Raw genomic sequence first — 251769 nt, forward strand, 5'->3', positions numbered from 1 at the left:
GGGGTAAATTTAAAAATAAAATAAAAAAAAATATAATCAATAAATTGTATTAATTTTAATGTCAAAAAATATTGGAGAATTTTTATTGTTACTGAATTCCATACAACCGATATTTAATGCCAATTATATGTTGGATAAAAAATTATTTTCTTTTGTAATTTAATTGTACTAACAACAAAGAAAAATTTTTTAAAAAAATGTAAAGTTGAATGGTAAAAGAAAGCTAATAATAATGATAAAAACACTTGATGGATTTTGAGGAGCTAAGAAAAATATATATAAGAAAAATAAAAGAAAATATAAGAAGAGAAAAAAATTGAATCGGAATCCATTGTGTGAATTTCTATAGGTATATATCTATCGACAGACAATATTGATGAAACCAAGGATTTTCCAAGGCTTTATCAAAGTGCATCATTCTCTTCGATTTGTATAAAGGGTCTTCTAACTTTCTGAAAAGACCGAAAATAAAAAATAAAAATAAAACAATGAATTGTCTTGTTCGATCTTGTTCCCAAGGGTATATGTTTGATTTGTGTTTCTATTTTTTTTTTATTTTTTATTTTTTTCTTCATTTTCAAATATACGTAAACTCGATATTGTTATACTAAAAAATAAACCTCAACATATCCACGTTATCCACGATTGCATTTACATGAAAAAAAAATCAAAAAAAAAAAAATCATCTATTTCACAAAATCTCATAACTTGCAACTATATTTCATTTTAAACTTTGTTATTTTTTTATATATGTTTATTTAACTTATCTTTTATCTATTATTATTATTATTTTATTTTTTTTATGGACAAAAATAAATAAAATAAAAAAAATAAATAAATAAACAATGAATTGTATAGTTGAGTTTGCCAATATCGTAGCAATTTCGCGACTCAATATCGAATTGAGGAAGCTTTTCTACTAGGCACACTGCATTCGAGGATTTACCCTCGCTCTGTGGCACAACAAAATTGACTCGTTCTAGCGGATTAAGCCAACCCTGAATTTCTCAGTTTATATATATATATTTCTCAATATTACATACATGTAGATACACACTGGAAATATACATCCAATAAGCCCGATAAATTACGATATTAAACTTCTCCCTCATCTTCAAAAACTTGTTTACAATTAATTATTATTAATGGATATATGAATAAGTAAATATAATTTTTCAAACATCAATTTTATTATTAATTAATAAAATACGAGAGAATAAAAACAGTTTATACTTTGGTTTAATTTTTATGATTAATTCAAGGAATCAACAGTTGTTTATATGAAAATATATAAATGAAAAAATAAGAAAAATAAATAAAAAAAATGAGGTGAAACGATTTAGGGAAAGTATAAAGTTCAAACGAGCCTGAGATAGCCAAGTTTAATCAACTTTGAATATCAATGCTCCCCAGGCAATATGGCAATTTACTTTGGAACCTGAGTCAGTACTGTGATCAAAGCCTCAACACGAAATATATAACATGAGGGATTTAACTTCGTTAAGGAGCAATTAATAAACTGATCAGAAACTTTTCATTTTATATAAATAAAACTTCTGTTCATGTGTACGTCAATGACACATTATTTTATAAATAAATATGTAAAAATTTAAATTTTTTATGGTAAAATCAATATCAAGAGAAAAATAAATTGGATTAAAATACAAATGGTTGAAAATAGAATTTAAATAACTGTGATATCTTGAGAGAGTACGCAAGGAGCTTGTAAAAATCAATGATTCGAGATGTCATTAGTGAGGACAAAAATCTTCTTGCTTCAGAAAACGGTGTACATTATAAATGGCATTGCGACAACTCACGCTCAGTAAAACTTGAACGTTCAACACGCGATTTGATAGTTGAAAAGGGTCTCGTTACTTGTAATAACGTTTTTTTCTTTTCTTTTTTTTCAATTTCTTTGAATAAGACTGAAGAGTCCAATCAAAAGTTGCAAGTATAATCTCTATTTCATTGCTGATTACAACAATTTACGTTAATTTTAATTTAACATATAGATATACCTATATGTTTTCTTATTGTAATAAACTTGGTGAATTATTCAAACACGAAATCAGATATAAAGTAGAATAATAACTGTTGATGTAATTTGGTCAACTTTTAATTGTGGTACCACTTACCTTTGAATTTTGTTCCAGCTGCAGCAATAACCAGTGCCTCATGAAGATAGCTGTCTCATCAAATATAACAACAACGAGAACCAGTAGCTGATCAAGGTATTTATCGTGGTCACCGAAAAAGTCATATTGTGTTTTTTTCAATTTATAAAAAACACTGACGATACTGTTTTTACTGGAATCACTTGGCGGTATTACTTTCAGATCTTTTTTAAAACGAAAGTTTGATGAAGACTGTACTACCAGTGACGAATAAAAATGTGTTGGCTGGCACTGCAGTACACAAACTCCTGGCCAATTTCTAAGTTACCATCAAAAATTTTATTATTATTATATTGTTATTATTTATTATCATATATGTATACCTGAGAATGTATATATATTGCATTTTGTTTTTTTTATAAACAATAATTGTTAAACAACAACAACAACACAGATGAAATGAGTAGATGAACAAAATGAGTGCTGATCCAGGATACCACAATTTACAGGGACTGAAAATTTATAATGTGATGAATTATTAAACATGAATTGTTAGATTTTAATTTTAAAAAAATATGAGTAATGTAGAATAAATGATATGACACCTACATAATGCGAGCTTGGCGAAATCCTATTGTATTCAACCACTGAAAGCAATGATTAAATTGTTAATTAATTTATTAAAAAAAAAAAAAATTTATAACGACAGCTTAAAAAACTGATTAATTTTTCTGTATCAATAAATTTTTCAATAAAAAAATAAAAAATAAAAAGAACAATTGATGATGTTTAACCAACATTAATGAATTGTTAATTAACTTACGATGAATTGTTATGTTTTTTTATTGTGTTAGATTGTATGACAAAAAAAATGATATGGATAAATCGACAACGTAATCGCAAATACCAGACACCAAAACTCGTTTTAAAACTGCAAAAAAATTATAAAATTATTATTTAATTAATTAAAAACAAGTATTTTGATTATTATGAGATACATTGACATTGATTTTTTTGATATTGAGAAATTATATATCAAAAAAAAAATGTACATGAAAATTGTCGGCACAGTTTGCCAAAGTCATTTTTTTCAACTTGTCATTGTTGATTAAATAACACATAAACCCACCTATTTTTATATTCATTATAAAGAGGACAATTTAATTAACAATCTTTTAATATTTTTAAGACTCGATTGATTGATAATATTAACAGTTTTATGCTCCAAAGTATGCACCCGCCGAATAATGATGAGCATTTTTTATCATTTGGCGGCCATACTGAATTTGGGAACACACACAAAATGGCTGATGACACGCGCCAGAATTTAAAATAATGAAAAATCACACAAGTAAATAAAAAAAATTAATAACTAATAAATAAATTAATAATAACAAGTTTTAATCAATATTAATAATAAATAATAATTTGTAATGACAAATTATTAAATGACACGTACAAAATCTTCAATTATTTATGTAAAAAAAAAAACTTGATTAATTACTCTAAATTTATTTAAATAAATAAATGTAATTATTATTATTAATTCTATTCAACTCAAAAAAATAATAACTTTACATATTAAAAAAAATATATATTCAATATGCTACACAAAAAGAAGTTAATCCTGAAATTTTTTCTTTTCATTATAGGATTTATTCATATGTATTTAATTTTTGTTTTTAATTTTCTTATTTTAATAGATTCAATTTATATACCTGTACAAGTTTCTGTTTGAATTATATACAACAATTCTTGCAAAAAAATACAAACAAAAAGCATACATACTCTATTTAATTGTCATGTTTGGATTTTTTAATTATTCCATTGACTATTTTTTAAATTTTTTCAATTATTAAAAAATAATTATAATAAACAATTAACAGTAATCAACTAGCTAGTAAATAATGCCTATAAATTCGCACATAAAGTTGACACAAGCCTTTACAATATACACACCGTTCTGATTTTGTTTTTCTTTTTTTTCTTTCTACAGCAATATTTTTAATTGCCTCAAAATATATGTACAATCATACAAACATCTAATGTTATAATAATTATTATATAATTTCTTTTTTTTTGTACATTTTTTAAGTTTTATTTTTCTTGGACTTTTTTTGATAGATAGATTGATGCTTTGATTAATGAATTAATTAACTATTGATTATGTTGAACACGTAGAAAAATAAATTTAAAAAACAAAAAAAAATGTTGTTATTTACAACAAATAAGTCTTGTGTTATTAATTATTATCAATACTATATATTCTCATATTAAATTGTTAAAGTTCATCATCAAATTTATTTTCACTTTTTTTAATTGCACCTTCATCACTAACTACTTCATTAGTTAAATTTAATTCTTCATTTTCTTCTGTTATTATTTTTTCTTTATCATCATCTTTAGGTTGTTCATCGTCAATAAATTGTTTAGCTAAAATATCATCATTCAATACTGGTGTTGTATTGTCTTTACTAACTTTAGCTACTTTATGAAATTCACTTCGTAAATTTTTTAATACATCTTGAATATTTTCTAAAAGATTGTCATATACTTTGTATGACTCAATGAGAGCTTCCATTTCTTTTGAATTTTTATTAACTTGAAGTAAAATTGATTTTAATTTTTTTGCTAAATTTGGTGGCAATCCATTGAATGGATCAAATGCTTCAAGTTTTGGTTCAATATCAGATAATTCTTTTAAAAACCAATTGACAAGTTCAATTGTATTTAAATTTTTTTTAATTATTGTATTATCTGTTGGTTCATTTCTTTCTTTTTCTAACCAATCATAGTATCCTTCAATTTGTGTCAATGGAATTATTTTAAATGGTGGTTTTTTACTTTTAGCATATATTTGATTCATTATTATTTGCTTAACAGCATACCAAACTTTTTCAGTTGATGATAAATCAATATCAGATAAATTTGGTGATATTTTTTTAGTTGTTATTGTATTTTTTAATGGTGGTTCAATAACAATATTTGCATCTGTTGTTATTTTTATTAATGGAATAATTTGTCTTGATTTTTTATCCTCATTTATCAAATTTTTTGGAATAAATGCACGTAATTTTTGATGCTCAATTATTAATTCTTCACTCTTGATAATTTCATTATCAATTTTTAATTCTATTGGTGCCACAATGGTGTTTTGACTGCCTCCGGTTGGACTCTGTGTCAATGAAATATATATATATTTAATTTTAATATTAATATTAATTTTATTTTAGTTTTTTTATTTTATTATATTGTGTAACAAAGAAAAAATAAATTATTATTATTAATTATTATTAGTTATTTTTAAAACAACAAGGAAGGAAATAAAATTATGGAAAAAAAAAATAATATCTAGAATAGAATGACAAAAAATTTAGGTAAACAAATCAATTTATTTAGCTTATTGGGAATAAATTATATTTTTTATATAGTTAAAAATGTTTGTCTTCTTAAACTTAAAAGACGAAACCAATATTCAATGATAAAACATAACAAAACACAAACAAAACAAACCTGACTTGATACTGGACGTGATAAAAATTCTTTAACTGAACTTTTTATTCTTTCAAACATGGATTTATCATCATCTGGTGATTTTAATAAAATATCATCACCAATATAATCACCTAAAAACAAATAATAATATTATTATTTAACAGTAAAGCTAATTATTTATATTTTTATTAATAAATAAAAAGTAAATAAAGCTTACCAATTGTTACAACAATGTCATTATCACTATCAATAATTGCACGTACAAGTTCAGTTGCTTCAGTATTAAACAAAAAAACAAATGGTATTTTAATATCATCAGTTGTTGTTCCATCACCTGACATTGCAAACATTGGTGATGTAGTTGAACTTGAGCCAATTGTTGTATCCAATACAATACCAGCTAATGCACCAGCTTCTTGAATTATTTTAGCTTTTTCAATAAACATACAATTTCCTCTAGATACAAGTGCAATATTTCCTTCAATCATTTTAGCATTAACTAATGTATCACAACCTTCAGCTGGTTCAGTAAGTACTGGTTTACCAATAATCTTACTGTTACCACGTAATTTTGGTCCAAATTGTGCTGGTCCACCAATTAATGTAACCTCTTTAAATCCTTCAATATCTTTTCTTAAATATGTTACTGCCTCAGGTCTTGTTTCTGATTCTTTAGCTTGTCTTCTACTTAACTCAACCATTTCTTGCATAAACATAAGGCCCTCTTCAGCATCTTGTACTGTTCTTGCATTTGAAAATGTATGCAATAATTGAATACGTCCATCAGCTGATGTTAATATTGTTATTCCCATATTACTTAACATTTTCAAGTGTTCTAAATTATTTGCTTGAAATTGTGATGCACTTAAACGACGTTTAACTGTTCTTCTTGGACAAACATCTTCAACCATATTACGTAATGGTTGACGTACTGATGCTGGAAATAAATGTAAACTATTTGGACATGTACGATCAAGTTCTTCAACTTCAACAGCATCTAAATCAATTTCCTATTTAAATCAAAAAAATATATTAAATTAATTAAATATAACTTTGTTAATAACAAAAAAAAATAATATAAAATAATACTTACTGATGAAAAATTACTACGAACAGCAGCCAAAGTTAATGGCAATAAATGTCCTTCAGTTGTAAATATAAATTCATCTAAATCAAGTACCAATTCACTTGGTTCAGCAAATAAAAGAAATAAATACTTGAAAGTTTCAGATAATACAAAACTTTCCATTGTATCATCATGTTTATTTGTACGAACATCTGATACAGCTGCATAGCCACAAGGTACTCTGGCATATGTTTGAAGACTTTTAAGAACTTTACGACCAACACCCAAATAATAATGATCACCAGTTGCACGATATAGAAAATAAGTTGATTCTAAAAATTCTGGACGTAATGGATGATGTCCCCAATGAACTTGAAAATCAGTTGTAAATGCTTCTGGTATAAAATTATGTCTTTGCATAACTTGATACAACATTTCATGAGTTTCTACTGCTGGTTTTATATCACCTTTTAATACCTTTTATTTAAAAAATAAAATTATTTATTTATTTAAATATACACCTATGCATAATTTTATATGAAATTTAAAAATTTATTTACCTGAAGTCCAGGCCAAAATGCCAAAAGAGCATCCATAAAATTTTTTGAATTTGTATTTGGTCTGTGCATGTGTACATCGAGTAACATTGGACCTTGACTTACATATTTCATCACAGCCTGGTAATGTTTATTAAAACGACCCAAATATTTTTCATCGCCTTAAAAAAAATTAATTTAAATATTAAAATCAGCATAAGTTATGATCTACAAGTTATGTATTTTTATTTTAATAATTACCTAATAAAATATATGCTTTCAGACAGTATTCATAGTATGAATCAATTCCAGCACCAACACCAGAATCACGTCTGACCCAATCGCCAGAATGTACATTTAATACTGATCCCATAAGATCAGTTCCTCTGTGTCTCATTTTCCACAGAGCATCCATAGCTTTTTGTGCTTTTTCTTCAAATATTGTTTCACCAGTTAATCTAGATAATGTTGCCATTTCTAATATCATACTTCCAGCACATGCTGTACATGTTTCACGACACATTTCAGCTGGTATACCTTTCATTCCATTTTGTAAATTAATTCTACCATATGGAATTCCAGTTGTTGTATTAAATGCTGGTAAAAATCTGTATCCTAAATCTTTAGCAAGAGCCAAAAGTTCACCACGATACCATGGCATAATATCAGCACGTATTTGTAAATATTCAGCAAGTATGTGTCCACTCAAAAGACCCCTTTATTGACAAATTTTTATCATTAATATATTATTATTATTGAGATAATTAATACCAAAATATAAAAAACTTACCCAAGCATACGAATATTTGTTTCAAATAAAGATACAATAACATCAGTATCAAATGTAACATTTGTAACAATTAATTTAACAGCATTTTCAAATTCACCAAGATCACCAAGTACAACAAGTGTATCAAGTGTGTCGACAAGTGTTAATGAAAAATTACCAAGTGTCGAATCAATATCACCTCTATCTGGTTCTGATCCACGATATCTTCCTTTACAACTCAGTGGCATTAATTCATCAGCTGGATAAGCATTGTCCATGTAAGCATTGTATGCATGATAAAACATATCTCGAGCTTCCTCCCTAATAATATTTAAATAATTAGATTAAATTAACAATGGAGAAATTAACAAAAAATGAGTTCAACTTACTTGAGAGAGTTTCGCTCTTTTCTACTCATAAATTCTACATGATTATCTTCACTTGAAGCACATGATAAATCAAGAACTTGTCCAACAATCAATAATCCAATTATCATATATTTTCTAGCCATTTTAACAGCCTAGATTGTTTTTTTATTTTTATTTGTCAAGATCTTATTCTTGAATGTTTTCTCATTATTCGTATAATTTTAATACAAATAATTATCTTTTTTTCTCTTTGTTATTATTTATTATGTTTATTATGAATTTTTTAATTAAAATAAAATGTCAATCAATAAAATCACGTTGATATTCTCATACTGATTGTATGGTCACCTGATTTTATTATTTTTAAACTCACATATAAATATATGTCAATACTTTATCGATAAAATAAAAAGAAAAAAAATTAATTCATACAACTTTGTAAAGAATGTTTTTTTTTATTTATTTTTAACGATACTTGATAATTTTATTTAATTTTTTTATCTACTGATAACGAGTGTTAAAGTTTGTATAACTTATTCAAGTGAAATACAAATTTGACACGTAATACTTGTAATAATTTTATAATAAAAATTTTTTTTAATGAAGCATATGCTTACAAGTAAAAAAAAAAATAAAATTGTTGACATATACAGCTGATTACATATTTTAATTGTATTATATTTTTTTTACATGTACTTTTCAAGGCTAGACTAAATTGTAGATGATGTGGCTGCTGTCAAATGATGATATGACACATTTGTCATTAATTCAATTTGTCACAATTTATAATGAGCTATTTAACTAATTATTTTTGACAATTATCATTTTTTAAATTGTCTTTTTTATCACATTAAAATACACACTAATAATGATTTATATTATTATTTCATTTTGAACTTAATTAACTTTGTTTTAACTCTTGTAACACATTTGATATCTGTATTGATGTGATTTAAAAAGTTTTAAGCAATTTGATGATGTGTTATCAGTAAAAAAACTAACCTGTTTTTTTATGTGACAATTGACACAATAATAATAAAAAACAGTGCTGACACAATGACAGTACAATAACAAATATTTGTCTATTTTTTTTGTTTCAATGTTACTTAACCTGACTGAAATATTAAATCGATTAATCGATTGCTCGATATGATTGTTGTCTATTGATTAGAATAACACTTCAGACTGTTGACGATACTTTGTATAAACACGCATGTTGCATGAAGCTGCATGTTCAATATTAATTATTAAATATCATTAAACTATAAATTAATTATTTAAAAAAAATAAATATGAAACTTTTAACACATAATATGTTGTCATCTAAGTGTCTCAAAGGAGTCAATGTTGGATATCCACTTGGTATTGTGGTACGTATTTATTTATTGGTTGTTTTTTTTAACAAAAAAAATAATTGTGCTGACTGGTGTTATTATTATTATTATTATTTAATATTAAAAATACTCCAAACACGTGGTTTGCAATTGATGTTGAGTTAGTTGTTCATTGTTTTTTTTTGTTTTGTCAACAGGCTAAGGATATCAAAGTACTTGAGGTAGATTTTAATTCAGAATTTATTGCAAGGATTATTCCAAAATTGGACTGGCCAACTTTGTGGAAGGCAGCTGAAAGTGTAAGTAAACAAACAAATGTTAGTAGTTTTTTTTTTTACTATTAAGAAGAATAAAAAAAGGGTAAAATATTGGTAATTAAATAATGTTATTGTTATTAAAATTTTGTAGATTGGACATGTTGGTGAATTGCCAGTGGAACTAATTCAAGATTATGAATCTAATGAAGATTTTTTAAAGAAAGTTCATCATGTTTTACTTGAGGTTGAAGTCGTAAATGGTGATTTACTTTGTCCAGAGTCTGGACGTAAATTTCCAATTAATGATGGTATACCTAATATGTTACTTAATGAAGATGAAGCATAGGTATTTTAATTATCGTTATGAAAATTAAAATTAAAAAATAAATTTACAACAATAATAATAATGCAAAAAATGTAAATTTTATTACAACGAAAACATTCTAATATCAATATTAATTTTGTTAATAATTAAGTAATAAAAATAACTATTACAAAAGTAAAAAAATTGATTTTTATTCTTTAAATGAGTAATGTTATATTTTTTATGAGTTGAATAAAATTTATAATTACGTCGTATTGTTTATCATGGTTAAATTATTATTAATTGAATTAATATTAATCAAAATTTATTGTTTTTTTTTTTTTTTTACTATTATTATTTTTCATTATTTTAAATTCTGGCGCGTGTCATCAGCCATTTTGTGTGTGTTCCCAAATTCAGTATGGCCGCCAAATGATAAAAAATGCTCATCATTATTCGGCGGGTGCATACTTTGGAGCATAAAACTGTTAATATTATCAATCAATCGAGTCTTAAAAATATTAAAAGATTGTTAATTAAATTGTCCTCTTTATAATGAATATAAAAATAGGTGGGTTTATGTGTTATTTAATCAACAATGACAAGTTGAAAAAAATGACTTTGGCAAACTATGCCGACAAGTCGACAACTTTCATGTACATTTTTTTTTGATATATAATTTCTCAATATCAAAAAAATTAATGTCAATGTATCATAATAATTAAAATACTTGTTTTTAATTAATTAAAAAATAATTTTATAATTTTTTTGCAGTTTTAAAACGAGTTTTGGTGTCTGGTATTTGAGATTACGTTGTCGATTTATCCATATCATTTTTTTTGTCATACAATATCCAACACAATCATTATTTATTGAACAAAAAAACATAACAATTCATCGTAAGTTAATTAACAATTCATTAATGTTGGTTAAACATCATCATATCATCAATTGTTCTTTTTTTATTTTTTATTTTTTTATTGAAAAATTTATTGATACAAAAAAATTAATCAATTTTTCAAGCTGTCGTTATAAATGTTTTTTTTTTTTTATAAATTAATTAACAATTTAATCATTGCTTTCAGTGGTTGAATACAATAGGATTTCGCCAAGCTCGCATTATGTAGGTGTCATATCATTTATTCTACATTATGCATATTTTTTTTTAATTAAAATCTAACTGTTTAATAATTCATCACATTATAAATTTTCAGTCCCTGTAAATTGTGGTATCCTGGATCAGCACTCATTTTGTTCATCTAGTCATTTCATCTGTGTTGTTGTTGTTGTTTAACAATTATTGTTTATAAAAAAAAACAAAATGCAATATATATACATTCTCAGGTATACATATATATATATAGCTAGATTCTTTTTAACAATTCAAAAATAATAAATAACAACAATATAATAATAATAATAATAATAAATTTTTCGATGGTAACTTAGAAATTGGCCAGGAGTTTGTGTACAATGCCAGCCAACACATTTTTATTCGTCACTGGTAGTACAGTCTTCATCAAACTTTCGTTTTAAAAAAGATCTGAAAGTAATACCGCCAAGTGATCTTTCGTCCAGGACGTGTTTTTTGTTAATTGAAAAAAAACAGTATGACATTTTTGGTGATCATTATAAATAACTCGATCAGCTACTGGTTCTTGTTGCTGTATTTGATAAGATTATTGAATTTAGTTATGCATTGTTGCAAGTAATACCGCGCAGTGATTTTAATGACGTTTTAATTTTCTTTAAAGTGTTAAAAATTATTGTTATTTTTTTTCGGATTAATCGTTTTTTGTTTTCCTATTTCATTTTTGTATAATATGATATATACATTATACATTCGGTATTTTTTTAAATTTTTTTTCATATCTTTAAAAGTATTAATTTGAACCGGTATGTGAAGTGTGAAAAAGTGTTAACAGTGTTTTTCATAAAAATCAGTGTAACATGTTTGGTGATCAATCAGAATTACTTCATCAGCTACTAGTTCTTCTGCTCTATTTGATGGGACAGCTATCTTCATCGAATGCTGGTTATTGCTGAATTAAAGGTCAGTGGTATTTCATTTAAAACCTGTCCATCTATATTATACTTGAGCATTTTTGATACCTGACAGCGTTATTTAATACTTGAATAATTTTATCTTAAAAAAAAACAATGAAAAAAATAAACGTATTTGTTTATTCGTTGATCCTGTGCTGCGTATTTTATTAATCAAACGATTTGGTCAAACAAAAAAAATACCTATTTATTTTCTTAAATAATAACTGAATTAAAAATTGTCTTTGCAATATTTGCAAACATTTTTATTTGTTTTAACTATATTTGTCATGTTTTTTACGATAAAATTAAAACTTTATTTGAAAATCAGCGGTCAATTTTATTATTATTATTTCCGAATAAAAAAAACAAAAATACGTCGTGCGCAATGATCTCTTGTTTCGCACCATGTTCAGAGAGTATCGGTAAAAAAATGGTAGACCATAAAAAAATGCCTGTATGACGTTCACTTGCATTTACTAAAAAAATAATAAATACTGATTCAAAGTAATCGTTTTTTTTTTTAAATAAGTGTATACTGTCCATGTTTTTTTAATTGTTTTTAATAATAAATAATATAAAATGGATCTAATAACTGATTACGAAGAAAGAAGATTATCAATAAATGTACTAGACACAGATTGTCTGATCAAAATATTTTCATATCTTCCATTTAAAGACAGAATCCACATTGAAGAAGGTTAGTAAATTAAATTATATTTTTTACAATATTAATTATCTATTAAAAATTGTATTAATAATATATTTTATTGTTTTTTAGTTTGTCAAAAATGGCATGAAGCAAGTGAATTTTCATGGACTAATGTTACTCATTTCAATGATTCTAATCGTCATGAATCAAAAAAACATTTTGGTAATATAGTTCCAATGCCATTGGATGTTGAAAAATTATTATTAAGATGTGGATTTTACTTAACAAAATTACAATTAAAATATACTGTGACGTCTAAAGTTTTATCCATAATTGAACAATACTGTCCAAATTTAGTTGATTTTTATTATGACTATTTTCATTGTGATCGTGATTTTTCAAGAGACACTACTTTTTCAAGTATGACAAAATTAAAAAATTTGACAATATATCTGACACATTCTGCTAAATATTTGCCAAGTTTACCAGCAAATATAGAAGAACTCACAGTAATATCACATTTAAAATTTGAAAATGTATTTTTATTATTCGAGTATGACTTGTCAGTAAGTATCATTAAATCAATATCAAAATTTAATCAAATTATTTACTGTTTATTTTTTTTTTTACAGACAATAGACTGTTGCAATGCTCTCAACTGTCTGACATTAAATAATATACCACTTCCTGAAAATTTATTAAGAGGTATTCTTCAAAAAACAACACTGACTTATTTAAATTTAAAAAATTGTTTATTTGAAACTAAAAAACCACTAGTTTTTAATCTTGATAATTTAAAATATTTAAATTTAAACAGTTTTTTAACAAGATCAAGAGATTGTGTGTCATTTGTTATTAATTGTTATAAACTTGAATATTTTAATGCCAATAATTCATATTTAACTTATAAAGATAATCCATTTAATCAACTTGGACATTTAAAAAATCTAAAAGAAATTTATATTAGCAAAGAAAATAAAAATAATAGAATTGGTATTATAAATGATATACCACAATATATTGGAAATAAATTTCCAAATTTAAAATCACTTGACTGTAGTAATCATGTTCAATTAGTTGATAATGATATTATTTTTATTCTTAGAAATTCACCCTATCTTGAGTATTTAGATGTACGTCGTACAAATATAACACATGAAACACTAAGATGTGCTATTGATATTACAAAAGTACGTCAAAATGACATTAAGTTACAGCTTGTAACTGATAAAAGTATTTTAAATGAACTTGATGATACAGAGGATGATTCACCATTTCTAATCATGCTTACAAAATCACCTGAGTAAAAAGAAATTATTCATCAATATATTATTTATTTTAAGTTGAGTTTTTAAGCGTGAAAAATATTTGTTTATTATTATTGTTGTATATATATTTTTTTTTTATTTACATGAAATGTTTAAATAAATTAAAAGAATGACGTTATTTTGTGATGATAATTTTTGACCTATTTTTTTCATATCTAAATGACTATTTTAATTATTTAAATATCGGGATAATTATAATTACAGTTTTATTTAAGTTATATTCATTTTAAATGCAATTTTCATTAGCCTAATGAAAAAGACTTGATAAATATATAGGTTGATAAATAATATGTGTAGTAATTAAAATAATAATTGTTCCATCTTATCATCATGTAAATTATTTCGAGTTTATATAAACGAAATCTAAAATATCGAGGTTATGTGTATTGCTTGCACCACTGAGTGTTTGATCACAAAACAAGATACCGAAAAAGGAAAATAAAATAGTACAGCCCCAGAGTGTGGGCGTTAAAAAAAAATATTTCACACAGTGATAGTTTTGATATTAATACCACGTAAGCATATAAAAAAAATTATTTAATTTCCATCTTGAAAAAAAATGTAAGTATTTAATCAATAAGTCTAAATAAAAATGTCAACAAATAATTTTAAAACTGTCAAAATAAATAAAAATAATATATATAAACAATTTTAGGTTTACAAAAATATTAATAATATTATTGGTACTTTCACCATCATTTGGTGAAGATTACTATGAACTTTTGGGACTTAAACGTAATGCTGATCAAAAATCAATTCGACAAGCTTTCAAAAAAATAGCAGTTACACATCATCCAGATAAAAATAATGATGATCCTGATGCTCATATAAAATTTGTAAAATACACAACAGCATATGAAATTTTAAAAGATCCTGAAACACGTAAAAAATATGATTTATATGGTGAAGAAGGTGTCAATGGAAATAATAATAATAGACAACAAAATTATCATTCATACAGTTATTATCAAAATAATTTTGGCATGTATGATGATGATCCAGAAATAGTAACACTTAATAGAAATGATTATCATGATAATGTCATTAATTCTGAAAAAGTATGGATGATTAATTTTTATTCAGCAATGTGTGGTCATTGTCATCATTTAGCTCCAATTTGGCGTAAAATTGCTAAAGATCTTGAGGGTGTTATACGTATTGGTGCTGTTAATTGTGAAGATGATTGGTCATTGTGTCATGAAATTGGAATACAATCATATCCAACATTATTATATTATCCAAAAAATTCAAAACATGGTATTAGATTTACTAGTAAAAAAAGTTATCAAGAAATAATGGATTTTGTCATGGAAAGACTTGATGTAAATATTGAAGAAATAACTTCAACAGTATGGAAAAATTCATTAAAAGGTATTGAAAAAAGAGAGAAATCAATGCTTGTATTTATATGTGGTGATAATCATGAATGTTTTGATAATGATGATCAAATTAAAATAACAGCAACACTTGAAAATATATTAACAACTGGTATTGTTGATTGTTATAAAATAAATTGTAATGATATATCATCAAGTACAACTGCTGTATTTATACCTGGTTTTAAACATAAAACAAAAAATCCAATATATTTTGATAATACATATGCAATTAATGATTTAGTTCATCAGGTACTTGATCAGCTACCTGAACCACAAGAAATAACATCATCTGATTTTAAAGATATACAAAAAACATTAGAAAATAATAATGATAATGAAGATGGATGGTTAATATGTTTTTACATGGGACATGCAACTGAATTTGATGTACAATTAAAAAGACTACCAAGTATAATAAATGATGTTAATTTAGGAAAATTAAATTGTGGTAAATATTCAAATATTTGTCGTAAATTAAATATTAATCGTTATCCAATGTGGGGTGTATTAAAACCAGGTGGTGCATTTGAATTAAGTCATGGAAAAGATAATATAAATGATATTGCAAAATTTGCTGAAAATAGTATTAAAGCTAAAAATGTATGGGCATTAACAGCTGATAAAATATTATCAATATTAAAAAGACAAAATAATAATGAAGCATGGTTTATTGATTGGTATGCACCATGGTGTCCACCATGTATACAATTTCTTCCTGAAATACGTAAAGCATCATTGGAATTTGATAAATCAACTGTTTATTTTGGTACTGTTGATTGTACAGTACATTCAAATATTTGTCAAAATTATAATATACGTTCATATCCAACAGCTATGCTTATTAATGGCACAACAACATCACAATTTACAGCACAAAAAACAGCAACAAATATTATTGAATTTATAAATGAATCAATTAATCCAACAGTCATACGTTTAAATTCAAATAATTTTTATAAAATTGTTGGTAAAAAAAAGACTAAGACACTTTGGGTTATTGATTATTTTGCACCTTGGTGTGGACCATGTCAACAACTTGCACCAGAATGGATAAATGTTGCAAAAGCATTAAAAAAATTACCAAATATTAAAATAGCAAGTATTGATTGTGAAGCTAATTCAGATATTTGTCGATCAGAAGGTGTTAAAAGTTATCCAAATATTAGATTATATCCAATTGGTAGTGAAGGACTTGATAAAGTTACAATTTACAATGGACCAAGAGATTCAACATCAATGATTAAATGGATTACTGAATTTTTACCAATTAAAATTATTGATTTAAATGACAATACATTAAATAAAAAAGTATTTAATAGTAAAAATGATATTTGGCTAGTTGACTTTTTTGCACCATGGTGTGGACATTGTCAAAAACTTGAGCCACATTTTAATATTGCTGCACAATTATTAAATGGTCAAGTTAAATTTGCTCGTGTTAATTGTGATTTATATAAATATGATTGTGGACGTGCTGGTGTTAGAGCTTATCCATCACTTATACTTTATGATCCAAAAAATAAAAAAATGAATAAAATTGATGGTAAATTATTGTCAGCATTTACAGCTGAACAAATTGAAAAACAAGTATTGAATCATTTAAATTTTAATTATGATCATGATGAATTATAGGTATGATAAATTTTTTAAAAATATTATTAGTTGAATCTCTGGAAAAGCACGTAATGTTAATTATTTTAGTTATATTTTTTTTCTAATTTAACATTGACTGGGTGCTCCATAAATAGACTTCCATAAATAAATAAATAAGTATACTATTTATAAAATTAAAATAAAATATAAAAAACATTTATATATTAAGTAATAATTGTATTCATTGATATAGTTTTACAAATTATGTCTCTCTCATATTTTTGTACAATTTGTTTTTTTAGTATCGTACTTATGTACCTATAATTGAATTTAAAAATATAATATTTTATGAAACCAATTTTAAATTAGTTAATTTTATTAAATTGTTTATAAAAATTGTTTATCAATTACAAAAAAAAAAACATATTTTATTTTTTCTTTTGTACATTGGTTATTCTGCTTTTTATATTTTTTCTCTGATTATTTTTTTAAAGTAAATACAAAATCTTTAAATGCAATTTTTTTTTTCATAAATTTAATGAATTATTTATCTTTGTAAATCTCATTTATTTATAAAACATGATATCATTATTTATCAGAGGTATAAAAATTATTATCAAATTGAAAATATTTGTATTTTGATAATGAAATTTATTTAGTCTTCTGTGACAATTTTCTTTTTTAACGTAATTGGTCCTTTGGATTTTCTTAGGAATGACAATGAGCAAAAAAAATGCAGTTTTTTTTTTCTTCACTAGGAGAATTGCTAATTTTAATCTCATCAGACTAATAAATTCTTTACCTCTGTTTTTCGTTTTTTTCGATAAACGTATATTTTATTTTTAGATAATTTGGTTCTCATACAAAATTTACTTTCAATTTAATGTGCGTAAGCGATTAAAAATAAAAAATTTTGTGTATACAGTCCATTTTTAAAGCTCCACATTATTATTTCTTCTCAAAATATATACATTTGTAGATTTTTTTATATTTCCTTCATAATTCATTCTAACTAAAGCAAATTTTATTTTAATCTTAGAAATGCTTGATAAAAATATAATTTGTTTTCTCCTTCATTAGTATACTATATAATCGCTGTTTTAATAAATTATTATGCTATTAGTGATGTCTGTTTTATATTGCAAAATATATAAATTTTTATCTGTTATTTTTGTGATAACGCTAATAACTGAGTTGTTGTTTTTAAATAAAAGGAAAACATTCAAGAAAAAACAAAAAAAAAAAAAATTAGAATTGAAATAAATTGTTATTGCAAAATTAGATAAATAGTTTTTTTTTTTTTTTTCATATTGTATTTGTGCCAATAGAAAAATTAATTTGTTCTAATTTTCTGACTCGACGAATCTTTTTGCTGGTGGAACTAAATGATCTGGTAGAGTTGTTGGTAAATCATGACCATCTAACTTGACATTAATCAAGTGCATTGCCAGTGCAAATTCATCAGCATCTAAATGGCCATCCTTGTCAACATCAGATAGTTTCCAAATTTTACCAAGAACACTATTTGGTAATTTAGACTTGACCATTTCTGCTTTGGCAACTATTAAATCAAATAAATAATAATAGTTTGTTAGTTTCAAAAAAAAGTATATATAAATAAATGAATTTACCTGCTCCAGTTATTTTTCCATCAGTTGGTTCAAGATTTTCAAAAAGTGTATCATACTTGTATCTATCCTTGCCAACAATCCATTCTTGTTCACCAGCTCCAGCATCAACACCCTCACCTCTCATATAACCAAATGGACTAACATCTTCAACATTTTCAAATGCACCTCCTAATTGTTTAACAAAAAAAAAAAAAACAGCAAATAAATTAATAAATAAAGATAAATTAAAAAGAAATTAATAAAAATAAAAATATTACCATGAATCATTTGTTCATTAGTATTTGATTTTGTTTCTTCATGTGGGATCATTGTCATTAATTTAGCAATATCATCAGCCAACATTTTATCAACAACCTCCAACAGTCTTGGTTTTAGTGGATTAAATTTCATAAAATCATGATGTTGTAAATTTTCCTGCATTTTTTTTAAATCTGGAAAATCACCAGGTGATATTTGATGTTCACGTTGTATTTGATCATATATTTGTCCAAGATTTTTAATTAAATCTTTTTTTTTTCCTTCTCTACCAAATACACTTGGCATATCTTTTCTTAATGCACTAATAATATATGCATGTACTTTAGCAAGACGTGCACGTTTTATTAAATCATTTAATTTTCTTAATGTTGCATTTTTTGGTAATGATTGTAAATCTTTAAATAAATCATTTTCTTCAGCTTCAAATAATCTTCTATTACCATCATAACGTAATGGTTGATCCCAAAATGATCCAATATAAACACGTGCAACTTCTGGTGTTTGTAATACTTTACCAAGTGACCACATCAATGCACCATATACTCTCATTAATTGTTGATGATCAATCATATCAGCTTTATTTAATACAATTCTTATTTTATCATCATGACCACGTAATGCTTCAATTGAACGTCTAAATTCATCAGATATATCTAATTTATGAGCATCAAATAATAATATTATTCTATCAACACGTTCAGCAAACCATTCTAATACACCAGTAAATTCATAACCACGATCAACACGTTGTTTTTCACCTGATAATATACCAGGTGTATCAACAATTGATAAACCTTTTAATACTGGTGATGAAACCATTGAACATTGTAAACGATTTAAAAATGCATTACCAAATTTTGCTAATGGACGAAATTGTTTATTTGGATCAACAACAAGTGCATTACCAGGTATAACACCTTCTTTTTGATCATACATAACAGCAATAAATTTATCAGTTGTTGGTTCTGGACCAATTCTTATACCTGGAAATTCACGTTCTAATAAATATTTTATAAATGTTGTTTTACCAGTTGAATATTGTCCAACAAGTAATATCATTGGTTTTGCAACAAAATCTGGATCATCCATTTTTGGTGAATGAAAATCATGAAATTGATAGTGCTCTTCCAATGGTAATAATTTTGTTTTATATATTTGATTAAGACCTTGGGTAACATTGTCAAATAAATCCTGTTTATCACCCTCTCTATTTAACCAACTAAACATTTTGGTTTTATTTTATTTTAACAAATTATTATATCTTCTTTAATTCAACTATCACTTGAATCCACTTTTTAGTTTGCTAAAATTGAAAAAAACAAATTTTTTTAATTATCAACATGAACATACTGCTTAAAAATATATTTTAAAAAATAATAATAATACAGCCACGTCAACGTATTTAACGTCAGACCTTGCATTAACCTACCTTTGTATATCAATTAAATTGTTTTTTTTTTTCTGCATGTGATATTTAATTTTAAAAAACAAAAAAAGCAAGAAGAAGGAAAAAATATATTAAAAGTATATAACAAGATCAAAGGTTTTCATTGACAATGACATTTATTGAATTGATAATTTACTTGATTATGACTAGGTGATATTGTAAATTAAATTTACACTGTTAAATAAAATCTTGATAAACTATTTGTATTAGATTTTAATGATACTATTGTTCTATCTTTGGATAAAAGAAAAAAACTGTATGTGATACTTACTGCTTGATTAAAAAGTAGAGTTGTGAATCAACACTCTCATGAAGGCAAGACTGACAGTTGTACTACCAGAAGGTGGATTCCTGGACTTTAATGATGATGATGATGATGATGATAATGACAAATAATATTTTAATACTAACACCAAAAGTTCCTTACACACAGAAGTGTTGTAATTTACACAAACATACAAGTTAAAATTATTTCTTTTTTTTGTATATTTGCCCCACCTTTGTATTGGTGTACATATGACTTTGTATTACGACAATTATTCTCTTCTTCTCGAGCAATTCTACTGTAGCCTTTCTCTCTGTGTATCAGTGTGTCTCTCTTATTTCTACAAATGCAGAACACAGACACAGTTGTAGACAAGAGAATGTATTAATTCAACAAAACCAGGGACGTCAAACTCAAACAATTTGCCCTGTACCATGTGTGATTCATCAGTGACTCCATGTCATTTTTTATAAAGCCGGGCTTTAAATTTTATCATTACTAAATTTTATTATCACCAAGTATTAAGTTTTTTTTTTATTTCTTATCAATAAAAGTCAATTATAGTTGACGAAATAACTGAGATATTATATTATTAAATTTGATGACTTATATTGTTTTTTAATGCTCTACTTTATAACTAGAATAAAATGTTTGTCTTTCTTATCATATCTGGCTAGACTAACTTTTTACTTATTTATTAATTTTTTTTCTTTTTCTTATATATACTTATACAGAATTGCAGATATATTTTATAATGATGTTAAATGATATATTTTTTTTTGTTTCCTTTAAACAAATATTTAAATAAAAAAAAAAATGGAAAATTGACAAGACAAAAGTGTCCTTGTTTTCATACATACGATTTGAATTTACACACTGCCGGAAATATGTGAATTAAAATGTACTTGAAAATTACTATGAAAGGAAGCTGTAGTTGCATAATTTTTTTTTTGTTAATTTAACAGTTTTTTGTATGGTAATTTTAAGTTGTTGAATAATAATCATAAAATTTCAAACTGTATTGAAATTTTAAATTTATTCAAAAACTTTATTAATATATTATTATAGATATAAAATTTTTTCAGCTGCTCTGATTATAAAAAAAATAGAAAAAAAAAATCAAAGAAAGATAAAAAAATGAGCGAAAATTTCCTTGAATCATGAACAGGATAAAATAAAAAAAAAAAAAAAATCAGACTGCATTATGATTAATATTAATTGCAGATAAATTTAATGAAGGTCAACAAGTATAGACGATCATCTGTCATCACCAATTATGAGACAATTGTTTTGTTACAATCGACTTTGATTTATTTTTTTTAATTTTTTTACTATTTGTATATCTAAAGTCTGATGGTCTTGGATCATTGGCTTTTTGATACACATTTAATATCTACTGGCATAAGTGAAAAAAAATATCGACCATGACCGAATTACACAATTTGTAATTTTAATATTATCTAATTTTTATTTTTATTTTGACTGCACATGATAAAGCGAATGATTCTAAATCATAAAAAATATATAGCCATATTTTATTTTCTTTATTTTTTAATGATAATTTTTTTTTTAGCTCAAAAATATATTAAATCAAAGGCATTTATGGTTTTTAATTAAGTTACATTTATATTGAACTTTTAATCGCGGAATTTTTGTTGTATTTTTTTGTTTTTCTTTATTTAATTTACATCTTGATTTTCTTAATGTTTCAAGACATATTTTTTCTATCAATTGCTTGTGTTGAATATTATCATGAAAATTAGTTGTTGATTTTTTTATCGTTTTATTTTGGAGTGATGGTACAATTGGTACAGTTGTTATATTGTTGTTAAATGGTAATACAATGCTACTATGTTTTTTGTATAGTTGATTATAATCATCATCTGATTCAATTGATCTATTGACGTTGGCACTATTTCTTCTTGAACTTTGTAATTCATTTGTACATGTTTTACAATTTAATGATGAATTTTTATGATTTTTAATATCATTAAATGGATAAACACCATGACGCCAAAATTCATTTTCCCAGTCGGAATTTATTTTCCAACATAATATTATGTCTGATACATTTGATGATTTTTTTTTAATTAAATTTTTTTTCATTGATATTATTTTATTTTTTATACTCTTAATAAAACGTTTCCAAATTCTGACAAACCAATGATTTAATTCCATTAATAAACAATTTTTTTTACATTTATTTGAATGACATTGTCGATGAGTTGATTCATGACTCATGACTATTAATTAGCACTCAATTAAATAAAAAAAAAATATTATATATTTTAAAATTAACAAATAAATAAATGACAAAAGAATTTTCTTATTTTTCTCACTTCAAGTATGTAAATTTAGCTTTTAATTATTTAAATAATTTTAGTATAAAAATATTTATTTGTTATAAATATTAAGTAACAGCAAGATGAATAATATCCTATAAAATAATTGAGCAAAAAAAAAAAAAAAGAAAAACATTTGATAATATAAATTTATAATTTGCATTCTGAAATCCAGTCAATGGGAAGAATGTCATTCCAGGCATGTAACAAATCTAAAAATTTACATGGATCCTTGCAGCCTGGAATTTTCAAAACAACAGCTTCCTCACTTTCTGTATTATTTAAATACTTGACCTGACAATCAAAAAAACAATAAATATTTATTATTAATTTAAATTAATTGTTTGATTTGATATTTACTTTAACATTGTATTGACTGGGTTCATGATCAACTCTATCCTCAGATAATATCAATTCAAAAATGAGAGCAGCACCATTATCTGGCTTAAATAATTCTTCAGTAAGTCCCATTGCTCTTAAAACATTAACCAGTGTTATATCATGAGCAGAATATAAATAAAGTTTCATTTTATCTTCTCCATTTTGTGAACGTTTCATATTGTCTGTAATCTCTTTTAACAATGGTCCTGAATAAACATATATAAATAATAATTTAAACAGACGAATATTAATTTTATAATTTTAAATATTATTTCAATAATCATACCACCACGTAGACGTCTTTGAATTTTATTACTAGTAAATATTGCAAGACTTTTAGCTGCAATTTCTCTCATATCTTGATTGTAATATTTTTTTGTCCAATCTGGTAATTTTAATCCTTGTTGATCCTGTAAATTATTATCTATTAATATTCAATAAATTTTTTATAATAAACAATCAAATTGTTTACCTCAATTTCAAGTGTATTGTAGAGAAATTCAACATCAGTTATTGTCTTGATATTTTCTCCAGTATGATAAGATAATTCACTGTAATATGATGTCATATTTTCACCAGATGATTTCGATTCATTTGCATAAGCTTCAGCAAGTGTTGCTTCCAATTTTGGACATGGCCATTTAACTACAATTAACTAATAACAATTTAAATTAAATTTTAAATATATTACTATTGCTTTTGTTGTTTGTTTACCTTATCTTGATCACGAGGAATTGAATGAACAGGTACAGGTCTCCATGGTAAATCATCAATAAATAAATCTTTATTTTCTGGTTTAAATAGAGATGCCAATAATGCTTGTGCAGACATTATACAACGATCAGCATAACTACTTTGTACCAAAACACTTGTTGATTTAAATTTATCTCCAATAAATGAACCATAATTTTTTTTAATCCATTTTCCCAAATTGTATTCTTGTTTCATACCAACTTTTGTCAATGATCCCCAGCTATCATCCCACTCGTGTGTTATCCATGGATCATTTTTATAAGTTTCAGTTGGATTTCTTGCTCCATGACGAAATATCTGTGATAAAAGCAATATGTAAATTAAATTAGATAATTAAGCATAAATAATAATTAATATTTACAATGGCAATTTGCTTTAATGAACGATTATCATCCTCAGGTCCAAATGCAGCATATGCAAATAAAATTGTACCAATTAATATTGCCAGTATTAAAACAGTAATAAACACACCACGATTTTCAGATCGACAATTTTGTATCCAAAAACTTCTTGTTGATTGCATTTTATTGTTTTAAATATTTTTTGAAAATCTGCAATATTAGAAATTATTAGTATTAATATTTTGTTACAAAAATATTCATGTGTTTATTAATAATAACTTACATAATTATTTTTTTGCAATCACTTGTTGTAGACTTGAAGTGAAGAAATTAAATTTAAAAAAAAATCATGTGAGTACATTTAGCCAAAACACATGATCTTCACAACAACAGATGTTAACTTAACTTATCTGTTGTATTTAAAGAAAAAAAATAAAATATTTAAACAATATTTGTAAGCTTTAAATTCAGATCATGTTGACACTTGAAGATTTGGTGACTCTATCGTATTTTAAACACAAATTTACACATGTAATTGAATCACACATTCAAACAAAAATAATTAATAAAAGTAATAATAAAATTGAAATCAGTATGTAGACATTTCCAAGGCATATGCCATATGATCACACCACATGACACGTATGACAAATACCAACATGTGTGATTCAGTAATGTAACTGTTATTTAAAAAACCCCGGTTCACTTAAATTATATAAAATTATATAAACTCGTCAAAGAAGGAATTAATTAATTCATATAGTAAAAATTAAAATCATCATTATGCCATACAGTGAATTAAATTATCATTTATTTAGAGAAAAAAATTCTAAACAGATTTACGTTTATGGTACATAGAGCGCACAAAGTTTAATTAATATTTAAAAATTAATAATAATAGTAGACGCATGTAATAATAATATTATATAAATTTTCAAATAATCAATAAGTTTAATATGAAAATAAAAAAAAAAAATATCATTTTTTGTTGTTATTTATTAGATAGTATTTGTTTTTCTTTTTTTTTTTGTTGAATAAATACATTAGCACCATATATTTGCATCATGCTGATTTAATTTTTAGATCCCATGAGCAAATATAATATTTATCTTTTTTTTTTGTTTTTTGATCTCGATCATTTTTTATTATTTTTTTTTAAAGGATTGTTGTTTTTAGTATTTTGAATAAATAAAAATAATAGCAGCTAAAATACATTCAGGTATAGAGCTATTAATACAACTTTTTTTTTTTTTTTCTTTTTCATTTGTAATTTTTACTGTATTACTATTTTTGTCTAGGCCGAAGCATTAAATTTATTTTTTCTTTTTAGAATGATGGATAATTATATATCAACGTCACATTAATTTGCATATTGATAGAAGATTCAAAATTTTTTTTCTACATAATAATTGAATTTATTGATAAATACAGTTAATAAATTTTTAGGCATTTTTTTTTTTTCAAGTTTGTGATTTTTTTTAAAAATAAAATAGTGAGTGCTACTAAAATCTAAACAGACATCGAGATTCAATTTTTATTTAACCGTTATTTGATTTTGTTTATTTTGTTTTTTAAGATTTGAAAAGTATTACATAGATTAAAGTGCAAACTTATACGTATATAGAACGTGAATCAGTTAAAAAATTAAAAAAATAAATAGAAATAAAAAAAACTACACAAAATAATCTACTTTTTTTTTATTTTTAATTCTCTATATATACTTGGTAAATAAAATTAAATAAACAATATATAAATAATAATTTATAAAAATAATAGCATCAATTTTGAGAATAAAAATTATCCTTATTTAAGTTTTTTTTTTTTGATTTCGAATTAATTTACGCCTGTTCAGATCGGCGTCTTCTTCCTGGTCCATTGGCATAATTTGCTGCTGCCATACCCATCATGTGTTTTGCGGCTTGAGCTCCACTATATCCACGACCCAAGCCCAAGTCCAAATTAAATGATCCACCACGTTTTGCACTTGAAAAAAAAATTTAACAAATTTATTAAACTATTAATATTTCGAAATTAAACATCAATGAAATTGCAAATTTATTTTACAAGTTGTGGAAATATAAAGCATGCACAATAATTTATCAATACAAATTTTTCACAAGCTATTTGTTCAAATGCCTACAAAGATACAAAAATAAATAAATAAATTACAACAATAAGCAATTTGTTGATACTTGTCATCAACAAACTTACTTTTCTTGTTGTTTTAAATAACCATCCAAATTTGTTAACATTCGAATCAAGTATTTTGGATCTTCAAGTTCATCGAGATAAATTTCACGTTCCCTATACGATAAAAATAATTAAAAATTAATCTTCTAAAATGTATAATTAATTTAAATTTATTTTGAAACATTTAAAATTTGTGATAATTACAATTTATAAATTGAAAAAATAAATTCCATAAATAACTTTAAATTAAAATTAGTATAATATTATTTTTTTATGAAACGTGGAAGTTTTTAAAGTTAATAAATTTAAAAATATATGAAATTATAATTTATTTATAGTTTATACTCACTCAGGAAAAGGATTTGCCTTAACTGGTGTCGTAAAAACACCAAAAACCCCAAAAACAATCAACAGGCTCCAAACAAGTGTAATTTTTCGCAGCATTTTTTTTCACCAAATATCTTTAATTTACTTGTTGACCTGAAAAAAATTAAAAACAATATAAAAATAAACTAAAAAAGTATCTCATAATAAAAAAAGCATATTTAAAAAATTATTATTTCATTTTTTAAAAATATTTTCTATACGATTTAGTCGATAAATTGATGATGAGTTTATACAATATAAATATATAAATGAAAATACATTTTTCGAAATTCTTTTCTATTTCATATATTGTTTGTATATTATAATAAAAATATCATAATAATATTCTATGACAATACCCAAGTATAAAAATAAAATAAAAAAATGATAATAATAAATTATAGAATTTGTGAATGGAGCGTGTAGAATGAAGGGTATACAAAACAAAGTTTAAGTGATTGCGTCAAAAGTTTTATCGTTTCTCGAAATAGTCCTATTGAAGAAAATTTACTGTATGAAATAGTTGAGGGTATAAATGTACATAAATGTATATGTAGAAATAACATGACTATAAATTTAAAAAAAAACTAAAATTAGTTCAACTTGATAAGAATCGAAAAAATGACCGTACAATCACCCTCGAAATTATTATTTTTATAATATACATGAAATACAAACAAAAAGTATATAAACTCATAAATTTATATGTATAAAAAATTTAAACAAATTAATTTTATTTTTTCTATATAATCAAAATTTTCACTTGAAGTTTCATTATACAAATTGAATTGCAAATTATTAGTAACCACAACTATTGATATTATAAATTTCATTAATGAGCTTGATAATTTTACAGCCACAAAATTAATTTAATTTATTTAATAGAATAATACTAATTTGATGATGATATTGTCAAATGAAATGAAAATAATTGTTTTCTTTTTAATTTTAAAATAATATTTATTATTAATTTTATTTTAATTAGTTAAATAATTTTGATTTATTTTTTCTTTTAAATAAATTAATAAATTTAGAGTATTATATTTAATTGAAACTTTTTTTTTTATTTATTTTTATAAAATGTCGTTTTGTACTTTTGCGATTGACCCGGTTTTGTATAGTTCATCTGCACACCTTAGTTTTTTTTTTTTTCTTTTTTACACAAGGGAAATTTTTTACACAAGGGATAGAAAAATAAACTTTTGTTGTGGATGAACACTGAGTATCAAGGGATTAAAATATACACTTGTTCTAAAATTCTCAATAATTTATTGTTGTTAAAATTTATTGTATTTATTTTTTCTTTATTTTAAAATTGTGGTATAATAAAATGTTTCTCTTTATTTCACTTGGTTATTCTGTTGAAACAAAAAATACAATAAAAAACGTTTATAAAAAAAAAAAAATATATGATCATCATTTGTCCACGTGTTTAAAAAAAAAAATTTATCAAATTTTGCGTGATAGACTAATCTTGGGGTAATTTTTTTTGTTTATTTTTACAATTCAAATAAATGAAATTATTTGAGTTATCAAAACGAGCATATTTTGATTGACGTCAGATTTATTGTATGTGAATTTTTTTTAAATTTAAAAAAAAAAATTAAAAAGTCAAACAATGTTGTTTTATTTTAAAAAGTAATTGTTTTTTTATTTTATTTTTTCAATAAGGCTTGCTGATTCTCACCTTTTAATGTTGGTAACTTGTTGATCAGTATAAAGTCTAAATATTTAACTTTGATTTTTTTAATTTACCAGAATTTATTTTTCAAAAAGTCACCTTGTCAGTTTGTAATTTTAATAAAAAAAAATTAAATTTTTCATCATTATTTTGTCTTTATAAAACAAACTGTTGTAAATTATTGTCATAATTTTTTTTTTTTTTTTTTAAACAAACCCCGATAATTGTTTCCTCAATTTTTCTCAAACTTTATTAATGAATAATTTTTTTCACGTATAAAATAAATAATAAAGCAACCGATTAATAATTTCATTTAAGGACATAAATTTTAATTACATATATTCATATCAAATATTGATATATTGATATATTTTTTAAAAAAGTTAAATATTAAAAAAAAATTTATTATCTTTTTATTCAAATGAATATTCGTTAACACCTGATCAAATGATATTTGTGTTACAAAAATCATTTTTTTTTAATGCAATATTCGCGTGATAAAATGCGTTAACCCAATTGAAAATGTGGGCGAGGTTTTCACTTTAATAAATTGATGTATTGTTAATAAAATAACACACGAAAGTTCACGACTATTGATATTAATAGGTTTTTTTTTTTAAATCAATGATACATTCAACAGATGTTGATTGTCATATCATCAATTGAAAAATATCTCACGCAAGTTTCTTAATTTATTTTCTCCCCCAGTTTATTTCAACAATCATCAATAATAAATTGAACAAATAATTTATAATTACCAAAATATTTTTTTCATTATATTTTTAAATTTTGATTTGTATAAAAAAAAAAAACCACTGCATTGGAAGAAGAATGGGAATGAGTATATTCGAAGAAGAATGAGTGTTCATATATATTTTTTTTTTTTTTCCATTCCGGATTTACTACAGTGAGGATTAATTAAGGCTCATGTGCCTTTGAATCATGAAAAGTAGTGGGTAGCCGAGACAAAAGCAACCGTCGAAAAAAAATTCTAAAAAAAAAAAAAGAAATATCCACATATAAATTCAAGAATAATTCATGAATATAAAATATGAGAAAAGACGAAAAAATATATTTCTTTTTTAAAATAATTTTTCAACTTTAAATAGAAAAAAAAGTTATAAGATGATGCAATTCATTAGCATATATTATTTTTATATTTTATTTTGTGAATTGTATTTTTATTAATTCAACAATATACGCAGATATTTTAATTTTTAGCTAAAAGTATAATTGTTTTAATTCTCTTGTGAATAAAAAAAAGTAAATATCATCTTGTTTTTTTTTTTTAATTTGCAACACGTGTGTTGAATTTACATTAGTACTGTTATAAATATGTTTGAGCTCGAAGGTTGGATCTTATACCGTATAAAGTATAAAATTTAGCTTTAAATAATTTTTTTTTAGAATTGCCTCAAGATAAAATTGTTGAATGTCTGATCATAAAATTAACTGATAATATTGATTTGAATTTCTTCATTTTTCATTGACTTTTCTAACATTTTTTTTTATTTATTTACATCATTATGATTGAAATTAAAATAAAAAAATTAAATTAATTAAATTATTATCTATTTACATTAGTTTGTAATAAATTTTTATATGAAACAAAATAAGAAACCGACTGAAGGAAAATAAAAAGACAAATAAAATAATAACTAAGAATTTTATACTGAGTTATTCAAATACTGTGAAAAATACAGAGTTATTTTTGAAATCTATTTAAATAATGCAACATGCTTTCTAAAGTAGGATGAACCAAGCATTGACTTGTACTACTACTTTTACATCCAATATTTTATTTACACAATTGAATTTTCTTCTACATACTACAGCTTTAAATTTTTTTTTTTTTTGACTCTCAATAAGAGATAAATGCTTTTGCTTTTCCCTTCTTTTAAATTATATATAGTTATCAAAATAATATACACACACACACGCGAATCAAAAAATAAAATAAAATTTCGAAGGGTGGAAGAGCAATCTCATGTAACTTGTTTATAAATTTATATAAATATAAAAAATATATTTAGATAAGAATGTCATTTTTTTTTTATCTTCAAAAATTATTTACCAATTTGGTGTATTTTGAATCTCTCTATATGCATGACAATTTTGATTAAAATTCCAGAAAATTCAAGTGAATGTAATTAGGTTATTATAGGCTGAAATATACCATAAATTGTTGATTGAATTATCTATACTTAATAACGGTGAATTTGACGGTGAATTTGACCTCGATATAAAATATTTAATTGCAATAATGAAGAATTTTTGTGTTTTATATCCAATTAGTGATAAATATTTAGTTTGTTTATTGACGCATATATTTTCCCTCTGTGTTTAATTCAATTTACACATGAATTTGATGATCACTTGACATTTTTTCATCACCAGAATAAACATGGGTACAAAATCCTATTGCCTTTGGTGAATTTTTTTTATTTTTTTTTTATATAAAAATACTCATGAATTTATGGGGAAAAAAATGGAGATCAATATAATATAAATGGTGAAAAATCCAAAGTAATATGTAATATAAAAAATATGGTAAAATTTTTTAGTAAAAAAAAAAATCATGAATAGTCTATGGTTGATATTGAAATATATTATGGATCATAATATTTTTTATTTTATTATGTAAGGTCTCATGTGTTATGTTGTACGTGATCAGATTTTTTTATTATTTTTATTTTATTATTTCATAATAAAATTTAGAAGCAAAAGGGTCTTTGTATTGTCAGTTTAGAAAATAAAAAAATAAAATAAAAAATGTCACGTTAATTAGATAACTCGGTTTTTTTAATTTTTGATTATTATTTTATTTTTTTTCATGAATTTATTGATAAAATAATAAAAAAAGAACGAGTTAAACTGTGCAGTGATTGAGTGCATGATTTAATTTAAATGAAAATTAATTTAATGCAGTCATTTAATTGAAAGGAAAACATAGCAATCAAATGTCAATCGATTTGTGGCAATGTTACAAATTTGTTATGAGGTTTCAACGCCTCCACAAATTAGACAATTTTATCTCACTTAAAATATTAAAATTACTTTTAATTTTTATCGATCTTTACTTATTGAAAAATAATAATCATAAATTTTAAAGATAATAGTTATTTTTTTAATTATTTTCAAATTGACATTTACTATCATTTTTTTTATTATTATTTATTTTTTTTCCATTTACAATTTTTCTTGAACACTTTAATATGAAAAAGATCGATCACTGTAATTAATCATCAGAGACACACATACCTCTTGTTCAAAACTTTTGATATAAATTTTTTTTTTTTATTCAATTTATTTGCTAGAAATAAAAAACATTAAAAACAATCAAGCTGTATCTCAAAGGATTTTTTTTTTGAATATTTAAATTTTCAAACAATGTTGAGTGAAAAAAAAAAATTCTTTTCGAGGTTTCTTTATTTTTTGCCCCGCCATAAATATAAATCTTTTAGTTTGAGAATTTCTTTCGAGCACGATTACCATTCTTTCTTGAATTATTCAAGTAACAATGTATAAAACTAAAAACCCATCGTGAAATTTATACAAACCATTTAACAATTATTTATGACAAACACGTAAATTGATGAAATATTTCAACTAATTTAAAATAATAAAATATAATTTTTAACCTTGACAATATTTTTTCCATTGAAAAATTTTATATAAATAAATGTATTTTCAATGTAAAATAAAAATATATATCACAAATTGTCAGTTGAATGAATTATTTAAATAACATTATGAATAAAATTCTCTTGACAAGTTTAAATGTGAAATACACACCTACATATTCACCTGTTGATTTAACCAAACAAACTTGTATAAAAGAAAAAAATATTTTTCAATAGGATAAAGTAAAAATAAAATAAAAGAAAATAAACTCTGTAATATTGAATTAAATTTTCTATTTATACTAAGAGTTAATTTTTTGTGACAAATAAAAAAAAGTATTTGTCAACATTGTTTTACCTTTGATCAATAAAGTTTTTTAATGCTTGTGACAAAAGTATTTTTAAAGAAATTTACAATAAAAACAAATAAAAAAAGAACAAATTTGATAAATCCACTTAAAGTTATATTTGTTGGAAAAATAAATATAAAAGTTAAACAAGTTGACCAGTATGTAGTTATATTTTTTTAAATCTTTAAAATATATAGTTAAAAGTGTACACATTTTATTTTTATATTTGTTCATGTGGTTTCGAAAAATAAAGCTCAACAAGACACCAGGGAAAAGTTGAACAGAGATAATATTTGAGAAGATTTAAATTATCCCCAAAGAAAATAAACAACTACAAACACCTTGTATGATGTTGTTTTATTTATTTTGTTTTTTTCATCTTGTTTTATTGTTTTAATCTTGTTACTGTGCCAATTTCTTTGAGTCACACTTGGGACAGATAATTATTAATATGTATTTTTTTAATTTTAAGTAAAATACAACTACGAAATGTCGTTGAATATTTTGTGACAAGTGATATTAACAAAATATTAAATTAAATTAAATTAAATTAAATTAAATTAGTCTTGTCGTTTTATTTTATTAATTGACATAATATTCTCTTATAAATATTGAAAATAATAATTAAAATTTAAAAACAGATAAAACAATAAAAAAGAAATATAATTGTTAAAATATTTATTGATATTTTTTTTCATTTTGATAAATTGAAAGAAAATAATTGTGTGATTTATGATAAAATGCTTTTAATATTTTTTTTTTTTTTTTTATCGAGAATATTCAGTGTTTTTTTTATATTTAAAAAAAATTTAAAAGCAATTGAAACTCCGACCCACTTTAAAAAATATATTTTATGAAAATAAAAAATTTAAAAAGTGTTTTTAAACTTTAGAAGCAAATTAAAGGCTCTTGCATCTCAAAATTTATTTATCCTCAAAAGTATATATAGTGTACGAGATATTGTATATATAAATTTTAAATCTGAAGTGTGAATAATTAAGCCACTGCAGGGAAACGAGATAAGTTGGATTTATCGGAAAATGAAAAAATAATTTTTAAACTGGATATTTAATTATGTTGCTTTTTTTTATTAGAAAAAATGACTTAATTATTTTAGTTTATTTTGCAATAAAGTTTTGAGGATAAATATAATCCAAGTATTCGATCATAAATTTAACACCTAATTGTTCAATCTTATTATCATTTTTTTCGGAGCTTTATTTTCTCCCCCAATTTACTTGACTGGAAAAGAAAAAAATTATCACTATGATAAGGATTTAACGATATCATGACCCTTATAAACACAAAAATAAATAATAAATAAATACAAGGGAATATTTTTTCAATGTTATGTCCAACTAATGTCTTTTTTTTTTTTTTATTGATTCAATTTGTTTCTTTTTTTCCATACAAATTATTTTCTATCATTCGTATATCTTTATTCATTTATAAAATCATTTTAATTCGAATCTAATATATTTTTTACATTTAAAAAATTGATACTCATCATTTCCTTGTTCCGATGTAATAACAAAAAATTTGCAAAGTCATTTTTATCATCAAACTTGTTTTTACTATACAAAGCAACTAGCTGGAAATAATAGTTTTGTTGATGAAAAAAATTACTGCTGAACGCTGAGAATAAATTTTTATTTTTCAACTTAACAAATTAGCTTAACCATTTTGTCGTAATTTAATTTTACAAATTTTTACATTTTTTTTAAAATAAATAATTAATCTTTCTAATTAATTTGATAATAATTAATTCACCTCAACAACTGTCATGATTTTTTAAATTTAAATAGTTATATACACTCTATATTATTTTCATCGATTTTTGTTTAGTCTTATTCAAGTTAAAAAAAAATTCTATGCACTATAACATCCCACCAACGATACAACCCACCGATTGGTAAATTCTAAAGAGCGTCATAATATTTTTTTTTACAAATATATGTATATATTTTATTGTTTTTTTCATACATTATACAAAACCATATGGCCATAATATTTATATATATTTTTTTCATTGTTGCAGTTTGCTCTACTTGCAATGCATGAAATAACAAACAGAAAAAAAATATAAAACGATATACATATAGTTTAATGGAATTGATAATAATAATGGTTATTAAATCAACTATGATAAATACCAAAACGAAAGTATATAGTTAGGGATGTTAAACATGTGGTTACAGAATTTATTATAAAAAAAAAAATTTAAGCTTCTATCCCACAAGTTAATTAAATTAATATTTTTAACCCTTTATAATAACACTTGAAAAATTTAGAGTATAAAAAAATTCTTTACTTATTATTATTGATGTTATTATTATTTATATTTTTATGACGTAATTCAATAATGTTTTGAGAGCAGGGGAAAAAAGCTTTCGTCGAATTATAGATGATCGCTGGATGAATCGATATCTTGTTGGATAAAAAATATTGTATATACATAAAGTAATGAGATGAAAGAAAAAAAATATTAAAAAAAAAAAAATAAAATAACTATCACGTCATTATCATGTATGTAGACTGTAGAGTATTTTTTTTTTTTTTTTTAAATCTTATTATATTCTTACGGTTTTTTGTAAAAATTATTGAAGGAAAAAAAAATATAATGATTATGAAATTTTTTTTTTTTCCTATTTCGTCAGAATTTTTGCGTGGAAAGAGAGATATTTGCCGGAAGATATTTTAAAATGTGTTTAAACCAATGAAAGTGGTTTGATAAAAATTTTTTTTTTTTTATTATATAACTTTTATATACTTTTATTTTCTCAAGGGGTTTGAAAAATCAGAAGAAATACTTCAACGACTGTCGTATACACTCAAAGTAAAATAAAAAAAAAGTAAAATAATAAATATAATAATAAAAGTATCGTCAAATTATAGTCAGTAAAAAAAAATAAAGGAAAAAATATATTGAAATATTATTTAAAAAGATAAAAGTAAAATTATATACGAAATGAATTAATTTTTTTATTTTTGCATTGTCATTTGAGACAATTTTTCTTAGGATATAAGTTTTTGTAAATAAATGAAGCATTTATAAGTTAATGGTGTGGGTAGCTTGAATTTACGATGTCTGGGTTATTTTTTTTTTTTATGTCGTCGTGTTTACATAGGCTTTGATCTGACAACCATATCGGAAGCGTCATAGACTATGAAATTTTTTTTTTTTTTTTTTTCATGACCTTTTCCTTTTTTATTCAACTATTTTCCTCTTATCTTTTGGTGTGTTCATTTTATTTTCCTTGCCACTTTTACCCACCAGTTGATCTTATTTTTATAACTTTCATGCTCTTTAAATTTTTAAATTAATTGAATTTATTCATTTTCTTTTTTCAGGAGCAATTATAACTAGGCGGAACAACTAGTTGGACTACCTGGGACCACTCTAGCAAGGTAAGATTAACTCTTATTAAACTAAATAAAAAAAATTTACAAACCAATTTTCAACTTTTAAATAAATTTCCATAAATTTCCATGAATTATTAATTTATTTAAATGTAGTTTTAAACTCTAAGGAATTTTGGCATTTTGTCAAATTAATACCGAGATTTTACCGTATGGATTTAAAAAAAAAAATAACTGAAAATTATATAAAAATTAATTAGCGAGATTTATAAATTAATTAACTCGTTTTTTTTTTACAATTATGAAATTTTTTCTTGAGTGTTTTTATTTTATTTTTATATGTAAAAAGTAATCGATTTAATTTAATTGCAGTGCATTTATCTGATGAAATTTTTGAGTATTTTTTTATTGTTATATTTTATTGTTGAAAAAGATAATGATATTCAATACAAATCGAAACTTTAACCACTCGAGATTACGCGTGTGTTAATATTCAGTTGAAAAAAAAAAAGACTTTATTGCAAAGTTTCGAAGAAAAAAGAAAAAGTTTTAATGCTGTTTGTAATAATAATGTGACAAACAAAGCTACCGATTAAATAAATACGTGAAATATTTTATTGAGTTTGATAACTATCGTGAAATTTTGCTAAATATTTAGTCATCAGTTTCTTATATATATATATCTTGTTGTTTTTGTTTTTTCTCTTATCACCTTTGAAACTACGCACCCTTGTCTACTTGTATTACATGTCCCAACAAATCTTGAAATTAAAAATTTTCTATCCAAGATAAAATTAATTTAACTTTTTAAATTATTTAACTTCATACATATACACCTGTTTTTTAGTGACATTAAAAATCTTAAATATATAATAACGTCCAACAAAATAATTAAAAGCATCAAACAAAGCTTTTCTCGCTGATATTAATTTTGTTTTTTTTTTTTTTTATCGTTTCAATATGAAGGTGTACATGTTTGTGTTGTCATCAAAGTATAAAATAATAGCCAAGAACCCATGTTCAATATAGTTGCTCTTTCCCCATAAAATATCCAAAATGACATATAATTTTAGCACCCAAGTGAAACAAACCAATTTTAGTCAGACATAAAAAAAAAAATTGAAAAATAAATTATATACATAATTTTTTTTTTCTCTATTAACTTTTTAATATATTTTTCAATATAAAAATAAAAAATAAATAATAAATTTGTAAAAATAAAATAGTAAAATAATTTTATAAAGATAAATTTTTAAAACTTACCCACTATCAGCTTCCACAAAGATCTTCAAGTATTATATTTTTTTTTTTAAATAAATTTTATATAATTTTTATTAGTTAATTAATTTATTAAATTATTAATTTATTTTTTTATTTTTTATTTTCTTGAACGGTCCTGTGACAAGATGTTTCTAGGTATTGTGACAACAGAGTGTTATAAAAATTGTATTCTCGGTTGCTTTTATATAAGCCCGCGACTTGAAATTACCCCAATGCCATATTCACCCCTCCATTCAACACACAACTAGCCACCCTCTCTCGTCCAATCAAAAGCAATACAGCATCATCTCCCTTCTGCTATCACCCCATATTTCTATATACCACCCACTCACTATCACTGTGTTAAACCACAAATTTTCTCCCACTTTTTAAAAAACCATCAACTTGCTGTTTCTTATTCTTCATTTTTTTTTTTTTTCTTCTAAATGATACACTCTACATTTATCTATATATGTTGTATACATTTTCTATTCAATAACCAACCTGTGCCACAGGTGACATCCCCTGTTTTATTTCAATTTAATTTTATTAAAAATAAAAAAATATTACATACACAAAATTCACATGTGTTAATCTTTAACATGAAATATTTTCCATCGACATTTTATTTCATTTCATTCTTGAATTTTATGTATTATCTATTTTTTTTTTTTAAATTCAATAAAACGTATATAATATAGTGATGAAAAACTTGATGGTAAAGTCAACTTGTACTATTATTTTTCAATTATCAAGTTAAAATATTGATAAAATAAAAAAAAACTATATAAAAAGTAAAAAAAAAAAAAAAATGAAAAAATATATCATCTTTGATTGAAAAAAATTTACTTGAATAATTTATTATAAATTTATTTATACTTTAAAAATATATTCAAGGTTCGACATATGTGTAATTTTACCTTGGAATATATTGCAAATTTAATAATAATCATTTTTTATTGTTCTACATATTACTTTATTATTTTTTTTTTTCATTACTTTGAATCATTATTGGTCATTGAGATTTCAATCACGATTGTCATATAAAAATTTAGGCAACCCCTGTATCTCCATTTTCATTGTATTATTATATCATTCAACTTGTCACCCTTTTTTTTTTGTTTTTATCTCTTTTATAATATATATTTTTTTTTATGACTTTTATTATTTTTTTTTATTCAATAGACGAAGAAAGTCTCTTGTCGCCATGCAAATTATCAGTTCGTTTAAATAATAATTCAATTTTCTTAAATGACATCAGAAATAATGATAAAATTATTAATTTTAAAAATATTAAAATAATATTCAACTTTATTTCATTGCATTTTCTCCATTACAACATCAAGTGACACTAAAAATCTTTTTGGACTTAAACTCTGAACAAATATTTTTAGTCTTTTTTTATTATTTTTTTTTCTCACCAGCATAAAGTTGGAACATAGATCATGATGAAGAAGAACAACCTGTTCACAACTCTTTTAACCTTTTTTTTATTTGACAAAGTTTTCTAGATTATTTGTGGATCTGATGATTATAAACTCTGTTACTCGAATGTTCAATGATCTATTGGGAAATAAAATTATAAATTTGATAGAAGTACTTTGAAACTATTAAACTAGTTTATAAATTTGTCTAATGACATTTAGTTACAGTTGCTAAAATTAATTGAATCATTTACATCAAATGCATGGCATCAATCAAGTAATCGTATTTGAAATTTCATATGTTTAAAAAAATATCAGAAAGGCCAATTGCTCACTTAATCTTAGTTTATTGATTTTACAATTTTATTTGTTTTTTTTTTTGTCATTTGAACTTGAATATATTTTATTTAATTCGGTTATTTGTATATTATTTTTGTAAATGCTGATGACAGCTGACAAATCAATAGCTTTCGTTTGCTGTATCATGTGTTGAATGAAATAATACCTGTTGATGAGTTGACATTCGCGTCAGAATTTATAAATTAAAAATAAAAGAGTCAAAAATTCATATTAAAAAATTAATCTCACTGACATGTTAATTGTTTTTTTTCTATTTAATTCAATAGATGATTAAAAATAAAAAATTTAACTTTAAGTCTTTAATTAAATTTTTTTTTTGTTATTGATATAAATTAATTTTTTATATATTATTTATTTTTTTTTTTAATTTTATTATACAAACGAAAAAAAAAATATACTTATATGATTTATTTATTATTGGCTTTTTTGATATAATTTTTCTTTTTCTCATCACTTTATGATTTATTTGTTTGTTGTGTTATAAAGCACGCAAAGCAATTTCATTTATCGCACTAAAAAAAAAGAAAAAAGAAATATTTAATAAATGAAATAAAAAAAAAAACTATTGATTATTATTTTATAAACATAATAATTATTTTATTTATAAATAATCTACGTTTTGAAATATAAAATCAAACATTTGGACAAGTGTGTCGACCTATTTGTAATATTATTGCCTGAGGGGTGGTGGTGGTGGCCTAAACAGTAAACTATATCAGTTTTCAAACGGTCGTGCATTATATCCGTCAAACGGATCTTGCTAACTGTCAAACAATGCTCAGACTAACAGCAAACATTGTCTTTTTTTTTTTGTATATTTCTATTTAAAAAAAAAAATTGATAATGTTACAAATTGCAGGATTATATTATTTTAAGCTGTATAAAAATATTGATGATTTGATGAACCCATGAGACTACTTAAAACGAAAAAAAAAAAATATTAGCTCTACTTTTGACCATTTTAAAAAATAAAAAAATATATTACACTACGTGTCTTAGAAAAATTCTATAAAGTTGTCTTATTTTCAACGATAAAAAATAACTTTCTTGAATATGTTTCTTCTACATTTTATTTTTTTTATTTTTTCCTTGTATTTTTTTTTCTTTCATAGAAGGCTAATAAACTTTATATACAGAAACTTGAGATTATTATTCTCTTGGTAGACAAGTTTAAATTAAACCATTCAATGAAAAAAAAAAAAATTTATTTCTATTTGAAAATGTATGTTATTTTTTTATTTTTTCAAATGTCACTTTGGTTTGTTGTATTTATAAATAGGTTTGACAACAGAAATTCAATATTTCCAATCACAGTTAAAAGTATAATGCAATTTCTCACCTCTTAAAATCTTTATTGTAAATAGAATAAAAATTATTTCCTCGTTTTTTTTTTTTTTTTTTTGTTTGTTGACCATTAGTTAAAAAACTTGTGAAATGACGTACGATATTTTTAGATTTATATATATAAAAGTTTATATTTTTTCTTGAAAATAATATGGTAGCATTGATGGTAATATTGATAAGAATTTGAGATTAGCAGAATAAATAATTAAATAAATAATTTGTTAATTGCTAAAATATATTTACAAAAAAAATTAAACAACAGCGTCATCGTTTTAAAAATTAAACTACCATAAACTAACAACCATAATTCATAAGCAAACAAATTGTTCAATTCTTTACTATGAAAAATAACAATAAATAAAACATATAAAAAAAATAAAGTTTAACATAATATTAAAAATATATATTTGAAAAAGCTCGCATTGGCGTGATTAGTGGCGGAAATAATTTTGAAGATGACCGATTTGGCGTGCGCGTGTCTGTCTGATCTGCATTCTGCATATCTAATGCTATCTGCGTTCACCTCCCGTTGTATAGGATCTGGTTGTTTTTGGTATAGCCTCATTGAGCAATACATAGCCTTGTCGACAAGCTGTCTATCAAGTTTACCAAAAAATTTATCAAAACCAAAAATTGTTCAAAAAATGAGTGGAATTTTAAGAAATACATTGCATCTTGTTGGCACAGCAAAATATGCTACAAATAATTCAACAAAATATATACGATCCATGACACTCATGGCTAGTCATTTTCATCATTCAGCACCAAATTATTTCAACCGTCGTGAATCGGATACTCGAGGTAACAAATAATATATTTTTTAAAATTTAATTATTAAATAAAAGTAAGCATGTATAATTATGAACAATTTAGAGTGGATGTAAAGTGTGATTTAGAGTGAATTTAGGGTTACTTTCTATAGTTAGGTAAGTTTTAGCTACAGTTTAGTGTCCGTGGACCAGCTAAATTTACACTTTATATCCCATTATATCCACTCTAAGCTGACGAAATTGATACCAAATGCCATTATCATAACTTACTAAATCATAGAAAAAAAAAACAAAAAATCATAAAGTATTATTTTATATTTCATTCAAATATTTTTTTCAATTTTTATTATTTATTATTTTTATAAAGTTGAACTTACATCAATCAATTTTTGGAGAAACGTATGGGCTGCTGGAAAGATACTTTTACCAACATTTAAAGATTATGATAGAATTGGAACATTAAGTATTAGTAATAATTATGAGATATCACTTAAAACTAATAATGGTCTAAGAATAATAACACCAAAAAAAAAGAAAAAGTAAGTGGAATATTAATCAATAATTTTCAACCAATTCTTTGATAATTGAAATAATTTATTATTAAGGCCAGGTGCTTAACATCATAAGTGACGAAATTATGTCAACTTTTCACCTCTAGTTTTTGTCCCATGAAATTTATATTTTCAATTAAACAATTATAAAAAATATCAGAACGTTGAAAAAAAAAAAAAAGAAAGACAAAAAAATTGACCTATTATTAGTATAGATTATTTATTTCTCTATATCTTTTATTAAACTGATGATAAAAAAATATACATCATTAATAATATTATTGTAATTATTATTTTGCAGTTTAATTTTGTCACCTAGATTCAGCACAAAAATTAACGGAAAATCAGTCGAATATGATATTCATAAATTTAGTTATTCAGATAAAAAAAAATTATTTAGATTAGGTAAATGGAATGTAACACTTGGGGAGGACGAAGTAACATTTAAATTAAAAGATAGTGATAAAACGTGAGTTGAATTTTCAAACAATTTTGAATATATTTATTATTTTTTTATTAAGTAAAAAAATTTATATCATGATTTTTGATTCATTATTTATATCTCTAAAAAACTATTGATGACAAATATACATTATTTATATTCTACAGTTTTATTTTGAAACACGCAGTTTATTTTAAAGCTTTCATACGCCCAGCTAAAGAACAAGAGGATGGTTGGACTCTGGTAAGCCCAAAATTTGATAGTCAAATTATGGCTTCTTCCGCTAAAATAACATCATCAACAAAACAGGCTGGCTCTTTATCGTAAGTTGAACATTATAATCAATTATTTTAAACCAATTTTTTGTTTATTAAAATTATTCAATTATCATTATTATTATTAATGTTCTATTAAGTGAAAAAATATTATTATCTCTGTCTTAATAAAAAATATATATCATTAATGATATTATTATTAACTTACAGTCGGGAATTTCCACCACCATCAATAGAAGAAATTGATGATGAAATGTAAGTTGAATATTGATCAATTATTTTGAACAAATGATTTGATTTTTTAATATTATTTTAATTATATATTTATTATTAACGTTTTTATTATTAAGTAAAAAAAGAATTACCCATTATGTGTTTTGATTATTTATTTAGAACTAATAGACCAAATAGTTTTGGACAAGTGAAACTACGATTTCCAATGAATGTGGTACTTGAAGGAGCTCATCAAGAAATTCTGTTAAAAGATACCAATGATACGTAAGTCAAATATTTAATAATTTTGAACCAATATTTTGTTTATTAAAATTATTCAATTATTATATTAATGTTCCATTAAGGAATTAAAATTGACTTATTGAAGATTTATTATTTATTTATATCTCTAATAAACTTGTGATGACAAATATTATTCTTTTTTTTTACAGTTTTATTATCTATCACGAAGTTTGGATTCGAGCTTTAACTGAATCATCTGAAAATTTTCAAATTATTTCTCCGAATAAAAAAAAAGATAAAACATCAGACATTGGTATACTTCGAATGACACTTGATAGCGGTGATATAAAGATAGCAAATAAGCCAACTAAGCAAATGTAAATTAAATATTAGTCAATAATTTCGAACCTTTTTTTTATTATTTGAATGATCAATTAATATATTTATTAATTATCATAATATAAATGAAAAAGTTCTCTAAAAAACTGTTTATAAAAAATATCCATCATTAATAATATATTATTTTTTATTTTACAGGATAATCATCAGACAAGAAGTCGACGTTGCAATTGACTTAGATAGTGAAATACCAAGTATTTCTGTTCGCCCTCATATAAAAAATGTCGTGTCTGTATAGATTAACAAAATAAATAATAATTATTTATTTATTTTTTTTTTCATGTATATTAGACAATATGATTAAATTATAATAAAATGATTGTCATATTATTTTATTGGTTTTGATTATGATTTTTAATTGTAGTATCATATATTCGATTAATGATCATTTCTACCAATAATATAAACAATTTAATTCATGCTCATATCTATAAAAGGTAAAATAAATAACTTATAATATAATAAAACATACTAGCTGCATTTTTTTTGATCTTTTCGAAATTATAAAAAAATTGGGTTATCAATATTACATATTTAATATACGTATTTAATTTTTAATTATTACTTTCTTTTTTTTGATTGTGTAATTGGTGAGTGTGTTGCATTTTATTGCTGATATAATTTTATGATAGCAAATTAGCAACGCACATAAGCAATGAAGTAAAAAACATTGAATTGATTTTTTAACATTTTCCCCCTGGCCACCTGTGTTTTACTCAGCACAGACGACCACAAAAAGCATAGTAAACGTAATATTGTGTCGAACCAATTGTGCGCTTGTTTTTTTTCCAAAAAATATTTGTTTTTATTATATCTTTTATTTTAACAAAAAAAGGAAAGTGAAGGGGTTAAAATGTTTATTGTTGTATCTCATATTATTTGTGAGTCTTCAAATAATACATGAGATATTATTTTTTTATAATATAAATAGTCCTTATTCTTTTTTGAGATATTTTCTTACAAATTCATTATGTCAACAATTAATTGTCTGAAAAGTTTCACGTATATGCGTTTAAATATCCCGCGTCAATTTAATTTATTACCATGCGAGAGAGAAATAAATTCACCATTTGATAACACAGTTTTTCGATGACGTTCTCATATTCTCCCCAGCGCCACAATACGTTTTTGTCGGCAATTATTTACAATTACATTGCACCACATTGTACACATTTTTTTTTTGCAATTAATCACAAATTTACAAGAACCTTGGAGTGTGTTGAAGCACACTGTCTTCAGTCTTTTAAACAAACATCCACGTGGAATTGTTAAATTGTTGTTAAATTTTTAATAGTGTATTATTAAATAGTACAACAAAAATGGTGTTGGATATTGATTTGTTTCGCAATGACAAGGGTAATGATCCTGAAAAAATTAAAGAAAATCAACGTAAACGTTTTAAGGATGTTGGTCTTGTTGAAGCTGTCATTGAAAAGGACAAGCAATGGCGACAAATTCGTCATCAAGCTGATAATTTAAATAAATTAAAAAATTTATGCAGCAAAATAATTGGTGAAAAAATGAAAAAAAAAGAAGCACTTGGTGATGAAAATGAAAAATTACCATTTGAAATAACAAATGATATGAATGATGTAACACAAGAAAATCTTAAATCAATAAGTGTTAATCAAATTAAAAAAATTCGTAGTATAATTGATGATGGAATTGCAAAAAATGCCCAAGATTTAATAAATACTGAATCAGAAAGAAATTCAGCATTACGTGAAGTTGGTAATCATTTGAATGAGACAGTACCAGTTAGTAATGATGAAGAAGAAAATAAAGTTGAAAGAACATTTGGTGATTGTACACAAAAAAAAAAATATTCTCATGTTGATTTAATTCATATGATTGATGGTATGGATGGTGAACGTGGTGCAGCTGTATCTGGTGGTCGTGGTTATTTTTTAACTGGACCAGCTGTTTTTTTGGAAATGGCATTGGTACGTTATGCATTAGAAAAACTTGATGCTAAAGGTTTTAAACCAATGTATACACCATTTTTCATGAGAAAAGATGCCATGCAAGAAGTTGCACAATTAGCACAATTTGATGAAGAACTTTACAAGGTCATTGGTAAAGGTAGTGAAAAAGGTGAAGAAAAAGAACTTGAAGAAAAATATTTAATAGCAACATCTGAACAACCAATTGCTGCATTTCATAGAAATGAATGGATTCCTGAGGCATCATTGCCAATTAAATATGCTGGTACATCAACATGTTTCCGTCAAGAAGTTGGATCTCATGGTAGAGATACTAGAGGTATATTTCGTGTTCATCAATTTGAAAAAGTTGAACAATTTTGTTTAACATCACCACATGATAATAAATCATGGGAAATGTTTGATGAAATGATTGCAAATGCTGAAGAATTTTATCAAGATCTTGGTATACCATATCGTATTGTTAATATTGTATCTGGTGCATTGAATCATGCTGCTGCTAAAAAATTAGATCTTGAAGCTTGGTTTCCTGGTTCTAATGCTTTTCGTGAATTAGTATCATGTAGTAATTGTTTAGATTATCAAGCAAGACGTCTTTTAGTCAGGTAAATTATTATTTTTATTATTTATTTTGACGTTGTATTATTTTGTTGACTCACCTTCATCAGTCTGTTTAAATATTATTTTAATTATTTCAACAGATATGGACAGACTAAAAAAATGAATGCAGCTGTTAATTATGTACACATGTTAAATGCAACAATGTGTGCAGCAACTCGTGTTATTTGTGCGATTTTGGAGGTCAATCAAACTGAAACTGGCATCAAGGTGCCAAAGGTTATATCATCATACATGCCACCAAGATATCAAGATGAAATACCATTTGTCAAACCAGCACCAATTGACGAGGAAGAAAAGAAAAAACAAAAGAAAACAAAATAATTTATTAATTATTATTAATAAATTTACTATTTTTTTTTTTTCATCATTCAACTTTTTTTGCATTTATACGTATTGTCGTCGTCAAGGTTGCTTTTTATATGATATATATTTTTTTTATTGAAAATTCAGTAGAAAAATAAATAACACAACAACAAATTAATTTAACTATGTAACTTATTTTACTATATTAATTTAATTTATTATTATATATTATCTTTTTCATCTTCAGCCTTCATTTGTTCTATGATTCTTCGTCTTTCTTCAGCTCTTTTCATATTTTGAAGTACAGTATTTTCATAATCAGCATGTAATGTTGCTGATAATGTTGCTGGTGTTGGTGGTTTCGATGATTCTTTTTTCTTCCAAAGTCCCTCGAGTTTTAAGGGATTTTCAGCAAGACCAATTTCACATTGAACTGCAAGCTCCTGGATGACATAAAATTCATTTTAAATATTACTTTATCAGTTTAATTATTTTTTTTTTTTATAGTAAACAAAAAAAAAAATACTTACAGCAGCTGAACTTTCCTTGAATTCAACTAAAGCTCGACATTTATTTGGTGATATAACAAGAGCTTCAATATCTCCATACTAAAATTAAAAACAATTTAAATTAAATATTAAAAATTACATTTTAATTATAAATTTAAAGAAAGAAATATTTTTTACCTTTGATAAAATTACATATAATTTATTGTAACTATATCCACCATTTTCAGGATCATCTTTTGATGGTTTCCATTTTATTTTAATTTTACATTCACCAGGTGTTGTTTGTTTAACATTTTTTGCATTAAGTTGTTCATATATTTGACGTCTAATAGCTTCTTTTTCTTCTTCAACAAGTCTTGATCCTTCTTTTTGTAATCTATCAATTTCTTCTTTTAATTTTTGTTGATCTGTTTTTCCTCCTCTATTTTTTGATCTATTATACTCCTCTTCACGAGCATCTAAATCTTCTTTAAATTTTTTACGTTTTTCATCAAGCTGAGATGTTCTTATTTTAGCTTGATGTTTAGCTTTTAAAACTTTATCATAGGCATCCTAAAATATATCATAGATATGTATAATTATATAATTTAAAATGTTTAATTAATTCATTTGTAATTTTTTTTGCTTACCTTTGCTTTTTCATCTGTTAGTACTTTGAGTGCTTCTGACAATTGAATAAATATTTCATTTGCTTTTGGATTATCTGGGTTTTTGTCAGGATGACAAGAAAGTGCCTTTTTACGATATGCTGATTTAATCTTTAAAAAAAAACAAACAACAGTTTTATAAATTTATTATCAATAATCATAGATTTATTGTAAACAAGTTGAAAAAAAAATTACCTCATCGAGTGATGCTGTTGGTGCTACACCAATAAGATCATACAAATCCAAATCCATTAAATCACCCATTTTTTAAATAAATCAATTAGCAACAATATATTTAATTGTTAATTTTTTTGAGCTATATTCTTTTATTTATATTTTGTTTACTTTAACGTTTCAAAGTGCTTTTATGTGATTATTTTTTTTTTGGGTTATAATTGTTGTTATTGTTGTTATTGTTATTATTATAACAATCTGTCAATAAAAACAGGGAACTACAGTATCTAAACATTTATTGCAATTTATTATCGATAGAGCGCGTTATAATAATAATAATAATATTTATAATAATAATAATAACAATAATAACACACAACACAATTATGTACAATATTATATATGTGTGTGATCATATGTACGATGATGACAACAATGACAATGACATCATGAAGATATAAATGCGAGTGTCAAAGTTTAAAAGTGAAGAAATATATTGAAAGTTTTATTTATTTATTAATAAGAAGAAATAATTATAAAGAAATGGCAACATCATCAGATGAAGTTGCAAATATTAATGGTAATATACAAGAAATGAGATTGGCAAGTGTTGATGATCCACTTGATGATGACGACGATGATGATGAAGATGATGAAGAGGTTTTAATGTCACCACAAAATATGCCAAGTATACAATCAATGGGTAATTCATTGACATTTCCAAGAGCAAGACGTGCATTGACATTTAGAATGGATGATGAATCAACAGCATCATCATCATCATCAATGAATATACAAAATCGTAATAATGAAATACCATTAGCAAATGTTGATCAACCACCAAGTAATTCAATAAATACACTTCATCTTGAAGCACGTCCACAAATTGATAATTCACAAAATGATAATAATCAACGTCCAGCACAACTTTATAATTGGCAAGGAACTAAAACAACAGTTAAAGAGAGATTTTCATATTTATTTAATAATGAAACATTATCAGATGTTAGATTTTTAGTTGGACGTGTTGATCAACAACAAACAATACCAGCTCATAAATTAGTATTATCAGCTGGTAGTGCTGTATTTGATGCAATGTTTAATGGTACATTGGCAACATCATCAGCTGAAATTGAAGTACCAGATGTTGAATCATCAGCATTTTTAGCTGTATTATTATTTTTATATACTGATGAAATACAAATTGATCCAGAAACAGTTATGACAACACTTTATACTGCTAAAAAATATGCAGTATCACCATTAGAAAAACATTGTGTTGATTTTTTGAGAGCAAATTTAACAAGTGATAATGCATTTTTATTATTAACACAAGCAAGATTATTTGATGAGCCACAACTTGCATCTGTATGTCTTGATACTATTGATAAATTTACAACAGATGCATTAAATGCTGATGGTTTTACTGATATTGATATTGATACATTGATGGTAGTTTTAGAAAGAGATACACTTCGTGTTAGAGAATCAAAAATATTTCAAGCTGTTTTAAGGTAAATATCAATCAATTTATAAATCAATCATTTTTATTTTATTATAATATTTATTTTTTTTTAGATGGTCTGAAAGTGAATGTAGAAAACAACAGCTACCAGTAACACCAGAAAATCAACGTTCAGTTTTAGGACGTGCATTGTCACTTGTTAGATTTCCATTAATGTCTGTTGAAGAATTTGCAATGGGTCCAGCACAATGTGGTCTTTTAACTGACAGAGAAGTTGTGTCATTATTTTTATATTTTACTGTTAATCCAAAACCACAAGTTGGATTTGAAGCAATGCCAAGATGTCGTATGATGGGAAAAGAATTGACTGTATGTAGATTTAAACAGACTGATCATAGATGGGGATATAGTGGTACAAGTGATAAAATAAGGTATAAAATAAATAAATAATTTACAATTAATCAATCAATAAATCATATGTTTTTTTATTATCATTATACAGATTTAGTGTTGACAAGAGAATTTTTATTGTTGGTTATGGAGTTTATGGAAGTGTTAATTATCCAGCTGAATATGAAGTTACAATTGAATTAACACATACAGCATCATCAAAAATAATTGCATCACATTTAACAAGTTTTAGTTGTGATGGTTCAAATTATACGTATCGTTTGATGTTTAAAGAACCAATTGAAATTATTGCAAATACAATTTACACAGCATCAGCAACATTCAAGGGTCCAGATTCGTATTATGGTACCAAAGGAAAACGTTGTGTTACCATTGATTGGGGTCCAACCAATAGTGATAGTAAAGTTAAATTTCAATTTAGCTTTGCAGCTGGTGATAATAATGGTACTTCTGTTGAGGATGGACAAATTCCTGAATTAATTTTTTACACTTGAATCATCAGTTAATTTCGAAATTTTAAAAAAAGATATATATGGAAATTCAATTCAAGCATTTAGTGATAACAGTGGGGAAAAAGTGTGGTGATAAGAACAACAAGTGTGGTGAGTTTTAAAAAAAAAAATTGTGTTTTTTATTTTGTGTGCCAGATAAAGTCAAGTTAAATAAATTTTTATTATTATTATTAAGTTAACCATTGACTGTTGATCAAGCAAGTACTTTTTTTCTTTTACGTGTAATAATATTACATGGCAATTTTTAAGTGTTGAACATTTTTTGTTTTTTTATAATTTTAAATTGGGTGGTTAAATATTGTTTTTAAAAAGCTATTTATTCGTTTTTTTTTTTTTATTTAAAACTATCATTATAAGATTCAACATCACTAAATACGTTTAATATGTATCATTTAGTATATCAAGTGATGAAATAAATTATTACATGCTGCGAAATATTTTATCTTCTATATAATTATAATATCTAATTTTTTTTTTGTTTTCATTTTTTTTTTGTTTTTTCTTCTGCATTTTATAATAATAAAATATTTTTTATATACAAAAATTACATGGCAATCTATTAGTAAATATTATTTATAAAGTCATCAATAATTCATTGCGATAAATTACTCTACAGCAACTAAATACGTTAATAGTTTTATTATTTATTCTAGATTATAAGACAATTTTAATAATGATATATTTAATAAATGAGTTGCCCTTACACATATAAGACGAGAGAGGACGGTATTAATAATACGAAAAATAATTATGATAATATAATAATTAATTACGTATTGTCATGATTTTTCACTAGTTTTTTTTTTTTTCTTTTCTTTTTAATACAAACATTCATTTCAACAGACATACTCTAACTTTTTAATCAGATTCATTCTTCACTGGATATTGTGATTGACAAAAATATAAAATAATAAATCAATTAATACTATCAAAAATATAAAGCACTTGTTATGTCATATACAAAATAATTATTGTTAAGAACTGGCCGCGTCATAAAATGAATATTATTTAAAAAACAAAAATCTTCTTCTTAAAAATATTTTGACACAAAAAATGATTGATTACATCAGTATTCATTTTTTTTTTATAATTTTTCTTTTTCTTTATTTTGTTCTTTCTGTATGATTAGCATGATTTCGACTGATAAACTTATTTAAAAAAAAAAAAAATTAATAATAATAATTGGTATAACATTGTTAATAAAATCGCACTTGAAATTTCTCACATTTCGGACAAGTCCTGAGTTTGTCTGATTAACAAGTACATTCGTTGGTAACAAGAGAAAAAAAAAAAAAAAAAAAAAAAAATACATTTAAAAAAAAAAAACACGTACACAAATTATGGATGTCTATTTTTAATAGAATAATTGTCTTTGGAGTTATCATCAAACTCTTGATCATGTGGCCTTCGTGTTTTACTTTTATCTTTTTTAACTTTAGTACCATTTGTAACACGTTTTTTTTTGGGTTTTGATGTTAATTGACATGCACATCCACTTCTTATTCTAATATGATCAAGTATCCATGGTGTTCGTGGACCAGTATCTTCTGAATGATGAGCTTTATGACGATGCTTATGTTCGTCCTAAATAAATAATAAAATAAAACTAAAATAAATAATCATATAAATAACCAAATAAATTTCATTAAATTATTTAAAGTAAATACAAACCGGATCTTTAATAAGAGCATAAGAAAATGAATATTGTTGAACACATTTTGATTGTGGTGCTAATTTACGATCAATAAATCTACATGGTTTATCAACATAATCTGGATGACATGATACTTCATAAAAACTTTGATTAGTTGTACTGTCACGATAAAGTTCAACATACATATTGCTACGATTTGATCCACCAGCTGGTGAAATATGATATTCAACTGTTCGACAACACCCAACAGGTTTACCCTTTTCAGCTTCTTCAATTCTCAATATATTTTGCATTTCACGATACGTTAATTCCAACTTTGGTTTATCCGTTTGTGGTAGTATCCTATTATAAATTAAATAATTTAATTATCTCTTTAATAAATTTAAAAAAAAAAAATAGTTTACCAATTGTATTCGCTTGATGGATCTTCTCTGGTTATTCTTGAAGATATCGGCTGGGTAAAGTTATCGGCAACTGTAAACTTTGGCCACAGTAGTGCGGTCAGCCAAACCACCTGAAAAAAAAAAATATATATATTAAAATTAAAAAAAATTAATCGTAAAATATGAAAGTAAGGTGTCGACTTTTATAATAACCCCTTTGCAAAGATCAGACGAGTAATAAACTAAGATATTAGTCATGGTGCAAGTATTTGAGAGCTTGAAGTACACGATATGATAACCAACATTTGCGATTATTATTTCCATGAAATACTCGCACACATAACAACTTTAACAGTTTACATACAAAATCATATAAATATTGATATATGCTTTGGTATATAAACACGTCTACAGCATTAATTCAACTTATGAATATCATTTAATTTTTACAATTTTTTATTTTTTATTATAAAGGTAATATAAGTTGTATAGTAGTAGTTGACTGATGTGATTATTTCAAATATAAAAAATTATAGAATTTTATAGAAAAAATAAAATACGAAGAAAAAGAGTTTGATGATTCATATGACAAAAAATTATACAAGATAAGAGAATAGTACAATTGAGAAGGCCCCACACATTGAGGCATTCTTGATCTGTTATCTATTCATCTTATATTCTCATTCAATGTCGGTGATGATCAAACGTTTGTTTTTTTTTTTTTATTTTATTTTACTCTGTCTCTTGCTTTAATGAATTCAAGATTATAAAAAAAAAAATAAATTATTAAATGAATACTTAAAAAAAAAATAAAAAAAAATTATTTATGGAAAAATTGTGTGGTTTTATTAAACATGTGGAATTAAAAATAATAAAAGTATCAAAGATTGTTGTCTCTTGTCTTGTTCAGTAACATGTATGTCTCATCAATTTAACGACGGATCGTTGGTCAAAAAAAAAAAGACAGGTATATTGGTCCATTTAACGCCTGGTAGCAAAACCAGTAGGATCAACATAATACAAGCTATTAACACAATACGATATATACGAGAAAAATAAATAAATAATAATTTCATCACTTGGACATACCTCTTGTAAATTTGCAACATGATAAGTATATAGACTATTGACCCTGGTATATGATTGAGGCAAGTGTCGTCTGTCATCTTGTCCAAGTTAATCGTTAAACAAACTTGATATTATTTATCCTTGATTTTCTCAGTTAAAAGAAAGGAAAGACAAGCAATTCAAGCAAGATTTAATACTCAACAAGTGTCACACACAAGAGTCAAAGTGACTGCGAGAAATTTAAAACTATCAATGGCGCCAGACAAGTAAAACTTTACCGGCTTTATTTAAAAAATATTCCAAGTATCATGCAACTCATGATATCAAAAAAATAAAAAATATATATACCCGTTTGTCGATTAAATGATCAGGCAATAAGGAAATCTACAAATGCAAAAATAAATTAAATATGTAATGTCAAATTGAATATATTTTTAAATGTGCAATGACAGACAATATAACAAAATAATATTTACAACAACTTGAAGAAAGATAAAAAAATTGAAAAAGAAATTATTGTAAAATAAATAAAAATGATTCTCATCATGTTATCTAATTAAGGATCTACCTGAGAATTTATCCTGATATTTATATCATCTAGCACAGATGTTGACTTGGTATATTCCAAGATAACTAAAATGATCAGGATTATACCGTTTTATACTTGTATATTATATATTTAAAATAAAAAAAAAAAAAAAAACAACTTGTGTCCCGTAATTATTCGACTGTAAATAAAATTTTTTAAAAATTTATTTTTTATTTAAAAAAATAAAAAATAAAACATCGTAATAAATGCTACAGATGTGTATTTGATTACTACTTTTTTTCTTGTTTTTTTTTTGCGGTTGTCTGTTGGATCTTGGTCAATCTAGTTAGAATTTAATGATTATTTATTGTCGTTAAAATCATGATGAAAGATAAGAAAAAATAATCAAGCACGTGCTTTTATTTGTGTGTAAATATTTCAAGTAATAACTCAATTTATATAGTCAAGTTAATTAACAACAAACTTGTGTAATTTGTGTAATTTTCTGTCTTGATTATAATAAGATTAGTTTTACTTTGAAATTATTATAAAGAAACAAAAAAGAAAGGAAAAAAATATATATAAATTAAAATGAAAGATAAAAATTAAGTTGAATTAATGAATGTCGAAAAAAAAATTTGTCTTGTTATGAAATTATAAATATAAATAACTGTAAATTATTTGAAGATGATGGTGAAGATGAGGAAAATTAAGATTATGATTGTATATGCTTGATGTTGGTATGCCACCACGAACAAGAAAAACCGCACCAAGGTGACTAAGTAAATGTTTATACATGTCAATCATAAGACGTGTCAAGCATTCACTTGTCTAAATAGTCAAATAAAATTTCTTTACTCTTTACCTCAGCATAATCATCATCATCATCATCATCAACACTCGGTAGTATTCAATAAAATTGTCAACTAAATAAAAATAAAAATAAGAAACTTTTGAATAGTTCGTATATACTTTCCATGGCTCTTCAAAGATATATAAATTAGTTTCTTATGGTAACATTAAATTGACTTTTATTGAATACATATTGAATTTGAAAAAAGAATTTATATATTTTATGTTGGGTATTGGATTATTGGCACATTGAATATCTTGTCATTTTGAAATAACCAATTCAACTGTTGCCATTAAATACAAAGTATTTTATACAAAGGACTATGCTAATGACTTGACGAATATGTTAAGTCAATTCACTTGTTTATTTATTCCAATAGAATAAAATGCAAATATTTAATATCAACTCATCGATTTTGTCGTACATTAATATATAAATTTAAAAAAAAAACTTTTTTCTTTTTTTTTTTTTTTTTGCCTGATGGTTTACCGATTGACGAATAAATTTATCTTTTTTTTTTTTTTATAAATTTTACAGACAAGTTAAATTATGTGTTGTAATGTAAAATAATCATCAATCTTTTACCTAATATTTGAATTTTATGAAATCTTTTTTAATTATTTATTATTTTATTTGATAAATATATATATTTTTTATTTTTTTTGGTTATCAAAAAGTAAATTCTCGCCTCAAGCAAACTCAAAAATCCACCCACAAATAAAACATACAGATTTAATCGATAAATCATTATTTTTAAAAAATCACTCGACTCCACCCTTTTGTTGTAAAACAAATAAATATTATTCTATTGATAATATGTGTTAAAAATAAATGTATAATTTATTAATTTAGCAAGAAAAAAAAAATTAATAAAAAAATTAACCGACACAAAATGATCCAAATATCTAAATCTAATGATCAAAGAAAAAATAATATAATAAAATAATAAACATGATTTTAACCGTTATATAAACCAATCACAATTTAACGATCATATTATTGAAAAATAATAAAATTAGAACGAATAAATAAATAAATAAATTTTAAATTTAATAACCAGTATACTTTAAATCAACAATAATTTAAAAAAATATAAATAAATAATTAAAGTAAATATAAATTTAAGCAAAAAATTACTTGAGATAGAAAAAGAGAAAAAAAAAAAATATGTGTAGAAAGAAAGTGATTAACATACTAAGTAATTCAGACGGTGTATGAAAAAAAAAAAGAAAAAAAAAAAACTCGTTGAGATAAATTATAATAGACAAGAGAGTGATGAAAAAAAGTAAAAATAAATGAATAAAATTTACAAAAAATAAAAGTAATAAACTTAATAAAAAAAAATAAAAAAAAAAAAAAGGAGGAGATGAAGGAGGTAACTGAGGTTGACGATGCTGGGAGGTTGCTATTATTAAATTAAATTTCCCCTTCTCTAAATGATGATCAGAGTAGCCTTGTATTGGAAAATCATGCTTCATTTTTATACATAATAATTATCATTTATCAATATCTTTAGTCGAGCCCCTCTTTTTTTTTTTTTTTTTATGTTACTTAAACTTTTCATATATAAATAAATTTTTTAAATATTGTACATGTATATATTTCATCAGTTACACACCACTTCGTCACGTAATATTATATAGATAACGATGGTATGTCGACGTGGAAAGATTGTACATGATATAGGACCCGGTTGACGATGGTGCTGAATGCGTCGTTGATTTTGCCGCCGTTGCTGCTGTTGCGCCCATAACCGATGACTTCCGCTTGAGCTTTTTTTTTTCTTATTTTTATTTATCACTTGGCTTTTTTATTTTTTATATTTTTTTAAATCAATTTTAACTCTCATTTTTATTATCCATGTATTTTATATATTATGAACATAAACTTACCGCGATGAGGGCACGAAGAGCTTCAATTCGCATAGTAGCTGGCCAGGCCAGCAATGAGGCCGTAGATCCTATTCACCTGGCTGGATCGAGACCCACGTATTGTTGATCCCAATTCAGCGTTACCACGCTCACATATATTACACAATTTTTAATCACAATATATATAAATATATATAATTTTTAAATATATCCCAATTAATAGGACATATAAGGATCCATTTCCCTTGATCCTGGCTCTCGAATTCGTTTCATGATTGTACTTTTTTTATCTGTAAGCACACAAAAAAAAAATAATTAAATAAAATTATTTTCAAATAATCATTAGACAACATACACGATGATATTTCAAGTTCAACTGATATTTTTTAAATATAATATATATATTTTTTTATTTTTCTAATAGTACAAGTTTGTTTTAATCTTATCATCAACTCGATTCATCTACATGACTGTATGTGTTTTATATTGAGTTACTGACCTGTTACATGTTCAACACTCAATTAAACTCGATTTTTCATTGTTAATTTTTTTTTAATTCTTTCAAAAAAATATATATACAAGTTTATTATTTATTTATTTTGTTTTTTTTGACTTTTAATGTATCATTAATTGAATCATTCAATAATAACATGATTATATTTCCATTGAAATATTGGATTGGTCCGTGTGAAACGCCTCTCACTTGCTACTTATAATACACGCCTACTTTTTATATAGATATTTCTAAACTATCTAAGCATGGTCTCCATCATCAAATGCATATCTTAATTTTATTAAAAAAAAAACAACAACAATTATTTATCCTTATTTTTATATTTTTTTTTATCGCAAAATCAGCTGATAAATATCAACAAAAATTATAACTCAAGAATGTTGTGTATACATATTCTTGAGAGCTGCAACTATATAACGCATATATCTGTCCACTTGTCTGTCTAATCGCATAGCAATTGAAGAGATTAAAAGATTATATTTGCTCTTGTTAATGTTATTATATTTAATTCATATTTTTAAATAATATTTTTCGATTAAAGTTGGTGGACAGGTGTATGTGCATCGATCATTGTTTAATTTATCTTCAAGAGTATGACACATTTGTCGAGTCATACAAAAATTCAATGATTAAAATTATTATTATTATTAATTGGCATTTTAAAAAGTTAATAATAAAATGCATAATCATTATGTCATTATATATTATAAATTTTCTTGATTAAGAAAGTTTTATGTCAATCAAATAAATTTTTATAATCCTGTATATTTTCTTATTATTTTTTTGAAATATTTTATAATAAATCAACATATAATGCTATTTTTTTTATTATTTATTTATGTTATAAAATAATGAATTTGATTTAATTGGGTGATAAAAAATGTACATGTATAATTAAAATAACATTCTTGATTTTTTTTTTTTATTTTTTTGTTTTTTCAAATTATTTTAATACTATTAATTTCATTTGAGTAATGGTGTCTTTAGACATTGCTTAGCCAATAAATAAAATAAATCGCAAATCGTCAAATGTCGAAAGGGATCGTTGGCAATATGCCGTGACAACTTTACAGCTTAATCATGCAACTTGTGTTGAGATATTAAGCGTAGGCGATTTCGCGTGTCGTGAAACATTGAAATTTTTCACATGTACATGTTTCTATATAAACATCTGTATTAAATCATGAAATGCAAGCATAAATTAAAAATAAAATAATCATTTTGTAATTAATAATATTATAATTAAATATTTCTTCGGATCGAAATAATAATTTTAAAATAATATTTTATTTTTTTCTGTTATTAAATCGAACACTTGTTGGTTAAACTATAATATCCGATTGACGATAATAAAGTTTAAGGTAAAAAATAAATAAAAAAAAAAAAAACGAAGGAGATTTAAATGTACAAGTTGATGGCCTCGAAATAAAGCACAGCGGGTTGTTTGTGCGACATCTTCTCGACATGACTGGTCCCTTGCAAATTACCTGGCATTTATATTATATACACAACTCTCACAATTTTTTTATATTTTTTTTATTAATTTATCAAGAAATTATACCTATATTTTTTTTAATTATTCAAATTAATATCTAATTTTTTTTAATTTATTTTTTATATAGGTATATACAAAAATATTCCATCAAATTTTTAAATATTTTTTTATTTTGAATCAATCATGAAAATTAATTATGTATTTGATTTTATTTTTACTTTACGTGTTGTGTTATTTTAATTATTTATTTATTTTTTTTTTCAAATTAATTAACCAATTTTTTTTTTGGTAGTGACAGTAGACTTTTTTTCATTGAAAATGCAAAGTAAATTAAAACGAGGCAATTTAATTAGTTAAACCAGGTTGGCCCCACGCGACGTTCACGTGTCGAAACACGGTGGTCTTCTTGGTCACAAGATGATGTATAAAAATATATATCTCCCTGTGTGTGTGTTGGTCATTCATATTTAATCGGTTGAATGAAAGAACCGACAAGGTGAAGAAATAATAAAATAAAAAGTCAAAGAAATATTTTAAATTATTGAGGAAAAAAAAAATCGAAGAGTTGTTGGATATTGTGGATGATCAATTCATTTATTTTTTATATTGGGTTCCATACTCCACGGGGAATCATTCCTTTTTTTTTTTTTTTATAGAATTTACACTAAAAGGTGTTCCGCTCGTGTCACAATATTTGGATCTTTTGATATTGAAATAACCAAAATAAAAATATATTTATACATTTTGTATTTTTTTTTATTGATGATTTTGTTGGGTGTGTTATATGTACACACTGTATATATTTATCGGGCGTCAATGTCATAAATCACGACACCGCAAATGGTAAAATATTATCAAAAAAAGAGATATAAAATTTGATATTTCTAAACGAAAAAAAAAACAGTATATAATTCCTGAAGACTTTTGTAAAATGTGAATTGAATAAACAGGTGAAAAATTGAATCAATCAAGAATACTGAATACGCTAAAGATTGTTTTTTAAAAATCATGATTAAGAATTGAAAAAAAAAAAAAAAGAAATATTTAATCAGGAAAATAATCAACGGAATATTCCCACGGCGACATTCCCGTTTCAAGTTCGATGTGTGTACGCATAGCTAATTAGGTATAAACTCACATCTTGTATATGAGAGAATTAAACGACACACGTATTAATAATAATAATAATAATCATCATCATCATACTTCAAGATGAATATATAAAAAAATAAACAAGCAAGATGATTGAAATATTATATAATTTAATCAAAAGTCAAGTTGTTTATTTGAGAAAAAAATATAGGACAAATAAAAATATTAAATTTATATACTCATACGCGACGATTGATTATCATTTAAAAAAAAAAAAAACCTCATTATTATTATTACCGATGAATATATTTATGATGCTCGAAAAAAAACAAGCAAATCCACGTGTCTCTCGACAAATTGTATCTGCAACGCGACACATTAATTTTGTCATTTATCTTTCTTGGTTCACCAAGGGTGATGAATAGTCAAATGTCCTCCAACAGCAGCACTTGAAAACCAGTTTTTTTATTATATCGATGTGTAATCAATCAAATTTAAAATATAAAAATATATACGCATGTAAATTTTTATTTTTATAACCCAGAATATAATTATTTTACAAAATGATAAATTTTTTCTTTTTTTTTTTTTGATTTAAATATATCAAAGTTGTATGTTACCAAGAAAAATAATAATAATCAAGGATTTATGAAGGCGTTATAAATAGTCGTATCATTTTATTTTGAATTGTATTTGTTGTTGCATTGTTCAACAATTCAATATCATAAAGTAATATATAACATGTTAAGCTGATTCCTCTGGAGATCGATTTACATGTTTGCATAGACAAAACAATTGAGCAAAGGTGGATAAAAATATTCACTGTTTGTTTGTTTATTTATTTTTTAATTTTCCATATTTGCCCTTTGATAAAAATGAAATAATACGATATAATTAATTGACTGCAGGCAACTCTAATATAAAAGTATGTTTAAAAATAGAAATCAATTTTATTTCCGGTGTATATAATACACAATTTTTCATTTCAATATTTTTTGATATGGTTAATTAGATAATGCATATATCTAATATTTATTAGTATATAAATTGTTCATGGAGAATTTTTTTTTGTGCGTGTGTATGTGGATATGTAGGATAGGTGCGAAGCACCAGTAATTTGAAAAATTTCACGGTCCATGATGAGGCGTGAAAGCCCAAGCGGCATATAAAAAAGGGAGGCGTTTTTTTTATTATCACACGTTTCTCAGACTCTTCAAAGCCTTCTCCACATTTAATCCTATTACGTGTAAGTAATGGGCACGTCTTATGATCTTCTTGAAGCGTAAAAATCTGTCGACTTTTTTTTATATTTTTTAAACCCTTTTTTTATAAACTTTTTTTTATAGGCTTTAATAAAAATGTTAAACTTGTCGCAATATATACAAATTGCCCAAGTCAACTTGATCTTTGCCTAGAATTTATTTTTTTAAATATTGTTTTTTTTTTTTCTCAATAAAAATAAAAATTTATATTTTTAATTATTGTAGTTGAAATCGATAGATAAATTTATTTTTTTAAATAAATATAATTATGCCAACTGTTTATACTTATAAGTAGCTGATTACAATTTTTTTTTTTTTTTTTTAAATACAATCCTGATCATGTCAAAGAAATATCAATTTCCTGTAATTTTCTTTAATTTATCATTACAAAGTTGAAATCAATTTTTTTATTTTTAAATTATTTAAAAAAAAAAACCTGCAGTTTGAATAATTTTGATCTCAATTACAGATATAATAATTTCATTTCATTTTTATTTCTCAACTAACAAGTTGAGCTTTTTCCAAAAAAAAGCTCAAGTTCTTTTAGTGTTATTTTTCACTCTTTTTATTATATTATTTTTATTTCTAATTTTCATTTACACTTGTATACATATCAATCGTCAAAAATGATACAGTAAAAAAAAAAATAAAAAGATACTCTTCAAACTAAAAAAAAAAAAAAAAAATAATAGTAATATAATAAAATTGTAATATTTTATAAGTGGGATCTTTTTTTCGAATGACTCGTCTACCTGTCTGTTTGCTTGTTTGAATAAAATAAGTATCTGAAATGTGTAAACGAACATTGGATATAACAAGAAACAAAGGATTCTACCCCTCATACCTAAGCAAACATAATATTTAGCCACTTGTCGTAGATACAACCGTAAAAAAAATTCTTCAGTGTAGGTATATATTTATCAAACTGGCGCCCCCCATGTCAGTCACGTTCTCACAGCAATTAAATACATTTTTTTTTTATCTTTATATATTTTTATCTATTTGTTTGAATTATTTATTTTCATAAATAAATATCTTTGTACAAGCTGTATATAAATATCTATATTTAAATATATATTATTTTTTTTTTTTATTGTATTCAATAGTTTTCAACAACGATCGAATTTGCGCGGGCGTGTATGTAGTCTCTCATCGTAAATTTACGATAAAAGTAACTTAAGTGTTACATTAAATAAAAAAAAAATGAATAGAACACAGAAGAAATGTTACCTCTGAAAGACTACCCACAATAAAATTGTTATATTGAAATTTTAACATCTTTTGTGAGAGGATATAACACGTTGTATATATTTTATCACAAGACTATAATGTCAAATAAAATTTTAGATGATTCAGACAGATGTTGATCTATGCAAAAACAATATATTAATGATTTTTATATTTCAATAGACATTGTCTATTTGTTAATCTTGATTTATACATGTTGTATATAATTTATTATAATATGTTTTTTTTTTTATTTCAACTTTATTATTATTTATTTGATAAATATTTACATGTTTTTGTAATGATGTTGTCGTTTTGAATTAGCTTGTTTTACAAATTGCTGGATTGTCAAAATTAATGAGCTGTAATTTTTTTTGACACGATACAGACAAAGTTGCTGCATTAATCAATCCATAGAAAAAAAAAAAACTAATATATATTTTTTACTTTTTTTTTTTTTTCATTTGAATTAATCCAATAAATTATTATTATCATTTTGTAATATTATTTAAAAAATTTAAAGATTATTTAAGATGAAAAAAATCATTTGTGATTACGATTTACGATAATATTATAAATAGACATTAATTCGAAACACCATGTTAGTAAAGATTTAAAAAAAGACAAACCACGAACTCTGGTATTACTCGAAATAATCAGGTTGTAATTCGTTACACCCCTTGAAAATTTGAGACATCCTGTATATTTTTTTTTTCTTCTTCTTTGATTCGTTGAGGATACCAAAAAACTTAAATGAACCCCTTCATAACATTGTCACTCGGCGAATTATACTACGTATTATTTTTTTTTATTCATTTTGTCTTGATATTTTGCATTCTCAGAGTTCAAATTCAAAGGGAAGTTGAGTTTAAATAAAAATAATAATTTTTAAAAGAACAAGCCCCTTTGCAAATCTGACTGACAGCCATAGTGGGTGAAATAAAAAGAATTAAAAATGAAAAAAAAAAATAAAAATAAACCCTACCAACATAAAAGAATTTTTAACAATTTTAATTTTATTTCAAAAGTTATATTATTTCTTTGAAATTCAATCTGTATATATAAAAAATAAAAAAATATTTGCAAAATTTTTGTTTTGGTTATTTGGTCATTGTTAAATTGCATAAAAGGGTGGTGTCAACTTGCCAAGAACGTGACTAGTGACTCATTTACTTATTTATTATATGTGTATTTTAATATTTAATATTTATTAGTTTTCGGGTATTTAAAATTAAGTTTGAATAGCGTGACCAAAAAAAATATATGAATAACAATAAAAATTTTAACCGCATTAGTGGATATTACAAGAAAAAAAAAAAATCTTTGTCTTACCGCTATGAATATATCCTATTCAAAAATAAATAAATAAATGAAATATATAAATAATAATTTAAAAAATGTATTAAACATAATACTATTGGCGCCATTAAATGGTCATTCAATTGATTATTTGCATACTCAATTATCGGCATTCCATCGTGGTCAATAAATGGAGAAAGGATTTACCAAAACTTGTGTATTTTGTACTTAATATCTATATACACGACAGAACAAATTAAATTATATTGTTAAAATTTATTAATTAATTTATCCACAGTGTCTTCCGACTCATGAGAATCTTGTTAAACATAACGAACAAAAAAAAAAATTACATACAAAAACAGGATAATATTAATATTTTGAAATCAAATAAATTTAAAAAAAAAAATATAATATATATATCCTGAAATTGAATACTCAAGGCTCTCGAGTTAAGCCGACTCATATTGATACTTTCTTAGAATGTTTGTTGGTGTAAATTTCTGGCGCCAGGATACCTGTCTCTCCATTTTCCATGCATTTACTTGGCTCATTAGCGTATACACACAGTCCTGTATAAACTTTGCCGCAATAAATGAACAAATTGAAAATAGAACATGGATTAAAAAATAAAAAAAAAACATAGTTGTAATAAAATAAATATATTTGTTCAGAAAAAAAAAAGTTAATATCAATATGCGATATAAAAGAAGGGTAATAATTTATATAAATATAATGAATAATGAACTACTTATAGGAAGAATTTTTGTCTTCATGTATAAACATGTTTTCACAATAATAAAATTGTGTACTCATTGTTAAGTATTACATCGATGTGTAGGTGGTATTTTAATCTGTATTTATCACTTGTTAGTGTCGTAAAATCGTCGCATATATAAAATTTATTGACAAGTTGTTACGTTTTTTTTTTTTTTTTACAATCGGGCCACCAAAGCGGATACCTGCATGTCGAACTTTCATCATATATTATTACACCTTTATTATTGATAGGTATACATTTATTAATTTAATAATTATTCTCAAGGTAAAAATTATATTCAATTACTGTATGAACTGTATAAATACATTATTTTTTATTTTAATTTTTCATATTGATATAATGAAATGATTAATCGAGAGCCACACTTTTTATAATTTAAATCAACGAAATTTAATTTTTACAAAATACTATAATTTTGGAAAAAAATATATGTATATGTTTTTTTTTTTTTCAAATTGATTTCGAGTGGTTTATCATATCATTGATAGTTTATTTGAAGCTACTTGAAAAAGTATATTGTATAAACAAGGATGTAAGTAAAACTGATGGTGTTGGCCCTGAGGCAACCGCAAAGTCGTTAAAATCACGATGAGGACAATCAATTTGTACTAACTGTTTTACGTTGGTTTTTTATTTTTAATTTATATTTTTCTTTTTGCCAATTGGTAATCTTGACATTTACGATATTTTTAAAATATATTTTCTGATACTGGATATATATTTAAAACCATAAATGTCTATGACTTCTCAATCAAATTAAAATAATCATATAATTTTATCATCAAGCAAATTTTAGCATTTTATTTTATTTTTTTTTTTTTACAATATATATTTATAGGTAAAATTTTATGATAATATTTTTATCTTGTTTTATCGTGTTATTATTTTATGACTATTAAACGAACAGAAGCAACATACATTATTCGTTTGATCATTTGGTCATGCACTTTCAAGTAACAAAAGAGAAATACAACGTGTTTGACGACTTTTAAATGTACTGCATATATATGTTGTCATTCTATTTTTGTCAGCAAACAAATGATTAATAATCTGATAACATATATCATTCATGACATTTAAACGTCACTTTATTATGAATTAAAATGTAGATGGAGAAGCATGACGAGAAAAAAAAGAAAACAATATTTAAACAAAAATATATTTATTTTTTTTTGTTTTTAAATAAAAATAACAATAAAGCTAAGTAGAACACCATAACAAAAAATAAGAAAAAAAAAGGGAGATATCGTTGTCAGCTTGCATGATAATAATTCAAATGAATTACCTGTCAGATTAACTTTATAAAATTAAATTTTTCAATTATTAATAATATTTTTGCACGCATTTTATTTATTTATTTTTCATATTATGCAAATGAAAAAAATAAAACTAGTCAAAATAATAATTAATTAAAATATAAACTACTTCAATTAAAATTTAAAAATTATTTAAATTAAATTTTAAAAATTCATTCAAGCAAAAAACTACTCAATCAAATAAAATTGAAATATATATTTTTTTTTCTTCAATAAAAATAATAAACAACATTTTTATTTAGTCACGAAAATTTAAAAACCAGGTGCGTTGTGTTTAGATTTTTATATAAAAAAATAAAAAAAAAAAATAAATCTATATATTTTTATTTATAAAAATTCATACACACACAATGTGTAACCAAAATGAATAATTCGAATAATTTATACATCACCCTGGTGGCCCAGACGAAATATCAAAGAATTTTTGACAATAAAAAATAAAAAATAGCACGTACCACCATTAATATATTTATACAAAAAAAAAAAAAAAAAACCATCATATAATAGAATTAAAAAAAAAGCTTACAATAGAAAATTCAACAATAGACATTACGTGGATAAATGTCAATAATTCAACAATATAATTTTCAATAATAAAAATAAAAAAAAAATTAAGAAAATAGAATAAATCAGTGCCAATATGTACATGACAAATAGTATTAGCATATCAACGACAAATTCATGCATAAAACTGATGTCATATTGTTGATGAATTTCATAAATATAATAGAGACAAAAAAAAAAATTATGACAATCATTGGTGCATGAGGTCTACTAAGCATATATCTCTCATACATTTTAATATATTGAATAATTATTGTGCAATGATAGAATAAAATTTTTACAATAATATAAATAATAATGCATTGAATGAAGCTTTTTTTTTTTTTTTTTCATTTTTCTACTTATGAAAATGAGTCTGCAGACATGTGTGATGTTAAGATCTAGGTTTATATACATCAATAAAAAAATATATATCTATATAAAATATACTAATCGATTGCAGGAGCTAAAAGGCTTGTCTTGAATGGTTATTGGTTGAGATACAAATCATGTTGGTGAACGTTCATTGGATGCATCAAGCAAGCTAAACATTTGCTGCTCCTGTAAAAGTCATAAACGCCCACAACACCACCAAGTATGATGCTGATGATAAAAAGGTATGTGATATTTTATAAATTTATATATTTCAACTGTTCAACTTGAGGTAAATTACAATTGAAGATAATAAACAAATATTAAGTATCAAAAATTCATGACAACTATGATGATTATGATGATAATAAAAATATATAAATTATATATCATATAGGTTGATTAAAATTTATACAATACAAATAGAAAAATTATCTTTCACCTTTCTTTATATTTTTAAAATCAGTTCAATATTTATTTGGTTACTGATTTTATTTTTATTTTTTTTTTTTTATCGATGAATCCTTCTGGAATTGAATTAGAACTGACAGATTTTTTTTTTTTTTTTTCATTCAAAATATATAGCTGAATTATGTCTATGGGTATAATGAAGCATGATCAAAGTATTGTGTTTTTTATAAATATAAAAAAATATTTATATTAATATGAAAATATGTGGAAATTTTTTTTTTTGTATTTTGTTGATTTTTTGGGAGGCTTAACGAGTGCTTTTGTGGCGGTTCTCGACTGCTTAACTGGGTGATTTATGAGCGTAGACCCCCGGGTGCAATTTTGCCACTGGAGGATACGCCTCGTGGAACACTAACTGTGCGGAAATAATATTAATAACAAGTTACGCCATATTCAGACAAAACAAATTTATTATTGTTATATATTTTTTAATAAATAATTGCATTTATTTTATTTTTTTAACAAGAATTTACGTGTATATATTTACATATGTGGCTTAATATAAATCCACGATAACCGTGACCATAACGATTTGTAATTATTCTTGGTAATGCTATAATTATAAATGATGATTCAACAATTTATATACCAAGTATCTTAAAATAAAATTATTTATTTATTAACATTTTTTTGATTTTTAATTTTTTTTTATAATATAGAAAATTATTTTTCAGTATTTTTAGGTCTGGAATTTTCTTTCAATATTATTTTAAATCCACCTACTTGATTTTTTTTTTTTATGTTTATATTATGCTTGTCTATATTTGAACATTAAATTCTTCATTTGATTAATTATTTTTAATAAATATATTTCAATTAAATTTAAAAAAAATTATTTAAAATCTAATTTATATTTATTTATTTTTTCCATTTCATTGCAAAACATTTACGAAATATATTTATTCATTTATTTTAATGATAAATTAATTAACATACAAATTGTTTAAATAACAATTTTTTTTTGATTATTAAACCTACGCAAATTTTGAGGAAAAAAAAAAAAAACAAAATTATCATAAAAATCTAGTGTTTTATTCAACATTTTAATACAATCTATATCTATATTGAATTTCTATGTTTTTTTTTTTTATAAATAATTATTTTATCTAATTTGAAAAAATAAAAAATAAATATATATTCAAAGAAGTATAGTGTAGTGTCAAAAATGTGTCGAGCCAGTCTATGGAAAAATAATATAAAAAAGAAAAAAAAAAAACATGGGGGGTTAATTGATTGTTCAAAGACCCGAGAAAAACATCACTATAGCATGTATACATGTATGTGTGTGTGCATGATAATTGTCCTAATGTGGTGTTTGACGAAAAGTACCTGCCGACACAGATGAGAAAAATACTGAATTGTGTCTGAAACTCGTTCTTGTATTCTCATTAAAAATAATTTTAACAAATAAATTTGTAGAAAAAAAACGAAAAAAAAAATGTCGTATGAATTTAAATTGAAAGAAATCAATGGAATAAAAAATGCAAGTCTATATTTAAATAATTTAAAATATATAAATAAAATAAATTAATATATCCTGAATTTTAACAGCTGATTTTTTTTTTTTTTTAAAAAAACATTTAATTAAATCTGACATTAATTTAATTTGAATTGTCGGATAAGTAATCGGCTTCACAAACGATCTTATGTAATGACAATTTTATCAATTTTTTTAATATTAATTTTAACGTTTTTTTTTTCTTTTAATTTGTATTTTTTTATTTTTTTATGATCAACAAAAAATATAGTATTATACGGTGTTTTAAATTTTTGAATATTAGTTTATATCTTACGTGAAATAGTGAGACTCTTATCGATTTAAATGGCTCATAAATTGAGATACCTTGACGCCATTAACTCGCTCTAAAAGCTTTCTCATTTCTTGCATTTAATATTTTTTATTTTTTTTGATTTTTTTTTACCCATATCTTTTTAACGATTCATTATTTCGATAAAAATATATATAAATTATAGTTTTTCGATATTAATATTATATAAAATTAAATACATATATATTTTAAATTTTAACTATATTATAAAATTCATCATGAAAATTATATTCTGTTTAAAGTATTTTTTTTTTTTCTATTTCTTTTTCTTTTTTTTTTTTTTCTTTGAAAGTTTTAAATATATAAGGAAAAACCTTTGTCGGGGAAAGTGTCTATCATCAGACATTCTGGCACAGGTTGTTTCATTGAATTGTATACCTTCGTGTATTTTTTTTTTTTTTTTCACCTGGAAAAAGACCTTGAAGAAAAAGGAAAAAAAAAAAATCCAACAAGCGTAACATATAAAACAAGAATGCAATTTTCATTTTTTTTTTTTTTTTTTTTGAAAAAGTGATGAATAGGTATAGGGAAAGTTTTAAAATTTTTTGGCCTTCGAAAATCCATTCTCAAGGTGTTCATTCACGTACGGATTAAAATACGTCACAAAATTAAATATAATTTTATAGTCACGTAAAAAAACCTTTCAAAAATAAAAAATATTTTATTAATTATTTTAATAAATTTTTATTTATCCCTTACAATATTTTTGTGGATGTTTATCGTGTTGTTATTTGCATGCAGTGCTTTGGACAGTTGAGTACATTCATGAAAGATTGCCAAGACAGATTGAAAATCAATGTCAAGTGTCGTATTTAGTTTACGAGAGCATTAATAATTTTTATCGATCATGAGACACCTTCAGAATTAAAATAAAAAAAATAATAAACTTACTACTTGTCTATTACTCGAGGAAGTAAGTTTCAACAAGTAGATTATAAAAATAAAAAATAGTATCATGTTGTGTATATAAACAGCACTACATTTCCGGTCGAGACGTCTTCTCTTTGATACTTTATTTTTTTATATATATTTTTTTTACTTTTTGCCTTCAGCAATTTTCTATAATTTCACCGTTATAAAACTCGAACCCTCATTCCACTAAACACATGTTTTTTAAATTCTATTTTTTATATAAAAAATTCTTTTAAATTTTTAGAGAGATACTATACAAAACCACTCCAAAAAAATTATAAATCAATACAAATAGTTTTTTTTTTTTTCTATTTTAAATTTCTCAAATACGTTCTAAACAAAATATTAATGTATTTTTTTTCATAAAATTTTTATTGTTCAATAAAAAAAAAAAATAATAATATATATTAAAAAAAAAAAAAAATATTTTACTTTGTATTTTCACGGATGATTATATTGACGATCATAAAACATAATTTATATAAATCCATTAACAAAATTGGCTGACTTTAGGGCCACTTTGTAAAATACAAAATTTATTAACATCTTAAATATTTTGAAAAGTATATATATTTATTTGATGTCTTTAAAAAAAAAATCAATAAAATATTGAAAAATAAAATAAAAAAAATTAGTGATATATGGATGAATGAAGTGAAGGAAATTTGGCAGGTGCAGTGTGTCTCGGGGATGAATAAAAATGCAATTGATGGTTTTGATTGTTATAGAGATGAAAAAATAAAAAAATATATATAAGGAAAATAAAAAAAAAAGGGAGAGCCTAAAGGCCCTGATATTGTTGGTCGATTTGCGTTACGACTTTCTGGTCTTTTCATTGCCTCGAGGTAATCCCATGATCGAAAATTATACTCGACGCGAGTGCGAATGAAATGAGGAGATAATACCAACAACAAGGCACACACCCAAAGGCCATATTCAACCCTATGACTTATTGCAGAATCATAATCGATTATATATATTTTTTTACTAGGTGGTCTTGTATATATATTTAAATATATAGAAAAATATTTTTTTACATATCATTATATTTGTTATAATATAAATTTGAAAATTAATAATTTCAGTCAACAAAAAATTTATTTATCTTGTTTAGAAAATTTTTAAAAATTAATACCAACTATTTGCTAATATTATCTTTAATTTTCATCAATCAAACTTAACACACACACACATATTTTAATATAATTTTTTTTTTATTTTTAAATATTTATCAAAAATATTATTCTAATATTTTATACTATATATTTATTTTATTTGAAATGTCATGCTTTTTTTTTTTCAAACAACCAATTTGTACTTGTTAATATCCTTGAAAAAATAAAATATATTTATAGGTATTAAATAATATTCCCTGAAATATTTCAAATGAAAAATATTTAAAAAAAAATATTAAAATATATCCAAAGTTTCTTAATTGAGATAAAATTTATGAATAATAAATTTTTAAATTGACATAAAGACAAATTTTGCTTGTAATGTTTACGGGATCAAGGTAAATTATTATTATTATATGTTATATATGCCGTTCAACCGTTACATCTTCTCTTGCAACGCATATTTGGATGTTTATAATCCATCGTTGACACGTGGATTTTTTTCAAGTATATTTTTATATTTTTATATACAATTTTTTTCCAATTTTTTTATTTCTTTTTTTTCTAGTACTTATGAGTGTTGTTCATTGGTTGTAGCCAGCCAGTTTAAACTTTCACCAAGTAGAGGCAAAATGTCGGGTAATTAAGATTGTTGAGAAACGATGAATAACATTATTACAAGATTTTTAAAAAATAAAGTTTTTTTTTCTTTTAATTTACACATTTTTTTCACTGTATTAATATAAACCATCAGTCTAAAGAAATCATATGACACTCAAGTATTTTTGTGTGTCGTTTCCAATATATATATATTGCTTTTTGTCTCATCCCTTTTTTATTTTTTTCATTTCAACGTGTTTTAATTTATAAATATTCGTCTCTTTCTCAAGAATGCTTTTTAAATGTTTTTTAATTTTATTTTAAATGCGTGTCCCCAATTAAATTCAACGATGTTCTCGTCAAATTATCCAGATCTTTCACGCGAAATTCATGATGGATATATTTGTGAGTTTGCCTAATTGTATATATATTTCTCGGTAGACGATCCACATTGATAAATATATTTTCATATTTTTAAATATTTTTTCCCATCAAGTTTTAATATTTTTATAGTTGCTATTATTATTATGCGAATATAAAATATTCAAACCACTTGAGAGAACATGTTCACACCCGTGTTTATCGATCGATCGAGCAATAATCGATTATCGCTTGACTGTCCCCTCATAATTCATATATACGACGATGTATATGTTGAAATATAATAATTAAGCTGTATCGCAACTGCACATGCATCACACTCTCTTCGTGAGAATTAAAATAATATATATATTTTTGAATTTTTTATTATATACACAATGATGGGGACATTTTTTAAACTTGCTATATAAATTTCCATGGGGTAATCTATAGGTGTAAACAAAAACTCTCCCCTGAAGATATAAAAAATCTCAAGTGGATCCCAAGGTGGATTTTTTTTATTTTTATTACTAATATAATTTATTTTTAAGTTTGAAAATAAAAAATAACATCAAACAAGGTCAGTGTACATTTATTTAGTCAAATAGAAAAATCAACAAAAGATCAATAATAACGTCTAAAATTCATGTATTTATTGAATGATCAAAAAGTCCTATGTAACTAAAAATAACTACTAATATACATTAGCAAAATTGTACCGTAAAAATATATATAAAAAAAAATGATATTTCTGTTAATATATGTAGACGAAGCACGTGCCTTCATTCACATTGTGGAGCCATCAAGGACCAACAAAATATTTAAAAAAAAAAAAAGGGTCGTCTGCAACGTGTCGAATACACTTGTTAACATAAACCCAAGATGAAAATACATTTTTTCCAATGTCTGAATCATGAAATTATAAAAAAAAAAAAATAATAAAATACTCATCATCTAAATGTTAGAGGATAAAATTTAAACCATTCAACATCACGAGACTCTTTGCCTCTTGGTTAACTTCATTCACAGCTTCATTCTTTACCTCTCTACCCTCTTGACTCCTCTTCTTTTTTTCATTTTTTTTTTTTATATTTTTTTATTCCACACACATCCTGCTTAATGTATTTGTATCTCTTGAGTTTACTCACTATCATCATTATCCAACCACAATTTTTATTTCCTCATATACATTTTTTTTTTTTTAAAAAAACAAAATTTTTGACACACAAAATAAAAGTTTATCAGACTCAATTTTTTAATTCTAAATGGTATATCAAATTTCAAGATGTAAATTATATAGACGGTATTGGGTTGAATTAAACGGTTGAAAAATAAATTGGACGAGTGTGTTTGCACAAGCCAATATATATCAGATTATAATATCGATGAAGACCCCCGAAAAAAAATGACCTGATACTCATTTTATTATTATTAATATATTTTTTTTTCCTTCTTGATTTTAATATTGCGATCTTGCATTATTTTTTTCTCTTAAATTTTTCGATGTTGTTGATTCTTTTTATTTTTATATTAAAACAAGTGTATGTGTAAATAATGCAGATATAGTTGAAAAATAAAAAAAAAAAAAAAAAAAGAGTATATTTTTTTTCGAAAGTACGCGTTAACGGGGCGTTACCCAGTGAAGATGAAAGAGTGAGTGAAAGAGAGACCAATTTACGATCTCACCCCTTGCGGGTTAACCGGTCAATATTGCGGCATTTGATATAGAAAATTAATAAAAAAAAAAAACCAAATATTATCAAGTAGATTTATTATTTAGTATATATTATGGTTTTAAGTGTGTATTTATAATATATTTATAATATTTAAGACGAGTGTGATATCCCACTGTGCATGCTACATTTAAAAAAATATAAATAAATGTAAATAAAATATTAAATGAATATACACTGGATAAATTACAAATATATATATGTAATATATACACAGATACATTTAATATCACGTTTCTTAAGATCCGATAATTTAATGCTGTTAGTTATGAACCACGATCTAATTGATATCATCGATGTATTGCAATTTATTACATTTCATTATATATATATTATTTTTTCTCCTTGAGATTTGATTATATATTAACAAATATAAATATTTGTTATATAGTAGTATCTATGTGTTTTAATACGTATATAATGATAATATATTTTTACCTTATCATTTTCATGTGTGTTTTAAAACATTTGCATTTGTCATCGAGTGTGATTTGTTGACTCTTATAATAATCCAGTTCGTGTATGTGTGTGTCAAATTAAATGATCAATATCAATATAAAAATAAAAAGAGATATTATTTAATTTTCTTTTTCAAATTTTCATTTATTTTTTTATTTTTTTTCATTTTGTTTTTAACAACGATATCTTGTGAACGTGTAAAATAGATGAAAATTATTTTCAACATGTGACTCGTTGCTTGGAAAGCTTGTTTTATAATCTTTCTTTTTTTTTTTTTTTATAAATATAGATATATTTATAATTTTTTTATCTTACATGCTGTATTTATCTCAATATATATATATTTTTTTTTTTTCTGTTTCGGAGCATTTGACTTCAAAGCTAAATGGCTAAGTACAAAATCTTGGTTATTTGTTTGCACAAGAAATTGACTGTGAAATTTGCGATTGAATGAATATAATTTGTTTTTTTTTTTTTTGAATATTTAATATATAATTTGCAACTACGCGTGTGTGTGTGTGTCTAGAAAAAATTAAATAAAATTGTGTATAACGATAATTCCAAGACGAGGATTGGTGGAATCAGTGATCGTACGTTCACTCGATTTTGTTCCCACACCAAAACCATGGACCAGCCTTCGATTAGTCGTTTAACCAATAATCGATTGATTTTGTAGACTCAACAAGAAGAATCCAAGACACTTTTACACTTTGCAATATGTATATTATTTTTTTTATTATTTATTTACTTATTTTAATTACACATATGAATATAAAAATTATATAAACACGATTAATCAGAGCATGCTAGAAAATGCACATATTAATAATAAAAAAATAAAACTCACCTCAATGTTCTTGTTTTTGTTAATTTTTTTTTTGTAAATTTAATTAAATTTAATGTCAATTAAATTTAATATTAATTAATTATATTTCAAGTTGTTATTAATTTCACTTTATTTTGTTTCAAAAAATTTAAATAAAAAAAAACCACTCAAACTGATTTGTTGATAAACAAATAATAAATAAATAAATAATAAAACTAATCACAAATTAATTAACAAAACGAAAATATATTTTTTGATTGATTATTATTAATCAAAATCAGTGTTAAATTTAACATGAATTTCTCAATTGTATAGCATTCATCGAGATACATAATATTCTTGTTTATAACAACACCGGATATATATTTTTGTTTATTTATTTTTATTTTTTTGTTGTTAAATAAAAAATAAATAAAATAACTTTCCCGAGGCATCAACAATCACGATTTTTACCCATATATTACTTGGCACTTGCACACCTTATCATCATACTAATAAAATAGTATAAAAATATATTTTTTAAAAAATTTTAAAACATAAATATAACGTTGATAAAATAAATATAAATAATAATAAAAAAAAAAAAAACAAAAAAACCTGGCGGCAAGATAATTTTTTATTTAAAATAAATAAATTGATCACACGCGATAAAAATTCATATATATATATCAAATATATAATGACAGTTTCACTTTCTTCTTCACAAATACATTTTGACAAAAAAAAATATCAAGTGTAATATTTTCGCACAAACACACAAACACTATTACACGCCGGAAAAACACCACATGTTTGTGAAAATGATAATAATAAAATTTTCACAAAATTGAGTAAAATAAAATTGACAATTTTTAAACTTTTTAAAAATTTTTTTTTTAAATAAAATAAACACTTGTTGTTTGTCGGGGGTTGTTTTAATGATTAAATGATTAATTTTTAAAGCTTTGTTGAATTTTATTATGGATGTGAATTTGAATGTTGTAAATGAAACGTATTGTTGGGAGGAACGTTGGCTTCTGGCGGTTCAGTGTAACAGGGAAGAGGATGGGAATGGCAACGGTTACAGTGGCGTTCGTGAGATGGTGCGGACCGCAGTGAACGACGCATGGCCACGCAAGATACAGTGAGGCCCGTCGGTGTCTCTCACAAACTCAATTCTCAACTCTGGTGTTAAGCTTGAAAAACCCAAGACTGACTTTTTAGACATATCTTACATATATATATTTATTTTTGCTTATACTTTTAAGTCAAGGCGGTGGAAAAAAAAATCAAAAAAAAAAAATCAAAAGAATAATCAACAACCAACCAATTCCAATACTACATTCACAAACTTACATATTTTAATAAATTTTAAAAAATTAAAAATGCAGAAACTTTGAAATTTCTTTTTTTTTTTTTCAATAAAACGAACAAAAAATTATTTAATTCTTGTAGATATAATAATGTTCTGTGTTGAGATTAAAGTTGTTTATGCTTTGTTGTAATTTTTTTTACTTCTTCATCATCATCATTATCATCATCATCGTCATCATCATCATCATTTTAATCTTCTACTTCTTTTTCTTCTTCTTCTTCTTTTCATTCATCGTCTTTTTTTTCTCTTCTTTCTCTTCCACAGGTTTTTTCCATCAACCCTCATCACCATCTTCATCAAAACAATACCCCTTCAAAAAATATCATCATTTTTGCAATCAGCTCACTTTCATCAACACTCTTTTATTATTTTTCATCCCCATTATTATTAAATTACTATTTCATCATTTGACTTTGACATTTTATTATTTATTTATTTATATTATTTTTAATTTTTTTTTTCCAGATTTATGTCATAAGTTGTTCTGAAACACTTGTTGACTTTGTCACCACTCGACGATGAATCAAGGGTTTCGTAAACGACTGAAGGAGACGTGTTCGTACGGAGCAAGGTGCACCTGGCGATCCTTGGTGTGTAAAACTTTAATCCCCACCACGTATTGACCATCAGGCCAATCGCCAATCCACGCGAACCTATCTCAGGTAGCTCAGGTGATGCCTCTTCTTCTTCTTCTTCTTCTTCTTCCATGTGGAGTATTTATACTATTTATTTATTTGTTTTTTTTTCAACTCATACTTGCATACATACTTGTGTAAGATTTTTAAATTGCATAGATGTTTGTGAATTATTTTTTTTTGTTTTTTTAAATTTATCTATGTGTTAATGTATATAGGTGTATACTGATCTGTACAAACGGATGAACGTTTACAGCTTGAAAATCCGGTAAGATAAATGCTGGATATCTTGGCGTCAATACTTTTTTTTTTTTTTTTTTATACGTTTCTTATGCTTCTTTTGATGATCGCGTGTCTTGATATTCGTGACTCGGCTTTGAGTGTTAATTTGGCAGACGATTGTCGGTACAAACACCGGCTGTATACTTTGGGGTAAACACGCCTCTTTTTGCACCCAATGTTTTGGATCAACTGGGTGAGATCAATAACACTCTATTATTTTTTATTATTTTATATATCCAACGTAGGAGATATTCAATAATAATTTTTATTATTTAAAAAAAAAATATATATTTTAATATTCATTGATGATAAATGAATCAATATGCCAAGTATATTAATTTTTTTAAATCAATATGCATATCGATTTGGTGTTGCAATTTTATATAACTGATGCATCATCCATGGATGATTTTTTTTTTGGAGGATTTGTTTTTTTTTTCTGTTCTGTATGTTCTTGTTAATATATGATGTATTATGTCCTTTTATTTTTACAGGCGAGACATGCAATGAAAAAAATGGGGAGCAATGAAAGTGAGCACGCGACGTTCGGCGCCGACGAATTTATTAATTATCACCGATACGCATTTGTCGGATGGATCTGATGGTCTTTATTCAACTGAGAATAAACATGATGATGTAAGTATATTAAAAAGAAAAAAAAAAACCTTAAACAGTTGAGAGAATAAATTTAAAAGAAAAAAAAAAAAAAATGAAATGTAACGTAGTTGTCCTGAGGGATAACGTAAAAGAGGCGGCTTTGCGTGCAATAATGCAAATTAAAGCTGGCTGTTGGTGGCCGAGACGAAGAGGATCAGTCTCGGGGCCACTCAATTTTATATTTATCATGAACCACGAAAGACTTAATCTTCAGTTGAACGATCAAGTCATCGTAAACAATTAAATTTATATATTTTTTTTTTCAACAGTTTAGAAAAAAAAAAAAACAAAATTGTTTATAAACAAATTTTAAATTTAGAAAACCATATCCTTAAAGATTAAAAGACAAAAAATAATATTAGCTTACAATTTAGATTTTTTTTTTTTTTTTTTGCTAAATATTCTTTTAAAAGTTTTGAATGTATACACAGGTAACAAATGAATTTTTAATAAATGATAATATCTTAGTAAATATTACAAGCTTCTTTTTTTAAAAAAAAAAAAAACAACGACGAAACTGAGACGTGCTCATGGTTCATCACGTAATGCCATCAAAAAATTTAAAAAATCCAGAATACATACACAGCGATCAGAAAACAAAATTAATAATAAACAAATAAAAAAGTTAAAAAAAAAAAAACTTATAAAAGAAAGGCGGCAAACATCGGTGTGAAAATATCTGCCTCGAGGCAAATTGGAATTTGTCCAGCGTGCTGCACATGCATCTGATTAATAACCGAAATAACCGCGTACAAATACTAAAAATGAAAAAATAAAAAACCAAACGAATATGTGCCCTTATTTTTTTTAATATATTTTTTTTTTTCTTCTCTAAAATATTGTGTAAATATTTAATTTGCTAAAACGTCATCGTGCGAGCATACAGCCCATGACTGTTTATAGAAAAAACATATCCGGTCGAGTTCAATAGTCCATAAGTTTTTTTTTTTTTTTTTTTTTTAATATTTGAAATATAAAAAGAATATATATTTATTTAATTTATTTTTTATTTGTCTATAAATAAATTATGAAAATGATACGATACTATCAGGTAAACAATTTGAAACTTGGAATTGCTTATATGAGTCGTCTTTTGGCGCCGGCGTTTATATAAGATTGCAATATATCGAGTTGTGTTGTGTCTCGTCTGTATAACTCTGTAACGAAATCATTGATATTGTCCATGTGATCCAGACCCCGATCATATTGCAGTTGCTATTTATCAAAACCTGATTCATATATAAATATATTCGTATACAATAAAAAAATATAAAAAAATATTAAATATAAAAAATACGCGTGCATTCCATTCACACAGCTCAAGTATAATAATGAAAATTAAATATATATAAATATATAATTTAAAATAAAATGTTGCAATTAAGATTAAGTACAAACTTAATCGAATAAAATTATGATAGCCGGAAGGCAGAACGGAATAATCCAGTGATGCATAACTTTGTTAATCTACATATGGCTTATTGAAGTAGACGCCAATGACATAAAAATAAATAAATATATTTTTAAATGAATAAATAATAATAATATAAGTTTAAAAAAAAAAAAAAAAAAAAACATACACAGCCATCATGACAGATGATTCATTATTTATTTTGGCAAGTAGAAAGTAAATCAATTGGCATAATGAAAAATAACAAATTGGCAATCATAAAAAGACGACAATAAAAAATAACATTTAATTATTTAAATAATTAATTAGATGAACACTTTGTTTAATTAAAAATATAATATATATAAACAAATCAAGTTTGTAAATCATGCTTGTATATATGGTTAATATATTCAGGAGTAAATGGAAGCACTCTGTAAAGAAAAATAAACGAAAAAAAAAAAATAAAGAAATTGAGGAGAATTTGGTGTAGAATAAAAATGAAAAAAAATAAAAATTATAATAATGGGAGAACTAACGCCCACCTAATAACAACTGAACAAATTTAATACAAAAAAAAAAATATACGACAAAGGTGGAATCACACCTTCTGCATGATTTTTAGTTGCCTTTTTTAGATAGAAATCACCGCGACTTCTATATATACGTGATGTGAATTATCTTTTTTTTCGTTGCATTTTATATGTGACGAAGATATATGAGAACCACATCATTTATTGACAAATTATTTTTCAATTGTTATTTTATTTATTGTCTACTGTTCCATTTATATTTTTATGATTTTATTATATGAAAAAAACCACATTAATTTTTGACAAATTGATTTTTCCATTGTCTATTGTTCTCGTGCATGTATTTTTTATGATTTTTTTAAATGAAAAAACCACATCATTTATTGACAAATTATTTTTCAATCATGTTCTTTTATTGCGTCTACTGTTTCATTGTATGAGGTATTTTTATTGTTTCATTATGAAAAAAACCACATGATTTTTTGACAAATTGATTTTTTGCATTGTCAATTGTTGTCATGAGAAAATACATATATACTTTTTAATATTTTTTTTAATATGAGAAGACCACATAACATTATTTTTTGACAATTCAACCCGAGCTCAAAAATATATCTTCCACTGTCTACTAAATTTTTCAAACAAAACCGCAATTTTTTTCGAGGCTTCAGAAGCCTTTATCAGATTTTTCCTAGGACTTTCTTGTCTTGTTGGACAAATAATTAATAAAAACTGAGATTTTTTTATCTCTCAGTATACTGATATTTATTTTATTTTTTAAAATTCAACGGCAAGGAAGTGAAGAGTAGAATTCCATTACAAATTTATAAAAAAAGTCAGGGGGATGGTTTCTCCAAGAAGACCATGGGAGGTCCAGGCTAATAGACGCCTAATAACGGTGTCTAGATGTTGCAACTCAATCTATGTGTATATATATATGCTATACCTGCGAATGCTTAAGTATCTTATTTTTCATTTTGGAACCTTAAAAAAAGACGAAAATAGTTTAAACGTATACAAAACCAAATACAAAATAAGCTTGTTTCTTTTTTTATTTTTCTTGAATTTTCTTTTCATTATATATAATCAAATTTCACATTGATATACATATGTATGAGTGAATTTTTCAATGTCTCCAAGTCTATACTTGTATTGATTCTGATTTATGATCAATACAAGCGGTACTGATTCAACAAATATCTCAAGTGGTAAAATAAAAATTTCTTTTTCAAATTTTGCTTATTATTATTATTGAAATATCAAAGTGGTCAGCAAGAGAAAAAAAAAAAAAAAAAAATTTCCATAATTCAACGTGATCTGGCTCCGAAATTTAACCCGGACGTTCAGGCAGAATGGAAAACACACTTCTCTACGTGAAAATATTTATTTATATTTGGTAATACTATGTGTTACTTTTATTATGTTTTTTTTTATTTTTGAGAAACGTATGAAATAACTAAAGTCACCGCATAATTTTAATTCAAATAATTTTTCCGCTATATGTAATACAAATACATACGTGAATTTGTTGGTAAAATAATGAAAAAGAATAAGACTGTGAGTGGCGCCAAGTCAAGTTATCCTTGCCCAGTATTCCTGTCTGCAAACACTATAAATCCCTGTCACCAAAGTCTCTCTCGTTGTTTTTCCAGACCAGCATGTGTTTAAATTTTTCCATTTTTTATATACTGCTGCTCCTTTTTTACCTTATTATTCTATTTTTCATTTGAATATTTATCAGTTAAACTCAAGTGCTAAAATATATACATTATTGATCTAGATTTTTTAATGTTTAACAAATCTCAAGAATTTTAAATATGCAATTTGTTTTTTTTTCTTTTTTTTTTTTGCATTTTAATTTATTATGAAATTATTTTAAATACATAACAATTATTCAAGTTAAGAATCTCTTTTTTTTTAATGTTTTTTTTTTTTACAAATGCACTGGTGAATAATAATTTTTAACTCATGATTTAAAAAAAGTAAAAAAAGAATTATAAATAGAATAAATTAAAGTATATTTTAATATTTAGTTTGTATATAAATAAATTTATGTTTTTTTTTTTCTTTTTGCGGATATTCAAGTGACGAGGCTGACTGTATATCTATCAAGCCTTTTACCTGAGAGATGTTTCAAGCCAAGTGCCTGTCAAATCGAAAAATGCATTAAGGTGCTTGAATTTTTTCCAAGCATTGGTATGCCACTTGTTACAGATATATCCGTCGAATTTTTTGACATTTAATTTTTGTAAATCTTTCTAAAAAAAAGACAAACAAAAATAAATTGTTAATGGTGTTGAAATAATTTTATCAAATCAATGCTTATTAAAATAAAAAAAAAATATATTGTCCGTATTTTACGTAGAGATATATCTTGAAAAAAAAAATTGACAAAGTGTGTGTCGCATTAAATTTAATATATAAATATGTAATTAAAAATATTTAAACATCATTTATAATGTGCAAATTATAAATCAAATAATTTAGTAATTGTTTATATAGAAAGTTACATTTAGAGCGCGAGAGTGTTGTCACGAGGTTGATGGTACCTTGAAGAATCTTCTTCTTCGAATGTGATTAAGGACCACTTGAAAAAGCCGCTACTTTAAACATTTGTCACACATTTATTATTATTTATACATATTTTTTTTTTAAATATATTAATATATCTCTGTCTTTTTTTTTCATCTTCAAATAAAATGAATTGTGCAAGCATTTCTCTTGAATATATACATGTGGTAAATTCAAAGTGCTTCTGGATTCATAAACCATAATAAAATTTAAATTATAAATTTATACCATAAATTTTTAAGCATGTTGTAAAAAATAAAAAGGGGTAAGAGAAAAAGAGAGAGATAAGTTAAAAAAAATTAGCAGTCAAAGATTTTTAAAAAATGATAAGAAATTAAATTAGAAATTTGTAAAAAGGAAATTGATTGTCTGGATCCATTAGTTTTGGATGTCAAGGTCTTTGACCACGTATTCATGCGGTAAAAAAATACAGACCGTGAAATAATATTGTCTCATTCGAATACCATCCTCAAACTAATGCAAAAAAAACATTCATGTTCCTCTTTAGCTCATAAATTTTTTTATATATACATAGTCAACGATACTTAGCTTGTTTGATGATGTGTAAAGGAAAAAAATAATATCTCACGAAATATTCTTTTATATCAATATACTGAATTAAGCAAAAATAATAAGAATATTTAAAAAAAAAAAAAAAACTGCAATGAATAATCCAAGCAGATTGTCTGCGTGTGGTCAAAAATATATTTTCCTTTTTGTTTTTCACTTATTGTTGGATCTGTTGTTTAACAACAACCTGGTCGCATGTAGAAATAAAGAAAAATATTTTTTCAACTGAATTTTTTGTTTAGCAAAAACGAAAAGGTTTTGGATTTCGAGATAGGAGGGTAAAAAATAAAGACAAGTCATTAAGAAAAAAAAAAAAACGAAATAATTTGGATTGATTGACCTAGTGGATTTTTTTTTAAATTCCAAGGCAGATATTTTTGTCAGAGTGTCGGATGAGTGGTGTCTAGTCATGGAACAGTATTACTTTGTCGTAACAAATCTCAAGGGTGGATATACAGACTGTATAGGGTTGAGACTTTGAGAGTACTGGATACCTGGATTTATCTTCGGTAATTGATGAAACATTCGTGGAGTGTTCACAATGTCATCGAGGCGCTCGCACCTTTTTTTTTTTTTTTTGTTTAAAAATCCTCTCTACCTTTCTCAGGATCATTGGCAGGAATTTTTTCAAAATATTTTTCTACCACCTTTTTATATATTTCTCTTTCTTTCATCTCATCTCATTCACCTCTGACACTTCAACCGATAACAGTTATAATACAAAAAAAAAATATACATATAATTATTAAAATAAACTATTATTTTGCGATTATTATAAAATAAAATTTTAAATAATTATTTTTAAATGTTTTCTTATTTATTTAATTATACATGAGTTATGAAATATTTAATTTTTATATTTTATTTGACCCTATAATGATCTTTTTAACTTGTTGTAATATTCAAATATTATATATTTATTTCAGATCAGGAAAAATCAGGTGTTAAAATATTTTAGATGGCACCACTCAGCAGCACCACTCTGTTTTGTGTGCCGGTATTACAAAATAATAATAAATAATAATAATTTTTTCTCCAGCCTATTCTCTGCCGTTGTCTATGGTCAGTTCTAACCCTACCTGCAAGGATTTTTTTTTTCCTTTCCACGTGGACTGGTAGCCATAAACAGCCTTATTCACAAGTCACTGTGTTTTTTTTTATATAGTTTGCCAGTTTATCACACAAAAATCTATTTATTGTTTAAATAATTAGTATTAATAACTGGTAAAAAATGAGTGGAATTTTGAGAAATACATTGCGTCTTGTTGGCACAGCTAAATATGCTCCAAATAATTCAACAAAATATTTACAATCCATGACACTCTCAACAAGTAACTTAAATAATTCATTGTCATCTCTAGGTAACAAATAATAACATCTTTTATTCATCGCTCAATACTTGACCACGTATATACTCTATATTTATTTCAAATATTTTTTTAATTGGTATTTTTCATCACTTTAATAAAGCTGAACGAATATCAACTGATTTTCGGATATTCAAACGGATTGCTGGAAGACAAATATTATCGTTATTTGCTAAACAAGAGATAAAAACAGCAGATTTTGGTGGTCTTCACGTATCACTTAGTAGTGGTACAGTAGGATTAATAACGCGAGAAAAACATAAACAGTAAGTGAAATATTAATCAACAATTTTCAACCAATTCTTTGATAATTAAAATTATTGATTATTAAGGCCAAGTGTGCTTAACATCGAGTGACAAAATAATGACAACTTTTCAGCTCAAATTTTTGTCCCATGATGGTATTTATATTTTTAATTAAATAATTATAAAAAATATATTAAAATGTTAACAAAAAATAGCACACGTGTCTAGAATTACTAGATGCTAAGCACCTGGACAAAAAATTGACCTGTTATGAGTACTGATTATTTATTTCGGTATATCTTTATTAAACTGTTGATAAAAAAATATATATCATTGTTAATAAGAAGATGTACATCATCAATTATATTATTATAATTATTTTTTTTACAGTTTAATTTTCCCTCCTGTATTCACCACTGAACTTAACGGAAGACCAATTGAACCTGAAAGCAATAAAAATAATGCTAAAAAGAAGACATTGTCGTTTTCATTAGGTAAATGGAATGTATCATGTAATGGTCATGAATTAAAATTCAATGTAAACGATAGTGATGAAATGTAAGTTGAATTTTTAAACAATTTTGAATATGTATATATATTATTATTTTAAGTGAAAAAGTTGACCTATCGTAATTTTTGATTCATTATTTATATCTCTAATAAAAAATTGATGACAAATATAAATTATTTTAATAACATTATTTTTATTTTACAGTTTTATTTTGACACACGCAGTTCACGTTGATGCTTACAGAAGCCGACCTGAACGTTTGGAAAACGGTGGTTACAGGTCCATGAGAAAAGTATATTTTTTTGATGATGAAATTATAAGTTTTCCCGCTAAAATAATAATATCAGAATCAGAAGGGTCGAAACCTTTAATAGAGTAAGTTAAACATTAATCGGTTATTTTAAACCAATTTTTTGTTTTTTTTTAAATTATTTAATTATCATATTTATTATTAATAATTTCGTAAGTAAAGAAAAATTAAGAAAGAAAAATTAAGTAAAGAAAAATTATCATCTCTGTCTTAATAAAGAATATACATCATTAATTCATTAATAATATTATTATTACCTTACAGACATGAAATCCTATCTGAAAATATACCACATTCTCCAAACATCAAACACCACATGGATTACGGCGTTGTCTTACCAAAATACTTAGATGTAGAAAATATAGATGATGAAATGTAAGTCGAATATTAATCAATTATTTAAAATTGATTTTTTTTTTTTGAAATTATTTAATTAATATTTATATTATGTAAAAAAAGAATTACCCATTATGAGTTTTTATTATTTATTTAGAACTGATAAACCAAATAAATTTGGAGAAATGAAACTTAAATTTCCAATGATTGTGTCACTTGAAGGAAATCAGGAAAAATTAGAATTCAAAAATATTGATGATACGTAAGTCAAATATTATTCAATAATTTCGATCGAATTTTTTTTTTATTAAAATAATTTAATTATGATATTATTAATGTTCCATTAAAGGATAAAAATTGACTTATTAAAGATTTATTATTAATGACAAATATTATTTTTTTTACAGTTTAACTGTCAGTCACTCAGTTAAAATTCAAACTTACAAGAATGAATTGCGTAAAAATCTGAAAAATGAAATTGTGGATGAAAAAAAATATAAAGCATCAAAAGCTGGTAAACTTCTAATACAACTTGAAAGCGGTGAATTAGCCACTACAACTCATACTGATCAACGGTAAGTTGAATACTAATCAATAATTTTAAACCTTTTTCTTTTGTTATTCAAATTATTTATTAATTATTATTAATATAAATGAAGAAGTTCTCTAAAAAACTGCCAATAAAAAATACCCATTGTTAATAATATTATTTATTATTTTACAGCGTAATCATCAAATACGAAGTCAACATTGAAATTGACTTGGATAGTGAAGTACCAAGTATTCTTATTTGCCCTATTGTAAAAAAACACATGCGCCTAGCGGTTAAGTAGTAATTATTATTTTTCTTGTCTTTTAATGTACGACCAATAATATATTTATATAAATATATTTTTGTTTTTTGTTTAATATAATATGATTAAATTATAATAAAACAGTTGTCATATTATTATATTGGTTTTGATAATGATTTATAATTATAGTATTAAATATTTGATTAATGATCATTTTTACCAATAATATAAACAATCAAATTCATGCTCATATTAATAAAAAATATAAAAATAGCTTATAATAAAACAAATTAACTGTAGTTTTATTAAGTCTTTTTTATAATTTTCAAGTTCTCTCTAACCATATGAAAAATAACAATAAATAAAACGAAAAAAAAAACAAAGTTTAGCATCGTATTAAAAATATGTATTTGAAAAAAACCGCGTTTTTGTGATTGGTAGAAAAAATAATTTTAAAGATGGCGAATTTGGCGCGTGCGTCTATCCAAATTCCAAATTAGAGTGAGGCCCCCACCATAATCATACATAATACCCACTCCAATATCTGGTGCGTTTATCGGTGGATCCTTTCTTTTGTTCTTTCTGATACTGGATACATACACAGCTTTGCACAGCCTTGTCAACAAGTTCCTTTGTTCTTCTCACGTTGTTTATAAAGTTTATCAAAAAAATTTATAGATTGTTTAAATAATTAGTATTGATAACTGTTAAAAAATTCTCGTTTAAAAAATAAAAATAAAAAAAATGAGTGGAATTTTGAGAAATACATTGCGTTTGGCTGGCACAGCAAAATATGCCACAAACAATTCGACAAAATATCTACGATCCATGACGCTCAAGGCTAGTCGTTTTCATTCAACACAACCGCAAAAACCAATAGTATTTCGTAACATTTACACCGACCCCACTCGAATAGGTTCAACACTTCTAGACCTGACAAAAGGACTTGCCCAATTAATTTGGCTAGGCTATTTTACCTATCTTGTTGTAATTGGACCATTTGAACTTCCTCTCTGGATTAGAAAGAGGTAATTAATGATTTTTTTTTAAAATTAAAATTGATAAATATTTTATTATTGTTATTATTATTATTATTATTATTACAGATTAATGGCTTTAAAAGATGATGATGATAAAAAAAAACCACGAGTACATTATGATTTCTATGACCAATGTCAATTTTATCAAGATTAGAGCTGTTAATTAGCCGGTTATTTATTTTTTTGACGGTTAATAACCGGTCAAAAATCAAATGGGGGCGGGGCATCGACTTAATTAATTAATTATGTTTAATATAATTAATTATTATAAATAAATAAATTGTTATAAACAAAAAAAATATAATATTTTAGTTATTTATATAAAATTAAGGTTGAAAAAAAAAATTATAATGATACATACTGAAAATAAAAATAAATATAAAAAATAAAAATGATTGGGAATAATATTTTCAATATTATACAATAATATTGTAACAAGGAGAATAATACAAAATTTAAAATATACCATATGTTCACGTTTTTTATATTTTTTTATACCATGAACTTGTTGAAAACTAATAAAGCTTTTTATTTTCATTGTGACATTAGTTTGTCAATATTTTGCACTATGTAGCAATTTGTTCTAAAAAAAAAAAAAATTAAAAAGAAAAAAATAGAAATGAAAAACAAAAAAATAAGCAATTTTCTTATGAGAAAAAAAGAAAAAAAAAAAAGGACAAACTCAACTAAAAACTAGATATGTTTTTAAATTTTATATGATTAGTTTTTGGTGTACTTTGAACTTAGAAAAATAATACTTGTAACCCCTTTTTTTAAGTACAATAATGTTAATTTAAGCTCTGGCATATATTGCTTGTGCAAAAGAAGCATTCAACTTTAGTTTCAGCTTTAATTTTAATACTGTAATTTTTTGTTGATTCAATATTATCTTCAACAAGTGTGGTTGTTGTTGTTGTATAATTAATTTAAAATTGTTTCATTATAGTTTCTTCATTATTTTTTAATTCGGGAATATTACCAGATACCAAAATAATCAAACAAAATAAGTTAATAAATTGCAAACTTTGGTATACCTAATGACATTGTCATTTATTTAAAGCCTGAAATTAAATAATTAATATTATTTTTTTATTATTTAAAAATAAAAGTAAATGAATAAAATAAATGAATAATTTTGCTTAATCACAAGATGTAATACTATCAGTATGAAAAACATACAGGCATTTGATGTATCATCGATATCAAAAACATTATTGTTTCATAATAATAAAGTTAACAACAGCTGACTTACCAGCTGTTTACAATTATCATTTTATTGTTTAATATTTTATGGTAAATATTTACATTTTGTTTATGAATCAGCCAACAAATCAACTTGCTGATTAATTAATTATCTAATTTATAATTGTAGTTATGAAAAATGTCGTGTCAAATGAAAAGTATTGCTAACATAATTGATCCTGGTGATGTTAAATTAAAACTACTTCAAGACACAAACATAAAACGTAAGTAAAATAAATGTTAAATTAATATAGGTTTTGATTAATAAAATGTCAAATTATTTAATTATACAGTTGATAATGTGGCAAAAAATGAACTGCCATTGCAAGACTGTCTTGTGTCATTGTCATCTTGTGGTGATGTTTTAGCAATGGCACTACATCAAAATATAATAATTTTATCATCAAAATGGGATATACAAGAACCAGGTGATGTTAAAAATAAATTTCACATAACATGGAATGGTTTATTAATAAATGAAACATTACCAAATGAATTTATAACATCAATAATATGTTTACCATTAATTGCACAAGGTAAATCATCAATAAATAATTCACCAGATTGGACTTGTATTGTTGTTGGTTTTAGTACTGGTTTTATAAGATTTTACACTGAAAATGGTTTACAATTATTAGAAGAACAATTACATAATGAAAGTATAATAACAATAAAATGTCAATCACAAACAACAACAAAATATTCACCAGATTCAATACAAAATGAAGAAATTCATGTATTATTTAATACAATTGTTTGTATAATACAAGGTAATCAATTATTTACAACATTAAGATCATGTAGAAATTATTTAGCAAGAGTACAAGCAAATTGTTGGCAAGATATTGATGATGATAAACCAACAATGACAAATATTAATATTAAAAAATTAAATTTTAAAGATCAAGATTATGTCAATGATTGTCAAATTGTTGGTACAACATCAATAAATACATTTGATCATTTATTAACAGCATCATTATGTGGTGGTTTTAATGCATCATACAGATCAAGTGCACCACAACATAATTTAATAATGGCAACTGGTAAACGTCCATTTATTGGTTTTCATTATGTATTAGAAGGTGGACCATCACCTGTATTATCTGATGTTGCAATTGCTGTTGCAAGTTCACTAGCAAATGCTATTGGTAAAATTGGTTCAGCAGTACCATGGTTTAGTCGATCAAAAACAAATCAAACAAGCCAAGAAAAAAATAAAGGATTAATAAATGAACCAGCTGAATCAATGACATGTAGATTTGGCTTGAGTGATTTAACAAGAGAGGGTTATACAATTATCATGAGTCCAAATAAAATGTTATCAGTTATAACTGATGCTATGGGACGTGTTTTATTAGTTAATAACCGACGTGGTATTGCTACAAGAATGTGGAAAGGATATCGTGATGCTCAGTGTGGATGGATACAAGCTGTTGAAGAAAAACATCGTATAAAATTAAGTAAAAGTACTAAAAATAAATCATTCTCACAATTTAATGATGCATCATCATCATCAGCATCGTCTTCCTCGTCATCATCATCACAAGAACTTAGACGAGCACTTTTTCTTGCAATTTATGCACCTAAAAAAGGAATTATTGATATTTGGGGTATTCAAGATGGTGAAAAAATAACAACATTTACAGCTAGTAAAAATGGTCGATTAATTTATATAAATTATGGTTTATTTGGGCTAAATGATTGTACAACAATATCTGGTAATCGTACAAATAATCCACAATATTCATGTTTATTTATGGATCCACTTGGTGGTTTTAAAGAAATAACTGTACCATTTCATTTTGCATTAAGTTCAACAAATAGTACACGTGCACGTGATGTACATTTATTTAAAAAATTAAAAACATTTATAAAAGATGAAGAATTTGATGATGAAAAATTAATTCAACAAGTTACAAGTATATGTCAAGAACTTAAAACAAATGAAATACGTTTACAAATAATTGAAATGTTAATGACAAATAGATATATTATACCTGATGCATTATTAGCTGCTGTTAATATATTTATAAATATATTAATTCAATATGATGATAATGAACTTGAAACAGCTGGTAAAACACTCTATCATATTACAATACAATTACAAAAAATTATTGAATTTTATAAATATGTTAGAGTACAATTTGATAGACCACCAGAATACAGTACAATAGCATCATCAAGTATACCAGATACAAAATATTTATCATCAATATTAATGACATCAGAAACTGAAGTATATAGAATATTAGAATTATCAAAAAGTCTTTATGAATTTGAAGCAACAAAATCAAATAATGTACAACGTGTTACATTTAAAGATGATGAAATAATTGGTAAAAGTTTATTTTTACAATTTATATCATCATTTGATTTTGGTAATGATAATATGATTGGTATTCATAAAGATATTGATGATGAAAAAAAATATCAAATATCATCATTAATTTATCAAGGATGGATGTATTCAAGTGAATCAACAAATGATTGGGAAGAAGCTGCACAATTAAGTAATATTAAACCAAAAACAATGATTGAATTGGCACTTGTTTATTGGCTTAAAAAATTACCAGGTGCACCATTAGAAATTGAATTAACAAGATTAACACAGCTATTATATGCAATATGTAATCTTGGTGATATTGAAGATATGGCATTTGAGTATAATAAAATATCAAAATGGTGGAATGATGCTAGAAATATATTAATTTATTCAACAAAACCATTTCAAGCATTGACTGCTGCACTTGCTTGTCGTGCTGTTGGTATAACATTACAAATGAATCGTGATTATGTTTATGATAAAAATATTAAAATTGATAATAGCAATGTTGATGATGATGATAGTGATAATGATAATCAAAATACTAATGTCGTTAAAAAAAATGTTAAAGATAATAGAAAAATAAAAGCTAGCAACGAATCTAATTTTAATGATAATTTGCCAAAAACATCAACAAGTGAATGGGAAAATGTTAGTAAAGATACTTGTCAATTTAGTATATTAATTGGTAATCTTGAAGATATATCATTGTTGAGTGTTGTGTTGGCTCAAGCACCACCATTACTTGATGAATTTATGTCATTACCATTTGAAAAACAAGATATTTCATTTGGTAATATTATTTCAAGAGGTAAAGGATCAATATCAGAGAGTGTTGCTAAATGGATATCATCATGTGGTATTGATCCAGCAAGACTTATTGATACAACAGACATTGAATTTCAACAATCTGCAAATAGCTCAATAAAATCACCTGATACTTCACGTGAAGTAAGTGCTGATACTTCTGATAAAGATACAACAATACAAAAACAAGATGATGTTGAAAATATAGTAGTCAAAGAATTTTCAATTTATGACAATGATAATAGTGATGAAAGTTCACCAGCATTACTACAAATTATTGATAAAATATCATTATTAAAACGTCATTTTCCATATAGCCTAACGAGTAGTGTATTGTTGGCAAATTTATGCTGGGAATATGTTGTTTTTTGGAGCAAAGATGTTGGTAAATTAGAATCTCTTGAAGCAGCACTTGTTATTTTACAAAAAATACCAATGAAATCAATGCGACAAGGTGTTTGTTGTCTTCTTTGGAATATTCATATTAAACAAAGACTCGAAGCAACTGGTAAAATAATGAATAAATTAGGAAAATTACCAAAAGAAAGATTATGCATGCAAGATGTTGGTTTAACTGATGTTCAATTAATTATATTTCTTAAACATTGTGTTACATTTCTTGATATATTTATTGATGCTGAGGTACTTGCTGGTGAAGAAATTGATATTATTAAAACTGAAGAATTTTGGGAAGGTCATGGTACTGGTCCACAGGCATTTTCAATGCTAGCTATAAGTCAAACACCGGCATGGTATGATCTTGTTATGTTACATCTTCAATTGGCAAATGTTTTACATATGATTGCTAGTTTTAATTTAAAATCAATAAAACCAATGACGAGTTTATTTGAATCAGTAACAAGTCGATATTTTTTTCATGATATTACTGATAAAGTTGTATTAACTTGGTATCATGATGATCGAAGAGATAACTTGCGTTTTGAATTTTTATGTCGTGTTATAACAGCATCAATGGAAACAATTAAACAACAAACAAATGAAGATAATTCATTGACATTAACACAAGCAATTATGTGGATGGGCAAGTGTCAAACACTAGCATCAATATGGAAAATTGATCATGATAAATTGAGAATCCATCAAGTTTGTCAGCTTTATATTAATGGATTTGATAAATTTGCTGAAGAGGTAAATAATTTAATTTAAAATAAAACATATACACATGTTAGAAACGTAATTAATTAATTTATTTATTTAATTTTAATAACAGGTATCAAGTGCTGTTAATGACACAGAGTTACTTGGTGTTAATCTTCTTCCAATTGCTGGTCGACGAATGATGGCCTATCTGTCAAAAACTCCAAATCTTCTTGAGGAAATATCACGAATGAGTCCAGCTCTTACTCAATATCTTGAAAATTTAAATGTCGAGGGTATTATATTGACAAGTTGCTCCAATAATGATACGATTGAAATTATTCAAAAAATATCAAGATATTTAACAGAATCACACAGTGATTATCACTATGCACAGCTGATGCTTGATGCAACATTTATTTACGAGAGTACAAAATGATTCGATAGAAAATGTTGCAAGAAAAATTAACTAAATTCATTAACAAAAAAATAATATAATATATATTCAATTTAATGAAAGTAACTGTGATAACATAATTTTTCGTATGAAGTTTATTTACATAAACATTTCAAGTTCATATTATTAAATAAATTTTATTAATTATTGTTATAGATATTAATAATATTTGTCAATTTTATCAAAAATATTTTCTTTTTTTTTCAATTTTTTCAAAACTATCGTAAATTTATTTTATCAATTTATTATAACTAACTGCTTATCATAAACATTTTCTTGTCTTTTTTTTTATTTTTTTTTGTACATAGAGATATTGTTTTATGTATTTTATTATTCATTCAAGTATTGCATTTAATGCACTTTGTTAATCTCCTACAATTAATCTAGTATTTTATTATTTTTTTGGAGTAATTACAGAGGATTTAAAATAAATAATTATTATTAAATATTATCATCATTATGCAAAGTAAATAAATAATAATATGAATATATATTCGTGTCGTTTAAATCGTTTCGTCCTTTTAAAATACAAAGCAACTTAAATTATTATTTTTTTCATTTCAATTTTTGCTTATAAATTATAATTGAATGCTAACATAAGTTTTGCATTTTATTATGAATTTTAAATTGAAAGATAAACAATTTTTATGAATTAAAAACGTATGGAAAAACCATTGTAACCTTTCCTCCGAATAGTTTCCCAATTTGTAAATTCTGCATGATCAATTTGACACTGAGGACTACCCACAGTTGTCAACCAGTGTACCCTGAAAATTAAAAAAAAATAATTCATAATTTAATTAACAAAAAAATCTTGCATTTCTTTTTTTTTTTTTCTTTTTTTTTTCTAGTTCAAATGCCCTGCTCAGAGTCTCGTACAAAATTAGCAACTAATCAGCACGACTGAGTGTATTTTTATTCAGTGTTCGATGAAGCAGAGTGACATCATCAAGAAAAAATAAAAAAACAAAATAATTAGACTAAAATTTAAAAAGTAAATTACAAAATCAATTGTTTCATTCTTCCGGTTTGTTATGAATGATTGCCAAATAAATTATTTCACAATATCGAAATGAAAAAAAAAAATCTTCGCAATTACACGTCAGTCATTAAATAATATATTTAAAATACATATATATAATGTAGCTTATAAAATGTTAATTTTTATTTGCAATATTTATTGTTATTTCTTTTTATTTTTTTGATATCAAGCCAGAATATTTTTCAATCTGTCAAGGTTGACAATTGATTTAAAGTATTCAACCTTGATTTAACACCAAGGTTTATTTTTTGTTAATTTTCATTATTATGAAAATGAAACATTACGTATATTCATAATTTACTGTATAAAATTTGACGATTATTTTTTTGTAAAATATCATTTTAACATAAGATTGTTGGATTGGCCATTATTTCATTAATTCGCACTTAAAGTACTATGTCTTACTTATAATGACATGTCAATTTGTTAAAATATATATATATAATTTTGGCCTCGAGTTTACTCATTATCTGCATTACATTGTCTTGGGTAAATGTCAAACTTATCAACATTTTAAGCCTTACCTTCGAATATATTTTTTTCTCATTTTAATAATATAATCATTCAAAATTTAAAATAAAACATTTAACTTACATTTGATCAACGTATGGTTTTGGACCTTGCATTTTACCCAATATTGTACCTTTTTTGCCATTCTTTACCCAACCGGATATTCCCAGTGACAGACAAAGATCCCTCGTGTACTTAGTAAAATAACAGCCTTAAGAAAAAAAAATTAAAATAATTAGAATAAAAAATAAATATGTCTTCATTCAAAATGCAGAAAAAAAAAAATTATGAATAAGGAAATTTGTCATTATTCAGTTGAGTAATAAAAAAAGTACCTTGTACTTTTCCGAATATTTCAAATTCGACTGAGACAAGTGGTGCATCACCAACCGGATCGTCACTCGCCATACTTTCTTGTGCTAATAGAGGGTCACCTTGATACCACTTTTAAAAACTTGATAACAATTGTAAAAAAACAAAACAACAATCAATTAAAATATTTTTAATGAATATAAATTATTATTCAATAATAATTAATTAAATTTTGTATTTATTTATATTTAATTTACTTGTTTAAAATGTTGTTTTTTGATGATAGTAGAGTAGCCTTGACCGATATATTATTGTGTCTTCCTTGTCAGTAGATAATAAATAAATAAATAAATAAATATTGTCACAATTGGTACAGTGTACTACTTAAACTCAGTGTCGATACAATTTGTGAACTGATTTTTTATCGTTTAAGAAACAGACAATGCATGCATTAAGATGCACAAGTGGAAAGGGAAAAAAAGCCCCAAATAGATTAGCCTAGTAGCGGTCAGAGGGGCAACGGGCCATTCATCATCGATTGCCAATCAATCTATCAAATTTTTTTTGTTTTATTATTGCAATTAAAATCATCAATGTCTCTTCTCTCAATAATATACAAAAAAAAAAAAAAACCACCAATAGAAATAAATAAAATATCGAAATACTAAAAAGAGGGAAAATAAAAAAATTCGTATGAAAAGGTTATCCTTGTAAACTTGACTTTGAATAATGTATCTATATGAGGCAATATTTTAAATAAAGAAATTAATTACGTCTCATATTTGTCCTCATGAAAAAATATAATTTAACATTGTATAAATATTAAAATGTAGGCTAAGAGGGCATTCATTAATAAATATAGTTTTTTTTTCACTTCCCTTATTTTATGATAATCTATTGTTATGTTATTAAACATTATTTATTAATTAATAATCAGGATTGACAATACCGATGATGTTTGACAGGATGTTTCTCAATATGTAGACATCGGAATGAGGGAATATTAAGCTTGCTTTTTAATTTACCTAATAATAAAATTTGTTGGCATTGTCTTTTTCAAGGTCTCTCATCTACCTGACTATTTTTTATTTATTTTTTTTTTTTATTACTATTATATTCAATGCACAAACTTCAATCATTATTATCATAAAAAATTATATTCTGCAAGCTTGTTTAATTTTATAAAATTAAAAAAAAACATTTTAAAAATCAAATTATTATAGCTTGTTTCTTCAAAGCTTATTTTTAGAAACACTTGACTTTTTTATTAATATTTTTTTTTTTTTAAATAAATTAATTAAGCTGGTTTTTTAAGGCATGTAATTTTTTTTTTTTTTTCTTTGAAATTTATTTCAATTTAATAAAACATTTTTAATTTTTTACAAATAAATATATTTTTTTTTATAATTATTATTCATTATTAATATGATTGATTAAATTAAATCAAAAATAAATTATTTTTATTTTTCAATACTGTATAATTATTAATTTTTCTTTTAAATATAGACTATGAAAATTAACAACAAATAATCTTTTATTTTTTTCAACAAAAATATCTTTTATATGCATTAAAATTTGACTATATACATATTTTTTTTAAAAATCATTTCACATGTCACAATTTAATTAAAACTTAAAATAGAAATTGAAACGAAATGTTTATCTTCCTGTTTAAATATTTCTTCAAAACGGAGTATTTTTTTTTTGTAATTTTAATTATTATTCACACTTGAAAATAATATTATTTATTCAAAAAAATAATCACTATATTAAATTCATTCATTCAAGGCACTTTAAATTTTTTTTTTTACATTTTATATTTTTTTTTAAATTAATTTAAAACTTTTTCACTCTGTGTCACTGTGTATAAGTTTTTTATTTTTTTCTATAACTATTATTTTTTTTCACACGTTATTTTCTGAATTTGCTGGAATTATTGTTGGAATAGTTGTTCGATTTAATAGTGTACCATTATCCACATCTTTTTCATGATTATTATGAGGAAAATTTCTTGATATTGAACCAATATTTCTACGTCTCGCCTCTTTCTTTTCCCTCTCAATCTGTAGAAACAAAAAAAGATAAAAAATAGCTAGTAAATTCAGCTAGTATATAAACAATTTAATTTAAAAAAAAAATGTATTTATTCAATTAAATAAATAATAAGATTACCTTGAAAAAAAGCCTCAAGTAGTGACAAGGAAAAACAACACATCTTCCTTCTTCTTCTTCAGCATCAATATAAACACCTCTGACTAATACGGAATTACTACAATTAAGCAAACCAAGAAATAGAAAACATCCAATGTGTGTTATCCAACATGACAATTCAATGTTACTTGGTAATAGCCATAAATCCAATATAGCCCATATTCCACGCCAAACATTAACTGTACCAGAAAAACTCAATAATAAAAATGCATCAGCAACAAGTAAACGTGATAATCCTTGCATACGTCCACATGTATAACGCATTGTTGGCTGAAGACAAAATGTTATTGCAACAATTATGTATCCAATTATCTAAAATAATATAAAAATTATTATTTTTTAATTACATATTTTCAAGTACATACAATTATTATTTTTGATTTAGCCAAACTGCTAGAGACATGGTCAAGTTCAATAGATCAAGTTCAATCAGTTTATTAAAATATCGCAACATTCATCTAAGGGCTAAGCAAGGAGGCTAAAGAATCCCGGTAAATTAACCTACTTAAATGACCTCCTATTATTTAATCGAGACATGCTTTTATAAACTCGAGTAGTTTTTTTTTTTTTTTATTATTATTTTGTTCAATCAAATTGTCGTAATTTTATTACTAAAATTTTCAATTTATAAATTAAAATATACAATTAATTTGAATATCATAATGTCATAAATTAATTGTAATTAAATAATATTTTTTTTATTTAAAAAACACAACAAAAATAATTTATTGAAATAAATATTTTTTAAAAAAAATGTATGTAATTGAAAATATTATTCAAAAATTGTCTTGAATATAATTTTTATCTTTTCTTATCTTCAATTGTCAATGACAATAAATTATCACAAAAATAGAATCATCTCATTGACAACTTCCGAACGTTTATAAAAAATTTCCACAATTTTTTATTTATTTATTTAATCATATGTTTGAATTAAATGATTTTAAAAATAATATTTAAATAATTAAATTTAATAATAATAGTATTGATGTAGCTAAGGAAAAAATTTAAAAAAAAAAAAAAAAAAAAAATTAAAAAATATTTGCTATATGTGTACCATCAAGAGAAGGAGGAGGATAATATATACACGTGGTGATCTGGCACGTGGGTTGTATCCGGTCTTTTCTCGCTTGGCTAATGTGTCACGTGTCAATCTATTATTTCATATTTTATTCAGTGTCATATACATATACATCTACACCCACACAATAAAGCTTAAAAGCTCAAATAATTTTTTGTTTGTAAATGAAAAGCTTATAATTTTTCTAATAAACATTTTTAAAATTTTTTTATATATAAATTTTCATTTTTTTTCTTCTCTTTAATATACAGTATTATATTATTACTGTTACTATATATAAATATTTTTTTTTTTGAATAATTTCAATGTCGAGTTCATGAACTTATTAATTAATTATCATGTCAACATCAATATTATAAATTTAAATTTAATTTAATTTAATATATCAACACCCCAACAATATATTTTACTTAATTTATTTTTTATTTTCTCTTTTTCTAGCTGTCTTTCTTTTTTTTTTTTATTATTATTTTATTATTTAAATTATTATTACAACTGTTGTATGAATGATGAGTTACTGGATATGTGCGGCGGTGTCTATAGTGGGTCAGTCGCGCGCCCGCAACAATCATACAATTGGGAGAATATTCAATTATATAATCGAAACAGCACTGTACTGTGTCATGAGCTTTTGAGATTGCAATTTGAATATTATTAAGTATCACAAAAAATATGTCAAGCCATTTGTTTTTTTTTTTTCTAAACTTTTATGTATATTAATTTAATTATATATTTTTATTTTTTTTCTCTCGACAGTTTTGTGTCTTACTATTTTTATGTTTTACTACTTGCACGATAATCATTTTATTTTTTGATTTGATTATAATTTTTATTGTTAAATTATGTATTATATTTACCACTGATGTTATTGCTGAATGTTGACGATTATTTGGTAAAAGATGAAGATCTAATAAGACAAATATTCCACGCCATACAAACACAACAAGTGTACCAATAATTCCAACACTAAATGCACAATCAAGTACGTAAAGAGCCCAATGACGTGTATTCTGAAATTTGAAAAAAAATTTATAATAATTAATGATAATATTGGATAATACCTCAATAGATTAAAACCTAATAATCCAATTAAAAAATTAGCCAATTTATTTACAAAATAATTTTATTGTTCTGTTGATATATTGATACAACAATTTGCTCTTGATTCAATTATTGTTTATCATTGTTATTTTGTTTAGCCCTCATATTAAAATTATTTAAATATTATTAATAATAAAAAATAAAATCAACAATGTTTTATAATTATATTGACTATTTTGTAGTAACTCTGACGCATACAACTGATCAAATCATGCATCCTACAAAATATGTGTATCTATTGCACACTGATGCAATAGACCAACGAGGGTCTATAGAAACACTACCGGAAACTATATTTTATATGTTGACAAGACACATTGGTTTTTTAAATCCAAATTTACAATATTTATATAATAATTTATTTATATATAAATAGCTTTTACTTATTATAAAATTTCATTTCGATTTTCAGGAAAAAAATAAAAAAAATAAAAACTTACATCAACACGAAACATTGTTGGTACTTCAAAATATCCAGGATGTGAATCAAGACTAAGAGCAAATGGTGGTGCTGATATATTTCTAATAGCTTTCATTGATGTTAATGCAATAATAGCAATAGTTGTTGTTGTTATGACTGTTATTGTATTGTGTCCAGTGTAACTATCAAGTGCTTGCCAACCACCACGCCATGCATTAACACAAAAAAAACCAAATAACCATGTATATATACGTGATCCAATATAATATATTAATCTATGTTTATCTGGATGAAATATTTTATTTAATTTATTTTGTGCAATATTAAACATTAATAATCCACTATAACCAATAATTATTGATGCAAATTTACTATTACCACCTGGTAATATATAAATATCACTTAGACCCCATGTACCACGCCAATAACCAACAACTGTTGGTGCAGCAACAAATGCTGAAAATATTGCATCTAATATTGTTAATATACGATAATGAAATACACTTGATGATGGTCGATGATCTAGTCTTACAGCACTTGTACGAAATTCAACCATTCTCCAGTCTTGATTATTCAATTCTTCTCTCAATATTGATTGTCTTCTTGATTCAATATGCTTCATAGTTTTTATTTTTATTTATTTTTTTTTATTTTACTAATGTTTTTTTTATATTTGTTTTGATATACTTAGATACTTAGATACTTTAAGGGTAGTTTTTTTGAAAATATAATTTTCTCGTAATATATTTTTTAATTTATTGTTTTTTAATTAAAAATAAAATATTTGTAATTTTATACTTCATTGCTGTTGATTTTTTTTAAAATATAAATTATAGATAAAATATATTTTCACTTAATCGTTGCACGGGAACGTTGATCCGATGATTTTGGACTTGGCCACAATTTTTTCAACATTTTCACTCCATTTATTTTTGAATAAATTACAAAATAATAATTATTTTGCCTCAACATTGGCAATTTTTAAATACTTTTTATTATTATTTTTATTTTTTAACACTTGAAAATGATTATTTTTTTTGTCATTGTATATTTATTTATCATTTGATTTAATGATGATTTTTTTTTTCTTCAACTTGGATATTTTAACGTAAAAATAAAATATAAAAAAAATGTTTAAATAAGTAAATAAATAATAATAAAAACAAATAACGGAGGCTAATGTTATTCTCAGCAAAAAAAAAAAAAAAAAAAAAAAAAATATGTTCAGTGAGCCCCTCGAACAACGAGTGGATACTGGTTCCCTTTTGGATAAACTGGCTATCTTTTATCAACGTCGTACATTAAAACCACCATCCAGTCTAACTCATACAAATTCAAATAATATCTATACAACACACTAAGTTGTCAATGCTCTCGAATGACAACTATACATGACAGGAGGATGTCCCCTTCTTTTTTTTTTAAACTTTACGACCAATCATTATTGTCACAACTTTACACATGTCTATCACGTATTTGAACATTGTAATCGGGCAAGTTGAAAGAAAATCCAAGAGCATCTTCAACTATCTATAGTTAAACTATAAAATCTACTATTAACTTCATTCTCTTTGACTGTCAAGTGACAATCATCATCCAAAAAGAAAAAAAAAAACATTAATAATCAGACAAAAAAAAATCTATATCATTCAAGTGTTGAAAAAGTAACAAGTAACATAACATTGTGTTTCGAAATATCAGATTTTTTTCTTTAAATTTATATTTATCAATTATATTTTTGATTTTATTATTTATTTATTTATTTAATTGTAAATAGATTCAATTGGGATAAAATTTTGATAAGAAACAAAATTTTATCACCTCTAAATTCAATGACAAATTTTTATCACAATCATGATAAATTGATAAACTTGAATTGATGAAATCCAAATGATATGGATTAAATAAATTTAATTTATCTATTTTATCTTGGTATTATTGTTTTTTTGGTAAGTATAATATTTCGATTTATTAATACAAAAAAAAAAAAAAAACCAATTGACTGTTTAATTATTAATTTTTCTTTTCCATTTTTTTCTAATTTGGCTACCTTGAAGCTGATGATTTTTCTGAGTGGCATTTCCTGTCTAGCTAATTCCGGGTCTATTGTTATGGGGCACACAGTTGTATTACTATAATAATAGGCCCTTTTTGTTAACCAATTATTATTGTATTTTACTAATCTTCTCACCTTGGTTATCCTTCCTCTTATATATTTTTTATTTTCAATTTTTTAAATGAAAAAAATCCTATTTTTGAATATTGTTACTGACGTCTATTAAAATAACACCCTATTATTATATTTACTATTGTGTATGTCATTTATATTGACAAAGTTTATTAAAAGAAAAATTATTTTTCATTTATAATTGATAGAAAAAATTAAAATAAATAATCAACTTACAACTTGACTTCCAAAGCGTGTTGGAAATTTAAATGTCAAATTTGGAATGTCAATGACAATAATGAATGGAGGTGCAATGAGATTTCTACTACTACGAAGTATCAGTAGAAATACAATACACATAAACGTAACACTTCCAATAATCCTAAAAATAATTTTAAAATTAGTATATATATTTTTAATTGAACAAAAAAAAATAGAAATAATAATTGTAAATTAATTTACCATGTGTTTTGTATGCCTATGAGAGAATCCAAAGTCAACCATCCACCTCTCCACTGCATATTACATACCAAACAAAAAATATAAGTGTACATCAGTCTCAATAATCCATAAGCAGCTCGTCCAAATGAACTTTTAAACTTCCATTTTTCTACTAATTTTCGATGAAGTACATTTCGAAGAATGGCAAACATCCAGTGAAGACTTGATCCAATTGAAAAACATATCCAACCTGTTGAACTGCAATTAATAATTACTAATTTTAATTTATTTTTCGTTAACTAGATATATTTTGTAAGACAAGACTGTAATAATTTATTTTTTATTCAAAATTAATCGTTAAAATTTTATTGAGGAAAAATCTAAAGTACTGAATAATTTAAGATTTTATTATGATATTTTTAAATTATCTAACGACAATATTTTTTTATTACTTACAGAAAATTATAATAATCCATTAAATTCCACGTGCCTCGCCAGTGTCCAATGGTCAATGGTCCAATTAAAAAAATTGACATAAATATATCAATTAAAGATATTGCATGTTTTTTTTTTAATTTTTTTGGAAATTTTTTTTTTTTGCTTTTATTATTTTCAACAATTATTTCATCGGAATTTTTATTGATTGATTCTTCTACCTGTTTATTAATAATTAATTAAATAATTAATATTTGTTTTTATTTATTTATAAAATATTTATGGTAAAACTTACTTTGTTTTTTGTGATGAATATTTTGGTAATTTTTCCAATAAAAAGACTGGTATCTTCTTCATCTAGATCACCATTATCAAGTCCTCCAAAATCATCAATAATATTTTCTTCCAAATCAGCAGGACAATTTAAATTACATTCTTCATTTGAATTGTCAGTAAAATCTTCATTATTAACAAGTGTCATTTTGTTATTGTGTTTTAAAATTTTTAATTGCTAAAGATTGACAATAATTATGTTAACAGTATGACATATCAATTGGTACTGATAATTATACTTTCATCATGAGTGTTTAACGTATAAGTGATTGTCAATGACTATCTGAATAATCATTTGTCTTGAGTTTTTAAAAGCAGGAAAAACAGGCTTTTTAAAAACGGAAATTTTTGTAGACGCTTGCGCAGATTTTTAATGTTAATTAAAAGCAACATATGTTAATTTTGATTCATCTATTTGTTTGATTAAAAAGTATTTTTATAATACAATAATATGGAATTAAACATATGACAGATTAAAGTTTCATTTATAAATTTTCACACACGAATATCCAAAGGTTGATGACTGATTTTAAATTAAATCATATGTCTGGCGCCAGAATAATCATCTTACTATTTTTTATATATATAAATTATTATTCAAAGTTAATAATAAATTTTGTTTTCATTTTACAAGGACTTTTGACGTGTCATCTTTATAATTATTTGCAGAACAAATTACAGGCTTGTTAAAAACATGTGGTTTAAGTTTTTTTTTTTTTCTTGAAAAAAAATTTTAATTATACAATTAAAATAATAAAATATAAAAAATAAAAAGTCGTTAAATTAGATGATAATAAGATGTGAATCTTTAACATTTTTTTTTATTATCATTTATTCAATAAATAACTGCTCATATATACAAGCGTGCAATAGTTAAATATAATATTATCAAATTATTATTAATACATTATTTAATTAATTAATCAATCGTAGAATTTTTTTTTTGACTTAGTGCTTTTGTAATAATAATTGAACAAAATGGAATTTTTTTTTTTCTCATTTTTTGGCTATTTTTTTCATAGACAAATGGAATAAGCTATGATTTTTTTAAATTGATAAATTTCGGTAGAATAATGTATTGAACTTTTAATATTTAAAAAAGTCTATCCGTTTCTTTCGTTATTGTAAACACAGCCCTTTTTTTTTTTTTCAAAAGTCAAACGAAAGTACACACTATTTTTCCGAAGCTCACCTTTATTTCTTATTATTTTCTTTGGCTATTAATTGAGTTAAGGTAATTATTATTATAATAAAAGCTGGACATATTATTATTAATTAATAATAAATACTATTAAAATTTTTATCAACAATACCCAGCTCAGATTAACATTTAATTTGACCCTCCGTATCTGAGTTAAGTTTTTTTATTTATCAATAGGCACGATCTCAATTCAGTCGTAGAGCCCTCAGTCTAGTAATATCTAGAGGATCAATACTAAAATTTGAATAAATTATTAATAAAAATATTTTAAATATACATGTGCGTGACTGACAAAATTTTAAAATTCAAAAAACAAAATTATTTAACAAACATATTATAATAATGAAATATTTTTTTGTTTACCTAAATTTAATATTATAATATAATGATTAAAAATTTGAAGATAATTATTGTATATTTTTTATAAATATAATATTATGTTAATAACAATTTATAACAATAATTTGTACGCATATTAAATTGAACATTGTATAAGCAAAAATTTGTGATATGTACACATCAATTGAATTTATTTATTTGCACTTTTATTTTAACTTAATATGCAGATAAATAGCTAAAACAAAAACTTTGATAAAATCAATACTAAAAATGATCAATAATAATAATAAATATTATTATAATCAATAATGTTTTAATTTGCAATGTAAATTAATCGATTTATATCGTTTCACGAATTATTGATTTGTTTTTCTTTAAGCTTTGTAAGTACATAATAATTCTTAGTTATTTATTTTTTAATCATTTTTAACAATATACGTATTTTAATCGTAGATAATGTAACTGGAATTCAGTGTACCTTTTTTGCATGTGTACCTGATCACTACATTTGAATTCCAAATGACCCAAATTGTAATTTAATTAAATTTGTTAATTTTTTTAATCAACTATAAAAAGACAGTCACAGCGTTAATAAATATAGGCAGATTAATTATTATTATTTGATTTTTGAATTTTTGATTTTCAGCTTGTTTGTAAATGATTATTTTTTCTTTATCAATTTACACTTGACCGAATTTATGTTAACTGAGCTTCACAGAAACTATAGTTTAGGCTCTAGGAATATATTATAAAGCAAATCGATAATGCAATTTTCATTACAGCAAAAGTTACGTTAACATATCAAGCAAAAAACATTTATATTAATTTTTTTTTAAATTATCAAATTAAATATAATAAATTTTTTTATTTTGATATTTCTCATTGTATATAATTAATTATATTATCAAGACTAGGATTTGTCATACCACAGATAAAAACGATATATTACAACCTGGACTTATATTTCTATTTCAATATCTCATTGCAGACACAAAAGGCAATATTATTATTATTTTTCATTTTTCATATATAAATTAATTAAATTAAATTATTATTATAAATACTCACAAATGCACAATAAAAATGATTCAATCATCGAACTTTATCATTTTTTCTTAACTAAAAATTATCAATAAGCATTGATTTAATTATTTGGCTGTAATACTGTTGTAAATTGTAATTTTTTTTCTTTGGTTAATCACTATCCATTATCACCATGTCTCTTGTTAAGCTGTCTTTTAAATCAGACTCATCAACATAACTGTTTTTCATGTTTTTTTCTTCCATTGATTTAATACACTGAAAATCATGAATAATTAAATTTTTTTATCAATAAATTATTATAGCTATAGCGAAATAAATTTATATTTATTTATTGTGAAAAAATTCAATTAAAAAACCTTGAAATTTTGAATTAATTTATTTTTTACTTACGTCTTCAACACGTATTCTTGGTGACATTATTTGTTCTGGAAAATGCCAAGGTCTGTAATTTGGATTATTTCGTTCTTTCCATTCTGGATATGCAATTGATGCTTTGTGCAATTTTTTAACCATCTTGAAATAATTATTTAATTATATTATAATTATCAAATAATTTATTATTTTTAATTTAAAATTATTAATTACCTTTGGTGCAAATATTTGGGTAACTCTATTAACAAGCCAAACTGGCAATTTTCCATGCGGATCGGTGTGAGATACATAACCGAGTTCAGAACCATCACCTTGTCTTGAAGGTCTCACAATATATCCTGATAAATAATCACAATATTAATTGATTAATTAATGTGTAGTTAATAGTTATTTATTGTAGATTGATTATATTAATATTATTATACCTGTTAGATAAGACGTTGCACGAACATAATGTTTTCTTGGTGGATAATCTTTGTGATAAACTGAATGATTAATTATAAGCTGTTCAACACCAGTGTCTAGCCAAGACCTTTGAAGTACAAAATCACGATTTTTCAATGGTGATGTGCATGACACTACAACAATAAATTAATCATATGTATATTAATTGATTTACTACTTTTTTTTTTAATATAAAAACTTACTAGAGTAATAGCCAAGATCATTGTTTGGATTAAAAAATCCAATATCTTTTGATTCAATCATATGAGTATCCCATACTTTTCTATACTCTGGATCATGTAACACATCGTAAAGAGTCTCTGGTTGTACATCAGGAAATCGTGTTCTTATCTAAATTAATTATAATAGTTATCAATTAGTTTTAGTATTGAATTTTAATTTTTTAAACCTTTTTCTTACAGATAAAATAATCATTTATTATTTTTGTTGTATTACCTTGACTATTTTAAAACTTATACCAGGCACTGACTTTGTCCAAACTGATAAATCTGGTTTATTGTAATCTAATTTCCATCCATTATTATCATCATAAAGTTTTTTTAATATTTCGAAATCTTTATCCTCAGCAACTCTGACAACGCCAACGTCCATTTTTCTTCAATAATTATTAAATTAATTATTAAAAGCTAACACAAAATAATAAGATGAAAAAATAATTTTTCAATTACCAATAAATTAATTAATAATAAATAAGCAAATACCTTTATCCTGTTGTTTTTTTTTAAATTGAATAATACGTCGTATCACTAGTTTATTTACTATATCTTAAAAAATATAATTTTGTATGTTATTGACAATAATTCAATATATATTTTAAATTATTGAATTTTGTTTTTTTTTTTTTTTTTATTGATAAATAATTGTTGCGTTTAAAATTGTGTCTACCGTATGTTTAGCTTTATTATATTCTAATAGGTCAAATGTCAAACGTTAAAATCGTTTACGAACAGCGAGAGTGAGCGAGAGCACGAAGATTCACGGATGGCAAATTATATCGTTAATAAATAAAATATAAATACATACAAACTGGATACATAACATACAAGTATACACGTGAATAAATAGTTAAATAACATTACATAGAAGAAGGGGTGAAACATGACGACAATCCTGCAAGAAAAAAATATAAATATAAACAAAAAATTATTTTCTTTTGACATTTCTTCAATGAAATTAATTAATATATTTTTAATTTAAATAATCATTGTAAATTTAAATCATTTGTTTATTTATTTAACAATTAACCAATTGTTATCAATTAATAATAAACAAATTTCTTTACCATATTTTGGTATTCACAAATTTTATTTTATCAATGCTCCATGACGCCATTTTGAAAGTTAAAATGTTTAAACAAAAATACCGTTATAAATTACAACAAATGTGTGAACACACCGCTGGGGCTAGTTTCGGGTCGCGGTGTAAGCTGTATTTTTTTTTTTTTTTTCGTTAGTTTTATGTTTGAATTATTATTAAATAATAAGACTTATTTTTTTGAATATATGTAGTTGATTGTTAAAATAATATATTCGTTTATCCGTTAGTGCCTTATGTTGTGTTTATAAATAAAAAAACTAAAGCGTCGTTGTTTATATTTTTGTGCAAGTTTGTGCAATTCACCAAGTGAATTGTGTGTAGTCTTTTTTTTTTTTTTTTTCTTTTGGCGTTTTAGACTCACGTCAATTAAAAGGTAGATTTATATTCTAAAAATTTATAAATTTTTGGAGTCGTTATTTACTAAATGTTGATGACTGTTTTTTTTTTGGTTAAATCTTTTTTTATATTATTTTTTTTTTTTTAATTAATTATGACAAATTGGAGGGAAACATTTAGAAGTACATTAACCTCCAAGAGTCCCTTCATATTGCCAAATAATAAAATAATAAAACTAACATGTTGTGATTGTTTTAATAAAGAAAATTAATTGTTTTTTGTTTTTTTTTTTACACGTTAGGCATCATCATGGATCGAGCAACAAAAGCATCAGCAATAAAAATGATTAAAAATGATAGTACTATATTTAGCAAACGTTATTTAAATATAATTGAAAAAATGGAAAGTTCAGCAGAAGAAACTGTTGAATATTTTAAAAATTTAGTTCAACAAATACCATCTACATTATCAGGTCCTTTAATACCAAAAACTCCAAAACTTGTACGTAAAAAAATTCTTTCAAAAGTCAATACTATTCCTGAAGATACTGTTGTTGAATCATCAAATGCTGAAGATACAGAAGATGAAGCTGCACCAATTAGATCAAGACGTGCTGCATCTCAAAAAGCAACAGCAACTATTAAAAAACAACAATCTACAACATTAAATGCTAAATTACGTCGTCCATCAGCAGACAATCAAGAATCAAATCCGGTTTGTTATTATTTATATTTATTTTTAAGTCAACAATCAATATTTATAATATTAATTTTTTGTTAATATTTTTTTCTAGTCTAAAACTGTACGTACAAAACGCTTAATGAGCTCTCGTAGCAGTACTGAAGACGATGAATCTCGTAGACGTCCTTCAAAAATAAGTAAAATTGAAGAAAAAGAAACACATGCAAAACGTGGACGTCCAGTTAAAGTTAAAACTGAACCAGTATCACTGCCAGCATCACCTGAAAAAACAATAAATGAACCAGAAACACCTGTTAAACAATTGTCACAACCAGTACGTCAATCACAACGTTCATCAGTTCAAAAAATAAATAGTGTTAATAATAATATAAAACAATCTGTTGTTATTGATGAAACAATGGATGTTGATGATGATGATATAACAATAACTGAAAAATCAACATATGAGGATGCACTTCCAGTTGGTAAAAATGTTCCAATGAATTCAACAATGTTAAATCCAAATTCAACAATGACAATTGATCGTAAAATGTTGAATGTAACAGTTGTACTTGAAAAAATTGATAAAGTACAATCAATATCACAAAAAAATTCACTTCAAAGTAATATTGGATCACAAAGAAATTCAGTTCAAGAACAAGAAAAAACGTATACAGTTACAACACCAACTGAAGTTGTGTCAGCAGCAATATCATCAAAAGAAAGATTGCAAAATAAACTTCATGCATTGAAACAACAATATCAACAACAACAAGAATTAATAACTGATGATGAATCATCACCAGATAATAGAAAAAAAGTAAAACCAGTTAAAAATCAAAATGAAAAAATTCCAACTAAAAAAACAAGAGTATTACGTTCATCTTTAATTAGTGAAGATGATGATGATGAGGATAATGTTGCTCCATCACCATTAAAAAAACCTTCAAAATTAAAAGACAAAAAATTAAAATCTACTACGACTGCTACTACTACTACTACTACAACAGATGCTACACAATATAAATCAACAACTTTATTTTCACCATATGCTAAAAATTCAGTTAAAAAAAAGGTTGAAGCATTTGAACAAGCTGTTAATAGTCCAGCAAATAAAGCAGTTGCTGTTGATGTACCAACACGTGTTACAAGAACTAAAACACGTGCAATGAAAGCTGCTGAAGGAGCTGAATTACCAACACCAACACCAATGACAAATGCACAAAAATTAGCACGTAAATCATTAGCTAAAGCTAAAAAAATATCATTGATACGTCAAAAACGTGAACAAGATGAGAGTAAAGATGTTATCATCAACTGAATCATTATTAATGTCAAAAGCAAATTCAAAATTAGGATCAACTGATTCACTTGATAAGAAAAAATTCATTGATGAAGATGATGCAAGATGGAGAAAAGAAGAAGCAATGAAACAACAAAGTGAAGAAAAAAGAAAAAAAAGAGAAGAAAAAGAAATGAAAAATAAACTTGCTAGAGAAGCTAAAGAACGTCTTGAACAAGAAAAACGTTTAAAAGCTGAAAAAGAACGTGAAGAAAAAGCACGTGCAGCACAACAAGCACAAGAACGTATGCGTGAAGAAGCTGAAAAAAAACGTCAAATACAATTACAAAGAGCACAAGAAAAAGAAGAACGTAAAAAACAAGAAGAACAATTAAAACATCAACGTTTACAAGAACAAGAAGAAATTGAACGTCAACTTGCTGAACAAAAACGTCGTGAACAAGAAGCTGAAAAACGTCGTTTACAAGAAGCAAGAAATCAACAATTACAAGCTGCTGAACAAGCTAGATTAAAACAACAATATCTTGCTAAAGCTAAAGCTCAAGCACTTGAACAACAAAAACAACAACAACAAAAACAACAAAATCCAAATAATTATATACTTGATTCTGAGCCAGAAGATGAATCAGATGATGAATCAACACCAAAACATCCAATTCCACATTGGGCATCATCAGGTGTTAGAAAACATCATCTTGATATGCAACAAAATGTACCAATGAAAATTGTATTAGGATTTTTTGGTTCAAAAATGTGTACACCTGATTTATCTGAATTATTTGTTGGTATTAAAAAAGATAAACTCACAAGAACATCAAGTGCAAACTGGAAAACACCACCACGTTTTTCAATGATGGAAGAATAATTATCTTAAATAATAATTGTTTATTATTATTATTTTAAATTTTCAAATGTAATTGCAAAAAATAATTATAATTATATAACAATGAATCAAAGTTTTTTAAAATATAAACTAGTTCATTTTATAAACCATGTATTTATCAACAATAATTTGCATTTATCAAGAAAATTTATTTGTCAATTGTATCTCATATTGATATATCTTCGTTTTTAAGCATTTGATTTATTTATTTTTGTTTTTTTTTTTTTTTATCCAATGGCTTTTTTCTTTTTAACATATAAAAAATAAGTATTAATGTAATCTGTTGTATTGAAAAAATAAATTTTTTTTTTATCATAATTTATCAATTTTTAATTGGATCAATATTGTAGATTTTTAGATGTGAAAATGCTGGTATCTAGTGACATGAAAAAATACATTATTTAATTTGATAATAAAACCTATTAATATTAATAATTAAATTTTCAAATAAATACATGTTCATATGATGTGTCAAGTGTAACATTTGCTTCAAGTTCTGGTCTTGGTGCTTCATAGCGATCATTATTATTAATTGGCTTGACGAATCTTTCACTGAATAAAACGTGTCTTAATTTTAATGGTACTTTTTTTGATTTTTCAGTATCATCATCATCATCGTCATCAATGTTTGCTCCAATGTAGCCACCTTTAAGTACCTGCATTATTTAATCAACCAATTTATTTACCATAATTTTTCATTAGAAAATATATAGGTATACTTTGATTGTTGTGGAAGATCCAATTCTTTTAACTTCTGGTGGAAGTCTATATTTTCTCAAGTACTCTCTAGCTGGAATATTTGGCACGAGGATTGGCCAATTTTTTGATGAACCAAATGTTCCAATATAACGTCCACTCAATGTCCACAGTCTTATTGTATGATCTGAGCTTCCACTAGATAATTAATTATTAATTATTCAATTGATTTTCATACACAATGATGTAAATTAATTACCTGACAATTAAACGAGCACCAGGTAAAAATTTTAATGCATTAACTGGTTTACTGTGACCTTTGAAAGATGACAGTAACAAGGGTAATGGTTGATTTTTAACTCTTCTTTTGGCACGACCTGGAATACGATCTTTCCATAAAAATGGAAATTCAAGTCTTAAAGCAGGCATGCTTATTTTTGGTACTGGTTCAATGATATAATTTTTTAATAGCCAAATTTTTAGGTAGCCCATTACATGACCTAGCAAAAAAAGATAACAATATTGTTAATTAATTAATTTATTTGATAGAAAAAAAATTTAATTGACCAGTTATTAGAAATTCATTGTCAGGATCAGTTGCCATGCTTAAACAGCAATCATTTTTAACATGAACAACATTAAATGATTCAATAAAACCACCAGCTTGATGATGACTCCAAACTTGTATCAAACCAGAATCCAATGATACAAGTAATGTTCCAATATTACGTTGAATTTTTCTTGAGCATAAAAATAAAACTGAACGAATTGGTACTATTTTTTTTAATTCAATAATATTTTTTTCAATTTTTATTAATTCATTAGCACCATGTTTTTGGCTATTTTCTTTTTTTAATTTTTCACTTTTATATGTTGATATTCCATAGCCAATTTCATCACTAGAAAAAACATATTTAATTTAATTTTAAAAAATATAATATCCATTTTTAAAAATAAATTTTACATTGTATTTTCAGTTGGATTCATGACTTGATATCTTTTGTAAGCTACTCCTGTATCAATTTTCCAAAAAACCAATTCACCATTGTAAGAAGCAGTAACAAGTGTATCTGTACAATAATCTGTACAAACTATATCATCAGTATGTTTTGTTTTCCATGATTTTTTATATATTCCAATTTCAGTATCAGCAAACTCAGTTATACGATTCCATGAAGATAATACCAGACGATTTCTCAGCCAGACAATACCAGTTATTGCTCTATCAATTAAACAATTATTTTTTAAAATAAATATATTTTAATTTTTCGATCAGTTAATTCTAACTTACGATTGGCTTTCAGTTGACATATTTTTAACACAAGCACCAGAACTAAAACTCCAAACTTTGACTGATCCATCACGACCACCAGTGACCAAAAATTGATACGAAAAATCAAATGCTGCTGATATTATTTCTACTTCAACATGATTACCTTTAACAAATTTATTATGAGCACTTGTGATACAATGTAATCGTTTTCCTTGCCATGGATCCCAAATAATTATACATGAATCAGTACTAGTTGATGCAATCTTTAATAAATAGAAAAAAAAAATAAAAAACATTCAATTAATTAATGAGCAAGTATAAAATAGATAATTTAATATTTTATTACATTAACAAACTTACAACTTTAAATAGTGGATTGTAAATAACACAAGTAACTTTACCAGCATGACTGTCACCATCTGATAGAGCTTCATTAATTGCTTTATCACATTGTAATAATACAATAACTGTACTTGCAATAATTATTTTTTGTGTTACAGAATTAAATAGTACTGATATTGTACTACGATGACTCAATTTATCTGGTAAATTATTATATGTTTGAAGATAATCTTGTGTTGATATATCCCATACTTTGATACTCATATTTTTTGATAATGAATATAATAATTCTGAATCTTCATTGATTATTAATTTTGATATTGGTGTTCGATGGCCACGTAATATTCCAACTGGTTTACTTGGTACATATGGTTTCCACAAACGTATTAAACAATCAGGACCACCAGTTATTAATATTTGTTTTCCTTTATGTAAATTTTTTATATTAGATATTAGCTAACAAATAAATTAATTATTAATCATTGTTAAAACCTTCACAGTATGTGAAACAAGATATTCCAAGATTAACATTGAATTTGTATTTCATTTTAGTTCCAATAACATCACTGTAAATTAAAGAACACTTGGAACATTTTGAGCATGAAATAAATCCTCTGAGTGTTCCATAGTAAGCAACTTGACTGACCCAATTGCTGTGAATTTTATTAAATTCAGTTACAAGTAAACCATCAATTTTACCCTGGGAAAATAAAATGATAAATGGCATAATTGATGGACCACTTGGTATAAATATTAAACTGATTATAATAATTTCACTAACTTGTATAAAACGAATTATCTGCAGAACTTGTGCAAATAATTTGGACATCAGGCATTGCAATTAGATCAGTTATTATTGTTGGTTGTGAATGTAAATTTGCTGTTGAATAATATTTAAAAAAAGTCTATTAATTTTTATTATTTAATTTATTTTTAATATAAAAAATTTATCTGTACTTACGATTAATTGGTTTAACAGAACGTTGATACACAAAATCTAGTGACCAGTAATTAATTGTACCATCTCTACTTGCTGTTAAATAACAGCCACTGTTAAAACTTGTTTTTCTATTTTTTGATAATAATATTTCTGGACAAAAAACTATTCTACATATGACACTGTGATGTTTTGAATTTTTTATTTCTGGTGATTGTGTAAGTGGCAATTCAAAACGTTCAATTTTTTGTGATTTTATTTTTCCAATTCGATATTCAAGCAAGAGATATGATAGAAATTCATCCCATGATATTTTTTTATCGCGCATAGAGTCCATTCGTTTAAATAATACATGAAAATCTTCTTTTGTTATTGACATTTGTAATATATTTTCAAATGCATGATACAGCTGAATTTCATACATCTCTTTGGCTTCAATTAACTTAATTTTTGAATATTATGTATTAATTATAAATTATTTATTGTTTATTGGTTTTTTTTTTTTTTTGTTACCTCATATTCTTGATGCAACTTTGCTAAACTTTCTTGAGTACATTGTTCAAAGACATTTTTTTTATTTAAATTATATTGATGAAATTTTATCTCCAAGCTATTATAAATAATTAAAATGTCATTTGAGTATTATTTATTTATTTTAGTTATAAAAACATAAAATATTTACCTTGTTTTAGATTCTTCAGATAATTCATTGTCACTTTCCTTTTCCATCTTAAAAAAAATAATAAGTTTGTTAATAATTATTATTAAATAAAATACATGAAAATATTAAATTAACATACGTTTTATTTGTGTTAAAAACATATGAAATAATATAAACAAATAACCCTTAAAATATATTTTTGTTCTAAAAACAAATGTTATATATTTTTCTATTTCATTCGCTAATTTGTTTAATATTAATTATTATTTTTTTAATAGTATAATAAAAAATGTATACATATAATTTATGAATTTACTAATAATTTTCTGTTCGTGTTTACGTTTTTTCGTTTTTTCACGTGTTCAGTTTGCTATAACTATTAGATTCTGATAAGGAACACAGAATGTGTAAAGAGGTATGTAGACTTCTGGTCGAATATACCTCCTTGCTTTTTCATGTATTCCTAATTTTTTTGAATTTAATGGCGGTCAATGAAAATAAACGGTGGTAGCGCCACTGCCACCACTGTGGGAGTAAGCTGAACTGAACATTTGAGCAAAAATTTTGAAGGATTGTATTAGGAACACAGAATATGCAAAGAGTATTTGGCCGAAAGAACTAAATTTATAAATACTCTATAAAAGTATTCAATTTAAATAAGTAGCATCAATAAATCATTTTATACTGTATAAATATTTTTTTAAATTATTTTAATTTGATAAAAAATAAAATCAATGTATTTCAATAAAAAGTAATGAAATTCAATAAGAAAAAGAAAGACAGATAATTAAAATAATATATTTTGGGTATTAATTTAAATAAGCACATTAAGTGCATAATAATAAATACTAGTATTAAACTTGTAGCAATTTTTTTTTATGTGACCGATATAAATTTACCGATAATTAAATTTAAAAAAAAAAATCTCAACATAAAATCATCGCTCATTTCAAAAAAAGAAAGTAAAAAAATAATAATTAAATAGTATTGTTTAATAATCATAATGCTTAAATATTGATAACCCAATTGTCTTTTTTATAATTTCTAAAAAAAAAATGCGAGTAGTATGATTTTAAAAAAAAGTTATTCATTTTTACTTTTATAGTATAAGCATGAATTTAATTGTTTATATTACTGATAGAAATGATCATTAATCGAATATTTAATACTACAATTATAAATAATTATCAAAACCAATAAAATAATATTATTATATTTGTTTTATTATAATTTAATTATAATAAATTAAACAAAAAAATATATAAGTATATTAGTCATATTTTAGAGACAAGAAAACAATAATTATTTATTTTGTTATTCATACACGAGTGTTTCTACTAAAGGCGAAACAAGAATACTTGGTATTTGACTTCCTACGTCAATTACAATGTCGACTTTTTGATTGAAGATTGCACTGTAAAATAAAAAATAATATTATTAATGGTAGATATTTTTAATGAACAGTTTGTTAGAGGACTTTTTCATTTATATTAATAATAATTAATAAAAATATTTATTAATCATTTGAATAATAAAAGGAAAAGGTTCAAAATTATCGAATAATATTCAATTTACGTTTGCTTAGCAGACTTGGCCGTTTTAATCTTTATATCTCCACTCGAAAGTATCACTCGAAGGATATGAGCGGGTTTGAAGGGCTTTAAAAAATAAATTTCCTTAGTGTCAACAGGGTTAGTCATAGCTTCAATCATAACTGTGTGATAGATAGTGAAGCTGTAAAAAAAAAAAATAATAATATTTGTCATCACAAGTTTATTAGAGATACCTATATAAATAAATAATAAATCTTTAATAAGTCAATTTTTATCCCTTAATGGAACATTAATAATGTGATATTTGAATTATTATTTATAAACAAAAAATTAATTAAAAATTATTGAATAATATTTGACTTACTAATCATCAGAATCTTTTATTTTCATTTTGTATGAAGCTCCTTCAAGTAACACAGTCATTGGAATTTGTAGTTTCATTTTTCCGGACTCATCTGGACCATCAGTTCTAAATAAATAATCAAAACGCATAATGGGTAATTCTTTTTTTTTCTCAATAATAAAAACGTTAATAATAAATATATGATTAAAATAATTTTAAAAAACAAAAAATTGGTTTAAAATAATTGATCAATATACAACTTACATTTTATCTTGACTTTCTTTTGGTGACTCTACAAATTTGTTGGAAAGCAGATTATTTGCAGCTTTGAATTCCCGTCTGTAAGGTAACAATAATATCATTAATGATGTCTATTTTTTATCAAGACAGAGATAGTAATCTTTCTTCACTTAATAGAACATTATTAATAATAATGATAATTGAATAATTTTAATAAACGAAAAATTTAAAATAATGTTCAACTTACTCTTTAGGTTCCAACCCTTTTACTTTTGATATTATTTTAGCATTAGAATATACAAATCTGTCATCAAGTTTTGGTGCAATACGCTTGTAACCACCTTTTACAGGTTTAGGTGATTTTTGGAAAGCTTTAACATGAATTTCGTGTTTCAAAATAAAACTGTAAAATACAAATATTATTAATAATGTATACTTCTCATCAACATTTCATAAGAGATAATAATAATGAATCAAAATTCATGATGTCGATCTTTTTACTAATTAAAAAAATAATAAATATATTCAAAATTGTTGTAAATTCAACTTACGTTTTTCCACTATCGATTAATTTTAATTTTAATTCAGCCCCATGAAGTAATGAATTACAAACACCCACGTTAAATGATCTTTCTATATCACTATTTTTATTGCTTTCAGGTTTAATTGATTTCCCGTTAAATTCAGTGCTGAATGTGGGAGGCCAAATTAAACTGTAAAATAATAATTATAGTACTACTATTAATAAATCATTAATGATCAATAATGATGTATATTTTTTTATTAACAGCTTAATAAAGATATACCTAGATAAATAATCAGTACTTATAACAGGTCAATTTTTTTGCACAGGTGATCAACATCTAGTAATTTCCGACGTTGTTTTTTTTTTCTACATTCTGATATTTTTTATAATTGTTTAATTGAAAATATAAATTTCATGGGACAAAAATTTGACATAATTTTGAGACTTGATGTTAAGCACCTGGCCTTAATAATAAGGAACTGGTTGAAAATTATTGATTAATATTTCCCTTACTTTCTAATATTTTTGTCTGACATCACTTTTACATTTACATTACTATCACTAAGTGATACCTCAAAATCACCAATACTTGATGTTTTTATTCTATCATCATTAAATGTTGGTAAAAGTGTCTTTCCAGCAGCCCGTATGGTTGTCCAAACATTGGTTAATGGTCCTTTAACATTATAAAAATAATAAATAATAAAAATTTAAAAAAATATTTGAATGAAATACAAAATAATACTTTATGATATTTTTTTTTTGTTTCCTATGATTTAGTAATATATGTATACGGATTTTTTAGGAAATAATTGAATAATTAATTAAAGTAATCAGCCATGAATAAAAGATATTGTTTATTACCTGGAGATTGCAATGAATGATTTAAACGATTAGTTGTAACTGTTATAGATCGTAGATATTTTGTTGAATTATTTGTAGCATATTTTGCTGTGCCAACAAGTCGCAATGTATTTCTTAAAATTTCACTCATTTTTTACCAGTTGTTAATACTAATTATTTAAACAATAAATAGATTTTTGTGTGATGAATTGGTAGACTATGTCAAAAAAACACAGTGACTTGTCAACAAGGTTGTTTATGAGAGCACGTGGGAAGGAAAAAAAAAAAATCCTTTCGGGTTGCTGGGCACTGACCATAGACAACGGCAGAGAATAGGCTGGAAGAAATGTGCCTAGACTTGGTTTTGTAATTTAACACTAGATAGCGATACCCTATTTTCAATATATACAAAAGTTTATTTAATTTAATTTTAGTAATTCAATAATTATTTTTATCTAATAATTTATTTAACTAATGATTCAACTACTAAATAATTTTATTTATTATTCTATTAAAATGACAAGCATACACATAGTTTTTTTATTCAGTTTCTCGTTGATAAATCAAACAGCTATTTATTCAAGCAAACTAATCTATCAATTTTTACCAAAGTAAATATATTTAAACAAATTATTACTTGCCAGTAGCTAATAAATATTCCGTATAAATAAATCTCTAAAATAACTAGTGTTAATTATTTTAAAATAATAAATCCAAGAGTTAAATAAGATGCTTATCCAAATGATATGAATGATTTTAAAAAAAGTTATTCATTTTTACTTTTATAGTATAAGCATGAATTTAATTGTTTATATATTACTGGTAGAAATGATCATTAATCGAATATTTAATACTACAATTATAAATAATTATCAAAACCAATAGAATAATATTACAATTGTTTTATTACAATTTAATTATAATTAGATAAAAAATACATACTATTCGTCGTAAATTAATAGACAAGAAAAATAATAACTATTTATTTTTATCTAAATAAGACGATCTGTGTTTATATGAGGGCTAATACGAATACTTGGTATTTCACTATCCAAGTCAATTTCAATGTCAGCACTGTTTTTGATGCATACACTGTAAAATAAAAATTAATATTATTAATGATGATTATTATTTATAAACAGTTTTTTAGAGAACTTTTTCATTGATATTAATGATAATTAATCAATATATTAATTTATCAATTGAATAACAAAAGAAAAAGGTTTAAAATTATTGATTAATATTCAATTTACCGTTGATTACTGGAAGCTGTTGGTTCAAAGATTATATCACCGCTGTAAAGTCTCATTTCAAGTTTACCAATTTTTGATGTTTCATCTTTTTTTTTATTACGAGTTATCAATAATTGTTTAAACAATATATGTATAAATTTTTTCAATAAATTTGATAAACAAAGCGAGAACAACAAAGTAACTTGTCAACACGCCACACTCACCACTGTGTACAGTTTTTATTTTTTAAGCTTTTTAAGTGTTCAGTTTGCTGTAACTATTAGATTCTGATGGGGAATACAGAATGTGTAAAGAGGTATGTAGACTTATGCTCGAATACCTCCTTGCTTTTTCATGTATTCCTAATTTTTTTGAATTTAATGGCGGTCAATGAAAATAAACGGTGGTAGCGCCACTGCCACCACTGTGGGAGTAAGCTGAACTGAACATTTGAGCAAAAATTTTGAAGGATTGTATTAGGAACACAGAATATGCAAAGAGTATTTGGTCAAAAGTACTAAATTTATAAATACTCTTTGCATATTCTGTATTCCTAATACGATCCAGCCAATTTTTATTCAAAATCACAAAACGACTGGCTTATTTGTTGTTGTTGCATCAAAAACTATTTATTATAAATATATAATAATATTTATTAAATATATAATATATTTATTTATTAAATAAAAACTATATTATTTAATGAAAAATAAAATGTCCAAAAAGATTTCAGGAATTAACAACAATAAAATAAATATAATAATGAATTATATTTTTTTTATTAATGTTTTTTTTTGTATTATTCACCTGAATTTGAAATCAATAAAATGGTATAGAACAGGTGATATAGAACTTGCCAAGACCCTAGCAAACAAATGATATACTTTTGTCATTTTTTTAACAACAAAAAAAATGGAGTTATTCAAAGCACTTAGTTTATTTGATCGTCGTAAATATGATGAATGTACTGCAATTTGTACAGATTTACTTAGAAAAAGTCCACTAGATCAGGTAAAATTTTTTTTATACTATTATAATAATATAATTAATGTTAATTAAATATTTAAACAATATATAACTCAAGGCTGTTTGGATATTAAAAATGCGAGCACTTACATTACAACTTTATGTTGATGATATTGAAACTGAAGAAGAAGGAATTGCTGAAAGTCTTTTAGATAATTATATGATTGCATCAATGCCAAGACCTGGTACATCATTAAAAAATCCAGGTACTTCTGTAACTGGACAAGGCTTTCGACCAAAAACTCAATCAGGCAGACCAGTAACTGGAACAACAAGACCAATGACACAATCAGCAACTGCTCAAACAGTTGAACAAGCTCTGAAAACACCCAGGACTGCTATGACTGCAAGACCAATTACAGCTTCATCAGGCAGAGCTGTTAGGTATCAATAAAAAAATTATTATATTCTTTTTTTTTTTTTAATAAAACCTCGAACAATATAAATCAATGATTTTTATTTAATTTAGACTTGGAACTGCATCAATGCTAACAGAACCAGGTGGTCCTTTTATTCAGCTATCACGTTTAAATATTAATAAATACGCAAGCAAGCCTGGATTAGCTAAACCACTATTTGAATATATTTATTATCATGAAAATGACGCAAGAACTGTAAGTCAGGGTTTTATCAAATGGTACAATGTATAATTCTAATTGTTTTTTTGATTAAAAGGCACTGGATTTGGCTGTTCAAGCAACTCAATCATGTAAATTTAAAGATTGGTGGTGGAAAGTACAACTTGGAAAATGTTATTATACACTTGGACTTGTTAGAGATGCTGAGGAACAATTTAAATCAGCTTTGAAAGATTGTAAATCAATCGAAACAGTATTGAGACTTATCAGAGTATACATAAGACTTGATCAACCTTTAGCTGCTCTAGATCTTTGTAAACGTGGACTTGAATATTTTCCAAATGATGTAATAAATAAATTATTATTATATATAATTTTAAATTATATTTAACAAGTAAATTAATTAATTTTCAGGTATGTATTTTAACTGAAATGGCAAGAGTATTTGAAGGATTAAATAGCACAACAATGTCTGTTAAATATTATAAAATGGTTGCACAAGAAGATGCTGCTAATACTGAAGCAATTGCAAGTATTGGAATGCATCATTTTTACAATGATCAGCCAGAACTTGCTTTAAGATATTACAGGTAATTTATTTTTTAATATAATTTATAAACAATAATCGAAATTAATTTTTCTATATTTATAAATAACAGACGACTTCTTCAAATGGGTGTATATAATGTAGAGCTATTAAACAATCTTGGACTATGTTGTTTTTATGCACAACAATATGATCATACAATATCATGTTTTGAGAGAGCACTGAGTCTTGCTAATGATGAAAATATTGCTGAAGTTTGGTATAATATTTCTCATATTGCTATTGTAAGTAATTTTGTTTGACAATTTTCGTTTTTTCTTTAGCTATAAAATAAAATTAAATGATTTTTAAATTTGACTAGTGCTTGGGAGATTTTACAATGGCTGAAGAATGTCTGAGACTTTCAATATCAATTGACAACAGACATGCAAATTCATATAATAATCTTGGTGTTGTTGAAATAAAAAAAGGAAATATAACTGCAGCAAGAACTTATTTTCATGCCTCTGCCAGTATTGCTGCCTATATACATGAGCCACATTTTAATAGTGCACTTTTAGCTTATGAGGTAGAACAATTATTTATTTTTTTTTTTTTGTTTACGTTTTTAATAACTGTTTAGATTAATTAAAATAATTTATATATTTACAGGTTGGTGATTTACAAACAAGCTTCATGGCTATTCAAAAATCTCTATTTGCATATCCAAGTCATTATGACAGTAAAACATTATTTAAAAAATTAGAAAGACACTTTTTTTATTCATAATATTTAATTTATTTTTAACTTTGATAATTTTTTTTTTTTTAATTTATACATAATTTATAATTATTATATACAATTTACATTAATACCAAATAGTAATAATAATAATTAAAAACTTGATATAAATGTACGCAAAACATTTATCTTCTTTTTTTTTTTATTTAAATTGTTTTTATGAATTTTATTACTCGACTAATTAAGTGTGTCTTTATGGCAAATATTTAAAGGTAAAAAAATTAATTGAAACTTTTAGATTATACTTAAAAGAATATTTGTTTTTATCTTGATTTTGTTTTTCTTTTAAATATATAAATTATTTCATTTAAAAAACACTGACATAGAATAAAATACTCCACAAACATTTTTAATTGACAAATGGAATGATACATTAAAAGAAAAAAAAAAAGAATCATATTTTATCTCAGTACAATATTTTCATAATGAAAATTTAAATTATACAACTTATTTTATTTTTCATTTATTGAAAATATATAAGAATTGTTTGTTTGTATTTTTAATTAACAATAGATAATACAATTTCGAAAAAAAAAAAATAAACAAAAAATTTCAACTAATTGGCCTTAAATTCAATAGCCACATTCACTCGTTGATAAAATTAATTTATTATTTTTGTGCTTTTATTAATAAACTAGATCAAGTCATTCAACTTCGAGGCAATATTATTATTATTTATGAAATACTATCACTTATTATGAGATATAATGAGCCACGATATTACGATGTAAAATAAAAATATTGGATACACTGCAAGTGCTTTTCTTTCTGGTGGTTGGCTCTCACCAAGAAATATCATCGATGCTATAAAATTGATAATTTAATCATTATAAACTTGAAGTAATTTAAATTATTATTTTATTTTTAAATGACTCACCATAAGTTGCCCAGGCAAAACCTATTGACGTTACAATAAATCTCAGAATAAATAAAATTGTTCCTTGAGAAAAAAATAATATAATTCGACAAACAATTAGAGCAATTGTTGTTGGAAGTAAACAGTATCCAAGTACACAGACACTTTGAAAGAATGATCTACAAAAAAGATATTATATTTATCAATTAATTTGTTAATTTTATATTTTTTATTTATACTTACATATTGCCACCAAGTAATTTTGAGTTGAGTGTAACAACTATTGATCCAATCCATACAATTACAAAAACTTCAGCAAATTCAGGACCACCATCATTTACATTATTTATTGAGTCATCTCCTTTCAACACCCTGAAATTATTAATCGAAAAAACAATTTTATCAATCTTATATCGTTGTTGTAATTGTTATAAAAAATTAAAAATATATTTTACAATGCCATAAATGTGCAGAGCACAAGTGGGCCCCAAAGATCCCCTGAAAAAAATTAAAAAACATGATGTTAAAATCATGAATAATCATTTAAAAAAATAACTTGTAAAATAATTTTATATAATTAAATAATTGCTTACATTCTTTGAGTATACTTTTAGAGTCTTTAGGATATAAAACATGATAAAATTTATTTCCAACAGCACGAACATCTCTCATCTATCAAAAATGAAAAATAAAAATTATCATGAGATTGTTGTTATTGTCAATAATGACTCAATAGAATGTAAATATTTTTTTTTCCTTACAATTGTGTCTCTGATAGGTTCATCAAGAGTGTTAAAATCAGGTTCACCAAGATTCGCTCTTTGCCTTGCATTTTCAACAGTCATATCACCCTCGACATGTTGGGGATCCATGTCATACGTGGCAGAAAACATCTGCAATATTAATTAACAATAAAATTATGAAAAAAATAAAAATCAACATTGTTTTACAATTGATAAAAGGATATTACATCTAAATTTTCTCCTTGTATTCCTGGCATACCCGATGACATTGGATCCATCTTAAATATTTGTTGATTCTCTCTCAATTAATTATTAGCTAATAACGTTTTATTCTAATATCACCAATTTTTTTTATCCTCTAAAGTCAGTGATGACATAAACATTAACATCTGCCCCCAGGTGTTACACGTTGGCCTGATAATATTTTCGGCTTAAAAAAAATAATTAACATTCAATTAATAATCAATTTACGTACTAACATCTGATGATTAAATAAATATTATTTACAATTATTTAAACAATTGTAATGACTAATGAGAAATCAATTTTCTTTCTGTAAATTGTCAAACCTTTTTTTTTATTTGTTAATCCAATTTATTTTGACAGAAATCAGAATTGTTTATTATATTTTTTTACAGCTAGAGGGAGTTAAATACAAAATGTCTGATTTGGAAAGAAAAAAAAAACAATGAATTATTCGGTGAGTGTTTATTGATAAAAAATATAATTAAATAAATGAATAAAAAGTGTAATTTTTAATACAGCAATTGAGTGAAAGTATTTTGGAATAATATTTAAATTTATTTTTCAGTAAAGTGGGTTTTTTTAATGTGATAAAATGAAATTTACGTCAAATAAATTTGTTTATTTTGTACTCGTGTCATGTTTTGTTGTTATTACGCATGCTCAATCACCGGCAAATGACAACAAATCAGAAACAAGCAATGGCGACAATAAAATAACCGGGAAATTTAATTCTTCATTGAGCATTAATCACTGTATCCTTTGAAAAAGAGAAAAAAAACACAAAATACTTATATATTTTTATAAATTAATATTATTTTCTTTAATGTAATTTAAATAGTTAAAGAAAATTTATTTCGTCTTCGTATAAAACATAAAAAAGCTGTTGATAAATTGAGAACAAATGGAAATTCATATGAGTATAAATATAAAACAATTGAAATATTATTTAAAACAATGATTGAAACATTTAAATCAAATGAAAATATAATAAACAATGTTTTAAAAATAATAAATAATAATGAAACATTTTATTTTACTAGTATTGAAATGAAACAGAGTAAGTAATCATTAAAAGTATTATTAATTAATTATTTTTAATATATTAAATTTTATCTTTCAGATGTTTCAAGTGTTCTGGAAAATATTTCACTTTTTAGTCATATTGCTCTTCAATTACCTGACATGACTCATCGAATATTTCGTGCAAAAAATACCTATACATGGAAAAATAAATTTCACGAAATATTATTATTTGCAAATCAGACTAAATTTCTATTAGATGATAAAACAATAGATTTGATTGATCTTGCTTTTCAAGAATTAAATATAACTCCAAGATTACCAACTTATCATAATCCCTATTCAAGTGAAAATAAAGTCAATGAAAAAGATGATAAAAAATTAAATAAAAAAAAAGATAAAAAGAAAAAATCTGGTCCTCAAATGGCTCGACAAGAATTATAATATTAAAAAATATATATAATTTTTGATAAATAAAAAAATAAAATATATTTAAATTATTATAAATTGTTGATTACATTTATCAAATAATATTGTCAATTTTTTTTTAGCAAAATACTTGAAGCAACCAAGGGGATTATAAAAATACTTTAAATAATTTATGAAGATAAAAAAAAGAAAAAAAAAGAAGATTAGCTTTCAAAGCTGTTTATTTATTATAATTTTTAAATATTCAAGATATATTTTTTATTTCTGAATGGAAGCTTTTTGTGATGGAAGAAAGAAAAAAAAAAATTATTTAAATATTTATTTTAAAATAATATTCAGCATGTCCAACACGACAAGTTTGAGTAAGAGAAATCTGATAAAACTTGTATATGTGAGTTTTGTCGAAGACGAAACAACAAAATGTTAAAAAAAAAATTATTTTTTTAAAATTAGTGAAGGTAACAGCCGGTTTTTTCCATCAGGGAGAGAACCAAAATATGAGAACCAATAATAAATTATTATTATAAATTTATGCAGGAGGATCAAGGGAATGTGACCGAAACACCATGAATATCAGAAAGTATTTATCTTCAAAGGTGCAGCCCAACAACTCTTATCACTTTCAATGGAATATTTTTTATTCTCTTCATTTTCATATTTGAATATCAAGCTTTTTTTTTACTTTCACTATATCAATTACTCATTTTTTTTATTTACTTATTTTATTAATTATCTATATTTGATGTGTCTTTTTTTAAACATTAATTACGCTCGTGTGATCACGACATTGACCTAAATTCTATCAGGGAATTTATCAATTGAATGTCTTGATATTACGAATTTTACTTTCTAAATTTTATGATAATGTCAAAGCATCTTTTTTAATATCATTATGATTTTTTTTTATTAACTTTTAATCATATGATATTTAATTTACTACCTGTGTCTTTTCTTTTTTTATTTGAGTTAAAAATATATATATTTTAATTTACTTAAGAATAAATATAAAATATATTTTTAAATACATAAAATAGCTGCTTTTTTTTAAATATTATTTGAGGATAAATAAATAAATTAAACAGTTACAGCTTATTTTTATCATTAGAATTATCGTCAAACAGGCTTTCCAACGGCCTCAAAATTTCTCCATCTTTCACTTTTTTTTTTTGTCTTCTAATTTTTGTTTAAAATATATTTATTGGATTATAAAATTGAATGATAAATAATTTATAAATTTATCATCAATCATAAATTATGTATTTGATTGAATATAAATTTGAATAATAATTTATTATTCATTGGTGATGGTGATGGTGGTGGGATGCAGTGGAATGATGATGATAACATGAATGTATCAGTGTAAAAATCAACAACTTTTCATAAAACCACCTTCATGATTATTGGCTGGATAGAAAGTGAGGCTTGTATCTTTAGCTTGATTTTAAAATAGTGGTGGAGGTAGTCTGGAAGTTATTTTTTTATTTAGTCTGATGGTTCTTCCAGACACTGGTATCAGCTACCAACTCAAAAGTTTCTCGTCCTTTCTTCAAGCCTCACGAAAAAGCTAACGCGTTCAATTTTTTAATTTAAAAAAGTTTAATAATGTTTATATCAAAATTTTAAGTGGATTAGTGCGAATGATATCGATTTTAAATATTAAATATCTTTATCAACCCAAAGTCCTCTTGGGAGGACAGGTGTTGAAAAATTTTCAAGATTAATCTTGAAAAAATTAAATATATCAATAATTATTTTCAAATATAAATATTTATAATGAATATTTTTAATTCAACATTGATAATTGTCATTTTGGCAATTATTACAGGTAAGATATTGTGAATTTAATTTATCAAATTTAAAAAAATATGCCTTAAAAATTTATTTCATTTATAAAAATAATTGAATAATAATTTATATAATTTTTATGAATGGAAAATTATTAATATTTATCTCAACAGGATAAAACAAATTAAAGCAACCAAGTTGCACGTGATCCCTTCATTTTATAATATATATATATTTTTTTTAAATTTAATAATAATTGAGAAAAGTATTCTAAATGCCACGTAACTGTAATACTTCCTTGAGAAAATTTATTCATAATCGAAATAATAATTAGATAGAAAAACAATTCGACAAAGTAGATTAGAATTTATAATATGTATTACTAATGAAATTAATTTATTCTTTTGGCTGTTGTTATTTTGTTGTGTTAATTTTGAAGGTTTTACAAATTTTGATGACAAATAAATATAGAATAATAACATTGAATTGAGTGCATGTATGGTCAGCATGGCAATGAGCAATGACCAGATACTTTGAATTGAGTCAAAACGTCATTGCCACTTTGTCTTATTGCACCTTCACTTTTTTCCTTTTCCGGCTTGTTCAAGCTCATTATTTATTCTCTATATACCATGTATCAAAATTTTTTTTTATTTTAATTCTGATAATAACTGATCATATTGCAATAATATTATATTTTCACACATTAATTATGATAAATATATGTCAGTTTGTTTCGAATGATGTTTGTGATAATTTAACGTTAAATAAATCTCATGATAATTTCATTACATCCTGCCAGTAACAATCAATGTTATGTTAGAATATAATTATTAATTAGAAAATAATTATATTTTATTCTTTTTGTCATATTTCATGAGAGTTTAACAATTTCAATTACTTTATTTAGTTAAAATTGTTATTTTTTTTTTTGTCTTGTTATTGAAGAAAAAAAATGAATTAATTATATTTTAAAATAACTGTAATAAATGTCGCATATTGATAATTAAATTAAAGAGGTGAAAGACTAGCCCATCTGTTGCTTTTCTTTCAAGGTATAAACTCCAACATTGGAATGCCTAGGAATACAACATTTCTCACTTTCTCGATGACTTTTTTTTTTTTTTTATTTTTTCTTACTGCAAAAAATTTCACTTGCTCATCGTCATTTCACAACATTTCGATACTGTGTTTAATTTTTTTTATTCGTTATTAATTTTGTTTTATGACGAATTTAATTAAATGAGGTCAGTTGATGATTATTTTCAATTAGAAAAATAAATAAATTTTGTAGTAGTTATAAAAGAATCATTAAATATAAATCAAAAAATATTCATAAAAATAAATAAATATATAGGTATTTATTGAAATTTTTTTATTGCAGTTGATGCACAGAAAAAAAAAGATGAAGAAAAAGAAAAATACGAGTGTCCTGAAGGACAAGGTAGTGGAAATTTTGCTGATCCTGCCACGTGTAGAAGATTTTATCAGGTAATAAAATTTATTTTTAATTTAATAAATACATTATTAAAATATATTTTTTTTTAATTTTAGTGTGTCGATGGATTTCCATACTTAAACAGATGTCCAGCTGGTTTATATTTTGATGATATAAGTAAATTATGTACATTTAAAAATGAAGCAAGATGTGGACCCCTTCCAACAAGTAAGAATAAATTAAATGAAAAAAAAAAAAAAATCTATACTATATTTAAATAATTTAAAATACTAAAGATCAATAAATTTTTTTTTTTTGTTTTTTCATCAGCTGATGCACCAATAACAGAGACACCAACTGATTTAGCTGAACGTTGTGATACATCACAATGTGAACTTCCTTATTGTTTCTGTTCACGAGATGGTACATTAATTCCAGGTGGAATAAAACCAAAAGATGTTAGTAAATTAATACATAATCCATCAACAGCAAAATAAAAAATATATCTATATAATTAAAAATAATAATAATTAATTTATCAAAATGTTTTTAGACACCACAAATGATACTGTTGACTTTTGACGGTGCAATAAATCACAATAATTTTGATCATTATCAAAAAATATTTAACAGTGGACGAACAAATCCAAATGGTTGTCCAATAAAAGGAACATTTTTTATATCTCATGAATATTGTAATTATAATATGGTCCAAAGTTTTGCTCATGATGGTCATGAAATAGCAACAGAAACAATTTCGTAAGTTCAATAATAATTTTCAAGTTGTTTTCATTTATAAAAATAAATAAATAATAATAATAATAATTAAATAAATTAGATTACAAAAAGGCTTGGAAGACAAAGGTTACGAAGAATGGGTAGGTGAAATGATTGGAATGCGTGAAATACTACGTAAATTTTCAGATATAAATAAAGATGAAATAACTGGTATGAGAGCACCATATTTAAAACCAGGAAGAAATACACAATATAAAGTTATTGAAGATTTTAAATATATTTATGATAGTAGTATTGGTATATCACCTTTAAAAATACCAATATGGCCATATACACTTGACTATAAAATACCTCATGAATGTAAAGCTGGTACATGTCCAACAAAATCATTTCCTGGTGTTTGGGAATTACCATTAAATGCTCACTATGTTGAAAGTTATGAAGGTGGACATTGTCCATATTTAGATCAATGTGTATTACACAGTCATGATGCTAATGATGTTTTTGAATGGTTGAAAGAAGATTTTAATCGTTATTATGATCAAAATCGTGCACCATATATGATGCCATTTCATACAAATTGGTTCCAAATTAAAGAACTTAAAGATGGACTTGATAAATTCCTTGACTGGGCTATCACTAAGTATAAATTCAATATTTAATTATTAAAATAACTTAAAGTTAACTAATGCATTAATCTTTTTCATTGTTTTTTGTTTAAAGGCCTGATGTTTATATGGTTACTGCAACAGAAGCATTAACATGGATGACTAATCCAACACCATTAAGTGGTCTAAGTAATTTCGATGGATGGTCATGTAAAAGAGAAGAAAATCGTCCAGGTCCATCATGTAATTATCCCAATAAATGTGCACTTAATTTTAGACCAGCAGAAGCAAATTTTACCTCTACAAGGTAATTTCAATTTTTTCTTATTTAAATTTCTTTTTAATATTCAATTATTCATTTAAATTAATTGATAATTTTTGAATTTAGATACATGGAGACATGCACTGAATGTCCAAATAGGTACCCATGGCTTGGTGATGCCAAAGGATCTGGACAGTATAACGACAATTATACACCCGAGCAGAAAAAATAGATAAATCAAGAAAAAAAAATAAATATAAAAATAATAATAATAATTAAAAATTGTAATAAAATAGGATTTTTCATTTTGAATTTTTAACTATATTTATACTATTAATTATTCTAATATAACTGAAATTATTTTTTATTATTATTATTTTTTTTTTGTCAGTTTCTTTTTTTTTTTTTTTAGTATTTAGGATTTTGTTCATAGTAATTTTGAATAAAACAATTAAGTGATAATAAATAAACAAATAAAAAATAATAATTATGGATGTTTTGTGATAAAATAATAAATCCTACCTATTGTGGTTTTTTTTTTTTGTTGAAATTAGTTGATTATTAAACATAATTCTTATACAGAATTTTTCTTCTATTCATTTTATGATTAATGTACATAACAGTATAAATATTATGTTTGTTTTTTTCTTTTCTAAACAAAAAAAAGTGATAATAATATTTAATATTTGATCTAAGACGATTGTTAACGAATTGGAACCCATTCAAGGAAAACATCATTATACGTTTCTCGCTCTAAAACAGATTGTAAAATAAAAAAAGGATTAATTTAAATTTAACAATATTGTTTATGTTTTAATTATGTGTTTGACATTTAATTTAGCTTACTTGGTGGTGGAAAATCTTCTGGATGACGAGTTATATAGTCACGTAAAATTGCATCTCTTTTAGCAAGAACATAATTTTCACGTCTTTGTAAAAGTTCTCCAACTCCAATTCCACCTGCCCCCATTAATACATGCAAGTGAATACCTGAAAAATTAATATTTATATTTTATTTCTTTACTGGAGAAAAACAAATGAATAAATGACTGTTTTATATATTTAAGAATCAAATGAGATTCGATTTTAAAGACTAATATTTTTCATTGCATAATAACAGAAAAAATGAGGTTAGAATCAAAACATAATTTCATTCATTTTAATGAATAAAAAACTCTGTAATTATTAAAATTTAAATAACTAAAATTATGATGTTAATATTTTTTTTTAAATAATTGTTATACATTGTTGACAATGCTTGTTGTTTATTGTTTATTTTTTAATACAAATATGGAAGAATAATTTTGAGTGATTCTTACCTGCCCATATCGGCCTTCTGTATATCAAATTTGCAACAATTGGAGCACATAATCCTATTGCACCAAAAAGTGCATGGGAAGAGTATTTAGCAACAATATTTTCTTTATAAGAACCTTCACGTTCAAGAAGTTTTAATGCCCATGAAATATCATGCTCTTGTTCAGTCATTGTTGCAAAGGTTCAAGTCGAACCTCAATACTCTTTAGAAAAAAAATAAATAACACATTGTAACACATTCTCATTAATAAATACAAGTAGACGTCACAACCACAGTTGTTGTTAATAAATTAAAATATTATACTTGCCTTAAAACCAAGGAAATAAGGATGAACACAATAATTGTTAGTTATAAATATGTAAATACATATACACATACATCAGTTGTTAAAAAATAGAATATGTTTTAACATTAATAACTTAATAGCAAAAGGAAATAAGGATGAAAGTCCTTCAATAATTGAAATTTTTATTAGTTGATAAATTTTTTTTTTTGTATAATCATATATTTTTGATGATAAAAATTGATTTATTTTTTTTTATGTTTATTTTATCTTTCTATCTAGGTGTTCTCTCTCTCTCTTTCTCAAGTTGGTCACGTCAGGTTGGGTGTCTTATTCAAAAAATTATTACATTAATTATCTATGAAATATATATATTTATTATTTAGATATCATTTTTATGGATAAAAAAAAATTCAAATAAAACAACAATTTAATTTAATGTTTACTTGTTTAATTATTATACTTTTCAATGAGATCAAAAAAGTGATCAATATTGATATCAGCACTGATAACAATTTTACAATTATAATGACGCATTTTTTCGATGTAAAAATTATAACAACATTTCGAAATAATCTTATTAATTATAAATAATATTTATCTGTAAATTTACTAGTATTATTAAATTTTTAACAGTCATTTTTAATATAAATAAATTTAGTTTTTAGGTATCACAAGAAAAGATGTACACATATTAATTTTTCTAAACAAGGCAATAATTCCTATCATCATTATAAATATTTTTTTTATTCCATGGTAAATTTATAACATAATCTATTCATTCAACAAAAAATATTCAAAAGTACGTAATAATATTTTTTATTCAAATTAATATAACACCTGCATGAAAAAGTCGACTTTACGAGACTTTGTGAATTAAATGCACAAGATGGCGCTTTAAAATAAGTCATTTTTCTCTTTTTTTAATACGGAAAAATAATTTTATGTGCATGTGTGTGGGCATAAAGATTAAAGAGTGTTTGTTATTTTGCATTTGTTTGACAATATAAAAAAAGTGTAAAGAACATAAATAAAATAATTATTAACAAATATATATATAAAGGATAAAACAATAAACAATGGATTCCGATGAACAATCAATAGATGAATTTGAAGATAGTGATTCAAATCCAAGTACACCACTTGAATTATGTGATGCAATAAATTCATTAGACCCAAATTATTGCACATTACCAGAAAAATCAAAGGAAATGTATGAAGCAAGCTATTCACGTTTTATAAGTTGGTGTGAATCAAACAATGCAAAATCATTTTCAAAAAAAGTATTACTTGCATATTTTATTGATTCATCAAAAAAATATCAACCATCAACTTTATACAGTGAATATTCAAAATTAAAAACAACAATAAAAGCTAAACATGATGTTGATATTAGTGATTACAAAGAATTAAAACATCTTTTACGAATACAATCTGTTGGTTTTGTTTCTAAAAAAGGAAAAGTATTAAGTGAAAATGAAATTAAACGTTTTTTAAATGAAGCACCAGATGATGTTTATTTAGCAGCAAAGGTAATAATTATTTATTTTAATTGAAACCAATTTATGTTATTTTAATGATTATTTATCATTTTAGGTAGTTACAATTTTTCGTTCATTTGGTGAATGTAAAAGAGATGAATTAAAAAATATAACTGTTGATGATATTAAAAGATATTACAATGATGATGATAAAGAAAAAAAATATCCAATGATACGTGTTTATATACAAAGTTCAAATCCTTGTAAAAATAGAAATTTTACAATTGAAGGCGAATATTATAAATATTATGAAAAATATCGTTTAATAAGATGTGCAGCACCACGTGGTGCTAGTAGAGAATTTTTTTTAAGTTACAAAGATGGTAAATGTACAAGACAACCAATTGGTGTAAATAAATTTGGACGTATGCCAAAAGAAATTGCCATATTTTTGGGTTTAGATAATCCAGATGAATATACTGGTCATAGTAAATCATCCGCAAGATTAAGTACTGAAGCTGGCCTTGTTTCATTATCACCATCAAGATTAAATGATGCTGCTGGTGCTGATACAACACCGAGTGGTACTCAACAAAATAATACATCAAATTCAGCAGGTGTTAAAAGAAAATTATGTAATCAAATAACTCAATCAATTAATATTAAACGCCCGTCAATTGATACAATTGAAAATAATGATACAAGTAACAAACCAAAGCCACCAGATGATAAACCAGCATCATCAACAAAAACTTATTTTTTTCCTGGTTCACAAAATTCAGATACACCTGTTGATATAACTTCACCAAACGGTTCATTCATATTACGTATAAGTAATTGTACAAATTGTACTTTTAATTTTATTGAAAAAAAGGGAAATTAAATTTTTAATGTTTTAAAATCCTATATAGAACAAAATTTAATGTAAGTTAAATATTTTTAATTTAATTATGGAAACAATAAATTTTTATATTAAAAAAAATCATTAACAAATTGATTTATTTTTGTTTTTCTTTTTAAGTAAATTAATAATGGAAGTTTCTTTTTTTTATTTTTTTTTTGGTCTTGATGGATGACTTTGTCATGCAGGTATCGCTTGATTTAATTATCATACTAATCAGACCATTAACAAATGATTTATTAATCAAATAATAATTACCAAATTTCAATAGGTAAAACAATTTGAAAATTTTTTCATCACCTACCTTTAATTTTTAAGTGTTTTTTTTTTTTTTTTTGGTATTATCAGTCTAGGAGGATCTCTAATCATTTATTGAATATTGCTTTGTAAGCCTCCACACAAATGCAGCAGATCTGGATATAATTTATAGTAAAAAAATATTTTTATATATAAAAAATAAATAAAAAATTAAATTATTTACCTTAAATGATTGTTTTGTAGTCGATTTGCATGATACCAAAGTATCAAAGCCATAATTATTGACCAAGTTCTTAATGGACAAAAAACAGTTGCAACAGTTCCATAAGCAAGCCAAAAAAAATATGCCATACTTGTTTGCATTGATATTAACAAAAAAAATGCTAAATTTCTCCATAGCAAAAGAAACATTGTTGGTTGTTTTTGAGGTGGTTTTTCCATCCATTGAAATCTTAAATAAATAAATAATTAAATTAATTTTTTTGTTAATTTATAAATTAAATATAATGCTAGATCATACCGTCTGTCAACAATGTAAGCAAGAATAAAATTAAGTGGCATATGAAATGTAAACAATTGAACAAATCCATATGCATAAGTAAATGATCCAGGAAGATAAGAATCGCCTATATATATTCCCCAGGCAAAAACCCAACCAAATTGATTCTCAATAACTTCACCAGCTGCCCATGGTCCTAGATAATAAAAAATATAAATTCAATTTAAATTTAAATCATTAGATAAATATAAAAATAAAATACTCATACCTATAACTAGATAAAGTGGATAAATAACCATTGGATAAAAGATCCAATCAATTGTTGAAAGTATCCAAAATTTTCTCAACAATATTTGAAGACATTTTATTGGTAAATGAGGACGTTTTATGCGTTTTGTTAAACAAAATTTATGATAAATTCTTAGAAAACACAGAGGAAGTACGTTGATCATCAGCATAACTCCAAATGAAACAGCAAACTATTTTACAATTAAAAAAAATTAATTATTATGTTTAATTTAAATAAATAATATTTGTTGTATAAAATTCTTACAATAGAGCTAGCATCAGACATAAGAATAAATCTTGGAAATATTCTAAATGACAATCTTGTTCCATCCAATGAAAATGGTTGAACTGTTTCTTTGATTCTATCATAATCATCAATGACTTTGGCATAAATATGATGAATACCTTTACGATACAATGATGTATTCCATTTAGCAACATACAGAGGACCATCAATGTGATTACAATCAACCCAGCTATTTTCATTTATTTTAATGCTTACTTTTTTGATGCTTATTGTTGAATATGCAAGAACTCTAAAGAGATCAATTAATTAGTTGATTGATTATTAAATATATAAATTATATTTATATGTACCTGATGTGAGTAGAATCAATGATTGATTGAATATTTTCTCTACTTGGCATAGCATACAATGCATGTTTTGGATTTGTAATAAGAACAACTGGCCATGTTCCATACTTGACGTCAATAAATGAAAATTGACCATGATCAATTACACCAAGGCGAAACCTAATTTGCAATTTTATATTATTTTATTTATATTAATTAGAAAATATAATAATTATTATGAAAAATCTTACATTCTGTTGTCTTTCCAATCAGCTAATTCAAGTTCAAGATATCCACCTCGTTGGAGTGTATACATTTCTGGTGATAAACCACCAAGAGTGTGATAGTGTCCACATAAATAAGCCATTGCTTTATCATGTCTCGCTTCAAAAAATAACAAGTATTATCATCAAAATAATTGAGTCATTATTTTTGTTAAATTACCTATTATTTCACGAATGCCATTTTTATATTTTGATAAAATTGCAGAAGTTGGATAATGACCAAACCAAACGGTGTAATCAGTATCAAGTTTTTTTGATTCATCAACAAGTTTTTTTATTTTATCAATCTCGTTATTTGTCAGTATACCAACCTGTATTTAATAATAAAATAATTATAAATTCAAGTTATATAATTAATATGTTATACAAAAAAATAATTTAAAGATAAAATTAAACAAACAAAGTTAAAAGGCCGACGAGGACCAGGTTCCAAGCAAGCATCAACAGCAATAAATGAATATTTTTCATTTCCAGCTTGAATATGATGTGCATAAGAACGTGAATATTTTGGTCCTTGAACTGAATAATTTAGATAATAATTATCTGGTGATTTAATATGCATCACGTTGAAATTATCTAATTAAAAATTTAAATAATAAAAATTAATTTATGTAATGAAATTTAGTAAATATAATAAGAAATAAATAAGTACCATGATTTCCTCTGACATCTAGCCAAACTGTTTTTTTTGTTACACCAGATTCATCAAGAATTCGTTTGTAATGTTTCCATTCATTTAAATATTGTTTTGATCCCATTGCATCTTTTGTTTTTGCATCAGTTAAATCACCACTTGCCAGTACAACATGAGGATTGAAAGCATCAACAGTTATATCACAAAATTCTTTCATTTGTGTTATCCTTGATGGATCAGTAAATATACTTATATGAATATCTGATATCTGGAATTTAATTTTCACAATATTAATGAATGCTTTTTTAACAATATATGTAAAAATAAACTGACCTGTAGAAACCACATTAAATGATCTTTAGAATCACCAATATCATATTTTTTTAATTGTTTACGTGGTAAATTATTGCCAGGATCATCATCAGGCACATCACGATCAGCATCAGTGGCAATTAAATTAGCAACATTTGCAACAAATATTGACAGAAATAAAATTGCTATTAGGAAGAAAATAGCAGACATTGTTACCCTCATTTTCTTTTTTTTTTTTTTTTTTTATAAATAAAGAAAAAAAGTCTATTTATTTGATATAAAATATAATTGTATTAAACTCTTTTGATGGATTGTGTCACTTTGAATAAAATATTAAATTCATTATTTACTCAGCTGTATTGTTTATTTAAATAATAATTATGACAGTGGAAGATGAAAACTGGAAGATATTTTTCCACCACTTACTCCAAAAAAACTTCAACATTTCGTTGTTTTAATTTTTAATATTATTGTTAAACTCATTGTTAATTTATTGATTAATTTTACGTTATTTCAAGTTTAAAAAAAAAATAAATATTGATGATTTTTTTCCGGACAGGAGTTGTGTGTAGGAGGGTGGAGAGATTGATGATCAGCTGATTGTTAAATTGATAAATAAGGCCAAGTTTTCATGATACACTTTTACTCTTTATTTTTTTTTATTTTTTCGACAAGAATAATTAATAAATAACTTTAAAATATAATTGTTAATTAATATATAAATATTTTTTGTATCATCAAAGTAAATAATTATGAATTTTAATTGTTTACATTATTAGCATATGTCAATTGAAAATGTGCCTTAAGCTCTGAATGTAAACAAAACAAAAAAGTCAATTCTCCCTCTCTCTTGGTACAGCTGTTCAAGACAGTTTAAGAATTGTCAAGAATATTCTAGGGTTTATCTTAATTCTTAATTCTTATGCAGTGCCTGTTAATTTGTTAAACAATATTTTTATTATATCAATTTGAAAAAAGTAATTAAAAATGCCACAAGGTCGCAAAAAAACACCCTTCAGTGGAAAAGCAAAACGACAACAAATGCAAGCAAAAAAACATCGTCAACAATCATTATTAGGTAAGATTAATAATTCATACAACTTTTTTGTTCCCACCCATGTTATTAATTATTATTAATTATTTTTATTATTTTAAATTTGATAATTATTAATAAATTAAGGTTTAAAAAAGGCTGTCTATTATTTTTAATTTATAAATCATGTTGCTATGTCTGTTAAAATGACTAAATATAAATTAAAATTAATTATTTATTATATTTATCATTTGTATATTAAATTTATTTTATTTTAGATGTTTTAATTTTTTATTTTGTTTGTTGTTTTATTAAAGTAGGTCATCGAGGGCGTGGAGATGACGATGGTGACACTGAAGAAGATTCAGAACACTCTAAAATTCAAAAAATCAATAAACAACCACGTGATTCAACTGGGAAAAACAAATATGCTTTACAATTTTTTCAAGAAAGTAAAGAAGAGTTGATGAAAAGACGTGAAGATGGTCGTAAAACAATAGTACCAGTTTCATTGAAAGATCAAGAAGTTGCTGATAATTTTTTTCCACCTGGTCTTGATATACCAAAAAGACCAGCATGGGATTTTAGTATGAGCAGAGAACATCTAGAAGCTAAAGAACAAAAATATTTTGTTGTAAGAACAATAACAATATAAATCTTTGTTTTTTATTGAAAAAAAAACACTAATTTTTATTAATTCATTTTTTTTTTTTAAAGGAATACTTGAAAAATATTGAGACTCTAGGAAAGATGAGTTATTTTGAGCTTAATTTAGAAACATGGAGACAATTATGGCGTGTTCTTGAAATGTCAGATTTATTATTGATAATTGTTGATATAAGATATCCAGTTATGATGTTTCCTCCATATCTTTACAATTATATTACAAATGATTTGGGTAAAGATATGATATTGGTATTAAACAAAATTGATTTAGCACCAGCATCGCTAGTCGTTGCATGGCGTGATTATTTCAATAAAAATTATCCAAAATTACATATACTATTTTTTACATCATATCCAACATATAATATTCGTGGTAATACACAAGATGGTGAAGGTTTAAAAAATCGTAGAAGAAAAGGTAAACTAAAAATGGCTGCTGAAGGTGCACAAAAGTTACTTGAAACATGTAAAAATATTGTTAATGATAAAGTTGATTTATCATCTTGGCATGATAAAATACAAGAAGAAATGAATACGGAATATGATTTAGATGATATTGATAGAAAAGATAATGTTACCATTGAAAAAGAAGATACAAGTTTTTTTAAACATGAAAAATATAAAAATGGTATATTAACAATTGGTTGTATTGGTACACCAAATGTTGGTAAATCATCATTAATGAATGCATTAATGGGAAAAAAAGTTGTTAGTGTATCACGTACACCAGGACATACAAAACATTTTCAAACAATATTTTTAACTAAAACAGTTTGTCTTTGTGATTGTCCTGGTCTTGTATTTCCTTCAACAGTACCAAAACAATTACAAATACTTATGGGATCATTTCCAATTGCTCAAGTGAGAGAACCATATACGACAATTAAATATTTAGCTGAACGAATGGATCTTCCAAAGTTATTAAATATACAACATCAAGACAATGATGATACTTGGTCAGCAATGGATATTTGTGATGGATGGGCAGCTAAAAGAAATTATGTTACAGCACGTGCAGCTAGACTTGATACTTATCGTGCTGCTAATTCATTATTACGTATGGCTCTTGAGGGAAAAATTTGTCTTTTTATTTATCCACCTGGATGGGCAGCAAATAAAGGTAATGCTTTAGATTTTTTTTTGTATTTAATATTTGAAATTTATATTGAATATTTTATTTTTAGAAAAATGGGAAAATGATCCTTATGTCGAGGTCATTTCATGGATTCAAGCGAGTACCACTCGTCACACTGAAGATTTGGATATTCAAGAATTTTCTTCATCCGAAGAAGATGATAAACCTTCTGAAAAATCAAAACATTCTCATACTGATGATGGCAATGAATCAGAAGATGAATCTGAGGATGATTCAGACAATGAATTGCCTGTTATGAAAAATAAATTTGATGCATTACCAGCAGATTAATTAAAATTAAAATTTGTGCCAAAATTAGTTTATCATATCTAAAAAAAAAAAACAACGAAAAAAAAAGTAAATCAAGGCCAATTAAGAAAGAAAAATTTCTCTTGTTAGTCATTAATTAATTAATACACAGTTTATTTTAGAAATATTAAAAATATTCTATTTGTTTTTTTTAAATTGTTTAACCTTTTTTTTTACAACTCACTTTCATGTTTATCTCAGTTTTTCACAAATAGAAAAAATAAAACAATAAAAAAATATTAATCTATTAAATTTTATAAATTAATTTAAATTATTTTTTTTTTTCACTATTTTTAAATACTGAATAGCTGTTGGCGCGTGTCATTAAAATAATACTGATTTATTTAATCTAATTTTTACAGGAACTGCTGCATTAATGACGATCACAAATGCATCAAGTCAACAAATTTATCTATTTAAAAGTTAAAAACAAAATAGATATAATTTATTTACTTATTATTTATTATCATTAATATTATATTTAGTCTTCAAAGTAGGACATTTTAAAGAACTTAATAATTTTTTTCTTCTTAACTGTCATTCGTGGAGTATAGTATTATTATTGTTAAAATGTTGGTAATTTTAAATTCGTCATTAATCGTATTGACTGTATTGATCTGAAAAATTTAATTGAATTAATTATTAATCTAACAAGTCATCATAAAATCAGGTAAATAATTTTTTGTATAAATTAACAATAAAGCTGATGAGATTTTGAACGAAATAATAAAATACTAAGGACAAGTAGATAATGAATTAATGTAAACACAGAAACTATGCTGGGAGCTACTGTCCTTATTATTTTATTTATTTAAAACATGAGTTACAGATGAGTTTGTAACTGATTTGAATAAATTAAAATACGAGGGAAGAGCTATAGCAGGAGGTAACACCTGTAATTAATTTTGTAAATAATTCAAATTTATTTATTTATTTTTTTTTAATGGAAATGAAATTTATATTTATATATTGAATTAATAATATTTTGATACAATATTTTTGTTTTTAATGAAAATGAAATTCAAATTTTTTGTTGAATTAATATTATATTTAATTCGATATAATTTCTAGCTTTGCTAAAATAATTGTGTCACAGTTAATAAAAATATGTTGTTAACAACTCAATATGTTGTATTATTACGAATTATCTAATTTTTGTTTCGTTGTTTTACTTTTTTAACATACTCGACTGTTAAATATTCATTTTTAGTTTGTGTGTTAGACATATCATCTTCACATGACATGCTTACTTCTAATTTTTGTTCACGATTTCTTGATATTTCTTCTGCTTTTTTGATAAATTCAGAAGTTACACCTGTGTTTTCAACGCTAATATATTTCAACTCTGGTGAATTTTCAAGAATTTTCATGACTGATTTATCTGTAATTTTATTGCTGAATGGTAAGTTCAATAATGCCATATTTTTGAGCAATTTAATTGATGAGTCAGTGACGTTATTAAACCCGTAACAATCAAGACTTCTTAAATAATTCATCTTTGAAATTGCTACGATACCAGCATCAGTTATCCAACCACCATAAATTCGTAGTGATTCTAATTCCTTCATGACATTGGCAACATTATATAAAAAATCATCAGTAACTCGGGAATTTGTAATATCTAATCTCTTGACCCGCTCATATATTTCTATGGAAGTAAATTTATTTTTACGATATTTATAGTCATCAGAAGTGGTATTTATTTTAGGAATTGTCAAAGTTAAGTCGATTAAACTTTTGGGACAAAGTATACCAGCAATTTGAAACGTTTTCAAAGCCTTCAGTTGAGAAAACACCTGCAAAACAATTAAATTCATAATATAGTACCTATATATGTAAAGAATGAAAACGAATATTTTTGCTTTTTTTTTTGGTAATAGATATAGAGTTTAACTTACACTAGTGATTTCTTCTGGAAAATAAGTACTGTCCCTCATGCATCGAGACCAATTTGACAAATTTAGTTCAGTCAATGTATCAGCAACGTTTAACAATGACTTGATTATAGTAACAGGTATAGACGTACCGTTCGTTTTAAAACATTGAAATATAATTTTCAATACTTTTAGTTTGAAAAGATGTGTAAATGCATTATCTAATATTGCATCGTCAATAAATTCAATTCTTATTCGAAGTTTTACGAGATTTGGACAAGATTCATTGATAACTGGTACTATGTTACAATGGCCATATGCTGTCAAGTCTAATTCTGTTAAATAAGGACCACATTTATTAAGAAGCGATTTCAAAAAACTAAATTGTCGATCGGTTGTTGGATAATTTTTCGTTAATAAATTAGGATACTCATCATATCTCCAATAAGTTAGTTCAAGTTTTTTGACATTAAACCAAGAGTAATAATCAAGGACTCTTTTCCATTGTTTGCATACTAAAAAAAATAAATTAGTTGTCGTTATTAAATAATTTATCTTATACATATATGTTAATTATCATTATCATACCCAATGCAATTTTTGGTCTTTCACATGCTGGAAGATACATGAATATTTCAGCCAGGCAATCATCATTAACATGTTCCATTGTCAGTTCATCTTTGACGCATGAATGATCATTATGATGACCGTATAGCTAAAAAGAATAATCAGCATTTATATTTAATATTCTTATTATACTGTTGTTAATTATTTAAACGGAGTTATTTTGGACTAACCTTATTTTCTATTTCGCTGCAACGTGGTAAAATTTGTCTTATACATGGAGATCTACTCCATGGTATTTGCATAACTTTATATTGTTTCACCAAGTTTATTTTCAACTCTGCTTTACGTAATCTTTTGAACTGAGACATATTTGGTAAAATGTGGTATGCACAATAAACAAATATGGGTTTAATATTTTTATATTTCTATGTATTATATATATATATATTATATTAAAAAAGATCCAGCTTTTTAAATTCGGTTACACGCGTGGTTGGACACCACACTTGCATGACAATATTAGTTTCTATTAGGAGCATAGAATGTGAAGAAAGGTAATCAGCCTATTCAGGTATTTGGCTGAAATACTTCTCGCATCGTAGTACAGTCTTCATCATATTCTTAATTTCAAAAATATCTAAAATTGGTGACGGAGTAATTTTATTATATATAAATTTAAAAAATGCTTGAAAGTGATAGTAGTTTGTTATTTAATAAATAGTTTTTATTTTTTTTTTTTTATTTATATAATATATCATTCAGTTTTTTTTTTTCTTTTAAAAGTGTTATATTAAATTCTTGTGCCAAGAGTAATATAGTATTAACAGTGTTGTTTAAGAAAAAAAAAAAAAAATGTATTAGTGCTAATTTATCTGGATATTTTTATTGAGGCTACTGTTTCTTGCTGTTCTGGTTGATAAGCTGCAATTTTGCTGCTTCAGAGATAAGTGGCATCATCATTAAAGTACACTTAAGGATTTATCATTGTTATGAATTGACATAGTGCAACGACCGCACTGTGAGATAATTAATTTATTTTTCTGAAAAAAATATAAAGCACCCTGTATTTTTTTCCTCTAAATTGTTAAAAATAGTTTACTTGATTTTTCAGTAAATTTTCAAGACAATTATTTTTTCATTTTAGTTAGTAGAAAAAAAATAAGATTGATATCCTAAAAATAACATAGTGCATTCTTTAATTTTCGAATTTTAAAATTTATTTCTTTGAAAAAAAATATAGCTCTTAAAATTTTACTGCTATAAATTGTTTCAAATTATCAATTAAATCTGCCAGTCAATTTTCAAGACAATCTTTCTTCCCGTTCGATTGCTGAAAAAAAAATAAAATTGCAAAATGACATAATGCAAGTATTGTACTGTGGAACAATTGATTTATTAATTTATAAAAAAATATTATTATTTAATTCGTTGTCAATCGTACATTGTTAAACAATATTACACACGCCAAAAGTACGTTATTAAAAAAAAAAAAACAATATAAAACATGACTGTCGTAGTAATACGTATTAAATTCTGGATCCTTCATTTAATTCTTCATTAATTTTTGGTTTTTATGTGGCACGTAGTTGAGCAAGAAGTGCCTCATTTTTACGACATTCAATTGTTAGTTGTCTCACAGCAGCAACATATTTTCTTTGTTGTTCAACAAGAGTAACAAGTTGTTTATTCAACTTAAAACGTTTGTCTTTTTCCTCAGCACATCTTGTTTCCACCTATAGCATATGAAAAACAAAAAACCAGTCATTATTATTAACTTGTTTTTTTTTTTTAATTCTTACGTATAATTTGCTCTAAAAAATAATAAATAATATGTACCATGTCTTTGTTTCGTTTAATACCAGCTATTATTGCTTCAAATTGTTTTAAAAATTGTTCTTTTCCACTTGCAGATGCCATTGCTCTATAAAAACAAAATTAAAATAAATAATTTCATTAATAAAGATACGATTTAAAGCTTTTTTAATTATAAAAAATAAAATTACTCATTGTAGTTTTCTTGAATTGAATTTAAGAGAGATAATTCCTTGCTCAAATAAAGTTTAGTATCATCCAAAGTATTATACAATGTATAGTACTGTTTAGTTTCCTTGTGTTTAGCAGAAACTATAAGTCAAAAATTAATAGTTATTAATTGATAATTTAAAAAACCCACTCAACTAAGATAATAATCTATTATCAATGTAAAATTAGTGACAAACCTTGATTGTAAAGTTCCATAAATCTTCTTTGATACTGAGTCAATTCAGATCTACCTGGTACATCATCAAGTTTACGTGTTAATGAAGCAATTGCACGATTTTTTTTAGCAAGTAATAATCTTGTTTTATTTATTGACTCTTTAAGTGAATCATATTCAGCAATTTGATTTTCTTTTTCTTGTGGATCACAAGTTTCAATATTTTCAACTAAATTTTGGAGATTAACTAAATCAATTTTACATTGTTCTCGAAATTTATGTTCTTGATTTTTTAAACCACTGTGAACTGCAAGTAACTCTTCTAGCTTAGCCAACATTCTAATAAAAAAATAAATTAAATATATATTTATTAATATAATGTGCCCTGATTAAATTTATGTAAATCAATTATTACCCTTTATTTTCTGGAGTTTCCATTTCTTTCATTCTCAAAAATTCATCCTCAATAATTTGTTTTTTCTCATTTGTTTTTTTCATTTTTTCAATTTGATTATTGTACTGTTCAGTCAATGTGTCATGTTCCATTTTTAATTTATTAATTCTTTTTTGTAATGTTGATTGTTGTTTTTCAAGTGCTGATAATATTCTTGATTCATTTGTCGAATTCTATTGTATAAAAAAATAATTATTAGGATTTGTTTTACAGTCGTTTTTATAATAGATAAAAAAAATTAAATAATAATATAAAATTACATACACTTGAATCAACAGACAATGAAGCATATAGCTCAGAAACTTGAACAATTTCTTGTGCTTGAAGTCCAACAATATTTCCAACTGCACTTGCACTTAAACGTTCCTCATCCAGGTGAACAACTTGTCCTTGATCTTTTATTAATTCATTATTAATTTCTGTTGTATCTTGAATATTTACATTCTCATTTTCACCACTATCAGATACAGATGACACAATATTTCCAATTGGTAAAATACCATACTCTAACAATGTACTTTTAACACGAGCTATTTCATCTTTTGGAGCTTCACCAGCTCTTTTAAATTTTCTTTTAGGTCCATATGATTGTTTAACTGATTGAATATTAGCTTCAATATTTTTCATTTGTTCATCTTTCATTGAATGTTCATTATTTTTAGATGAATACAATTTATCAAATTGACTTAATGCAAATGCACGTACAAAACTTGCATTATCTTTTCTCGTTTCCATTGAACGTTTAACAAGCCACTAAATAAATTCAATAACATAATTAAAAAAAAACATTTTATACAATATAAATCAATTGTCTACCTGGATAACTGGAAATATATGAATGCAATCTAGACCCTGAATTTGATGGGGTTCAATTCTGTGGGGACAATTCATTTTTGGTAACATTGCCACAATTTTTTCTGTCAATGATCTACAAATAAAAACAACATAGGTATTTTTGTTATGATGATATTATAAATAAATAAATAAATTAGCTTACATTTTTTGACCAATTGTTAAATTTTCATGAAACAATAAATCAACATCAACGTCAAAATTACATGATTCAATGCACCAAGTCATTCCTCCTATGACCTTAAATAAATAACTCAAATATAAATTAATATAAATAACATTATTTTGTTTGACAATGGTTTGTTATTGTAGTGTAAATTTAACCTTGTCAAAATTTGATATACCCTTGATTCTTGCTCTGAAATAACCAGCTGCCACCAAGAGATCAACAATCTCATTAAATTTAACAGCTTGTTCTTCATCTTCTCGAATATCAACCTATCAATAATTGACAATTAATCAATGAGTATTAATATTAATTGTAATAATTAATAGACTTTTTTTTTTTATCAACTTACTTCAACAATAGCAGAAGGTGGAATTAAACTTTTTGATTTTTCATTTGGCATTGTGATGATTAATCAATGATAGGTTTTTTTTTTTTAACAATTCACAAAATACAATAATAAATTTTACAAATAGAGAATAACAAATAATAACAAATGTCAAATATCTCTGGACAAATTGACAATCAGCTGATTGTTGTTGATGTTTTTTATTTGTTTATTTTATTTGGATACAAGATGACGCCATGTGGCTATTCTTGTCACGTGAAATTTTCAAATAATCAAACTTAATTGACTTATAGCTATATATAGATTGACTTATAAAAAAATATTTACCTTGTTCATTGTTTTATATATTTTTGTAATAAATAATAATAGCTTGACATTTGGAATTTGTAATTCTTCAGTAAATTAAAATTGTCCAAGTACAAAATCAATAAATGTTTTATCTGTATCTAAAAGACAATAATTAACATGAAATTTTACTAATTGTGATAATAATAATAATACTTGACATTGTATATTAACATATTAACTGAATTTGTCGTTGTACAACATGACATTTTCTGTTTTTATTTTTGCTTTATCATCTGGTCCATTTGTGTTGTCATTTTTTTTTTGTGTCAGACACATGAAATGGACCATCTCGTGGATATTAGTATGACAAATTGTCATTTATTGGCAATAAATCCACATCATGCATAGCAATGTAATCAAAATTTTTTTTTGTATAAATAAAACCAACGTTTATTAATGAAGCTCTGTTAAAACGATATCTATCAATCTAAATCAATTATTGAAAAATTTGTAATTAGATTATTTGAGATATAAATAATTTATATTAAATTCTTGTACCTGATTTAGAACAAATATGTGGTAATCAATATTTTGTTTATCCAAAAATTTTTTCATATGTGATACAAATGATAATAATTCTTCAAATCTATCTCTAAATGGCACAAGAATTGCAAGTTTTTTGGTATTATCATTTCTTCTTCCTATTTTTGTCATTAATTTATCTTCTTTTTTTGATTGATTTGTTGTTACTGGACATTTACAGCTATCTGATAAAATAAATAAATTATACACATGATATTTAAAAAAGAAGAAAATTTATTTATAAAATTATTTTCTTACCTGAATTAATTAATATACTACTCATCAAAAAAGTAAATATAAAAGTTATAAAAATACAAATTAAAAGTCCATTTAATTGTAATTTTTTCCATGTAATTTCCATGTTGATTTATTTATTTATGTATTTTTGATTTGTCTATTTTTTAGCTACGAAATTATGTCAATTATTTTGAGGTAAACAAGTTGAATTTGACATTCTATAAATTTTTAAATAACAAAAGTTAATTGTTTATAATTTAACAATACATTTATACACTTGTTGTTATCATGACATTTTTTATTATTGTTTATTTGTTTTGAATGTCACTGTCACCAGTCACAACATGACCATTTGGTTTTTTTAAAAATAGTTGGTAATACATATACTACGTGTATGTCATTGCTTGTATTGGAACACATGTATTTATATTTTGTAGTTGAATTAATATTATATTTAAAATAATTTAAAATAATTAATTTAAAATAATTGTGTCACTGTTGATAAAATATGTTGTTTTTTTTTATAATAATTGTTTATTTAGTATTAGATAGAATACTAATTCGATATAATTTCTAGCTTTGCTAGAAATTAATTTAAAATAATTGTGTCACGGTTGATAAAAATATGTTGTTAACAACTCAATATGTTGTTTTTTTTTCATTATTATTGTTATATTGTTAAAATGTTTGATGAATCTAGTATTAGATAGAAAATATTATTGGTCATATATAGAGCTTACGAATTATCAAATTTTTGTTTTGTTGTTTTTCTTTTCCACGATAATCGACTGTTAAATATTCATATTCAATTCGTGTGTTAGGCATACCATCTTCACATAATATCATTACTTTCAATTTTTGTTTACGATTTCTTGATATTTCTTCTGCTTTCTTGATAAATTCAGAAGTTACACCTGTGTTTTTAACGCTAATATATATCAACTCTGGTGAATTTTCAAGAACTTTCATGGCTGATTCATCTGTAATTTTATTGCTGAATGGTAAGTTCAATAATACCATATTTTTGAGCAATTTAATTGAAGAGTCAGTGACCTTATTAAACCCGCAACAATTAAGACCTCTTAAATAATTCATCTTTGAAATTGCTACTATACCAGCATCGGTTATCCAAGTACTAACCATTTGTAGTGATTCTAATCTCTTCATGACATTGGCAACATTATATAAAAAATCATCAGTAACTCGGAAATTTCTAATATCTAATCTCTTGACCCGCTCATATATTTCTATGGAAGTAAATTTATTTTTACGATATTTATAGTCGTCAGAAGTGGTATTTATTTTAGGATTTGTCGAAGTCAAGACGAATAAATCTTTGGGACAATTTATACCAGCACGATGAAACGTTTTCAAGGCCTTCAGTTGAGAAACCACCTGCAAAACAATTAATTCATAAGTACCTTTATGTAAAGTATAAAAAAAAATATTTTTTTTTTTAATAAAGTTTAACTTACACTAGTGATTTCATCTGGAAAATTAGTATTGTCCCTCATGCATTCAGACCAATTTGACAAATTCAGTTCAGTCAATGTATCAGCAACATTTAACAATGACTTGATCAAAGTAACAGGTATAATAGATGTATCTTGCTTTTTAAAACATTGAAATATAATTTTCAATACTTTTAGTTTGGAAAGATGTGTAAATGCATTATCTAATATTGCATCGTCAATAAATTCAATTCTTATTCGAAGTTTTACGAGATTTGGACAAGATTCATTGACAACTGGTACTATGTTACAATGGCCATATGCTGTCAAGTCTAATTCTGTTAAATAACGACCACATTTATTAAGAAGCGATTTTAAAAAACTAAATTGTCGATCGGTTGTTGGATAATTTTTCGTTAATAAATTAGGATACTCATCATATCTCCAATAAGTTAGTTCAAGTTTTTTGACATTAAACCAAGAGTAATAATCAAGGACTCTTTTCCATTGTTTGCATACTAAAAAAATTAAATTAATTGTCGTTATTAAATAATTTATCTTATACATATATGTTAATGATCATTATCATACCCAATGCAATTTTCGGTCTTTCACATGCTGGAAGATACATGAATATTTCAGCCAGGCAATCATCATTAACACGTTCCATTGTCAGTTCATCTTTGACGTATGAATGATCATCATGATGACCGTATAGCTGAAGAGCATTATCAACATTTATATTTAATATTCTTATTATACTGTTGTTAATTATTTAAACGGAGTTATTTTGGACTAACCTTATTTTCTATTTCGCTGCAACGTGGTAAAATTTGTCTTATACATGGAGATCTACTCCATGGTATTTGCATAACTTCATATTGTTTCACCAAGTTTATTTTCAACTCTGATTTACGTAATCTTTCGATCTGAGACATATTTGGTAAAATGTGGTATGCACAATCAACAAATATGGGTTTAATAATTTTATATTTTTATGTATTAGGTATAATATATGTTATATATTATATTAAAAAAGATCCAGCTTTTTAAATTCGGTTACACGCGTGGTTAGACACTACACTTCCATGACAATATTAGTTTCTATTAGGAGCATAGAATGTGAAGAAAGGTAATCAGCCTATTCAGGTATTTGGCTGAAATACTTCTCGCATCGTAGTACAGTCTTCATCATATTCCTAATTTCAAAAATATCTAAAATTGGTGACGGAGTAATTTTATTATATATAAATTTAAGAAATGCTTGAGAGTGATAGTAGTTTGTTATTTAATAAATAGTTTTTATTTTTTTTTTTTTTATTTATATAATATATCATTCAGTTTTTTTTTTTCTTTTAAAAGTGTTATATTAAATTTTTGTGCCAAGAGTAAAATAGTATTAACAGTGTTGTTTAAGAAAAAAAAAAAAATGTATTAGTGTTAATTTATCTGGATATCTTCATTGAGGCTACTGTTTCTTGCTGTTCTGGTTGATAAGCTGCAATTTTGCTGCTTCAGAGATAAGCGGCATCATCATTAAAGTACACTTAAGGATTTATCATTGTTATGAATTGACATAGTGCAACAACCGCACTGTGAGATAATTAATTTATTTTTCTGAAAAAAATATAAAGCACCCTGTATTTTTCTCCGCTAAATTGTTGAAAATTGTTTAGTTGATTTTCCAGTAAATTTTCAAGACAATTATTTTTTCATTTTAGTTGGTAGAAAAAAAATAAGATTGATATCCTAAAAATAACATAGTACTTTAATTTTCGAATTTTAAAATTTATTTCTTTGAAAAAAAATATAGCTCTTAAAATTTTATAAATTGTTTCAAATTATCAATTAAATCTGCCAGTCAATTTTCAAGACAATCTTTCTTCCCGTTCGATTGCTGAAAAAAAAATAAAATTGCAAAATGACATAATGCAAGTATTGTACTGTGGAACAATTGATTTATTAATTTATAAAAAAATATTATTATTTAATTCGTTGTCAATCGTACATTGTTAAACAATATTACACACGCCAAAAGTACGTTATTAAAAAAAAAAAAAACAATATAAAACATGACTGTCGTAGTAATACGTATTAAACTCTGGATCCTTCATTTAATTTTTCATTAATTTTTGGTTTTTATGTGGCACGTAGTTGAACAAGAAGTGCCTCATTTTTACGACATTCAATAAAATATGTTGTTTTTTTTTATAATAATTGTTTATTTAGTATTAGATAGAATACTAATTCGATATAATTTCTAGCTTTGCTAGAAATTAATTTAAAATAATTGTGTCACGGTTGATAAAAATATGGAGCTTTGCTAGAAATTAATTTAAAATAATTGTGTCACGGTTGATAAAAATATGTTGTTAACAACTCAATATGTTGTTTTTTTTTCATTATTATTGTTATATTGTTAAAATGTTTGATGAATCTAGTATTATATAGAAAATATTATTGGTCATATATATAGCTTACGAATTATCTAATTTTTGTTTTGCTGTTTTGCTTTTTTAGAATAATCGACTGTTAAATTTTCATATTCAATTCGTGTGTTAGGCATATCATCTTCACATGACATCATTACTTCCAATTTGTGTTTACGATTTCTTGATATTTCTTTTGCTTTCTTGATAAATTCAGAAGATACACTTGTGTTTTTAACGTTAATATATATCAACTCTGGTGAATTTTCAAGAACTTTAATGGCTGATTCATCTGTAATTTTATTGCTGAATGGTAAGTTCAATAATACCATATTTTTGAGCAATTTAATTGAAGAGTCAGTGACCTCATTAAACCCGCAACAATCAAGACATCTTAAATAATTCATCTTTGAAATTGCTACTATACCAGCATCGGTTACCCAAGTACTAATCAATCGTAGTGAATCTAATCCCTTCATGACATTGGCAACATTATATAAAAAATCATCAGTAACTCGGAAATTTGTAATATCTAAGATCTTGACCCACTTATACATTTCTGTGGAAGTAAATTTATTTTTACGATATTTATAGTCGTCAAAAGTGGCATTTATTTTAGGATTTGTTAAAGTCAAGCCGATTAAATTTTTGGGCCAATTTATACCAGCACGATGGAACGTTTTCAAGGCCTTCAGTTGAGAAACCACCTGCAAAACAATTAATTCATAAGTACCTTTATGTAAAGTATAAAAAAAAAAATTTTTTTTTTTTTAATAAAGTTTAACTTACACTAGTGATTTCATCTGGAAAATTAGTATTGTCCCTCATGCATCCAGACCAATTTGACAAATTCAGTTCAGTCAATGTATCAGCAACATTTAACAATGACTTGATCAAAGTAACAGGTATAATAGATGTATCCTGCGTTTTAAAACATTGAAATATAATTTTCAATACTTTTAGTTTTACAAGACGAGAAAATGCATTATCTAATATTGCATCGTCAATATATTCAATTCTTATTCGAAGTTTGACGAGATTTGGACAAGATTCATTGACAACTGGTACTATGTTACAATGGCCATATGCTGTCAAGTCTAATTCTGTTAAATAACGACCACATTTTTTAAGAAGCGACTTTAAAAAACTAAATTGTCGATCGGTTGTTGGATAATTTTTCGTTAATAAATTAGGATATTCGTCATATCTCCAATAAGTTAGTTCAAGTTTTTTGACATTAAACCAAGAGTAATAATCAAGGACTCTTTTCCATTGTTTGCATACTAAAAAAAATAAATTAATTGTCGTTATTAAATAATTTATCTTATACATATATGCTAATGATCATTATCATACCCAATGCAATTTTTGGTCTTTCACATGCTGGAAGATACATGAATATTTCAGCCAGGCAATCATCATTAACACGTTCCATTGTCAGTTCATCTTTGACGTATGAATGATTATTATGATGACCGTATAGCTATAAAACAAAAAATTAACATATTATTTATTTAAACTGAACGCGGCTCCTGGAACCTATTCTGTTAATTTAAATATAATATAAATAAGTGTGATATATTAGGCTAATTATTTTATATAGCTGGGTAAGTTTCGGCTACAGTTTGTGTCCGTTGGACTAGCTTGGCCAACCACTTAATCTACTCCATATTCATATTTAAATCTACTCTATTATCACATTTTCAATAATTCAAGTTATCAGTTTATCAAATTATTGTTATTATTATAGGTTAATTGAATATTTAATCTGAAAAGAATGGTGGGGTATATACAGCAGTTATTTTAGGCTAACCTTATTTTCTATTTCACTGCAATGTGTTGAAATTTGTCTTCTAAATGGAGATTTACTCCATGGTATCTGTATAACTTTATATTTTTTTACCAAGTTTTTTTCCAACTCTGATTCGCGTAATCTTTTGAAGTGAGTCATAATTGATAAAATGAGCTATATATGCACAATAACCAAGTTTTGGTTTAATATATTACTTTTCTATTTTCATTAAAAAAGATCTGCAGCTCTTGAAATTTTTAATTAGATGAATTAATTCGCAGTCAGTTATACACGTGGTTAGACGCTATACGGAGTTGGAAAATACTATAGTATTTATAAAGTGCTCTTTGGCCACTGGTATAGTTTTTGGCCAGAAACGACTGAATTTTTCAGTGATAACTAATATAAGAATAATAATCTATTCACATGTTTTTATGTAAATTTTTGTATGTATAAGTATATGAGTTGTGGGAAAAATAATTTTTAATTTACAAAAAAGTATGATAAAATTAAACACAAATGTTGAAGGAAAATTAAATAAAAAAATTTCTAGCTGCATAAATAATAATAATAATAATAATAAATATAACGTACATTGCCTCCGAGGTTCACAATCAACCGTTTGGCTGTAATTTAGATTACAATCCTTGGTGGAAATATTTCTCCGGAATTCCTCCGGATTATACTTACCGTAAATTTTTCCGTAAACTGTATAAATGTCCCCGTAAATTCCCCCGTATTCGGTGCCATTAGCGTTACCGTAGAATTTAATTTATCAATACCAATTGGATATACAAGTAATGAAAATATTGATTAATAATTAATAATTAATGATTATATAAACTAATAAAAAATTATTAAGGTCTTGGATATATAGCTGCTGTTTTTTATATTGTTGATCCTTCTTTAACTTATTGCTATGAAAAATTATTAGATTCAGATTATTCAATGCCTGAAACAAGATTATAATTGATGTTCAAAAAACAAAAATAAATTTAAAAAAAGACTAAAATTTGAAGTACTTCTTGTTGACACTTGATTAATTCTCTTATTTTATTTTTAATTTAATAAATTCAATAGTTAATTTAAAAACAAATAATAACTCTAAAATAAAAAAAAGAATAATAGAATATAAAAAAAAATCAAGCAGGTTTTATTTACTTGTAATAAATTCATATTAAAAAAAAAAAAAGGTATGGTTTATAGTAAAAAAAAAGTAGAAAACAATAAATTCCTGAAGATATTAATTTGTTTTTTATTCTGCAGGACAACGATTCATACAGAAAGAATAAAGTCATAGCATCAAAAATAATTAGCGACGTTATTTGATCAATTGTATAAATCTATTACATAATTATTATTTTATTGATTTTTTTAATTTTTTTAAATATACTGAATCTCAAAAATTGATTAACATTTTATTATTATTATTCAATTTCATTTTTTAAATATTTTTCTTTTTTTTATTTCTAAATATTAATTATTTAATTAATTCAATTCAGCAACAATTTATTAATAGCAGTCAAAGTGTGTGATTTAATGTACATAAAAATAATTCAAAATTTACAAAATCAGAAAAAAATAGAAATTAATTAAACGACAATTTATTCTTTCACAATTACTCGCACATTTGCAAACATACTTTCACAATTCAATCGTATTGCCTGCATTTTTCATGATTTTATTTTTTTAAATAATAAAAATTATAATTAAAAAAAATCTATTTTTTCATTTTTAATTACTCGAGTAAATTATTATTGCAGCACAAACGCAGTGCTTCAGGTTTTTTTTATTTTTTTTTATTAATTATTATTTTTTCATTATTGAATAATACCTAGATTTTAGAAAACTAAAATGACGATGTCACATACTGCTTTTATTTTATCACTACATCGTTTTTTTTTATATTTTTTTTCGTATTATTTTATTTCTATATGAAATTATTTTTATTCTCTTTAAATTTATATTTTAATTAGGCTCAGCCTTTTACACTGCTATGATAGCTCAATTCGGATTAATAATATCTATTGTAGATTAATTTTTTTTATACATTTTTAAATTTCATGCAAAGATATTCTTTTTTTATTTTTTTTTAATTATGTAACAAGAATATGTACCAACAAGACATCAATGTCTAATTATTATTTATTATTATTTTTTTATTATATAATCAATATTGAATAAAAATTTCAATAAACAAATTTTTATCAAGTTGTTTACAGTTGTGTTTGAAGAATAACTACAAATGGTTTATTAATTAATTTTTTTTTGTAATAATTTTGATCTTAAACTGAGCCTATTCAACAGTTTAATTAGTTGAACCCTTAGTCTATTCTCCTTGGAGACAATACTGGCAAGTAGACGCAGATGCTTAATGAGCATCAATAAACGTCAACAAACTAGGAACAAAATACAAATTACAAAAAAAACGAGAAAAAAAAAAAAAGAAAGTAAAAGTAAAAAATAAAAATAAGAAAGTTTTTTAATTGACAAAAAGAAAAAAAAAATGAAATACCGAGCCTAAAGGCACAGTTACGAGCTAGATGAGCTAATTGATAAGCTAGATGATTATTGATAGCTAAAAAAATTGTCTCGCTCCTATCTCGCTTTGACACCGTTCTGGTGATACAATGATGATGTTAATTTAATCGCGATTTCATCCCGAGGCCCGCATAGCAAAACAAGATTACAAGTCTCGTTTAATTTAACTCTTTCTCAAATTATTTGATATTGTTATCACAACAACAATAATACTAATAAAAATAAACACAAAAAATTATTATTATTATAATTACAATAATTGATTTCATCTCATTCATAACTGAGCTTGATTTTATTATTAAGATGATATGAGAAAGAGTGATGTGACAATGGAAGAAAGCTCATCCGTTTGAGAAAAAAGAAAAAAAAAAAAAAAAAAATCTAGCTAAATCACACATGTATATTGAAAATATAATCACTCTAATATCCGTTGTAGATTAATATATCGACTCTCACTAATTATTTCCGTAATTTATATTTTTTTTTTTAAATTAATTAACTTATTTATTGTTAATAAATATTATATTCGGCATTGATTTTAATGTCACCGTTGATCTAAATAATTATTAAGCAAAATATTATTATGTACAGAAAAAAATTGTGACTATTGAGCCGATAGAATTTGATGACTCTAAATACGGTATTAAAGGATTGATTTAAAAATATTTATCTTGTTTAATCGTTGACTATTAGTCGTGTTAATTATTCGCATGATTTATCTATTATTTTTTTCTTCTTTAATTGATATAAACTTTTTTGATGAGAATGTTGTATGTTGTGTGTTGATGTTGATGTTTGCTGCAGACACTTGGGCGCATTTTGCGACTATTTTTATTGAGACGCAGTCGTCAGACTATCGTCTCATTTTTATGGGGAATATTCTTTTCTTATTTCTGCAATGCTTACGTAACTACCAGTTACAAAGCCAACAATACCAAATAATATTATTAATATATTTTTCCATAGTATCCAATTAAAACGACCAAGACCATTTTCTTTTTCCCATACTGTAACTAATTCAATAACTGATGGAAACATAAGACCAAGTGTTGATAAACATACAGCACCAATTAAATTTATTATTGGTCCTAATTTTGGAAAAGCAATTGCTACTGCAGCTATTGCAAGTACCAATAATATTCTTACAATATATTCAGCTGTTAATTTACGTGCACCAAAACGATGTTTTATATTTTTCCAAATAATTTCCATTGGTACGTAAAATTGTAAACCATAAGTAAAAAATATTGCAATAGCAATCATTATTTGTACAGCTTGAGCTTCAGCAGTATCACCAAGATTTAATGATATTGAATCTTGAACTTTATCACCATAAGCAGCATATCCAAAAAATCCAACAACACTGTAAAGTGTTACAACACAAAACATACCAATATTTAAAACACTTGGACAACCAATAAAATGAGTTGGAGTTTTCATGTTATTTTCCAATGGCATAACCTATTAAAAGAAAAATAATAAATTTAATTTATTAACCATATATAATTTTTAATAATATTAAAAGTAATTTTACAATACTTACAACACCAATGCCTTCAAGAGCAAAAATTGCAGTTCCAAAAAATGTTGGTAGACTAGTTATACCAGCAAAACTTTTGATGTTAGATGTTTCCCAAGATGGTTTTGAAAATATAACATAAAATGTTATTACAAGAGCAACAAAAATAAGAAAATTAGCAAGCATTGAAAATGGAGCAAGATATTTAAGATTTCTCACAAGTGAAAGAACAAGTAGAAATGGAATTAATGCAGCCATGTAATATCTTAATTCCAAATTTGTATCAGTATTAATATCAATAACTTTTTTTAAATTTCCTCCAACAAATACCATATATACACAACAACATCCAAGTAAATCAAGTACTAAAAATAGATTGATAATAGCCCTGTAAATAAACAAAAAAATAAATTAATAAATTATTAAAATAAAGAGCTAAATGAAAAATAAAAATATCTTACTTAGCAAGTCTTGCATATTTTCTGCTGCCTTCTGGACCAGCAAGAAATGCAGTTTCAGCAACATCAGCAAATCCTAAACTTGGTGTTTGTGTTCTTCGACAAAGTTCATGTGCACATTTAACAAGTATATGAACACAATATGTGCATACAGCACCAATGAAAAATGTTGCAAATAAACCAAACCAAAGTCCAGAACTTTTAAAAGCAAATGGCATAGCAAGTATACCAGAACCAAGACTTCCTTTGAGTAAATGAATAAGAGTATCAAGATCAGATGTTGGTTTTGCCAATTTACGATGTTCAAATGGATTATATAATGCAGCCTCTTCATCCATATGTTTTTCCACAAGTGGCAGTGTTGAACCACCAGTAACAGTGACTGGTACATCATTTCTCTCGCATTTGTATCTGGAACATAATTATTATTAGACAATGCACAATAAAAAAATTTTAATAGCTCCATTCAAAATAAAATAAAATAAATTATAAACATCAATTAACAACATACATATTTACATACGTGTTTATTCTTGTATTTTTATTTTATTTTTATTTTATTTTTCTCTTGAGCTAATTCACTTTGATATTTTTTTTTTAAATATTTTAATCCTTATGATTACTCAATTATTCCAGTCTCAATTAAAAATCCGAATAATTTATTTATCTAATTTTTTTTTTTCATCTCTTAATCCAGATTAATTTTTAAATACAATTTAGCTAATTTATTCGAGTTTTAATTGAAATTGGATCAAGATAACTTATTCTAGTTTGTGTGTACATTATTTTTAGATACAATGTGTTATTGTTTGTGTATATTATTTTTAGCCAGTTGATTAAAATCACTGTTTTTTTAAATTTATTTTCTTGTATGTAATTATTTTGTTTTTGTAATAAAGTGTGTTATTATGTGATTTAGCAATTATTGTAATTTTATGATTGATAAAACTATCGGTTATATTAGTGTTGAGTTATTTTTGGTGATTGATGATTGAAAGAGGGGAACACTGTATAGGTATTTTACAAAAGTAAACCTGTTTGAACATTTGAATTTTTACGTTAATATTACTCCACCAATTCGCAATATAACATTTACATTAAATTATTTTTTTTTTACGAAATTATTTGGAACTTTATCGGTTATTCAAATTGCCTTGAATATAAATATTTATTAGGCTTTTTTTTCGTTGAAAAAATTTACTCAAAGTTATTTGAAATTATGATTTCTTATTCAAATATTTTATTGGAAATTAATTTTCAAGGTAGTACTGAGTAGCATTGATGAGAAAAAAAAAAAAATGAATAAAAATTATTAGTATAAATCATTTAAAAAGAAAATTTTATTTTATTGAAATAAATTGTTAATTGAATTTTAATTAAACCGTTAGTTCCAAATTATCTTGCAAAAAAAAAATATATATTTCTGTAAATAAATAATTTGTTTTTGAAAATAATAACCGGTAATGAAAAATAAATAAAAAAATAATAATGAAAATAATTTCCTCCACGTGTTGATGAAATAAGAAAGTGCATTTCTGGGTCTCATTCAAGATCAATGTCCCCCTCTTTCTTATGAAACCAGCACCAGCAATAAAAAAAAAAATAATTAAAAAAAAATATATCACATAATAGCAATGACAAATAATATCTATACATTATAAAAACAAAAACAAAGTTCAGTATCACGCTGTGAGTTCCGAAATGAATTAATTTATCAATTAAAGTGTCTTTCAACCTTTGTTATCTCAATAAATGATTAAAACATAAAATTCAAATATAAAACACTGACAATTAACACTACTCAATGCCACGAACAATAATAATTTTAATAAACAATTAAAAACAAAGAAAAAAACTACAAAAAAAAGTTAATATTTTTCCAACTTTAAATAAAAGTAAACGAAAAAAATAAATATATAGATAAGTTTATATTAACAGTGTGATAACAGATAATTTTTTTTATTTTTTAATTTTTTGTAAATAAATAATAAATTAAAAAATCGTAAAAGATAGAGTTTGTGTAGGTACCCGTTAAAGGTGCGGTAGTTTGTTCTCCTGGTGTGTTGAGAGCACTCGATTTTAACTGACATGATAAACGAGCACTCAGTAAACAATTTATTTCTCACACATTTGTTTTTTTTTTTTTTATCAACATTTCATTACATTTTCATTTGATTTACATTTTTTTTTTTTTTTAATTTTCTCGTTCCAAGTGAGCTCATGCTCCTGTCGAGTTTACCACCTGATGACCGACGCAGGTGGAAACAAATAATTATAAAATTTTATTATTATTATTATCATAGACATATTTGTTTTTATTAGTATTTTTTAAATTATTTAAAAAACACAGGCTCACATGTGCGTTTTTAAAGCGCGCGTAAGCACCAACAACAATCGTGTCTTACACGTTATTCCGTCTTAGATCGTAGATCAGCTGCAACCACCGCACTGCATCAACCGACGCCCCAGCGCCACCGACGCAGTACGACGACTAAGCCGTGTTTATTATAAGTTTCACTTAACAACAAAAAAGGGTAACACACGTTAAACGATTAAAAAACAATTTTTTATCTTGTTAAAATAAAAAAAAATTATTAAATATTCTAAAAAATATTGGTATATACATATTATTTGTTGACTTTTTGTCTTTTCTTTTTTTTGCAATTATTTTCAAGTTAATTTATCGTAACAGGTGGATATTATTTTTGCATAATTTATATATTTTAAAATATTACTCCATAAAATGATGAGGGATTATTTTTTTCTTTTTAAAACAATCTAAAACAATTTAAATGATTTTTTTTTTTAACTTTTCGTTCTTTCACTGATTTATGATTGAAAAATGCAAATAATATTGTATATACATATATTTTTCATGTTGATATACTTATATATTTAGAAAAAAAAAATTGAAAAATTAATTCTAGTGCTTATAATTGATCCCGAATCAATGACCGGACACTACAAGCACGTCTGGAATCATATAAATGCACATATTATACAGTAAAAAACAATTTTTTTTTATAAAAATAAAACTATTAATTTTAATTCTACTATTAATTTAATAAATTATATATTTTAATAGTTGTTTTTTTAAATTTATATATTATTATTTTATTATAATTGATATTTTTTTTTTTTGAATATTCCAAACTATGCAAATCGTTGAATTGCATACTGCATGATCTACACCGTGAGATTATAGCAAGTTGTATTATAATTTATATAAATATTTTAATATAAAATCGCGTGTGTTACATTCAAGTATTTTAAACTCACCATACAAGTCGAATATATTTATATATATTATTTATTTTGAGTCTTGTACTTGTTCAGTAACTAACCAATTTAAAATCTATTTTTAAACTCACCTAACCATACTGACTTTGACTCAAGATTAAGACGATTTAAAATAATTTATATATATCACCAATAACCGGACAGTCTTTTTAATTAATTAGTATATTTTTATATATTATTATTATGTTTAAATTTTACTTTTAATTTATTTAATAATAGCTTCTTCTTTTTTTTTTTCTTTCAAAATAATTTAGGTCAATTGTATATTGCTATATATTTATTTTTAAATACGTTAAATATATAAAAAAAAAATAAAATAAAAAATTTACAGAGTGCCCTCAGTTTCACAGTTTGTGAAAAAAAGTTTTAATAAATTTGTTGTATAATAAAATTTTGGGTCAGTGTGCGTCTTAATTTATTAAAATTTTTTTTTTTCTATATAAATGTCTTTGACAAAATAATGCTGGTAATTTGTTTTTTATTAGCCAACTTTTAAATAAAACATTCTTGCATTAATAATAAATAAAAAAAAAAATGATTAATCAAGCAAAAAAATATAACAATAATAATGAAGCAAAGCCATGCATACTCATCAATTATAAAATGATTGAAAAATCAACCGACACAAAAACTTTTTATTTAAAATTTTATATCGCTTTTTATTTATTTATTATGAGGGTATTTAATGGTGGTATATATTTATTTAACATTTAAACTTTTGTATATAATTCATCCGGTTTATTCTAAATATTCCAAGTCTGGAGTTCAATTCGATGAATCAACCCGAGACCCACGCTTTTTGACCCCGCGGCCTCTTCATTCTACATATATTTATTAACAATAAAAAAAATTAAAAAAAAAAAAAAAAACAACAACAATATTCTTTGAACTGTCTATACCTCATTGCCATTGTATTATTAAACACATTATAAAATTTCAGGTGTCTGCAAGTCTTTGATAATAGTTTTATTTTAAAAATTTAAAAAAAAAATTTCAACTCTATATACTGTGTATTTAATAATAAAAATAATTTAATTTATAATCTTTTATAAACTTTTAAATTAAATACAGATAACAAAAAAATTTTAGATATAATTCAAAAATTCAAAACAAATCAACATTTTAAAACAATTACGTCTTGAGTAGCTTTTATTTATCAATATAGGAATTTTTTCTCGGTTATTATGATTTTAATTATTATTATTCAATTTATTTAACGTTAAAAATTTTTTTGATTGGTTCATATTACTAAATATTTGTATTTAAAATATACGACAATATTTGATCATAAAAATTTCCATCACAAAATTAAAATGATAATATACAAAATTTTATTTGTTTAAATACGTTTACGTTTAGAGGCAATATTTTAATCGTGACTTTAATAAAATTTAAAATATATGACATTATTTTAATTTTTTTAAAACAATATTGAAGTATTAAATTATCATATTTTTTTTCGATAAATATTATAAATTTTGTGTCAAATTTTTTGTTCGATATGATATATATTGTTGTTATTTTCTAAACTTTTTTATTGTCATCCAACAATAACATGTTTTCCATGTGACCTTTAAAAAGTGCAATCGATAATGATAATCCATAAATCATCAAAAAAAGCAAGCATCATAAATATCGTTTGCGTGCGCATTGTCAGCAAAAGGAGCCTAATTTGGCCCGATTCAATGTCAACATTATTTAGTAAACCCCAGAGTAATTTTTTTTTTTTTTTTTTATTCAACATTCACCCACGTAAAATCCCACTATATTCACGTTATTTAATGATGAGCTAACAATAACAGCAACGCTAACATTCCAAAAATAAAAGCCAAACATAAATTTATTGTTTTTATTTTCAACCTCATCATGGGCTATTTTACTTTTTTTTTCTTCACCCACAGTGTGGCACAATCTCATAACTCAAAAAAAATTTCCTCAACGATATTTAAATATACACACACACACACACGCAAGTTTTTCTTTATATTTTTAGATCAAGAATATTAATGATAAAAATAAATAAATAAATATAATAAAAACCAGACAGACATATTTACAATATTATTATTATATTATTTTATTTATTTTTATTATCACACACGAATGATAATAACACTATAATAATTTAAACACACTAATAAACACCTAATGTAATCTAACACTTCCTAAATTAAACAATATTAACTTGTATGATTTTTTTTTTTTTTTTCATTTTTCTTGTAAATTACTTTTTATTAATCTTTGAAAAAAAAATGTTATAATGATCTCAGTGGTGTTTGATCAGGCAGTATGCATAGCGCAGAAATGATTGATAAAAAAAAAAAAATGAAAAAATAATTTTAAAAAAATTAAAATAATATATAAAAATGAGTATATTAATGCATAGCAGGCAGTCTCGTCAGTGGCGAATGTGCATACATGATAATATGACTTTTTTTTTTTTCAACACGATAAAGAAAAATTTAACGATTATAATATTAAAATATCTACAAAATAAATAAATAAAAATTCTACAAAAGTAACTAGTTTTAATTTGAAATTGTTTATAAATTTTAATTTGAAATTCTACAGTACGCGAATAATGATTATTAATGATCGTGGTAAAAGTCAATAGTAGCCAAATCGCCCTGTCAGACGAGACCAATGTTGACTATTATTATTCAACTATATTTTTTCATTTTTATCTAATTATTTTTTTTTTTTTTTTTTTTTCATACCTAATGCAATACATAAACAATAATAATTTTTTTTAAAAAAACTTACTTGGTGAGAACCATGTCTGACAATTCGGTTTTTACACCTTGTCTTTTTGGATCGTATTCGGCAATCATTGGGCGCATAGGCGTGCGCTGAAATATAAAAATAAAAAAAAATTATTAACAATAATATTTAAAGTTTAGATAATTTAATAAACAAATGTATATATTACATAATAAAACTATAAGCAATATAAGTTAATTGAGTTGAAAGATAATTACACTCAATCGTCATATAAAATTATTCGAAAAATGACTAATAATAACCAAGATGCATTGTGTGTAATTTTATAATAACATCATAAATTTAAAAAAACCTCAAAAAAATATTATAATTCATAAAAATAAATAATAGATAAAAATATTAACCCTCTCATCATCATCACCACGATGATTTGATGACATCGAACTCATCTCGACATCGAAATCACTCTCATTATTACTATCCATTTTATTAAAATCCATATTTACAATAAATAAATAAAATTTATAAAAAAATAATCCATATTAATTAATATAATAAAGAAAAAAAAAATTAATTATTAAATTCACTTTTAAATAATTATCCTTCTATGATAATAACAAGACATAATACAAGTCGGCATGATTGTTAAACATAGCATCAAGTTGCGTTAATAATAATTTTTTTAACCACACGATAGATAGACATTTGAATAATAAAATGAGTGATAATAATCACATCAATGTCACCATAGAAGGCGTATTGTATCACGTCTTTATCACGCATAAGAAATCAACGCGAAACACTGTGAACCAATCCGAGTATGAATCAATTGAAATTTAATTGGAGACACTATAATTCTTGATGAATCCAAACGACTTCCTACACTTTTTAATGTTTAATAAATATATATACTATCATGATCATCATTCAAATATCAAATAATATACAATCATTATTTTTCCATGTTTTTAATTTTTCTATTTATAGAAAATTTTACAAATAACTAATAAATAATAACAATAACACAACAATATTATTCTGTCTTTTAAACACTTTCTTTTTTTCTATTTAGTTTTTCTTTTCTTTATTATTATCTTATCACTATTGTTACGTCAATATCGACAATTGTTTTTTTTTTTTTAAATTTATGTTATATATCGTTGAACAACACAAACGTATAAATTATATGAACAATGTGTGTGGATAATCTGTGCGCACATTTAAAACTGGTTTAATCCAACGACGTGGCTTGTTAGAATGAAAAAGAAAAAAAAAAAATATTAAAAATGTTACTGGGACAAATGCGGGCGTACAAGTGGCAACAGCAAAAACTAGAGTAACAGTGAACCACCTCAGGTTTGTTTAAAAGACGTAGAAAATATACGGAACGATGCCAAATCGTTTGAAAAATATCCCGAGGACGTAGGGGCTCTTAATATATAACAAGTTACTCAGGCAACGCGCGTCTACTTGACGACTATCATGCAAAAATAGGAAGCCACGTGAGCAAGATATTAATTTTTGTATTTATATTATTATATATGTGTATTGTACACATGTTTCAATATTTATTTTTATTTTATTTTTCCATAAGTATTTATTGTGTGTGAGTTTGTCTATTCAACTAAAATGAATTGGTAAAACTTTTTCAATTTCTTGATGGATATATTAATGTTTGTTTATATTAATTTGTTAGTCATGATTTTTCTATTATTATTGATAAAATTAATGTATCTTTATAATCAATCATTTAGTCATTTAAATATTATTTTTATTTATTTTATTTTTAATTATTTTATCAATTTAATTTTACATGGTAGGCGCCAGTGTATACTCTCAAACTTTGCCAGCCAAAAACTTTATCAGTTGCCAGAAAAAATGAAAAAAAAAAAAAAGCTAAACATGACGTAAGTAAAAGAGAAATAAAAAAAAAAAAAATTTAAAAAGAAAAAAGTAATAAATAGATTTTACAAGGAAAATAAAATGAATGGAAAAATTAAATTAAATTTTTACAAGGATAAATATTTTTTTTACGTATTATTTTTAATAATTTTTATAAATAATTAGAAAAAAAAAATTAGCATAGTTGTACTATATAATAACGTGTTTTTAAATTAAATAAATTTTTGATATTTTTAATAATATGGAAAATAGTAAAAATAAATTTTTGAGGTGTAAATTAAATGTTGTTATTTTGCCAAAATTATTATTTGGAAATATTTATAGCATTAGACATAGTCTTGTTGTTAATATTAATAAACATTTTTCAATAATTTATTTACTTGTTAAATGACTATTAAACATTAAAAAACAATAAAAAAATTTTATAAACAATTACTTAATTATTTATAAATAGAAATATTGATTCTTGTATTTTTTTTTTTGATTTATTGCGGATAATAAATAATGATTGAATTTTTTAGACATCAAAAAGATATTATTTTAATGATAATACTGTCACCATTACCAAATGGCTTGGAAATATTATCAGAATATTATGCGAATGAATGATTATTCATTTTATTTTTTCTCTTCATTGTCTAGATACAAATACATAATTATATTTTCACATATACTCATGAAAATTCATCATAATTTAAATATTAAAAAAAAATATATTTCGATTATTTAAAATAAAAACTGCAATATATTTTGATAAATTACATGTAATATTTAGCATTTTATTTCAATAGAAATAATATCACGCAATTTTTTTTTTTTTGTTTTAAATGGTCTTGACATATATATTCAAGTTTACTTAAGTGTACAGGGAATTGATCATGCAAACATAGTATTATTAACCAGTCATAAGTGCTTTGTCTACGATTTTTTTCAACTTTATTTTTGTATTATTATATTGTTAATAAATATGTTAACAATGCTTTTCTTTCAAATAATTTTTATGATATATGGTGGAGTCTTTTAGATTGAAAATTTGATAGCAGTGAAAATAAACATTTAAGAAAAAGCATGATAATAATAATAATAAAGATATTAAAATTAATCAATAGACTAAAACTGGCCCAAGGACGAAATTTGAACACGATTTAGGTCAACCTAGATATCCAGATTGCACTTGAAAAAAAGCTATTAAATAGGTCATTCTAATGTTGAATTAATATCAAATTTTGTTATTCTTCTTTTCCAAAAGTTTGTAATAATAAAATATAAGTGAATTTTTTTTTCACACATGTTGACAGACACAACTGCAAAAAATATATCTAGAAACTTTTCTCTTTTTTTTTTTTTTAATTTTAATTTGTTTTCTAACGTTAAAACAATTTTTTTATTTATGAAAAAACAAGTTAAATTGCAATAATTATAAGAGCATGAAAAAGAGAGAAAAAAAAAAATTCTTTTATAATTGAAAATTAACAATAACAATAAACTAACTATTTTTTAATCATTCATTATAGTCTTTGGACTTAAAAAAAAAATAACTACAATAATAAACGATCGATAAATTGTTGCTATAAATTTATGGTCTATATTTATCGCTCGACTTTTAAATAAATACAAAAAATAGCAAAAAAAAAAAAATTATCAATTCAACCCTACACGGAAGCTAAAGTTATACACTGAGAAAATCAATTTAATGAATGACCAGTATAATCTAAAATTACCATACAGGAAAAATATTAGTATGACGTATAAATTGACGCGAAAAAAGGGCGAATTGAGGATACATAATAAAGTTTTACTTTTAAAATGACAGATTAGAAAATCACTTCATGATATGTTACATCCTCCTGTGATTCTATTTGTCGAACGAATAAGTCTATTTAATAAATGCATAATGTATTAATATATACGTACTTGCCCCTGAAAATAAAAAAATTAAAAAACCCGGATTCACTTACAAATGAGGCCGAGAATCGTGTATAACCGAGTTGACCTTTTTCATTCTTGTCATCTATCTACACAATGTGCTCCATACATTACATTATTTCTTAAAGAAATAAAAGGAAAAAAAATTATTTGAAATTATCCATCAAGTTTAATTAAATTCTATTTGCCAAAATTTTTTTTTATTCAATCATTTATAAAAAAAAAAAAAAAAATGATTTATCAAACCCTTTAAATCTCATTGACATTCTAAATGGATAAAACGAAAAAGAAAAAATAGATTCTATCTCAAGATTGAGAGAAAAAAAATTGCAATTTAATAATTTAGGTTGTAAAAAAAATTTAAAAAACATTGGTAATGAATTTTCGATAAAGGATCATTATATTTTTTTTTGAAATTCAACGAAGAAGTCTGGTTTTGCAGACTGATCATGTTGGCCTTGGACTCTTAAACTCGAAGGGATTCACAATCACCATTTGAGACCGGTAAAAAAAAAACGTAAATAAAAAGTAAATAACGAAAAAAAAAAAATAAAAAAAAACACTTCTCCACGTGGATGACCGGTAAATTTATTTATTATTATATAATTTTTAATGCGTCAATTCACTGATGCAACTTTTTTACTCTATTTTTTATTTTTTATCATAAGCAATCTTCCTATTGCTATATTTAAATTAAATTACAAGTTTTTATATCTACTTTTAAATTTGTTGGTTTAATTTTTTATATTTCTTTAGCAATGATTTTTATTAATTCAGTTCAAGATAATATATAAACTGTCTTTGTTTACAAGTACAATTGTTGCTATTTAAAATGACATTAAAAGTAAGACAGAAGTATTGTCCTTGAATATTTATTTACAAAGAAAACAATAAGATTAATAATTTCGTTCCGGTGGAAATAAAAAATTAATTGTTATTTTAATTAAGTTTTAATGAAATAAAAATTTTTGGGAACTACATGATTAATAAATTTAATTGTCATTAATTTATTAAAATATTTACTATTAATAATGACCAAGTAATAAGCTAATAATTATATTTTTTAAATATATATATAATATAAAATAAACTGCCTTGAACTGGTTATATAATTGTTGAAATATATTAATGAATATTTAACTCGTGTCAATTGATGATTTATTGAATTGTACTTGTCTTTTTTATTATTAATAAATATTAATATATATTAGTGATCATTCTTATCAGCATGATTAATTTATTGCTCATCCTTTCTCAGAGTTTAAACTTTTTTTTTTTTTCACTTTACAATGTCAATATGAAATTTATTTTTTGATAAAAAATCTTGTTACTCATATACGAGTGATACAGAATTATTTATTTTTTTTTTTCAAGTTTCAAGATAAAATTAGGATAAGATATTACACGTAATTTTTGTTATATATAGTTTTATTTTTTTTATTTTTTTTTAAACAAAAGAATAATGATATTAATTAGCTTTTGATTTTTGAACTTGGACTTTTGTTATTTTAATTTTTATACTTAATCCCAGATACTGTGATAAATTTTTTTTTTGTCATGGCTTTAAAATAACAAGGTCATACAAAAGATAACATTGTTAAACCTTGTTTAATTATTGTGATTATTTTTCCTTGAAATTTTTGTTAATTTCCCAACGATTGTATTTATCTAAAATTATTCAACATCGTTAGCTAGATCGAGTAATAAGTGACGCGACTACTGGGATTCTGATTCACGGTGATTAAAAATAATAATGAAAAAAAAAATCAAATTAAAAAGGAAGTAGAACAAATGACCACAAGCTGTGATAAATTATCTAGAATCAAAGTGATATACTTTCTCAATGATTGCTTGACCTTACCTATATATATTTTATTATTTTTTTCTATTTTTTTATTGTCATCATCTTTTTATCTTAATTTCCCACACATTTATTTACCAATAATCCTTGAAATAGCGTCAAGATATAAAATTTATTACCACAATAATCAACAATTTATCAAGTCATCACTTGGATTTATCGATTGTCACATTAATAATAATAAAAAAAATTACATTATTATTTATATAATTATACGTATTTATAAGGATAAAATTATATTTTATAATAAGAAAAATTTGCAAAATTAATCCGTCAACAGACAACATGAGAATATAAAGAAAGCCAACCAACCAAAAAGTATTTTTTTTTCTTATTTTTAACAACCGGAAGTATGATATCACTTGTGTACATATCTCGAGGAAACAAAAAAAAAAAAAAGAATTAAACGTTCAATTGCACGAGGAAATAAAATAGTAAAAAAAATAAATTGTAATGCATAGTGTATTAATTATATTGCGTGTGTGTCGTATAATAAAAAAAAATAAAAATAAATCAGCGAGATCAACGCAAAAAATTAACCGAAGAAATTATACCATAATGACGAGAAGAGAGTCGCTTAGTCGTCACATATATATAAAATAAAACGTGTCTCATCTCTATTTTATTTCTTGGTATTTTGTTGTATATACATACACGAATTATGGACTATACTGTAGTTTAAAATAATGACAACTTTTATGTGGAAATTTTCCATGACGTATTAAAGCACCCGGCGCTCCTATTAACCACGTGTCACATGTCAATATTATTTATATTTTATAATATATAATAAAATCAAAAAATAAATAAAAAATTTATAAATATAGATTGTCTGTTATCTATACATTATATTTTAACTATCATTTAAAAAATAAAACTACAGTTGATTGACAAAAAGAAAAAAAAAGTTTAATTTTTTTTTTCGATTAAATATAATGAATAAAAAAAATGGTATTGATTGACCCTCGAATAATAATAGTTGGCCTTCTTGTCGATAAAAATTGTTGCAATAAAAATGAATAAAAAAAAAAAAAAAGTAAATATATTTAAACTGAGTAACTGTGGATCGATTTCAATCTTGTTGGCCGATTTCAGCTTAATATTACACCAAAACAATTTACTGGTCGATACTTATTATCGAAATCGGATATCATCGTAATTGTTCGAAGAAAGAAGACTCCCTTTCTACTCGTACCAGTAATTTATTTTTTTATTATTTGCGTTTTAAAATTCATACAGTAATAAAAAATTCATATGTATTTTTGCGAAAAAAAAAAAAAAAAAAAAAGTTCAAGGCCTGAAAGAGACCAGGCTGAATGAAAAGATCCAAAGATCAGATAATCTCTGTGTAAACTATATTTTATGGCATATGCTAAACAGAACTCGTGGAAGTAAAGCATGTGTACTTTTTCAACATTAAAAATTTATTCATGAGGAAATAAAAAAATAAATAAAATAGCCCTCATCCAATATCATTGAGTATTGATAAAAAAATAAAAATCAATTTGACATTGTTTGTTAAATAAAAAATAAATTTGTTTAAAAAAAAAAATGATAATAATATTGTCTAGTCATAATAAATAAATAATAAAAAATAATAGCTAAGTACGTAATAATTGAATATATTGAATTAAAAGTAGCGGCATGTTAGACACGAGGGCAATTTTATTATCTTTATTGATTTGTTGGAGGGTGTTCTATTCGTGTACCCATTATGTCATTGAACTAATGACATTTATTTACGCAATTATTAAGTACAATAAGTGCTACCTCAATAATGAATATTTACAAATAAAAATTATAATAATAATAAATAAAAAAAGAATAGAATAAATGGTAGAAATTTTGAAGTAAAAAAAAGTTATAAAAGTATATCTGGTTTTTTACTCGGTCATCTACATTCTGCAATAATCAATATAAACATTGAAAATTTGTTTTTTCTTAATTATTATAAATAAATAAAAAAAATATATATATTTATAAATAATTGCGCTGAATCACGCGACTTGAAAGGTACAAAAATGCTTAAATCGACAACGTAAGTCTTGACGCATGCTCACTACGAAATATTCCGACTACCACCGAATAATACCGATTACATTTTTTTTTTTTTTTGTTCTTAAATAATTTCTCCCTTTTTTTTTTCCTTTGACAGACCCTTTTTTTATCATTATTTCCCTTTCGTTCTTACAATCTTTCTCAAAAAGAAAAATAAATTTTTGAACAAAAAAAATTATATCCCCGAGGCGAGACAGCAGGTATATTTTTCAGGATTATAAAATTTTTCACGGTGAACAGAAAGCGGTATATATTGATTGTAAAGTACAAATTTTGAAAAGATAAAGTAAGATGAAAAATGAAGAAATAAAATCTAAACCTACCTAGTACATTTATTATTATTTCACTGGCTCTCTTTTTTTTTTTTTTTTCAACTGAATACTATTGTCAAATACTGTTTAGCTTTAGGACAAGTTTTTACAGTATACCTGCTGTTACAGTTGTCTTTTATCTTTTGCGTACACACACAGTATTAAATACATACATAAACACAAGTATTTTTTAAAACAAATTCAAATAAAAGAAAATTGTATATAAAAATGAGACCTTGAAGTGTAAAATTCTTCTTTAGTTTAACAACGTAGAAAAATGTCACGAACTTGTTTGAGCAAAATAATCCACAAACTGCACAACAAGGGGATGAATTGAGTTTTCAACAAGACTACCCTAAAGGAGAAACAGAGACAGGTATATACCCTGTATGCAATTTAGGGATGAATGCGCGCGCAATGTTTGACAACTATAACGCAGTTACTTACTACTTGCTAGAAAATAATTATTTCTTTTTTTTTTTTATTGACTTTAGTTAATAATTATTTGTGATTTTTAAATCAATGTTTAATACGTATTTATCTTGGAATGTTGGATTTATTTATTTTTTATATTTATCGGTATTTATTCAATGATGACGAGTGTGAGCTAATAATATTTGAATGTCACCTGATATATTAATGATTTTATTTACCTCAAATAAAAAAAAAAAATAATAATAATAAAATTATAATTTTTATATGCATTCTTTAAATACATCTGGTTTTTTATTTATTTATATTTGATGATACTTATTTGAGGGTTTGTTTTATCATTGATTGGCTGACATAATCTTGATAAAAACTACTTTTTTTTGGATTATTTTAAATAAACATTTAGTTAGGTGCAATTATGAAGGTTAATTTTTAAAAATTACATAAGATATATGTCAGCAATTTATTGTGAAATTTTGATGATACATTGTTGTGATAATAAATAATGGATTGTTTATTAAAAAAAGAAATTTACCTTGAAATCACCCCCGTGAATAGGCGCTCCAGTCGGACTAGACGCTTTGTGCGACATCTTTAATCGTCCACAGTAGGCTTCTGCTGAATTCCTCTTTTTTTTTTTTTATTTTCAATAAAAAAAAGTTGAATTTCCACCCCCAAATTCAAATTACTCTTCTGCACTTGCACAATAATTTTTTTATTTCCCAATTATTATTTATAAATATAATTGTATTTTGAAAAAAAATAAAAAAATTTTCAATTTGTTTCTACTTTTTTTTTTGGCTATTTGTCAATTTTTAATAATTCGACAATTCGTAAATGACAAAATATTATATAAATAAAAACACGCGTCACACTTTCGATTTAAATTTATAATTATAAATAAATTTATAAAATATTTATATCCTAACACAAATATGCATCAATAAAAAATTTTTAATAATTTATTGTCGTTATTTTTTTGACTGTTAAAAAAAAAACAATATATGTATCCGGTCACACAGTAGTTTATTCATCTAAAACTCAGTATTAATGAAAATGTAAATTAATTAATAAAAATAAAAAATAAAAACAACTGTGTGACACTGAAAGTTAATACCCTCGTGTTTAAAAGGTGTTTGATTATTGTATCGTGACGTTAATGATAAAGGTTGAACGAGGAGTGAGGAAAACGAAATATCGCGTCGTTCTTCACAAGCATTCACAAGCCCAACCGGTGGCTTGTCTCTCTTACTCTCTCTCCCCACTTGTCGAAACGTCGACACATTTTTCCCTCTCCAATTGGTTAATATAATTTCCTCTTACTCCACTTCACTACTTGTTGTATATACTATTAGTGCGCAATAGTTTGTGCGTTTATTCATATCACGCATTTTATACATGCAACAAAATTCCCCACTTATTCAATTTACTGCCCCTCATTTCAAGCTATTGTACTATCTTCTCCTCTTCCTCTTTTCTTGTGTTGAATTTTTAGATTTTTCTAATTATTTTTAAAAGCTTTTACCTGTTTTTTTAATATTATTAACTATTTTTTTTTTTTTTTTCAATGCAAAAAGTTATTAATTTATCGATAAAATTATTAATTTTTAACAACAATCTCATTGTTAGATGATTGTACAAATTTTTATGGGTTTTTATTATATATTTTTTTTGTTAGTCATAAGGGGGAATCTAAGCTTGAATAAGATGAAAAGAATAAGCCATATTTTTTTTTTAATTTCTTAGAAATGAGATTTAATTTTTTTTTAAAAAGTTGTTACGAAGAGAAAAATCAGAGGGAACAAAAAGAACACGTGGCTAGTTTTAGTTGGCCTATACATGTACAGACCGGTCCATTTTTTCGGAGAATAAAAAATAGCCTTAGGTATATCATATGATATGATTTTTTATTCGTTTATATTTTTATTTTTTTTTTTTGATAAAAAGACACTATTTTATTATCTACAATAAATTTGATAAAAAAATTTTTATCATTAAAAATAAATTTTAAATAATTATAAATTTAAATTTACTCTTTGTTGTTTTATTTAAAAATAGCTGAAATAAAATTAAACGAGTTTATCATGCATCCCAGCAACTGCAGACCCTACTGATGTTGGATGCACTGAAATAGCAAGCTACCTAATATTAGGAACCTGACTAATATACACAATTTTATTCGTGAAAGCAAATATTTTTGCGGTTAATAAACCACAAATTACAAGAAACAAGAAACAATGTTGCATTAAATATTATGTATAAAACAATATTGAATAATTTATCAAATAAATTTCATTTTATATTATTATTTTCAAATTTGATAATGAAAAGTTCAATAGTTATTGTTTATATGCATAAAATTCGTTGACCTAAAGTTTTTTTGTAGCTCAACTTTTAACGACCCTTTCTTTTTTAACTTTTTTTCTGGGCCTGAATTGTTTGAGTTTCTTCACGAGGGAACTTTTTTTCTTTTTGCGCCAGTTAGGGCAAAAAACTAAGGTCCAACAAGGTCCATCCAGTCAGGTATACATAAACAGGGTCATGGCTCTTATAAACCCAACAAAAATATTATGGTTTTGAAGTAAAAAAAAAACGGAAAAATAAAGGAAATACTTTGTGCTAATTACTTGATAAATTATAACGTACAGCGAAAAATAAAAAATTAAAGTTTTTTAAAAAAAACCCAGTCATTCTGGAGATACATGTATGTATTAATATATTCTTGTGGATTTTTTTGATTATGTAACACTTTTTTTTGCCTATTACATATATCAGTTATCATGAAAAAAAAAAAATATTAACACTCATTAGTAAAATAAAATATATACTTGATAATTTTGATAATTTTATAAAAATATTTTCAAATGATTATAGTTGAGTGGTTTGATTGGAACAAATAAATTTAGTATACTAGTAGTAAATGTTTTTGTTAATTATAAATTATATACATTTTTTTAAACAACAGTTGAACGACATGCGCAATATTGTGTCGTGTGTCACCCGCGTAATTTAAAACCGTTTGAATCACGAGACATCCACGCACTGCCAACTTTGGAAATAATCGTGATAAATATATTTTTTTTTATTTAAACCACCAATATTTTTTTTTTTATTGATTACATAAAAACAAGCTATAAATAAATATTCTCAATTATTATTAATTTTATCATTTGTTTATTTAATATTAACAAGTTATTACAATTAAATTTTCAATATAATAATTAGTTTTTTGAAAAAAATTCCATTAATTAATTAAAATTTTTCTAGAAGAAATTATTTTATTTTTTTTTTCGTTTACATATCAACGGTCAACTTTAATAGCAAACAATTATTTTAAAGCATAAACAAATAAATAAATTAATACACAATTTAATGCTACATTGTGTTAAGTTAATAAAAAGTTAAATTGGCACAATGTAAAAATAAATAAAAATAATATATTATTTTATACGCATATAAATTTTTTTAAATGACACTATCACTCTCTATTATTTCGACATTAATTTATCATGTGACATTTAAAAAAAAAAATGACTCAAAAAATATTATGAATCATTGGTCAATTAATAACGAGCCAAAATAATCAATTGTTATAAATTGATTCATTATTATTTTAATAATTTTATCCTCAAACAAATTAAAATAATTATTCAAATAAATTTTATAGATTTAATTTTTTTTTTCTACTTTATTTGATGATTAAATATTCAATTAATAATTTAACAATATTTTTCCATTTTTATATATTTAATTTAATTTATAAAAATCAATTTTATCATGTAAAATTATATGATTTTTTTAAAATTAATTTTTGAAAGATTAATGTGGATCTTTCGAAATAATCTATAAAATTATGCTTTATATATTTGAACAGATAGATGTGCTTAGAGATAACAAGTTTGTCATACACTTTAACATTTTTTTTTTCTTCTTTTTTTTTGAATCCATCATTTAGATAAAATATAAAATTGAAATAAAAAAACGAGACAAGTTGATAAAGTAACATTATTCAGATAAGCAGGTTATTAATTTGTTGGTAAATCTACGATGACCACGATCAGAACATCTGAGGGATTAAAATTATATGTTACTTTCTATACATCTTTTTTTTTTTTTTTGACTTTACGCACCTGGGCCTTACGAAATACATTATATTTAAAAAGTAGTTAGAAAAAAATATTTATTCATGATATACAACTCATGAATAAATAATCAAATAAATAAAAAATCTTTCATGATTATATCAACGAGTTTTAAAATACAAAAAAGATAATATTTAATTATTTTTTTCCTTAATTCACTAATAAATAAATCTATAAAAAAATTGATTATAAATTTTGGTACATATATTTTGCAATATATTTACTAAAAAAAATATCAATTTATCAAATCACTTTGTAAAAATTTTTTTTACTTTTTATTTTTAATTTATCAGTTATCAATTAAAATAATGTAAGAATGATTTATATATATGTTTTTTTTTATTTTAATTCAATGACAAATTGATCAAAGTTAGATTTTTACTACTCATCTAAATTGATAGTTGATTATGACGACGTGTCGCGACGAATCAATTCACAATGTGACATACCGCACAATACAGGTCATACATATAGTCATGCCAAGAATAAATTTATCCAAGGAAAAAATCATTTTGTTGACGTAGTTGATTCACCATTACGTCATGATAACGGCATTCTTTTTAATCATTATCTATATTATTTTACAATTTTGTTTATTTATTTTTTGATGACAATATGAAAATTATAATAGATCAGTCGTTGGATGATTTATACAGCTTTGAAAAATTAAAAATAAAATTTGTTTCAAGTCTTAAATAAATATTTTTTAATGACAGTAATAGATAATAATATTGATAAGAATATTTTCGACTTATTTTTCGTGGAAAAAATTTTTAAAAGTTAGACGCATATTGTTGAACTTTTGTACGATATAGGTATTTTTAATTTTTATATTTTATTTAGTTTTTAATCATTTTTTTTTTAAAGATAATAATTTTATTATCTATAATTTGAAAAGAAAATTAGTCAAAATAAATAATTTATGTTTATTTTTTTTTTTTCCATTTTTTAGTTCTTTGAACTTGAAAAATAAATTTAAAAGTCTATCTATTTTTTTTCGTCAAGAAATCTATCGTCAACAAAAAATAGATAACTGAATTATTATATTTTAAAATATATTAATCAATAGAAAAAAAAATAAATGATAAATAATTTTAGATTTTTATTTATACAAATTTAATATTAAAAAATACATTTTTTTCTTTTTCATTCACGTCATTGCTGAGAGATCAATTTTTATTGTACGTTCAATATAAATAATAATAAAAAAAAAAAAAAAAGTCATAAATCTTTATATCACGTGCTCCAACAAAAAAAATAAAAAATAAAAATCAAATCTCCATTTCCCATACCACACAATGTCGCCAATCTGACTAGTGACGATTTTTCAAGGTCAAGCCACCCACTTGGATGCTCATAAACTCACCCTTCTTTTTTATTTTTTTGTTCCTTATCACTGTATAAAATATACACCAACTAAAATCGTAGATAAAGTGAGATAAAATATATATAGTCAACTTAAATCTTGTATACTAAAATATTGAAAAATGAAGAGACGTCGATCTAGACCTGTCGACGCCAGGCTCTCCTCTCTTCTCCTCTCTTATTTGATAAAATAAACCCTCCCACAAACTTATCCCTTTCTCTTGATCTACCACTTTTTTATATTAGACAAGATAAAATATAAAAAACCAAGTTTTTCTTTATTTTAAATCATTAACCATGAGTTGTCACTTACTCTCTTTCTCTTGATCATTTTTTTTTTTTTATACTCAGGTCTCAGTTCTCTTGAACCCTCTTGTTTCTCCTTGATAATGACGTTCAATACAACAAGACCTTGTGCATAGATGATATATATAAAATAATAAATTCACTTTGACCTTGCAATAAGGGAAATATTTATTATTCTTATATTTTCATTGCATTCTATATACGTTATGTAATACCTTCAAATAACTCTGTGTATATTTTCATTGTCTGCTATTTAAATGCATAAATAAATTTAATTTTAAATGTCATCTTATATTTATTAAATTATATTTAGCATAAATTGTATTATTGAATTTTTTTTATAATTTTAAATTTATATTCTAAAAACAGTAATATTTTAAAATAGCAAGGAAAATCAATTTTATTATTTTATAATATAAAATTTTACATGTATTTTTTTTTTCTGTACAATTGGATTTTTATTGATTTTTTTTATTTTTATTTAAACTCACAGACATACTCAATGATTTATATTCGGTAATAAAAATATATTAAAAGTTGAAGATAAAAAAAAAAATAGATTATTGAAAAACAAAAAAAAGGAATTCATATGCGGTATTGATGACGTTGGTTTATTGTTGCAAAAAAAAATAAAAACACTTTATCTATTATTCTCGCTGTACAGTCATGCCTTGCAGAAGACATTATCCTTTTATTTTATTTTTGTTTAACTTAATTGAAAAAAAAAGAAAGCCAGAATATAAAAATGAGGTAAAAATAAAATAAAAAAATTGAGAGAGAAAAGTAATGGACACTGAGATAAACGATATATCACTGATAGATTTCTTTAAAAAACTATAGTTTAAAATAAAAAAAAAATCTTAATTGTATGTCTATACTTTAAAATGAGTATTTGATATCATCACTTCCATCAGCAGGTATTTTTTTTTACCTTTTATATTAAACACAGTTAATGGCCAACAACATTTATATCAAATTTCATAAAATAAAATAATTAAAACGTATATATAAAATTAATTCAAATATTCAATAATTTTTTTAATTATGCTTGAAGAAATCAATAATTTGCTTGATATTATTATAATTCTAATGTTTATACAATTTTTTTTTGAATTTTTACATTAAAATAACATTTTTTATAGTCAAAATCTAAAAATTTAAATAAAATAGAATTAATAAATAAAAAAATTAAATTTTTATAATTTTATGGAAGGCCATACCAGTTTTTTTAAATAAAAAAAAAAACAAAATTATAAGAGGTTGAAGTGAGAGTGGGATTGGGGTATTATTCCCACTCATTTTGGTCTTTTTAAAATAATTTTTAAATAATGTTTTATTTCGATCAACACACTGTGAATGAAATAAAATTCTAACTTTATAATAATAAAATAAATTCATGTAAATATAGTAAAATTAGCAACGAGGTGAGTAACCGTTGTTATATAATGTAAAAATAGAACTTCAAGTCAGACTAAAATATTGTTTAGAAAATTGATTATTTGTAATAGTAAAATTTTATTATTGATAGAAATTTTACACATGTTTTAACCATTACAATATAAATATTTTTATGGTTGAATATTATCAAAGAAGCTGGTGAACCAACGACCAACGGGGTGACGACAAACGAGTATTGTAAAAGCATATATATATACAGTAGTAGAACGACTGGGCGAGTGGAAATTTCCATTGCAGTTGGCATGCCAGTTTGTACAGTCCACTACAAAAATCATCTTCAAAAATTTAACACCACTATTACCCCTATAATAATTCCTAAAAAAAAAAAAATTCCACCAGTAATTTATATTTTTTTTTTAAATTATCCAACAAATTTTATAAATTTTTATTATTTATATTTTTCTATAATTTCTATTCCAATTTATCATAGAAATTATATTTTATAAATAAATTTAATAAAAACAAACAATTGTCAAAAAAAAAAATTATCAACAATTAATTTGTTAATTATTTTTTAAATTTTATTTAATATCTACTTTTGACGGTGTTTATTTTTAAAAAATAAAAAAGTATAAATAACAAGTGCGCAGTTGGAATTATAAATACTGTGCGTAATTTTTTTTTTTTTTTTGTTTAATATACATATACTAAAAAAAAAAAATTAGTAATTAATATACTTGATCAAATAATAACTGAAATTCCATAGCGATTAGTTTATCCACGATAACGATAAGACTAAACTGCGATAAATAAATTAAAAATTAAAAAAACAAAATGACATAAAATTGTATATATAATGATATAATAAATTTATGAAAATTTATGGAGAGAAGGGAAATTTTTTTGTTTGATATAAAAAAATAAATAAAAATCATACTTTTTATACACTTTCTCTTTTGAGATAAAATTCTTAGGTACATATAAAATAAAACAATGTGCAATTATTATCGAAGAAAGTTTAACAAAATAATAATAATAATATTACTAATAAAATTGAAAGAAAAAAAAATAGTAGAATAGCTAAAATAATTGCCATTATAAAATAGAAAAAAGATAAAAATAAAATATTATTTTCTCGTGTGTGATAGAGTCATTTAAATTTCCTCAACTGTTTATGTAATTTATTAATCAATTTTCAATTTTTTAAATGCGTAATGTGTATGTATGTATATATTTTTTTTTTAGCATTCGCTGTGTCGATGTCCGTAAATACACGTGACTTGGATGTCCACGTGGCATTGCTTTCATTATCGCCTTGTTGCCTTCAAGTTAACACACTAACCTATCCCCAACGCGTTATTTATCATCATCTCTCACAAACCAGCATACAGATCATTGACTTTTTGTCATATTATATACTAAACATGCAATCATTTTTTTTTCATTTATGCGCATGTATAAGTGTAATCATATGTCGATGTCAATGTCCCACTTTATTTTACATTCAAACTGATTTTTAAATATTTTAGTATCGAAATAATTTAACATATCATCATCGTCATCATTATATTTCTTTGCCTGTTTGAGTGTAAATTAATTATTTTTTTTTTTATTACTTTGAATTACGTAGTTTGTATATTTATACATCATTCTTTTGAGGAAAACCTGTGATTTTTTATGAGCTGATAAGAAATTTAATTATTAATTTAATTTGTAATATAATAATTTATTATATATTATAGGAATATATTATTAGGAAAATAAATTAGATAAATAATAGAACTTGAAGCACAAATTATCTTCTTTCAATATCATCTTGTTTTATTTTCAATTATGCTTTTTAGAAAATTATTAATTTTATATTTAAACTAATTATGGTAAATGTGATTTTCAGTAATATGACAATTTTTTACATTGTTGGGTTTACAAAAAAAATTCGGTCTTGAAATCGAAACACAAGTCTACACACGTAACTGCTCATGTCTTCTGATGATAACGATTATTATTATTATATGCCAAAGAAGTAAAACTGCACAAACAAGACAATAAGGCATTAATGTGTGTCCTATTTGAACTTTCAAGATATTTGAAACGTCAGCATCATTGTCATGGTTTTCATTATTCTTTGCTTTTAAATTATCAATTGAATTTATAATTTCATCCACTCTATAAAAAAAAAAAAACAAAAATCAAGAAGTTGTCTCAAAAAATTGATTACCAATGAAAAAACAATAACTACTTACTCTTTGCTGTCATATATGAATTGCAGGTAAAAACTAGTTTGATCCATTGTGTGATTGAAATCATCTATAAAAAAATAATTTATATAAAATCATAAATAAATAATAATCATTAAATATATTTTGTACAAAAAAATAATCAAACCATCTGGAACAAATCGAAAACAAGCATGAAAATACAATCGATCAGGATCATTTAGAAGAATATAAGTCGATTCGGTAGTAGATAAATTTTTTGATGAATAACATTCTCGAAAATCGTAAAGTGGACTCGCATCGTTTGAAGATAATACCTGTAATTAATTTTGTTTTTAAATATACATGTACCTACAAAATATGTTTACTTATAATAAAATAAAAATTACTTACTTTTAAATCAACTGATTGTCCTTCTACTTTAGATATTTCAACTTTTAAAATTAATGATCCATTCATTGGATTGTGACTTGTGTAACAGTCCTTTAATAATTCCTGTTTACTCGATGTCGACCCCAGAATAAAAATGATAATGACGGTAGTGATCAACATCAAAAAGATTATTTTCATCATAAATATCATTAATTTCTCCTTATTGATGAATTTGTATAAAATAAACATTATAAAACGACTTGTACATGTACCAGATAATTGCAGATGAAAAATGCGCTTTTAAAGGTTATAAAGCATGGAACTCAACAGTCCACGTGGGTTGAAAGTTGAAGGCAACAAGATTAGGACTTGAGGGCAGGGAGGAGCCAAGATTAGAGATTTCTGAGTGCATAGGGGTGCTTAAGGGTCTCTCTTCTTTAGTTTTTTTTTTTAAATTTTATTGGATGCAACAATTATAAGTACTAAAATGCATAATGATATTGGTAGGCTTTTGCATTTCTAATTTAAGCAGTTTTCCAATTTTTGTCACACATCATTTGTTAGCGTAAATCATTTTAAAAGATAACTAATGTTTAAAAAAACAAAGATATTTTTTTTTTTTAATTTTATGCTTTCATTTTTCTATATTTAGAATTTCAAATTTAATTTAAGCAAATTATTCCATATTAGTCAATAGATCATGATACAATCATTTATAAATGTAAATCATTTATAAAATATAACTAAATAGTATTAATTTTAATACAATCATTAAAATATATTATTATAATTTAAATTAATAATATTAATCTATTATATTAATTATTAATGTTTAATTGTAAATTTTATAATTATTATAAGTAATTAATAGAACATGTAAAATTAATAATTAACTCAATATTATAATATAATAATTTGAATTTCAAATTATTACTTAGGATAAGTTTATATTTAGTTAATGTATGATAAAAACTAAATATTTGAATCATAATTAATTTTATACTTGTACAATATTATTTTAATAGAATTATAAGATATGATTTATGTATTTAGATATAATTTAATTGATTACACTGATGTAATTAAAATAATGAATAATTAATATTATATGTATACAATGATATGTCAGTATGTCAAATAATATGGAATAACAATATGAATCATCATGCATATGCAGGTCTACATGGAGTTTGAATATCACATGGAATATCAGTTAAATTTGAAGGTTATGTGAGCTTGCGTTTTATTTTCCATCACTTTTCATGCCATGTGGTAGCCGGAAAAAAAAGCGCAACGTGTTTATTCATTAGTAATTAATAAATAATAATTATTTATTGTGATAAATATATTTTTTAATTGTGTATGTGTGTTTGTGTTTTATACAACAATAGTATATAAAAATGGCAATTAAAAAATTATTAAAAAAGAACCCATCAAGACAAAGAGGTTTAAGAAAAAATAAAAAATATGAAAAGGAAAATGTTAATATTGTTAAAAAAAAACAAAATAAAACACTTGTTTCACAAGATCTTAAATTTGCAAGATCACTTGCAAGTAATGACAAGAAACAAAGAGAAAAAACTCTTAAAAAATTACGTGTTTGGATTTCACTTAGATCTAAAACGTCATTTGGTAAGTTAATTTATCAAACTTGATAATTCAATTAATTGAAAATAAATAAACAATATTATTATTATTAAATTTACAGCATTCTCAGAGATGGACTTAATGAGATTATGGAAAGGTCTCTTTTATTGTATGTGGATGTCTGACAAGCCTCTAATTCAAGAAGATCTTGCTGAATCAATTAGCCAATTGGTACATTGTTTTGAGTCAAAAGAATTGACAATTTTATATACAAAATGTGCCTTAAAAGCATTATCAACTGAATGGTTTGGAATTGATCAGTATAGACTTGATAAATTTCAAATGTTAGTAAGAAGAATAATTCGTCAAACATTTTATGTTTGTAAAAAACAATCATGGGATATGGATTGGATAAATGATGTATCAAAAGTATTTGAAGAAATATTATTAAATGAAAAATGTCCACTTGGTTTGTCATTTCATATAACTGATATATATTGTGAAGAATTAGCTAAAGTATCTGAGGGTGATATACCAGAAAATGTTGTTGCTGAATTATTACGTCCATTTGCAATTAATTTAGCAGTTAAAAATGATAATCGTCAAATACGTCATACAATAAAACAAGTATTTAGATATTTAATGTTCCAGTCAGATGTTGGTATGGATTATAAAGAAAAATTTGAAGCATGGAGTAAAGCTGGATTTCCAACTGGTAATATTGATGCTATGGAAAAAGTTGAATTATCAGATGATGATGAAGATGAACTTGAAGAAGAATTAGATGATGAAATGATGGATGTTGATATGACAAGTGATAAAAAACAACAATCAAAACCTTTAGATCCACGAGCTGGTAGAGTTGATGTTGAAATTCCACAATTACCATTTGATGCAAATGGAATTGTTGAATTATTGAGTGAATGTAAAATGAATCCATCTTCAACACCAAAAACTCGTAAAAATATATCAATACTTATTGATCAATTTAAAGAAATTGCTCAAGGTTCAATGCCACTTGGTATTAAAACAGTTGATTTACCAACACGAAAAAATCCTGAAACAAATCCAACAAAAGCAGCCAAGAGATTGTTGGAACTTGAAGATAAGCTATTTGAAACTTCATGTTCACGAAGAAAGAAGGCACGTATTGAGATGAAAAAAAAGAAACGAGTTGAGAAAAAATCTGAGGCACCAGTTGAGACTACAATTGAAACAGAAGTTGAGACTCCAATTGAAACTGAAGTTGACATTCCACATGTGGCTCCAGTGGAGGAAAAAGTTGTTACTCCAGTTAAGACAAAGGTAAAGACAAAGAGTCCAGTTTTGAAAAAAGTTAAAAATTCAATTGCCAAGACTCCAATTAAAACTCCAGCTAAAACTTTAACTGAAACTCCTGTCAAGACACCTAAAACTCCAACTATAACATCAGTCAAGACTCCAATTAAAACTCCAGTAAAAACATCAACTGAAACTCCTGTTAAGACACCTAAAACTCCAACTCTAACTTCAGTCAAGACTCCAATTAAAACTCCAGTTAAAACATCAACTGAAACTCCTGTTAAGACACCTAAAACTCCAACTATAACATCAGTCAAGACTCCAAATAAAACTCCAGTAAAAACATCAACTGAAACTCCTGTTAAGACACCTAAAACTTCAACTATAACTTCAATCAAGACTCCAATTAAAACTCCAGCTAAAACTTTAACTGAAACTCCTGTCAAGACACCTAAAACTCCAACTATAACTTCAGTCAAGACATCAACTGTAACTCCAGTTAAAACTCCATTAAAAACTCCAACTAAAACACCAACTGTCAAGACTCCATGTAAAACTCCAACTATAACTTCAGTTAAAGTTTCAACTGCAACTCCAGTCAAGACTGTAACACCACTTAAAAATACATTGAAAACTCCAAGTAATTCACCAACAAAAACTCCAATTATGTCTGCAATTAAATTAATGGATTCAAATTCATCAACTAAAAAAAAAGTTAGAATTGTATTACAAAAAAATACAGCTCAAAATCCATCTGAATATCATCTTCAACTGAGAAATAGTCCACAAAATCCATATGATGGAAATAAAAAACCACTAGCTGGTGTTTTAAAACCAAGTCCATTCCCAAGCCCTAGAAATCCATTTTATAAGTCTAAAATGAAGTATTGCTAATGAACAAGTTAATAAAAAACAGTTCAAATAAAATCACGATTTAAATTTTATATATTTTTGATTTTTTTTTTGTCAGTTACATGATTAATAATAAAGTTATTAAGAATATTAATCAAGTTTGTTATTTTTAATCTGTTGATAAATTTAACTGATTCATTTTTTGTTGTTTTTTTTTTTTTTTTTACACGACATAGGTACACTCAGAGTATTATAATTTAAAAACAAAAAAAAATACATGAAGACAAGGATATATTTTTCATATTTACAATTTTTTTTTTCGTCACTAAAATTTATCATTTTATAATGATCAACGAATTATTTCTTTGGCACGTGAATTCACATTTTTATTTTCTCCATTAACTCTTTTTATGAATGAAGAAAAATAGATAATTATTTTTCAAACACAAACTATTTAACTCGTTTTTTTTTTCTTTTTTTTCAACTAGCTTTTCTAAGTATTTAAAATTACATGTTAAAATTATATTTAATTTTTTAAAATTTTTCTTTTTCCATTTAAAATTTGGAAAATAAATTTTTTTTTTACATTGAAAAAATATACTTATTTTTTCAGTGGAGTGTATAATGTGAATTTGATAATTCACTCATGATAATTAACATCACATTTTAAAAATTTTAATACACAAAAGTAGGAGATAATTTTCTTTTGATATTCCTAATTATTGTATATATCACTAAATACTATTTACATCAATATCACAGTACTACTTTATTAAATAAATTAAATGGAGCAAAGACAAATTGAGCTCTGGATATTTAAAAATTAAAAGACCAAAAAAAAAATACAAATTTCATCTCAAAACAAATATTAGATTATAGTACATACATATAATAAAAATAAATTTTAAAAAAAATTCATTTTATATTAAAAATTAATTTATCTAAAATGTTTTTTTTTTCGTTGAATTTAATGAAAATAAATTAGTCCACTTCCAGTACCAGCCCATTTCAACTTGATTAAAACCAGTTGTAAATATTGACAAAGCAACAAATAATAAAACATGAAAAATTGCCCAAATTTGAAACCAAGATGATACAATAAGCATAGCAACATTTGTCAATGTTAAAATTGTCCAAAAAATAAGTGCAAATATAAGACATAATTTATTTGGCATTGGCCAACATTCAACATCAGTTCCAAATGTTTTTTCATTTGAAAATTTTTTTAATACATCTTCTTTATTTTTCCATTTATCTTCAAGCCATAAACGTAGCTCATCTTCATCCTTTGGAATATCTGATGATTCAATTCTTTCAATATGAAAATGTACTTCTTTTGGAAGTTTACCTTTAACTAAATCAACTTCTGATTGTGGTATATTATCTGGATATGCTATTGTTAAATCATAAACAGCATCAAGAAAATTTGCATTTTGTAAATGACGTACTAAATAACTAAAACCAGTTGTTTTTGGATGTAATGTATAATCATACAATGATAAATTATTTTTTCTAGCATAATTATCAGATTTAATTTTACTTGTTTTAGTTAAATCAGTACCTTCTGGAAATATTAATAGCTGTGGTTTTTTATTTAATGCAATTAAATAATTTAATGTTTTAGATAAACGTTCTTTATCAACTTCCCAACGTCTTGTTATATAAAGAAAACCATTCATTTGCATTATCCATCCTATAATTAATCAAACAATTAATTTAAAATTGATAGAAATATTTTTTATTTAAATTACCTGGTCCAGGTATATGTCGTATTGGATCTTTAAGTATAAATTTCAATTTATGAGCAACAATATTTGGCCAACATGCTTGAAACATTGCTGCCCATAAAAAATTCCAATCAACTCTAGTTCGATGATTCATAACAAGTATTGCTGAATCGTTTGGTGATATATGATCACCTGATACTTTGATCCTTACACCAAATAAATCCAACAGTGCCTAAAATATAATATTAATTACAAACAAAATATATATTATTTAATGAAAATAAAGTTAAAATTAAAACTTACAGTTGGATAAAGTTCCCAGCATGCAAATAACATGTCTCCACATTTACGAAATTTTGGTGGACTTATAAGTAAAAGTGGCAATATTGGACAAGCAATAAAAAAAAAACCAGCCAATATACTGCCATACCAAAGTGCACAATAAATTGTGCCAAATATTAATCCACGCATCATGATCGTACTCTTGTTTTCCTTCAATAAAAAAAAAAATTTATAAAGCCATATTAATTTATATTCTAAAAAAAAGTAATCATAAAAATTTATATTTGTTTTTTTTTTTTTTTTTCTCAATCAAAATAACAGAATCAATTGTTTTTTTTTTTTTATATAGTTTAATCAAGTTATATAGTGAATATATAAATATATGAAGCAACTGTTTCATTTATAAGTAGGTGAAGGTGATGTAAATAATATAAAAAAAAAAAATATACTTACTTGGGGCTGAGAAGGGTGACAATGTCCCACATTTCACCGGCGTCAAGCGTCGACTAACCGATTGATGCTCTCTCAGTCTGGCTTCTCTCCAAGCATTATTATATTTTATCCAATGTGAGGTTTCTTTTTACTCATATGTTGTTTGGTTTTGTTTTTTTTTTTTTATTTTAGCTTTATTGTTAAACTATTATTATTCACCCTCTATTGCTACACCCTATTTGTTGATGCCCTCTGACCCAAGTGTTATACTGTCGCGTTTCTCCTACCTCTCACATCCAGACAATTTATGGCACGCGAGATATCCCGGATGCTGAGTTGGACCGTTATTGATCTTGCTATTTGCACATGTATATTATATGTATATATGTATTTGACATTCACCACACATATTATTTGTTATCACAAATACTAATGACAAGAAAAAAAAAATGATTTTAATTTTTTTTTTTTTTTCATTATCATTTTTTACAGAGGGATGTTGTAATAATGGTGATAATCAAATGATAGTTTTAATTTATGCTAATATGTTCTATGTATTTATTTATTATTCAATATGATCTAATCATTTACAATTTATTTTTTTATTTATTTCTTTTTTTGTGTTATAATATTTAAATGTTCATTTAAATTTTGCTTATATAATTCCAGCACCTTTTATTATTTATCTAGTTTTTCTTGGCATTGATAATGACTTATTTTTAGTTTAACTATATTTCAATATTAAAAAGCCTTTATTTATCTAGCAGGTTTTTTTTTTTTGGATTATTTATAAAAATCATTAATATAATATTGAGATAGGAATGTGGTAATTTAAAAAATTAATAATTTGAAGAAAAAAAAATTGGCTAGTGTCGATGAAAATATATCAACACTAATTTTAAATTATTGAATAAAATTATAGTTTTATTATTTTCACTGAGAGAATAATAGAAGCTATTATTATACTCAAGTGTTTTTAGTCAGTTAAAATATTATTTAGTGTAAAATCGAAATGAAAAAAATAAAAATATTGTTAGTGGGGTAAATTAATCACCACAACAATATTTTAAAAAATTAAATAAATATTATGCAATTGACGAAAAATATTATAAAGTTATTTTCAAATTAATTCACTTGTTGAAATAAATTATTTTTATATTTTTTCATCAATTGGTAATAATTTTTATGATGATAATTATTTATAGAAATTTTCATGCTAATTGTTTGAAATATTTTTTGAATATATTTTCTTATTATTGTAGACATTTTTTTTTCTTCAAATTGTATTTTTTTCTTTAAAATCCCTTGAATTTAATAATATTTTTAGGCTCATTGATTAATTTCTAATTTAAATATTTATATTTTTTCGTTGACAATTACTTGGACCCTACAATTTTATATATACTCACATAAAAAAAAAAAAAAACATCTAATAATTTAAAAGCATAATACATTGTCAGAGGTGATTAAAAAAATTTTGTTTCAAGTATTAAAAAATTCCTTTCACGAATTCAAGACAGACAAGTTAATTTTATAAAAAAAAAAAAAAAAGAATAAAAATTTAAACCTGAGTAAATTGAGCTTAATTTAGCTATTGATTAATCAATGTAGATAAATATTTAGAATTATCAACAATACTTTGAATTTTTAGAAGCAAGAGTTTTAGCTTCTTTTTGCATTGTCTCTTGTTTTGTATTTAATGGTTTAATATTTTCAATTTCACGTAGTAAATCAACACCCTGTTTGTATGATTTAATTTTAATATAAGACTGTCCAAGATAAAATTTAATATCAATATCTGGTTTATCAGAATATTTTTCAGCATTTTCAAGAGTTGAAACTGCCTCTTGGTATGTTGAAGTTGGAGCTTCGCCAAAAAGTGTTTCACAAACCTTTAAAAAACAAAAAATTTATAATTATTATTTTTTTAAAAAAAGGATATTTTTATAAGATTTAAATTTTAATAATAAATAATTACTTTTTTTTCAATCCATGATAAACCAGATACACTGAATTGAAATCTTCCAAGAAGATAATTTAATGTTGCATCATCAGGTCGCATGTCAAGTGCAATACGTACATGTTTTTCAAATAATTTACCACCAACAAGTTTTTCTTTAATTGGTAAATATTCAGTACGAAGTCCAACAAGAAGTGCGTAATATTTATGAAGGTCAGCATGTTGTTCTTCAAGGAATTTTTCACATGCTTTCATACCTAAATATCGCCAAGAAAAATTGAATTATTATTAATCAAATTTATTATTTAAAAGAATAATAATAAGATACTTTTAATTATTGATTTTTTTTGTTACCTTCTTGTGCTAAAACTTCTATCTTTGCTTGATCAGATAAATCACTGGCATTTTTAAAACATGCACGTGCAAGTCTCCATGCAACTTCAATATTATTATCATGGCAAATTACAAGTGATCTCAAATCACACAATACTTCTTCACATAATGATTCATTATCATATTTTTCATCCAAGATTTCGAGTTGTCTTGTTAATTCCATTATTACTCCTTGTGTCCTGTGTCACTAAAAATATATTATCTTGTTTTTCACAGTTTAGAATATTATAAATAATAATATAAATAAATTAAATAAAAATTAATTCAAGTAAATTTTTAAAAGAATACTATCAACTCACAAGTAACAGAAAAAATATATTGTAAATGGAAATTTTTTTTTTTGGTTATATAAACGAGCCAGCTAATTTTATGTTATCAGTGTCCACGTAGGTGGATCGATATTAAATTTCAAACAAACTATTGTCAATAAAAGAAAAAAAAATAATAATAAAAAACAATTTAAAAATTATACAGAAACTGTAGAGTGTTCGTGCTTCGACATCTGAGAATTTATTAAAGCATTTTTTAATATGTATTATCTCTTTATATGCGTTATTTATATTTATTTATTTTTTTTTATAAATATAAAGGCACTACAAACCCGTTCAATTCAAGGTCTCCAGCAGAACTTATCTCGTCATCAGAACAGTCGTAAAACTCGTCATCAATTTCAGTCTCAGTTACAGACAAAGCATCAATTTCGTTGTCTGTCTCAGCTGATGTGTGGAAACTACTTACTGATGTTATTCTTTTGCGATTTGAATTTTTTAATTTTCTTGATTTATTTATATTCTGTTGAGCTCTATAATAATAACAGATAAATTATTTATTTATTTATTTTATCATTGGCTATATTTTAGCAATAAAAAAAATATAAAAAACTTTAAGAGATTAATTAATTATCAGTAGCCATTTGGTCAATTGATTGGACAAATAAATATTATCAAATTAAAATCAGTAGCTTACCTCAAATCATCTAATTCTAATTGTAAATCTGTTACTCTCTTGTTGACATTTTCTAAATTATTCATCATATTTTCTCTTTCTTTTTGTTCCATATATTTTTGATAAATAAATAAAGTAGCTGCACTTAAAACTCCAATTGTTGCACCAATTGCAACTGTTATCATTTGGTTATTTGACAGGTTGCTCATTATGGATTTTCTAATTTAAAAAATAATACAATTAATTAATATTTATATTTGATAAAAAAAAAAACAAACAGCTTACTAATATTAATATAATTTTTACCTGATGTTTAATATTATATTTTAATCACTATCTTTATGTCAAATTATACTTTTTTTTTTGTTTTGTTTTCACTGTTAATACACTATGACGTTTTTTTCTTGTTGTAATTTAAACATGATAAACAAAAATATAAAACAGATAATAATTAACGTGTCATTGTGATAAAATAATAAAAAAAGAACATGACGATTTTAATTATATATGAATGTTTGTATATATTTATATCAGGTCATAGTGCAAAAATAATTTTGAGGTTAATTGAACAGGGAACAAAAATTAATAATAAAATTTTTACGTAATTTTTTTATATTTTAAAATATCTAATTGTTAAAAAAATTATCTTGCAAATATTATCAACAACAGTATAAATAATGTAACTTTAAAATAATCTACTTGAAATAATTATTAATGACGATAAAAAAAAATTACACCGGATAGAGAACTCCGAATTGTTCCGAATTGTTCACGTGGCTCATTTACACAACGTCGATTCGTTGAATAAAATAAATTCACATATTTTTGTTTTTTATAATAAATATAATAATTAATTAATTGTTATATTAAATATAGTTTTTGTTGAATTAAAAAATGAAAAAAAAAATTAAAATGAGTTGTGTTATAAATTAGTTAGTTATAAATTACTTAAATATTAATCTGCGAAATAATTTTATAAACAAAAAAACAATATTTATTTGAATTCATGTTTGATGTATTATAAATTATAAATGTGATAATAATTGTACAATTATTTATTTAATAAATATAAAATCTAATTAAAAATGTATTTGTTTTTATTTATTTATTATTAATTTAATTTAATTTTATCATTAATTTGTTATCATTTTGCACATTCTAATATTAAGTGGTGAATTTTTGCAATAAGTGTCAGCGCTATTCGAGAGAGAAAATGTAAATTTTGAATAAAAATTGACTAGTTCGTATCAGGAACACAGAATATGCAAAGAGTATTTGGTCAAAAGTAGAAATTAATAACTACTCCTCTTACATTCTGTATTCCTGGTACGAACCAGTCATTAGGTGTGTTCGATAGGTCTCGGCACATTGATAGCGCTTTTGTCGTACTGTCAATTAAAGAACTACGAGTAATGGAAAAACCCAATTGGCGCATTACTTTGGTTCTCCGATTAACCGTACAATTGAAGCGCCTTAAGTCGGAAGCACTAAGCAGACGGAAGTCGGAACACACCTAATGTTTATTCAAAATTTTTTCAATCTTCTGTCAGAACAGTGAATACCTCTTTTCACATTCTATATTTCTAATACCAACGTCCATATTTTTTCTTATATTTTACTTTATTTGGCCGTCGGGACTAGAACGATAGTAACGCCATCTATTATCTGTCGTTGCAACAGCATTTTAAGCATGAAAAATTGAAAGATCCGACTAGGAGCACAGAACATGTGAGGAGTAATTCAGCCAAATGCCTGAATAGACTGAATACCTCTGTTCACATTCTATGCTCTTAATAAAAACGTCAATTTTTCTAGATTTTTGCTCTCAGCTTGTACTAAAAAAAATAATAATTAGATAGATATTATTATGATTTATGAACACAGAATAAGCAAAAAAGGATTTGGATTATTTATATTATTATGCCATTGGTTCGATACACTAATACGTTTACTAGCATAGGCTTTTTATGGTCGGCTGTGCTGAGTAAAACGGGGAAGAATGTTGAAAAATCGATGGAATGTTTTTTACTTCATTACAGATTACTTATGTGTGCGTTGCTATCATAACATTACGTCAGCAATAAAATGCAACACACTCATCAATCACACAATCTAAAAAATAAAAATTAAATAGTATGATTTAACAATAATAATAATACTTACATATTGATAACCCAATTGTCTTTTTTATAATTGCTAAAAGATGAAAAAAAAAAATGCAAGTAGTATGTTTTATTATAAGTTATTTATTTTAACTTTTATAGATATGAGCATGAATTAAATTGTTTATATTATTGGTAGAAATTATAATTAATCGAATGTACTACCATTAAAAATCATAATCAAAACCAATAAAATAATATGACAATGTTTTTTTTTATAATTTAATTATAAAATATTATTAAACAAAAAACAAAAAAAATAATATAAAAATTATATATTAGAAAAAAAAACAAAAATTGAAAAAGTATATATAGATATACTAAGTTATATATTAAAAGAAAAAAAAAAAATTATTATTGACTTTAATGTATACACATGGATCTTTTTACACGAGAGTTAATAAGAATACTTGGTATTTCACTATCTAAGTCAATTTCAATGTCAACTTCTTGTCTGATGAGTATCCTGTAAAATAAAAAATAATATTATTAATGATGGATATTATTTATAAATAGTTTTTTAGAGAACTTATTCATTTCGGTATATTAATAGAATAATAATAATTTAAATGATAAAAGAAAAAAGTTGGAAATTATTGATTAATATTCATTTTACCGTTGACCAGTAGAATCGATTTCTTCAATCAATAGATTACCGCTAGTAAGTTGCATTTTAAGTATACCAATTTTTGATAATCTATCTCCTCCTGTGTTCGAACCGAAATTCGTTATAGTTTCAGCAGGTTCTTTGTAAGCTCGAATCTCAACTTTGTGATAGACATTAAAACTGTAAAAAAAAAAGAAAAAAAAATATTTCTCATCAAAAGTTTATTAGAGATATAAATAAATAATAAATCTTTAAAAAGTAAATTTTTATCCCTTAACAGAACATTAATAATATGATAATAAATCAATTTCATAATAAATAAAAAATTAATTAAAAATTATTGAATGATATTTGACTTACTCATCATCAGTATCTTTTATTTTTATTTTTTGTTGACCTCCTTCAAGTACCACAGTCATTGGAAATTGTAGTATCATTCTTCCATCGCTATTTGGTTCATCAGTTCTAAATAAATAATCAAAATTCATATTAATTAAATAATTTTAAAAAACGAAAAATTGGTTTGAAATAATTGATTAATATTCAACTTACACTTTGCCATCATTTTCTTTTGCTAGTGCATCTGGTACGTTATGTCCGTAACGTAGAACTCGTTCAGCAGGGATATTAATACCTAAAGGTGGGTAAGTCCGACTGTAAGGTAATAATAATATTATTAATGATGTATATTTTTTATTAAGACAGAGATGGTAATTTTTTTCACTTAATTGAACATTAATAATAAAAATGATAATAATAATTGAATAATTTTAACAAGCAAAAAATTGGTTTAAAATAATTGATTAATGTTTAACTTACTGTAAAGGTTCCAACCCATCTGGTTTTGATATTATTTTACAGGAATAAATTCCAACATCAAAATCAAGTTTCGGTGGATCGAATAATAAGCCTTCATCTTCTGAATATTCAGGTGGCTTATTTTTAGCTTTAACGTAATATGTGTGTTTCAAAATAAAACTGTAAAATAAAAATAATGATATTAATAATGGACCTATATTTGTCATCAACAGTTTATTAGAAATATAAATAATTAATTGAAAAGAATAATAGATATATTCGAAATTGTTTTGAAATTCAACTTACGTTTCATTACTATCTTTTAATTTTAATATTAATTTTCCACTATCAACTGATCCATACCAATTACCTAATTTAAATGATATTTTTTCCTCTTCAGCAGCAATTTTATTGCTTTTAGGTTCAATTGATTTATCGTTAAGTTTAATGTTGAATGTTGAAGGAAAAATTAAACTGTAAAATAATAATTATGATAATATTATCAATGATGTATATTTTTTTATCAACAGTTTAATTAAGATAGGTCCAGGTGCTTAACATCTGGTAATTTTCGACACGTGTGCTCTTTCTTTTTAACAGTTTGATATATTTTTTATAATTACTTATAATTATAAATAGAAATTTCATCATGAGACCAAACTTCGAGGTGAAAAATTTTCATAATTTTATCACTGGATGTTAAGCATCTGGCCTTAATAATAAATATAATTTCAATCATCAAAGAAATGGTTTGAAATTATTGCGCAATAGTCTACTTACTCTTTTCTTCCAAAGAAAATTTTTGGTATTATTAATCCTACTTCACCACTATCAAGTGATACCGTGAAATTATTATTAATATTTAATGTTTTTACTTCTTTTTCAGCAAATGTTGATGATATTTTATTTCCAGCAGCCCGTATGGTTGACCAAAAACCAGTTGAATTTTGGATAGCTTTATAAAAATAATAAATGATATCAATTTAAAATATATTTGAATATTTGATGATAAATTTTTGTTTTTCTATGATTATTAGTAATTTAGAAAAATGGCTATTGTCACTAATTCCGTCAATTTAAAGTGGATATAAACATTAAACAGCTGTGATTAGGTAAATTTAGCTGGTACAACAGACACTTTCATATAAAATAACCCCAAATTCACTCAAAATCACACGTTATATATTGCGTTATATCCACCATAAATTCTTTGAATTAATTATACAGGCTTACTTTTTTTAAAAAAAATGAAACTTAAAATAATAATATACCTTGCGCATGATGTGACCGGCGGACATAATTATTTGGTTCAAGTACTAGCGATGAATTAATTCGACTAGTTGTGAGCGTCATAGATCGTAGATATTTTGTTGAATTAGTTATTGGAGCATATTTTGCTGTACCAACAAGACGCAATGTATTTCTTAAAATTCCACTCATTTTTTATCAGTTTTTAATACCAATTATTTAAACAATAAATACCTAAATAAATTTTTGTGTAATGAACTGGTATACTATGTTGAAAAAACACATTGGCATGTCAACAAGCTGGTTGTTTATGGGAGCACCGAGCACGTGGGAAGGAAAAAAAAACATCCTTCAGGATACTACATGGCGCTGAAATTAGCGTCTAGAAATTTAAAGTACAGGGAACATAGGGGTTTCCTTGGGCCCGGCCCTTAACTTTTATAATCAATTATTATTAAAATAGAGCTATCCTCGTAATTTTTTTTTTATTCAATTTTCTAAGATATAAGCTAGTTCAGGAAAAAAAATTGGAAATTTTTGAAATGGTCAAAAGGGGACAGGGGGGTTGATTTTAATTGTTTTTATTCTTTTTAATATCAGAAAATGACGCTCTCTACGGCAAAAGACAGAGACAAAAGAAATTCAAATTTGTAATTATCGCAATCAAAAAACAATTAAAATCCACACCCGGCCTAATCCATACCAAGGCCTACCCTTTTTTGAACATTTCAAAAATTCCTATTTTTTTCCCTAAACTAGCTTTGATCCTAAACATTTTAATAAAAAAAATATATTAAAAAAAAAAATTTCTAATAAATATTATTAAATTTTATATCATTTCTCATTATTTATTCATGTTAGGACCTTGGAACCCGAATCATTCCTGGATCAGGAGATTCGAGACGCTAGCTTAGACGCCAATTTCAGCACCATGTTTTTTACTTCATTACTTATGTGCGTTATTATCATAACAATATGTCAGCAATAAAATGCAACACACTCATCAATTACACAATGAAAAAAAGAAAATAATTAGAAATGAAATTGAAAATTAAATATATTGATAACCCAATTGTCTTTTTTATAATTTCTAAAAGATGAAATAAAATTCAGCTATAGTATGTTTTATTATGAGTTATTTATTTTAACTTTTATAGATATGAGCATGAATTAAATTGTTTATATTATTGGTAGAAATGATCATTAATCGAATGTACTACAATTAAAAATCATAATCAAAACCAATAAAATAATATGACAATGTATTATAATTTAATTATAATATAAAAATGATACATTAGACAAAAAAAAAAAATATATATATATATAGATATACTATAAGTTATATATTAAAAGAAAAAAAAATAATAATTATGGATATTAATGTATACACATGGCTCTTTTTACATGAGAGTTCATAAGAATACTTGGTATTTCACTATCTAAGTCAATTTCAATGTCAACTTCTTGTCTGATGAGTATCCTGTAAAATAAAAAATAATATTATTAATGATGGATATTATTTATAAACAGTTCTTTAGAGGACTTTTTCATTTCGGTATATTAATATAATAATAATAATAATTAAAAAAAAAATAATAAAAGAAAAAAGTTCGAAATTATTGATTAATATTCATTTTACCGTTGACCAGTAGAATCGATTTCTTCAATCAATAGATTACCGCTATTAAGTTGCATTCCAAGTATACCAATTTTTGATAATTTATCTCCTCCTGTGTTCGAACCGGAATTTGTTATAGTTTCAGCAGGTTCTTTGTAAGCTCGAATCTCAACTTTATGATAGACATTAAAACTGTAAAAAAAATAATATTTGTCATCAAAAGTTTATTAGAGATATAAATAAAGGATAAATCTTTAATTAGTCACTTTTTATCCCTTAATATTATGCAACATTAATAATGTGATAATTAAATAATTTTAATAAATAAAACATTAATTAAAAATTATTGAATAATATTTGACTTACTTATCATCAGTATCTTTTATTTTTATTTTTTGTTGACCTCCTTCAAGTACCACAGTCATTGGAAATTGTAGTTTCATTCTTCCATCGCTATTTGGTCCATCAGTTCTAAATAAATAATCAAAATTCATAATGGGTAATTCTTTGTTTATACATAATGATAAAAACATCAATAATAAATATATTAATTAAATAATTTTAAAAAACGAAAAATTGGTTTGAAATAGTTGATTAATGTTCAACTTACACTTCGTCATCATTTTCTTTTAATAGTGCACCTGGTACTTTACGTCCGTAACGTTGAAGTAGTTCCGGAGGGAGTTTACTACCTACAGGTGGGTAAGTCCGACTGTAAGGTAATAATAATATTATTAATGATGTATATTTTTTATTAAGACAGAGATGGTAATTGATTTTCAATTAATAGAACATTAATAATAATAATAATAATAATAGAATAATTTTAAAAAGCAAAAAATTGGTCTAAAATAATTGATTAATGTTTAACTTACTGTAAAGGTTTCGACCCATCTGGTTTTGATGTTATTTTGGCGGAATAAACTTTAACATTAGAATCAAGTTTTGGTGGATTGAATAATAAACCTTCCTCTTCTGAATATTCAGGTGGGTTATTTTCAGCTTTAACGTAAAATGTGTGTTTCAAAATAAAACTGTAAAATAAAAATAATGATATTAATAATGGACCTATATTTGTCATCAACAGTTTTTTAAAAAAATATATAATTATAAATTAAAGAAAATAATAGATATATTCGAAATTGTTTTAAAATTCAACTTACGTTTCATTACTATCTTTTAATTTTAGTGTTAATTTTCCACCATCAAGTGATCCATACCAATTACCTAATTTAAATGATGTTTTTTCCTCTTCAGCAGCAATTTTATTGCTTTTAGGTTTAATTGATTTATCGTTAAGTTCAATGTTGAATGTAGAAGGAAAAATTAAACTGTAAAATAATAATTATGATAATATTATTAATGATGTATATTGTTTTATCAACAGTTTAATTAAGATAGGTCCAGGTGCTTAACATCTAGTAATTTTCGACACGTGTGCTCTTTCTTTTTAACAGTTTGATATATTTTTTATAATATTACTTGATTATAAATAGAAATTTCATCATGAGACCAAACTTCGAGGTGAAAAATTTTCATAATTTTATCACTGGATGTTAAGCACCTGGCCTTGATAATAAATAATTTTAATTATCAAAGAATGGTTTGAAATTATTGCGCAATATTCTACTTACTCTTTTCTTCCAAAGAAAATTTTTGGTATTATTAATCCTACTTCACCACTATCAAGTGATACTGTGAAATTATGATTAATATTTAATGTTTTTACTTCTTTTTCAGCAAATATTGATGATATTTTCTTTCCAGCAGCCTGTATGGTTGAGCAAGAACCAGTTGAATTTTGGATAGCTTTATAAAAATAATAAATGATATCAATTTAAAAGAATATATTTGAATTAAATATAAAATAATATTTGATGGTAATTTTTTTTGTTTTTCTATGATTATAAAAATGGCTACTGTCACTAATTCCGTCAATTTAAAGTGGATATAAACTGTGATTAGGTAAATTTAGCTGGTACAACGGACACTTTCATATAAAATAACCCCAAATTCACTCAAAATCACACGTTATGTCGTTATATCCACCATAAATTGTTTGTAATTAATACAGGCTTCACTTACTTTTTTTTAAAAAATGAAACTTAAAATAATAATATACCTTGCGCATGATGTGACCGGCGGACATAATTATTTGGTTCAAGTACTAGCGATGAATTAATTCGACTAGTCGTGAGCGTCGTAGGTCGTAGATATTTTGTTGAATTAGTTATTGGAGCATATTTTGCTGTACCAACAAGACGCAATGTATTTCTTAAAATTCCACTCATTTTTTATCAGTTTTTAATACTAATTATTTAAACAATAAATAGCTAAATAGATTTTTGTGTGATGAACTGGTAGACAATGTCAAAAAAACACATTGGCATGTCAACAAGGTTGTTTATGGGGGCACGTGGGAAGGAAAAAAAATATCCTTCCAGAATGTTCCAGAATACTACTGACTATAGACAACTGCAGAGAATACGTAATAATATTGGTGGTAGTTTAAATTCAAGAGCATTTATTTCATTAATATTATTATCAATACAAATAATCCATCACTAGTATTACTACGTTTTTTAAATTGTATTTTTGGAGATTCAATATTTAGAGTATTTAGTGGACGACGTTACTAAATATCGTTCTAGTCCCGACGGCCAAAATCATCTATTATCTGTCGTTGCAACAACAGCATTTTAAGCATGAAAAATTGAAAGATTCGACTAGGAGCACAGAGCATGCGAGGAGTAATTCAGCCAAATGCCTGAATAGACTGAATACCTCTATTCACATTCTATGCTCCTAATAGAAACGTCAATTTTTCTAGATTTTTGCTCTCAGCTTATAGTAAAAAAAATAATAATTAGATAGATATCGTTATGAACACAGAATAAGCAAAAAAGGATTTGGATTATTTAAATTATCATGCCATTGGTTCGACACAATATTACGTTTACTATGTTTTTTGTGGTCATCTGTGCTAAGTAAAACACAGGTGGCCAGGGGGAAAATGTAGAAATCGATGGAATGTACTTCATTACTTATGTGCGTTGCTATCATAACATTACGTCAGCAATAAAATGCAACACACTCATCAATCACACAATCAAAATAAGAAAGTAAAAAATAAAAATTAAATAGTATGATTTAACAATAATAATAATACTTATATATTGATAACCCAATTGTCTTTTTAAAAATTGCTAAAAGATGAAAAAAAAAATGCAAGTAGTATGTTTTATTATAAGTTATTTATTTTAACTTTCATAGATATGAGCATGAATTAAATTGTTTATATTATTGGTAGAAATGATCATTAATCGAATGTACTACAATTAAAAATCATAATCAAAACCAATAAAATAATATGACAATGTATTATAATTTAATTATAATATATTATTTAACAAAAAACAAAAAAAATAATATAAAAATTATATATTAGACGAAAAACAAAAAACGAAAAAGTATAGGGATATACTAAGTTATATATTAAAAGAAAAAAAAATAATTATTATTAATTTTGATAATTTATTACATGAGGGTTCATAAGAATACTTGGTATTTCACTATCTAAGTCAATTTTAATGTCAACTTCTTGTCTGATGAGTATCCTGTAAAATAAAAAACAATATTATTAATGATGGATATTATTTATAAATAGTTTTTTGGAGAACTTTTTCATTCAGATATATTAATAATAATAATAATAATAATAATAATAATTTAAATAATAAAAGAAAAAAGTTCGAAATTATTGATTAATATTCATTTTACCGTTGATCACTAGAATCGATTTCTTCAATCAATAAATTACCGCTATTAAGTCGCATTTTAAGTATACCAATTTTTGATATTTTATTTCCTTCTGTGTTCGAACCGGAATTTGTTACAGTTTCAGCAGGTTCTTTGTAAGCTCGAATCTCAACTTGATGATAGACAATGAAACTGTAAAAAAAAAATAATATTTGTTATTAAAAGTTTATTAGAGATATAAATAAATGATATATCTTTAATTAGTCACTTTTTATCCCTTAATATTATGCAACATTAATAATGTGATAATTAAATAATTTTAATAAATAAAACATTAATTAAAAATTATTGAATAATATTTGACTTACTTATCATCAGTATCTTTTATTTTTATTTTTTGTTGACCTCCTTCAAGTACCACAGTCATTGGAAATTTCAGTTTCATTTTTCCGAACTCATCTGGACAATCAGTTCTAAATAAATTATCAAAATTCCTAATGGGTAATTCTTTGTTTATACATAATGATAAAAACATCAATAATAAATATATTAATTAAATAATTTTAAAAAACGAAAAATTGGTTTGAAATAATTGATTAATATTCAACTTACACTTTGCCATCATTTTTTTTTGAAGGGATATTACCACGTACGGGTGTGTAAGTCCGACTGTAAGGTAATAATAATATTATTAATGATGTATATTTTTTATTAAGACAGAGATAGTAATTGATCTTCACTTAATAGAACATTAATAATAATAATAATAATAATAATAATTGAATAATTTTAACAAGCAAAAAATTGGTTTAAAATAATTGATTAATGTTTAACTTACTGTAAAGGTTCCAACCCATCTGGTTTTGATATTATTTTACAGGAATAAATTCTAACATCAGAATCAAGTTTCGGTGGATCGAATAATAAGCCTTCATCTTCTGAATATTCAGGTGGGTTATTTTTAGCTTTAACGTAAACTGTGTGTTTCAAAATAAAACTGTAAAATAAAAATAATGATATCAATAATGGACCACCTATATTTGTCATCAACAGTTTATTAGAAATATAAATAATTAATTGAAAAGAATAATAGATATATTCGAAATTGTTTTGAAATTCAACTTACGTTTCATTACTATCTTTTAATTTTAGTGTTAATTTTCCACCATCAAGTAATCCATACCAATTATCTAATTTAAATGATGTTTTTTCCTCTTCAGCAGCAATTTTATTGCTTTTGGGTTTAATTGATTTATCGTTAAGTTCAATGCTGAATGTAGAAGGAAAAATTAAACTGTAAAATAATAATTATGATAATATTATTAATGATGTATATTGTTTTATCAACAGTTTAATTAAGATAGGTCCAGGTGCTTAACATCTAGTAATTTTTGACACGTGTGCTCTTTCTTTTTAACAGTTTGATATATTTTTTATAATATTACTTAATTATAAATAGAAATTTCATCATGAGACCAAACTTCGAGGTGAAAAATTTTCATAATTTTATCACTGGATGTTAAGCACCTGGCCTTAATAAAAAATAATTTTAATTATCAAAGAATGGTTTGAAATTATTGCGCAATATTCTACTTACTTTTTTCTTCCAAAGAAAATTTTTGGTGTTATTAATCTTACTTTACCACTATCAAGTGATACCATAAAATTATTATTAATATTTACTGTTTTTACTTCTTTTTTAGCAAATATTGATAATATTTTCTTTTCAGCAGCCCGTATGGTTGACCAAGAACCAGTTGAATTTTGGATAGCTTTATAAAAATAATAAATGATATCAATTTAAAAGAATATATTTGAATTAAATATAAAATAATATTTGATGGTAATTTTTTTGTTTTTCTATGATTTAGTAATTTAGAAAAATGGCTATTGTCATTAATTCCGTCAACTTAAAGTGGATATAAATTGATATAAACTGTGATTAGGTAAATTTAGCTGGTACAACGGATACCAAATTGTAGCTCATTCTAGCTAAAACTTTTATATAAAATAACCCCAAATTTACTCAAAATCACACGTTATGTCGTTATATCCACCATAAATTCTTTGTAATTAATACAGGCCTACTTTTTTTACAAAAATTAAACTTAAAATAATAATATACCTTGAGCATGATGTGACCGGCGGACATAATTATTTGGTTCAAGTACTAGCGATGAATTAATTCGACTAGTCGTGAGCGTCGTAGATCGTAGATATTTTGTTGAATTAGTTATTGGAGCATATTTTGCTGTACCAACAAGACGCAATGTATTTCTTAAAATTCCACTCATTTTTTATCAGTTTTTAATACCAATTATTTAAACAATAAATAGCTAAATAGATTTTTGTGTGATGAACTGGTAGACAATGTCAAAAAAACACATTGGCATGTCAACAAGGTTGTTTATGGGGGCACGTGGGAAGAAAAAAAAATATCCTTCCAAAATACTACTGACTATAGACAACTGTAGGGAATACGTAATAATATTGGTGGTAGTTTAAATTCAAGAGCATTTATTGCATTAATATTATTATCAATATTTTTATACAAATAATCCATCACTAGCATAGTATTACTACGTTTTTTAAATTGTATTTTTGGAGATTCAATATTTAGAGTATTTAGTGTACTTGGCTCTGTTGTTGTTGAGTCGTTGTTAGCTCGAAAATACCAGTATCTTATTAGGAACACAGAATAGTGGAAAAGTATTTGGCCAAAAGTAGTAACTACTCCTCTTACATTCTGTATTCCTGGTACGAATCAGTCATTAGGTGTGTTCGATAGATCTCGGCACATCTATAGCGCTTTTGTCGTACTGTCAATTAAAGAACTACGAGTAAAAAAGGAAATTAATTGGCGCATTACTTTTGGTTTCTCCGATTAACAGTACAATTGGAGAAAAATAAAGTCCAGGAAGCACTAAGGGAGACGGAAGTCGGAACTTACACCTAATGTTTATTCAAAATTTTTTTCAATCTTCTTATCAAGGAGAGTGAATACCTCTTTTCACATTCTATATTTCTAATACCAACGTCCATATTTTTCTTATATTTTTTATTTGGCCGTCAGGACTAGAACATTGTAACGCCATCTATTATCTGTCGTTGCAACAGCATTTTAAAAATGAAAATTAAAAGATCTACTAGGAGCACAGAACATGCGAGGAGTAATTCAGCCAAATGCCTGAATGAACTGGAGCCACACCCTCCTCAATTTCATATTCTAGCCTCTTAATAAAAACGTCAATTTTTCTAGATTTTTGCTCTCAACTACTAAAAAAATAATAATTAGATGAATATTATTATGATTTGGAGCCTGGAATAAACAAAAAAGGATTTGGATTATTTATATTATTATGCCATTGGTTCGATACACTAATACGTTTACTAGCATAGGCTTTTTATGGTCGGCTGTGCTGAGTAAAACGGGGAAGAATGTTGAAAAATCGATGGAAATGGGAATTTTTGAAATGGTCAAAAAGGGGTAGGGGGTGGATTCTAATTATTTTTATTTTTTTTAACTATGATAGAGTTGAGGTTGGGTCGTAATTTTTTTTTTATTAAATTGTCTAGGATCTAAGCTAGTTTAGGAAAAAAAATGGGAATTTTTGAAATGGTCAAAAGGGGGTAGGGGGTGGATTTTAATTGTTTTTAATTTTTTTAACTATGATAGAGTTGAGCTTGGGTCGTAATTTTTTTTTTATTAAATTGTCTAGGATCTAAGCTAGTTTAGGAAAAAAAATGGGAATTTTTGAAATGGTCAAAAGGGGGTAGGGGGTGGATTTTAATTGTTTCTATTTTTTTTAATATCAGAAACTGACGCCCTCTGCGGCAAAAGACAGAGACAAAAGAAATTCAAATTCGTAATTATCGCAATCAAAAAACAATTAAAATCCACTCTCTACCCCCTTTTGACCATTTCAAAAATTTCCATTTTTTTTCCTAAACTAGCTTAGATTCTATAAAATTTAATAAAAAATAACCCCAACTCAATATCATAGTTAAAATTAAAACAATAAAATTCACCCCCTACCTGACCATTTAAAAATTCCATTTCCTAAACTAGCTTAGATCCTAGACAATTTAATAGAAAAAAAATAATGACCCAACCTCAACCCCATCATAGACAAAAAAATTAAAAATAGTTAAAATCCACCCCCTACCCCCTTTTGACCGTTTCAAAAATTCCCATTTTTTTTCCTAAACTAGCTTAGATCCTAGACAATTTAATAGAAAAAAAATAATGACCCAACCTCAACTCTATCATAGTTAAAAAAAATAAAAACAATTAAAATCCACCCCCTACCCCCTTTTGACCATTTCAAAAATTTCCATTTTTTTTCCTGAACTAGCTTAGATCCTAGACAATTTAATAAAAAAAAAATAACGACTCAACCTCAACTCTATCATAGTTAAAAAAATTATTTAGCTAAAAACCCCTGAATTTGTTCTCTTTAAATACGATGTAACTTATTCCAGAGAGTTGTTTTTTTATATTTGTGACTTCTTTGGGGTATTTTAATACTTAATTAATAATTTCTAATTAATTTTATTAAATTTTATATCATTTTTAATTATTTATTTAAGTTGAGGCCTTGGAACCCGAATCATCCCTGGATCAGGAGATTCGAGACGCTAGCTTAGACGCCAATTTCAGCGCCATCAGCTTGTACTAAAAAAAATAATTAGATAGATATCATTATGAACACAGAATAAGCAAAAAAGAATTTGAATTATTTAAATTATCATGCAATTAATTGGATAGTAGGTTAATTATAATTATTAAAATAATATAAGCAATTTTTATTTATAATTAAAAAAAATATTTAATCAGTAAATTCAAGCACACTCATTACATATATTTTTTTTTTTTTTTGAAGAATAAACAAATTGATAATTACCAAAAATTAATGTCGTCAGTATTTTTTTGTTTTTAACAATTGTATTTTGAAAAATAAATTACAAAATGTGTTTTATTTATTATTACAATTGTTGTCATTGATTAATCAATTTATAGAAAAATATTATTCATGAAATCGAGTTATTTTAGTCGTCAAAATTCATTATGTTTATGCAAATAATAAACAAGACTGAAAACTTTATACAATAATTTGTTTGCAAACATGTTTCTTTTAATTTTCATTATTATTTTTTTTTAAAAATTGCTCAATTAAATATTGTATGTGTCGAGTTTGACGATCAACATAAGAATTTAAACCTTTTATAAATTTACGTTTGAATATAAAATAATTTTCACTTAGGCCAATTATTTTTTCTAGTAAACTATTCAATAATACATAATGATTATCTATTATTTGTTTTAATTTTAAACGTGATACTTCTAGACGTAATAAAACTTGAGATGAATTGTTGTCAATTGATGATTCTTCCTCTTTTGATTTGATTAATTCTTCCATTTTTTTTAACAATGAAAGACCATCATCTTTTGATTTTGAGTTTTCATTAAAAGTATTTACTGCCGTTGATAACAATGAATGCATTTTTGATGTGCAATCAATGTACGATTCGTTAAGTTTACGAAGATCTTCACGATATTCTTTTAAACTTATTTCGATGGTTTCCTCATCAACCAGAGAAATGGATGAGTTGGAGACATTGTCTTCATCTCCTGTAGAATAAACCACATCTTCATCTTCAACCTCTTGTGGTACACAAATCACATTTTTATCTTGCGTTACCATCTTGAAAATAATACACAAAAATACAATTATTAGATTAATTTATTTTATAAATTAATTGAAAATTAAATTAAATAATTTTTCTTTTAAATACGTACAATTGTAACTGAGTTTTTTCTTTTTCTTTTCTATTTGTCTAAATTATATTTATTTTGTTGTCAACTTTGTTTGTCGATTGATCAACTCAAACTGACTAATTTTACCTTGAAATCCCTGAAATATTATTGCTTGTCCACATTGATGGTAAACCCACAATAAGTTTGTAGATTTATTGTGTTGAATAGAAAAAGACAACTCACAAAAATAAGCCCTACTGTGCTTATACAAAATTCTCATTGAAAATATAAAATATAAAATTTTCATATTTACAAAAACATTGCTGACAATTAGTTTTTTTAACAACATAATAAATCATATAATTTTAAATTAAATATACTAAAATTTACAACATTTTTTTGTTTTATTTTTATCATTTTAACAGAATTTTTATTAAACGTTCATTTTTCTAAGCCTCTAAACAAGCGAATAAAAATTTTCTTATATTTATATTAATTTTTTTTTGTTTATCAAAGTATCTGCCTTTGCTTCGAGATAATTTTTTTTATTTTTTAACAAATTTGTTCCACTAAATTAATTTTTTAAACAAGTTTTTAACATTTTCATCGTGATGATATGGTTGTGACAAATTACAAAAATGTTTTTTTTTTTTTTTTTTTGATCAAATTGCAAATCAATTTATAAATTCCATATTATTTTTAAGTTAACAATTTAATAAACGAATGTTAATCATGCAAAAGCAGTCTTTGGATCCCATATGTTGCAAGTTATATTATCATTTGAAAATCTTATTTAATTATTAAATTTAACAATAAATAAATATTTCAATACAGATACAATTAACATTTATATCTAACAATATTTATACAAAAAAATTTGTTTAATTATTCAATTTTATCAGCAGCTTATTTATATTGAAGCTCAAATAAATTTTCATTTTATAATTTAATTAATAAGCAGATAATTTTTATGTCATGTAAGAAGAATTTAATTTACAAAAAAAATACATTATTAATTTTTTACTGGCTGTAAAATCTTTTTTATAATTCATTTAAATTTTGTGAACAAATAATTTTCAGTGACAACGTTAAATTATTTATTAACCGTATTAATTCAATGATATATTTTAAATTTAATTATTTTATTTGTATGTTGACATTGCATGTTAAAACATGACAGCCAAATGAAATTTATTTTTATTATTGTATGATAAATAGTTCGTTGTGATTATTTAATATATTTTTTTTCTCTTGCTTTTAATATTTTATATCAGAAAATTGCCTATTTTTTTTTTTTTTCTAAATACAAAAATTATGCAACTATCGATTATTGAAATATTCTTATTGTATAACAGTAATTATTTTATTGTATTGTTTAACCGTTATCAGTGATAACTTATCACAGATAGTTTTGTTGTTGTCGTTAGTATTATTTTTTATTAAGTTAATTATTTGCTTGAATTAATATTAAATTATTTCTTCACTCTGGCAGGTCTAGTTGCATAAAAGTGCAAAATTAAATTGACAAAAAAAAAAAAAAAAAGAAAAAAGAAACCTGTAATCAGACTAGTTATTATCACTTACAATTATTTAAAATTCAGGTGGACTATTGTCATTGCCATCCGGCGAAAGCCAACATCATGTTTCCAAATTTGGAAATAATTTGGTAAGAACAAAATAAGCAACATCATAATTATTCCAATAAGCTGTATGTGCTCTGACAGTATACAAATAATTTCTGCCAAGTCCACCAGCTCTTAGAACATAATCAAGTCGTTGTTCCAATTCTATAAATTAAAAATAAATAAATAATTAAATAGCAATAATGATGATGATAATTAAAAATATAATACCTTCATCAGGACGGATTGGATTATTATCTGGTATAGGTGATGATCCACCCTCTTTATTATTCCATCCACCTCTAACAAGACCCCATAAACTCCAGCCTTTATCACCACCTCTAATTGGTGTATCTGTTGGACTCTCAACTTCTCTTTCTTCATTGTCTGATGTTGGCATATTTCCATCTGGATTTGATAATGATGATGGTGGTTGTTCACCTTGTTGTCCATCAACACCACCATATGGCATTATTAATACTGGTTCTATTTTTGAATAACCACGTACTAATAATGGTTCCATACGATATGCAACTGGATCAGACCAATGAAATATATTAAAAAATTTTTTACATAAATATTGTGGTACAAAATCAATTTTATTTGTTGATGTTGTTCGTGTACGTAATGCAAGAAATACTGATAATGGTGAACCAAGACAAAACATATTTTCAATATTGAATTTAAGACCATCTGGTGATATATCTGGTGATATTTGTGATAATAAATGTTTATCATGTCCCATCCAACCAGTAACAATATCATAAACAATAACACAACCAAGTGAATGAGCTAATATTGATATTTTTCCAGACCAATTTGGATGACGACTAACAAACATATGATGTAAACGGTTTAATTCTTTTTGTAAACCTAATCTAACTTCACCACCATATAGTGGACTTGTGTAATACATTATATCCATTGCTGATGTATTTAATAAATGTCGAATACTCATAACACTGTAGGGTGTTATTGCATCAACAATGTCACCATCAAGTTTTAATGACGAACGCCATTCAACTGGGAAAAATTCAATACGATGCTTTGAACTTGGAAAATATTTTTCTTTACACCAATCAACACAGTCACGAAATCTGTAAATATATCAAGGAATTAAAATTATAAAAAACAATTACATCAATAAATAGTTTAAAATATTATTTGTTCTATTTTCTTACAGTGCAGTGTTACGTATTATTTTTCCAGTATCACGTTTTTGACCAATACCATGAACAACAAATACAAGATGATCAATATCATAAGGTTTATCATCCATAACAGCAATTGTTTTATATCCTCTTCTTAATTGATAGCCACTAGCTAAATTAATTATATAATTAAATTTATATGTGAATTATTTAATTTATAAATTATATTATCTATTTAATTACGTACTTTTACTAAATCCTAATCTTGTTGTCACGCTACGCATTAATTTACTCGTTGTATATTCACTGTACAAGGCGACATCATTAATAGCATGCCAGTCAACGTGGAACTCGGAAAAATGTTCTGTATGAAGAACTAGAAAATAATAAAAAAAAATATATAGAAATGTTTTTTTTTTTTTTTAAATTTTGATTGAGCTAAATGACAATTTAATTTACCTTTGTATGTATGTGAAGGTGAAGCATCTGATGGTGTTGAACCAGTTGAATTATTTTGCTTATCAAAAAGCTTGAGATGAGCTTCTTCAATGACTTTTGAATGTTCTGGCTCCAAGGGAATCCAGCTTGCATCGTAGTACCATGTTGCTCTCATTATTTCCCATTCTTCACCTATAATTAATTAATAAACTCAATTAATTATTCAATTAAAAAATTTATTATTAAATCAATAAAATAAATTTGAAAAAATAAAATAAATATTTGTACTATTTATTTTAATAACTGCAGAGTAAATAAAGATCAATAAAATAAAAAGTGAATGCCCTGAGAATACAAATAACGAAAAAAAAAAAGAACAATTTTTTTTAAATGTAAAATAGATTAAAAATATAAATAAATAAATAGAAAAACTCAAGGACAGTACAATCACTGAGCATGGAAAATAAATAATAAAAAAAAAAATTAAAAAACCAATATTTCAGAAAAGAAAAAAAAAAAAAAAAACAAGTAAAGTATAAGTCAATATTAAATGTACTGATAAAATATCTTATCAGTTTGGTTTTAAATTAAAAAAAAAAAAAAAACTTATAGATATCAAAATAAAATAAAATTTATCCTTTAGTTTTTAACTATCAACTAAGTATACAATTGAGTATTTTATTTGACATAATAATAATTGATTAGACAGGTGAGTCAGTCAAGGCTGTCGTCATCAAAAATAATATCTACCAAAATGTATAAATTATCGTAATAATTTTTTATTTAATGTTTACTCAGTGTGACTAATAAATGTGTCTGAATGATTACTGAATGAATTATAGATTAATAAAAAATAATAATAATATAGTTTAATATATTTAATGTAAAATAAAGAGAGTTATTACCTGGCCAATAGATTGAGACACATCTCATATTATCCAATTCAACATCATACATGCCACCTTTGACAACGACATTTTCAACATCTTTTGTATTATTGTCATCATCATGATTATTATCAACAGCATCATGATTATTATTAGTACTATTATTTGAATATTCTTTTTGTCTCCAGGCATTTTCAATTCTTAAACTGTCATATCCACAAAACTCAATCCATCTTTTATCAACACCATCCTTGTAAAACCATCTTATTTCTTCAGGTTTTAATTTTTCAGCATAAGAAATTTCAACAGCTTCTTCAGCAATATCCATACCATTTTCTTTTGTAAAATCATCCAAGCCAACTACGTAAAAAAAATAAATATAATTAGTTTTTTTAAAAAAAATATTCCTCTTCATAAATAAACATGATTTGTATTTTTTTTTTCTTTTTTTTTGTTTTGACATATTGGGGACACTAAATAACAACAAAAAATTAATCAATTATGTAACCTCAAAACAACAAACATTAAAATAATTATTTAAATAAATTTTATAATAATAATTTTGTTAAAAATAAATAAATATTTACCTCCAGACTCTAGAGTTTCAATTGGCAATTCACAAAAAGGATCCACAGTAGTCAACAAATCACTAGACATGTTTAATTGTTTTTTAAATTTTTTTTCTTATTAAATATACCACTAATTAATCTAATTTTATTTTTTTATGTTTCACTTTTATTTATCGTTTTCCTTGAATGATCACAATGAGATTACTGTTGGTCAATGACATCAATAAACGTGGCGTATATTTGTGTATAATTCAGTATAATTTATATCCGCATGAAGTTGACACAAACAAAATTGAATATGTATGTGTACACACTAAATAGATAAATAATAAAAAAAAAAAAAAAAAGCACGTGAAAAATACGAGTTACTTCTTCAGCACACCACTTTGAACTGACTCAATCAAATTCAATTTTATGACTAAAACACTGACTGCTGGGCTCGACTTGTCTTTCATCACTATTTTCTTTCTTTTTTTTTTTCAACTTTTATTATCGTCGTCGTCATAAACTGCGGCGGGAAATTTTTTTTCTTATCGAATTTACTTACACACACTCACTTGACTAAAATAGATAAATAAAAAAATAATAGCCGAATTAAATTTTTAAAAATTCTAGAAAATTCTAATATTGTTTTTTTAATTTGATTTTGTTTAGTCAATTACTTACAATGATGATAACTGCAATATTGCATAGTTGCATGACAAATTATGCTGTCATCTTTATTTATTTATTTATTCCCACCACCTCTCTCTTCCTGTCCTTCTAGATAATTTTTCTATTATTTTACAAATAATCCAGTCTATCTACTTACTATAAAATAAACAATTAATAAACAAAATTTTAAACTTCATTTTCATAATTAAATTATTTATTGTTCTAAATTATTATAGATAATTATAATTACAAAAAAATGCATTCTTTTTTTTTTTCTATTTAATTTAAGTGATTATTAACTATTTATTATTTTTTGTTGATGTTATTATTATTTATGTTAAATGAGTGATTTAAAATGCATTTGACACGTGCCAAAAATTATATACCAATTGGCAAAATAAAAAGAAAAAATAAAAATCTTTTTAGCAATTAATTGACTCGAACAATATTAATGAAAAAAATAAATAAAAAATAACAATTATTTATTTTTTATAATTATTCAATTTACGTATTATTATTATTATATTATTAATAAACAATATATAGTGAAAATATCACGAAAGAGATATTTTTAAACTTGCCAATTGTATAAATAATTTAATAAACTCATTTATTTTGTTTAATTTTTTTTTCGTTGAGTTTATTTATTTGTTTATTTAGACAAATTAATAGTGTCATTCACTGTGACCAGCAGCACGTCTTAAAAGAACGTATATTTTTTCTTTAATCCAATCTTTATTGTATGGTGCATATGTATTTGTTGATTTTTGATAAACAAGACATGATAAATCTGTGAGTTGATCAACAAAATCAAACAATTGACTAATGTCATATGTTATTGTTGGAGTATTTGGATTTCTTCTTTTTAAATGTTCTTCATAAATTTTGCATACTCCTGTTGACAAATAAATATGTATAAATAATTGAAGTAATAATTATTTAATTTTTATTAATTAAATAAATTATAATACAATACCTTCCATGCATTCATTGACACTTTCATAATCAGAATAAGTTCTTGTCTCTGGTCTGTTACCAGGCTGAACCAACAATATTGTGTGACTCTAATAAAAATTAAAAATTAAAAATTAATATATGTCAACAATCAATAATTATCGTCATTATTTTAATGTTAAATTTATGATATATAAATTGACTCACCATTTTGTTTTGATGTTTTCCAAAAATTATTTTTAAAAAACTTTATTTTTTTTATTTTTTTTTATATTTTTTTCTTATTAAATAAACAATATATATAAAAAAAAAAAAAACAAATTAATTTGTATATTAAAGATCTTTCTAATTATTTAACTAATAATATGTATATGTTTTCTTTTCATTCAGAGATGTTGTAATTAAACAGCCGGACAATCTAACCACAAATCGAAATGCAATTTTATATTTATTTTCCAACAACGCTTATTTTAAAATCTAACAAGGATACAAAATTACAATAAATGTAAAAAAAAGAGAAGAAAAATAATAAACTACAAAATATATTCAATAACCAATCAGCTTTGATTAAAACATAATGCCGCATTTTCAAAAAATGTCGGTTCTAAAAATCCCTAAATTCTAGTAACTTTATCTACATAGCCATTTATAAAAAAAAAAAAAATATTAAAAAAAAAAAAAAAATTAATGTGTTTTTTTCCTCACACGTGGTTCAGTTATTCAGTAGTTCATAACACAAAAATTTATATAGGTACTGTTTAAATAATTAATGTTGACATTCTTAAAAAATGAGTGGAATTTTACGAAATACATTGCGTCTTGTTGGCACAGCAAAATATGCTCTAAATAATTCAACAAAATATCTACGATCCATGACACTCACAACTAATCATTTAAAAAATTCATTATTGTCATTTAATCAAGGTAACAAACAATAACACTTGATCACATGTATTTCGATTGTCTTCGAGTATTTATTCATTTATTTATTTTTATTATTAATATAAATTTAATTATTTAATTATTTAAAAAAAAGTCTGTATAATTTTCTAAACCAGATTAAAACCAAAAAAATGTCATCAAGTATTTTTTTATATGTAATTCATTTTTTAAAATTGTTATTATCTATTATTTTTATAAAGCTAACCAAATATCAACTAATTTTGGGAAAATCATACGGACCACTGGAAAGAAAATATTATCATTATTTTCTAATGAACAAATAAGAAAAGCAGATATTGTTCATCTTAAGGTATTACTCAGTGATGGTAAAGTAAGATTAATGACACGAGAAAGAGAGAAAAAGTAAGTAAAATATTGATCAATAATTTTAAACCAATTCTTTGATGATTGAAATTATACCTATTTATTATTAAGGCCAGGTGCTTAACATGAAGTGACAAAATTAAGTCAACTTTTCACCTCAAATTTTTGTCCCGTGATGAAATTTATATTTTTAATTAAATAATTATAAAAAATATATCAAACAAGCACTTGGACAAAAAAATTGACCTATCATGAATGTGGTAAAAAAATATACATCATTAATAATTTTATCATAATTATTATTTTACAGTTTAATTTTTCCTCCAATATTCAGCATTGAACTTAACGAAGAATCAATTCAACCTATAAGCAATAAAATTTCTCCTAAAGAAGAGTCATTATCATACAGTTTAGGTAAATGGAATATATCACTTGATGGTGATGCATTAACATTTAAAATAGATGATACTGATGAAACGTAAGTTGAATTATTAAACAATTTTAAATATATTTATTACTAATTTTTTTATTAAGTAAAAAAAAATTGACTTATTATGAAATTTGATTAATTATTTATCACTCTAATAAACTGTTGATGACAATTTATTAATAAAATTATTTTTATTTTACAGGTTCATTTTGAAACACGCAGTTTACGTTAAAGCTCACATAAACCCACCTAAACCGTTAAAGAATGGTAGATGGAAGATGGTTTCAGAAACAACTATTTCTGACTGTGAAATGGGTAGCGCTAAAATAATATCCAAACAAGCTGGGTTGACAGATAACGTGTAAGTTAAACATTAATCAATTATTTTGAACCAATTATTTGTCTTTTAAAATTATTTAATTATTATATTTATTAAGTGAAGAAAAATTACCATATCTCTATCTTAAAAAAAAATATACATCATAAATAATATTATTATTACCTTACAGACGGTCTTTCGCACCTAGGCAAACCGAGGCCTCTGCCGAAATACTTAAAAGTTACGGAAATCCAATATCCGAGGCACTAATAGACACTAAAAGTCCCAGAATGTAAGTCAAATATTAATCAATTATTTCAAACCGATTTTTTTGAAATTATTCAACTAATATATTTATTATTATGTAAAAAAAGAATTACTCATTATGCTTTTTGATTATATTTATTTAGAATTGATGATAAACCAAATGATTTTGGAAGAATGAAACTGAAATTTCCAATGACTGCGTCACTTGAAGGAGCTCCAATAACAATAAAAATGAAAGATACTGATGATACGTAAGTCAAACATTATTCAATAATTTTGAATCAATTTTTTGTTTAATAAAATTATTCAATTATCATAATATTATTATTGTTCTATAGTAAGGGATAAAACTTGATTTATTAAAAATTTATCATTCATTTATATCTCTAATTAACTTGTGATGACAAATATTATTATTTTTTTTTACAGTTACACTGCCTATCACACAGTTGACATTCGAGCTAGCAAAAACTTGACTGAAAATTTAGAAAATGGAAGTGCAGATGAAAAAAACAAAAGACGATCAAAAATTGGTATACTTCGAATGCAACTTGAGAGCGGTGATCTCATCTTTGAACCAAGAAATTCCAGTGATCAATGGTAAATTTAATATTAATCAATAATTTTGGACCTTTTTTCTTTTATTATTCAAATAATGATTGAAAAAGTTCTCTAAAAAACTGATTATCAAAAAAATCCATCATTAATTAAAATTCATCATTTTTTATTTTTCAGTGTATCCATCAGACAAGAAGTCGACATTGAAATTGACCTGGATGGTGAAATACCAAGTATTCTTATGAGCCCTCATTTAAAAACATATGAAGATCATTAGATAAAAATAAACAGTTATTTTTCTTGTCTATAATGTATAATAAAACAGTCGTCATATTATTTTATTGGTTTTTACAAAGATTTATAATTAATGATCATTTCTACTAATAATAATATGAACAATTAAATTTATGCTCATATTTATAAAAATAAAAAATAAATAACTTTAGATTATTAATTTTGCAACTTTGTACCTACATTATGAGTATATTATTAAATGTCATGGATTTACGTCCATGAAATAAATTGAAGTAATAATAAAAAAGTTGTAATGATTTACATTGAACAAATATATTATTTATTATTACTTAGTCACTAAATTTCCAGAATCTTTATTTTTATATAAAATCGAAAAACTAAAAATCTAATTTATATATGAAATTTATTTTTATATAAAAGCTTAAAAAACTTCAAACATTTAAAACCCTTAAATTCAATTTACACGAAATATATTCAATGCCATACAAATACAACAGCACCACAAATCCCTAGAAATTTTAAATGCTCATTGGGTGAATAGCCTTGTCGTAATCAAAATGGCGTTGAATAATTGACAAATGAAAATTCACAAACGTATCACAATTCCAAAGATGACTCAACTTCGTTAATAAAAAAAAAAATAAAAAAAAAAAAACACCTAACTTTCAGTCTAGCCTGTACCCTTGGTACCAAAAAGAAAATAAATAAATAAAAATCATAATAATAATAAGTGAATAATAATTAAGTGTGTGTTTGATTTTAAAAATAATAAATGATTAATACAAAGCTAGCATAAAAACTAATCAAAATAAATCTAAATTACGTGTAAAAAAAAAAGGTAACAAAAAACAAAATAAAAAAAAATCAGTGATAAAAAAAATTTACATATGTGTGTGACAGCCGGTTCCATTTTCACGTTACTCATATGTGATTATAAAAAAATAAAAATAGTGTTAAAATAATAAATACATACGCAATATTAACCAATACACACTTAATAATAATCACATATACATATCCTTAATCCTTCATATACCCCCTTCGTGTTTCTCTCCTCATCAGAGAGTGTCTCTCCTCATCTCTCCTATATATTTTTTCTCATATAATGTTAAAAAAAAAAAACGGAAGAAACACGTATGTGTTTACATATTCTAAACACATACCTCAATAAATATATATATAAATTTTTTATATACATACAAATACATACGCACCAGTTACTTTTATCATCTAGAGAGACTTTCCTTCCTTCCTTTTCCTATACTCAAAAATAAATAAAAAAAAAAAGTACTCGTGAAGAAGAGACTACTATCATCTGTAACAAAAAAGAAATTTACAAAAAAAAAAAAAAAAAAAAAAACACTTGCAAACACATACACAGAGGTATGCTATTTAAAAAAAAATAAAATATTGTTTAGCAATAATGTGTCAAAATAATATTAAGAAAAATCAAGTATAAAAAAAAAAAAAAGAGTAAATAACAGTTGAATCATTGTAGATGATTGTTGAGTATGTGTTGATTGTGATTGGGCCTGATGTAGGAGGTGGAGATGACGAGGAGGTGGTGATCGTACAGAGAAGGAGGTTTTTTTTTTCCTCTTTTTCTGTGATATTATTATAACAGGGCACATGAGGAAGTGTATGTGATTGTATATGTGTAATAAGGTGCCCTGATAACGTGGACATATAATTATATATTTAATTATTCATATTGTGATTATATTTACTTGTTTATTATTATTTTGGGTTTGGTTACTAGATGAAAAGGAATATCACTCGGCCTGATGATGATGATGGTGATGGTGATAATTATGATGATGATGATGATGATATGAAGAAGCATGTCACATAGCTGCAAATATAAAAAAAATTTCCTTATATTTTTTATTCATACGGATATTAGTAATGTTTCATTTTTCGATAACATTTGTGATGGTTGTTAAATGTGACAGTTGAGATTTTTTTTTTGCTTTTATTTATACTGTAAATATTTTTTTAATCTTTTTTTTCTATTTTCGTGAAAGCATCAGGTGTGTAAAATGAAAAATTTATTGAATGAATTTTAATATGCTTTTTTTAATTATTAAGTTATTAGCTTGTGTTTATTATTTATTGTTTTTATCGATGAATTGATTGGAGTGATTCAAATGCATTCACCTGGCAATACGTCAAGGCCCTGGGAAATTATTTATTATTATTTTTTTTTTTTTTAATAAATTTATCAACCATTTTACTTATTGTTAGAAATATTTTTTTTTCTTAGAAATATGCAAAGTGTTTTTTTTTTTTAAATAAATAATTATCAAGTTAAAAAAAGATTCAATTAAATTTTCATTTGAAAAATATTTATCTACATCAGTTGCTCTTTTTATTTTGTAAATTTTTTTTTTTATTATTATGATAATAATTATTGAGTCTATCATTTACTGACGTTAGTTACATGAGTGCTTCACCTGTGTATGTAATTTGTAAATTGACGTGAATGTCAAACTCTCCATATCATTCATTAATTAAAATAAAAATAATAATAACAATCTTTTCTTTTTTTTTTTTTATAAATTTATTTATTTATTTTTCATGTGTGTGTGTGCGTGTGTGTGAAGGGGGTTTGTGTAGATGTCAGAGATTATTGAAACAAGTTGAATCGTGGGAAATGTAAAAATAAAAAAAAAATATATCTTAGTATATATTTTTTTAGCTGTGTGAGTTTTTTTTTTGTGTGATTTTTAACAATTGTGTGTTGGATATATTGAATACCGTTAAAGAAAAATCTGTCACATGGACTTGCAAGCCTTGAGCCTGTTGGATCTTGCCCAGTCATTCATGCACATTATAAATATACCTATAAATACTTGATTATTTATATTTAAAAAAAAAAAACAATATACGATGATATCAAATTTTTTATTCAAAAATATATTTTCATCATATTAAATATTTATTGGCATTTAATCAAATATTTATTTTGAAATAATATTATTTATTTATATTGATAAAAAATATCTAATACTTTGTTTGTTTTTTATGATTTCAGATACTGTTTCTTTTTATTTTCTGGTTCCATGGTTTTTAAAGAGATTATATTTTTAAACGTGTGATTAACAAGTCTGGAACAAGCTTAAAAAGAAATAAAATTAAGCAAAGAAATAATAGTTGAGCTTTGAGAAGGAATAAAAAAAGAAAAATCAACTGCCTATTTTAATGAAATATATGCTAATAAATATATATCTTCATGACACATCTTCAATGGACACAAATAAATTTTCATGACAATAGGTTTAAATAACTGTCGAGAGCTGGTTATCTCGATAATAAAGTTTAAAAGTTGTATGACAGTTTTGTTGAGTACTGTTGTATAAATAATTTTAAATAGAAATAAATAAATAAGAAAAAAAAAACAAAAAAGTAAATATCAACAAACAACAAGAGCAACAAAAAAAAAAAATACTCGAAAAATAACTATTTTAATTTATTAATTTATTTTTATTTTTTATTAATCAAGTGATTATGATTTTGAACAAATACATATAATAAATAATAACAATGTTTAAAGTGTAAAGAAACAAAAATTAAAAAAAAAAAAAAAGGAATTATAATTTTTTTAAAAAAGTGGAATAATATATTAGAGTGACATTTACATCAAAATGTGTGAAAGATATAAACACACGGACAAGTGGATAAATGTCATTGAAAAATCAAGGAAAGGAATAATTTTTAAGTACTTTATGGATGACAGAGGACAGTCTTACTAACCCTACAATATCCAAGGTAAAAAAAAAACATTAATAATTTTAATAATCGTTATGCCAAAAATAAAAAAAACTTAAATATTTTTTAGCTAGTTTATTTTTATCATCAGTAAGCATCTGGTTTTGTGTGTGTCTCTTTGAATGACACAAAAGAAGAAAAAATATACATAGATAAAAATATATAACTGTTGAATTATGAATCACCTTCAACAAAGCCAGATGTTTTTCTGGATTTTTTTTTACTTTTTTACCATTTTATAATATGTATATTTGTTTGTTTGATTTTTTTTTTTTTTCTCCATTTTAAGGGTTAATCGAAATGGAAAATAGTGCCTCAAGTGTAGTACAAGTATTCGTGGGTGAATGGAGCCCAGAATACGAGGCACTATCAATAAAAGCAACAAAACAAACAACATCATCTGAAATAGTTGAATGTATTATTGATAGATTGGGTCTTGTTGATATAAATATAAAAAATATATTAGCTGGTTATGAACTTGCTGAAGTTGTTGTACAATATGATAAAAATATTGGTAATTTAGGTGAACAAGAATGTAAAGAAAGAAGACTTGGACCAAGTGAATGTCCAGTAGCACTTATGTTATTATGGCCAAAAAGTATAACACAACAACAAGAACATTACAGATTTTATTTACGTAAAAAACAAACAGATTATTTATGGTCAAATAGTAGATTTCCAATGGATCCACAATTATTAAAAGATTATTTTAATAGATTTTTATATCAACCACGTGATAAAGAATATCCAGATCTTTGTCAATTACCAGATTTAAATGAACAAACATTATTGGATAATTTACGTGCACGTTTTTTAGCTGGTAATATATATACATATGTTGGTAGTATATTAATAGCACTTAATCCATTTAAATTTTATCCAATATATAATCCAAAATATGTTAAATTATATCAAAATCGTCGTCTTGGTACTGATATACCACCACATATATTTGCAATTGCTGATTCAGCATATCATTCAATGCTTAAAGAAAAAAAAAATCAATGTATTGTTATTAGTGGTGAATCTGGTTCTGGTAAAACTGAATCAACAAATTTTTTATTACATCATTTAACAGCATTAAGTCAAAAAGGTTCACATGGTAGTGGTGTTGAACAAACAATATTAAGTGCTGGACCAGTTTTAGAAGCATTTGGTAATGCTAAAACAGCTCATAATAATAATAGTAGTAGATTTGGTAAATTTATTCAAGTTAATTATAAAGAAAATGGTATGGTACATGGTGCTGTTGTACAAAAATATTTATTAGAAAAATCAAGAATTGTATCACAAGGAAAAAATGAAAGAAATTATCATGTATTTTATTATTTATTAGCTGGTGCAAATGAACAAGAAAAACAATTATTACATTTAAAAAATTATGATTCATATAATTATTTAAATAAAAGTGGTTGTTATGGTCTTGAAAATATTGATGAAAAACATGAATTTTCAAGATTAAAACAATCTATGGAAATGGTTGGTTTTACACCAGAAAAACAAAGAAGATTATTTGCTGTATTATCAGCAGTATTATTATTGGGTAATGTTGAATTTCAACCACGTAAATCATATCATCATCATGATGAAGCTGTTGGTGTTAAAAATCCAGATGTTGTTGCATTAATATCAGAATTATTAAGAGTTAAACAAGAAACATTATTAGCAGCATTAACAGCTAAAAGAGCAAGAGTATCTGGTGAAACATTAGTTATTAATTATCGTTTACCTGAAGCAATTGCTGCTAGAGATGCTATGGCTAAATGTTTATATGGTGCATTATTTGATTGGATTGTATTACAAGTTAATCATGCATTATTATCAAAAAAAGATACATTAAAAGATCATCAAGGTAATAGTATTGGTGTACTTGATATATTTGGATTTGAAGATTTTAAAACATGCAATAGTTTTGAACAATTATGTATTAATTATGCAAATGAACAATTACAACATTATTTTAATCAACATGTATTTCAATATGAACAAAGAGAATATAGAAAACAAGGTATTAAATGGACTGATATTGGATACAGTGATAATTCTGGTTGTCTTAATTTAATTGAAGGTAAACCAAATGGTCTATTATGTTTACTTGATGATCAATGTAATTTTCCTGGTGCAACAAATGAAACATTATTACAAAAATTTAATTCAGTACATAAAGATAATCAATTTTATGAAACACCACAAAGACGTGAAGCTGCATTTGTTGTTAGACATTATGCTGGTGCTGTTAAATATCAAGCATCAAATATGAGAGAAAAAAATTTAGATCTCATGAGACCAGATGGTGTTGTTGGTGTATTGAAAAATTCATCGTTAGCATTTGTCAGAGAATTAGTTGGAGCTGATCCAGTTGCTGTATTCAGATGGGCAATATTAAGAGCATTTTTTAGAGCACATTTTGCATTTCAAGAAGCTGGACGTGCACATCGTCATGGAAGAGGTAAATTATACTTGATATAATATATATTTTTACAATTATTAATTATGTTTTTTTTTTTTTTTTCTATCTAGCTGATGGAAATAAAAATTCAGTCCAAAATCGTTACAGAACACCAAATGAAAGTCTCGTTAGGTATGTTTTTTTTTCTTCAATTTTTTATCTTTATTTTTATTCAAGATTATTTATTGATAAATATTAATTTAATAATAATAAAAAAGAGAGAAATTAACATGATTGATTTTTTAAGAAAACTAATTTATAATAATATATTAAAAAATAAATATAATCAGATGAAAAAAGCCATAATAATATCTTCAAGGAAAGAAAAACCAATTCAACAATAATTATTGAAAACAAAATTTATAATATTGGGATTATGAAAAAATTTTTTTTCCCTTTTATAGCCATCTTGTGACGTTATCTGCTGTTAATCTTACTATTAACCGAATTGCGTAAGTGGTCCTGATGATCCACAATTATTTATATGTTTATAAATTTTTTAAAAATTCTTTTATTCTTGTTTTTGTTTATTCTTCTCTCATTTTTAAAAGAAGACAAAAAAAAAAACACACAACAATTTTTTTATTTACTTTGTTTATTGTGTTTTTTAAATATTCGTTTTATTATTGGCACAATTTTTTTTCTATTTGAGTGTTAATTGATATGTGTGATATGTTAGATAACGTCACTATCATACCTAGAAGTTATATGTTTATTTTTATTTATTTTATTTTCATTGTCCCAATAATTTCATTGTCATTAATTCATTAATTCCACAAAATTATCAAAATTAAATAAACATTTGGTTTAATAAAATTGACAAAAAAACAAAAACAATCAATCAATCAATCAAAAGGAAAAACTTAATTAGAATGAAAATAAAAAATTAAAAGAGGATTTAAAAAAAATTATTAAGAGTCAGCTAAGCATGATAGAATTTTTACAGTTCTCACAAACATACTCGTCCATCCAGTTATCAGAAGCAACGAAGTGTCTGTTTACCATCACCAACAACAACACCGACAACAACTGCCACAACAACATTAACACAAAAAAATGAAAACAACGACAATATCAATAACAATCGATTATCATGGCCACAATTTAGAAATGTTAATCAAACTCAACAACAAAATACAACAAATGTTATCAACAAGACGAAGGGTTATGCATTAAAGTTCAGGGATGAACAGCATAATTTTAATAATAAATTAAGACGGGATACTCATACACCACTTGAGAGGGTACTTCCAAAAGACGAAGCAAATGTCATGGAACGTGCTAATCAAATTGTCATGTATGTAAATTAAACGTGAAAATCTCAATTGAAAAGAGAAAAATAATTATACAACAGAAGTTTATCAACTGTTATAAATCGTTTTTTTTTGTTTGTTTTTTTTTTTTTATTTTTCACAACTGATGGTTTAAAGGTTCTCATATTATATCTCTTGTGGACATCAGACAAAACAAAACAAATTAATATAATAAAAAATAAATATAGATAAAAACATAAATAACTATCATTATCATCATCATCATTATCAACTGTTCATTGCTAAAATCATTATCATAATATTTCATTAACAATCATTTTTAATTAAGCATGCAATTTATAATCTAGTTTTATTGTGTATGTATTAGAAATTTATTACTAATTCGGTGGACAATTGATTAAAATTTTAAATATTGCACATTTTTTTTTTTTTCATTATTTTTTATAAATTTTTTTTACATATTATCTAACATGGATTGGGTAAAGGTAATTATCATAAAATTGATAAACAAAAATATCGCACTAATACACTCTAGATGATAATTTATTTTTAAATATTTACACACTGCAAAATTTTAAAAAAATAATAAATCGTGAGTGATTAAAGCAATAACAATTGCTTGTTGTGATTTATGTTAATTTTTTTTTTGTTATAAATTCTTCTATTGATGCATTGACTTTTGCAAATTTAAAAAAAAAAATGCCTTGCTTAAGTAGACAAGTAATTGGATAAAATTCCATAACAAATGATTATTATGTTAAAAATAAAATGAAAATTTCGATTTGATATATTCAATAGTAACAATAGTAAAATAATGTTTTTTTTTTTACAGGAAAAATAAATCATTTCGACCAAGGGAACGTGGTAAAAAAAGTTTAAAAAATTTACAAACAGTTAAAACACTTGCTGGAAGAACTCAAAGTTATGGTACTGGTGGTCCAGGAAAAGCAAGAAAACAACCAATGACAGTATCAGCTCAATTTCAACATAGTTTACACAGTTTAATGGATACATTAAATCAAGCAAATCCATTTTTTATACGTTGTATTAAAAGTAATTCAAAAAAAAATCCAAATGAATTTGATGAAGAAACAGTACAACGTCAATTACGTTATACTGGAATGTTAGAAACAGTAAGAATACGTCAAGCTGGTTTTAATGTACGTTTAACATATGAAGAATTTATTCAATTATACAGAATGTTATTACCAAATGGTTTAATTAGTTCACAAAGTGATGTACGTGATTTTTTATTAACACTTAATTTAAATAAAGATAATTATCAACTTGGTAAAACAAAAGTATTTTTACGTGAATCAGAAAAACTTAAACTTGATATTGAATTACATCAACAAATAATAACAAGTATAACAACAATACAAAAATGGTTTAGAGCATGTCTTGAACGTAGAAAATTTTTACGTATTAAAAATGCTGTTGTTACAATACAATCATTTTGTCGTATGATTATTGCCCAAAAAATTGCTCACAATATACGTACTAAAATTGATGCAGCAATAAATATACAAGCAGCATGGCGTTGTTATCGTCAATATACATGGTTTAAAAAATTTAAATTATGTATTATTAATTTTCAATCATATGTACGTGGTAATAATGCACGTAAAAAATATTGTGAATTAAAAAAATCAAAAAAAGATAAAATATTTCGTACTGATATTAAATTAGAAGGTTCATTACTTGATGATAATAAATTATTATCTGAAATTAATAAAATTTCATCATCTTTATCAACACGTAAATCTGAAAGTAATATTAATGATTTATCATATTTAAAACAACAACAACAAAAATCATCATCATCATTATCAACAATAACAACATCAACAAATAAACGTACTATTAATTCAACAAAAAATATTGATAATTTTAATAATCAAGATGATTGTAGCAGTAGTAGTAGTAAAAGTTATGAATCACAATTAAGTGTTGATAGTAATGAATCAAATTTTTCACATGATAATTTAAATTTAAAACCAATACCAAGTGCACGTACAAAACGTAATGATCAAGCATCATTATCATCAGCAACATCATCTTCATCATCAACAATTAATTTAAATACAACAAGTAGAACATCATTAATGAGTAAAAGAACAGATAGTTCATCAACTGGTTATAGTGATGGTGAAACTGATGGTGATACAACAAATGTATTATGTACACCACCATCATCTGTATTTAATACATCAACATTATCATCATTTAGTCCACGTGATATTAAATATCAACAAAAAACAGGATATCTATCGTCATCATCATCATCACAAAGTCCAAATTCTGATATTTGGCGTAAAAAAATTGATTACAATTATACTGATAAACCAATAGCAACACCACCACCAACAACAACATCATCATCAACAATAAACAGTATACAAAAACCATTAGTTACAAGATCACCAAATATATCACAATATCGTCATTTAACAGAAACATTATTAGAACAAGCACGTCTTGAAAGATTAAATGAAGCATCAAATTTAAATATACATGATGAATGTGGTATTAGTGGTGGTGGTGGTAGTAGATTAAATAAAAGTGATGCATTTATTTATCATGAACAACCAAGACACCATCATCAACAACAGTTTCAACAACCAAGAAGATTATCTGATAATTCTGGTGATAGATTATTAGATAATACATCATCATCATCATCGTCATCATCACCATCAAAAATATTACGTGAATCAAATGAATTTAATTATTTAAAACGTCAAAATTCAGAAGGTGATACTTCATTAAAATTAGATGGTTTATTATTAGATAAAATAAGAGATGATGATTTACAAACAAAAGAAAAGACTGAACCTGATGTGCCAGTTAGAAGTGTCAGAAGAAATCGTCTAGGTAGAGAATATATATGTCGTTCAATGGGTGAAAATATGATTGAACAAACACAAAATGAAGCAAGAAATATATTATTACGTACTATTAATGAAGGTGAACAAAATATATTAAAAATACCATCAAGAACAGTTACTGATTGGCCAAGTAAAAATGAAGGTTCATATAAACCACAACAACAACAACAACAACAACAACAAAAATTACAATTACAAATTGGTGGTGGTATTGGTACTGGTGGTAAACGTATTAAAACAATAACAACAACAACAGCAATGACAACAACACCAATTGGTCTTGATTTAAAAAGACGTAATTCTGATCCAGCAACAAAATCAACATCAGTTGTTAATATTATTGATAATAATATTATTATTAATGATAATAAAAGAAATAATTGTGATGCTGTAACACCAATTGATTTAAAACCAGCAATTGGTTTAGGTGTACTTAGATGGAATAGTAATAATGCATTTACACTTGCTGGTCATCATTTTCGTAAATTAGTAAGATCATCAAAAGATGATGTATGTATATGTTGTCATGAAAAAATGGATGCATTTGCTGCACAAGGTTATAAATGTAATGATTGTAAACAATCATATCATGTTAAATGTATACAAAATAATGGTCTAAGTAAAATGACATGTCCATCAACAAATATACAAAATAATAGACGTAAAAATCGTAATAAAAATCGTATTGTATATGATGCAATAAAACAAACAGTAACATCAAAATTTAGTTTAACTGGTACATCAGCATTTTCTGATAGAACTGATAAAATAATATCAGATGCTCAAGAATTAGCATTTATGCAAGATTTTATAACTAAAAAAATATTTACAATTGAACAACAAGAAGAGGGTAAACAACCAAGTGAAGTTGATCGTGTATTTAAACAAGCATTAAGAAAATTTAAAGATGATCTTGTTATAACATATAGTGTTGCAATACAACAAGGTGTTGATGGTGGTAATCTTAAATATACTGATCTTATTACAAATTTTTTACGTGTTATGGAAACAGTATGTAAACAAGAAAATACACGTGAAGATTTTCCTGTGACAATGGGTGTTAATGCATTTCGTGGTTTTATGAATGAATTTATGTCACTTGTTAAAACTGAAATACCAAAACAATCAAAAAATAAACGTAAAAAAGAAAAAAAACGTAAACAAGAAGAACCAACAAAACATGGTAATCATATGTTTCAATTAACAATAATAAATATACCAACAGCATGTGAAGTATGTTCATCATTTTTTTTATGGCCAATTGAACGTGGTCTTGTTTGTCAAAATTGTAAATTAACATGTCATAAAAAATGTTATAATGGTGCACCACTTGATTGTGGTAAAGATGGTACAATAAATGATATTAATTGTCGTAAAGTATTTGGCATACCATTACATAAATTAGTTTTTTGTGATATGAAAATACCACTTGTTGTTAATCGTTTAATGGAAACAATTGAAATGCATGGTTTATATACTGAAGGTTTATATCGTAAAAGTGGTGTTAGTTCAAAAGTACGTGAATTAAAAATTAAAATTGATGAATATGATTTAGATAAAATTGATTTTAGTGATTATCAAGTACATGTACTTGCTGCTGTATTAAAAAGTTTTTTTCGTGATATGCCTGAGCCATTATTGACATTTGAGCTATATGATGATTTTTTACATGCTGGTAATTTAACAAATGAACATGATCGTGTTAGTACATTATTTGCAATATTAAAAAAATTACCAAAACCAAATTTTGATTTAATGGAAAGATTAATATTACATTTAGCACGTGTTGCATTACAAGAAGTTGCTAATCGTATGTCATCATCAGCATTGGCTATTGTATTTGCACCATGTATATTACGTACAAATAGAACATTACCAGCACAAGATTCATTACAAGATGTTGGTAGACAAACAAAATGTATTGAAACAATAATACAAGAAAAATTACGTTTTTTATGTATTACACTTGAAGATATTAGTACACTTGATACAGCATGTCAAGCAGCAACAAATCGTTTATCAAGTTTACGTTCATCAAAAATATTTAGTCCAGAAGAATTAAGTGTAACATCAACATCAAATATTAATACACGACATATTGGTGGTGATCGTGATTGTGATCGTAGTGGTGGTGATGAAGAAGAAGCATTACTTGTTGGACAAATACAAACAATACAAAAACAAAAAACATTATTAACATCAACATTACCAAGTTTAACAAGAGCATCATCTGATGATGATTTATTATTATCTGCAACTGATCTTGATGATGGATCACTTGATGATCTTTTGCCACCATCAACAGGTATTTAACGAAACAAAAAAATAATTCAATTTCTTTTTTATTTTATTATTACTATTATGTTTTTCTATTGATAAATATTTTTTCTCTTTCAGAAACCGTACTGAGAAAAAAAATAATTAATCGCCAAAATTCAGCAGACAATTCTTTTCCAACAATCATAAATGAAGACTTGGTAATGGTATGACCTACTTATATTAATAAATTATAAAAAAACTGTGACGAAAAAAACCAACCAACAAACAAACTTTAAAGCTAACAATGTAAATGTCAAAAAAATAATGATAAAAACATTTAAATTTTGTTTATCATGTATGAGATGATAATGATGATGTTGAGTAGATGAAAATGATCAGTATATGTATGTGTATGTTTGTTAAAAACTTTAAAGGATACTTTGAGTGTCACACCGATAATTTAGTTGTTTAGTAATTAAATACGAGTTTCAAAATATCTCGACATAATTTGATATATGCCACTAATTGGTATTTATCAAAAATTATAATTCTGAGAATTATTCAAAAGCTTCTGACTCTCATTTGAGATTTAATTTTTATTAATTATTATCATTTTATTATTATTTTTTAATTATTATCATTAAAATTATATATTATATATATATTTATAGATATTGCTTTATATCTGAGATTATTCAAATGATGGCTGACTGATCGCACACAATGATTGTTATTATTATCAATGAAAAAAAAAATATAAACAAGGAATAAAATTTAATCTATCAAATTTAAATATTTGTTAATATTATTAAGTTGGGTTTTTTTTTTTTCTTTTATTTATATAAATGTTCAATAAATGAACTTGAAATTGTAGTTAACCAAAATTTTAACGCAACAATATTATTATTATTATTATTACCATTATTATTATATTATATTATAATTAATATTAAAGCATTTGTTTTTTTATTATCAATATGTTTAAAATTATCATGATAACCATTTATTATAAATAAATGGGCTTTCATTTCAAATAAATAATTTCTTTTTTAAATAATTTCTTTTTTTTTTTTTTTTAAAGTTATATGCATTCCTTATTGAAGACTGTCACACACTACATATTTTTGTTATAAAAAAAAAAATGAAAAAAAAATAATAACAACAATATAGAATTTTTAATTTTATTATTTTTTTTCCTTAATTTTCAACAGATTCATTATGAAATTAATTTAATTTAATTTAATTTTTTTTTCGTTTCTTTTTTATGTTTTTCTTTTGTTTTCAGTTTAATTGTTTTTTAGTTGAAAAGAATTATTTTTAATTAAAAAAATTAAGTATATGGAAATGAAGGATCAAAATTTTTTTGTATTTGATACAAAATATGAAAAAATAAAGAAGATAAATTATTTTTGTTACTCGCTTTTTTGATCGACTGATCGTGTATGTGTGTATTCAAGTTTTTTGAATTAAGTTTTGAAGTATAAAAAAATTTAAACAGATTTGAAAATTGAAATTTGAATGACGAAAAGTCAAAGATGTTTTAATGATTATTACTTGTATCATTTATTTATTTAATATAATAATAATAATTTTTTTTTTTGTTGTATTTTAAATGTTTAAAATTAATTAATTATTGAGTCAGTAACTAAACATCGTGAAAAATAAATAAATAAATAAAAAGTATTTGACTCTTTCATATACTATTTCAATGAATCGTATTTTTTTTTTCGACTAATTAAAATTGAAAAGTAAATTAATAAAAACCAAAATCTCGCCTGTACATATTATTATATAACGAAAAATAAAAAAACAAAAAAAATATCTTCAATAAATAATCTGTTATTATTGTTACGTTTAAATATGTTACCAAGATTATATTTTTTTTGCTGGTAATATTGTTTTAGGTATTACGAAAAAAAAAATAATTACTATTTCGATATTTCTCTAAGTACGTGTGTATAAATACAAAAAAAAAAAAAAAATAATAATATGCGTACGATAATCATTCTAAATTATCAATGTTAATTGTTTTAAATTTTCATATTATTATTTTCTTTTTTTTTGTCTATTTTAACTTTTTATTTTCTTTATGAGAAAAAACGAAAAATAATAATTCTCATTTATATTTTAACAAGGTTTTGAATACAACGCGAAAGACTCAGTGATGAATTATCATCAACATTATTTTATATAAAAATATATTAAATAATAATTTTATTTCCCTAGATAAATTCACTGTGACTATTTTTTCACAACTAAATTTACAAAAATATCAAATGCATTTAATTGAAATTCGTGTCAAATTACTAGCCTCAATTATTGGCATACAAATAAATAAACAACAAACATTGACACGATAATCCATGCAAAAAAAAAAAACAAATAAACTAATAAAAAAAAATATAAATATATATATGTATAAATAAATTTCTTATTGTAAAATTGTCGAAATAATAATCCAGTGCTATTTATAATTATTGAAAAATATAATTAGTAGTGTACAAAAGTTAAATTAAAAAACAAAAAATAACAAAAAAAAAAAAATAATAATGTATGTATTAAAAATTAAGAAAATGAATATTACATCGATATTAAATTCATTCTCATCTTTAAATTTGACTGATACTTTTTTCTTTTTTTCTTTAACAATTAACACATTGTCATAAAAAACTTTTGCTATTCGAATTATTTCATTGTCATTATTATTTAACAAAAACACAAATTTTTCTTATCAATGTTAATTATAAATTACCACCATTGTCAATTATCAATTGTAGGAAGATAAAAAAAAAATATTTATTTACAGATTTAAATGTTAATGATAATTTAATGACAAAAGAAATGTTATACAATAATTTGTATACAAAATATTTATTGTTGTCTTAAATGTCATTGCATAAAAGAGACATGAAAATCAATTATCATTTGAAACAATAAACAAACAAATAAGAATGGATATTTTTTAATTGTATTTCTCAGTGTTTTATTTGTTTATTTATTTTTATTGTTTTCAAAAGACTACCAAGCATTAATAAAAGTATTTTTTTTTTTTTTTATATTTTCTTTTAACCATTGAGTTGAGTTAATAAACAACTTCAGAAAATTCATTGACAGTTATCTTGTTGAGCGTAAATCTTTATAATAAAAATAAAGATTTTATTGATTTTCAAAATAAAAGTTATGTCAAATTATTTGAATGACACTATTAACTAGTTTCTTTAAAAATAAATAAATAATTTTTTTGTCTGTACTAATTTATTGATGCAAAATTCAAACGCATATTAATTAAATTTTATTCGTTTGACAAATGATAAGAAAAAAAACTAAACAATAATAAAATTAAAAAAATAATAATGTTTTTGAAATTCAATGATAAATTATGTGTTTTTGCGTTAAACTAATTGTAAGCTTGACATTAGATAAAAAAAGCGAACAATAAAAAAAATTGAATGCAAGGAAAAAAAAAATTATATATAAATGTGACAGAAACTTTATCTTAAATTAATATGCAAAAATCTATCTTTCTATACGAGCAAAAAAATCTGAAATAAATAAAAAAAAAATTAATAATATTTTTACTTGTCTATTTTATTCTTCATAATTATTATTTTTAATTTTTTAATTAGTATGCTTTTATAGAAAAAAAAAAAAAAAAAAACATTATGGCTGACAACACGTGGGCTTGAACTACTGAGTAAAGTCCAATTTGTCTTCTGACACACTCGAGTGCAGAATAAAAATAAAAATAAAATTCACATATATGAAGAGTGAAAAAAGCATGAGCTAAAATGAGAATGGTAGAAAATATTTCATTTTAATTTGGTGGCAAAAAAGCAAAAAAAGGTAACGAAAAAAAAAAACCATTGTCAATTTTAAATTTACCATGGTTTTTTTTTTTTTTTTTGACAATTACTATTTTTTATTAAATCTACCAATTTACTCTCATTCTTTTGTGACTAAAATTTTTCATTAATATATCAAATGCCAATTATTATGTATTTTTTTACAAAAATCTCAATTAATATTATAAAAATAAATTCATTAATTATCTCATATATAATTCCATGAAAAGTAAAAAAATATAAAAATACTTTATCGATTTTATGGTAATTATTAAAATTCAAAAGCTTTTTGAAAAATCAATATTTGTTTTTAAATTTTATTTTCAAATAGATTTGTAAAATTAAACAAAAAAAAAAAAAAAATTGTGTCATTGGAATATTAAAAAAGAAAAGAATAAATGAATTTTCTTTTTCGTTTTAAATTGATTGAATATAAACCAAGTTTTAAAAACAAAAAAAAAAGTATATAAAGGATATTTGTATTCTTAAAAACATAACGTCTCACAAGGCTAAAACGAATAACGAATTTATTTAACGTCCTTCAAGCATGGTCATTTCAAGAAGGTCACGTTTATTTTTATTTTTTAGAATACCCAACTCATCATAAATCACAAAAAAAATTTGTCTCATCTTTGTTATAAAGCTGTAATTTAAACCCTTTTCAAATTCTTTTATATACAAGCTATTATTTATTAAAAAATTTATGTCCTTTATTATTCTCTCCTAAAAAAACCATTTAACAAAAAAAAGCAAGATAAAAGTCTTTTTTAAATTTCATCTTAAAAAAAAGATCTTTTATTCAATCAATTATATACAAATAAATATTTTTTTTTTTACTCTTTTATTTATTTAATTTTCTAAATATTTTTGTATACGAATTTAGGGAGGATATGTAAAGATGATGAAAAGCATCGGACGACTGCGCATCATGATAAAGCTAGATGTTGACGCCGACGCATTTCAAGTGTACTTATATTCGCTGTATGTATATATACATATTGTTAAACTAGCATTAGGTCGATAGACAAGCCTTGGTTAAACTTCCTATACACCCGGTATACTGGAAAAGTTCAGCTATATGTTTGGTACTCTTTGGAAATGACAGAGAAGATCTCTAGTCAACGAGGAAAATAAAAATCAAGTGACACAGAGTAAAGAAAAAAATAAAAATAAATAAAATAGGTTGCTAAAAAGGTATAAGGGTAAAAATGAATATAAATTTAAAAACAAAAATCTGATTATCAAACTTTAATATACATAAAAAATAAATTTATATATTTCGATAATGAAAATTAAAATAAAACAAAAAAATACTATAGGAGAGATAAATCCACTAAACAAATTAATTATCTACAAAAATATTTTTCATAGTTTAATTATTCATCTAATTCAATTACTTAAAAATTTTCCAATTTCATGTTTATATAGGTAAAATAAGGTCATACGTATTTGTAGAAACGGGCGGGGTCCAAAATAAAATAACAATAGATTTAAAAAGGATGAAAAAAAAAAAAAACAAATTGAACACCCAGAAGACGATTATCTGCAAAATATTTATCACAGTATCAATTCACAGTTATAAAAAACAAAGAAAATAATAATGCTACATAAAGTTCAATGGAGTTTCGAGTAAAATCGATTATCGAACATTGCCAAGATAAATTTTTCACCGAAAAAAAACAAAAAAAAAAAAAGTCGTAAATGTTTGAATTGAATGGCCCATGAAATTTCATGACATACACATTCATTCTTTTATATATAAGATTTCCTATAATTTTTTTTTTTCTACTTTTACTTTTCTTTAATTTTTTTTATTTTTGGCATTCAGTTGAAAAAGTGAGGAGTAATTTTCCTAGTAATATTCTCAAGCTTTTCATCGCAACGCTACATTCATTTGCTTTGCCATTTCATAAAACGTTTTCTCTTGAAAATTTGTTCGTGAAAATTACACTCATTCTGCAAAAGTCTGTTAATATCGATTTATCAATTTTAATACTTCAAAATTTTTGTTGAATATGATTAAAAAAAAAATAAAAAAAAATCAACTGTAACAAAGAAAATAATACAACGCGAAGAAAATTTAAATGAAAAAAGAAAAATAAATATGAAAAAAAAAGTTTTTACAAGTTTAAATTTTTAAAAAATAATTTAAATAAATATACTTTATTATTATTTTATTTTAAATAATTCAAGTAAGTTATTTTGACTGTTTTTTTTTTTTTATGTATGTGCAATGAAAAGCGAGTATATGGCTTGTTTACGAGATGAGCAACCGAGCATGAGTGGCATTGAAGAAGAGTGCTCAATAGGTAGACAAGTTGAGGAAGGTGACAAGGGGACAGAAAATATATTTTGCCTTCACAACTTTCATCCAACTAAATCTCTTCCATCTCACTGATGTTAAATTTTAAACTTATATACAATAAAATAGTTTAAAATTAAAAGTAATATTGACAACAGTTGAATGAACTTGAAAATTTTTCATACGGTTAATTAATCAAAACTCATTTTTCGCACAGTTGATTTTGATTTTTTTATAATACATATATACATAACTTATGACACAAGAGGGTGTATGTATTGGGGGTAAAAAATAAATAAAAAAAAAAAACATACATTCAATCATGAACTCAAACGAGGAAAGTAGAGAGAGAGAAAAAATTTATATATAAATTGACATGGCAGCACCCTTTTGGCCTTCGACAACCACAAAGAGGGTGAAATAAACTCTCGTAAAAAAGAAAAAATAAAAAAAGCATTTATCTACGCACGAGATACCAGGGAAATGAAAAATTTCCTGTAAGAGGATAAATGGTAGTTTTGTTTTTTCTTTTTTTTCAAGCCCTCAATCATTTGATCATAAAAAACTTTGATTTTTGAATATTTTTTTTGGTGTGAAAAAAAAAAAAAAAAAAAACAAAATTGAATTTAAAAAAATAAATATAAATTTTGAAAAAACTTGTGATTTGATAAATAGGAATAAAATTGGGGAGCAATTTAATTTGAAATTTTCAAATTTCAATCGAATAAAATGATGTACAAATTAAATTTTTATTTTTATAATGATAAAAAAAAAAATAAACTAAAAAATATGCATCTACTTAATTTGTACTATTAAAATGCATAATATGCTAATTTATCAAAATAATTTTTCTACTTTAAATAAAATTTGTAAGTGCCAAATTTTATCTCCACGTATATATTTAAAAAATCTTGGATAAAAATTTGAATAAAATAACATGAATGAATTTACGAATTGGATTTTTTTTTCTACTTCATAAAAAAAAAGCGATTTTATAGTATTTATGTATATATAGGTTGAAAATAAAAAAAACTAGATTTAAACTTGAGAGCAGTGGATAACTTAGTAAGTAAGTTAGAGCAAGTGAGATGAATATATAAGAAAAAATAAAATAAAAAAAGGCAATATAGAAGGTTTCGGTGAGTTTAACGTCCAAGGGAACATAAATATCAAAAGCAGGACGCTAAAAGTCCAGAGACAGGTATAGTATATATACATATATAAAGCTCTGGACTTGCAGCACATCTGGTGCTGTCGCCATGAATATAACTTCCACAAGACTACACATATATGTATATATATATAAAAAAAAAATATACATACACACAAACACAGTTCAACCATCCAAATATCTAAATTTTCTCTTTACTCCCTTTATATAGTTAAACATTTTGCTCACTCACTCTCTTTATTTTACATTTTTTATATCTATGGTCCAAGTCACATACATAACACTGACGTTTCACGCGCGGCCGCTCGAGAAACTTTCATCTCATGTTTTGCAATGGAAGCATATATAATATAATATACGTGTACAATATATACGCACATATATAAAACTCACCTCGGGGAATTGTTGAATCAGTGAGACAAAAGCCTTCTCTACTCTTTACAAAATATATCTCATGACACGCTTGAATCTTGAGCAATCCAGACAAGTCGAGACATCTCAACTTTTAAAAACTTCAAGACCTCAAGTGGCTATTTTTTTATTTTTTCTATTCTTTTTTTTTTTTTAGTCAGTATATTTTTACGTCAACAAAAAATATTAATACAACGAACAAAAGAGAATATATTATTTTTTTTTTAATATAATTTTAATTTCAAGGGCAAAGGATTCACTAAAATAATAATAATAATAATTAGTCTAATAAGTGTGAAAGATAATAATAAAAATAATAATAAAAGAGGTGTTGATATTATGAGGGTTAAATATTATCGTGGATAAATTTGACGCAGTTGAAGATATAAAAAAAAAATATCATTATTGTATTTTAGTCTGGATAAGAAAAAGAGGGTTGGTATAAAAAAAAAAAAAATATATACATATTGTATCCACTTATATATGAATGTATATAATTTTTTTTATTTATTTTTATTTTTATGGACTTTTTGTCACGTATTCGTTACAGGGAGTAACTGTTAAGATACTTGTATATTATTTTGTTGCGAGTATGGATGACCATGGTAACTGTTTTACTACTTATACGTTCTCATATACTTGATTGCCACGTGATAAGAATGCACAATTGTCGAATAAATATAGTTAAAATTATTATGATAATAATTAGGGTGATATAATAAGATAATATTTAGAAAAAAAAAATAAAATAAAAGTAATGGTAATGAGAAAAGATATATAATAGCTTCATTGGTCAAGAAAATAAAATATAAAATAAAAAAAAAAAAAACTATAATAACAAATGTCACATACGTTAATTGAGATTTTTCTGGGTAAAACTAAGTTTTTTTTTTTTTTTACTATGGGTTACTTTGTCTAGTAATTGGAGAGATCACTTTATCGTAGTTTTTTTTTTTTTTTTTTATAAAATTTTTTACCCAAGAGACTTGAAAGTTTTATTCTAGCTAATTTTGATTTTTTTTTTTTTATTCATTTTGTTTGTTGTTTACTTTAGATTTTTTATTTTTTCATTTCAAAATTTTTCTGTATAAATTTTGATAAAAAATATATATAATATAATATTAAAAAAAAAAAAAAGGATAAATCTTTTGAGGAATTAACTTGATGATTTTATATTGTCATTGTTTTTATTATTACTTTTTTTTTTTTTTTTTGTTTAGGGGATGTAGAGAGATGAGACGTTGTTTGTTTGAGGAAAATTGGTGATATACAATGCTGTTATATAATAAATAAATAAATATAGATATTTATGGTTGATATATGTATACATAGGAGGATTATGATTTATATTTATTTGTGAATTGTGTTAAACCATAGACTGGGGTTGGTAACAAGTATTTCAAGCGGCTTGTGAGGTTTATAGACATTGACCGGGGTCATACTAATAAAAAATAGGGATGATCAGGGATGACAGAGTTCATGAAGCGAGCCACAAACTAATTACAACCCCGTGGTGAACATTGAGTACTCAGCATGCTCTTGAATAAAGCCATGAGACACAACATCGTCAACTTTGAATAATAATTATTATTATAATATTAATATATACTATACATAATAAAAATAATAATAATTTTTTAAAAAATGTTAAATTAATTATTTTTATGATTTTTTTATTTTTGATGTTGTTTTTGTTGGTTTTTTTTTTATTTTCTTTTATTTTTTTTTCAAGGGATCTGCTTTCAATTACGTTATTGCTCAATTTTTTATAAAAAAAATATGCACACTATATAAACCAAAAATAGATGAATAATTTTGATACATTTGAACGCAAAAAAAAAAATATAAAAATAAAATAACTTGATAAAAAAAAATATCTAACAATTTGAAATTTTTTATCAATTTTTAATAATATTTTTTTTAAATTTTCCATTGACTTTGTGGTTATATTTTTAAAAATATTATTTCAATGAAAAAATATAGTATAGAGTTATAATTTAAACAAAGGTTTTAATAATGTTATAGAAAATCAATAAATCATTAATGAACTTTGTATATACATTATCTTAAAACTTGAGTATACAATATTGATTATTAATCATGTGAAAATATAATTTTTCTAAAATTTTTTATGATATTTGATTGTTTTATAAATTATTTTTAAATGGCATAAAATATTCAAGTGAAAACATCCACTTGTTAGTAGTATCGAAATAGGTAAACCCTTTATTAAAAATATCATTACAACCCTCGTCAATTATACCCACGCAAATGACTATAAATATTTACTATATGAAAACTCGTCTGTAAAAAAATAAAATGTATATTTAAATCAACATTATAAAAATGTCAATTTAAAAAAAGAAAAAATAACATTTTAATTTTTTTTTTTTTCGTTAAAGTTCATAAATAAATAATCCATGATTAAACATGCTCTTTGAGCGTAAATTAAACATGTATTTTATTTTAATTTTTTTATTTCGATAAAACTAAAAAACATGATCAGATTTAAGTATATATTTGCATGGAAAAACAGAATTCGATTTTCATTTGAAAAAACTTTGTTTTATTTATATTTCATTTATACACAAGTTTATACTTTCAATTTTTAAATTTTTTAAATTTTTATTGACCTCGTTTTTGTGTGTCATATTTTTAAATACAACACTGAAACATGATAAATACAAATAAAGATTTTTAATTTAAATGTGTGAATAAATAATTGGTCGAATTTTTCTAAATTAGTTTGTCTCTTGACGTAGTTAACTTTTTAATTTAATTAATTTAATTATTTATTTTTAAATGTATAAATAAATTTTGTCATCAGATTGTAGTGCAGTTTGAAATCTTGTAATTAATATCCATACAAACATCAAGTATCAATGTCTGGTATGTGCTTGATTTTCATGTTTAATTAAACTGTAAATGAATGCAATTACATGTACAATTTCATTCAATAATAAATTAACAATGTATTTTTTTATACGCTATATTTATCCATCGTCATTGATTATTTTTTCTTTTTCATTTTATTTTAATATTTTATCTTTATTATTTTAAATATTGGTCGTATTTTAGCCGCGTGTAAAAGCGATCTATACTACTTGATTTGGAACAAATGGTAAAACGTGTATTTTAAATTTTTCACGTATATTAAATTTTAGTACTTTAATTCAAATTAAAGAAAAAAAAAATTATATATTCCAAGAACATGAAATGTATAAAATCATATACCATATTCTTTTGAAAATAATACATTTTCTTTTCAATGTAAAAAAATAATAAAATTCATGCAAATGCATATATTTACGGATAATAAAATATATATGTGTCAAATATCAACATTTTATTATACTTGTCGTGAGTCAATTTACTGTTGTAATGTTTGTTAATATTTTATTGGGTCAAGATTCTTTGTTTATTAAATTTTTTATATTATTTTAACAACTGATATATTTAATTTACGCTTGTTTATTTATTTCTATTTTAAAAAAAATTTGTATACTATATACAAATAAAAATTTCATAAAATTATTTGTATTATTTTAGCAATTAACTTTTATTGCTCTGATTTTTCTTTTATTTAAAGTTTCAAACAGCTTGTCCTTTTTTTTTTTGTTACAATTTCAATTGTTATATAATAATACTGATATTAAAATAAAATAAAAAAACAAAAAAATTTATACAGATGGTTTTTGATTGATTGTCAAATGTTAGTGACCAAAAACACGAATAAAAATATAATTTAAAGTCGATATAAATAATTGGCTGGACAACTTTGGACACGCGCGAGAGAGTCAATTGCGTCAGAGTGTTGGCCCAATTCTTCGAGTAAAGGGATCGATGGGAAACGAGCTACTGCGCGACGAGGTGAGAGTTTAATAGTACCATATCTTTTTCATTTTTTTTTATTTTTTATTTTCATTTTTATATTTCACATGGTTGTTTAAGACTTTTATAGAAAATCACCGGTGTCTTGAAGACACTTCCCCTTCGAAAGAACACGGAGAAAAATAAAACCAACATATTTGTTTCCTGTTTTTTTTTTTTTTCATTTTGCTTTGGCTTCTTTTTTTCCCTTCGAATAAATTCAGGACGATTGATAATGTCATGCTTATGATAACGCTAACATGACGCTAATCGTCGGTTGGTTTGAAAAAAAAATATATATTTATTTTGATTCGTCATTATATACGAGGGTGAGGACACAAAAATACAAATCAACAATTAATCATAAAAAAAAAAATAACAATAATTATTTTTTTAATATTATAATATCCATTAAAAAATGTAAATTTATTTTAAATATATAGTATTATTTATAAATTATTATCATGATCACATAATTATAATAAACAAAGTCGGAAGGAAATTTAATTTTTTTATTTTTGACTGATTTTTTTTCTGCAGCTGATTTTCTTTGGTTAAATAATTTAATTAACCAAGCTGTCTAATTGGTTTGTGTTGAACAAATCCAAGTTAATTGAAGAAAAATAAGCACAATTTTTTCTTTTAATTATAGTTTTTTTATTTAATTTACTTTTCAATTTTTTTCTTTACTAGTTTGTTTGAAATAAAAAACAAAAATAAATAAATAAATTGTAAAAAAAAATATATAACAAAGGAAAATTAAGTGATTTTGAAATGAACATCAAGTTTGTGAAGAGACTAATGAATATATTTGTAACAATATCTGTATTTATAAATGCATTTGCTGGTATGAAAATTGAAAATTAAATTCAACACTTGGAAAAAAATCCTACATTGAAATTATGCTATGTTTGATCTCCAACTTGGCATAAAAAAAAAAAACATTTAGTTTTTCCAAACATGGAAATTTCCAACTCGTTTAATTTCCTTTTTTTTATTTTTATTTTATTTTAGAAACTCTTTTATTTTTCAATATAAAAATGAAACAATAAAGAGCATGATAAAAATCCGTGAAATTTAATTTAAAAAATTACTTTGTCAGTTTTTATAAATACAAATTAGTGTATTTAATATTAGCAATTATATACACTTGATGTTTTAATGTTAAAACTTCGAAGAATGGCTATTACGATATCAGTGACATGCAAGTTGTTGCAAATCGTATAATTAAGCTAACTTTTAAAGTTTATACTCATCATATTCAACGATCTATTAAACTACAACTACTCAACTACCATTTTTTATCAATTAATAAATAGTATTTTTTAATTTTTTTACTAAATGCATATACTACTTACAACATGTAATTATTAAATCAATTTTTAATTCAATTTTTTTTTCCCTAGAAAATAATTAAACAAGTGTAAAATTTATTTCAATTCAATAAATTTAATCTGATATAAAATTAATAAACTTTTTTATGAAAAGAAAAAAAAAAACAATGTAATAAAATATAGTATTATTATCAATTTGAATTTATTTTTATTATTAACATCATATAAATTTCTTTTGCCATAAAAAAAAAAAAAAAGTACCAAGATTTTTCATCATAAAATTGTAATAAGTATTTGTCGCTTGAAATAAAAATTTAAATTACTTTAATAAAATTTGTTGAACATTGATTTAACATAAAAAAAAAAAAAAAAAAAACCCCACCCACCTAAGTAAATTCTATTCAATCTAATAAACCTGCATATTTTTCCTCAAAAAATAAAATAAATTTAAAAATAAAAAATAAAAAAACCTATTATCAAATATCAATAATAATTCTACAATAATAAATGTACGAAAAATAACTGATAATTAAAAATTTCTAATATAAAAAAATTAAAAAAAACTAAATCAATTTTTTTCCATCATTTATTTTTTATATATAAGTATATAAAGATTGATAAAGTCTATTGTATATATGGAGCTGTATATAATTTAAATACAAGAGAGTTAAATATTTATTGAAGAGAATTGAGATTTCTCTATATACATTATATACTGTACAACACAAAAGATGTATATATATACACAAAGAAAATCGATTATGTCGTCTCAAATTGATTGCTTCGAGGATACCAGAGCAGATCCAACTTCGTTACCCCTTCTATCTCCATTTTCACCCTTTCATCTCACAAAATATATATATATATTTTCCCATCTGAACACTCTCATAGTTTATATATCGTGCAACATGCGAATTCGATTTGTATCTCAGCTCACCGACTGTTTTACTTTGTACATAAGTATATACACTTCATTGTGCTTTCATTCTCTCGATCTCTCCCTCTTGTATATATATATTTAAAAAAAAAATAAATATATATATAGTACTTTATCTTGTTATATTGTATTATAGATCATATGCATTTATATACATATGAATATAAATGTAAATCTATGTGAAATAATATACGTGCACATATAAAAGAATGCGGAAAAAAATTCGTGACATGTTACGGCAAATACATGCATCTAAATATCTGCCACGTGTACAACAAGCACATTTGTATATATCACAACTCGTCACGTGTCTGAATTTTCATCATCTACATTTCATATGTATTATTCGTATCTATATTATATTTATATAGGTGCGTATTTAATATTTCATTTTCTTGTATATTCTACTTTTCAAAACTCTCAAATCCTTCAAATAAAAACTATATGCAAAATGTATTTTTTATCATATTAAATTTTTTATATACATTTATATTGAGATACTTGTATGAATTGTTGAAAAAAAAAAAATATTTAGACACATGTTTTTTGCTAGAGGGAAAATATATATATATATATTTAAAAAATTTAACATTCATGGTATCAAATTGAATTTATTTATTTTTTTTTTGTTTGTAATATTTATTTATTTATTGTAAAAAAATGGAAAAAAAATTACATGAATATTGAAATTTTGTTTATTTGGTTTTTTAAATTTTTGTTCAATATTTGTTTTGAATATTTATTTGTTTGTTTAAAATTTTTTTTTGCTATTTTTAGTGAGGTTTTAAATATCGAAATCATTATACATGGATTGGCACCGATACGGGGAAATTTACGGAGAATACGGGGATGCATTTACGGGTTTCATATACACAATGTAATCAGTTCTATACACACACAATGGTGGCTATGTTTACCGTAAATTCTCCGGTAACCTTTGTAAATGTCCCCGTAAATTCCCCCGTAAAAATTACAATTAGAAAAATGAAAAAATCATTTAAAAAAATTATAAATGAAATAGTATAAGATTTTTTTTTTGTAAACAGAGAAACATTTAGTGAACCCAACGAACTTTTTGAAATCTTTTGAAATATTTTTTTAATTTAATTTTAATTGTTTTTGCCAAAATGTGGACCTGCTAAAGGTGTTACATTAATGTTTCAAAAATCAAAAATCTCGCTGCCTTAGATTGAACATGATTGCTATAAACATCAAGGATATATATAAATATTTATGTTCCGTTGTGAACGTTACATTTTTACTTGGGCGGGCGTTCACTTTTTATCATGAAATGATTTTAGGCCTTTCTGGAGTCAAATTGATATTATTTTCTACCTGGGCAAATACCACGAAAAACGACCAACTACACATCAAATTCTCATACAATAATAATAATATCTAAGAATTTAATGTGCATTTGGTCGTTTTTAGTGGTTTCTATAAGACTTTTTTAACTGGGATGGTCATGCAAATACCGAAAATAAAACGGTTGTCAAGTAAGGCTGTATCAAGAGATTTTTATAATATGCTCAATAATATAAACCGAATTTTCAATTTCAATTTTTAATTTCTCCAAAGAAAATGTATCGGTAGCATAGATATTTCTAAATAGAGACAGGTTTCAATTACTTCCAAAAAAATTCCTGACATGGGCCAAGCATTGTTTTTTTCTAAATATTATAAACTCTATTTTCAATTTTTTTTCTTGTTTTAAATAATAATTAAATGCATTTAAAAAATCGTGTAGCATAAATATTTAAAATATTTTAATTAAATATTCAATCATTTTCAATATTAGAATTTCCTAAAGAATAAAAAAAAAATCACTCAACTTTGATTTAATTTTATTTACTATTTAATTATTTATTTTTTTATTACCAAACTTTTCAATTGAAAATTAATTATATTATTTATTCGATAAAAACTCAATATCTCAAACAAAACAGAATAAAAAAAAAATAAATAAAAAAATAAACGGAAAATGAGGTTACATTAATTTACTCAATTTGATAGGCAGACTTTTGCTAAGTCATCAGCATTTGTTGAAAATTTATCTGACCCTAAAGCGACTTTCAGACATCTCATCCTTTTATGTATTAAAATAATGATAATGATATTGATGAGGATATGTAAGGTCAATCGATTACCTTAGTTTCCGTTGACCGTTTGTCCTTGTCTATGTATATATGGATTCAGACATTGAGATTACAGAGAGAAATCAAATTGTACAGTCAATAGCAAATTGACTGGAAATATTTGGACTCTCTTAACATTACATTACAATATTCTCATTTATTTTTATTTTATCAAACCGTTGAATAAATATATTTTAATTTTACTTATATATAAATTAACATTTTAAAAACTTGGTTTATGTATGTTCAAGTTTAAGATCAGATATGCTAATATGCATTTGAATCCAAAAATGCAAATTACTCCTTGAAAATTTGACAGAGAAATAGTTTGGTAAAGTAAAATTACGAATTACATAATTTTTTAATTTTTGTGTAAAGGGAAATTAAATAACTTAAAGTCAATAATCATTTGAATTTTCAAAAACCTTGGAAACATAATTTTTCATATAGACAAATAAATTATTTAATCAGAAACCATATCCTGATTTTCTATATGCAATCTCTACTTTATATTGAACAAAGTAAAAATTATTTTAAAAAATTGCTCATCTTACCTTTATTCCAATTATTGATAGAGAAATTTTAGATTGATATTGTTGGCTTGCTCCGAAAATTACTCGAAAATTCAACAGTTTATTTACTCAAAACAATACCAAACACTTTGCCAGATTAAAAATCCAAAAGACATAATTTTTAATTGAGAAATAATTTAATTAACCTCAAGCTAGTATAGTCACTTTTAATAACAATACTTAATTTTACATAAACAGTAAAAAAAAAAAAAATTTATAAAGAAAAATAAAGTCATTGAAAAAGAATGATAGCTCGTCTAGCTCTCAGATAAAAAAAATTACTTTATATATCCACAATGAAGAACAAAAAAAAAACAAGAAAACAAAGAACCCTTTCGTTGAAAAACAAAAAATATTATTCGACTGGTTATTTCAGTTAAATAAAAATAATATAAAGCAGATAAAAAAAAAAAAAATTCTATCAATAGATCACAACACTCTGGACAGTAAAAAAATTTATCCCAAATACTTTGACATATTTGTCGTTTCCTGTTGATTTCTTGATTATTATAGTGGGATCATTTTCGGATGTCAAGGGAAATACATGAAAAAAAAAAAAAAAGTAACAGAAACTAGAGATAAAAATAAAACCATCAAAAAAGGTCGTGAAAGTTACAATTGGAATCAATAAAATAACAAAAAGAAAAAAAAAAAAAGAAAATACACATATATATAAATAAAAAAAAAATGGGGGAAAAAGTTTTAATGTAATTTTGATTACTGTCTTCTTTAATATAAAAAAATAAATTGTTGAAAATAATAAATGTCACTTAATATTTAACCTGATTTATAAAATGATAATAGTAATTGACCTTATATGGAAAATTATAGCACATCAATTGGCTACTTGTGAAACAATAATTTACTGTGAATTTTGTTTTATTTATATCTACCTATAAACATCAATCATTGTATTAAATTTTTTTTTTTATTATTTTTTTTTTATTCTCTATATTTAGTAGCATCAATTTTTGTTTAATTCTTAAACATGAAAATTGACATATTGAAGAATCGACATTTATACATATACAACTGTCGAGGTTTATTTTAATATTTAATTTATATACATTAGTTATTGACAATCAAAGCCAGAATTTTTAAGTTGTTTAATAATTATGTATTAATAAAGTTTCTAAAAATATGTTAAAAAACAATAAAATAATATTAAATTTCATTATAAATAAACCTGGGCATTGATTTATCATTGATAACTTTGGCTTTTTGAAAATTTAAAAAGTAAAATTTCGATAAATCTTTATTTAAACATTTTTAAAATTTTAATATTATTTTTATTAATAATTGAAGCAATTAGATTGTTAATTACAACAGTGATTATTATTAAAAATCAAGCTATAAAAAATATTGCTAATAGTTGATGGAAAATTAAATAAATTTCTATAAGAAAAAACATAAAAAAAGTATTGAATTTAACGAGAGAATCGCGTGAGCTTAAGTCGTTAATCGTCGGTCGAATCACTGTCGACATCGACAAGAACTACCCTGACTTAAATTTTGCGATATTCATAAGAAGAATCATTTAGAAAAAAAAAATAAAATAAATGTGTAAAAACTAAAAATTTGAATGCATCAATTTGTCAAAAAAAAAACATAAATTTTTCTTTGACATTTAATATAATTTTCAATGCAATTTTTTTAAAAATCAATTTATAAATATTAAATAAAATTATTTAAATAAATATTTTTATATATTTTATTTATTATTATATTTTTTACTGAAAAAAAAAAAAATTATATATTTTATTTTTCAAATGATAAACTTGATAAATTTTAAATCACTTGACAGAAGATCAATTTATTACAGTTAAAATACCATGGGAAATACGTTTGCTACTTTTATTTTTATTTTTCAATTTTTTTTTTTTTTTATTTTATTATATAGTTCATATTTTTTTTATTTATCCAACCTTTGACCGTATATTCTGGGCTCGTTGAATTTCTGTACAGACTACACTACGCAACCAATTATGAGAATTTTATTTTTTTATTTATTTATAGATTCATTTTTTTTCCTTTTATTATTAGTCGGCTTTTAAAATACATAATAAAAAGGATCTCTTAATACTGCTGTATAATGAAACAAAAGAAAAAAAATATTGCCAAGAATTATTAGTACTAATTGCTGAATCTCATCATCAAGTAGATTTTAATTTTCGATTGTAAGAAAATTTTTGTTTAAAAAAATATTTTCTCTAATTGATGATAGATAAAATAAAGTATAAAATAAAAAAATAAAAATTACTACTAATTGCTGAAGCTCATCATCAAGTAGATTTTAATTTTCGATTATAATGAAAATAATATTTACAAAAATATTTTCTCTATACTTGACGATAAATAGTAAAAAAAAAAAAAGGAAAAAAAAAACATTAAATAGATATGTAGTAATCTTGTTTTACGCATGAATATTTTTTTATTATCTCATCGTCATTGTAATCAATATGTTGACGTTAAAAATAATAAAAATAATAATAACGATAAACTTCATTTAAAATCCGACATTTGTCATCTGTAGATAAAAAAAAAAGCTCTGTATTTTTTTTCTACGATTTCCTTTTCATTGATTTTTTTTTTTTGATTAAAAGGAATTAAAAGATATAGACGTGACTCGTTCAAACAATTGATCCTTTGAATAAGTCCTTGAAGGAACTTGAGGAGACGTTCACTCGAGTCATCATCATATCTATATAGATATGAAAAAGGTGAATAAAATACGATAATGCAAACGACCAAGTAGATAATGCCAGTGAGATGAGACGCTCATAGTGGATAATGGAAAGATCATTATATTCAAGAGAGAACAAAGTCCTTTTCTACATTTTATACTTATTTCCTCATCTTTACTTACTGAAAATTTTTATACAGAATGATTTAACTATTGTCTCAATTAACATTACCACGATTAATTTACTCTCTTTTTTATTTTTTTAAATTTCAAATAATAAATTAAAATGAATTAATTATTCTATTATTATATAAATAATAAAATTCGAAATAAACAAAATACAAAAGTAAATAAATAAAATGTCATTTTTATATTCGACTGACTTGCCATTGTTCCATCTATGTATTTTTTTAAAAAAAAAATAAAAATTGACAAAAAAAAAAACGAAAAAACAATAGTACCACCTCTACTTGCCATAGAGAAAAAAAAAAATAGAAAAAAAAAAAACTTATAATAATTTTAAAAGTTTCATTTCAACTGTCTGATAAAAATCACAGCTGGATGAGCATTTCTCTATAAACTATATACACAGTAAAAGCACATAAAAAGTTGAATACATAAAGAGAAGGTGGATGAAAAAAAAAAAAATATATAAAAAATAATAAAAATTGATAAAAAAAAAATAGTATTTCAAGGAGGGAGTGTTGGAGAAAGGCCCGAGGCAATTTTATCTGCCTCGTAATTTTAGTAGTGAATCGAGTTTCCGTGCGATTTCTAGTCGATTTGTCGCGTGCAATTAATCGTGGTAAACGATTATATCGGTTGCAGGTTGCCAGATAGATTGTGAATGTTGTTACACATTGGTTGCGTATATATATATATTATATATGGTAAATGGCTAGTTTGAAATATTATGAGGAGGGTTAAAATAAGGGTGGTAAAACATAGAGAAAAAATCTAACCCAGTTAGTGACGTATATATTCATATAGTAAAATTGCACATTACATACGCGTGGCATGACTTATATACTAAAATACCTCGCGATGAAAACACCAACAGGAAACACGTATTTATACGATATTTGCCACAATTTTTCCATATTTTTAACGAAACAAAATAATAATAAATAAATAAATTTAAAAAAAAAAAAAAAAAAGGTTAATGCGTTCATAAAATGGCTTCTATAAAATGTGTATCGATAAATTTTTTTTTTTTAATACAATGTTATTCCAAAGCTTTCAACGATTTAAAAAAAAAAAAAAACATAATAATAATTTAATTATTTTATCCATAAAATTATTAACCAAGTATGTTTAAATAAATAATTTTCGAAATAATAGAAAGATTAAGTAATAACTTTTTTTTTTTTTTCAATCACAATTTATATTTTATCAATTTAGTTATAATCAAGTTAATAGAAAAGAAAATTTTTAAATAAAGTTGATAAATTATGTGTAAAAGTTTTATCAATAAAATAAAAAAAAATATTATAATAAATTTGTTTTAAATATGAATAAATAAATTTATTGAAAATTTAAATGGAAAAAAAATCTAATTCGTTTCAACGAGTTTAGACGAGGCACATTGTAAACTTTTTGGCTCGTGTAAACCAGGGGTTATCGAATTAAACCGACGAGAGCCCGAGCTTGAACGTTAATGCAACTAATTATCGTGGGCGTCGGAAAGTCGGATGAAACTTTCAACAGCCGTTAAAAGTACACCTCTATAGTGCGTACACAGTATAAATATAAAAACTATTAAAAAATTCATCAAATAAAAATAAATATTATTTTTATTCAAAAAATATTTATTTTTATATTTTTTATTATCAACAATAGTATTACAATTTTTTTAAAGTGTATATTTAAAATAACTTTATTTTTTATATCGATTAAAAATGAGAAAAAAAAATAAAACAAAAGTTCAGGGTCTATAGAGATAAATTTATTCTAGACACTTGATAAAAACAATATAAAAAAGAAAGAGTCTATAGTGATGATGTATAAAATATCATATGATAGACATGTCATTTCTCGACAGCCTAGTACTCCGATAATCGATTGTCATATCTGGTTTTTTTTTTTATTTTATGTTCATAATAATATACTCGTATACACTTTACACGCAATACAGTCAATGTCTACAGGCATATCTATCATGAAAGAC

The 251769-nt window shown here is 24.3% G+C and overlaps 42 protein-coding genes and 1 long non-coding RNA gene across 61 annotated transcripts; 17 read left to right on the forward strand and 26 right to left on the reverse strand.

Annotated features, from left to right (window-relative positions):
- Nucleotides 1-4189: 4189 nt before the first annotated feature.
- LOC122861215 (ER degradation-enhancing alpha-mannosidase-like protein 3) lies at nucleotides 4190-9398 on the reverse strand. Its single transcript, XM_044165460.1, has 8 exons — nucleotides 8373-9398; nucleotides 8005-8304; nucleotides 7476-7930; nucleotides 7239-7396; nucleotides 6706-7155; nucleotides 5830-6622; nucleotides 5631-5743; nucleotides 4190-5292 (listed from the first exon to the last, which is right to left on the reverse strand). The coding sequence occupies exons 1-8, from the start codon at nucleotides 8492-8494 to the stop codon at nucleotides 4399-4401; spliced, it is 3285 nt and encodes a 1094-aa protein (XP_044021395.1). The 5' UTR covers nucleotides 8495-9398; the 3' UTR covers nucleotides 4190-4398.
- Nucleotides 9399-9536: 138 nt separating this feature from the next.
- Nucleotides 9537-10450, forward strand: LOC122861216 (multifunctional methyltransferase subunit TRM112-like protein). 2 transcript variants are annotated; one of them, XM_044165462.1, is made up of 3 exons: nucleotides 9537-9721; nucleotides 9883-9984; nucleotides 10094-10450. In XM_044165462.1, exons 1-3 carry the CDS (start codon nucleotides 9644-9646, stop codon nucleotides 10286-10288), a joined length of 375 nt encoding a protein of 124 aa, XP_044021397.1. In that variant the 5' UTR covers nucleotides 9537-9643; the 3' UTR covers nucleotides 10289-10450. The 2 variants fall into 2 exon arrangements, with proteins under 2 accessions (XP_044021397.1, XP_044021396.1); XM_044165461.1 differs by having other exon boundaries at nucleotides 9883-10002; nucleotides 10094-10374.
- Nucleotides 10451-12754: 2304 nt separating this feature from the next.
- LOC122861222 lies at nucleotides 12755-14513 on the forward strand. Its single transcript, XM_044165467.1, has 3 exons — nucleotides 12755-12989; nucleotides 13071-13507; nucleotides 13574-14513. The coding sequence occupies exons 1-3, from the start codon at nucleotides 12872-12874 to the stop codon at nucleotides 14246-14248; spliced, it is 1230 nt and encodes a 409-aa protein (XP_044021402.1). The 5' UTR covers nucleotides 12755-12871; the 3' UTR covers nucleotides 14249-14513.
- A 106-nt stretch (nucleotides 14514-14619) lies between these two features.
- On the forward strand, nucleotides 14620-17599 carry LOC122861217 (dnaJ homolog subfamily C member 10-like). The gene is made up of 2 exons (XM_044165463.1): nucleotides 14620-14830; nucleotides 14925-17599. Coding segments are annotated over exons 1-2 (2358 nt in total). The 5' UTR covers nucleotides 14620-14828; the 3' UTR covers nucleotides 17281-17599.
- A 283-nt stretch (nucleotides 17600-17882) lies between these two features.
- Nucleotides 17883-21748, reverse strand: LOC122861219 (EH domain-containing protein 1). Its single transcript, XM_044165465.1, has 4 exons — nucleotides 20849-21748; nucleotides 19130-20433; nucleotides 18873-19040; nucleotides 17883-18802 (listed from the first exon to the last, which is right to left on the reverse strand). Exons 2-4 carry the CDS (start codon nucleotides 20355-20357, stop codon nucleotides 18585-18587), a joined length of 1614 nt encoding a protein of 537 aa, XP_044021400.1. The 5' UTR covers nucleotides 20358-20433; nucleotides 20849-21748; the 3' UTR covers nucleotides 17883-18584.
- Nucleotides 21749-23181: 1433 nt separating this feature from the next.
- LOC122861223 (lysosomal acid phosphatase-like) lies at nucleotides 23182-25322 on the reverse strand. The gene is made up of 7 exons (XM_044165468.1): nucleotides 24943-25322; nucleotides 24680-24869; nucleotides 24280-24615; nucleotides 24038-24220; nucleotides 23852-23975; nucleotides 23545-23771; nucleotides 23182-23478 (listed from the first exon to the last, which is right to left on the reverse strand). The coding sequence occupies exons 2-7, from the start codon at nucleotides 24839-24841 to the stop codon at nucleotides 23335-23337; spliced, it is 1176 nt and encodes a 391-aa protein (XP_044021403.1). The 5' UTR covers nucleotides 24842-24869; nucleotides 24943-25322; the 3' UTR covers nucleotides 23182-23334.
- Nucleotides 25323-25440: 118 nt separating this feature from the next.
- LOC122861227 (diuretic hormone class 2) lies at nucleotides 25441-37670 on the reverse strand. Of its 4 annotated transcripts, none has more exons than XM_044165474.1 (4): nucleotides 37493-37670; nucleotides 27199-27329; nucleotides 26871-26963; nucleotides 25441-26642 (listed from the first exon to the last, which is right to left on the reverse strand). In XM_044165474.1, exons 2-4 carry the CDS (start codon nucleotides 27291-27293, stop codon nucleotides 26498-26500), a joined length of 333 nt encoding a protein of 110 aa, XP_044021409.1. In that variant the 5' UTR covers nucleotides 27294-27329; nucleotides 37493-37670; the 3' UTR covers nucleotides 25441-26497. The 4 variants fall into 4 exon arrangements, with proteins under 4 accessions (XP_044021409.1, XP_044021408.1, XP_044021410.1 ...); XM_044165473.1 differs by lacking the exon at nucleotides 37493-37670 and adding an exon at nucleotides 28903-28996 and having other exon boundaries at nucleotides 25451-26642; XM_044165475.1 differs by lacking the exon at nucleotides 37493-37670 and adding an exon at nucleotides 28350-28456 and having other exon boundaries at nucleotides 25690-26642.
- A 4918-nt stretch (nucleotides 37671-42588) lies between these two features.
- Nucleotides 42589-43153, forward strand: LOC122861228. Its single transcript, XR_006374475.1, has 3 exons — nucleotides 42589-42703; nucleotides 42866-42910; nucleotides 43049-43153. It is a non-coding gene; the product is annotated as an uncharacterized LOC122861228 (long non-coding RNA).
- A 1528-nt stretch (nucleotides 43154-44681) lies between these two features.
- LOC122861220 (serine--tRNA ligase, cytoplasmic) lies at nucleotides 44682-46555 on the forward strand. Its single transcript, XM_044165466.1, has 2 exons — nucleotides 44682-46058; nucleotides 46155-46555. Exons 1-2 carry the CDS (start codon nucleotides 44830-44832, stop codon nucleotides 46393-46395), a joined length of 1470 nt encoding a protein of 489 aa, XP_044021401.1. The 5' UTR covers nucleotides 44682-44829; the 3' UTR covers nucleotides 46396-46555.
- Nucleotides 46556-46581: 26 nt separating this feature from the next.
- On the reverse strand, nucleotides 46582-47894 carry LOC122861225 (dnaJ homolog subfamily C member 17). The gene is made up of 5 exons (XM_044165471.1): nucleotides 47729-47894; nucleotides 47516-47644; nucleotides 47064-47438; nucleotides 46908-46985; nucleotides 46582-46820 (listed from the first exon to the last, which is right to left on the reverse strand). The coding sequence occupies exons 1-5, from the start codon at nucleotides 47795-47797 to the stop codon at nucleotides 46599-46601; spliced, it is 873 nt and encodes a 290-aa protein (XP_044021406.1). The 5' UTR covers nucleotides 47798-47894; the 3' UTR covers nucleotides 46582-46598.
- Nucleotides 47895-48082: 188 nt separating this feature from the next.
- Nucleotides 48083-77848, forward strand: LOC122861218 (BTB/POZ domain-containing protein 1-like). Of its 2 annotated transcripts, XR_006374474.1 has the most exons (5): nucleotides 48108-49221; nucleotides 49286-49603; nucleotides 49675-50185; nucleotides 66446-66599; nucleotides 76479-77848. XR_006374474.1 is itself a non-coding variant. In XM_044165464.1 (3 exons), exons 1-3 carry the CDS (start codon nucleotides 48251-48253, stop codon nucleotides 50075-50077), a joined length of 1692 nt encoding a protein of 563 aa, XP_044021399.1. In that variant the 5' UTR covers nucleotides 48083-48250; the 3' UTR covers nucleotides 50078-50979. The 2 variants fall into 2 exon arrangements, 1 of the variants encoding a protein (XP_044021399.1); XM_044165464.1 differs by lacking the exons at nucleotides 66446-66599; nucleotides 76479-77848 and having other exon boundaries at nucleotides 48083-49221; nucleotides 49675-50979.
- On the reverse strand, nucleotides 50889-76176 carry LOC122861226. The gene is made up of 5 exons (XM_044165472.1): nucleotides 74681-76176; nucleotides 56475-56743; nucleotides 52154-52263; nucleotides 51767-52091; nucleotides 50889-51679 (listed from the first exon to the last, which is right to left on the reverse strand). The coding sequence occupies exons 2-5, from the start codon at nucleotides 56505-56507 to the stop codon at nucleotides 51434-51436; spliced, it is 714 nt and encodes a 237-aa protein (XP_044021407.1). The 5' UTR covers nucleotides 56508-56743; nucleotides 74681-76176; the 3' UTR covers nucleotides 50889-51433.
- LOC122861224 lies at nucleotides 77474-86280 on the forward strand. Its single transcript, XM_044165469.1, has 9 exons — nucleotides 77474-77566; nucleotides 83578-84012; nucleotides 84122-84284; nucleotides 84655-84822; nucleotides 84980-85150; nucleotides 85350-85460; nucleotides 85579-85683; nucleotides 85829-85996; nucleotides 86146-86280. The coding sequence occupies exons 2-9, from the start codon at nucleotides 83883-83885 to the stop codon at nucleotides 86252-86254; spliced, it is 1125 nt and encodes a 374-aa protein (XP_044021404.1). The 5' UTR covers nucleotides 77474-77566; nucleotides 83578-83882; the 3' UTR covers nucleotides 86255-86280.
- A 2077-nt stretch (nucleotides 86281-88357) lies between these two features.
- On the forward strand, nucleotides 88358-93668 carry LOC122861229 (rab3 GTPase-activating protein non-catalytic subunit). Of its 2 annotated transcripts, XM_044165478.1 has the most exons (4): nucleotides 88358-88548; nucleotides 88628-88721; nucleotides 88791-92782; nucleotides 92865-93668. In XM_044165478.1, the coding sequence occupies exons 2-4, from the start codon at nucleotides 88637-88639 to the stop codon at nucleotides 93168-93170; spliced, it is 4383 nt and encodes a 1460-aa protein (XP_044021413.1). In that variant the 5' UTR covers nucleotides 88358-88548; nucleotides 88628-88636; the 3' UTR covers nucleotides 93171-93668. The 2 variants fall into 2 exon arrangements, with proteins under 2 accessions (XP_044021413.1, XP_044021412.1); XM_044165477.1 differs by having other exon boundaries at nucleotides 88358-88721.
- On the reverse strand, nucleotides 93206-95786 carry LOC122861231 (acylphosphatase-2). Its single transcript, XM_044165479.1, has 4 exons — nucleotides 95310-95786; nucleotides 95076-95194; nucleotides 94825-94951; nucleotides 93206-93955 (listed from the first exon to the last, which is right to left on the reverse strand). Exons 2-4 carry the CDS (start codon nucleotides 95146-95148, stop codon nucleotides 93841-93843), a joined length of 315 nt encoding a protein of 104 aa, XP_044021414.1. The 5' UTR covers nucleotides 95149-95194; nucleotides 95310-95786; the 3' UTR covers nucleotides 93206-93840.
- A 571-nt stretch (nucleotides 95787-96357) lies between these two features.
- LOC122861233 lies at nucleotides 96358-101606 on the reverse strand. Its single transcript, XM_044165481.1, has 4 exons — nucleotides 99886-101606; nucleotides 99202-99354; nucleotides 97225-97575; nucleotides 96358-97115 (listed from the first exon to the last, which is right to left on the reverse strand). The coding sequence occupies exons 1-4, from the start codon at nucleotides 100486-100488 to the stop codon at nucleotides 96957-96959; spliced, it is 1266 nt and encodes a 421-aa protein (XP_044021416.1). The 5' UTR covers nucleotides 100489-101606; the 3' UTR covers nucleotides 96358-96956.
- A 270-nt stretch (nucleotides 101607-101876) lies between these two features.
- Nucleotides 101877-104252, reverse strand: LOC122861235. Its single transcript, XM_044165485.1, has 5 exons — nucleotides 103205-104252; nucleotides 102931-103130; nucleotides 102496-102732; nucleotides 102271-102415; nucleotides 101877-102172 (listed from the first exon to the last, which is right to left on the reverse strand). The coding sequence occupies exons 1-5, from the start codon at nucleotides 103388-103390 to the stop codon at nucleotides 102170-102172; spliced, it is 771 nt and encodes a 256-aa protein (XP_044021420.1). The 5' UTR covers nucleotides 103391-104252; the 3' UTR covers nucleotides 101877-102169.
- A 109-nt stretch (nucleotides 104253-104361) lies between these two features.
- On the reverse strand, nucleotides 104362-107665 carry LOC122861234 (START domain-containing protein 10-like). 2 transcript variants are annotated; one of them, XM_044165484.1, is made up of 7 exons: nucleotides 107365-107665; nucleotides 107099-107289; nucleotides 106846-106993; nucleotides 106624-106776; nucleotides 106412-106536; nucleotides 106217-106339; nucleotides 104362-106081 (listed from the first exon to the last, which is right to left on the reverse strand). In XM_044165484.1, the coding sequence occupies exons 2-7, from the start codon at nucleotides 107252-107254 to the stop codon at nucleotides 105977-105979; spliced, it is 810 nt and encodes a 269-aa protein (XP_044021419.1). In that variant the 5' UTR covers nucleotides 107255-107289; nucleotides 107365-107665; the 3' UTR covers nucleotides 104362-105976. The 2 variants fall into 2 exon arrangements, with proteins under 2 accessions (XP_044021419.1, XP_044021418.1); XM_044165483.1 differs by having other exon boundaries at nucleotides 107099-107258; nucleotides 107365-107647.
- A 391-nt stretch (nucleotides 107666-108056) lies between these two features.
- LOC122861232 (inner centromere protein A-like) lies at nucleotides 108057-111240 on the forward strand. The gene is given in 4 exon segments (XM_044165480.1): nucleotides 108057-108353; nucleotides 108618-109030; nucleotides 109110-110302; nucleotides 110304-111240. Coding segments are annotated over 3 exon segments (2460 nt in total). The 5' UTR covers nucleotides 108057-108353; nucleotides 108618-108625; the 3' UTR covers nucleotides 111166-111240.
- Nucleotides 111241-111436: 196 nt separating this feature from the next.
- On the reverse strand, nucleotides 111437-114834 carry LOC122847887 (WD repeat-containing protein on Y chromosome). Its single transcript, XM_044145746.1, has 11 exons — nucleotides 114456-114834; nucleotides 114287-114374; nucleotides 113987-114234; nucleotides 113513-113919; nucleotides 113171-113415; nucleotides 112844-113101; nucleotides 112447-112778; nucleotides 112139-112379; nucleotides 111903-112077; nucleotides 111639-111839; nucleotides 111437-111559 (listed from the first exon to the last, which is right to left on the reverse strand). The coding sequence occupies exons 1-11, from the start codon at nucleotides 114808-114810 to the stop codon at nucleotides 111506-111508; spliced, it is 2604 nt and encodes an 867-aa protein (XP_044001681.1). The 5' UTR covers nucleotides 114811-114834; the 3' UTR covers nucleotides 111437-111505.
- Nucleotides 114835-116406: 1572 nt separating this feature from the next.
- Nucleotides 116407-118748, reverse strand: LOC122847888. The gene is made up of 8 exons (XM_044145747.1): nucleotides 118619-118748; nucleotides 118268-118430; nucleotides 117780-117941; nucleotides 117476-117631; nucleotides 117253-117327; nucleotides 117010-117114; nucleotides 116668-116826; nucleotides 116407-116506 (listed from the first exon to the last, which is right to left on the reverse strand). Exons 1-8 carry the CDS (start codon nucleotides 118746-118748, stop codon nucleotides 116407-116409), a joined length of 1050 nt encoding a protein of 349 aa, XP_044001682.1.
- A 1667-nt stretch (nucleotides 118749-120415) lies between these two features.
- On the forward strand, nucleotides 120416-122875 carry LOC122847326 (tetratricopeptide repeat protein 8). The gene is made up of 8 exons (XM_044144894.1): nucleotides 120416-120840; nucleotides 120914-121239; nucleotides 121325-121469; nucleotides 121531-121779; nucleotides 121848-122023; nucleotides 122093-122264; nucleotides 122342-122548; nucleotides 122632-122875. Exons 1-8 carry the CDS (start codon nucleotides 120742-120744, stop codon nucleotides 122746-122748), a joined length of 1491 nt encoding a protein of 496 aa, XP_044000829.1. The 5' UTR covers nucleotides 120416-120741; the 3' UTR covers nucleotides 122749-122875.
- Nucleotides 122733-125025, reverse strand: LOC122847335 (protein YIPF6). 2 transcript variants are annotated; one of them, XM_044144905.1, is made up of 8 exons: nucleotides 124929-125025; nucleotides 124587-124789; nucleotides 124378-124509; nucleotides 124210-124288; nucleotides 124072-124114; nucleotides 123860-123988; nucleotides 123638-123795; nucleotides 122733-123564 (listed from the first exon to the last, which is right to left on the reverse strand). In XM_044144905.1, exons 2-8 carry the CDS (start codon nucleotides 124635-124637, stop codon nucleotides 123449-123451), a joined length of 708 nt encoding a protein of 235 aa, XP_044000840.1. In that variant the 5' UTR covers nucleotides 124638-124789; nucleotides 124929-125025; the 3' UTR covers nucleotides 122733-123448. The 2 variants fall into 2 exon arrangements, with proteins under 2 accessions (XP_044000840.1, XP_044000839.1); XM_044144904.1 differs by having other exon boundaries at nucleotides 124867-124951.
- LOC122847334 lies at nucleotides 125007-126069 on the forward strand. 2 transcript variants are annotated; one of them, XM_044144903.1, is made up of 4 exons: nucleotides 125007-125059; nucleotides 125124-125357; nucleotides 125444-125662; nucleotides 125726-126069. In XM_044144903.1, exons 2-4 carry the CDS (start codon nucleotides 125198-125200, stop codon nucleotides 126067-126069), a joined length of 723 nt encoding a protein of 240 aa, XP_044000838.1. In that variant the 5' UTR covers nucleotides 125007-125059; nucleotides 125124-125197. The 2 variants fall into 2 exon arrangements, with proteins under 2 accessions (XP_044000838.1, XP_044000836.1); XM_044144901.1 differs by having other exon boundaries at nucleotides 125039-125059; nucleotides 125171-125357.
- A 1454-nt stretch (nucleotides 126070-127523) lies between these two features.
- Nucleotides 127524-131173, forward strand: LOC122847327 (chitin deacetylase 1). Its single transcript, XM_044144895.1, has 8 exons — nucleotides 127524-127879; nucleotides 129224-129330; nucleotides 129394-129505; nucleotides 129608-129735; nucleotides 129831-130036; nucleotides 130116-130658; nucleotides 130739-130930; nucleotides 131012-131173. The coding sequence occupies exons 1-8, from the start codon at nucleotides 127828-127830 to the stop codon at nucleotides 131115-131117; spliced, it is 1446 nt and encodes a 481-aa protein (XP_044000830.1). The 5' UTR covers nucleotides 127524-127827; the 3' UTR covers nucleotides 131118-131173.
- A 283-nt stretch (nucleotides 131174-131456) lies between these two features.
- LOC122847336 (NADH dehydrogenase [ubiquinone] 1 subunit C2) lies at nucleotides 131457-132704 on the reverse strand. Its single transcript, XM_044144906.1, has 5 exons — nucleotides 132650-132704; nucleotides 132511-132536; nucleotides 132205-132405; nucleotides 131732-131875; nucleotides 131457-131638 (listed from the first exon to the last, which is right to left on the reverse strand). Exons 3-5 carry the CDS (start codon nucleotides 132371-132373, stop codon nucleotides 131589-131591), a joined length of 363 nt encoding a protein of 120 aa, XP_044000841.1. The 5' UTR covers nucleotides 132374-132405; nucleotides 132511-132536; nucleotides 132650-132704; the 3' UTR covers nucleotides 131457-131588.
- A 413-nt stretch (nucleotides 132705-133117) lies between these two features.
- Nucleotides 133118-134925, forward strand: LOC122847329. The gene is made up of 2 exons (XM_044144897.1): nucleotides 133118-134018; nucleotides 134083-134925. Exons 1-2 carry the CDS (start codon nucleotides 133566-133568, stop codon nucleotides 134848-134850), a joined length of 1221 nt encoding a protein of 406 aa, XP_044000832.1. The 5' UTR covers nucleotides 133118-133565; the 3' UTR covers nucleotides 134851-134925.
- A 220-nt stretch (nucleotides 134926-135145) lies between these two features.
- Nucleotides 135146-138313, reverse strand: LOC122861237 (transmembrane protein 62-like). Its single transcript, XM_044165487.1, has 11 exons — nucleotides 137738-138313; nucleotides 137423-137672; nucleotides 137171-137346; nucleotides 136931-137081; nucleotides 136738-136870; nucleotides 136511-136666; nucleotides 136179-136449; nucleotides 135894-136104; nucleotides 135647-135821; nucleotides 135350-135577; nucleotides 135146-135281 (listed from the first exon to the last, which is right to left on the reverse strand). Exons 1-11 carry the CDS (start codon nucleotides 137936-137938, stop codon nucleotides 135230-135232), a joined length of 2004 nt encoding a protein of 667 aa, XP_044021422.1. The 5' UTR covers nucleotides 137939-138313; the 3' UTR covers nucleotides 135146-135229.
- A 251-nt stretch (nucleotides 138314-138564) lies between these two features.
- Nucleotides 138565-141979, forward strand: LOC122861239 (guanine nucleotide-binding protein-like 1). Of its 2 annotated transcripts, none has more exons than XM_044165489.1 (4): nucleotides 138565-138794; nucleotides 139067-139383; nucleotides 139467-140535; nucleotides 140600-141979. In XM_044165489.1, the coding sequence occupies exons 1-4, from the start codon at nucleotides 138704-138706 to the stop codon at nucleotides 140839-140841; spliced, it is 1719 nt and encodes a 572-aa protein (XP_044021424.1). In that variant the 5' UTR covers nucleotides 138565-138703; the 3' UTR covers nucleotides 140842-141979. The 2 variants fall into 2 exon arrangements, with proteins under 2 accessions (XP_044021424.1, XP_044000821.1); XM_044144886.1 differs by having other exon boundaries at nucleotides 138567-138794; nucleotides 139070-139383.
- On the reverse strand, nucleotides 141950-150769 carry LOC122847328. The gene is made up of 5 exons (XM_044144896.1): nucleotides 150677-150769; nucleotides 150468-150594; nucleotides 149901-150394; nucleotides 149221-149820; nucleotides 141950-142055 (listed from the first exon to the last, which is right to left on the reverse strand). The coding sequence occupies exons 1-5, from the start codon at nucleotides 150746-150748 to the stop codon at nucleotides 142008-142010; spliced, it is 1341 nt and encodes a 446-aa protein (XP_044000831.1). The 5' UTR covers nucleotides 150749-150769; the 3' UTR covers nucleotides 141950-142007.
- On the reverse strand, nucleotides 144677-147543 carry LOC122861238 (coiled-coil domain-containing protein 93). The gene is made up of 10 exons (XM_044165488.1): nucleotides 147322-147543; nucleotides 147128-147241; nucleotides 146949-147043; nucleotides 146768-146879; nucleotides 146216-146704; nucleotides 145913-146124; nucleotides 145520-145836; nucleotides 145304-145424; nucleotides 145137-145221; nucleotides 144677-145033 (listed from the first exon to the last, which is right to left on the reverse strand). The coding sequence occupies exons 1-10, from the start codon at nucleotides 147370-147372 to the stop codon at nucleotides 144872-144874; spliced, it is 1758 nt and encodes a 585-aa protein (XP_044021423.1). The 5' UTR covers nucleotides 147373-147543; the 3' UTR covers nucleotides 144677-144871.
- LOC122847337 (beta-1,4-galactosyltransferase 7-like) lies at nucleotides 147963-148484 on the reverse strand. The gene is made up of 3 exons (XM_044144907.1): nucleotides 148447-148484; nucleotides 148165-148373; nucleotides 147963-148093 (listed from the first exon to the last, which is right to left on the reverse strand). Exons 1-3 carry the CDS (start codon nucleotides 148469-148471, stop codon nucleotides 147965-147967), a joined length of 363 nt encoding a protein of 120 aa, XP_044000842.1. The 5' UTR covers nucleotides 148472-148484; the 3' UTR covers nucleotides 147963-147964.
- Nucleotides 150770-156318: 5549 nt separating the features above from the next.
- On the reverse strand, nucleotides 156319-174351 carry LOC122847325 (proton-coupled amino acid transporter-like protein pathetic). Of its 6 annotated transcripts, XM_044144891.1 has the most exons (6): nucleotides 164679-164770; nucleotides 160972-161132; nucleotides 160644-160857; nucleotides 158619-159026; nucleotides 158182-158545; nucleotides 156319-158099 (listed from the first exon to the last, which is right to left on the reverse strand). In XM_044144891.1, exons 3-6 carry the CDS (start codon nucleotides 160703-160705, stop codon nucleotides 157506-157508), a joined length of 1428 nt encoding a protein of 475 aa, XP_044000826.1. In that variant the 5' UTR covers nucleotides 160706-160857; nucleotides 160972-161132; nucleotides 164679-164770; the 3' UTR covers nucleotides 156319-157505. The 6 variants fall into 6 exon arrangements, with proteins under 6 accessions (XP_044000826.1, XP_044000823.1, XP_044000824.1 ...); XM_044144888.1 differs by lacking the exons at nucleotides 160644-160857; nucleotides 160972-161132 and adding an exon at nucleotides 173662-174351 and having other exon boundaries at nucleotides 164679-164764; XM_044144889.1 differs by lacking the exons at nucleotides 160644-160857; nucleotides 160972-161132 and adding an exon at nucleotides 172930-173033 and having other exon boundaries at nucleotides 164679-164764.
- A 9971-nt stretch (nucleotides 174352-184322) lies between these two features.
- LOC122861236 (ribosomal RNA processing protein 1 homolog) lies at nucleotides 184323-186796 on the forward strand. Its single transcript, XM_044165486.1, has 2 exons — nucleotides 184323-184557; nucleotides 184634-186796. The coding sequence occupies exons 1-2, from the start codon at nucleotides 184326-184328 to the stop codon at nucleotides 186685-186687; spliced, it is 2286 nt and encodes a 761-aa protein (XP_044021421.1). The 5' UTR covers nucleotides 184323-184325; the 3' UTR covers nucleotides 186688-186796.
- LOC122847332 (lysocardiolipin acyltransferase 1-like) lies at nucleotides 186721-189435 on the reverse strand. Its single transcript, XM_044144899.1, has 4 exons — nucleotides 189108-189435; nucleotides 188676-188864; nucleotides 188397-188604; nucleotides 186721-188338 (listed from the first exon to the last, which is right to left on the reverse strand). The coding sequence occupies exons 2-4, from the start codon at nucleotides 188844-188846 to the stop codon at nucleotides 187587-187589; spliced, it is 1131 nt and encodes a 376-aa protein (XP_044000834.1). The 5' UTR covers nucleotides 188847-188864; nucleotides 189108-189435; the 3' UTR covers nucleotides 186721-187586.
- On the reverse strand, nucleotides 189249-193223 carry LOC122847333 (regulator of microtubule dynamics protein 1-like). The gene is made up of 6 exons (XM_044144900.1): nucleotides 192691-193223; nucleotides 192406-192603; nucleotides 192041-192241; nucleotides 191401-191618; nucleotides 191065-191303; nucleotides 189249-190978 (listed from the first exon to the last, which is right to left on the reverse strand). Exons 2-6 carry the CDS (start codon nucleotides 192591-192593, stop codon nucleotides 190715-190717), a joined length of 1110 nt encoding a protein of 369 aa, XP_044000835.1. The 5' UTR covers nucleotides 192594-192603; nucleotides 192691-193223; the 3' UTR covers nucleotides 189249-190714.
- A 1686-nt stretch (nucleotides 193224-194909) lies between these two features.
- LOC122847890 lies at nucleotides 194910-197493 on the reverse strand. Its single transcript, XM_044145748.1, has 8 exons — nucleotides 197223-197493; nucleotides 196732-196906; nucleotides 196258-196425; nucleotides 195973-196131; nucleotides 195706-195807; nucleotides 195514-195618; nucleotides 195163-195333; nucleotides 194910-195012 (listed from the first exon to the last, which is right to left on the reverse strand). Exons 1-8 carry the CDS (start codon nucleotides 197389-197391, stop codon nucleotides 194910-194912), a joined length of 1152 nt encoding a protein of 383 aa, XP_044001683.1. The 5' UTR covers nucleotides 197392-197493.
- Nucleotides 197494-198572: 1079 nt separating this feature from the next.
- LOC122847330 lies at nucleotides 198573-201480 on the reverse strand. The gene is made up of 8 exons (XM_044144898.1): nucleotides 200943-201480; nucleotides 200455-200629; nucleotides 199984-200151; nucleotides 199696-199854; nucleotides 199431-199532; nucleotides 199187-199291; nucleotides 198842-199012; nucleotides 198573-198682 (listed from the first exon to the last, which is right to left on the reverse strand). The coding sequence occupies exons 1-8, from the start codon at nucleotides 201109-201111 to the stop codon at nucleotides 198580-198582; spliced, it is 1152 nt and encodes a 383-aa protein (XP_044000833.1). The 5' UTR covers nucleotides 201112-201480; the 3' UTR covers nucleotides 198573-198579.
- Nucleotides 201481-202340: 860 nt separating this feature from the next.
- On the reverse strand, nucleotides 202341-204956 carry LOC122847891. Its single transcript, XM_044145749.1, has 8 exons — nucleotides 204705-204956; nucleotides 204177-204351; nucleotides 203706-203873; nucleotides 203418-203576; nucleotides 203192-203248; nucleotides 202948-203052; nucleotides 202601-202771; nucleotides 202341-202437 (listed from the first exon to the last, which is right to left on the reverse strand). Exons 1-8 carry the CDS (start codon nucleotides 204871-204873, stop codon nucleotides 202341-202343), a joined length of 1101 nt encoding a protein of 366 aa, XP_044001684.1. The 5' UTR covers nucleotides 204874-204956.
- Nucleotides 204957-209755: 4799 nt separating this feature from the next.
- LOC122847338 (phospholipase DDHD1-like) lies at nucleotides 209756-213761 on the reverse strand. Its single transcript, XM_044144908.1, has 8 exons — nucleotides 213671-213761; nucleotides 213023-213565; nucleotides 212454-212795; nucleotides 211570-211740; nucleotides 211358-211486; nucleotides 211141-211282; nucleotides 210191-211056; nucleotides 209756-210124 (listed from the first exon to the last, which is right to left on the reverse strand). The coding sequence occupies exons 2-8, from the start codon at nucleotides 213090-213092 to the stop codon at nucleotides 209976-209978; spliced, it is 1869 nt and encodes a 622-aa protein (XP_044000843.1). The 5' UTR covers nucleotides 213093-213565; nucleotides 213671-213761; the 3' UTR covers nucleotides 209756-209975.
- A 157-nt stretch (nucleotides 213762-213918) lies between these two features.
- On the reverse strand, nucleotides 213919-214872 carry LOC122847339 (enhancer of rudimentary homolog). The gene is made up of 3 exons (XM_044144909.1): nucleotides 214820-214872; nucleotides 214635-214722; nucleotides 213919-214553 (listed from the first exon to the last, which is right to left on the reverse strand). Exons 1-3 carry the CDS (start codon nucleotides 214820-214822, stop codon nucleotides 214333-214335), a joined length of 312 nt encoding a protein of 103 aa, XP_044000844.1. The 5' UTR covers nucleotides 214823-214872; the 3' UTR covers nucleotides 213919-214332.
- Nucleotides 214873-215400: 528 nt separating this feature from the next.
- On the forward strand, nucleotides 215401-217149 carry LOC122847892. The gene is made up of 6 exons (XM_044145750.1): nucleotides 215401-215536; nucleotides 215755-215917; nucleotides 216189-216356; nucleotides 216511-216669; nucleotides 216818-216919; nucleotides 217038-217149. Exons 1-6 carry the CDS (start codon nucleotides 215401-215403, stop codon nucleotides 217147-217149), a joined length of 840 nt encoding a protein of 279 aa, XP_044001685.1.
- Nucleotides 217150-218328: 1179 nt separating this feature from the next.
- LOC122847340 (unconventional myosin-IXAa-like) lies at nucleotides 218329-232892 on the forward strand. Of its 4 annotated transcripts, none has more exons than XM_044144910.1 (7): nucleotides 218329-218545; nucleotides 220742-221475; nucleotides 221765-223924; nucleotides 223996-224056; nucleotides 224871-225221; nucleotides 226031-230391; nucleotides 230484-232736. In XM_044144910.1, exons 3-7 carry the CDS (start codon nucleotides 221776-221778, stop codon nucleotides 230573-230575), a joined length of 7014 nt encoding a protein of 2337 aa, XP_044000845.1. In that variant the 5' UTR covers nucleotides 218329-218545; nucleotides 220742-221475; nucleotides 221765-221775; the 3' UTR covers nucleotides 230576-232736. The 4 variants fall into 4 exon arrangements, with proteins under 4 accessions (XP_044000845.1, XP_044000846.1, XP_044000848.1 ...); XM_044144911.1 differs by having other exon boundaries at nucleotides 218496-219090; nucleotides 230484-232892; XM_044144912.1 differs by lacking the exon at nucleotides 218329-218545 and adding an exon at nucleotides 219174-219737.
- Nucleotides 232893-251769: the final 18877 nt, after the last annotated feature.

The sequence above is a fragment of the Aphidius gifuensis genome, linkage group LG1 (assembly GCF_014905175.1).
Source record: "Aphidius gifuensis isolate YNYX2018 linkage group LG1, ASM1490517v1, whole genome shotgun sequence".
Classification (NCBI taxonomy): domain Eukaryota; kingdom Metazoa; phylum Arthropoda; class Insecta; order Hymenoptera; family Braconidae; genus Aphidius; species Aphidius gifuensis.

Bases quoted from the DNA above. Each gene is read 5' to 3' on its own strand.
- LOC122861215 (XM_044165460.1), bottom strand. From the start codon at position 8,494: ATGGCTAGAAAATATATGATAATTGGATTATTGATTGTTGGACAAGTT. The intron at 7,931-8,004 runs GTAAGTTTTTTA...TTGTCAATAAAG, and splicing joins ACAAATATTCGTATGCTTGG to GGGTCTTTTGAGTGGACACA. The intron at 5,744-5,829 runs GTAAGCTTTATT...ATTTGTTTTTAG, and splicing joins TGACATTGTTGTAACAATTG to GTGATTATATTGGTGATGAT.
- LOC122861216 (XM_044165461.1), top strand. From the start codon at position 9,644: ATGAAACTTTTAACACATAATATGTTGTCATCTAAGTGTCTCAAAGGA. The intron at 9,722-9,882 runs GTACGTATTTAT...TTTTGTCAACAG, and splicing joins GATATCCACTTGGTATTGTG to GCTAAGGATATCAAAGTACT. The intron at 10,003-10,093 runs GTTAGTAGTTTT...AAAATTTTGTAG, and splicing joins GTGTAAGTAAACAAACAAAT to ATTGGACATGTTGGTGAATT.
- LOC122861222 (XM_044165467.1), top strand. From the start codon at position 12,872: ATGGATCTAATAACTGATTACGAAGAAAGAAGATTATCAATAAATGTA. The intron at 12,990-13,070 runs GTTAGTAAATTA...ATTGTTTTTTAG, and splicing joins CAGAATCCACATTGAAGAAG to TTTGTCAAAAATGGCATGAA. The intron at 13,508-13,573 runs GTAAGTATCATT...TTTTTTTTACAG, and splicing joins TATTCGAGTATGACTTGTCA to ACAATAGACTGTTGCAATGC.
- LOC122861219 (XM_044165465.1), bottom strand. From the start codon at position 20,357: ATGTTTAGTTGGTTAAATAGAGAGGGTGATAAACAGGATTTATTTGAC. The intron at 19,041-19,129 runs GTAATATTTTTA...TTAAACAATTAG, and splicing joins TAATGAACAAATGATTCATG to GAGGTGCATTTGAAAATGTT. The intron at 18,803-18,872 runs GTAAATTCATTT...TTGATTTAATAG, and splicing joins TGGAAAAATAACTGGAGCAG to TTGCCAAAGCAGAAATGGTC.
- LOC122861223 (XM_044165468.1), bottom strand. From the start codon at position 24,841: ATGCAATCAACAAGAAGTTTTTGGATACAAAATTGTCGATCTGAAAAT. The intron at 24,221-24,279 runs GTAAACAAACAA...AATTGTTATTAG, and splicing joins TTCCTCGTGATCAAGATAAG to TTAATTGTAGTTAAATGGCC. The intron at 23,772-23,851 runs GTATGATTATTG...ATGTTTATTCAG, and splicing joins TCAAAGACGTCTACGTGGTG to GACCATTGTTAAAAGAGATT.
- LOC122861227 (XM_044165474.1), bottom strand. From the start codon at position 27,293: ATGCTGCGAAAAATTACACTTGTTTGGAGCCTGTTGATTGTTTTTGGG. The intron at 26,964-27,198 runs GTGAGTATAAAC...TTTATCGTATAG, and splicing joins AAGGCAAATCCTTTTCCTGA to GGAACGTGAAATTTATCTCG. The intron at 26,643-26,870 runs GTAAGTTTGTTG...TTTTTTTTCAAG, and splicing joins TATTTAAAACAACAAGAAAA to TGCAAAACGTGGTGGATCAT.
- LOC122861220 (XM_044165466.1), top strand. From the start codon at position 44,830: ATGGTGTTGGATATTGATTTGTTTCGCAATGACAAGGGTAATGATCCT. The intron at 46,059-46,154 runs GTAAATTATTAT...TTATTTCAACAG, and splicing joins GCAAGACGTCTTTTAGTCAG to ATATGGACAGACTAAAAAAA.
- LOC122861225 (XM_044165471.1), bottom strand. From the start codon at position 47,797: ATGGGTGATTTAATGGATTTGGATTTGTATGATCTTATTGGTGTAGCA. The intron at 47,645-47,728 runs GTAATTTTTTTT...TTTTTTTTAAAG, and splicing joins CAACAGCATCACTCGATGAG to ATTAAATCAGCATATCGTAA. The intron at 46,821-46,907 runs GTAAGTATTTTT...TATGTCATCCAG, and splicing joins TCAAGGAAAGTTCAGCTGCT to GAGCTTGCAGTTCAATGTGA.
- LOC122861218 (XM_044165464.1), top strand. From the start codon at position 48,251: ATGGCAACATCATCAGATGAAGTTGCAAATATTAATGGTAATATACAA. The intron at 49,222-49,285 runs GTAAATATCAAT...ATTTTTTTTTAG, and splicing joins ATATTTCAAGCTGTTTTAAG to ATGGTCTGAAAGTGAATGTA. The intron at 49,604-49,674 runs GTATAAAATAAA...ATCATTATACAG, and splicing joins GGTACAAGTGATAAAATAAG to ATTTAGTGTTGACAAGAGAA.
- LOC122861226 (XM_044165472.1), bottom strand. From the start codon at position 56,507: ATGCGAATTGAAGCTCTTCGTGCCCTCATCGCG. The intron at 52,264-56,474 runs GTAAGTTTATGT...TTTTTTTTTCAG, and splicing joins CTCTTCGTGCCCTCATCGCG to GTGGTTTGGCTGACCGCACT. The intron at 52,092-52,153 runs GTAAACTATTTT...AATTTATAATAG, and splicing joins CCATCAAGCGAATACAATTG to GATACTACCACAAACGGATA.
- LOC122861224 (XM_044165469.1), top strand. From the start codon at position 83,883: ATGAGTGGAATTTTGAGAAATACATTGCGTCTTGTTGGCACAGCTAAA. The intron at 84,013-84,121 runs GTAACAAATAAT...ACTTTAATAAAG, and splicing joins TAATTCATTGTCATCTCTAG to CTGAACGAATATCAACTGAT. The intron at 84,285-84,654 runs GTAAGTGAAATA...TTTTTTTTACAG, and splicing joins ACGCGAGAAAAACATAAACA to TTTAATTTTCCCTCCTGTAT.
- LOC122861229 (XM_044165477.1), top strand. From the start codon at position 88,637: ATGTCGTGTCAAATGAAAAGTATTGCTAACATAATTGATCCTGGTGAT. The intron at 88,722-88,790 runs GTAAGTAAAATA...TTAATTATACAG, and splicing joins TCAAGACACAAACATAAAAC to TTGATAATGTGGCAAAAAAT. The intron at 92,783-92,864 runs GTAAATAATTTA...TTTTAATAACAG, and splicing joins TTGATAAATTTGCTGAAGAG to GTATCAAGTGCTGTTAATGA.
- LOC122861231 (XM_044165479.1), bottom strand. From the start codon at position 95,148: ATGGCGAGTGACGATCCGGTTGGTGATGCACCACTTGTCTCAGTCGAA. The intron at 94,952-95,075 runs GTACTTTTTTTA...TTTTTTCTTAAG, and splicing joins AATATTCGGAAAAGTACAAG to GCTGTTATTTTACTAAGTAC. The intron at 93,956-94,824 runs GTAAGTTAAATG...TTTAATTTTCAG, and splicing joins AAACCATACGTTGATCAAAT to GGTACACTGGTTGACAACTG.
- LOC122861233 (XM_044165481.1), bottom strand. From the start codon at position 100,488: ATGAAGCATATTGAATCAAGAAGACAATCAATATTGAGAGAAGAATTG. The intron at 99,355-99,885 runs GTAAGTTTTTAT...TTCAAATTTCAG, and splicing joins CAACAATGTTTCGTGTTGAT to AATACACGTCATTGGGCTCT. The intron at 97,116-97,224 runs GTAATCTTATTA...TTGTTTCTACAG, and splicing joins ACTTGAGGCTTTTTTTCAAG to ATTGAGAGGGAAAAGAAAGA.
- LOC122861235 (XM_044165485.1), bottom strand. From the start codon at position 103,390: ATGACACTTGTTAATAATGAAGATTTTACTGACAATTCAAATGAAGAA. The intron at 103,131-103,204 runs GTAAGTTTTACC...ATTAATAAACAG, and splicing joins TATTCATCACAAAAAACAAA to GTAGAAGAATCAATCAATAA. The intron at 102,416-102,495 runs GTAAATTAATTT...AATTATTTTTAG, and splicing joins ATAGGCATACAAAACACATG to GATTATTGGAAGTGTTACGT.
- LOC122861234 (XM_044165484.1), bottom strand. From the start codon at position 107,254: ATGGACGTTGGCGTTGTCAGAGTTGCTGAGGATAAAGATTTCGAAATA. The intron at 106,777-106,845 runs GTAAGTTTTTAT...TTATTGTTGTAG, and splicing joins TGATCTTGGCTATTACTCTA to TGTCATGCACATCACCATTG. The intron at 106,082-106,216 runs GTAAGTAAAAAA...CATGATTTTCAG, and splicing joins CAAGAATACGTGTTGAAGAC to TGTATTAAATCAATGGAAGA.
- LOC122847887 (XM_044145746.1), bottom strand. From the start codon at position 114,810: ATGTCAATAACAAAAGAAGATTTTCATGTATTATTTAAACGAATGGAC. The intron at 114,235-114,286 runs GTTTTATACAAG...ATTTATACCAAG, and splicing joins ACAAGTTCTGCAGATAATTC to TGGTCCATCAATTATGCCAT. The intron at 113,416-113,512 runs GTAAGTTTGTTA...TATTTATTAAAG, and splicing joins ACAATCCACTATTTAAAGTT to ATTGCATCAACTAGTACTGA.
- LOC122847888 (XM_044145747.1), bottom strand. From the start codon at position 118,748: ATGAGTGAAATTTTAAGAAATACATTGCGACTTGTTGGCACAGCAAAA. The intron at 117,632-117,779 runs GTAAGTTGAATT...TGTATTTTACAG, and splicing joins TTAATCGATAGTGGAAAAAC to TTTTATTTTGAAACACGAAA. The intron at 116,827-117,009 runs GTAAGTCAAATA...TTTTTTTTACAG, and splicing joins ATAAAAGATTCTGATGATTA to CTTCACTATCTATCACACAG.
- LOC122847326 (XM_044144894.1), top strand. From the start codon at position 120,742: ATGGAGTTATTCAAAGCACTTAGTTTATTTGATCGTCGTAAATATGAT. The intron at 122,265-122,341 runs GTAAGTAATTTT...AAATTTGACTAG, and splicing joins ATATTTCTCATATTGCTATT to TGCTTGGGAGATTTTACAAT. The intron at 122,549-122,631 runs GTAGAACAATTA...ATATATTTACAG, and splicing joins GTGCACTTTTAGCTTATGAG to GTTGGTGATTTACAAACAAG.
- LOC122847335 (XM_044144905.1), bottom strand. From the start codon at position 124,637: ATGGATCCAATGTCATCGGGTATGCCAGGAATACAAGGAGAAAATTTA. The intron at 124,115-124,209 runs GTAAGCAATTAT...AATTTTTTTCAG, and splicing joins TAAAAGTATACTCAAAGAAT to GGGATCTTTGGGGCCCACTT. The intron at 123,989-124,071 runs GTAAAATATATT...TAATAATTTCAG, and splicing joins CTCTGCACATTTATGGCATT to GGTGTTGAAAGGAGATGACT.
- LOC122847334 (XM_044144903.1), top strand. From the start codon at position 125,198: ATGAAATTTACGTCAAATAAATTTGTTTATTTTGTACTCGTGTCATGT. The intron at 125,358-125,443 runs GTATCCTTTGAA...TAATTTAAATAG, and splicing joins TTCATTGAGCATTAATCACT to TTAAAGAAAATTTATTTCGT. The intron at 125,663-125,725 runs GTAAGTAATCAT...TTTATCTTTCAG, and splicing joins TAGTATTGAAATGAAACAGA to ATGTTTCAAGTGTTCTGGAA.
- LOC122847327 (XM_044144895.1), top strand. From the start codon at position 127,828: ATGAATATTTTTAATTCAACATTGATAATTGTCATTTTGGCAATTATT. The intron at 129,331-129,393 runs GTAATAAAATTT...TTTTAATTTTAG, and splicing joins CGTGTAGAAGATTTTATCAG to TGTGTCGATGGATTTCCATA. The intron at 129,506-129,607 runs GTAAGAATAAAT...TTTTTTCATCAG, and splicing joins ATGTGGACCCCTTCCAACAA to CTGATGCACCAATAACAGAG.
- LOC122847336 (XM_044144906.1), bottom strand. From the start codon at position 132,373: ATGACTGAACAAGAGCATGATATTTCATGGGCATTAAAACTTCTTGAA. The intron at 131,876-132,204 runs GTAAGAATCACT...TTAATTTTTCAG, and splicing joins CAGAAGGCCGATATGGGCAG to GTATTCACTTGCATGTATTA. The intron at 131,639-131,731 runs GTAAGCTAAATT...AATCTGTTTTAG, and splicing joins AGAAGATTTTCCACCACCAA to AGCGAGAAACGTATAATGAT.
- LOC122847329 (XM_044144897.1), top strand. From the start codon at position 133,566: ATGGATTCCGATGAACAATCAATAGATGAATTTGAAGATAGTGATTCA. The intron at 134,019-134,082 runs GTAATAATTATT...TTATCATTTTAG, and splicing joins ATGTTTATTTAGCAGCAAAG to GTAGTTACAATTTTTCGTTC.
- LOC122861237 (XM_044165487.1), bottom strand. From the start codon at position 137,938: ATGAGGGTAACAATGTCTGCTATTTTCTTCCTAATAGCAATTTTATTT. The intron at 137,082-137,170 runs GTTTGTTTAATT...TATTAAATACAG, and splicing joins CTCGTCGGCCTTTTAACTTT to GTTGGTATACTGACAAATAA. The intron at 136,871-136,930 runs GTAATTTAACAA...TATTTTTTGAAG, and splicing joins TGGCATTCGTGAAATAATAG to CGAGACATGATAAAGCAATG.
- LOC122861239 (XM_044165489.1), top strand. From the start codon at position 138,704: ATGCCACAAGGTCGCAAAAAAACACCCTTCAGTGGAAAAGCAAAACGA. The intron at 138,795-139,066 runs GTAAGATTAATA...GTTTTATTAAAG, and splicing joins TCGTCAACAATCATTATTAG to TAGGTCATCGAGGGCGTGGA. The intron at 140,536-140,599 runs GTAATGCTTTAG...TTTTATTTTTAG, and splicing joins TGGATGGGCAGCAAATAAAG to AAAAATGGGAAAATGATCCT.
- LOC122861238 (XM_044165488.1), bottom strand. From the start codon at position 147,372: ATGCCAAATGAAAAATCAAAAAGTTTAATTCCACCTTCTGCTATTGTT. The intron at 145,837-145,912 runs GTAATAATTGAT...TTTTTTTATTAG, and splicing joins GAAACTCCAGAAAATAAAGG to AATGTTGGCTAAGCTAGAAG. The intron at 145,034-145,136 runs GTACATATTATT...CATATGCTATAG, and splicing joins TTAAACGAAACAAAGACATG to GTGGAAACAAGATGTGCTGA.
- LOC122847337 (XM_044144907.1), bottom strand. From the start codon at position 148,471: ATGAGTAGTATATTAATTAATTCAG. The intron at 148,374-148,446 runs GTAAGAAAATAA...TTATTTTATCAG, and splicing joins TAGTATATTAATTAATTCAG to ATAGCTGTAAATGTCCAGTA. The intron at 148,094-148,164 runs GTACAAGAATTT...TAATTGATTTAG, and splicing joins ACATATTTGTTCTAAATCAG to ATTGATAGATATCGTTTTAA.
- LOC122847328 (XM_044144896.1), bottom strand. From the start codon at position 150,748: ATGCAAATACCATGGAGTAGATCTCCATGTATAAGACAAATTTTACCA. The intron at 150,395-150,467 runs GTATGATAATGA...TAATTTTTTTAG, and splicing joins AAGACCGAAAATTGCATTGG to TATGCAAACAATGGAAAAGA. The intron at 149,821-149,900 runs GTAAGTTAAACT...ATTGTTTTGCAG, and splicing joins TTCCAGATGAAATCACTAGT to GTGGTTTCTCAACTGAAGGC.
- LOC122847325 (XM_044144887.1), bottom strand. From the start codon at position 165,136: ATGGATTTTAATAAAATGGATAGTAATAATGAGAGTGATTTCGATGTC. The intron at 164,765-165,040 runs GTTAATATTTTT...TTTATATTTCAG, and splicing joins GTGGTGATGATGATGAGAGG to CGCACGCCTATGCGCCCAAT. The intron at 158,100-158,181 runs GTAAGTATTGTA...TTCTTTTAATAG, and splicing joins CTCTTGAAGGCATTGGTGTT to GTTATGCCATTGGAAAATAA.
- LOC122861236 (XM_044165486.1), top strand. From the start codon at position 184,326: ATGGCAATTAAAAAATTATTAAAAAAGAACCCATCAAGACAAAGAGGT. The intron at 184,558-184,633 runs GTAAGTTAATTT...TTAAATTTACAG, and splicing joins TAGATCTAAAACGTCATTTG to CATTCTCAGAGATGGACTTA.
- LOC122847332 (XM_044144899.1), bottom strand. From the start codon at position 188,846: ATGATGCGTGGATTAATATTTGGCACAATTTATTGTGCACTTTGGTAT. The intron at 188,605-188,675 runs GTAAGTTTTAAT...ATTATATTTTAG, and splicing joins GCTGGGAACTTTATCCAACT to GCACTGTTGGATTTATTTGG. The intron at 188,339-188,396 runs GTAATTTAAATA...GATTAATTATAG, and splicing joins ACGACATATACCTGGACCAG to GATGGATAATGCAAATGAAT.
- LOC122847333 (XM_044144900.1), bottom strand. From the start codon at position 192,593: ATGAGCAACCTGTCAAATAACCAAATGATAACAGTTGCAATTGGTGCA. The intron at 192,242-192,405 runs GTAAGCTACTGA...TTATTATTATAG, and splicing joins TTAGAATTAGATGATTTGAG to AGCTCAACAGAATATAAATA. The intron at 191,304-191,400 runs GTAACAAAAAAA...GGCGATATTTAG, and splicing joins AGAAGTTTTAGCACAAGAAG to GTATGAAAGCATGTGAAAAA.
- LOC122847890 (XM_044145748.1), bottom strand. From the start codon at position 197,391: ATGAGTGGAATTTTAAGAAATACATTGCGTCTTGTTGGTACAGCAAAA. The intron at 196,426-196,731 runs GTAAGTAGACTA...ATTATTTTACAG, and splicing joins ATTTTCTTTGGAAGAAAAGA to TTTAATTTTTCCTTCAACAT. The intron at 195,334-195,513 runs GTAAGTCAAATA...TTTTTTTTACAG, and splicing joins ATAAAAGATACTGATGATGA to TTTTAATGTCTATCACAAAG.
- LOC122847330 (XM_044144898.1), bottom strand. From the start codon at position 201,111: ATGAGTGGAATTTTAAGAAATACATTGCGTCTTGTTGGTACAGCAAAA. The intron at 199,533-199,695 runs GTAAGTTAAACA...ATTACCTTACAG, and splicing joins GATGGGTCGAAACCTTTACA to TCGGACTTACCCACCTGTAG. The intron at 199,292-199,430 runs GTAAGTTGAACA...TTATTTATTTAG, and splicing joins AAAGAAAATGATGACGAAGT to AACTGATGGACCAAATAGCG.
- LOC122847891 (XM_044145749.1), bottom strand. From the start codon at position 204,873: ATGAGTGGAATTTTAAGAAATACATTGCGTCTTGTTGGTACAGCAAAA. The intron at 204,352-204,704 runs GTATATTATTAT...ATTTTTATAAAG, and splicing joins CCGGTCACATCATGCTCAAG to CTATCCAAAATTCAACTGGT. The intron at 203,577-203,705 runs GTAAGTTGAATT...TTTATTTTACAG, and splicing joins TTAAAAGATAGTAATGAAAC to TTTTATTTTGAAACACACAG.
- LOC122847338 (XM_044144908.1), bottom strand. From the start codon at position 213,092: ATGTCTAGTGATTTGTTGACTACTGTGGATCCTTTTTGTGAATTGCCA. The intron at 211,741-212,453 runs GTAATAACTCTC...AATTAATTATAG, and splicing joins TGTCTCAATCTATTGGCCAG to GTGAAGAATGGGAAATAATG. The intron at 211,283-211,357 runs GTACGTAATTAA...TAATTAATTTAG, and splicing joins AAGATTAGGATTTAGTAAAA to CTAGTGGCTATCAATTAAGA.
- LOC122847339 (XM_044144909.1), bottom strand. The intron at 214,554-214,634 runs GTATTGTATTAT...ATTTGTCAACAG, and splicing joins TGTCAATGAATGCATGGAAG to GAGTATGCAAAATTTATGAA.
- LOC122847892 (XM_044145750.1), top strand. From the start codon at position 215,401: ATGAGTGGAATTTTACGAAATACATTGCGTCTTGTTGGCACAGCAAAA. The intron at 215,537-215,754 runs GTAACAAACAAT...ATTTTTATAAAG, and splicing joins ATTATTGTCATTTAATCAAG to CTAACCAAATATCAACTAAT. The intron at 216,357-216,510 runs GTAAGTTGAATT...TTTATTTTACAG, and splicing joins ATAGATGATACTGATGAAAC to GTTCATTTTGAAACACGCAG.
- LOC122847340 (XM_044144910.1), top strand. From the start codon at position 221,776: ATGGAAAATAGTGCCTCAAGTGTAGTACAAGTATTCGTGGGTGAATGG. The intron at 224,057-224,870 runs GTATGTTTTTTT...GAATTTTTACAG, and splicing joins CCAAATGAAAGTCTCGTTAG to TTCTCACAAACATACTCGTC. The intron at 225,222-226,030 runs GTATGTAAATTA...TTTTTTTTACAG, and splicing joins CGTGCTAATCAAATTGTCAT to GAAAAATAAATCATTTCGAC.